This window comes from Hyla sarda, unplaced genomic scaffold (genome assembly GCF_029499605.1).
Source record: "Hyla sarda isolate aHylSar1 unplaced genomic scaffold, aHylSar1.hap1 scaffold_144, whole genome shotgun sequence".
Classification (NCBI taxonomy): Eukaryota; Metazoa; Chordata; class Amphibia; order Anura; family Hylidae; genus Hyla; species Hyla sarda.
This window is the reverse complement of record NW_026608070.1, coordinates 1-280,434: the sequence shown is the minus strand read 5'-3', so window position 1 is coordinate 280,434 and position 280,434 is coordinate 1. Positions and strand designations below refer to the sequence as shown.

The 280,434-nt window shown below is 46.3% G+C and overlaps 111 non-coding genes and 6 pseudogenes across 111 annotated transcripts; all 117 read right to left on the bottom strand.

Annotated features, from left to right (window-relative positions):
• Nucleotides 1-795: 795 nt before the first annotated feature.
• LOC130307693 (U2 spliceosomal RNA) lies at nucleotides 796-986 on the bottom strand. Its single transcript, XR_008856854.1, has one exon. It is a non-coding gene; the product is annotated as a U2 spliceosomal RNA (small nuclear RNA).
• A 2,080-nt stretch (nucleotides 987-3,066) lies between these two features.
• Nucleotides 3,067-3,257, bottom strand: LOC130307718 (U2 spliceosomal RNA). Its single transcript, XR_008856878.1, has one exon. It is a non-coding gene; the product is annotated as a U2 spliceosomal RNA (small nuclear RNA).
• Nucleotides 3,258-5,340: 2,083 nt separating this feature from the next.
• Nucleotides 5,341-5,531, bottom strand: LOC130307695 (U2 spliceosomal RNA). Its single transcript, XR_008856855.1, has one exon. It is a non-coding gene; the product is annotated as a U2 spliceosomal RNA (small nuclear RNA).
• A 2,096-nt stretch (nucleotides 5,532-7,627) lies between these two features.
• Nucleotides 7,628-7,818, bottom strand: LOC130307692 (U2 spliceosomal RNA). Its single transcript, XR_008856853.1, has one exon. It is a non-coding gene; the product is annotated as a U2 spliceosomal RNA (small nuclear RNA).
• A 2,090-nt stretch (nucleotides 7,819-9,908) lies between these two features.
• Nucleotides 9,909-10,098, bottom strand: LOC130307803 (U2 spliceosomal RNA). Its single transcript, XR_008856961.1, has one exon. It is a non-coding gene; the product is annotated as a U2 spliceosomal RNA (small nuclear RNA).
• Nucleotides 10,099-12,892: 2,794 nt separating this feature from the next.
• On the bottom strand, nucleotides 12,893-13,110 carry LOC130307825 (U2 spliceosomal RNA; annotated as a pseudogene).
• A 2,071-nt stretch (nucleotides 13,111-15,181) lies between these two features.
• LOC130307691 (U2 spliceosomal RNA) lies at nucleotides 15,182-15,372 on the bottom strand. Its single transcript, XR_008856852.1, has one exon. It is a non-coding gene; the product is annotated as a U2 spliceosomal RNA (small nuclear RNA).
• A 2,094-nt stretch (nucleotides 15,373-17,466) lies between these two features.
• On the bottom strand, nucleotides 17,467-17,657 carry LOC130307690 (U2 spliceosomal RNA). The gene has a single exon (XR_008856851.1). It is a non-coding gene; the product is annotated as a U2 spliceosomal RNA (small nuclear RNA).
• A 2,087-nt stretch (nucleotides 17,658-19,744) lies between these two features.
• On the bottom strand, nucleotides 19,745-19,935 carry LOC130307689 (U2 spliceosomal RNA). Its single transcript, XR_008856850.1, has one exon. It is a non-coding gene; the product is annotated as a U2 spliceosomal RNA (small nuclear RNA).
• A 2,073-nt stretch (nucleotides 19,936-22,008) lies between these two features.
• On the bottom strand, nucleotides 22,009-22,199 carry LOC130307688 (U2 spliceosomal RNA). Its single transcript, XR_008856849.1, has one exon. It is a non-coding gene; the product is annotated as a U2 spliceosomal RNA (small nuclear RNA).
• A 2,081-nt stretch (nucleotides 22,200-24,280) lies between these two features.
• On the bottom strand, nucleotides 24,281-24,471 carry LOC130307687 (U2 spliceosomal RNA). Its single transcript, XR_008856848.1, has one exon. It is a non-coding gene; the product is annotated as a U2 spliceosomal RNA (small nuclear RNA).
• Nucleotides 24,472-26,561: 2,090 nt separating this feature from the next.
• LOC130307794 (U2 spliceosomal RNA) lies at nucleotides 26,562-26,752 on the bottom strand. Its single transcript, XR_008856953.1, has one exon. It is a non-coding gene; the product is annotated as a U2 spliceosomal RNA (small nuclear RNA).
• Nucleotides 26,753-28,817: 2,065 nt separating this feature from the next.
• LOC130307686 (U2 spliceosomal RNA) lies at nucleotides 28,818-29,008 on the bottom strand. The gene has a single exon (XR_008856847.1). It is a non-coding gene; the product is annotated as a U2 spliceosomal RNA (small nuclear RNA).
• Nucleotides 29,009-31,098: 2,090 nt separating this feature from the next.
• On the bottom strand, nucleotides 31,099-31,289 carry LOC130307685 (U2 spliceosomal RNA). The gene has a single exon (XR_008856846.1). It is a non-coding gene; the product is annotated as a U2 spliceosomal RNA (small nuclear RNA).
• Nucleotides 31,290-33,377: 2,088 nt separating this feature from the next.
• Nucleotides 33,378-33,568, bottom strand: LOC130307684 (U2 spliceosomal RNA). Its single transcript, XR_008856845.1, has one exon. It is a non-coding gene; the product is annotated as a U2 spliceosomal RNA (small nuclear RNA).
• Nucleotides 33,569-35,660: 2,092 nt separating this feature from the next.
• Nucleotides 35,661-35,851, bottom strand: LOC130307790 (U2 spliceosomal RNA). Its single transcript, XR_008856948.1, has one exon. It is a non-coding gene; the product is annotated as a U2 spliceosomal RNA (small nuclear RNA).
• A 2,092-nt stretch (nucleotides 35,852-37,943) lies between these two features.
• Nucleotides 37,944-38,134, bottom strand: LOC130307682 (U2 spliceosomal RNA). Its single transcript, XR_008856843.1, has one exon. It is a non-coding gene; the product is annotated as a U2 spliceosomal RNA (small nuclear RNA).
• Nucleotides 38,135-40,223: 2,089 nt separating this feature from the next.
• Nucleotides 40,224-40,414, bottom strand: LOC130307681 (U2 spliceosomal RNA). Its single transcript, XR_008856842.1, has one exon. It is a non-coding gene; the product is annotated as a U2 spliceosomal RNA (small nuclear RNA).
• A 2,091-nt stretch (nucleotides 40,415-42,505) lies between these two features.
• Nucleotides 42,506-42,696, bottom strand: LOC130307680 (U2 spliceosomal RNA). The gene has a single exon (XR_008856841.1). It is a non-coding gene; the product is annotated as a U2 spliceosomal RNA (small nuclear RNA).
• A 2,085-nt stretch (nucleotides 42,697-44,781) lies between these two features.
• Nucleotides 44,782-44,972, bottom strand: LOC130307679 (U2 spliceosomal RNA). The gene has a single exon (XR_008856840.1). It is a non-coding gene; the product is annotated as a U2 spliceosomal RNA (small nuclear RNA).
• Nucleotides 44,973-47,051: 2,079 nt separating this feature from the next.
• Nucleotides 47,052-47,242, bottom strand: LOC130307678 (U2 spliceosomal RNA). Its single transcript, XR_008856839.1, has one exon. It is a non-coding gene; the product is annotated as a U2 spliceosomal RNA (small nuclear RNA).
• Nucleotides 47,243-49,329: 2,087 nt separating this feature from the next.
• On the bottom strand, nucleotides 49,330-49,520 carry LOC130307677 (U2 spliceosomal RNA). Its single transcript, XR_008856838.1, has one exon. It is a non-coding gene; the product is annotated as a U2 spliceosomal RNA (small nuclear RNA).
• Nucleotides 49,521-51,609: 2,089 nt separating this feature from the next.
• On the bottom strand, nucleotides 51,610-51,800 carry LOC130307676 (U2 spliceosomal RNA). The gene has a single exon (XR_008856837.1). It is a non-coding gene; the product is annotated as a U2 spliceosomal RNA (small nuclear RNA).
• A 2,095-nt stretch (nucleotides 51,801-53,895) lies between these two features.
• Nucleotides 53,896-54,085, bottom strand: LOC130307781 (U2 spliceosomal RNA). The gene has a single exon (XR_008856940.1). It is a non-coding gene; the product is annotated as a U2 spliceosomal RNA (small nuclear RNA).
• Nucleotides 54,086-56,180: 2,095 nt separating this feature from the next.
• On the bottom strand, nucleotides 56,181-56,371 carry LOC130307675 (U2 spliceosomal RNA). The gene has a single exon (XR_008856836.1). It is a non-coding gene; the product is annotated as a U2 spliceosomal RNA (small nuclear RNA).
• A 2,089-nt stretch (nucleotides 56,372-58,460) lies between these two features.
• Nucleotides 58,461-58,651, bottom strand: LOC130307674 (U2 spliceosomal RNA). The gene has a single exon (XR_008856835.1). It is a non-coding gene; the product is annotated as a U2 spliceosomal RNA (small nuclear RNA).
• Nucleotides 58,652-60,745: 2,094 nt separating this feature from the next.
• LOC130307683 (U2 spliceosomal RNA) lies at nucleotides 60,746-60,936 on the bottom strand. The gene has a single exon (XR_008856844.1). It is a non-coding gene; the product is annotated as a U2 spliceosomal RNA (small nuclear RNA).
• A 2,083-nt stretch (nucleotides 60,937-63,019) lies between these two features.
• On the bottom strand, nucleotides 63,020-63,210 carry LOC130307673 (U2 spliceosomal RNA). The gene has a single exon (XR_008856834.1). It is a non-coding gene; the product is annotated as a U2 spliceosomal RNA (small nuclear RNA).
• Nucleotides 63,211-65,293: 2,083 nt separating this feature from the next.
• On the bottom strand, nucleotides 65,294-65,484 carry LOC130307671 (U2 spliceosomal RNA). Its single transcript, XR_008856832.1, has one exon. It is a non-coding gene; the product is annotated as a U2 spliceosomal RNA (small nuclear RNA).
• A 2,093-nt stretch (nucleotides 65,485-67,577) lies between these two features.
• LOC130307670 (U2 spliceosomal RNA) lies at nucleotides 67,578-67,768 on the bottom strand. The gene has a single exon (XR_008856831.1). It is a non-coding gene; the product is annotated as a U2 spliceosomal RNA (small nuclear RNA).
• A 2,088-nt stretch (nucleotides 67,769-69,856) lies between these two features.
• On the bottom strand, nucleotides 69,857-70,047 carry LOC130307669 (U2 spliceosomal RNA). The gene has a single exon (XR_008856830.1). It is a non-coding gene; the product is annotated as a U2 spliceosomal RNA (small nuclear RNA).
• Nucleotides 70,048-72,138: 2,091 nt separating this feature from the next.
• Nucleotides 72,139-72,329, bottom strand: LOC130307668 (U2 spliceosomal RNA). The gene has a single exon (XR_008856829.1). It is a non-coding gene; the product is annotated as a U2 spliceosomal RNA (small nuclear RNA).
• A 2,085-nt stretch (nucleotides 72,330-74,414) lies between these two features.
• Nucleotides 74,415-74,605, bottom strand: LOC130307667 (U2 spliceosomal RNA). The gene has a single exon (XR_008856828.1). It is a non-coding gene; the product is annotated as a U2 spliceosomal RNA (small nuclear RNA).
• A 2,083-nt stretch (nucleotides 74,606-76,688) lies between these two features.
• Nucleotides 76,689-76,879, bottom strand: LOC130307666 (U2 spliceosomal RNA). The gene has a single exon (XR_008856827.1). It is a non-coding gene; the product is annotated as a U2 spliceosomal RNA (small nuclear RNA).
• A 2,090-nt stretch (nucleotides 76,880-78,969) lies between these two features.
• On the bottom strand, nucleotides 78,970-79,160 carry LOC130307665 (U2 spliceosomal RNA). The gene has a single exon (XR_008856826.1). It is a non-coding gene; the product is annotated as a U2 spliceosomal RNA (small nuclear RNA).
• A 2,092-nt stretch (nucleotides 79,161-81,252) lies between these two features.
• LOC130307664 (U2 spliceosomal RNA) lies at nucleotides 81,253-81,443 on the bottom strand. Its single transcript, XR_008856825.1, has one exon. It is a non-coding gene; the product is annotated as a U2 spliceosomal RNA (small nuclear RNA).
• A 2,062-nt stretch (nucleotides 81,444-83,505) lies between these two features.
• LOC130307663 (U2 spliceosomal RNA) lies at nucleotides 83,506-83,696 on the bottom strand. The gene has a single exon (XR_008856824.1). It is a non-coding gene; the product is annotated as a U2 spliceosomal RNA (small nuclear RNA).
• Nucleotides 83,697-85,786: 2,090 nt separating this feature from the next.
• LOC130307662 (U2 spliceosomal RNA) lies at nucleotides 85,787-85,977 on the bottom strand. Its single transcript, XR_008856823.1, has one exon. It is a non-coding gene; the product is annotated as a U2 spliceosomal RNA (small nuclear RNA).
• Nucleotides 85,978-88,066: 2,089 nt separating this feature from the next.
• Nucleotides 88,067-88,257, bottom strand: LOC130307660 (U2 spliceosomal RNA). The gene has a single exon (XR_008856821.1). It is a non-coding gene; the product is annotated as a U2 spliceosomal RNA (small nuclear RNA).
• Nucleotides 88,258-90,347: 2,090 nt separating this feature from the next.
• Nucleotides 90,348-90,538, bottom strand: LOC130307659 (U2 spliceosomal RNA). Its single transcript, XR_008856820.1, has one exon. It is a non-coding gene; the product is annotated as a U2 spliceosomal RNA (small nuclear RNA).
• Nucleotides 90,539-92,628: 2,090 nt separating this feature from the next.
• LOC130307657 (U2 spliceosomal RNA) lies at nucleotides 92,629-92,819 on the bottom strand. Its single transcript, XR_008856819.1, has one exon. It is a non-coding gene; the product is annotated as a U2 spliceosomal RNA (small nuclear RNA).
• A 2,090-nt stretch (nucleotides 92,820-94,909) lies between these two features.
• On the bottom strand, nucleotides 94,910-95,100 carry LOC130307656 (U2 spliceosomal RNA). Its single transcript, XR_008856818.1, has one exon. It is a non-coding gene; the product is annotated as a U2 spliceosomal RNA (small nuclear RNA).
• Nucleotides 95,101-97,191: 2,091 nt separating this feature from the next.
• LOC130307655 (U2 spliceosomal RNA) lies at nucleotides 97,192-97,382 on the bottom strand. Its single transcript, XR_008856817.1, has one exon. It is a non-coding gene; the product is annotated as a U2 spliceosomal RNA (small nuclear RNA).
• A 2,092-nt stretch (nucleotides 97,383-99,474) lies between these two features.
• Nucleotides 99,475-99,665, bottom strand: LOC130307654 (U2 spliceosomal RNA). Its single transcript, XR_008856816.1, has one exon. It is a non-coding gene; the product is annotated as a U2 spliceosomal RNA (small nuclear RNA).
• A 2,089-nt stretch (nucleotides 99,666-101,754) lies between these two features.
• LOC130307653 (U2 spliceosomal RNA) lies at nucleotides 101,755-101,945 on the bottom strand. Its single transcript, XR_008856815.1, has one exon. It is a non-coding gene; the product is annotated as a U2 spliceosomal RNA (small nuclear RNA).
• A 2,090-nt stretch (nucleotides 101,946-104,035) lies between these two features.
• LOC130307797 (U2 spliceosomal RNA) lies at nucleotides 104,036-104,221 on the bottom strand. The gene has a single exon (XR_008856956.1). It is a non-coding gene; the product is annotated as a U2 spliceosomal RNA (small nuclear RNA).
• Nucleotides 104,222-109,610: 5,389 nt separating this feature from the next.
• On the bottom strand, nucleotides 109,611-109,828 carry LOC130307823 (U2 spliceosomal RNA; annotated as a pseudogene).
• A 2,101-nt stretch (nucleotides 109,829-111,929) lies between these two features.
• On the bottom strand, nucleotides 111,930-112,120 carry LOC130307652 (U2 spliceosomal RNA). Its single transcript, XR_008856814.1, has one exon. It is a non-coding gene; the product is annotated as a U2 spliceosomal RNA (small nuclear RNA).
• A 2,086-nt stretch (nucleotides 112,121-114,206) lies between these two features.
• Nucleotides 114,207-114,397, bottom strand: LOC130307651 (U2 spliceosomal RNA). The gene has a single exon (XR_008856813.1). It is a non-coding gene; the product is annotated as a U2 spliceosomal RNA (small nuclear RNA).
• Nucleotides 114,398-116,485: 2,088 nt separating this feature from the next.
• On the bottom strand, nucleotides 116,486-116,676 carry LOC130307650 (U2 spliceosomal RNA). Its single transcript, XR_008856812.1, has one exon. It is a non-coding gene; the product is annotated as a U2 spliceosomal RNA (small nuclear RNA).
• A 2,088-nt stretch (nucleotides 116,677-118,764) lies between these two features.
• Nucleotides 118,765-118,955, bottom strand: LOC130307631 (U2 spliceosomal RNA). The gene has a single exon (XR_008856794.1). It is a non-coding gene; the product is annotated as a U2 spliceosomal RNA (small nuclear RNA).
• A 2,080-nt stretch (nucleotides 118,956-121,035) lies between these two features.
• LOC130307648 (U2 spliceosomal RNA) lies at nucleotides 121,036-121,226 on the bottom strand. The gene has a single exon (XR_008856810.1). It is a non-coding gene; the product is annotated as a U2 spliceosomal RNA (small nuclear RNA).
• Nucleotides 121,227-123,329: 2,103 nt separating this feature from the next.
• LOC130307802 (U2 spliceosomal RNA) lies at nucleotides 123,330-123,516 on the bottom strand. The gene has a single exon (XR_008856960.1). It is a non-coding gene; the product is annotated as a U2 spliceosomal RNA (small nuclear RNA).
• A 6,682-nt stretch (nucleotides 123,517-130,198) lies between these two features.
• On the bottom strand, nucleotides 130,199-130,358 carry LOC130307813 (U2 spliceosomal RNA; annotated as a pseudogene).
• A 2,078-nt stretch (nucleotides 130,359-132,436) lies between these two features.
• LOC130307647 (U2 spliceosomal RNA) lies at nucleotides 132,437-132,627 on the bottom strand. The gene has a single exon (XR_008856809.1). It is a non-coding gene; the product is annotated as a U2 spliceosomal RNA (small nuclear RNA).
• Nucleotides 132,628-134,711: 2,084 nt separating this feature from the next.
• LOC130307646 (U2 spliceosomal RNA) lies at nucleotides 134,712-134,902 on the bottom strand. The gene has a single exon (XR_008856808.1). It is a non-coding gene; the product is annotated as a U2 spliceosomal RNA (small nuclear RNA).
• A 2,086-nt stretch (nucleotides 134,903-136,988) lies between these two features.
• LOC130307645 (U2 spliceosomal RNA) lies at nucleotides 136,989-137,179 on the bottom strand. Its single transcript, XR_008856807.1, has one exon. It is a non-coding gene; the product is annotated as a U2 spliceosomal RNA (small nuclear RNA).
• A 2,090-nt stretch (nucleotides 137,180-139,269) lies between these two features.
• On the bottom strand, nucleotides 139,270-139,460 carry LOC130307644 (U2 spliceosomal RNA). Its single transcript, XR_008856806.1, has one exon. It is a non-coding gene; the product is annotated as a U2 spliceosomal RNA (small nuclear RNA).
• A 2,081-nt stretch (nucleotides 139,461-141,541) lies between these two features.
• Nucleotides 141,542-141,732, bottom strand: LOC130307643 (U2 spliceosomal RNA). The gene has a single exon (XR_008856805.1). It is a non-coding gene; the product is annotated as a U2 spliceosomal RNA (small nuclear RNA).
• A 2,082-nt stretch (nucleotides 141,733-143,814) lies between these two features.
• Nucleotides 143,815-144,005, bottom strand: LOC130307641 (U2 spliceosomal RNA). Its single transcript, XR_008856804.1, has one exon. It is a non-coding gene; the product is annotated as a U2 spliceosomal RNA (small nuclear RNA).
• A 2,081-nt stretch (nucleotides 144,006-146,086) lies between these two features.
• LOC130307640 (U2 spliceosomal RNA) lies at nucleotides 146,087-146,277 on the bottom strand. Its single transcript, XR_008856803.1, has one exon. It is a non-coding gene; the product is annotated as a U2 spliceosomal RNA (small nuclear RNA).
• Nucleotides 146,278-148,371: 2,094 nt separating this feature from the next.
• On the bottom strand, nucleotides 148,372-148,562 carry LOC130307639 (U2 spliceosomal RNA). The gene has a single exon (XR_008856802.1). It is a non-coding gene; the product is annotated as a U2 spliceosomal RNA (small nuclear RNA).
• Nucleotides 148,563-150,634: 2,072 nt separating this feature from the next.
• Nucleotides 150,635-150,825, bottom strand: LOC130307638 (U2 spliceosomal RNA). The gene has a single exon (XR_008856801.1). It is a non-coding gene; the product is annotated as a U2 spliceosomal RNA (small nuclear RNA).
• Nucleotides 150,826-152,910: 2,085 nt separating this feature from the next.
• LOC130307636 (U2 spliceosomal RNA) lies at nucleotides 152,911-153,101 on the bottom strand. The gene has a single exon (XR_008856799.1). It is a non-coding gene; the product is annotated as a U2 spliceosomal RNA (small nuclear RNA).
• A 2,086-nt stretch (nucleotides 153,102-155,187) lies between these two features.
• On the bottom strand, nucleotides 155,188-155,378 carry LOC130307635 (U2 spliceosomal RNA). The gene has a single exon (XR_008856798.1). It is a non-coding gene; the product is annotated as a U2 spliceosomal RNA (small nuclear RNA).
• Nucleotides 155,379-157,466: 2,088 nt separating this feature from the next.
• Nucleotides 157,467-157,657, bottom strand: LOC130307789 (U2 spliceosomal RNA). Its single transcript, XR_008856947.1, has one exon. It is a non-coding gene; the product is annotated as a U2 spliceosomal RNA (small nuclear RNA).
• Nucleotides 157,658-159,734: 2,077 nt separating this feature from the next.
• On the bottom strand, nucleotides 159,735-159,925 carry LOC130307788 (U2 spliceosomal RNA). The gene has a single exon (XR_008856946.1). It is a non-coding gene; the product is annotated as a U2 spliceosomal RNA (small nuclear RNA).
• Nucleotides 159,926-162,013: 2,088 nt separating this feature from the next.
• Nucleotides 162,014-162,204, bottom strand: LOC130307634 (U2 spliceosomal RNA). The gene has a single exon (XR_008856797.1). It is a non-coding gene; the product is annotated as a U2 spliceosomal RNA (small nuclear RNA).
• Nucleotides 162,205-164,292: 2,088 nt separating this feature from the next.
• LOC130307633 (U2 spliceosomal RNA) lies at nucleotides 164,293-164,483 on the bottom strand. Its single transcript, XR_008856796.1, has one exon. It is a non-coding gene; the product is annotated as a U2 spliceosomal RNA (small nuclear RNA).
• Nucleotides 164,484-166,569: 2,086 nt separating this feature from the next.
• Nucleotides 166,570-166,760, bottom strand: LOC130307632 (U2 spliceosomal RNA). The gene has a single exon (XR_008856795.1). It is a non-coding gene; the product is annotated as a U2 spliceosomal RNA (small nuclear RNA).
• A 2,084-nt stretch (nucleotides 166,761-168,844) lies between these two features.
• On the bottom strand, nucleotides 168,845-169,035 carry LOC130307860 (U2 spliceosomal RNA). The gene has a single exon (XR_008857001.1). It is a non-coding gene; the product is annotated as a U2 spliceosomal RNA (small nuclear RNA).
• Nucleotides 169,036-171,117: 2,082 nt separating this feature from the next.
• LOC130307859 (U2 spliceosomal RNA) lies at nucleotides 171,118-171,308 on the bottom strand. Its single transcript, XR_008857000.1, has one exon. It is a non-coding gene; the product is annotated as a U2 spliceosomal RNA (small nuclear RNA).
• A 2,098-nt stretch (nucleotides 171,309-173,406) lies between these two features.
• Nucleotides 173,407-173,597, bottom strand: LOC130307858 (U2 spliceosomal RNA). Its single transcript, XR_008856999.1, has one exon. It is a non-coding gene; the product is annotated as a U2 spliceosomal RNA (small nuclear RNA).
• Nucleotides 173,598-175,681: 2,084 nt separating this feature from the next.
• On the bottom strand, nucleotides 175,682-175,872 carry LOC130307857 (U2 spliceosomal RNA). The gene has a single exon (XR_008856998.1). It is a non-coding gene; the product is annotated as a U2 spliceosomal RNA (small nuclear RNA).
• Nucleotides 175,873-177,958: 2,086 nt separating this feature from the next.
• LOC130307855 (U2 spliceosomal RNA) lies at nucleotides 177,959-178,149 on the bottom strand. The gene has a single exon (XR_008856997.1). It is a non-coding gene; the product is annotated as a U2 spliceosomal RNA (small nuclear RNA).
• A 2,105-nt stretch (nucleotides 178,150-180,254) lies between these two features.
• On the bottom strand, nucleotides 180,255-180,445 carry LOC130307853 (U2 spliceosomal RNA). The gene has a single exon (XR_008856995.1). It is a non-coding gene; the product is annotated as a U2 spliceosomal RNA (small nuclear RNA).
• Nucleotides 180,446-182,529: 2,084 nt separating this feature from the next.
• LOC130307854 (U2 spliceosomal RNA) lies at nucleotides 182,530-182,720 on the bottom strand. Its single transcript, XR_008856996.1, has one exon. It is a non-coding gene; the product is annotated as a U2 spliceosomal RNA (small nuclear RNA).
• A 2,084-nt stretch (nucleotides 182,721-184,804) lies between these two features.
• On the bottom strand, nucleotides 184,805-184,995 carry LOC130307852 (U2 spliceosomal RNA). Its single transcript, XR_008856994.1, has one exon. It is a non-coding gene; the product is annotated as a U2 spliceosomal RNA (small nuclear RNA).
• A 2,090-nt stretch (nucleotides 184,996-187,085) lies between these two features.
• On the bottom strand, nucleotides 187,086-187,276 carry LOC130307851 (U2 spliceosomal RNA). Its single transcript, XR_008856993.1, has one exon. It is a non-coding gene; the product is annotated as a U2 spliceosomal RNA (small nuclear RNA).
• Nucleotides 187,277-189,374: 2,098 nt separating this feature from the next.
• LOC130307850 (U2 spliceosomal RNA) lies at nucleotides 189,375-189,565 on the bottom strand. Its single transcript, XR_008856992.1, has one exon. It is a non-coding gene; the product is annotated as a U2 spliceosomal RNA (small nuclear RNA).
• Nucleotides 189,566-191,653: 2,088 nt separating this feature from the next.
• On the bottom strand, nucleotides 191,654-191,844 carry LOC130307849 (U2 spliceosomal RNA). The gene has a single exon (XR_008856991.1). It is a non-coding gene; the product is annotated as a U2 spliceosomal RNA (small nuclear RNA).
• A 2,088-nt stretch (nucleotides 191,845-193,932) lies between these two features.
• Nucleotides 193,933-194,123, bottom strand: LOC130307848 (U2 spliceosomal RNA). Its single transcript, XR_008856990.1, has one exon. It is a non-coding gene; the product is annotated as a U2 spliceosomal RNA (small nuclear RNA).
• A 2,080-nt stretch (nucleotides 194,124-196,203) lies between these two features.
• LOC130307847 (U2 spliceosomal RNA) lies at nucleotides 196,204-196,394 on the bottom strand. The gene has a single exon (XR_008856989.1). It is a non-coding gene; the product is annotated as a U2 spliceosomal RNA (small nuclear RNA).
• Nucleotides 196,395-198,495: 2,101 nt separating this feature from the next.
• LOC130307846 (U2 spliceosomal RNA) lies at nucleotides 198,496-198,686 on the bottom strand. The gene has a single exon (XR_008856988.1). It is a non-coding gene; the product is annotated as a U2 spliceosomal RNA (small nuclear RNA).
• Nucleotides 198,687-200,764: 2,078 nt separating this feature from the next.
• On the bottom strand, nucleotides 200,765-200,955 carry LOC130307845 (U2 spliceosomal RNA). Its single transcript, XR_008856987.1, has one exon. It is a non-coding gene; the product is annotated as a U2 spliceosomal RNA (small nuclear RNA).
• A 2,089-nt stretch (nucleotides 200,956-203,044) lies between these two features.
• LOC130307844 (U2 spliceosomal RNA) lies at nucleotides 203,045-203,235 on the bottom strand. Its single transcript, XR_008856986.1, has one exon. It is a non-coding gene; the product is annotated as a U2 spliceosomal RNA (small nuclear RNA).
• Nucleotides 203,236-205,319: 2,084 nt separating this feature from the next.
• LOC130307796 (U2 spliceosomal RNA) lies at nucleotides 205,320-205,505 on the bottom strand. The gene has a single exon (XR_008856955.1). It is a non-coding gene; the product is annotated as a U2 spliceosomal RNA (small nuclear RNA).
• A 5,389-nt stretch (nucleotides 205,506-210,894) lies between these two features.
• LOC130307819 (U2 spliceosomal RNA) lies at nucleotides 210,895-211,112 on the bottom strand (annotated as a pseudogene).
• A 2,072-nt stretch (nucleotides 211,113-213,184) lies between these two features.
• LOC130307842 (U2 spliceosomal RNA) lies at nucleotides 213,185-213,375 on the bottom strand. Its single transcript, XR_008856984.1, has one exon. It is a non-coding gene; the product is annotated as a U2 spliceosomal RNA (small nuclear RNA).
• Nucleotides 213,376-215,469: 2,094 nt separating this feature from the next.
• Nucleotides 215,470-215,659, bottom strand: LOC130307778 (U2 spliceosomal RNA). The gene has a single exon (XR_008856937.1). It is a non-coding gene; the product is annotated as a U2 spliceosomal RNA (small nuclear RNA).
• Nucleotides 215,660-217,747: 2,088 nt separating this feature from the next.
• Nucleotides 217,748-217,938, bottom strand: LOC130307841 (U2 spliceosomal RNA). Its single transcript, XR_008856983.1, has one exon. It is a non-coding gene; the product is annotated as a U2 spliceosomal RNA (small nuclear RNA).
• A 2,089-nt stretch (nucleotides 217,939-220,027) lies between these two features.
• LOC130307839 (U2 spliceosomal RNA) lies at nucleotides 220,028-220,218 on the bottom strand. Its single transcript, XR_008856982.1, has one exon. It is a non-coding gene; the product is annotated as a U2 spliceosomal RNA (small nuclear RNA).
• A 2,103-nt stretch (nucleotides 220,219-222,321) lies between these two features.
• LOC130307838 (U2 spliceosomal RNA) lies at nucleotides 222,322-222,512 on the bottom strand. Its single transcript, XR_008856981.1, has one exon. It is a non-coding gene; the product is annotated as a U2 spliceosomal RNA (small nuclear RNA).
• A 2,093-nt stretch (nucleotides 222,513-224,605) lies between these two features.
• Nucleotides 224,606-224,778, bottom strand: LOC130307806 (U2 spliceosomal RNA; annotated as a pseudogene).
• Nucleotides 224,779-228,440: 3,662 nt separating this feature from the next.
• Nucleotides 228,441-228,613, bottom strand: LOC130307805 (U2 spliceosomal RNA; annotated as a pseudogene).
• Nucleotides 228,614-232,270: 3,657 nt separating this feature from the next.
• LOC130307837 (U2 spliceosomal RNA) lies at nucleotides 232,271-232,461 on the bottom strand. Its single transcript, XR_008856980.1, has one exon. It is a non-coding gene; the product is annotated as a U2 spliceosomal RNA (small nuclear RNA).
• Nucleotides 232,462-234,437: 1,976 nt separating this feature from the next.
• Nucleotides 234,438-234,628, bottom strand: LOC130307836 (U2 spliceosomal RNA). Its single transcript, XR_008856979.1, has one exon. It is a non-coding gene; the product is annotated as a U2 spliceosomal RNA (small nuclear RNA).
• Nucleotides 234,629-236,718: 2,090 nt separating this feature from the next.
• Nucleotides 236,719-236,909, bottom strand: LOC130307835 (U2 spliceosomal RNA). Its single transcript, XR_008856978.1, has one exon. It is a non-coding gene; the product is annotated as a U2 spliceosomal RNA (small nuclear RNA).
• A 2,076-nt stretch (nucleotides 236,910-238,985) lies between these two features.
• Nucleotides 238,986-239,176, bottom strand: LOC130307771 (U2 spliceosomal RNA). Its single transcript, XR_008856930.1, has one exon. It is a non-coding gene; the product is annotated as a U2 spliceosomal RNA (small nuclear RNA).
• Nucleotides 239,177-241,265: 2,089 nt separating this feature from the next.
• Nucleotides 241,266-241,456, bottom strand: LOC130307834 (U2 spliceosomal RNA). Its single transcript, XR_008856977.1, has one exon. It is a non-coding gene; the product is annotated as a U2 spliceosomal RNA (small nuclear RNA).
• Nucleotides 241,457-243,533: 2,077 nt separating this feature from the next.
• LOC130307833 (U2 spliceosomal RNA) lies at nucleotides 243,534-243,724 on the bottom strand. Its single transcript, XR_008856976.1, has one exon. It is a non-coding gene; the product is annotated as a U2 spliceosomal RNA (small nuclear RNA).
• A 2,088-nt stretch (nucleotides 243,725-245,812) lies between these two features.
• LOC130307832 (U2 spliceosomal RNA) lies at nucleotides 245,813-246,003 on the bottom strand. The gene has a single exon (XR_008856975.1). It is a non-coding gene; the product is annotated as a U2 spliceosomal RNA (small nuclear RNA).
• Nucleotides 246,004-248,084: 2,081 nt separating this feature from the next.
• LOC130307830 (U2 spliceosomal RNA) lies at nucleotides 248,085-248,275 on the bottom strand. The gene has a single exon (XR_008856973.1). It is a non-coding gene; the product is annotated as a U2 spliceosomal RNA (small nuclear RNA).
• Nucleotides 248,276-250,361: 2,086 nt separating this feature from the next.
• LOC130307829 (U2 spliceosomal RNA) lies at nucleotides 250,362-250,552 on the bottom strand. The gene has a single exon (XR_008856972.1). It is a non-coding gene; the product is annotated as a U2 spliceosomal RNA (small nuclear RNA).
• Nucleotides 250,553-252,643: 2,091 nt separating this feature from the next.
• LOC130307776 (U2 spliceosomal RNA) lies at nucleotides 252,644-252,834 on the bottom strand. The gene has a single exon (XR_008856935.1). It is a non-coding gene; the product is annotated as a U2 spliceosomal RNA (small nuclear RNA).
• Nucleotides 252,835-254,919: 2,085 nt separating this feature from the next.
• LOC130307828 (U2 spliceosomal RNA) lies at nucleotides 254,920-255,110 on the bottom strand. The gene has a single exon (XR_008856971.1). It is a non-coding gene; the product is annotated as a U2 spliceosomal RNA (small nuclear RNA).
• A 2,081-nt stretch (nucleotides 255,111-257,191) lies between these two features.
• On the bottom strand, nucleotides 257,192-257,382 carry LOC130307774 (U2 spliceosomal RNA). The gene has a single exon (XR_008856933.1). It is a non-coding gene; the product is annotated as a U2 spliceosomal RNA (small nuclear RNA).
• Nucleotides 257,383-259,477: 2,095 nt separating this feature from the next.
• On the bottom strand, nucleotides 259,478-259,668 carry LOC130307773 (U2 spliceosomal RNA). Its single transcript, XR_008856932.1, has one exon. It is a non-coding gene; the product is annotated as a U2 spliceosomal RNA (small nuclear RNA).
• A 2,093-nt stretch (nucleotides 259,669-261,761) lies between these two features.
• Nucleotides 261,762-261,952, bottom strand: LOC130307821 (U2 spliceosomal RNA). Its single transcript, XR_008856970.1, has one exon. It is a non-coding gene; the product is annotated as a U2 spliceosomal RNA (small nuclear RNA).
• A 2,089-nt stretch (nucleotides 261,953-264,041) lies between these two features.
• On the bottom strand, nucleotides 264,042-264,232 carry LOC130307810 (U2 spliceosomal RNA). The gene has a single exon (XR_008856966.1). It is a non-coding gene; the product is annotated as a U2 spliceosomal RNA (small nuclear RNA).
• Nucleotides 264,233-266,323: 2,091 nt separating this feature from the next.
• On the bottom strand, nucleotides 266,324-266,514 carry LOC130307772 (U2 spliceosomal RNA). Its single transcript, XR_008856931.1, has one exon. It is a non-coding gene; the product is annotated as a U2 spliceosomal RNA (small nuclear RNA).
• A 2,091-nt stretch (nucleotides 266,515-268,605) lies between these two features.
• On the bottom strand, nucleotides 268,606-268,796 carry LOC130307799 (U2 spliceosomal RNA). The gene has a single exon (XR_008856957.1). It is a non-coding gene; the product is annotated as a U2 spliceosomal RNA (small nuclear RNA).
• Nucleotides 268,797-270,884: 2,088 nt separating this feature from the next.
• On the bottom strand, nucleotides 270,885-271,075 carry LOC130307786 (U2 spliceosomal RNA). The gene has a single exon (XR_008856945.1). It is a non-coding gene; the product is annotated as a U2 spliceosomal RNA (small nuclear RNA).
• A 2,089-nt stretch (nucleotides 271,076-273,164) lies between these two features.
• LOC130307775 (U2 spliceosomal RNA) lies at nucleotides 273,165-273,355 on the bottom strand. The gene has a single exon (XR_008856934.1). It is a non-coding gene; the product is annotated as a U2 spliceosomal RNA (small nuclear RNA).
• A 2,085-nt stretch (nucleotides 273,356-275,440) lies between these two features.
• Nucleotides 275,441-275,631, bottom strand: LOC130307764 (U2 spliceosomal RNA). Its single transcript, XR_008856923.1, has one exon. It is a non-coding gene; the product is annotated as a U2 spliceosomal RNA (small nuclear RNA).
• Nucleotides 275,632-277,720: 2,089 nt separating this feature from the next.
• On the bottom strand, nucleotides 277,721-277,911 carry LOC130307753 (U2 spliceosomal RNA). The gene has a single exon (XR_008856912.1). It is a non-coding gene; the product is annotated as a U2 spliceosomal RNA (small nuclear RNA).
• Nucleotides 277,912-280,004: 2,093 nt separating this feature from the next.
• Nucleotides 280,005-280,195, bottom strand: LOC130307740 (U2 spliceosomal RNA). Its single transcript, XR_008856900.1, has one exon. It is a non-coding gene; the product is annotated as a U2 spliceosomal RNA (small nuclear RNA).
• Nucleotides 280,196-280,434: the final 239 nt, after the last annotated feature.

Here is a 280,434-nt window from a genome sequence, read left to right as displayed (position 1 = left end):
ACAAGTCGCATCGGCTGAAAGTAGGCCAGAATGTCAGTCCATGTTGGAGCAGGTTTAGATACAGTCTAAAGTATAGATCTCAAAGTCTGTGCACAGAATTTAGCAAGGGCCTCGCACCTTCTGATGCATCAGGTAGGTGCACAATAGCATAGCCTAACCCTCTGTACTTTGGTCTATATTGATGCGGGACATAGACAGCCAGCTGATGACCAATCCATTAGTGCAATGGATGGCTGGAAGCATTTGTCTTTGCCTTTGCAATACCACAGAAGCAATGCATGGTCAATGTACAGCAATGACACACCTGTGTGAACAGCCAGGAGACCCCCCCCCCCCCCCCATGTTATGTTACATAGTTACATAGTTAGTACGGTCGAAAAAAGACATATGTCCATCAAGTTCAACCAGGGAATTAAGGGGTAGGGGTGTGGCGCGATATTGGGGAAGGGATGAGATTTTATATTTCTTCATAAGCATTAATCTTATTTTGTCAATTAGGAACATTCAGCACCCACCCGCTATCAAGGCAGCTGCCTATCATGTCATGCCCTACCTGCACAGGTGTGCTGGCTACTCAAATGATCCAATTAAGGAGGCCATTTAGTCAGCAGCAGCAGAAGTCCTGTGCCTGGACGCTCCAACAGCGGCCAGACACAAGCAGAAGCAGAAGCAGCAGAAGCAGCAGCAGCACCACCTTTTGTTTTTTGGCTGCAGCAGCAGCAAGGCCCACAGGGCTGGCTAGCCAGCAAGCAGGTAGCAATGAAAGTAGGAATCTTTCTTTTTAACCCTGTAAGGGGGTGGTGCACTGTACCCGAAGATACTGCCATATCGGGTCAATGCATAGGGCGACGGAAGCAAGCTTCGAAATCGGCCCCCGTTCTCAAAAATCCATTTAATATATGGTCCCCAGATAGGGGACGTATCAGATATTAAACTGATAAGAACAGATACTACACTTGATCTTAGCCAAAAGGCCGAGAAGCGATAACCGTGAAAGGGGCGGGCCCAACAAGGTGCCCTTCATGGGCACTATCACTGCTTGCTGTCAGGGAGGCTGCCAGACAATTTTCCATGCACACTCTGGGCTGGGGGGCAGTCAACCACCAGTACACACAGCAGAACCTAAACCCATACCATTATTGCTAAGCAGCAAGACAGGGGCCCATTGCACTCCCACGGGGCCTTTTTAAATGCAATCCATAACCCGGATTTGCCAGGAACCCTTCTTACTCCTCCTACTTGCATGTGACACTGGGCTTAGGATCTGCATAGGAAACACACACACAAGCACACACCTACCTTTGTTGCCTGCAGATGCCTCCTTGGCTGTCCCCAAACGGTATCAAACCAACACCCACGGGAAGCTGTAAGCATAGAGGACATGCCTGCACCCCATTGGACTTACCTGTGTGGGTTAAACCCGGGTTATTTGACAACCTATGGCGGTGATGGTTCTGCTCAGGCAGAGCAGTGCTGATGCTCCTCATAAAGCTGTCGCTGCTGTGAAGGTTCTAGGTGACATCACAAATCCCTATGGTTACATACACAACAAAGCTGGGTTGTTGTTGTTTACACTCTGCAAGGCCTGTGGAAGTGAGTGACATCATAGCACTGTAGTTCTGAGGGTTCTAGATGGATGCAACAATCTCCTGTTGCTTCTATGAAGGCCATAATAGACGACATCACCAAACAGCTCCATAGTCACATACACAGCAAAGGAGAGATGTTGTTTACACCTAGTGATGTCAGTGGTATTGAGTGACATCACAGCACAGTGCTAAGGCTCCTGGGCCTGGACACAGCAGCGGCTGCAATATCTCAACGGAGAATACGTTTATATATATGTGTGTGTGTGCGCATATATATATATATATATATATATATATATATATATATTTCTCTGCCGAAATCACTTTTAAACCCATTTCCACCTTTTTTTCCCTTCTCTTCCTCTTACTTTTTTTTCACGTTTTTTTACGTTTTTCTCCTTTTCGCCTCTTTTCTGGGCGTATTATTCTTCTTTTTCTTCTTTTTTTTCGTCTAATGCATACCCCATCAGTGCAGCAATGCTTATTCAATACCGCCAGCAGATGGAGACACTGGGGGATAATTTTCTAAGGATTTATACTGATTTTTCCTGTCTGAATTTGTCGCACAGAAAGTTGCAGGCCAAATATGTGTGACATTTCTGCGACTTTAGCTTCTAGAGCATTTTTACAACATTATACATAGGTGCTGAATACATAAAAAGCGACTGTTCAGCGACAGACAAGTCGCATCGGCTGAAAGTAGGCCAGAATGTCAGTCCATGTTGGAGCAGGTTTAGATACAGTCTAAAGTATAGATCTCAAAGTCTGTGCACAGAATTTAGCAAGGGCCTCGCACCTTCTGATGCATCAGGTAGGTGCACAATAGCATAGCCTAACCCTCTGTACTTTGGTCTATATTGATGCGGGACATAGACAGCCAGCTGATGACCAATCCATTAGTGCAATGGATGGCTGGAAGCATTTGTCTTTGCCTTTGCAATACCACAGAAGCAATGCATGGTCAATGTACAGCAATGACACACCTGTGTGAACAGCCAGGAGACCCCCCCCCCCATGTTATGTTACATCGTTACATAGTTAGTACGGTCGAAAAAAGACATATGTCCATCAAGTTCAACCAGGGAATTAAGGGGTAGGGGTGTGGCGCGATATTGGGGAAGGGATGAGATTTTATATTTCTTCATAAGCATTAATCTTATTTTGTCAATTAGGAACATTCAGCACCCACCCGCTATCAAGGCAGCTGCCTATCATGTCATGCCCTACCTGCACAGGTGTGCTGGCTACTCAAATGATCCAATTAAGGAGGCCATTTAGTCAGCAGCAGCAGAAGTCCTGTGCCTGGACGCTCCAACAGCGGCCAGACACAAGCAGAAGCAGAAGCAGCAGAAGCAGCAGCAGCACCACCTTTTGTTTTTTGGCTGCAGCAGCAGCAAGGCCCACAGGGCTGGCTAGCTGGCTAGCCAGCAAGCAGGTAGCAATGAAAGTAGGAATCTTTCTTTTTAACCCTGTAAGGGGGTGGTGCACTGTACCCGAAGATACTGCCATATCGGGTCAATGCATAGGGCGACGGAAGCAAGCTTCGAAATTGGCCCCCGTTCTCAAAAATCCAATTAATATATGGTCCCCAGATAGGGGACGTATCAGATATTAAACTGATAAGAACAGATACTACACTTGATCTTAGCCAAAAGGCCGAGAAGCGATAACCGTGAAAGGGGCGGGCCCAACAAGGTGCCCTTCATGGGCACTATCACTGCTTGCTGTCAGGGAGGCTGCCAGACAATTTTCCATGCACACTCTGGGCTGGGGGGCAGTCAACCACCAGTACACACAGCAGAACCTAAACCCATACCATTATTGCTAAGCAGCAAGACAGGGGCCCATTGCACTCCCACGGGGCCTTTTTAAATGCAATCCATAACCCGGATTTGCCAGGAACCCTTCTTACTCCTCCTACTTGCATGTGACACTGGGCTTAGGATCTGCATAGGAAACACAAACACAAGCACACACCTACCTTTGTTGCCTGCAGATGCCTCCTTGGCTGTCCCCAAACGGTATCAAACCAACACCCACGGGAAGCTGTAAGCATAGAGGACATGCCTGCACCCCATTGGACTTACCTGTGTGGGTTAAACCCGGGTTATTTGACAACCTATGGCGGTGATGGTTCTGCTCAGGCAGAGCAGTGCTGATGCTCCTCATAAAGCTGTCGCTGCTGTGAAGGTTCTAGGTGACATCACAAATCCCTATGGTTACATACACAACAAAGCTGGGTTGTTGTTGTTTACACTCTGCAAGGCCTGTGGAAGTGAGTGACATCATAGCACTGTAGTTCTGAGGGTTCTAGATGGATGCAACAATCTCCTGTTGCTTCTATGAAGGCCATAATAGACGACATCACCAAACAGCTCCATAGTCACATACACAGCAAAGGAGAGATGTTGTTTACACCTAGTGATGTCAGTGGTATTGAGTGACATCACAGCACAGTGCTAAGGCTCCTGGGCCTGGACACAGCAGCGGCTGCAATATCTCAACGGAGAATACGTTTATATATATGTGTGTGTGTGCGCGTATATATATATATATATATATATATATATATATATATTTCTCCGCCGAAATCACTTTTAAACCCATTTCCACCTTTTTTTCCCTTCTCTTCCTCTTACTTTTTTTTCACGTTTTTTTACGTTTTTCTCCTTTTCGCCTCTTTTCTGGGCGTATTATTCTTCTTTTTCTTCTTTTTTTTCGTCTAATGCATACCCCATCAGTGCAGCAATGCTTATTCAATACCGCCAGCAGATGGAGACACTGGGGGATAATTTTCTAAGGATTTATACTGATTTTTCCTGTCTGAATTTGTCGCACAGAAAGTTGCAGGCCAAATATGTGTGACATTTCTGCGACTTTAGCTTCTAGAGCATTTTTACAACATTATACATAGGTGCTGAATACATAAAAAGCGACTGTTCAGCGACAGACAAGTCGCATCGGCTGAAAGTAGGCCAGAATGTCAGTCCATGTTGGAGCAGGTTTAGATACAGTCTAAAGTATAGATCTCAAAGTCTGTGCACAGAATTTAGCAAGGGCCTCGCACCTTCTGATGCATCAGGTAGGTGCACAATAGCATAGCCTAACCCTCTGTACTTTGGTCTATATTGATGCGGGACATAGACAGCCAGCTGATGACCAATCCATTAGTGCAATGGATGGCTGGAAGCATTTGTCTTTGCCTTTGCAATACCACAGAAGCAATGCATGGTCAATGTACAGCAATGACACACCTGTGTGAACAGCCAGGAGACCCCCCCCCCCCCCATGTTATGTTACATAGTTACATAGTTAGTACGGTTGAAAAAAGACATATGTCCATCAAGTTCAACCAGGGAATTAAGGGGTAGGGGTGTGGCGCGATATTGGGGAAGGGATGAGATTTTATATTTCTTCATAAGCATTAATCTTATTTTGTCAATTAGGAACATTCAGCACCCACCCGCTATCAAGGCAGCTGCCTATCATGTCATGCCCTACCTGCACAGGTGTGCTGGCTACTCAAATGATCCAATTAAGGAGGCCATTTAGTCAGCAGCAGCAGAAGTCCTGTGCCTGGACGCTCCAACAGCGGCCAGACACAAGCAGAAGCAGAAGCAGCAGAAGCAGCAGCAGCACCACCTTTTGTTTTTTGGCTGCAGCAGCAGCAAGGCCCACAGGGCTGGCTAGCTGGCTAGCCAGCAAGCAGGTAGCAATGAAAGTAGGAATCTTTCTTTTTAACCCTGTAAGGGGGTGGTGCACTGTACCCGAAGATACTGCTATATCGGGTCAATGCATAGGGCGACGGAAGCAAGCTTCGAAATCGGCCCCCGTTCTCAAAAATCCATTTAATATATGGTCCCCAGATAGGGGACGTATCAGATATTAAACTGATAAGAACAGATACTACACTTGATCTTAGCCAAAAGGCCGAGAAGCGATAACCGTGAAAGGGGCGGGCCCAACAAGGTGCCCTTCATGGGCACTATCACTGCTTGCTGTCAGGGAGGCTGCCAGACAATTTTCCATGCACACTCTGGGCTGGGGGGCAGTCAACCACCAGTACACACAGCAGAACCTAAACCCATACCATTATTGCTAAGCAGCAAGACAGGGGCCCATTGCACTCCCACGGGGCCTTTTTAAATGCAATCCATAACCCGGATTTGCCAGGAACCCTTCTTACTCCTCCTACTTGCATGTGACACTGGGCTTAGGATCTGCATAGGAAACACACACACAAGCACACACCTACCTTTGTTGCCTGCAGATGCCTCCTTGGCTGTCCCCAAACGGTATCAAACCAACACCCACGGGAAGCTGTAAGCATAGAGGACATGCCTGCACCCCATTGGACTTACCTGTGTGGGTTAAACCCGGGTTATTTGACAACCTATGGCGGTGATGGTTCTGCTCAGGCAGAGCAGTGCTGATGCTCCTCATAAAGCTGTCGCTGCTGTGAAGGTTCTAGGTGACATCACAAATCCCTATGGTTACATACACAACAAAGCTGGGTTGTTGTTGTTTACACTCTGCAAGGCCTGTGGAAGTGAGTGACATCATAGCACTGTAGTTCTGAGGGTTCTAGATGGATGCAACAATCTCCTGTTGCTTCTATGAAGGCCATAATAGACGACATCACCAAACAGCTCCATAGTCACATACACAGCAAAGGAGAGATGTTGTTTACACCTAGTGATGTCAGTGGTATTGAGTGACATCACAGCACAGTGCTAAGGCTCCTGGGCCTGGACACAGCAGCGGCTGCAATATCTCAACGGAGAATACGTTTATATATATGTGTGTGTGCGCGTATATATATATATATATATATATATATATATATATATATATATATATATATATATATATATATTTCTCCGCCGAAATCACTTTTAAACCCATTTCCACCTTTTTTTCCCTTCTCTTCCTCTTACTTTTTTTTCACGTTTTTTTACGTTTTTCTCCTTTTCGCCTCTTTTCTGGGTGTATTATTCTTCTTTTTCTTCTTTTTTTTCGTCTAATGCATACCCCATCAGTGCAGCAATGCTTATTCAATACCGCCAGCAGATGGAGACACTGGGGGATAATTTTCTAAGGATTTATACTGATTTTTCCTGTCTGAATTTGTCGCACAGAAAGTTGCAGGCCAAATATGTGTGACATTTCTGCGACTTTAGCTTCTAGAGCATTTTTACAACATTATACATAGGTGCTGAATACATAAAAAGCGACTGTTCAGCGACAGACAAGTCGCATCGGCTGAAAGTAGGCCAGAATGTCAGTCCATGTTGGAGCAGGTTTAGATACAGTCTAAAGTATAGATCTCAAAGTCTGTGCACAGAATTTAGCAAGGGCCTCGCACCTTCTGATGCATCAGGTAGGTGCACAATAGCATAGCCTAACCCTCTGTACTTTGGTCTATATTGATGCGGGACATAGACAGCCAGCTGATGACCAATCCATTAGTGCAATGGATGGCTGGAAGCATTTGTCTTTGCCTTTGCAATACCACAGAAGCAATGCATGGTCAATGTACAGCAATGACACACCTGTGTGAACAGCCAGGAGACCCCCCCCCCCCATGTTATGTTACATAGTTATATAGTTAGTACGGTCGAAAAAAGACATATGTCCATCAAGTTCAACCAGGGAATTAAGGGGTAGGGGTGTGGCGCGATATTGGGGAAGGGATGAGATTTTATATTTCTTCATAAGCATTAATCTTATTTTGTCAATTAGGAACATTCAGCACCCACCCGCTATCAAGGCAGCTGCCTATCATGTCATGCCCTACCTGCACAGGTGTGCTGGCTACTCAAATGATCCAATTAAGGAGGCCATTTAGTCAGCAGCAGCAGAAGTCCTGTGCCTGGACGCTCCAACAGCAGCCAGACACAAGCAGAAGCAGAAGCAGCAGCAGCACCACCTTTTGTTTTTTGGCTGCAGCAGCAGCAAGGCCCACAGGGCTGGCTAGCTGGCTAGCCAGCAAGCAGGTAGCAATGAAAGTAGGAATCTTTCTTTTTAACCCTGTAAGGGGGTGGTGCACTGTACCCGAAGATACTGCCATATCGGGTCAATGCATAGGGCGACGGAAGCAAGCTTCGAAATCGGCCCCCGTTCTCAAAAATCCATTTAATATATGGTCCCCAGATAGGGGACGTATCAGATATTAAACTGATAAGAACAGATACTACACTTGATCTTAGCCAAAAGGCCGAGAAGCGATAACCGTGAAAGGGGCGGGCCCAACAAGGTGCCCTTCATGGGCACTATCACTGCTTGCTGTCAGGGAGGCTGCCAGACAATTTTCCATGCACACTCTGGGCTGGGGGGCAGTCAACCACCAGTACACACAGCAGAACCTAAACCCATACCATTATTGCTAAGCAGCAAGACAGGGGCCCATTGCACTCCCACGGGGCCTTTTTAAATGCAATCCATAACCCGGATTTGCCAGGAACCCTTCTTACTCCTCCTACTTGCATGTGACACTGGGCTTAGGATCTGCATAGGAAACACACACACAAGCACACACCTACCTTTGTTGCCTGCAGATGCCTCCTTGGCTGTCCCCAAACGGTATCAAACCAACACCCACGGGAAGCTGTAAGCATAGAGGACATGCCTGCACCCCATTGGACTTACCTGTGTGGGTTAAACCCGGGTTATTTGACAACCTATGGCGGTGATGGTTCTGCTCAGGCAGAGCAGTGCTGATGCTCCTCATAAAGCTGTCGCTGCTGTGAAGGTTCTAGGTGACATCACAAATCCCTATGGTTACATACACAACAAAGCTGGGTTGTTGTTGTTTACACTCTGCAAGGCCTGTGGAAGTGAGTGACATCATAGCACTGTAGTTCTGAGGGTTCTAGATGGATGCAACAATCTCCTGTTGCTTCTATGAAGGCCATAATAGACGACATCACCAAACAGCTCCATAGTCACATACACAGCAAAGGAGAGATGTTGTTTACACCTAGTGATGTCAGTGGTATTGAGTGACATCACAGCACAGTGCTAAGGCTCCTGGGCCTGGACACAGCAGCGGCTGCAATATCTCAACGGAGAATACGTTTATATATATGTGTGTGTGTGCGCGTATATATATATATATATATATATATATATATATATATATATTTCTCCGCCGAAATCACTTTTAAACCCATTTCCACCTTTTTTTCCCTTCTCTTCCTCTTACTTTTTTTTCAGGTTTTTTTACGTTTTTCTCCTTTTCGCCTCTTTTCTGGGCGTATTATTCTTCTTTTTCTTCTTTTTTTTTCGTCTAATGCATACCCCATCAGTGCAGCAATGCTTATTCAATACCGCCAGCAGATGGAGACACTGGGGGATAATTTTCTAAGGATTTATACTGATTTTTCCTGTCTGAATTTGTCGCACAGAAAGTTGCAGGCCAAATATGTGTGACATTTCTGCGACTTTAGCTTCTAGAGCATTTTTACAACATTATACATAGGTGCTGAATACATAAAAAGCGACTGTTCAGCGACAGACAAGTCGCATCGGCTGAAAGTAGGCCAGAATGTCAGTCCATGTTGGAGCAGGTTTAGATACAGTCTAAAGTATAGATCTCAAAGTCTGTGCACAGAATTTAGCAAGGGCCTCGCACCTTCTGATGCATCAGGTAGGTGCACAATAGCATAGCCTAACCCTCTGTACTTTGGTCTATATTGATGCGGGACATAGACAGCCAGCTGATGACCAATCCATTAGTGCAATGGATGGCTGGAAGCATTTGTCTTTGCCTTTGCAATACCACAGAAGCAATGCATGGTCAATGTACAGCAATGACACACCTGTGTGAACAGCCAGGAGACCCCCCCCCCCCCCCCATGTTATGTTACATAGTTACATAGTTAGTACGGTCGAAAAAAGACATATGTCCATCAAGTTCAACCAGGGAATTAAGGGGTAGGGGTGTGGCGCGATATTGGGGAAGGGATGAGATTTTATATTTCTTCATAAGCATTAATCTTATTTTGTCAATTAGGTACATTCAGCACCCACCCGCTATCAAGGCAGCTGCCTATCATGTCATGCCCTAGCTGCACAGGTGTGCTGGCTACTCAAATGATCCAATTAAGGAGGCCATTTAGTCAGCAGCAGCAGAAGTCCTGTGCCTGGACGCTCCAACAGCGGCCAGACACAAGCAGAAGCAGAAGCAGCAGAAGCAGCAGCAGCACCACCTTTTGTTTTTTGGCTGCAGCAGCAGCAAGGCCCACAGGGCTGGCTAGCTGGCTAGCCAGCAAGCAGGTAGCAATGAAAGTAGGAATCTTTCTTTTTAACCCTGTAAGGGGTTGGTGCACTGTACCCGAAGATACTGCCATATCGGGTCAATGCATAGGGCGACGGAAGCAAGCTTCGAAATCGGCCCCCGTTCTCAAAAATCCATTTAATATATGGTCCCCAGATAGGGGACGTATCAGATATTAAACTGATAAGAACAGATTTAAAAAGTACATTTAAACGCATGTTAAGAACATAAAACCACTGTTTTTCCATTTTTGCCTTCTTCTTACCTGCTTTGATAAAAAAAAATCTGATTTTAGATTTGGTGCCCTCCCACCAGTGCAGCATAGGCTCGTGGGGTTTTCTTTGTGATTGCCAGCATTGGTAGGTCCGCACAAACTCCTCTTTTATCTCAGGGTCCTCTAGGAGTGTGGTGTTTAATCTCCAGAGGCCCCTTTTTGCTTTTTGCTCCCCCTCTAGCTCCAGGCCCACCAAGAGGAGCTTATGATCAGAGAAGATATTCTGCTCGAGCGTGCATTTCAGGGGTTTAAAAGCTCTAGAGGAAAAAATAAAATTGATTCTGGAGCTCACTCTTCCATTGGACCATGTGGCGCCCGGGTCCTCCGGCAAGAGATCCTTCCAGCAATCTTTCAAATTAAAATCATCAATAAAATTTTTAAGCAGGTAAGAAGTGCGGTCTTTACGATTAATATCCCCACCCTGCCGGTGTTCCCCATCACGTATGCAGTTAAAATCACCTCCCACCAGCAGGGGGGAAGACCCAACACAAAACAGTGGTAAAATTTCAAATAGTTCTGCCCGCTCCTGTTTATCAGGAGGGGCATACACATTTAAAACACGAATTAAAAGTCCATTAAAATATAGATGAATTAAAAGAGCTCTGCCAGGCACAATCTCAGTTACTGTATGAATAGAAAAGGACTGGCCTCGGCAGAGCAGCCCAACACCCACAGAACGACAGTCATTTGCACCGGACCATATGGATGGGCCCAGCTTCCAGTCTTCTTTTAAGTCTTTATAGTCCATTTTACTAGGGATTCCACATTCTTGTAGCAGGCAAAGGTCAAAGTCACATGTCTCTAGATAAGAAAATAAAGCAGCCCTGCGATCAGGGCTCTTTAAGGACCTCACATTGAGTGAGGCAATTTTTACAGGGATAGGCATAGTTTATGGAGAGTCCGTGCTTGGAGAATCAAAGTCAATAATAAGCTGCGTACCGTCATCCCCCGCCTGCGGGGTCATCAGCTCCTTGATGTTCTGAGGGTCGGAGCTTGAGATCGATGATGCCCCGACCCTGAGCTCGCTCTCGTCCGAACTACGGCACGCCGCTTTCCTTTGAATGTCTTCCTCTTCTTCTTCTCTTTGTCTTTTAAATGTCACACTGCTGTCCATATCCTCTGTGTTGCTCTCACTCGATGTAATCTCTGGCCCCCGGCTGATGGATCTGCGTCTTCTTTCATCTTTTGACGACTGGAACTGCTGCACAGGGGCCTGTGAGGCCTCTTTTCCGGAACCTTTGCCGCTACCTTGGGAAGTTTTCATCGCTTGTTCCCCAGCAAGCGTTGCTGAGGACTGTTGCTCCAACTTCCCCATCGATCGACGATGGCCAGTTTTACCCACCGGGTCCACTGCTGGCGGGGCAGCAAACCCTGGTTTGGCGCCACTTGTCTTCTTGGCCCTGTCCTGTATAGGCGGAGTAACAGGACCGGGCTCAGACCTGGCCACCTGGCTCCCCTTCCGGCGGGCTTTCACCGGGGCCTCTTCGTCCGGAGCAGGGCGACCCTGGGCCAAGCCAGTACCTGGCTTATGTTGCAATTTTGGGTCCACCTCTGCCCCCACCGAGGCCCGTCGGCTGCCACCCGCCACAGGTGAGCCCCCTTCAGAAGTTTTGGCGGGCTCTTGAGCCAGGTAGGAAGTCGATCGACGTCTTTCAATTTCCCGGGCAGTAAACTCGATCACCCGCCCGGGCTTCGTGGAATCCCCATGGCCTCCCCCTAGCACTACCACCGGTGGGCCCCCCGATGGAGCACCAGAGGTCTTGGGCCTGGACCCATCAGTACCTGCCATCTGGGGTTTGGGCATCTTAAAAAAGGACGTCTTTTGTCCTGTCCCCTCTTTGGGTGGGCCCAGCCTTGACCCACCCATCGTAGTTTTTGCTTTATGGGGACAGGAATTAAAATTGTGATTTTCCTCTCCGCAGAGGTTGCACCTTATCGTATGGCTACATCTTGAGGCTATGTGACCTTCTTGGCCACACCTATTGCAGCGAATCACACGCTCCGCGCCGCAGGTCTCCTGGGTGTGGCCAAACCTCAAGCAATTTCGGCAATACATAGGCATTTGAGGATAGAACAGGAAGCCCCGAACTCTCCCGATGGCAAAATTTGGGGGCGGATGGCAAAGACCCCCAATACCACCGGGATCCTTACGGAGCTTGACCCAGAACTTCCTCTTGCCGTTCCAGAACCGCACGGAGTTCAAGATTTTGTTTGCGAATCGCACCTCTTCGCAGTATCGTCGAAGAAAAGTGGCTATATCCTCCGTGGTCACATGAGGGCTGTGCATAGCCACCACCAACGGTATATGTTCCTCACCATAGAGGAACTGGAACGAAAGACCGTCGAGTCGATCGTCCCTCTGGTCCGCACCAGACAAGGTTGCATAGATGTTATCGCAACACGCCGTGGCCGTGAAGGTGACGGTATACAGGCCACGGCTTTCCTGGTCATTTAGACACAGGATGTCCTCCCTATTGAGGCGGAAGTAGTCAAGAAGAATCACCTCCGCAATGAAGCGGAGGTTCTTCAACTGACGATGGCTCTCCGACACCTCTATGCGGATGGTATTTCGCATCGACATTTCCCCAGAGGGGAAAGCCCAGGAGAACGGCATCTTCCACACCCAGGGACTAAGCCCCTTCCCCAATAGCAGCAGGGGCTCGGAATCCCGCTATAAAAGCGGAACCCTTACCCAAGGCAGAGGTCGGGGGTACCCTAGGTGCTTCCGAAGCTACAGGTAACGCTCAACGTACCGAAAATGCCTTCTGAGACACAAGGTCCCAGAGACAGGGGGATCGCAACCCGTTGTCTGTGGACTAAGCCCGCTCCCCAATAGCAGCAAGGGGGTGAAGTCCCTCCGTAAGGAGAGACAATCCCCCAAGGCCGAGAAGCGGGGTACCACAGACACCTTCCGACCAGACCAAATGCAGATACTACACTTGATCTTAGCCAAAAGGCCGAGAAGCGATAACCGTGAAAGGGGCGGGCCCAACAAGGTGCCCTTCATGGGCACTATCACTGCTTGCTGTCAGGGAGGCTGCCAGACAATTTTCCATGCACACTCTGGGCTGGGGGGCAGTCAACCACCAGTACACACAGCAGAACCTAAACCCATACCATTATTGCTAAGCAGCAAGACAGGGGCCCATTGCACTCCCACGGGGCCTTTTTAAATGCAATCCATAACCCGGATTTGCCAGGAACCCTTCTTACTCCTCCTACTTGCATGTGACACTGGGCTTAGGATCTGCATAGGAAACACACACACAAGCACACACCTACCTTTGTTGCCTGCAGATGCCTCCTTGGCTGTCCCCAAACGGTATCAAACCAACACCCACGGGAAGCTGTAAGCATAGAGGACATGCCTGCACCCCATTGGACTTACCTGTGTGGGTTAAACCCGGGTTATTTGACAACCTATGGCGGTGATGGTTCTGCTCAGGCAGAGCAGTGCTGATGCTCCTCATAAAGCTGTCGCTGCTGTGAAGGTTCTAGGTGACATCACAAATCCCTATGGTTACATACACAACAAAGCTGGGTTGTTGTTGTTTACACTCTGCAAGGCCTGTGGAAGTGAGTGACATCATAGCACTGTAGTTCTGAGGGTTCTAGATGGATGCAACAATCTCCTGTTGCTTCTATGAAGGCCATAATAGACGACATCACCAAACAGCTCCATAGTCACATACACAGCAAAGGAGAGATGTTGTTTACACCTAGTGATGTCAGTGGTATTGAGTGACATCACAGCACAGTGCTAAGGCTCCTGGGCCTGGACACAGCAGCGGCTGCAATATCTCAACGGAGAATACGTTTATATATATGTGTGTGTGTGCGCGTATATATATATATATATATATATATTTCTCCGCCGAAATCACTTTTAAACCCATTTCCACCTTTTTTTCCCTTCTCTTCCTCTTACTTTTTTTTCACGTTTTTTTACGTTTTTCTCCTTTTCGCCTCTTTTCTGGGCGTATTATTCTTCTTTTTCTTCTTTTTTTTCGTCTAATGCATACCCCATCAGTGCAGCAATGCTTATTCAATACCGCCAGCAGATGGAGACACTGGGGGATAATTTTCTAAGGATTTATACTGATTTTTCCTGTCTGAATTTGTCGCACAGAAAGTTGCAGGCCAAATATGTGTGACATTTCTGCGACTTTAGCTTCTAGAGCATTTTTACAACATTATACATAGGTGCTGAATACATAAAAAGCGACTGTTCAGCGACAGACAAGTCGCATCGGCTGAAAGTAGGCCAGAATGTCAGTCCATGTTGGAGCAGGTTTAGATACAGTCTAAAGTATAGATCTCAAAGTCTGTGCACAGAATTTAGCAAGGGCCTCGCACCTTCTGATGCATCAGGTAGGTGCACAATAGCATAGCCTAACCCTCTGTACTTTGGTCCATATTGATGCGGGACATAGACAGCCAGCTGATGACCAATCCATTAGTGCAATGGATGGCTGGAAGCATTTGTCTTTGCCTTTGCAATACCACAGAAGCAATGCATGGTCAATGTACAGCAATGACACACCTGTGTGAACAGCCAGGAGACCCCCCCCCCCCCCATGTTATGTTACATAGTTACATAGTTAGTACGGTCGAAAAAAGACATATGTCCATCAAGTTCAACCAGGGAATTAAGGGGTAGGGGTGTGGCGCGATATTGGGGAAGGGATGAGATTTTATATTTCTTCATAAGCATTAATCTTATTTTGTCAATTAGGAACATTCAGCACCCACCCGCTATCAAGGCAGCTGCCTATCATGTCATGCCCTACCTGCACAGGTGTGCTGGCTACTCAAATGATCCAATTAAGGAGGCCATTTAGTCAGCAGCAGCAGAAGTCCTGTGCCTGGACGCTCCAACAGCGGCCAGACACAAGCAGAAGCAGAAGCAGCAGAAGCAGCAGCAGCACCACCTTTTGTTTTTTGGCTGCAGCAGCAGCAAGGCCCACAGGGCTGGCTAGCTGGCTAGCCAGCAAGCAGGTAGCAATGAAAGTAGGAATCTTTCTTTTTAACCCTGTAAGGGGGTGGTGCACTGTACCCGAAGATACTGCCATATCGGGTCAATGCATAGGGCGACGGAAGCAAGCTTCGAAATCGGCCCCCGTTCTCAAAAATCCATTTAATATATGGTCCCCAGATAGGGGACGTATCAGATATTAAACTGATAAGAACAGATACTACACTTGATCTTAGCCAAAAGGCCGAGAAGCGATAACCGTGAAAGGGGCGGGCCCAACAAGGTGCCCTTCATGGGCACTATCACTGCTTGCTGTCAGGGAGGCTGCCAGACAATTTTCCATGCACACTCTGGGCTGGGGGGCAGTCAACCACCAGTACACACAGCAGAACCTAAACCCATACCATTATTGCTAAGCAGCAAGACAGGGGCCCATTGCACTCCCACGGGGCCTTTTTAAATGCAATCCATAACCCGGATTTGCCAGGAACCCTTCTTACTCCTCCTACTTGCATGTGACACTGGGCTTAGGATCTGCATAGGAAACACACACACAAGCACACACCTACCTTTGTTGCCTGCAGATGCCTCCTTGGCTGTCCCCAAACGGTATCAAACCAACACCCACGGGAAGCTGTAAGCATAGAGGACATGCCTGCACCCCATTGGACTTACCTGTGTGGGTTAAACCCGGGTTATTTGACAACCTATGGCGGTGATGGTTCTGCTCAGGCAGAGCAGTGCTGATGCTCCTCATAAAGCTGTCGCTGCTGTGAAGGTTCTAGGTGACATCACAAATCCCTATGGTTACATACACAACAAAGCTGGGTTGTTGTTGTTTACACTCTGCAAGGCCTGTGGAAGTGAGTGACATCATAGCACTGTAGTTCTGAGGGTTCTAGATGGATGCAACAATCTCCTGTTGCTTCTATGAAGGCCATAATAGACGACATCACCAAACAGCTCCATAGTCACATACACAGCAAAGGAGAGATGTTGTTTACACCTAGTGATGTCAGTGGTATTGAGTGACATCACAGCACAGTGCTAAGGCTCCTGGGCCTGGACACAGCAACGGCTGCAATATCTCAACGGAGAATACGTTTATATATATGTGTGTGTGTGCGCGTATATATATATATATATATATATATATATATATATATATATATATATTTCTCCGCCGAAATCACTTTTAAACCCATTTCCACCTTTTTTTCCCTTCTCTTCCTCTTACTTTTTTTTCACGTTTTTTTACGTTTTTCTCCTTTTCGCCTCTTTTCTGGGCGTATTATTCTTCTTTTTCTTCTTTTTTTTCGTCTAATGCATACCCCATCAGTGCAGCAATGCTTATTCAATACCGCCAGCAGATGGAGACACTGGGGGATAATTTTCTAAGGATTTATACTGATTTTTCCTGTCTGAATTTGTCGCACAGAAAGTTGCAGGCCAAATATGTGTGACATTTCTGCGACTTTAGCTTCTAGAGCATTTTTACAACATTATACATAGGTGCTGAATACATAAAAAGCGACTGTTCAGCGACAGACAAGTCGCATCGGCTGAAAGTAGGCCAGAATGTCAGTCCATGTTGGAGCAGGTTTAGATACAGTCTAAAGTATAGATCTCAAAGTCTGTGCACAGAATTTAGCAAGGGCCTCGCACCTTCTGATGCATCAGGTAGGTGCACAATAGCATAGCCTAACCCTCTGTACTTTGGTCTATATTGATGCGGGACATAGACAGCCAGCTGATGACCAATCCATTAGTGCAATGGATGGCTGGAAGCATTTGTCTTTGCCTTTGCAATACCACAGAAGCAATGCATGGTCAATGTACAGCAATGACACACCTGTGTGAACAGCCAGGAGACCCCCCCCCCCCCCCATGTTATGTTACATAGTTACATAGTTAGTACGGTCGAAAAAAGACATATGTCCATCAAGTTCAACCAGGGAATTAAGGGGTAGGGGTGTGGCGCGATATTGGGGAAGGGATGAGATTTTATATTTCTTCATAAGCATTAATCTTATTTTGTCAATTAGGAACATTCAGCACCCACCCGCTATCAAGGCAGCTGCCTATCATGTCATGCCCTACCTGCACAGGTGTGCTGGCTACTCAAATGATCCAATTAAGGAGGCCATTTAGTCAGCAGCAGCAGAAGTCCTGTGCCTGGACGCTCCAACAGCGGCCAGACACAAGCAGAAGCAGAAGCAGCAGAAGCAGCAGCAGCACCACCTTTTGTTTTTTGGCTGCAGCAGCAGCAAGGCCAACAGGGCTGGCTAGCTGGCTAGCCAGCAAGCAGGTAGCAATGAAAGTAGGAATCTTTCTTTTTAACCCTGTAAGGGGGTGGTGCACTGTACCCGAAGATACTGCCATATCGGGTCAATGCATAGGGCGACGGAAGCAAGCTTCGAAATCGGCCCCCGTTCTCAAAAATCCATTTAATATATGGTCCCCAGATAGGGGACGTATCAGATATTAAACTGATAAGAACAGATACTACACTTGATCTTAGCCAAAAGGCCGAGAAGCGATAACCGTGAAAGGGGCGGGCCCAACAAGGTGCCCTTCATGGGCACTATCACTGCTTGCTGTCAGGGAGGCTGCCAGACAATTTTCCATGCACACTCTGGGCTGGGGGGCAGTCAACCACCAGTACACACAGCAGAACCTAAACCCATACCATTATTGCTAAGCAGCAAGACAGGGGCCCATTGCACTCCCACGGGGCCTTTTTAAATGCAATCCATAACCCGGATTTGCCAGGAACCCTTCTTACTCCTCCTACTTGCATGTGACACTGGGCTTAGGATCTGCATAGGAAACACACACACAAGCACACACCTACCTTTGTTGCCTGCAGATGCCTCCTTGGCTGTCCCCAAACGGTATCAAACCAACACCCACGGGAAGCTGTAAGCATAGAGGACATGCCTGCACCCCATTGGACTTACCTGTGTGGGTTAAACCCGGGTTATTTGACAACCTATGGCGGTGATGGTTCTGCTCAGGCAGAGCAGTGCTGATGCTCCTCATAAAGCTGTCGCTGCTGTGAAGGTTCTAGGTGACATCACAAATCCCTATGGTTACATACACAACAAAGCTGGGTTGTTGTTGTTTACACTCTGCAAGGCCTGTGGAAGTGAGTGACATCATAGCACTGTAGTTCTGAGGGTTCTAGATGGATGCAACAATCTCCTGTTGCTTCTATGAAGGCCATAATAGACGACATCACCAAACAGCTCCATAGTCACATACACAGCAAAGGAGAGATGTTGTTTACACCTAGTGATATCAGTGGTATTGAGTGACATCACAGCACAGTGCTAAGGCTCCTGGGCCTGGACACAGCAGCGGCTGCAATATCTCAACGGAGAATACGTTTATATATATGTGTGTGTGTGCGCGTATATATATATATATATATATATATATATATATATATATATATATTTCTCCGCCGAAATCACTTTTAAACCCATTTCCACCTTTTTTTCCCTTCTCTTCCTCTTACTTTTTTTTCACGTTTTTTTACGTTTTTCTCCTTTTCGCCTCTTTTCTGGGCGTATTATTCTTCTTTTTCTTCTTTTTTTTCGTCTAATGCATACCCCATCAGTGCAGCAATGTTTATTCAATACCGCCAGCAGATGGAGACACTGGGGGATAATTTTCTAAGGATTTATACTGATTTTTCCTGTCTGAATTTGTCGCACAGAAAGTTGCAGGCCAAATATGTGTGACATTTCTGCGACTTTAGCTTCTAGAGCATTTTTACAACATTATACATAGGTGCTGAATACATAAAAAGCGACTGTTCAGCGACAGACAAGTCGCATCGGCTGAAAGTAGGCCAGAATGTCAGTCCATGTTGGAGCAGGTTTAGATACAGTCTAAAGTATAGATCTCAAAGTCTGTGCACAGAATTTAGCAAGGGCCTCGCACCTTCTGATGCATCAGGTAGGTGCACAATAGCATAGCCTAACCCTCTGTACTTTGGTCTATATTGATGCGGGACATAGACAGCCAGCTGATGACCAATCCATTAGTGCAATGGATGGCTGGAAGCATTTGTCTTTGCCTTTGCAATACCACAGAAGCAATGCATGGTCAATGTACAGCAATGACACACCTGTGTGAACAGCCAGGAGACCCCCCCCCCATGTTATGTTACATAGTTACATAGTTAGTACGGTCGAAAAAAGACATATGTCCATCAAGTTCAACCAGGGAATTAAGGGGTAGGGGTGTGGCGCGATATTGGGGAAGGGATGAGATTTTATATTTCTTCATAAGCATTAATCTTATTTTGTCAATTAGGAACATTCAGCACCCACCCGCTATCAAGGCAGCTGCCTATCATGTCATGCCCTACCTGCACAGGTGTGCTGGCTACTCAAATGATCCAATTAAGGAGGCCATTTAGTCAGCAGCAGCAGAAGTCCTGTGCCTGGACGCTCCAACAGCGGCCAGACACAAGCAGAAGCAGAAGCAGCAGAAGCAGCAGCAGCACCACCTTTTGTTTTTTGGCTGCAGCAGCAGCAAGGCCCACAGGGCTGGCTAGCTGGCTAGCCAGCAAGCAGGTAGCAATGAAAGTAGGAATCTTTCTTTTTAACCCTGTAAGGGGGTGGTGCACTGTACCCGAAGATACTGCCATATCGGGTCAATGCATAGGGCGACGGAAGCAAGCTTCGAAATCGGCCCCCGTTCTCAAAAATCCATTTAATATATGGTCCCCAGATAGGGGACGTATCAGATATTAAACTGATAAGAACAGATACTACACTTGATCTTAGCCAAAAGGCCGAGAAGCGATAACCGTGAAAGGGGCGGGCCCAACAAGGTGCCCTTCATGGGCACTATCACTGCTTGCTGTCAGGGAGGCTGCCAGACAATTTTCCATGCACACTCTGGGCTGGGGGGCAGTCAACCACCAGTACACACAGCAGAACCTAAACCCATACCATTATTGCTAAGCAGCAAGACAGGGGCCCATTGCACTCCCACGGGGCCTTTTTAAATGCAATCCATAACCCGGATTTGCCAGGAACCCTTCTTACTCCTCCTACTTGCATGTGACACTGGGCTTAGGATCTGCATAGGAAACACACACACAAGCACACACCTACCTTTGTTGCCTGCAGATGCCTCCTTGGCTGTCCCCAAACGGTATCAAACCAACACCCACGGGAAGCTGTAAGCATAGAGGACATGCCTGCACCCCATTGGACTTACCTGTGTGGGTTAAACCCGGGTTATTTGACAACCTATGGCGGTGATGGTTCTGCTCAGGCAGAGCAGTGCTGATGCTCCTCATAAAGCTGTCGCTGCTGTGAAGGTTCTAGGTGACATCACAAATCCCTATGGTTACATACACAACAAAGCTGGGTTGTTGTTGTTTACACTCTGCAAGGCCTGTGGAAGTGAGTGACATCATAGCACTGTAGTTCTGAGGGTTCTAGATGGATGCAACAATCTCCTGTTGCTTCTATGAAGGCCATAATAGACGACATCACCAAACAGCTCCATAGTCACATACACAGCAAAGGAGAGATGTTGTTTACACCTAGTGATGTCAGTGGTATTGAGTGACATCACAGCACAGTGCTAAGGCTCCTGGGCCTGGACACAGCAGCGGCTGCAATATCTCAACGGAGAATACGTTTATATATATGTGTGTGTGTGCGCGTATATATATATATATATATATATATATATATATATTTCTCCGCCGAAATCACTTTTAAACCCATTTCCACCTTTTTTTCCCTTCTCTTCCTCTTACTTTTTTTTCACGTTTTTTTACGTTTTTCTCCTTTTCGCCTCTTTTCTGGGCGTATTATTCTTCTTTTTCTTCTTTTTTTTCGTCTAATGCATACCCCATCAGTGCAGCAATGCTTATTCAATACCGCCAGCAGATGGAGACACTGGGGGATAATTTTCTAAGGATTTATACTGATTTTTCCTGTCTGAATTTGTCGCACAGAAAGCTGCAGGCCAAATATGTGTGACATTTCTGCGACTTTAGCTTCTAGAGCATTTTTACAACATTATACATAGGTGCTGAATACATAAAAAGCGACTGTTCAGCGACAGACAAGTCGCATCGGCTGAAAGTAGGCCAGAATGTCAGTCCATGTTGGAGCAGGTTTAGATACAGTCTAAAGTATAGATCTCAAAGTCTGTGCACAGAATTTAGCAAGGGCCTCGCACCTTCTGATGCATCAGGTAGGTGCACAATAGCATAGCCTAACCCTCTGTACTTTGGTCTATATTGATGCGGGACATAGACAGCCAGCTGATGACCAATCCATTAGTGCAATGGATGGCTGGAAGCATTTGTCTTTGCCTTTGCAATACCACAGAAGCAATGCATGGTCAATGTACAGCAATGACACACCTGTGTGAACAGCCAGGAGACCCCCCCCCCCCCCCATGTTATGTTACAGAGTTACATAGTTAGTACGGTCGAAAAAAGACATATGTCCATCAAGTTCAACCAGGGAATTAAGGGGTAGGGGTGTGGCGCGATATTGGGGAAGGGATGAGATTTTATATTTCTTCATAAGCATTAATCTTATTTTGTCAATTAGGAACATTCAGCACCCACCCGCTATCAAGGCAGCTGCCTATCATGTCATGCCCTACCTGCACAGGTGTGCTGGCTACTCAAATGATCCAATTAAGGAGGCCATTTAGTCAGCAGCAGCAGAAGTCCTGTGCCTGGACGCTCCAACAGCGGCCAGACACAAGCAGAAGCAGAAGCAGCAGCAGCACCACCTTTTGTTTTTTGGCTGCAGCAGCAGCAAGGCCCACAGGGCTGGCTAGCTGGCTAGCCAGCAAGCAGGTAGCAATGAAAGTAGGAATCTTTCTTTTTAACCCTGTAAGGGGGTGGTGCACTGTACCCGAAGATACTGCCATATCGGGTCAATGCATAGGGCGACGGAAGCAAGCTTCGAAATCGGCCCCCGTTCTCAAAAATCCATTTAATATATGGTCCCCAGATAGGGGACGTATCAGATATTAAACTGATAAGAACAGATACTACACTTGATCTTAGCCAAAAGGCCGAGAAGCGATAACCGTGAAAGGGGCGGGCCCAACAAGGTGCCCTTCATGGGCACTATCACTGCTTGCTGTCAGGGAGGCTGCCAGACAATTTTCCATGCACACTCTGGGCTGGGGGGCAGTCAACCACCAGTACACACAGCAGAACCTAAACCCATACCATTATTGCTAAGCAGCAAGACAGGGGCCCATTGCACTCCCACGGGGCCTTTTTAAATGCAATCCATAACCCGGATTTGCCAGGAACCCTTCTTACTCCTCCTACTTGCATGTGACACTGGGCTTAGGATCTGCATAGGAAACACACACACAAGCACACACCTACCTTTGTTGCCTGCAGATGCCTCCTTGGCTGTCCCCAAACGGTATCAAACCAACACCCACGGGAAGCTGTAAGCATAGAGGACATGCCTGCACCCCATTGGACTTACCTGTGTGGGTTAAACCCGGGTTATTTGACAACCTATGGCGGTGATGGTTCTGCTCAGGCAGAGCAGTGCTGATGCTCCTCATAAAGCTGTCGCTGCTGTGAAGGTTCTAGGTGACATCACAAATCCCTATGGTTACATACACAACAAAGCTGGGTTGTTGTTGTTTACACTCTGCAAGGCCTGTGGAAGTGAGTGACATCATAGCACTGTAGTTCTGAGGGTTCTAGATGGATGCAACAATCTCCTGTTGCTTCTATGAAGGCCATAATAGACGACATCACCAAACAGCTCCATAGTCACATACACAGCAAAGGAGAGATGTTGTTTACACCTAGTGATGTCAGTGGTATTGAGTGACATCACAGCACAGTGCTAAGGCTCCTGGGCCTGGACACAGCAGCGGCTGCAATATCTCAACGGAGAATACGTTTATATATATGTGTGTGTGTGCGCATATATATATATATATATATATATATATATATATTTCTCCGCCGAAATCACTTTTAAACCCATTTCCACCTTTTTTTCCCTTCTCTTCCTCTAACTTTTTTTTCACGTTTTTTTACGTTTTTCTCCTTTTCGCCTCTTTTCTGGGCGTATTATTCTTCTTTTTCTTCTTTTTTTTTCGTCTAATGCATACCCCATCAGTGCAGCAATGCTTATTCAATACCGCCAGCAGATGGAGACACTGGGGGATAATTTTCTAAGGATTTATACTGATTTTTCCTGTCTGAATTTGTCGCACAGAAAGTTGCAGGCCAAATATGTGTGACATTTCTGCGACTTTAGCTTCTAGAGCATTTTTACAACATTATACATAGGTGCTGAATACATAAAAAGCGACTGTTCAGCGACAGACAAGTCGCATCGGCTGAAAGTAGGCCAGAATGTCAGTCCATGTTGGAGCAGGTTTAGATACAGTCTAAAGTATAGATCTCAAAGTCTGTGCACAGAATTTAGCAAGGGCCTCGCACCTTCTGATGCATCAGGTAGGTGCACAATAGCATAGCCTAACCCTCTGTACTTTGGTCTATATTGATGCGGGACATAGACAGCCAGCTGATGACCAATCCATTAGTGCAATGGATGGCTGGAAGCATTTGTCTTTGCCTTTGCAATACCACAGAAGCAATGCATGGTCAATGTACAGCAATGACACACCTGTGTGAACAGCCAGGAGACCCCCCCCCCCCCCCATGTTATGTTACATAGTTACATAGTTAGTACGGTCGAAAAAAGACATATGTCCATCAAGTTCAACCAGGGAATTAAGGGGTAGGGGTGTGGCGCGATATTGGGGAAGGGATGAGATTTTATATTTCTTCATAAGCATTAATCTTATTTTGTCAATTAGGAACATTCAGCACCCACCCGCTATCAAGGCAGCTGCCTATCATGTCATGCCCTACCTGCACAGGTGTGCTGGCTACTCAAATGATCCAATTAAGGAGGCCATTTAGTCAGCAGCAGCAGAAGTCCTGTGCCTGGACGCTCCAACAGCGGCCAGACACAAGCAGAAGCAGAAGCAGCAGAAGCAGCAGCAGCACCACCTTTTGTTTTTTGGCTGCAGCAGCAGCAAGGCCCACAGGGCTGGCTAGCTGGCTAGCCAGCAAGCAGGTAGCAATGAAAGTAGGAATCTTTCTTTTTAACCCTGTAAGGGGGTGGTGCACTGTACCCGAAGATACTGCCATATCGGGTCAATGCATAGGGCGACGGAAGCAAGCTTCGAAATCGGCCCCCGTTCTCAAAAATCCATTTAATATATGGTCCCCAGATAGGGGACGTATCAGATATTAAACTGATAAGAACAGATACTACACTTGATCTTAGCCAAAAGGCCGAGAAGCGATAACCGTGAAAGGGGCGGGCCCAACAAGGTGCCCTTCATGGGCACTATCACTGCTTGCTGTCAGGGAGGCTGCCAGACAATTTTCCATGCACACTCTGGGCTGGGGGGCAGTCAACCACCAGTACACACAGCAGAACCTAAACCCATACCATTATTGCTAAGCAGCAAGACAGGGGCCCATTGCACTCCCACGGGGCCTTTTTAAATGCAATCCATAACCCGGATTTGCCAGGAACCCTTCTTACTCCTCCTACTTGCATGTGACACTGGGCTTAGGATCTGCATAGGAAACACACACACAAGCACACACCTACCTTTGTTGCCTGCAGATGCCTCCTTGGCTGTCCCCAAACGGTATCAAACCAACACCCACGGGAAGCTGTAAGCATAGAGGACATGCCTGCACCCCATTGGACTTACCTGTGTGGGTTAAACCCGGGTTATTTGACAACCTATGGCGGTGATGGTTCTGCTCAGGCAGAGCAGTGCTGATGCTCCTCATAAAGCTGTCGCTGCTGTGAAGGTTCTAGGTGACATCACAAATCCCTATGGTTACATACACAACAAAGCTGGGTTGTTGTTGTTTACACTCTGCAAGGCCTGTGGAAGTGAGTGACATCATAGCACTGTAGTTCTGAGGGTTCTAGATGGATGCAACAATCTCCTGTTGCTTCTATGAAGGCCATAATAGACGACATCACCAAACAGCTCCATAGTCACATACACAGCAAAGGAGAGATGTTGTTTACACCTAGTGATGTCAGTGGTATTGAGTGACATCACAGCACAGTGCTAAGGCTCCTGGGCCTGGACACAGCAGCGGCTGCAATATCTCAACGGAGAATACGTTTATATATATGTGTGTGTGTGCGCGTATATATATATATATATATATATATATATATATATATATATATATTTCTCCGCCGAAATCACTTTTAAACCCATTTCCACCTTTTTTTCCCTTCTCTTCCTCTTACTTTTTTTTCACGTTTTTTTACGTTTTTCTCCTTTTCGCCTCTTTTCTGGGCGTATTATTCTTCTTTTTCTTCTTTTTTTTCGTCTAATGCATACCCCATCAGTGCAGCAATGCTTATTCAATACCGCCAGCAGATGGAGACACTGGGGGATAATTTTCTAAGGATTTATACTGATTTTTCCTGTCTGAATTTGTCGCACAGAAAGTTGCAGGCCAAATATGTGTGACATTTCTGCGACTTTAGCTTCTAGAGCATTTTTACAACATTATACATAGGTGCTGAATACATAAAAAGCGACTGTTCAGCGACAGACAAGTCGCATCGGCTGAAAGTAGGCCAGAATGTCAGTCCATGTTGGAGCAGGTTTAGATACAGTCTAAAGTATAGATCTCAAAGTCTGTGCACAGAATTTAGCAAGGGCCTCGCACCTTCTGATGCATCAGGTAGGTGCACAATAGCATAGCCTAACCCTCTGTACTTTGGTCTATATTGATGCGGGACATAGACAGCCAGCTGATGACCAATCCATTAGTGCAATGGATGGCTGGAAGCATTTGTCTTTGCCTTTGCAATACCACAGAAGCAATGCATGGTCAATGTACAGCAATGACACACCTGTGTGAACAGCCAGGAGACCCCCCCCCCCCCATGTTATGTTACATAGTTACATAGTTAGTACGGTCGAAAAAAGACATATGTCCATCAAGTTCAACCAGGGAATTAAGGGGTAGGGGTGTGGCGCGATATTGGGGAAGGGATGAGATTTTATATTTCTTCATAAGCATTAATCTTATTTTGTCAATTAGGAACATTCAGCACCCACCCGCTATCAAGGCAGCTGCCTATCATGTCATGCCCTACCTGCACAGGTGTGCTGGCTACTCAAATGATCCAATTAAGGAGGCCATTTAGTCAGCAGCAGCAGAAGTCCTGTGCCTGGACGCTCCAACAGCGGCCAGACACAAGCAGAAGCAGAAGCAGCAGAAGCAGCAGCAGCACCACCTTTTGTTTTTTGGCTGCAGCAGCAGCAAGGCCCACAGGGCTGGCTAGCTGGCTAGCCAGCAAGCAGGTAGCAATGAAAGTAGGAATCTTTCTTTTTAACCCTGTAAGGGGGTGGTGCACTGTACCCGAAGATACTGCCATATCGGGTCAATGCATAGGGCGACGGAAGCAAGCTTCGAAATCGGCCCCCGTTCTCAAAAATCCATTTAATATATGGTCCCCAGATAGGGGTCGTATCAGATATTAAACTGATAAGAACAGATACTACACTTGATCTTAGCCAAAAGGCCGAGAAGCGATAACCGTGAAAGGGGCGGGCCCAACAAGGTGCCCTTCATGGGCACTATCACTGCTTGCTGTCAGGGAGGCTGCCAGACAATTTTCCATGCACACTCTGGGCTGGGGGGCAGTCAACCACCAGTACACACAGCAGAACCTAAACCCATACCATTATTGCTAAGCAGCAAGACAGGGGCCCATTGCACTCCCACGGGGCCTTTTTAAATGCAATCCATAACCCGGATTTGCCAGGAACCCTTCTTACTCCTCCTACTTGCATGTGACACTGGGCTTAGGATCTGCATAGGAAACACACACACAAGCACACACCTACCTTTGTTGCCTGCAGATGCCTCCTTGGCTGTCCCCAAACGGTATCAAACCAACACCCACGGGAAGCTGTAAGCATAGAGGACATGCCTGCACCCCATTGGACTTACCTGTGTGGGTTAAACCCGGGTTATTTGACAACCTATGGCGGTGATGGTTCTGCTCAGGCAGAGCAGTGCTGATGCTCCTCATAAAGCTGTCGCTGCTGTGAAGGTTCTAGGTGACATCACAAATCCCTATGGTTACATACACAACAAAGCTGGGTTGTTGTTGTTTACACTCTGCAAGGCCTGTGGAAGTGAGTGACATCATAGCACTGTAGTTCTGAGGGTTCTAGATGGATGCAACAATCTCCTGTTGCTTCTATGAAGGCCATAATAGACGACATCACCAAACAGCTCCATAGTCACATACACAGCAAAGGAGAGATGTTGTTTACACCTAGTGATGTCAGTGGTATTGAGTGACATCACAGCACAGTGCTAAGGCTCCTGGGCCTGGACACAGCAGCGGCTGCAATATCTCAACGGAGAATACGTTTATATATATGTGTGTGTGTGCGCGTATATATATATATATATAAATATATATATATTTCTCCGCCGAAATCACTTTTAAACCCATTTCCACCTTTTTTTCCCTTCTCTTCCTCTTACTTTTTTTTCACGTTTTTTTACGTTTTTCTCCTTTTTGCCTCTTTTCTGGGCGTATTATTCTTCTTTTTCTTCTTTTTTTTCGTCTAATGCATACCCCATCAGTGCAGCAATGCTTATTCAATACCGCCAGCAGATGGAGACACTGGGGGATAATTTTCTAAGGATTTATATTGATTTTTCCTGTCTGAATTTGTCGCACAGAAAGTTGCAGGCCAAATATGTGTGACATTTCTGCGACTTTAGCTTCTAGAGCATTTTTACAACATTATACATAGGTGCTGAATACATAAAAAGCGACTGTTCAGCGACAGACAAGTCGCATCGGCTGAAAGTAGGCCAGAATGTCAGTCCATGTTGGAGCAGGTTTAGATACAGTCTAAAGTATAGATCTCAAAGTCTGTGCACAGAATTTAGCAAGGGCCTCGCACCTTCTGATGCATCAGGTAGGTGCACAATAGCATAGCCTAACCCTCTGTACTTTGGTCTATATTGATGCGGGACATAGACAGCCAGCTGATGACCAATCCATTAGTGCAATGGATGGCTGGAAGCATTTGTCTTTGCCTTTGCAATACCACAGAAGCAATGCATGGTCAATGTACAGCAATGACACACCTGTGTGAACAGCCAGGAGACCCCCCCCCCCCCCCCCATGTTATGTTACATAGTTACATAGTTAGTACGGTCGAAAAAAGACATATGTCCATCAAGTTCAACCAGGGAATTAAGGGGTAGGGGTGTGGCGCGATATTGGGGAAGGGATGAGATTTTATATTTCTTCATAAGCATTAATCTTATTTTGTCAATTAGGAACATTCAGCACCCACCCGCTATCAAGGCAGCTGCCTATCATGTCATGCCCTACCTGCACAGGTGTGCTGGCTACTCAAATGATCCAATTAAGGAGGCCATTTAGTCAGCAGCAGCAGAAGTCCTGTGCCTGGACGCTCCAACAGCGGCCAGACACAAGCAGAAGCAGCAGCAGCACCACCTTTTGTTTTTTGGCTGCAGCAGCAGCAAGGCCCACAGGGCTGGCTAGCTGGCTAGCCAGCAAGCAGGTAGCAATGAAAGTAGGAATCTTTCTTTTTAACCCTGTAAGGGGGTGGTGCACTGTACCCGAAGATACTGCCATATCGGGTCAATGCATAGGGCGACGGAAGCAAGCTTCGAAATCGGCCCCCGTTCTCAAAAATCCATTTAATATATGGTCCCCAGATAGGGGACGTATCAGATATTAAACTGATAAGAACAGATACTACACTTGATCTTAGCCAAAAGGCCGAGAAGCGATAACCGTGAAAGGGGCGGGCCCAACAAGGTGCCCTTCATGGGCACTATCACTGCTTGCTGTCAGGGAGGCTGCCAGACAATTTTCCATGCACACTCTGGGCTGGGGGGCAGTCAACCACCAGTACACACAGCAGAACCTAAACCCATACCATTATTGCTAAGCAGCAAGACAGGGGCCCATTGCACTCCCACGGGGCCTTTTTAAATGCAATCCATAACCCGGATTTGCCAGGAACCCTTCTTACTCCTCCTACTTGCATGTGACACTGGGCTTAGGATCTGCATAGGAAACACACACACAAGCACACACCTACCTTTGTTGCCTGCAGATGCCTCCTTGGCTGTCCCCAAACGGTATCAAACCAACACCCACGGGAAGCTGTAAGCATAGAGGACATGCCTGCACCCCATTGGACTTACCTGTGTGGGTTAAACCCGGGTTATTTGACAACCTATGGCGGTGATGGTTCTGCTCAGGCAGAGCAGTGCTGATGCTCCTCATAAAGCTGTCGCTGCTGTGAAGGTTCTAGGTGACATCACAAATCCCTATGGTTACATACACAACAAAGCTGGGTTGTTGTTGTTTACACTCTGCAAGGCCTGTGGAAGTGAGTGACATCATAGCACTGTAGTTCTGAGGGTTCTAGATGGATGCAACAATCTCCTGTTGCTTCTATGAAGGCCATAATAGACGACATCACCAAACAGCTCCATAGTCACATACACAGCAAAGGAGAGATGTTGTTTACACCTAGTGATGTCAGTGGTATTGAGTGACATCACAGCACAGTGCTAAGGCTCCTGGGCCTGGACACAGCAGCGGCTGCAATATCTCAACGGAGAATACGTTTATATATATGTGTGTGTGTGCGCGTATATATATATATATATATATATATATATATATATATATATATATTTCTCCGCCGAAATCACTTTTAAACCCATTTCCACCTTTTTTTCCCTTCTCTTCCTCTTACTTTTTTTTCACGTTTTTTTACGTTTTTCTCCTTTTTGCCTCTTTTCTGGGCGTATTATTCTTCTTTTTCTTCTTTTTTTTCGTCTAATGCATACCCCATCAGTGCAGCAATGCTTATTCAATACCGCCAGCAGATGGAGACACTGGGGGATAATTTTCTAAGGATTTATACTGATTTTTCCTGTCTGAATTTGTCGCACAGAAAGTTGCAGGCCAAATATGTGTGACATTTCTGCGACTTTAGCTTCTAGAGCATTTTTACAACATTATAAATAGGTGCTGAATACATAAAAAGCGACTGTTCAGCGACAGACAAGTCGCATCGGCTGAAAGTAGGCCAGAATGTCAGTCCATGTTGGAGCAGGTTTAGATACAGTCTAAAGTATAGATCTCAAAGTCTGTGCACAGAATTTAGCAAGGGCCTCGCACCTTCTGATGCATCAGGTAGGTGCACAATAGCATAGCCTAACCCTCTGTACTTTGGTCTATATTGATGCGGGACATAGACAGCCAGCTGATGACCAATCCATTAGTGCAATGGATGGCTGGAAGCATTTGTCTTTGCCTTTGCAATACCACAGAAGCAATGCATGGTCAATGTACAGCAATGACACACCTGTGTGAACAGCCAGGAGACCCCCCCCCCCCCATGTTATGTTACATAGTTACATAGTTAGTACGGTCGAAAAAAGACATATGTCCATCAAGTTCAACCAGGGAATTAAGGGGTAGGGGTGTGGCGCAATATTGGGGAAGGGATGAGATTTTATATTTCTTCATAAGCATTAATCTTATTTTGTCAATTAGGAACATTCAGCACCCACCCGCTATCAAGGCAGCTGCCTATCATGTCATGCCCTACCTGCACAGGTGTGCTGGCTACTCAAATGATCCAATTAAGGAGGCCATTTAGTCAGCAGCAGCAGAAGTCCTGTGCCTGGACGCTCCAACAGCGGCCAGACACAAGCAGAAGCAGAAGCAGCAGAAGCAGCAGCAGCACCACCTTTTGTTTTTTGGCTGCAGCAGCAGCAAGGCCCACAGGGCTGGCTAGCTGGCTAGCCAGCAAGCAGGTAGCATTGAAAGTAGGAATCTTTCTTTTTAACCCTGTAAGGGGGTGGTGCACTGTACCCGAAGATACTGCCATATCGGGTCAATGCATAGGGCGACGGAAGCAAGCTTCGAAATCGGCCCCCGTTCTCAAAAATCCATTTAATATATGGTCCCCAGATAGGGGACGTATCAGATATTAAACTGATAAGAACAGATACTACACTTGATCTTAGCCAAAAGGCCGAGAAGCGATAACCGTGAAAGGGGCGGGCCCAACAAGGTGCCCTTCATGGGCACTATCACTGCTTGCTGTCAGGGAGGCTGCCAGACAATTTTCCATGCACACTCTGGGCTGGGGGGCAGTCAACCACCAGTACACACAGCAGAACCTAAACCCATACCATTATTGCTAAGCAGCAAGACAGGGGCCCATTGCACTCCCACGGGGCCTTTTTAAATGCAATCCATAACCCGGATTTGCCAGGAACCCTTCTTACTCCTCCTACTTGCATGTGACACTGGGCTTAGGATCTGCATAGGAAACACACACACAAGCACACACCTACCTTTGTTGCCTGCAGATGCCTCCTTGGCTGTCCCCAAACGGTATCAAACCAACACCCACGGGAAGCTGTAAGCATAGAGGACATGCCTGCACCCCATTGGACTTACCTGTGTGGGTTAAACCCGGGTTATTTGACAACCTATGGCGGTGATGGTTCTGCTCAGGCAGAGCAGTGCTGATGCTCCTCATAAAGCTGTCGCTGCTGTGAAGGTTCTAGGTGACATCACAAATCCCTATGGTTACATACACAACAAAGCTGGGTTGTTGTTGTTTACACTCTGCAAGGCCTGTGGAAGTGAGTGACATCATAGCACTGTAGTTCTGAGGGTTCTAGATGGATGCAACAATCTCCTGTTGCTTCTATGAAGGCCATAATAGACGACATCACCAAACAGCTCCATAGTCACATACACAGCAAAGGAGAGATGTTGTTTACACCTAATGATGTCAGTGGTATTGAGTGACATCACAGCACAGTGCTAAGGCTCCTGGGCCTGGACACAGCAGCGGCTGCAATATCTCAACGGAGAATACGTTTATATATATGTGTGTGTGTGCGCGTATATATATATATATATATATATATATATATATATATATATATTTCTCCGCCGAAATCACTTTTAAACCCATTTCCACCTTTTTTCCCTTCTCTTCCTCTTACTTTTTTTTCACGTTTTTTTACGTTTTTCTCCTTTTCGCCTCTTTTCTGGGCGTATTATTCTTCTTTTTCTTCTTTTTTTTCGTCTAATGCATACCCCATCAGTGCAGCAATGCTTATTCAATACCGCCAGCAGATGGAGACACTGGGGGATAATTTTCTAAGGATTTATACTGATTTTTCCTGTCTGAATTTGTCGCACAGAAAGTTGCAGGCCAAATATGTGTGACATTTCTGCGACTTTAGCTTCTAGAGCATTTTTACAACATTATACATAGGTGCTGAATACATAAAAAGCGACTGTTCAGCGACAGACAAGTCGCATCGGCTGAAAGTAGGCCAGAATGTCAGTCCATGTTGGAGCAGGTTTAGATACAGTCTAAAGTATAGATCTCAAAGTCTGTGCACAGAATTTAGCAAGGGCCTCGCACCTTCTGATGCATCAGGTAGGTGCACAATAGCATAGCCTAACCCTCTGTACTTTGGTCTATATTGATGCGGGACATAGACAGCCAGCTGATGACCAATCCATTAGTGCAATGGATGGCTGGAAGCATTTGTCTTTGCCTTTGCAATACCACAGAAGCAATGCATGGTCAATGTACAGCAATGACACACCTGTGTGAACAGCCAGGAGACCCCCCCCCCCCCCCCCCATGTTATGTTACATAGTTACATAGTTAGTACGGTCGAAAAAAGACATATGTCCATCAAGTTCAACCAGGGAATTAAGGGGTAGGGGTGTGGCGCGATATTGGGGAAGGGATGAGATTTTATATTTCTTCATAAGCATTAATCTTATTTTGTCAATTAGGAACATTCAGCACCCACCCGCTATCAAGGCAGCTGCCTATCATGTCATGCCCTACCTGCACAGGTGTGCTGGCTACTCAAATGATCCAATTAAGGAGGCCATTTAGTCAGCAGCAGCAGAAGTCCTGTGCCTGGACGCTCCAACAGCGGCCAGACACAAGCAGAAGCAGAAGCAGCAGAAGCAGCAGCAGCACCACCTTTTGTTTTTTGGCTGCAGCAGCAGCAAGGCCCACAGGGCTGGCTAGCTGGCTAGCCAGCAAGCAGCAATGAAAGTAGGAATCTTTCTTTTTAACCCTGTAAGGGGGTGGTGCACTGTACCCGAAGATACTGCCATATCGGGTCAATGCATAGGGCGACGGAAGCAAGCTTCGAAATCGGCCCCCGTTCTCAAAAATCCATTTAATATATGGTCCCCAGATAGGGGACGTATCAGATATTAAACTGATAAGAACAGATACTACACTTGATCTTAGCCAAAAGGCCGAGAAGCGATAACCGTGAAAGGGGCGGGCCCAACAAGGTGCCCTTCATGGGCACTATCACTGCTTGCTGTCAGGGAGGCTGCCAGACAATTTTCCATGCACACTCTGGGCTGGGGGGCAGTCAACCACCAGTACACACAGCAGAACCTAAACCCATACCATTATTGCTAAGCAGCAAGACAGGGGCCCATTGCACTCCCACGGGGCCTTTTTAAATGCAATCCATAACCCGGATTTGCCAGGAACCCTTCTTACTCCTCCTACTTGCATGTGACACTGGGCTTAGGATCTGCATAGGAAACACACACACAAGCACACACCTACCTTTGTTGCCTGCAGATGCCTCCTTGGCTGTCCCCAAACGGTATCAAACCAACACCCACGGGAAGCTGTAAGCATAGAGGACATGCCTGCACCCCATTGGACTTACCTGTGTGGGTTAAACCCGGGTTATTTGACAACCTATGGCGGTGATGGTTCTGCTCAGGCAGAGCAGTGCTGATGCTCCTCATAAAGCTGTCGCTGCTGTGAAGGTTCTAGGTGACATCACAAATCCCTATGGTTACATACACAACAAAGCTGGGTTGTTGTTGTTTACACTCTGCAAGGCCTGTGGAAGTGAGTGACATCATAGCACTGTAGTTCTGAGGGTTCTAGATGGATGCAACAATCTCCTGTTGCTTCTATGAAGGCCATAATAGACGACATCACCAAACAGCTCCATAGTCACATACACAGCAAAGGAGAGATGTTGTTTACACCTAGTGATGTCAGTGGTATTGAGTGACATCACAGCACAGTGCTAAGGCTCCTGGGCCTGGACACAGCAGCGGCTGCAATATCTCAACGGAGAATACGTTTATATATATGTGTGTGTGTGCGCGTATATATATATATATATATATATATATATATATATATATATATATATTTCTCCGCCGAAATCACTTTTAAACCCATTTCCACCTTTTTTCCCTTCTCTTCCTCTTACTTTTTTTTCACGTTTTTTTACGTTTTTCTCCTTTTCGCCTCTTTTCTGGGCGTATTATTCTTCTTTTTCTTCTTTTTTTTCGTCTAATGCATACCCCATCAGTGCAGCAATGCTTATTCAATACCGCCAGCAGATGGAGACACTGGGGGATAATTTTCTAAGGATTTATACTGATTTTTCCTGTCTGAATTTGTCGCACAGAAAGTTGCAGGCCAAATATGTGTGACATTTCTGCGACTTTAGCTTCTAGAGCATTTTTACAACATTATACATAGGTGCTGAATACATAAAAAGCGACTGTTCAGCGACAGACAAGTCGCATCGGCTGAAAGTAGGCCAGAATGTCAGTCCATGTTGGAGCAGGTTTAGATACAGTCTAAAGTATAGATCTCAAAGTCTGTGCACAGAATTTAGCAAGGGCCTCGCACCTTCTGATGCATCAGGTAGGTGCACAATAGCATAGCCTAACCCTCTGTACTTTGGTCTATATTGATGCGGGACATAGACAGCCAGCTGATGACCAATCCATTAGTGCAATGGATGGCTGGAAGCATTTGTCTTTGCCTTTGCAATACCACAGAAGCAATGCATGGTCAATGTACAGCAATGACACACCTGTGTGAACAGCCAGGAGACCCCCCCCCCCCCCATGTTATGTTACATAGTTACATAGTTAGTACGGTCGAAAAAAGACATATGTCCATCAAGTTCAACCAGGGAATTAAGGGGTAGGGGTGTGGTGCGATATTGGGGAAGGGATGAGATTTTATATTTCTTCATAAGCATTAATCTTATTTTGTCAATTAGGAACATTCAGCACCCACCCGCTATCAAGGCAGCTGCCTATCATGTCATGCCCTACCTGCACAGGTGTGCTGGCTACTCAAATGATCCAATTAAGGAGGCCATTTAGTCAGCAGCAGCAGAAGTCCTGTGCCTGGACGCTCCAACAGCGGCCAGACACAAGCAGAAGCAGAAGCAGCAGAAGCAGCAGCAGCACCACCTTTTGTTTTTTGGCTGCAGCAGCAGCAAGGCCCACAGGGCTGGCTAGCTGGCTAGCCAGCAAGCAGGTAGCAATGAAAGTAGGAATCTTTCTTTTTAACCCTGTAAGGGGGTGGTGCACTGTACTCGAAGATACTGCCATATCGGGTCAATGCATAGGGCGACGGAAGCAAGCTTCGAAATCGGCCCCCGTTCTCAAAAATCCATTTAATATATGGTCCCCAGATAGGGGACGTATCAGATATTAAACTGATAAGAACAGATACTACACTTGATCTTAGCCAAAAGGCCGAGAAGCGATAACCGTGAAAGGGGCGGGCCCAACAAGGTGCCCTTCATGGGCACTATCACTGCTTGCTGTCAGGGAGGCTGCCAGACAATTTTCCATGCACACTCTGGGCTGGGGGGCAGTCAACCACCAGTACACACAGCAGAACCTAAACCCATACCATTATTGCTAAGCAGCAAGACAGGGGCCCATTGCACTCCCACGGGGCCTTTTTAAATGCAATCCATAACCCGGATTTGCCAGGAACCCTTCTTACTCCTCCTACTTGCATGTGACACTGGGCTTAGGATCTGCATAGGAAACACACACACAAGCACACACCTACCTTTGTTGCCTGCAGATGCCTCCTTGGCTGTCCCCAAACGATATCAAACCAACACCCACGGGAAGCTGTAAGCATAGAGGACATGCCTGCACCCCATTGGACTTACCTGTGTGGGTTAAACCCGGTTATTTGACAACCTATGGCGGTGATGGTTCTGCTCAGGCAGAGCAGTGCTGATGCTCCTCATAAAGCTGTCGCTGCTGTGAAGGTTCTAGGTGACATCACAAATCCCTATGGTTACATATACAACAAAGCTGGGTTGTTGTTGTTTACACTCTGCAAGGCCTGTGGAAGTGAGTGACATCATAGCACTGTAGTTCTGAGGGTTCTAGATGGATGCAACAATCTCCTGTTGCTTCTATGAAGGCCATAATAGACGACATCACCAAACAGCTCCATAGTCACATACACAGCAAAGGAGAGATGTTGTTTACACCTAGTGATGTCAGTGGTATTGAGTGACATCACAGCACAGTGCTAAGGCTCCTGGGCCTGGACACAGCAGCGGCTGCAATATCTCAACGGAGAATACGTTTATATATATGTGTGTGTGTGCGCGTAATATATATATATATATATATATATATATATATATATATATATATATTTCTCCGCCGAAATCACTTTTAAACCCATTTCCACCTTTTTTTCCCTTCTCTTCCTCTTACTTTTTTTTCACGTTTTTTTACGTTTTTCTCCTTTTCGCCTCTTTTCTGGGCGTATTATTCTTCTTTTTCTTCTTTTTTTCGTCTAATGCATACCCCATCAGTGCAGCAATGCTTATTCAATACCGCCAGCAGATGGAGACACTGGGGGATAATTTTCTAAGGATTTATACTGATTTTTCCTGTCTGAATTTGTCGCACAGAAAGTTGCAGGCCAAATATGTGTGACATTTCTGCGACTTTAGCTTCTAGAGCATTTTTACAACATTATACATAGGTGCTGAATACATAAAAAGCGACTGTTCAGCGACAGACAAGTCGCATCGGCTGAAAGTAGGCCAGAATGTCAGTCCATGTTGGAGCAGGTTTAGATACAGTCTAAAGCATAGATCTCAAAGTCTGTGCACAGAATTTAGCAAGGGCCTCGCACCTTCTGATGCATCAGGTAGGTGCACTATAGCATAGCCTAACCCTCTGTACTTTGGTCTATATTGATGCGGGACATAGACAGCCAGCTGATGACCAATCCATTAGTGCAATGGATGGCTGGAAGCATTTGTCTTTGCCTTTGCAATACCACAGAAGCAATGCATGGTCAATGTACAGCAATGACACACCTGTGTGAACAGCCAGGAGACCCCCCCATGTTATGTTACATAGTTACATAGTTAGTACGGTCGAAAAAAGACATATGTCCATCAAGTTCAACCAGGGAATTAAGGGGTAGGGGTGTGGCCGCGATATTGGGGAAGGGATGAGATTTTATATTTCTTCATAAGCATTAATCTTATTTTGTCAATTAGGAACATTCAGCACCCACCCGCTATCAAGGCAGCTGCCTATCATGTCATGCCCTACCTGCACAGGTGTGCTGGCTACTCAAATGATCCAATTAAGGAGGCCATTTAGTCAGCAGCAGCAGAAGTCCTGTGCCTGGACGCTCCAACAGCGGCCAGACACAAGCAGAAGCAGCAGAAGCAGCAGCAGCACCACCTTTTGTTTTTTGGCTGCAGCAGCAGCAGCAGCAGCAGCAAGGCCCACAGGGCTGGCTAGCTGGCTAGCCAGCAAGCAGGTAGCAATGAAAGTAGGAATCTTTCTTTTTAACCCTGTAAGGGGGTGGTGCACTGTACCCGAAGATACTGCCATATCGGGTCAATGCATAGGGCGACGGAAGCAAGCTTCGAAATCGGCCCCCGTTCTCAAAAATCCATTTAATATATGGTCCCCAGATAGGGGACGTATCAGATATTAAACTGATAAGAACAGATACTACACTTGATCTTAGCCAAAAGGCCGAGAAGCGATAACCGTGAAAGGGGCGGGCCCAACAAGGTCCCCTTCATGGGCACTATCACTGCTTGCTGTCAGGGAGGCTGCCAGACAATTTTCCATGCACACTCTGGGCTGGGGGGCAGTCAACCACCAGTACACACAGCAGAACCTAAACCCATACCATTATTGCTAAGCAGCAAGACAGGGGCCCATTGCACTCCCACGGGGCCTTTTTAAATGCAATCCATAACCCGGATTTGCCAGGAACCCTTCTTACTCCTCCTACTTGCATGTGACACTGGGCTTAGGATCTGCATAGGAAACACACACACAAGCACACACCTACCTTTGTTGCCTGCAGATGCCTCCTTGGCTGTCCCCAAACGGTATCAAACCAACACCCACGGGAAGCTGTAAGCATAGAGGACATGCCTGCACCCCATTGGACTTACCTGTGTGGGTTAAATCCGGGTTATTTGACAACCTATGGCGGTGATGGTTCTGCTCAGGCAGAGCAGTGCTGATGCTCCTCATAAAGCTGTCGCTGCTGTGAAGGTTCTAGGTGACATCACAATCCCTATGGTTACATACACAACAAAGCTGGGTTGTTGTTGTTTACACTCTGCAAGGCCTGTGGAAGTGAGTGACATCATAGCACTGTAGTTCTGAGGGTTCTAGATGGATGCAACAATCTCCTGTTGCTTCTATGAAGGCCATAATAGACGACATCACCAAACAGCTCCATAGTCACATACACAGCAAAGGAGAGATGTTGTTTACACCTAGTGATGTCAGTGGTATTGAGTGACATCACAGCACAGTGCTAAGGCTCCTGGGCCTGGACACAGCAGCGGCTGCAATATCTCAACGGAGAATACGTTTATATATATGTGTGTGTGTGCGCGTATATATATATATATATATATATATATATATATATATATATATATTTCTCCGCCGAAATCACTTTTAAACCCATTTCCACCTTTTTTTCCCTTCTCTTCCTCTTACTTTTTTTTCACGTTTTTTTACGTTTTTCTCCTTTTCGCCTCTTTTCTGGGCGTATTATTCTTCTTTTTCTTCTTTTTTTTCGTCTAATGCATACCCCATCAGTGCAGCAATGCTTATTCAATACCGCCAGCAGATGGAGACACTGGGGGATAATTTTCTAAGGATTTATACTGATTTTTCCTGTCTGAATTTGTCGCACAGAAAGTTGCAGGCCAAATATGTGTGACATTTCTGCGACTTTAGCTTCTAGAGCATTTTTACAACATTATACATAGGTGCTGAATACATAAAAAGCGACTGTTCAGCGACAGACAAGTCGCATCGGCTGAAAGTAGGCCAGAATGTCAGTCCATGTTGGAGCAGGTTTAGATACAGTCTAAAGCATAGATCTCAAAGTCTGTGCACAGAATTTAGCAAGGGCCTCGCACCTTCTGATGCATCAGGTAGGTGCACTATAGCATAGCCTAACCCTCTGTACTTTGGTCTATATTGATGCGGGACATAGACAGCCAGCTGATGACCAATCCATTAGTGCAATGGATGGCTGGAAGCATTTGTCTTTGCCTTTGCAATACCACAGAAGCAATGCATGGTCAATGTACAGCAATGACACACCTGTGTGAACAGCCAGGAGACCCCCCCATGTTATGTTACATAGTTACATAGTTAGTACGGTCGAAAAAAGACATATGTCCATCAAGTTCAACCAGGGAATTAAGGGGTAGGGGTGTGGCGCGATATTGGGGAAGGGATGAGATTTTATATTTCTTCATAAGCATTAATCTTATTTTGTCAATTAGGAACATTCAGCACCCACCCGCTATCAAGGCAGCTGCCTATCATGTCATGCCCTACCTGCACAGGTGTGCTGGCTACTCAAATGATCCAATTAAGGAGGCCATTTAGTCAGCAGCAGCAGAAGTCCTGTGCCTGGACGCTCCAACAGCGGCCAGACACAAGCAGAAGCAGCAGAAGCAGCAGCAGCACCACCTTTTGTTTTTTGGCTGCAGCAGCAGCAGCAGCAGCAGCAAGGCCCACAGGGCTGGCTAGCTGGCTAGCCAGCAAGCAGGTAGCAATGAAAGTAGGAATCTTTCTTTTTAACCCTGTAAGGGGGTGGTGCACTGTACCCGAAGATACTGCCATATCGGGTCAATGCATAGGGCGACGGAAGCAAGCTTCGAAATCGGCCCCCGTTCTCAAAAATCCATTTAATATATGGTCCCCAGATAGGGGACGTATCAGATATTAAACTGATAAGAACAGATACTACACTTGATCTTAGCCAAAAGGCCGAGAAGCGATAACCGTGAAAGGGGCGGGCCCAACAAGGTCCCCTTCATGGGCACTATCACTGCTTGCTGTCAGGGAGGCTGCCAGACAATTTTCCATGCACACTCTGGGCTGGGGGGCAGTCAACCACCAGTACACACAGCAGAACCTAAACCCATACCATTATTGCTAAGCAGCAAGACAGGGGCCCATTGCACTCCCACGGGGCCTTTTTAAATGCAATCCATAACCCGGATTTGCCAGGAACCCTTCTTACTCCTCCTACTTGCATGTGACACTGGGCTTAGGATCTGCATAGGAAACACACACACAAGCACACACCTACCTTTGTTGCCTGCAGATGCCTCCTTGGCTGTCCCCAAACGGTATCAAACCAACACCCACGGGAAGCTGTAAGCATAGAGGACATGCCTGCACCCCATTGGACTTACCTGTGTGGGTTAAATCCGGGTTATTTGACAACCTATGGCGGTGATGGTTCTGCTCAGGCAGAGCAGTGCTGATGCTCCTCATAAAGCTGTCGCTGCTGTGAAGGTTCTAGGTGACATCACAATCCCTATGGTTACATACACAACAAAGCTGGGTTGTTGTTGTTTACACTCTGCAAGGCCTGTGGAAGTGAGTGACATCATAGCACTGTAGTTCTGAGGGTTCTAGATGGATGCAACAATCTCCTGTTGCTTCTATGAAGGCCATAATAGACGACATCACCAAACAGCTCCATAGTCACATACACAGCAAAGGAGAGATGTTGTTTACACCTAGTGATGTCAGTGGTATTGAGTGACATCACAGCACAGTGCTAAGGCTCCTGGGCCTGGACACAGCAGCGGCTGCAATATCTCAACGGAGAATACGTTTATATATATGTGTGTGTGTGCGCGTATATATATATATATATATATATATATATATATATATATATATATATTTCTCCGCCGAAATCACTTTTAAACCCATTTCCACCTTTTTTTCCCTTCTCTTCCTCTTACTTTTTTTTCACGTTTTTTTACGTTTTTCTCCTTTTCGCCTCTTTTCTGGGCGTATTATTCTTCTTTTTCTTCTTTTTTTTCGTCTAATGCATACCCCATCAGTGCAGCAATGCTTATTCAATACCGCCAGCAGATGGAGACACTGGGGGATAATTTTCTAAGGATTTATACTGATTTTTCCTGTCTGAATTTGTCGCACAGAAAGTTGCAGGCCAAATATGTGTGACATTTCTGCGACTTTAGCTTCTAGAGCATTTTTACAACATTATACATAGGTGCTGAATACATAAAAAGCGACTGTTCAGCGACAGACAAGTCGCATCGGCTGAAAGTAGGCCAGAATGTCAGTCCATGTTGGAGCAGGTTTAGATACAGTCTAAAGCATAGATCTCAAAGTCTGTGCACAGAATTTAGCAAGGGCCTCGCACCTTCTGATGCATCAGGTAGGTGCACTATAGCATAGCCTAACCCTCTGTACTTTGGTCTATATTGATGCGGGACATAGACAGCCAGCTGATGACCAATCCATTAGTGCAATGGATGGCTGGAAGCATTTGTCTTTGCCTTTGCAATACCACAGAAGCAATGCATGGTCAATGTACAGCAATGACACACCTGTGTGAACAGCCAGGAGACCCCCCCATGTTATGTTACATAGTTACATAGTTAGTACGGTCGAAAAAAGACATATGTCCATCAAGTTCAACCAGGGAATTAAGGGGTAGGGGTGTGGCGCGATATTGGGGAAGGGATGAGATTTTATATTTCTTCATAAGCATTAATCTTATTTTGTCAATTAGGAACATTCAGCACCCACCCGCTATCAAGGCAGCTGCCTATCATGTCATGCCCTACCTGCACAGGTGTGCTGGCTACTCAAATGATCCAATTAAGGAGGCCATTTAGTCAGCAGCAGCAGAAGTCCTGTGCCTGGACGCTCCAACAGCGGCCAGACACAAGCAGAAGCAGCAGAAGCAGCAGCAGCACCACCTTTTGTTTTTTGGCTGCAGCAGCAGCAGCAGCAGCAGCAAGGCCCACAGGGCTGGCTAGCTGGCTAGCCAGCAAGCAGGTAGCAATGAAAGTAGGAATCTTTCTTTTTAACCCTGTAAGGGGGTGGTGCACTGTACCCGAAGATACTGCCATATCGGGTCAATGCATAGGGCGACGGAAGCAAGCTTCGAAATCGGCCCCCGTTCTCAAAAATCCATTTAATATATGGTCCCCAGATAGGGGACGTATCAGATATTAAACTGATAAGAACAGATACTACACTTGATCTTAGCCAAAAGGCCGAGAAGCGATAACCGTGAAAGGGGCGGGCCCAACAAGGTCCCCTTCATGGGCACTATCACTGCTTGCTGTCAGGGAGGCTGCCAGACAATTTTCCATGCACACTCTGGGCTGGGGGGCAGTCAACCACCAGTACACACAGCAGAACCTAAACCCATACCATTATTGCTAAGCAGCAAGACAGGGGCCCATTGCACTCCCACGGGGCCTTTTTAAATGCAATCCATAACCCGGATTTGCCAGGAACCCTTCTTACTCCTCCTACTTGCATGTGACACTGGGCTTAGGATCTGCATAGGAAACACACACACAAGCACACACCTACCTTTGTTGCCTGCAGATGCCTCCTTGGCTGTCCCCAAACGGTATCAAACCAACACCCACGGGAAGCTGTAAGCATAGAGGACATGCCTGCACCCCATTGGACTTACCTGTGTGGGTTAAATCCGGGTTATTTGACAACCTATGGCGGTGATGGTTCTGCTCAGGCAGAGCAGTGCTGATGCTCCTCATAAAGCTGTCGCTGCTGTGAAGGTTCTAGGTGACATCACAATCCCTATGGTTACATACACAACAAAGCTGGGTTGTTGTTGTTTACACTCTGCAAGGCCTGTGGAAGTGAGTGACATCATAGCACTGTAGTTCTGAGGGTTCTAGATGGATGCAACAATCTCCTGTTGCTTCTATGAAGGCCATAATAGACGACATCACCAAACAGCTCCATAGTCACATACACAGCAAAGGAGAGATGTTGTTTACACCTAGTGATGTCAGTGGTATTGAGTGACATCACAGCACAGTGCTAAGGCTCCTGGGCCTGGACACAGCAGCGGCTGCAATATCTCAACGGAGAATACGTTTATATATATGTGTGTGTGTGCGCGTATATATATATATATATATATATATATATATATATATATATTTCTCCGCCGAAATCACTTTTAAACCCATTTCCACCTTTTTTTCCCTTCTCTTCCTCTTACTTTTTTTTCACGTTTTTTTACGTTTTTCTCCTTTTCGCCTCTTTTCTGGGCGTATTATTCTTCTTTTTCTTCTTTTTTTTCGTCTAATGCATACCCCATCAGTGCAGCAATGCTTATTCAATACCGCCAGCAGATGGAGACACTGGGGGATAATTTTCTAAGGATTTATACTGATTTTTCCTGTCTGAATTTGTCGCACAGAAAGTTGCAGGCCAAATATGTGTGACATTTCTGCGACTTTAGCTTCTAGAGCATTTTTACAACATTATACATAGGTGCTGAATACATAAAAAGCGACTGTTCAGCGACAGACAAGTCGCATCGGCTGAAAGTAGGCCAGAATGTCAGTCCATGTTGGAGCAGGTTTAGATACAGTCTAAAGCATAGATCTCAAAGTCTGTGCACAGAATTTAGCAAGGGCCTCGCACCTTCTGATGCATCAGGTAGGTGCACTATAGCATAGCCTAACCCTCTGTACTTTGGTCTATATTGATGCGGGACATAGACAGCCAGCTGATGACCAATCCATTAGTGCAATGGATGGCTGGAAGCATTTGTCTTTGCCTTTGCAATACCACAGAAGCAATGCATGGTCAATGTACAGCAATGACACACCTGTGTGAACAGCCAGGAGACCCCCCCATGTTATGTTACATAGTTACATAGTTAGTACGGTCGAAAAAAGACATATGTCCATCAAGTTCAACCAGGGAATTAAGGGGTAGGGGTGTGGCGCGATATTGGGGAAGGGATGAGATTTTATATTTCTTCATAAGCATTAATCTTATTTTGTCAATTAGGAACATTCAGCACCCACCCGCTATCAAGGCAGCTGCCTATCATGTCATGCCCTACCTGCACAGGTGTGCTGGCTACTCAAATGATCCAATTAAGGAGGCCATTTAGTCAGCAGCAGCAGAAGTCCTGTGCCTGGACGCTCCAACAGCGGCCAGACACAAGCAGAAGCAGCAGAAGCAGCAGCAGCACCACCTTTTGTTTTTTGGCTGCAGCAGCAGCAGCAGCAGCAGCAAGGCCCACAGGGCTGGCTAGCTGGCTAGCCAGCAAGCAGGTAGCAATGAAAGTAGGAATCTTTCTTTTTAACCCTGTAAGGGGGTGGTGCACTGTACCCGAAGATACTGCCATATCGGGTCAATGCATAGGGCGACGGAAGCAAGCTTCGAAATCGGCCCCCGTTCTCAAAAATCCATTTAATATATGGTCCCCAGATAGGGGACGTATCAGATATTAAACTGATAAGAACAGATACTACACTTGATCTTAGCCAAAAGGCCGAGAAGCGATAACCGTGAAAGGGGCGGGCCCAACAAGGTCCCCTTCATGGGCACTATCACTGCTTGCTATCAGGGAGGCTGCCAGACAATTTTCCATGCACACTCTGGGCTGGGGGGCAGTCAACCACCAGTACACACAGCAGAACCTAAACCCATACCATTATTGCTAAGCAGCAAGACAGGGGCCCATTGCACTCCCACGGGGCCTTTTTAAATGCAATCCATAACCCGGATTTGCCAGGAACCCTTCTTACTCCTCCTACTTGCATGTGACACTGGGCTTAGGATCTGCATAGGAAACACACACACAAGCACACACCTACCTTTGTTGCCTGCAGATGCCTCCTTGGCTGTCCCCAAACGGTATCAAACCAACACCCACGGGAAGCTGTAAGCATAGAGGACATGCCTGCACCCCATTGGACTTACCTGTGTGGGTTAAATCCGGGTTATTTGACAACCTATGGCGGTGATGGTTCTGCTCAGGCAGAGCAGTGCTGATGCTCCTCATAAAGCTGTCGCTGCTGTGAAGGTTCTAGGTGACATCACAATCCCTATGGTTACATACACAACAAAGCTGGGTTGTTGTTGTTTACACTCTGCAAGGCCTGTGGAAGTGAGTGACATCATAGCACTGTAGTTCTGAGGGTTCTAGATGGATGCAACAATCTCCTGTTGCTTCTATGAAGGCCATAATAGACGACATCACCAAACAGCTCCATAGTCACATACACAGCAAAGGAGAGATGTTGTTTACACCTAGTGATGTCAGTGGTATTGAGTGACATCACAGCACAGTGCTAAGGCTCCTGGGCCTGGACACAGCAGCGGCTGCAATATCTCAACGGAGAATACGTTTATATATATGTGTGTGTGTGCGCGTATATATATATATATATATATATATATATATATATTTCTCCGCCGAAATCACTTTTAAACCCATTTCCACCTTTTTTTCCCTTCTCTTCCTCTTACTTTTTTTTCACGTTTTTTTACGTTTTTCTCCTTTTCGCCTCTTTTCTGGGCGTATTATTCTTCTTTTTCTTCTTTTTTTTCGTCTAATGCATACCCCATCAGTGCAGCAATGCTTATTCAATACCGCCAGCAGATGGAGACACTGGGGGATAATTTTCTAAGGATTTATACTGATTTTTCCTGTCTGAATTTGTCGCACAGAAAGTTGCAGGCCAAATATGTGTGACATTTCTGCGACTTTAGCTTCTAGAGCATTTTTACAACATTATACATAGGTGCTGAATACATAAAAAGCGACTGTTCAGCGACAGACAAGTCGCATCGGCTGAAAGTAGTCCAGAATGTCAGTCCATGTTGGAGCAGGTTTAGATACAGTCTAAAGCATAGATCTCAAAGTCTGTGCACAGAATTTAGCAAGGGCCTCGCACCTTCTGATGCATCAGGTAGGTGCACTATAGCATAGCCTAACCCTCTGTACTTTGGTCTATATTGATGCGGGACATAGACAGCCAGCTGATGACCAATCCATTAGTGCAATGGATGGCTGGAAGCATTTGTCTTTGCCTTTGCAATACCACAGAAGCAATGCATGGTCAATGTACAGCAATGACACACCTGTGTGAACAGCCAGGAGACCCCCCCATGTTATGTTACATAGTTACATAGTTAGTACGGTCGAAAAAAGACATATGTCCATCAAGTTCAACCAGGGAATTAAGGGGTAGGGGTGTGGCGCGATATTGGGGAAGGGATGAGATTTTATATTTCTTCATAAGCATTAATCTTATTTTGTCAATTAGGAACATTCAGCACCCACCCGCTATCAAGGCAGCTGCCTATCATGTCATGCCCTACCTGCACAGGTGTGCTGGCTACTCAAATGATCCAATTAAGGAGGCCATTTAGTCAGCAGCAGCAGAAGTCCTGTGCCTGGACGCTCCAACAGCGGCCAGACACAAGCAGAAGCAGCAGAAGCAGCAGCAGCACCACCTTTTGTTTTTTGGCTGCAGCAGCAGCAGCAGCAGCAGCAAGGCCCACAGGGCTGGCTAGCTGGCTAGCCAGCAAGCAGGTAGCAATGAAAGTAGGAATCTTTCTTTTTAACCCTGTAAGGGGGTGGTGCACTGTACCCGAAGATACTGCCATATCGGGTCAATGCATAGGGCGACGGAAGCAAGCTTCGAAATCGGCCCCCGTTCTCAAAAATCCATTTAATATATGGTCCCCAGATAGGGGACGTATCAGATATTAAACTGATAAGAACAGATACTACACTTGATCTTAGCCAAAAGGCCGAGAAGCGATAACCGTGAAAGGGGCGGGCCCAACAAGGTCCCCTTCATGGGCACTATCACTGCTTGCTGTCAGGGAGGCTGCCAGACAATTTTCCATGCACACTCTGGGCTGGGGGGCAGTCAACCACCAGTACACACAGCAGAACCTAAACCCATACCATTATTGCTAAGCAGCAAGACAGGGGCCCATTGCACTCCCACGGGGCCTTTTTAAATGCAATCCATAACCCGGATTTGCCAGGAACCCTTCTTACTCCTCCTACTTGCATGTGACACTGGGCTTAGGATCTGCATAGGAAACACACACACAAGCACACACCTACCTTTGTTGCCTGCAGATGCCTCCTTGGCTGTCCCCAAACGGTATCAAACCAACACCCACGGGAAGCTGTAAGCATAGAGGACATGCCTGCACCCCATTGGACTTACCTGTGTGGGTTAAATCCGGGTTATTTGACAACCTATGGCGGTGATGGTTCTGCTCAGGCAGAGCAGTGCTGATGCTCCTCATAAAGCTGTCGCTGCTGTGAAGGTTCTAGGTGACATCACAATCCCTATGGTTACATACACAACAAAGCTGGGTTGTTGTTGTTTACACTCTGCAAGGCCTGTGGAAGTGAGTGACATCATAGCACTGTAGTTCTGAGGGTTCTAGATGGATGCAACAATCTCCTGTTGCTTCTATGAAGGCCATAATAGACGACATCACCAAACAGCTCCATAGTCACATACACAGCAAAGGAGAGATGTTGTTTACACCTAGTGATGTCAGTGGTATTGAGTGACATCACAGCACAGTGCTAAGGCTCCTGGGCCTGGACACAGCAGCGGCTGCAATATCTCAACGGAGAATACGTTTATATATATGTGTGTGTGTGCGCGTATATATATATATATATATATATATATATATATATATATATATTTCTCCGCCGAAATCACTTTTAAACCCATTTCCACCTTTTTTTCCCTTCTCTTCCTCTTACTTTTTTTTCACGTTTTTTTACGTTTTTCTCCTTTTCGCCTCTTTTCTGGGCGTATTATTCTTCTTTTTCTTCTTTTTTTTCGTCTAATGCATACCCCATCAGTGCAGCAATGCTTATTCAATACCGCCAGCAGATGGAGACACTGGGGGATAATTTTCTAAGGATTTATACTGATTTTTCCTGTCTGAATTTGTCGCACAGAAAGTTGCAGGCCAAATATGTGTGACATTTCTGCGACTTTAGCTTCTAGAGCATTTTTACAACATTATACATAGGTGCTGAATACATAAAAAGCGACTGTTCAGCGACAGACAAGTCGCATCGGCTGAAAGTAGGCCAGAATGTCAGTCCATGTTGGAGCAGGTTTAGATACAGTCTAAAGCATAGATCTCAAAGTCTGTGCACAGAATTTAGCAAGGGCCTCGCACCTTCTGATGCATCAGGTAGGTGCACTATAGCATAGCCTAACCCTCTGTACTTTGGTCTATATTGATGCGGGACATAGACAGCCAGCTGATGACCAATCCATTAGTGCAATGGATGGCTGGAAGCATTTGTCTTTGCCTTTGCAATACCACAGAAGCAATGCATGGTCAATGTACAGCAATGACACACCTGTGTGAACAGCCAGGAGACCCCCCCATGTTATGTTACATAGTTACATAGTTAGTACGGTCGAAAAAAGACATATGTCCATCAAGTTCAACCAGGGAATTAAGGGGTAGGGGTGTGGCGCGATATTGGGGAAGGGATGAGATTTTATATTTCTTCATAAGCATTAATCTTATTTTGTCAATTAGGAACATTCAGCACCCACCCGCTATCAAGGCAGCTGCCTATCATGTCATGCCCTACCTGCACAGGTGTGCTGGCTACTCAAATGATCCAATTAAGGAGGCCATTTAGTCAGCAGCAGCAGAAGTCCTGTGCCTGGACGCTCCAACAGCGGCCAGACACAAGCAGAAGCAGCAGAAGCAGCAGCAGCACCACCTTTTGTTTTTTGGCTGCAGCAGCAGCAGCAGCAGCAGCAAGGCCCACAGGGCTGGCTAGCTGGCTAGCCAGCAAGCAGGTAGCAATGAAAGTAGGAATCTTTCTTTTTAACCCTGTAAGGGGGTGGTGCACTGTACCCGAAGATACTGCCATATCGGGTCAATGCATAGGGCGACGGAAGCAAGCTTCGAAATCGGCCCCCGTTCTCAAAAATCCATTTAATATATGGTCCCCAGATAGGGGACGTATCAGATATTAAACTGATAAGAACAGATACTACACTTGATCTTAGCCAAAAGGCCGAGAAGCGATAACCGTGAAAGGGGCGGGCCCAACAAGGTCCCCTTCATGGGCACTATCACTGCTTGCTGTCAGGGAGGCTGCCAGACAATTTTCCATGCACACTCTGGGCTGGGGGGCAGTCAACCACCAGTACACACAGCAGAACCTAAACCCATACCATTATTGCTAAGCAGCAAGACAGGGGCCCATTGCACTCCCACGGGGCCTTTTTAAATGCAATCCATAACCCGGATTTGCCAGGAACCCTTCTTACTCCTCCTACTTGCATGTGACACTGGGCTTAGGATCTGCATAGGAAACACACACACAAGCACACACCTACCTTTGTTGCCTGCAGATGCCTCCTTGGCTGTCCCCAAACGGTATCAAACCAACACCCACGGGAAGCTGTAAGCATAGAGGACATGCCTGCACCCCATTGGACTTACCTGTGTGGGTTAAATCCGGGTTATTTGACAACCTATGGCGGTGATGGTTCTGCTCAGGCAGAGCAGTGCTGATGCTCCTCATAAAGCTGTCGCTGCTGTGAAGGTTCTAGGTGACATCACAATCCCTATGGTTACATACACAACAAAGCTGGGTTGTTGTTGTTTACACTCTGCAAGGCCTGTGGAAGTGAGTGACATCATAGCACTGTAGTTCTGAGGGTTCTAGATGGATGCAACAATCTCCTGTTGCTTCTATGAAGGCCATAATAGACGACATCACCAAACAGCTCCATAGTCACATACACAGCAAAGGAGAGATGTTGTTTACACCTAGTGATGTCAGTGGTATTGAGTGACATCACAGCACAGTGCTAAGGCTCCTGGGCCTGGACACAGCAGCGGCTGCAATATCTCAACGGAGAATACGTTTATATATATGTGTGTGTGTGCGCGTATATATATATATATATATATATATATATATATATATATATATATTTCTCCGCCGAAATCACTTTTAAACCCATTTCCACCTTTTTTTCCCTTCTCTTCCTCTTACTTTTTTTTCACGTTTTTTTACGTTTTTCTCCTTTTCGCCTCTTTTCTGGGCGTATTATTCTTCTTTTTCTTCTTTTTTTTCGTCTAATGCATACCCCATCAGTGCAGCAATGCTTATTCAATACCGCCAGCAGATGGAGACACTGGGGGATAATTTTCTAAGGATTTATACTGATTTTTCCTGTCTGAATTTGTCGCACAGAAAGTTGCAGGCCAAATATGTGTGACATTTCTGCGACTTTAGCTTCTAGAGCATTTTTACAACATTATACATAGGTGCTGAATACATAAAAAGCGACTGTTCAGCGACAGACAAGTCGCATCGGCTGAAAGTAGGCCAGAATGTCAGTCCATGTTGGAGCAGGTTTAGATACAGTCTAAAGCATAGATCTCAAAGTCTGTGCACAGAATTTAGCAAGGGCCTCGCACCTTCTGATGCATCAGGTAGGTGCACTATAGCATAGCCTAACCCTCTGTACTTTGGTCTATATTGATGCGGGACATAGACAGCCAGCTGATGACCAATCCATTAGTGCAATGGATGGCTGGAAGCATTTGTCTTTGCCTTTGCAATACCACAGAAGCAATGCATGGTCAATGTACAGCAATGACACACCTGTGTGAACAGCCAGGAGACCCCCCCATGTTATGTTACATAGTTACATAGTTAGTACGGTCGAAAAAAGACATATGTCCATCAAGTTCAACCAGGGAATTAAGGGGTAGGGGTGTGGCGCGATATTGGGGAAGGGATGAGATTTTATATTTCTTCATAAGCATTAATCTTATTTTGTCAATTAGGAACATTCAGCACCCACCCGCTATCAAGGCAGCTGCCTATCATGTCATGCCCTACCTGCACAGGTGTGCTGGCTACTCAAATGATCCAATTAAGGAGGCCATTTAGTCAGCAGCAGCAGAAGTCCTGTGCCTGGACGCTCCAACAGCGGCCAGACACAAGCAGAAGCAGCAGAAGCAGCAGCAGCACCACCTTTTGTTTTTTGGCTGCAGCAGCAGCAGCAGCAGCAGCAAGGCCCACAGGGCTGGCTAGCTGGCTAGCCAGCAAGCAGGTAGCAATGAAAGTAGGAATCTTTCTTTTTAACCCTGTAAGGGGGTGGTGCACTGTACCCGAAGATACTGCCATATCGGGTCAATGCATAGGGCGACGGAAGCAAGCTTCGAAATCGGCCCCCGTTCTCAAAAATCCATTTAATATATGGTCCCCAGATAGGGGACGTATCAGATATTAAACTGATAAGAACAGATACTACACTTGATCTTAGCCAAAAGGCCGAGAAGCGATAACCGTGAAAGGGGCGGGCCCAACAAGGTCCCCTTCATGGGCACTATCACTGCTTGCTGTCAGGGAGGCTGCCAGACAATTTTCCATGCACACTCTGGGCTGGGGGGCAGTCAACCACCAGTACACACAGCAGAACCTAAACCCATACCATTATTGCTAAGCAGCAAGACAGGGGCCCATTGCACTCCCACGGGGCCTTTTTAAATGCAATCCATAACCCGGATTTGCCAGGAACCCTTCTTACTCCTCCTACTTGCATGTGACACTGGGCTTAGGATCTGCATAGGAAACACACACACAAGCACACACCTACCTTTGTTGCCTGCAGATGCCTCCTTGGCTGTCCCCAAACGGTATCAAACCAACACCCACGGGAAGCTGTAAGCATAGAGGACATGCCTGCACCCCATTGGACTTACCTGTGTGGGTTAAATCCGGGTTATTTGACAACCTATGGCGGTGATGGTTCTGCTCAGGCAGAGCAGTGCTGATGCTCCTCATAAAGCTGTCGCTGCTGTGAAGGTTCTAGGTGACATCACAATCCCTATGGTTACATACACAACAAAGCTGGGTTGTTGTTGTTTACACTCTGCAAGGCCTGTGGAAGTGAGTGACATCATAGCACTGTAGTTCTGAGGGTTCTAGATGGATGCAACAATCTCCTGTTGCTTCTATGAAGGCCATAATAGACGACATCACCAAACAGCTCCATAGTCACATACACAGCAAAGGAGAGATGTTGTTTACACCTAGTGATGTCAGTGGTATTGAGTGACATCACAGCACAGTGCTAAGGCTCCTGGGCCTGGACACAGCAGCGGCTGCAATATCTCAACGGAGAATACGTTTATATATATGTGTGTGTGTGCGCGTATGTATATATATATATATATATATATATATATATATATATATATATATATTTCTCCGCCGAAATCACTTTTAAACCCATTTCCACCTTTTTTTCCCTTCTCTTCCTCTTACTTTTTTTTCACGTTTTTTTACGTTTTTCTCCTTTTCGCCTCTTTTCTGGGCGTATTATTCTTCTTTTTCTTCTTTTTTTTCGTCTAATGCATACCCCATCAGTGCAGCAATGCTTATTCAATACCGCCAGCAGATGGAGACACTGGGGGATAATTTTCTAAGGATTTATACTGATTTTTCCTGTCTGAATTTGTCGCACAGAAAGTTGCAGGCCAAATATGTGTGACATTTCTGCGACTTTAGCTTCTAGAGCATTTTTACAACATTATACATAGGTGCTGAATACATAAAAAGCGACTGTTCAGCGACAGACAAGTCGCATCGGCTGAAAGTAGGCCAGAATGTCAGTCCATGTTGGAGCAGGTTTAGATACAGTCTAAAGCATAGATCTCAAAGTCTGTGCACAGAATTTAGCAAGGGCCTCGCACCTTCTGATGCATCAGGTAGGTGCACTATAGCATAGCCTAACCCTCTGTACTTTGGTCTATATTGATGCGGGACATAGACAGCCAGCTGATGACCAATCCATTAGTGCAATGGATGGCTGGAAGCATTTGTCTTTGCCTTTGCAATACCACAGAAGCAATGCATGGTCAATGTACAGCAATGACACACCTGTGTGAACAGCCAGGAGACCCCCCCATGTTATGTTACATAGTTACATAGTTAGTACGGTCGAAAAAAGACATATGTCCATCAAGTTCAACCAGGGAATTAAGGGGTAGGGGTGTGGCGCGATATTGGGGAAGGGATGAGATTTTATATTTCTTCATAAGCATTAATCTTATTTTGTCAATTAGGAACATTCAGCACCCACCCGCTATCAAGGCAGCTGCCTATCATGTCATGCCCTACCTGCACAGGTGTGCTGGCTACTCAAATGATCCAATTAAGGAGGCCATTTAGTCAGCAGCAGCAGAAGTCCTGTGCCTGGACGCTCCAACAGCGGCCAGACACAAGCAGAAGCAGCAGAAGCAGCAGCAGCACCACCTTTTGTTTTTTGGCTGCAGCAGCAGCAGCAGCAGCAGCAAGGCCCACAGGGCTGGCTAGCTGGCTAGCCAGCAAGCAGGTAGCAATGAAAGTAGGAATCTTTCTTTTTAACCCTGTAAGGGGGTGGTGCACTGTACCCGAAGATACTGCCATATCGGGTCAATGCATAGGGCGACGGAAGCAAGCTTCGAAATCGGCCCCCGTTCTCAAAAATCCATTTAATATATGGTCCCCAGTAGGGGACGTATCAGATATTAAACTGATAAGAACAGATACTACACTTGATCTTAGCCAAAAGGCCGAGAAGCGATAACCGTGAAAGGGGCGGGCCCAACAAGGTCCCCTTCATGGGCACTATCACTGCTTGCTGTCAGGGAGGCTGCCAGACAATTTTCCATGCACACTCTGGGCTGGGGGGCAGTCAACCACCAGTACACACAGCAGAACCTAAACCCATACCATTATTGCTAAGCAGCAAGACAGGGGCCCATTGCACTCCCACGGGGCCTTTTTAAATGCAATCCATAACCCGGATTTGCCAGGAACCCTTCTTACTCCTCCTACTTGCATGTGACACTGGGCTTAGGATCTGCATAGGAAACACACACACAAGCACACACCTACCTTTGTTGCCTGCAGATGCCTCCTTGGCTGTCCCCAAACGGTATCAAACCAACACCCACGGGAAGCTGTAAGCATAGAGGACATGCCTGCACCCCATTGGACTTACCTGTGTGGGTTAAATCCGGGTTATTTGACAACCTATGGCGGTGATGGTTCTGCTCAGGCAGAGCAGTGCTGATGCTCCTCATAAAGCTGTCGCTGCTGTGAAGGTTCTAGGTGACATCACAATCCCTATGGTTACATACACAACAAAGCTGGGTTGTTGTTGTTTACACTCTGCAAGGCCTGTGGAAGTGAGTGACATCATAGCACTGTAGTTCTGAGGGTTCTAGATGGATGCAACAATCTCCTGTTGCTTCTATGAAGGCCATAATAGACGACATCACCAAACAGCTCCATAGTCACATACACAGCAAAGGAGAGATGTTGTTTACACCTAGTGATGTCAGTGGTATTGAGTGACATCACAGCACAGTGCTAAGGCTCCTGGGCCTGGACACAGCAGCGGCTGCAATATCTCAACGGAGAATACGTTTATATATATGTGTGTGTGTGCGCGTATATATATATATATATATATATATATATATATATATATATATATATATATTTCTCCGCCGAAATCACTTTTAAACCCATTTCCACCTTTTTTTCCCTTCTCTTCCTCTTACTTTTTTTTCACGTTTTTTTACGTTTTTCTCCTTTTCGCCTCTTTTCTGGGCGTATTATTCTTCTTTTTCTTCTTTTTTTTCGTCTAATGCATACCCCATCAGTGCAGCAATGCTTATTCAATACCGCCAGCAGATGGAGACACTGGGGGATAATTTTCTAAGGATTTATACTGATTTTTCCTGTCTGAATTTGTCGCACAGAAAGTTGCAGGCCAAATATGTGTGACATTTCTGCGACTTTAGCTTCTAGAGCATTTTTACAACATTATACATAGGTGCTGAATACATAAAAAGCGACTGTTCAGCGACAGACAAGTCGCATCGGCTGAAAGTAGGCCAGAATGTCAGTCCATGTTGGAGCAGGTTTAGATACAGTCTAAAGCATAGATCTCAAAGTCTGTGCACAGAATTTAGCAAGGGCCTCGCACCTTCTGATGCATCAGGTAGGTGCACTATAGCATAGCCTAACCCTCTGTACTTTGGTCTATATTGATGCGGGACATAGACAGCCAGCTGATGACCAATCCATTAGTGCAATGGATGGCTGGAAGCATTTGTCTTTGCCTTTGCAATACCACAGAAGCAATGCATGGTCAATGTACAGCAATGACACACCTGTGTGAACAGCCAGGAGACCCCCCCATGTTATGTTACATAGTTACATAGTTAGTACGGTCGAAAAAAGACATATGTCCATCAAGTTCAACCAGGGAATTAAGGGGTAGGGGTGTGGCGCGATATTGGGGAAGGGATGAGATTTTATATTTCTTCATAAGCATTAATCTTATTTTGTCAATTAGGAACATTCAGCACCCACCCGCTATCAAGGCAGCTGCCTATCATGTCATGCCCTACCTGCACAGGTGTGCTGGCTACTCAAATGATCCAATTAAGGAGGCCATTTAGTCAGCAGCAGCAGAAGTCCTGTGCCTGGACGCTCCAACAGCGGCCAGACACAAGCAGAAGCAGCAGAAGCAGCAGCAGCACCACCTTTTGTTTTTTGGCTGCAGCAGCAGCAGCAGCAGCAGCAAGGCCCACAGGGCTGGCTAGCTGGCTAGCCAGCAAGCAGGTAGCAATGAAAGTAGGAATCTTTCTTTTTAACCCTGTAAGGGGGTGGTGCACTGTACCCGAAGATACTGCCATATCGGGTCAATGCATAGGGCGACGGAAGCAAGCTTCGAAATCGGCCCCCGTTCTCAAAAATCCATTTAATATATGGTCCCCAGATAGGGGACGTATCAGATATTAAACTGATAAGAACAGATACTACACTTGATCTTAGCCAAAAGGCCGAGAAGCGATAACCGTGAAAGGGGCGGGCCCAACAAGGTCCCCTTCATGGGCACTATCACTGCTTGCTGTCAGGGAGGCTGCCAGACAATTTTCCATGCACACTCTGGGCTGGGGGGCAGTCAACCACCAGTACACACAGCAGAACCTAAACCCATACCATTATTGCTAAGCAGCAAGACAGGGGCCCATTGCACTCCCACGGGGCCTTTTTAAATGCAATCCATAACCCGGATTTGCCAGGAACCCTTCTTACTCCTCCTACTTGCATGTGACACTGGGCTTAGGATCTGCATAGGAAACACACACACAAGCACACACCTACCTTTGTTGCCTGCAGATGCCTCCTTGGCTGTCCCCAAACGGTATCAAACCAACACCCACGGGAAGCTGTAAGCATAGAGGACATGCCTGCACCCCATTGGACTTACCTGTGTGGGTTAAATCCGGGTTATTTGACAACCTATGGCGGTGATGGTTCTGCTCAGGCAGAGCAGTGCTGATGCTCCTCATAAAGCTGTCGCTGCTGTGAAGGTTCTAGGTGACATCACAATCCCTATGGTTACATACACAACAAAGCTGGGTTGTTGTTGTTTACACTCTGCAAGGCCTGTGGAAGTGAGTGACATCATAGCACTGTAGTTCTGAGGGTTCTAGATGGATGCAACAATCTCCTGTTGCTTCTATGAAGGCCATAATAGACGACATCACCAAACAGCTCCATAGTCACATACACAGCAAAGGAGAGATGTTGTTTACACCTAGTGATGTCAGTGGTATTGAGTGACATCACAGCACAGTGCTAAGGCTCCTGGGCCTGGACACAGCAGCGGCTGCAATATCTCAACGGAGAATACGTTTATATATATGTGTGTGTGTGCGCGTATATATATATATATATATATATATATATATATATATATATATATTTCTCCGCCGAAATCACTTTTAAACCCATTTCCACCTTTTTTTCCCTTCTCTTCCTCTTACTTTTTTTTCACGTTTTTTTACGTTTTTCTCCTTTTCGCCTCTTTTCTGGGCGTATTATTCTTCTTTTTCTTCTTTTTTTTCGTCTAATGCATACCCCATCAGTGCAGCAATGCTTATTCAATACCGCCAGCAGATGGAGACACTGGGGGATAATTTTCTAAGGATTTATACTGATTTTTCCTGTCTGAATTTGTCGCACAGAAAGTTGCAGGCCAAATATGTGTGACATTTCTGCGACTTTAGCTTCTAGAGCATTTTTACAACATTATACATAGGTGCTGAATACATAAAAAGCGACTGTTCAGCGACAGACAAGTCGCATCGGCTGAAAGTAGGCCAGAATGTCAGTCCATGTTGGAGCAGGTTTAGATACAGTCTAAAGCATAGATCTCAAAGTCTGTGCACAGAATTTAGCAAGGGCCTCGCACCTTCTGATGCATCAGGTAGGTGCACTATAGCATAGCCTAACCCTCTGTACTTTGGTCTATATTGATGCGGGACATAGACAGCCAGCTGATGACCAATCCATTAGTGCAATGGATGGCTGGAAGCATTTGTCTTTGCCTTTGCAATACCACAGAAGCAATGCATGGTCAATGTACAGCAATGACACACCTGTGTGAACAGCCAGGAGACCCCCCCATGTTATGTTACATAGTTACATAGTTAGTACGGTCGAAAAAAGACATATGTCCATCAAGTTCAACCAGGGAATTAAGGGGTAGGGGTGTGGCGCAATATTGGGGAAGGGATGAGATTTTATATTTCTTCATAAGCATTAATCTTATTTTGTCAATTAGGAACATTCAGCACCCACCCGCTATCAAGGCAGCTGCCTATCATGTCATGCCCTACCTGCACAGGTGTGCTGGCTACTCAAATGATCCAATTAAGGAGGCCATTTAGTCAGCAGCAGCAGAAGTCCTGTGCCTGGACGCTCCAACAGCGGCCAGACACAAGCAGAAGCAGCAGAAGCAGCAGCAGCACCACCTTTTGTTTTTTGGCTGCAGCAGCAGCAGCAGCAGCAGCAAGGCCCACAGGGCTGGCTAGCTGGCTAGCCAGCAAGCAGGTAGCAATGAAAGTAGGAATCTTTCTTTTTAACCCTGTAAGGGGGTGGTGCACTGTACCCGAAGATACTGCCATATCGGGTCAATGCATAGGGCGACGGAAGCAAGCTTCGAAATCGGCCCCCGTTCTCAAAAATCCATTTAATATATGGTCCCCAGATAGGGGACGTATCAGATATTAAACTGATAAGAACAGATACTACACTTGATCTTAGCCAAAAGGCCGAGAAGCGATAACCGTGAAAGGGGCGGGCCCAACAAGGTCCCCTTCATGGGCACTATCACTGCTTGCTGTCAGGGAGGCTGCCAGACAATTTTCCATGCACACTCTGGGCTGGGGGGCAGTCAACCACCAGTACACACAGCAGAACCTAAACCCATACCATTATTGCTAAGCAGCAAGACAGGGGCCCATTGCACTCCCACGGGGCCTTTTTAAATGCAATCCATAACCCGGATTTGCCAGGAACCCTTCTTACTCCTCCTACTTGCATGTGACACTGGGCTTAGGATCTGCATAGGAAACACACACACAAGCACACACCTACCTTTGTTGCCTGCAGATGCCTCCTTGGCTGTCCCCAAACGGTATCAAACCAACACCCACGGGAAGCTGTAAGCATAGAGGACATGCCTGCACCCCATTGGACTTACCTGTGTGGGTTAAATCCGGGTTATTTGACAACCTATGGCGGTGATGGTTCTGCTCAGGCAGAGCAGTGCTGATGCTCCTCATAAAGCTGTCGCTGCTGTGAAGGTTCTAGGTGACATCACAATCCCTATGGTTACATACACAACAAAGCTGGGTTGTTGTTGTTTACACTCTGCAAGGCCTGTGGAAGTGAGTGACATCATAGCACTGTAGTTCTGAGGGTTCTAGATGGATGCAACAATCTCCTGTTGCTTCTATGAAGGCCATAATAGACGACATCACCAAACAGCTCCATAGTCACATACACAGCAAAGGAGAGATGTTGTTTACACCTAGTGATGTCAGTGGTATTGAGTGACATCACAGCACAGTGCTAAGGCTCCTGGGCCTGGACACAGCAGCGGCTGCAATATCTCAACGGAGAATACGTTTATATATATGTGTGTGTGTGCGCGTATATATATATATATATATATATATATATATATATATATATATATATTTCTCCGCCGAAATCACTTTTAAACCCATTTCCACCTTTTTTTCCCTTCTCTTCCTCTTACTTTTTTTTCACGTTTTTTTACGTTTTTCTCCTTTTCGCCTCTTTTCTGGGCGTATTATTCTTCTTTTTCTTCTTTTTTTTCGTCTAATGCATACCCCATCAGTGCAGCAATGCTTATTCAATACCGCCAGCAGATGGAGACACTGGGGGATAATTTTCTAAGGATTTATACTGATTTTTCCTGTCTGAATTTGTCGCACAGAAAGTTGCAGGCCAAATATGTGTGACATTTCTGCGACTTTAGCTTCTAGAGCATTTTTACAACATTATACATAGGTGCTGAATACATAAAAAGCGACTGTTCAGCGACAGACAAGTCGCATCGGCTGAAAGTAGGCCAGAATGTCAGTCCATGTTGGAGCAGGTTTAGATACAGTCTAAAGCATAGATCTCAAAGTCTGTGCACAGAATTTAGCAAGGGCCTCGCACCTTCTGATGCATCAGGTAGGTGCACTATAGCATAGCCTAACCCTCTGTACTTTGGTCTATATTGATGCGGGACATAGACAGCCAGCTGATGACCAATCCATTAGTGCAATGGATGGCTGGAAGCATTTGTCTTTGCCTTTGCAATACCACAGAAGCAATGCATGGTCAATGTACAGCAATGACACACCTGTGTGAACAGCCAGGAGACCCCCCCATGTTATGTTACATAGTTACATAGTTAGTACGGTCGAAAAAAGACATATGTCCATCAAGTTCAACCAGGGAATTAAGGGGTAGGGGTGTGGCGCGATATTGGGGAAGGGATGAGATTTTATATTTCTTCATAAGCATTAATCTTATTTTGTCAATTAGGAACATTCAGCACCCACCCGCTATCAAGGCAGCTGCCTATCATGTCATGCCCTACCTGCACAGGTGTGCTGGCTACTCAAATGATCCAATTAAGGAGGCCATTTAGTCAGCAGCAGCAGAAGCCCTGTGCCTGGACGCTCCAACAGCGGCCAGACACAAGCAGAAGCAGCAGAAGCAGCAGCAGCACCACCTTTTGTTTTTTGGCTGCAGCAGCAGCAGCAGCAGCAGCAGCAAGGCCCACAGGGCTGGCTAGCTGGCTAGCCAGCAAGCAGGTAGCAATGAAAGTAGGAATCTTTCTTTTTAACCCTGTAAGGGGGTGGTGCACTGTACCCGAAGATACTGCCATATCGGGTCAATGCATAGGGCGACGGAAGCAAGCTTCGAAATCGGCCCCCATTCTCAAAAATCCATTTAATATATGGTCCCCAGATAGGGGACGTATCAGATATTAAACTGATAAGAACAGATACTACACTTGATCTTAGCCAAAAGGCCGAGAAGCGATAACCGTGAAAGGGGCGGGCCCAACAAGGTCCCCTTCATGGGCACTATCACTGCTTGCTGTCAGGGAGGCTGCCAGACAATTTTCCATGCACACTCTGGGCTGGGGGGCAGTCAACCACCAGTACACACAGCAGAACCTAAACCCATACCATTATTGCTAAGCAGCAAGACAGGGGCCCATTGCACTCCCACGGGGCCTTTTTAAATGCAATCCATAACCCGGATTTGCCAGGAACCCTTCTTACTCCTCCTACTTGCATGTGACACTGGGCTTAGGATCTGCATAGGAAACACACACACAAGCACACACCTACCTTTGTTGCCTGCAGATGCCTCCTTGGCTGTCCCCAAACGGTATCAAACCAACACCCACGGGAAGCTGTAAGCATAGAGGACATGCCTGCACCCCATTGGACTTACCTGTGTGGGTTAAATCCGGGTTATTTGACAACCTATGGCGGTGATGGTTCTGCTCAGGCAGAGCAGTGCTGATGCTCCTCATAAAGCTGTCGCTGCTGTGAAGGTTCTAGGTGACATCACAATCCCTATGGTTACATACACAACAAAGCTGGGTTGTTGTTGTTTACACTCTGCAAGGCCTGTGGAAGTGAGTGACATCATAGCACTGTAGTTCTGAGGGTTCAAGATGGATGCAACAATCTCCTGTTGCTTCTATGAAGGCCGTAATAGACGACATCACCAAACAGCTCCATAGTCACATACACAGCAAAGGAGAGATGTTGTTTACACCTAGTGATGTCAGTGGTATTGAGTGACATCACAGCACAGTGCTAAGGCTCCTGGGCCTGGACACAGCAGCGGCTGCAATATCTCAACGGAGAATACGTTTATATATATGTGTGTGTGTGCGCGTATATATATATATATATATATATATATATATATATATATATATATTTCTCCGCCGAAATCACTTTTAAACCCATTTCCACCTTTTTTTCCCTTCTCTTCCTCTTACTTTTTTTTCACGTTTTTTTACGTTTTTCTCCTTTTCGCCTCTTTTCTGGGCGTATTATTCTTCTTTTTCTTCTTTTTTTTCGTCTAATGCATACCCCATCAGTGCAGCAATGCTTATTCAATACCGCCAGCAGATGGAGACACTGGGGGATAATTTTCTAAGGATTTATACTGATTTTTCCTGTCTGAATTTGTCGCACAGAAAGTTGCAGGCCAAATATGTGTGACATTTCTGCGACTTTAGCTTCTAGAGCATTTTTACAACATTATACATAGGTGCTGAATACATAAAAAGCGACTGTTCAGCGACAGACAAGTCGCATCGGCTGAAAGTAGGCCAGAATGTCAGTCCATGTTGGAGCAGGTTTAGATACAGTCTAAAGCATAGATCTCAAAGTCTGTGCACAGAATTTAGCAAGGGCCTCGCACCTTCTGATGCATCAGGTAGGTGCACTATAGCATAGCCTAACCCTCTGTACTTTGGTCTATATTGATGCGGGACATAGACAGCCAGCTGATGACCAATCCATTAGTGCAATGGATGGCTGGAAGCATTTGTCTTTGCCTTTGCAATACCACAGAAGCAATGCATGGTCAATGTACAGCAATGACACACCTGTGTGAACAGCCAGGAGACCCCCCCATGTTATGTTACATAGTTACATAGTTAGTACGGTCGAAAAAAGACATATGTCCATCAAGTTCAACCAGGGAATTAAGGGGTAGGGGTGTGGCGCGATATTGGGGAAGGGATGAGATTTTATATTTCTTCATAAGCATTAATCTTATTTTGTCAATTAGGAACATTCAGCACCCACCCGCTATCAAGGCAGCTGCCTATCATGTCATGCCCTACCTGCACAGGTGTGCTGGCTACTCAAATGATCCAATTAAGGAGGCCATTTAGTCAGCAGCAGCAGAAGTCCTGTGCCTGGACGCTCCAACAGCGGCCAGACACAAGCAGAAGCAGCAGAAGCAGCAGCAGCACCACCTTTTGTTTTTTGGCTGCAGCAGCAGCAGCAGCAAGGCCCACAGGGCTGGCTAGCTGGCTAGCCAGCAAGCAGGTAGCAATGAAAGTAGGAATCTTTCTTTTTAACCCTGTAAGGGGGTGGTGCACTGTACCCGAAGATACTGCCATATCGGGTCAATGCATAGGGCGACGGAAGCAAGCTTCGAAATCGGCCCCCGTTCTCAAAAATCCATTTAATATATGGTCCCCAGATAGGGGACGTATCAGATATTAAACTGATAAGAACAGATACTACACTTGATCTTAGCCAAAAGGCCGAGAAGCGATAACCGTGAAAGGGGCGGGCCCAACAAGGTCCCCTTCATGGGCACTATCACTGCTTGCTGTCAGGGAGGCTGCCAGACAATTTTCCATGCACACTCTGGGCTGGGGGGCAGTCAACCACCAGTACACACAGCAGAACCTAAACCCATACCATTATTGCTAAGCAGCAAGACAGGGGCCCATTGCACTCCCACGGGGCCTTTTTAAATGCAATCCATAACCCGGATTTGCCAGGAACCCTTCTTACTCCTCCTACTTGCATGTGACACTGGGCTTAGGATCTGCATAGGAAACACACACACAAGCACACACCTACCTTTGTTGCCTGCAGATGCCTCCTTGGCTGTCCCCAAACGGTATCAAACCAACACCCACGGGAAGCTGTAAGCATAGAGGACATGCCTGCACCCCATTGGACTTACCTGTGTGGGTTAAATCCGGGTTATTTGACAACCTATGGCGGTGATGGTTCTGCTCAGGCAGAGCAGTGCTGATGCTCCTCATAAAGCTGTCGCTGCTGTGAAGGTTCTAGGTGACATCACAATCCCTATGGTTACATACACAACAAAGCTGGGTTGTTGTTGTTTACACTCTGCAAGGCCTGTGGAAGTGAGTGACATCATAGCACTGTAGTTCTGAGGGTTCTAGATGGATGCAACAATCTCCTGTTGCTTCTATGAAGGCCATAATAGACGACATCACCAAACAGCTCCATAGTCACATACACAGCAAAGGAGAGATGTTGTTTACACCTAGTGATGTCAGTGGTATTGAGTGACATCACAGCACAGTGCTAAGGCTCCTGGGCCTGGACACAGCAGCGGCTGCAATATCTCAACGGAGAATACGTTTATATATATTTGTGTGTGTGCGCGTATATATATATATATATATATATATATATATATATATATTTCTCCGCCGAAATCACTTTTAAACCCATTTCCACCTTTTTTTCCCTTCTCTTCCTCTTACTTTTTTTTCACGTTTTTTTACGTTTTTCTCCTTTTCGCCTCTTTTCTGGGCGTATTATTCTTCTTTTTCTTCTTTTTTTTCGTCTAATGCATACCCCATCAGTGCAGCAATGCTTATTCAATACCGCCAGCAGATGGAGACACTGGGGGATAATTTTCTAAGGATTTATACTGATTTTTCCTGTCTGAATTTGTCGCACAGAAAGTTGCAGGCCAAATATGTGTGACATTTCTGCGACTTTAGCTTCTAGAGCATTTTTACAACATTATACATAGGTGCTGAATACATAAAAAGCGACTGTTCAGCGACAGACAAGTCGCATCGGCTGAAAGTAGGCCAGAATGTCAGTCCATGTTGGAGCAGGTTTAGATACAGTCTAAAGCATAGATCTCAAAGTCTGTGCACAGAATTTAGCAAGGGCCTCGCACCTTCTGATGCATCAGGTAGGTGCACTATAGCATAGCCTAACCCTCTGTACTTTGGTCTATATTGATGCGGGACATAGACAGCCAGCTGATGACCAATCCATTAGTGCAATGGATGGCTGGAAGCATTTGTCTTTGCCTTTGCAATACCACAGAAGCAATGCATGGTCAATGTACAGCAATGACACACCTGTGTGAACAGCCAGGAGACCCCCCCATGTTATGTTACATAGTTACATAGTTAGTACGGTCGAAAAAAGACATATGTCCATCAAGTTCAACCAGGGAATTAAGGGGTAGGGGTGTGGCGCGATATTGGGGAAGGGATGAGATTTTATATTTCTTCATAAGCATTAATCTTATTTTGTCAATTAGGAACATTCAGCACCCACCCGCTATCAAGGCAGCTGCCTATCATGTCATGCCCTACCTGCACAGGTGTGCTGGCTACTCAAATGATCCAATTAAGGAGGCCATTTAGTCAGCAGCAGCAGAAGTCCTGTGCCTGGACGCTCCAACAGCGGCCAGACACAAGCAGAAGCAGCAGAAGCAGCAGCAGCACCACCTTTTGTTTTTTGGCTGCAGCAGCAGCAGCAGCAGCAGCAAGGCCCACAGGGCTGGCTAGCTGGCTAGCCAGCAAGCAGGTAGCAATGAAAGTAGGAATCTTTCTTTTTAACCCTGTAAGGGGGTGGTGCACTGTACCCGAAGATACTGCCATATCGGGTCAATGCATAGGGCGACGGAAGCAAGCTTCGAAATCGGCCCCCGTTCTCAAAAATCCATTTAATATATGGTCCCCAGATAGGGGACGTATCAGATATTAAACTGATAAGAACAGATACTACACTTGATCTTAGCCAAAAGGCCGAGAAGCGATAACCGTGAAAGGGGCGGGCCCAACAAGGTCCCCTTCATGGGCACTATCACTGCTTGCTGTCAGGGAGGCTGCCAGACAATTTTCCATGCACACTCTGGGCTGGGGGGCAGTCAACCACCAGTACACACAGCAGAACCTAAACCCATACCATTATTGCTAAGCAGCAAGACAGGGGCCCATTGCACTCCCACGGGGCCTTTTTAAATGCAATCCATAACCCGGATTTGCCAGGAACCCTTCTTACTCCTCCTACTTGCATGTGACACTGGGCTTAGGATCTGCATAGGAAACACACACACAAGCACACACCTACCTTTGTTGCCTGCAGATGCCTCCTTGGCTGTCCCCAAACGGTATCAAACCAACACCCACGGGAAGCTGTAAGCATAGAGGACATGCCTGCACCCCATTGGACTTACCTGTGTGGGTTAAATCCGGGTTATTTGACAACCTATGGCGGTGATGGTTCTGCTCAGGCAGAGCAGTGCTGATGCTCCTCATAAAGCTGTCGCTGCTGTGAAGGTTCTAGGTGACATCACAATCCCTATGGTTACATACACAACAAAGCTGGGTTGTTGTTGTTTACACTCTGCAAGGCCTGTGGAAGTGAGTGACATCATAGCACTGTAGTTCTGAGGGTTCTAGATGGATGCAACAATCTCCTGTTGCTTCTATGAAGGCCATAATAGACGACATCACCAAACAGCTCCATAGTCACATACACAGCAAAGGAGAGATGTTGTTTACACCTAGTGATGTCAGTGGTATTGAGTGACATCACAGCACAGTGCTAAGGCTCCTGGGCCTGGACACAGCAGCGGCTGCAATATCTCAACGGAGAATACGTTTATATATATGTGTGTGTGTGCGCGTATATATATATATATATATATATATATATATATATATATATATATATATTTCTCCGCCGAAATCACTTTTAAACCCATTTCCACCTTTTTTTCCCTTCTCTTCCTCTTACTTTTTTTTCACGTTTTTTTACGTTTTTCTCCTTTTCGCCTCTTTTCTGGGCGTATTATTCTTCTTTTTCTTCTTTTTTTTCGTCTAATGCATACCCCATCAGTGCAGCAATGCTTATTCAATACCGCCAGCAGATGGAGACACTGGGGGATAATTTTCTAAGGATTTATACTGATTTTTCCTGTCTGAATTTGTCGCACAGAAAGTTGCAGGCCAAATATGTGTGACATTTCTGCGACTTTAGCTTCTAGAGCATTTTTACAACATTATACATAGGTGCTGAATACATAAAAAGCGACTGTTCAGCGACAGACAAGTCGCATCGGCTGAAAGTAGGCCAGAATGTCAGTCCATGTTGGAGCAGGTTTAGATACAGTCTAAAGCATAGATCTCAAAGTCTGTGCACAGAATTTAGCAAGGGCCTCGCACCTTCTGATGCATCAGGTAGGTGCACTATAGCATAGCCTAACCCTCTGTACTTTGGTCTATATTGATGCGGGACATAGACAGCCAGCTGATGACCAATCCATTAGTGCAATGGATGGCTGGAAGCATTTGTCTTTGCCTTTGCAATACCACAGAAGCAATGCATGGTCAATGTACAGCAATGACACACCTGTGTGAACAGCCAGGAGACCCCCCCATGTTATGTTACATAGTTACATAGTTAGTACGGTCGAAAAAAGACATATGTCCATCAAGTTCAACCAGGGAATTAAGGGGTAGGGGTGTGGCGCGATATTGGGGAAGGGATGAGATTTTATATTTCTTCATAAGCATTAATCTTATTTTGTCAATTAGGAACATTCAGCACCCACCCGCTATCAAGGCAGCTGCCTATCATGTCATGCCCTACCTGCACAGGTGTGCTGGCTACTCAAATGATCCAATTAAGGAGGCCATTTAGTCAGCAGCAGCAGAAGTCCTGTGCCTGGACGCTCCAACAGCGGCCAGACACAAGCAGAAGCAGCAGAAGCAGCAGCAGCACCACCTTTTGTTTTTTGGCTGCAGCAGCAGCAGCAGCAGCAGCAAGGCCCACAGGGCTGGCTAGCTGGCTAGCCAGCAAGCAGGTAGCAATGAAAGTAGGAATCTTTCTTTTTAACCCTGTAAGGGGGTGGTGCACTGTACCCGAAGATACTGCCATATCGGGTCAATGCATAGGGCGACGGAAGCAAGCTTCGAAATCGGCCCCCGTTCTCAAAAATCCATTTAATATATGGTCCCCAGATAGGGGACGTATCAGATATTAAACTGATAAGAACAGATACTACACTTGATCTTAGCCAAAAGGCCGAGAAGCGATAACCGTGAAAGGGGCGGGCCCAACAAGGTCCCCTTCATGGGCACTATCACTGCTTGCTGTCAGGGAGGCTGCCAGACAATTTTCCATGCACACTCTGGGCTGGGGGGCAGTCAACCACCAGTACACACAGCAGAACCTAAACCCATACCATTATTGCTAAGCAGCAAGACAGGGGCCCATTGCACTCCCACGGGGCCTTTTTAAATGCAATCCATAACCCGGATTTGCCAGGAACCCTTCTTACTCCTCCTACTTGCATGTGACACTGGGCTTAGGATCTGCATAGGAAACACACACACAAGCACACACCTACCTTTGTTGCCTGCAGATGCCTCCTTGGCTGTCCCCAAACGGTATCAAACCAACACCCACGGGAAGCTGTAAGCATAGAGGACATGCCTGCACCCCATTGGACTTACCTGTGTGGGTTAAATCCGGGTTATTTGACAACCTATGGCGGTGATGGTTCTGCTCAGGCAGAGCAGTGCTGATGCTCCTCATAAAGCTGTCGCTGCTGTGAAGGTTCTAGGTGACATCACAATCCCTATGGTTACATACACAACAAAGCTGGGTTGTTGTTGTTTACACTCTGCAAGGCCTGTGGAAGTGAGTGACATCATAGCACTGTAGTTCTGAGGGTTCTAGATGGATGCAACAATCTCCTGTTGCTTCTATGAAGGCCATAATAGACGACATCACCAAACAGCTCCATAGTCACATACACAGCAAAGGAGAGATGTTGTTTACACCTAGTGATGTCAGTGGTATTGAGTGACATCACAGCACAGTGCTAAGGCTCCTGGGCCTGGACACAGCAGCGGCTGCAATATCTCAACGGAGAATACGTTTATATATATGTGTGTGTGTGCGCGTATATATATATATATATATATATATATATATATATATATATTTCTCCGCCGAAATCACTTTTAAACCCATTTCCACCTTTTTTTCCCTTCTCTTCCTCTTACTTTTTTTTCACGTTTTTTTACGTTTTTCTCCTTTTCGCCTCTTTTCTGGGCGTATTATTCTTCTTTTTCTTCTTTTTTTTCGTCTAATGCATACCCCATCAGTGCAGCAATGCTTATTCAATACCGCCAGCAGATGGAGACACTGGGGGATAATTTTCTAAGGATTTATACTGATTTTTCCTGTCTGAATTTGTCGCACAGAAAGTTGCAGGCCAAATATGTGTGACATTTCTGCGACTTTAGCTTCTAGAGCATTTTTACAACATTATACATAGGTGCTGAATACATAAAAAGCGACTGTTCAGCGACAGACAAGTCGCATCGGCTGAAAGTAGGCCAGAATGTCAGTCCATGTTGGAGCAGGTTTAGATACAGTCTAAAGCATAGATCTCAAAGTCTGTGCACAGAATTTAGCAAGGGCCTCGCACCTTCTGATGCATCAGGTAGGTGCACTATAGCATAGCCTAACCCTCTGTACTTTGGTCTATATTGATGCGGGACATAGACAGCCAGCTGATGACCAATCCATTAGTGCAATGGATGGCTGGAAGCATTTGTCTTTGCCTTTGCAATACCACAGAAGCAATGCATGGTCAATGTACAGCAATGACACACCTGTGTGAACAGCCAGGAGACCCCCCCATGTTATGTTACATAGTTACATAGTTAGTACGGTCGAAAAAAGACATATGTCCATCAAGTTCAACCAGGGAATTAAGGGGTAGGGGTGTGGCGCGATATTGGGGAAGGGATGAGATTTTATATTTCTTCATAAGCATTAATCTTATTTTGTCAATTAGGAACATTCAGCACCCACCCGCTATCAAGGCAGCTGCCTATCATGTCATGCCCTACCTGCACAGGTGTGCTGGCTACTCAAATGATCCAATTAAGGAGGCCATTTAGTCAGCAGCAGCAGAAGTCCTGTGCCTGGACGCTCCAACAGCGGCCAGACACAAGCAGAAGCAGCAGAAGCAGCAGCAGCACCACCTTTTGTTTTTTGGCTGCAGCAGCAGCAGCAGCAGCAGCAGCAAGGCCCACAGGGCTGGCTAGCTGGCTAGCCAGCAAGCAGGTAGCAATGAAAGTAGGAATCTTTCTTTTTAACCCTGTAAGGGGGTGGTGCACTGTACCCGAAGATACTGCCATATCGGGTCAATGCATAGGGCGACGGAAGCAAGCTTCGAAATCGGCCCCCGTTCTCAAAAATCCATTTAATATATGGTCCCCAGATAGGGGACGTATCAGATATTAAACTGATAAGAACAGATACTACACTTGATCTTAGCCAAAAGGCCGAGAAGCGATAACCGTGAAAGGGGCGGGCCCAACAAGGTCCCCTTCATGGGCACTATCACTGCTTGCTGTCAGGGAGGCTGCCAGACAATTTTCCATGCACACTCTGGGCTGGGGGGCAGTCAACCACCAGTACACACAGCAGAACCTAAACCCATACCATTATTGCTAAGCAGCAAGACAGGGGCCCATTGCACTCCCACGGGGCCTTTTTAAATGCAATCCATAACCCGGATTTGCCAGGAACCCTTCTTACTCCTCCTACTTGCATGTGACACTGGGCTTAGGATCTGCATAGGAAACACACACACAAGCACACACCTACCTTTGTTGCCTGCAGATGCCTCCTTGGCTGTCCCCAAACGGTATCAAACCAACACCCACGGGAAGCTGTAAGCATAGAGGACATGCCTGCACCCCATTGGACTTACCTGTGTGGGTTAAATCCGGGTTATTTGACAACCTATGGCGGTGATGGTTCTGCTCAGGCAGAGCAGTGCTGATGCTCCTCATAAAGCTGTCGCTGCTGTGAAGGTTCTAGGTGACATCACAATCCCTATGGTTACATACACAACAAAGCTGGGTTGTTGTTGTTTACACTCTGCAAGGCCTGTGGAAGTGAGTGACATCATAGCACTGTAGTTCTGAGGGTTCTAGATGGATGCAACAATCTCCTGTTGCTTCTATGAAGGCCATAATAGACGACATCACCAAACAGCTCCATAGTCACATACACAGCAAAGGAGAGATGTTGTTTACACCTAGTGATGTCAGTGGTATTGAGTGACATCACAGCACAGTGCTAAGGCTCCTGGGCCTGGACACAGCAGCGGCTGCAATATCTCAACGGAGAATACGTTTATATATATGTGTGTGTGTGCGCGTATATATATATATATATATATATATATATATATATATATATATATATTTCTCCGCCGAAATCACTTTTAAACCCATTTCCACCTTTTTTTCCCTTCTCTTCCTCTTACTTTTTTTTCACGTTTTTTTACGTTTTTCTCCTTTTCGCCTCTTTTCTGGGCGTATTATTCTTCTTTTTCTTCTTTTTTTTCGTCTAATGCATACCCCATCAGTGCAGCAATGCTTATTCAATACCGCCAGCAGATGGAGACACTGGGGGATAATTTTCTAAGGATTTATACTGATTTTTCCTGTCTGAATTTGTCGCACAGAAAGTTGCAGGCCAAATATGTGTGACATTTCTGCGACTTTAGCTTCTAGAGCATTTTTACAACATTATACATAGGTGCTGAATACATAAAAAGCGACTGTTCAGCGACAGACAAGTCGCATCGGCTGAAAGTAGGCCAGAATGTCAGTCCATGTTGGAGCAGGTTTAGATACAGTCTAAAGCATAGATCTCAAAGTCTGTGCACAGAATTTAGCAAGGGCCTCGCACCTTCTGATGCATCAGGTAGGTGCACTATAGCATAGCCTAACCCTCTGTACTTTGGTCTATATTGATGCGGGACATAGACAGCCAGCTGATGACCAATCCATTAGTGCAATGGATGGCTGGAAGCATTTGTCTTTGCCTTTGCAATACCACAGAAGCAATGCATGGTCAATGTACAGCAATGACACACCTGTGTGAACAGCCAGGAGACCCCCCCATGTTATGTTACATAGTTACATAGTTAGTACGGTCGAAAAAAGACATATGTCCATCAAGTTCAACCAGGGAATTAAGGGGTAGGGGTGTGGCGCGATATTGGGGAAGGGATGAGATTTTATATTTCTTCATAAGCATTAATCTTATTTTGTCAATTAGGAACATTCAGCACCCACCCGCTATCAAGGCAGCTGCCTATCATGTCATGCCCTACCTGCACAGGTGTGCTGGCTACTCAAATGATCCAATTAAGGAGGCCATTTAGTCAGCAGCAGCAGAAGTCCTGTGCCTGGACGCTCCAACAGCGGCCAGACACAAGCAGAAGCAGCAGAAGCAGCAGCAGCACCACCTTTTGTTTTTTGGCTGCAGCAGCAGCAGCAGCAGCAGCAAGGCCCACAGGGCTGGCTAGCTGGCTAGCCAGCAAGCAGGTAGCAATGAAAGTAGGAATCTTTCTTTTTAACCCTGTAAGGGGGTGGTGCACTGTACCCGAAGATACTGCCATATCGGGTCAATGCATAGGGCGACGGAAGCAAGCTTCGAAATCGGCCCCCGTTCTCAAAAATCCATTTAATATATGGTCCCCAGATAGGGGACGTATCAGATATTAAACTGATAAGAACAGATACTACACTTGATCTTAGCCAAAAGGCCGAGAAGCGATAACCGTGAAAGGGGCGGGCCCAACAAGGTCCCCTTCATGGGCACTATCACTGCTTGCTGTCAGGGAGGCTGCCAGACAATTTTCCATGCACACTCTGGGCTGGGGGGCAGTCAACCACCAGTACACACAGCAGAACCTAAACCCATACCATTATTGCTAAGCAGCAAGACAGGGGCCCATTGCACTCCCACGGGGCCTTTTTAAATGCAATCCATAACCCGGATTTGCCAGGAACCCTTCTTACTCCTCCTACTTGCATGTGACACTGGGCTTAGGATCTGCATAGGAAACACACACACAAGCACACACCTACCTTTGTTGCCTGCAGATGCCTCCTTGGCTGTCCCCAAACGGTATCAAACCAACACCCACGGGAAGCTGTAAGCATAGAGGACATGCCTGCACCCCATTGGACTTACCTGTGTGGGTTAAATCCGGGTTATTTGACAACCTATGGCGGTGATGGTTCTGCTCAGGCAGAGCAGTGCTGATGCTCCTCATAAAGCTGTCGCTGCTGTGAAGGTTCTAGGTGACATCACAATCCCTATGGTTACATACACAACAAAGCTGGGTTGTTGTTGTTTACACTCTGCAAGGCCTGTGGAAGTGAGTGACATCATAGCACTGTAGTTCTGAGGGTTCTAGATGGATGCAACAATCTCCTGTTGCTTCTATGAAGGCCATAATAGACGACATCACCAAACAGCTCCATAGTCACATACACAGCAAAGGAGAGATGTTGTTTACACCTAGTGATGTCAGTGGTATTGAGTGACATCACAGCACAGTGCTAAGGCTCCTGGGCCTGGACACAGCAGCGGCTGCAATATCTCAACGGAGAATACGTTTATATATATGTGTGTGTGTGCGCGTATATATATATATATATATATATATATATATATATATATATTTCTCCGCCGAAATCACTTTTAAACCCATTTCCACCTTTTTTTCCCTTCTCTTCCTCTTACTTTTTTTTCACGTTTTTTTACGTTTGTCTCCTTTTCGCCTCTTTTCTGGGCGTATTATTCTTCTTTTTCTTCTTTTTTTTCGTCTAATGCATACCCCATCAGTGCAGCAATGCTTATTCAATACCGCCAGCAGATGGAGACACTGGGGGATAATTTTCTAAGGATTTATACTGATTTTTCCTGTCTGAATTTGTCGCACAGAAAGTTGCAGGCCAAATATGTGTGACATTTCTGCGACTTTAGCTTCTAGAGCATTTTTACAACATTATACATAGGTGCTGAATACATAAAAAGCGACTGTTCAGCGACAGACAAGTCGCATCGGCTGAAAGTAGGCCAGAATGTCAGTCCATGTTGGAGCAGGTTTAGATACAGTCTAAAGTATAGATCTCAAAGTCTGTGCACAGAATTTAGCAAGGGCCTCGCACCTTCTGATGCATCAGGTAGGTGCACTATAGCATAGCCTAACCCTCTGTACTTTGGTCTATATTGATGCGGGACATAGACAGCCAGCTGATGACCAATCCATTAGTGCAATGGATGGCTGGAAGCATTTGTCTTTGCCTTTGCAATACCACAGAAGCAATGCATGGTCAATGTACAGCAATGACACACCTGTGTGAACAGCCAGGAGACCCCCCCATGTTATGTTACATAGTTACATAGTTAGTACGGTCGAAAAAAGACATATGTCCATCAAGTTCAACCAGGGAATTAAGGGGTAGGGGTGTGGCGCGATATTGGGGAAGGGATGAGATTTTATATTTCTTCATAAGCATTAATCTTATTTTGTCAATTAGGAACATTCAGCACCCACCCGCTATCAAGGCAGCTGCCTATCATGTCATGCCCTACCTGCACAGGTGTGCTGGCTACTCAAATGATCCAATTAAGGAGGCCATTTAGTCAGCAGCAGCAGAAGTCCTGTGCCTGGACGCTCCAACAGCGGCCAGACACAAGCAGAAGCAGCAGAAGCAGCAGCAGCACCACCTTTTGTTTTTTGGCTGCAGCAGCAGCAGCAGCAGCAGCAAGGCCCACAGGGCTGGCTAGCTGGCTAGCCAGCAAGCAGGTAGCAATGAAAGTAGGAATCTTTCTTTTTAACCCTGTAAGGGGGTGGTGCACTGTACCCGAAGATACTGCCATATCGGGTCAATGCATAGGGCGACGGAAGCAAGCTTCGAAATCGGCCCCCGTTCTCAAAAATCCATTTAATATATGGTCCCCAGATAGGGGACGTATCAGATATTAAACTGATAAGAACAGATACTACACTTGATCTTAGCCAAAAGGCCGAGAAGCGATAACCGTGAAAGGGGCGGGCCCAACAAGGTCCCCTTCATGGGCACTATCACTGCTTGCTGTCAGGGAGGCTGCCAGACAATTTTCCATGCACACTCTGGGCTGGGGGGCAGTCAACCACCAGTACACACAGCAGAACCTAAACCCATACCATTATTGCTAAGCAGCAAGACAGGGGCCCATTGCACTCCCACGGGGCCTTTTTAAATGCAATCCATAACCCGGATTTGCCAGGAACCCTTCTTACTCCTCCTACTTGCATGTGACACTGGGCTTAGGATCTGCATAGGAAACACACACACAAGCACACACCTACCTTTGTTGCCTGCAGATGCCTCCTTGGCTGTCCCCAAACGGTATCAAACCAACACCCACGGGAAGCTGTAAGCATAGAGGACATGCCTGCACCCCATTGGACTTACCTGTGTGGGTTAAATCCGGGTTATTTGACAACCTATGGCGGTGATGGTTCTGCTCAGGCAGAGCAGTGCTGATGCTCCTCATAAAGCTGTCGCTGCTGTGAAGGTTCTAGGTGACATCACAATCCCTATGGTTACATACACAACAAAGCTGGGTTGTTGTTGTTTACACTCTGCAAGGCCTGTGGAAGTGAGTGACATCATAGCACTGTAGTTCTGAGGGTTCTAGATGGATGCAACAATCTCCTGTTGCTTCTATGAAGGCCATAATAGACGACATCACCAAACAGCTCCATAGTCACATACACAGCAAAGGAGAGATGTTGTTTACACCTAGTGATGTCAGTGGTATTGAGTGACATCACAGCACAGTGCTAAGGCTCCTGGGCCTGGACACAGCAGCGGCTGCAATATCTCAACGGAGAATACGTTTATATATATGTGTGTGTGTGCGCGTATATATATATATATATATATATATATATATATATATATTTCTCCGCCGAAATCACTTTTAAACCCATTTCCACCTTTTTTTCCCTTCTCTTCCTCTTACTTTTTTTTCACGTTTTTTTAAGTTTTTCTCCTTTTCGCCTCTTTTCTGGGCGTATTATTCTTCTTTTTCTTCTTTTTTTTCGTCTAATGCATACCCCATCAGTGCAGCAATGCTTATTCAATACCGCCAGCAGATGGAGACACTGGGGGATAATTTTCTAAGGATTTATACTGATTTTTCCTGTCTGAATTTGTCGCACAGAAAGTTGCAGGCCAAATATGTGTGACATTTCTGCGACTTTAGCTTCTAGAGCATTTTTACAACATTATACATAGGTGCTGAATACATAAAAAGCGACTGTTCAGCGACAGACAAGTCGCATCGGCTGAAAGTAGGCCAGAATGTCAGTCCATGTTGGAGCAGGTTTAGATACAGTCTAAAGCATAGATCTCAAAGTCTGTGCACAGAATTTAGCAAGGGCCTCGCACCTTCTGATGCATCAGGTAGGTGCACTATAGCATAGCCTAACCCTCTGTACTTTGGTCTATATTGATGCGGGACATAGACAGCCAGCTGATGACCAATCCATTAGTGCAATGGATGGCTGGAAGCATTTGTCTTTGCCTTTGCAATACCACAGAAGCAATGCATGGTCAATGTACAGCAATGACACACCTGTGTGAACAGCCAGGAGACCCCCCCATGTTATGTTACATAGTTACATAGTTAGTACGGTCGAAAAAAGACATATGTCCATCAAGTTCAACCAGGGAATTAAGGGGTAGGGGTGTGGCGCGATATTGGGGAAGGGATGAGATTTTATATTTCTTCATAAGCATTAATCTTATTTTGTCAATTAGGAACATTCAGCACCCACCCGCTATCAAGGCAGCTGCCTATCATGTCATGCCCTACCTGCACAGGTGTGCTGGCTACTCAAATGATCCAATTAAGGAGGCCATTTAGTCAGCAGCAGCAGAAGTCCTGTGCCTGGACGCTCCAACAGCGGCCAGACACAAGCAGAAGCAGCAGAAGCAGCAGCAGCACCACCTTTTGTTTTTTGGCTGCAGCAGCAGCAGCAGCAGCAGCAAGGCCCACAGGGCTGGCTAGCTGGCTAGCCAGCAAGCAGGTAGCAATGAAAGTAGGAATCTTTCTTTTTAACCCTGTAAGGGGGTGGTGCACTGTACCCGAAGATACTGCCATATCGGGTCAATGCATAGGGCGACGGAAGCAAGCTTCGAAATCGGCCCCCGTTCTCAAAAATCCATTTAATATATGGTCCCCAGATAGGGGACGTATCAGATATTAAACTGATAAGAACAGATACTACACTTGATCTTAGCCAAAAGGCCGAGAAGCGATAACCGTGAAAGGGGCGGGCCCAACAAGGTCCCCTTCATGGGCACTATCACTGCTTGCTGTCAGGGAGGCTGCCAGACAATTTTCCATGCACACTCTGGGCTGGGGGGCAGTCAACCACCAGTACACACAGCAGAACCTAAACCCATACCATTATTGCTAAGCAGCAAGACAGGGGCCCATTGCACTCCCACGGGGCCTTTTTAAATGCAATCCATAACCCGGATTTGCCAGGAACCCTTCTTACTCCTCCTACTTGCATGTGACACTGGGCTTAGGATCTGCATAGGAAACACACACACAAGCACACACCTACCTTTGTTGCCTGCAGATGCCTCCTTGGCTGTCCCCAAACGGTATCAAACCAACACCCACGGGAAGCTGTAAGCATAGAGGACATGCCTGCACCCCATTGGACTTACCTGTGTGGGTTAAATCCGGGTTATTTGACAACCTATGGCGGTGATGGTTCTGCTCAGGCAGAGCAGTGCTGATGCTCCTCATAAAGCTGTCGCTGCTGTGAAGGTTCTAGGTGACATCACAATCCCTATGGTTACATACACAACAAAGCTGGGTTGTTGTTGTTTACACTCTGCAAGGCCTGTGGAAGTGAGTGACATCATAGCACTGTAGTTCTGAGGGTTCTAGATGGATGCAACAATCTCCTGTTGCTTCTATGAAGGCCATAATAGACGACATCACCAAACAGCTCCATAGTCACATACACAGCAAAGGAGAGATGTTGTTTACACCTAGTGATGTCAGTGGTATTGAGTGACATCACAGCACAGTGCTAAGGCTCCTGGGCCTGGACACAGCAGCGGCTGCAATATCTCAACGGAGAATACGTTAATATATATGTGTGTGTGTGCGCGTATATATATATATATATATATATATATATATATATATATATATATTTCTCCGCCGAAATCACTTTTAAACCCATTTCCACCTTTTTTTCCCTTCTCTTCCTCTTACTTTTTTTTCACGTTTTTTTACGTTTTTCTCCTTTTCGCCTCTTTTCTGGGCGTATTATTCTTCTTTTTCTTCTTTTTTTTCGTCTAATGCATACCCCATCAGTGCAGCAATGCTTATTCAATACCGCCAGCAGATGGAGACACTGGGGGATAATTTTCTAAGGATTTATACTGATTTTTCCTGTCTGAATTTGTCGCACAGAAAGTTGCAGGCCAAATATGTGTGACATTTCTGCGACTTTAGCTTCTAGAGCATTTTTACAACATTATACATAGGTGCTGAATACATAAAAAGCGACTGTTCAGCGACAGACAAGTCGCATCGGCTGAAAGTAGGCCAGAATGTCAGTCCATGTTGGAGCAGGTTTAGATACAGTCTAAAGCATAGATCTCAAAGTCTGTGCACAGAATTTAGCAAGGGCCTCGCACCTTCTGATGCATCAGGTAGGTGCACAATAGCATAGCCTAACCCTCTGTACTTTGGTCTATATTGATGCGGGACATAGACAGCCAGCTGATGACCAATCCATTAGTGCAATGGATGGCTGGAAGCATTTGTCTTTGCCTTTGCAATACCACAGAAGCAATGCATGGTCAATGTACAGCAATGACACACCTGTGTGAACAGCCAGGAGACCCCCCCATGTTATGTTACATAGTTACATAGTTAGTACGGTCGAAAAAAGACATATGTCCATCAAGTTCAACCAGGGAATTAAGGGGTAGGGGTTGTGGCGCGATATTGGGGAAGGGATGAGATTTTATATTTCTTCATAAGCATTAATCTTATTTTGTCAATTAGGAACATTCAGCACCCACCCGCTATCAAGGCAGCTGCCTATCATGTCATGCCCTACCTGCACAGGTGTGCTGGCTACTCAAATGATCCAATTAAGGAGGCCATTTAGTCAGCAGCAGCAGAAGTCCTGTGCCTGGACGCTCCAACAGCGGCCAGACACAAGCAGAAGCAGCAGAAGCAGCAGCAGCACCACCTTTTGTTTTTTGGCTGCAGCAGCAGCAGCAGCAGCAGCAAGGCCCACAGGGCTGGCTAGCTGGCTAGCCAGCAAGCAGGTAGCAATGAAAGTAGGAATCTTTCTTTTTAACCCTGTAAGGGGGTGGTGCACTGTACCCGAAGATACTGCCATATCGGGTCAATGCATAGGGCGACGGAAGCAAGCTTCGAAATCGGCCCCCGTTCTCAAAAATCCATTTAATATATGGTCCCCAGATAGGGGACGTATCAGATATTAAACTGATAAGAACAGATACTACACTTGATCTTAGCCAAAAGGCCGAGAAGCGATAACCGTGAAAGGGGCGGGCCCAACAAGGTCCCCTTCATGGGCACTATCACTGCTTGCTGTCAGGGAGGCTGCCAGACAATTTTCCATGCACACTCTGGGCTGGGGGGCAGTCAACCACCAGTACACACAGCAGAACCTAAACCCATACCATTATTGCTAAGCAGCAAGACAGGGGCCCATTGCACTCCCACGGGGCCTTTTTAAATGCAATCCATAACCCGGATTTGCCAGGAACCCTTCTTACTCCTCCTACTTGCATGTGACACTGGGCTTAGGATCTGCATAGGAAACACACACACAAGCACACACCTACCTTTGTTGCCTGCAGATGCCTCCTTGGCTGTCCCCAAACGGTATCAAACCAACACCCACGGGAAGCTGTAAGCATAGAGGACATGCCTGCACCCCATTGGACTTACCTGTGTGGGTTAAATCCGGGTTATTTGACAACCTATGGCGGTGATGGTTCTGCTCAGGCAGAGCAGTGCTGATGCTCCTCATAAAGCTGTCGCTGCTGTGAGAAGGTTCTAGGTGACATCACAATCCCTATGGTTACATACACAACAAAGCTGGGTTGTTGTTGTTTACACTCTGCAAGGCCTGTGGAAGTGAGTGACATCATAGCACTGTAGTTCTGAGGGTTCTAGATGGATGCAACAATCTCCTGTTGCTTCTATGAAGGCCATAATAGACGACATCACCAAACAGCTCCATAGTCACATACACAGCAAAGGAGAGATGTTGTTTACACCTAGTGATGTCAGTGGTATTGAGTGACATCACAGCACAGTGCTAAGGCTCCTGGGCCTGGACACAGCAGCGGCTGCAATATCTCAACGGAGAATACGTTTATATATATGTGTGTGTGTGCGCGTATATATATATATATATATATATATATATATATATATATATATATTTCTCCGCCGAAATCACTTTTAAACCCATTTCCACCTTTTTTTCCCTTCTCTTCCTCTTACTTTTTTTTCACGTTTTTTTACGTTTTTCTCCTTTTCGCCTCTTTTCTGGGCGTATTATTCTTCTTTTTCTTCTTTTTTTTTCGTCTAATGCATACCCCATCAGTGCAGCAATGCTTATTCAATACCGCCAGCAGATGGAGACACTGGGGGATAATTTTCTAAGGATTTATACTGATTTTTCCTGTCTGAATTTGTCGCACAGAAAGTTGCAGGCCAAATATGTGTGACATTTCTGCGACTTTAGCTTCTAGAGCATTTTTACAACATTATACATAGGTGCTGAATACATAAAAAGCGACTGTTCAGCGACAGACAAGTCGCATCGGCTGAAAGTAGGCCAGAATGTCAGTCCATGTTGGAGCAGGTTTAGATACAGTCTAAAGCATAGATCTCAAAGTCTGTGCACAGAATTTAGCAAGGGCCTCGCACCTTCTGATGCATCAGGTAGGTGCACTATAGCATAGCCTAACCCTCTGTACTTTGGTCTATATTGATGCGGGACATAGACAGCCAGCTGATGACCAATCCATTAGTGCAATGGATGGCTGGAAGCATTTGTCTTTGCCTTTGCAATACCACAGAAGCAATGCATGGTCAATGTACAGCAATGACACACCTGTGTGAACAGCCAGGAGACCCCCCCATGTTATGTTACATAGTTACATAGTTAGTACGGTCGAAAAAAGACATATGTCCATCAAGTTCAACCAGGGAATTAAGGGGTAGGGGTGTGGCGCGATATTGGGGAAGGGATGAGATTTTATATTTCTTCATAAGCATTAATCTTATTTTGTCAATTAGGAACATTCAGCACCCACCCGCTATCAAGGCAGCTGCCTATCATGTCATGCCCTACCTGCACAGGTGTGCTGGCTACTCAAATGATCCAATTAAGGAGGCCATTTAGTCAGCAGCAGCAGAAGTCCTGTGCCTGGACGCTCCAACAGCGGCCAGACACAAGCAGAAGCAGCAGAAGCAGCAGCAGCACCACCTTTTGTTTTTTGGCTGCAGCAGCAGCAGCAGCAGCAGCAAGGCCCACAGGGCTGGCTAGCTGGCTAGCCAGCAAGCAGGTAGCAATGAAAGTAGGAATCTTTCTTTTTAACCCTGTAAGGGGGTGGTGCACTGTACCCGAAGATACTGCCATATCGGGTCAATGCATAGGGCGACGGAAGCAAGCTTCGAAATCGGCCCCCGTTCTCAAAAATCCATTTAATATATGGTCCCCAGATAGGGGACGTATCAGATATTAAACTGATAAGAACAGATACTACACTTGATCTTAGCCAAAAGGCCGAGAAGCGATAACCGTGAAAGGGGCGGGCCCAACAAGGTCCCCTTCATGGGCACTATCACTGCTTGCTGTCAGGGAGGCTGCCAGACAATTTTCCATGCACACTCTGGGCTGGGGGGCAGTCAACCACCAGTACACACAGCAGAACCTAAACCCATACCATTATTGCTAAGCAGCAAGACAGGGGCCCATTGCACTCCCACGGGGCCTTTTTAAATGCAATCCATAACCCGGATTTGCCAGGAACCCTTCTTACTCCTCCTACTTGCATGTGACACTGGGCTTAGGATCTGCATAGGAAACACACACACAAGCACACACCTACCTTTGTTGCCTGCAGATGCCTCCTTGGCTGTCCCCAAACGGTATCAAACCAACACCCACGGGAAGCTGTAAGCATAGAGGACATGCCTGCACCCCATTGGACTTACCTGTGTGGGTTAAATCCGGGTTATTTGACAACCTATGGCGGTGATGGTTCTGCTCAGGCAGAGCAGTGCTGATGCTCCTCATAAAGCTGTCGCTGCTGTGAAGGTTCTAGGTGACATCACAATCCCTATGGTTACATACACAACAAAGCTGGGTTGTTGTTGTTTACACTCTGCAAGGCCTGTGGAAGTGAGTGACATCATAGCACTGTAGTTCTGAGGGTTCTAGATGGATGCAACAATCTCCTGTTGCTTCTATGAAGGCCATAATAGACGACATCACCAAACAGCTCCATAGTCACATACACAGCAAAGGAGAGATGTTGTTTACACCTAGTGATGTCAGTGGTATTGAGTGACATCACAGCACAGTGCTAAGGCTCCTGGGCCTGGACACAGCAGCGGCTGCAATATCTCAACGGAGAATACGTTTATATATATGTGTGTGTGTGCGCGTATATATATATATATATATATATATATATATATATATATATATTTCTCCGCCGAAATCACTTTTAAACCCATTTCCACCTTTTTTTCCCTTCTCTTCCTCTTACTTTTTTTTTTACGTTTTTTTACGTTTTTCTCCTTTTCGCCTCTTTTCTGGGCGTATTATTCTTCTTTTTCTTCTTTTTTTTCGTCTAATGCATACCCCATCAGTGCAGCAATGCTTATTCAATACCGCCAGCAGATGGAGACACTGGGGGATAATTTTCTAAGGATTTATACTGATTTTTCCTGTCTGAATTTGTCGCACAGAAAGTTGCAGGCCAAATATGTGTGACATTTCTGCGACTTTAGCTTCTAGAGCATTTTTACAACATTATACATAGGTGCTGAATACATAAAAAGCGACTGTTCAGCGACAGACAAGTCGCATCGGCTGAAAGTAGGCCAGAATGTCAGTCCATGTTGGAGCAGGTTTAGATACAGTCTAAAGCATAGATCTCAAAGTCTGTGCACAGAATTTAGCAAGGGCCTCGCACCTTCTGATGCATCAGGTAGGTGCACTATAGCATAGCCTAACCCTCACATAGACAGCCAGCTGATGACCAATCCATTAGTGCAATGGATGGCTGGAAGCATTTGTCTTTGCCTTTGCAATACCACAGAAGCAATGCATGGTCAATGTACAGCAATGACACACCTGTGTGAACAGCCAGGAGACCCCCCCATGTTATGTTACATAGTTACATAGTTAGTACGGTCGAAAAAAGACATATGTCCATCAAGTTCAACCAGGGAATTAAGGGGTAGGGGTGTGGCGCGATATTGGGGAAGGGATGAGATTTTATATTTCTTCATAAGCATTAATCTTATTTTGTCAATTAGGAACATTCAGCACCCACCCGCTATCAAGGCAGCTGCCTATCATGTCATGCCCTACCTGCACAGGTGTGCTGGCTACTCAAATGATCCAATTAAGGAGGCCATTTAGTCAGCAGCAGCAGAAGTCCTGTGCCTGGACGCTCCAACAGCGGCCAGACACAAGCAGAAGCAGCAGAAGCAGCAGCAGCACCACCTTTTGTTTTTTGGCTGCAGCAGCAGCAGCAGCAGCAGCAAGGCCCACAGGGCTGGCTAGCTGGCTAGCCAGCAAGCAGGTAGCAATGAAAGTAGGAATCTTTCTTTTTAACCCTGTAAGGGGGTGGTGCACTGTACCCGAAGATACTGCCATATCGGGTCAATGCATAGGGCGACGGAAGCAAGCTTCGAAATCGGCCCCCGTTCTCAAAAATCCATTTAATATATGGTCCCCAGATAGGGGACGTATCAGATATTAAACTGATAAGAACAGATACTACACTTGATCTTAGCCAAAAGGCCGAGAAGCGATAACCGTGAAAGGGGCGGGCCCAACAAGGTCCCCTTCATGGGCACTATCACTGCTTGCTGTCAGGGAGGCTGCCAGACAATTTTCCATGCACACTCTGGGCTGGGGGGCAGTCAACCACCAGTACACACAGCAGAACCTAAACCCATACCATTATTGCTAAGCAGCAAGACAGGGGCCCATTGCACTCCCACGGGGCCTTTTTAAATGCAATCCATAACCCGGATTTGCCAGGAACCCTTCTTACTCCTCCTACTTGCATGTGACACTGGGCTTAGGATCTGCATAGGAAACACACACACAAGCACACACCTACCTTTGTTGCCTGCAGATGCCTCCTTGGCTGTCCCCAAACGGTATCAAACCAACACCCACGGGAAGCTGTAAGCATAGAGGACATGCCTGCACCCCATTGGACTTACCTGTGTGGGTTAAATCCGGGTTATTTGACAACCTATGGCGGTGATGGTTCTGCTCAGGCAGAGCAGTGCTGATGCTCCTCATAAAGCTGTCGCTGCTGTGAAGGTTCTAGGTGACATCACAATCCCTATGGTTACATACACAACAAAGCTGGGTTGTTGTTGTTTACACTCTGCAAGGCCTGTGGAAGTGAGTGACATCATAGCACTGTAGTTCTGAGGGTTCTAGATGGATGCAACAATCTCCTGTTGCTTCTATGAAGGCCATAATAGACGACATCACCAAACAGCTCCATAGTCACATACACAGCAAAGGAGAGATGTTGTTTACACCTAGTGATGTCAGTGGTATTGAGTGACATCACAGCACAGTGCTAAGGCTCCTGGGCCTGGACACAGCAGCGGCTGCAATATCTCAACGGAGAATACGTTTATATATATGTGTGTGTGTGCGCGTATATATATATATATATATATATATAGTATATATATATATATATATTTCTCCGCCGAAATCACTTTTAAACCCATTTCCACCTTTTTTTCCCTTCTCTTCCTCTTACTTTTTTTTCACGTTTTTTTACGTTTTTCTCCTTTTCGCCTCTTTTCTGGGCGTATTATTCTTCTTTTTCTTCTTTTTTTTCGTCTAATGCATACCCCATCAGTGCAGCAATGCTTATTCAATACCGCCAGCAGATGGAGACACTGGGGGATAATTTTCTAAGGATTTATACTGATTTTTCCTGTCTGAATTTGTCGCACAGAAAGTTGCAGGCCAAATATGTGTGACATTTCTGCGACTTTAGCTTCTAGAGCATTTTTACAACATTATACATAGGTGCTGAATACATAAAAAGCGACTGTTCAGCGACAGACAAGTCGCATCGGCTGAAAGTAGGCCAGAATGTCAGTCCATGTTGGAGCAGGTTTAGATACAGTCTAAAGCATAGATCTCAAAGTCTGTGCACAGAATTTAGCAAGGGCCTCGCACCTTCTGATGCATCAGGTAGGTGCACTATAGCATAGCCTAACCCTCTGTACTTTGGTCTATATTGATGCGGGACATAGACAGCCAGCTGATGACCAATCCATTAGTGCAATGGATGGCTGGAAGCATTTGTCTTTGCCTTTGCAATACCACAGAAGCAATGCATGGTCAATGTACAGCAATGACACACCTGTGTGAACAGCCAGGAGACCCCCCCATGTTATGTTACATAGTTACATAGTTAGTACGGTCGAAAAAAGACATATGTCCATCAAGTTCAACCAGGGAATTAAGGGGTAGGGGTGTGGCGCGATATTGGGGAAGGGATGAGATTTTATATTTCTTCATAAGCATTAATCTTATTTTGTCAATTAGGAACATTCAGCACCCACCCGCTATCAAGGCAGCTGCCTATCATGTCATGCCCTACCTGCACAGGTGTGCTGGCTACTCAAATGATCCAATTAAGGAGGCCATTTAGTCAGCAGCAGCAGAAGTCCTGTGCCTGGACGCTCCAACAGCGGCCAGACACAAGCAGAAGCAGCAGAAGCAGCAGCAGCACCACCTTTTGTTTTTTGGCTGCAGCAGCAGCAGCAGCAGCAGCAAGGCCCACAGGGCTGGCTAGCTGGCTAGCCAGCAAGCAGGTAGCAATGAAAGTAGGAATCTTTCTTTTTAACCCTGTAAGGGGGTGGTGCACTGTACCCGAAGATACTGCCATATCGGGTCAATGCATAGGGCGACGGAAGCAAGCTTCGAAATCGGCCCCCGTTCTCAAAAATCCATTTAATATATGGTCCCCAGATAGGGGACGTATCAGATATTAAACTGATAAGAACAGATACTACACTTGATCTTAGCCAAAAGGCCGAGAAGCGATAACCGTGAAAGGGGCGGGCCCAACAAGGTCCCCTTCATGGGCACTATCACTGCTTGCTGTCAGGGAGGCTGCCAGACAATTTTCCATGCACACTCTGGGCTGGGGGGCAGTCAACCACCAGTACACACAGCAGAACCTAAACCCATACCATTATTGCTAAGCAGCAAGACAGGGGCCCATTGCACTCCCACGGGGCCTTTTTAAATGCAATCCATAACCCGGATTTGCCAGGAACCCTTCTTACTCCTCCTACTTGCATGTGACACTGGGCTTAGGATCTGCATAGGAAACACACACACAAGCACACACCTACCTTTGTTGCCTGCAGATGCCTCCTTGGCTGTCCCCAAACGGTATCAAACCAACACCCACGGGAAGCTGTAAGCATAGAGGACATGCCTGCACCCCATTGGACTTACCTGTGTGGGTTAAATCCGGGTTATTTGACAACCTATGGCGGTGATGGTTCTGCTCAGGCAGAGCAGTGCTGATGCTCCTCATAAAGCTGTCGCTGCTGTGAAGGTTCTAGGTGACATCACAATCCCTATGGTTACATACACAACAAAGCTGGGTTGTTGTTGTTTACACTCTGCAAGGCCTGTGGAAGTGAGTGACATCATAGCACTGTAGTTCTGAGGGTTCTAGATGGATGCAACAATCTCCTGTTGCTTCTATGAAGGCCATAATAGACGACATCACCAAACAGCTCCATAGTCACATACACAGCAAAGGAGAGATGTTGTTTACACCTAGTGATGTCAGTGGTATTGAGTGACATCACAGCACAGTGCTAAGGCTCCTGGGCCTGGACACAGCAGCGGCTGCAATATCTCAACGGAGAATACGTTTATATATATGTGTGTGTGTGCGCGTATATATATATATATATATATATATATATATATATATATATATATTTCTCCGCCGAAATCACTTTTAAACCCATTTCCACCTTTTTTTCCCTTCTCTTCCTCTTACTTTTTTTTCACGTTTTTTTACGTTTTTCTCCTTTTCGCCTCTTTTCTGGGCGTATTATTCTTCTTTTTCTTCTTTTTTTTCGTCTAATGCATACCCCATCAGTGCAGCAATGCTTATTCAATACCGCCAGCAGATGGAGACACTGGGGGATAATTTTCTAAGGATTTATACTGATTTTTCCTGTCTGAATTTGTCGCACAGAAAGTTGCAGGCCAAATATGTGTGACATTTCTGCGACTTTAGCTTCTAGAGCATTTTTACAACATTATACATAGGTGCTGAATACATAAAAAGCGACTGTTCAGCGACAGACAAGTCGCATCGGCTGAAAGTAGGCCAGAATGTCAGTCCATGTTGGAGCAGGTTTAGATACAGTCTAAAGCATAGATCTCAAAGTCTGTGCACAGAATTTAGCAAGGGCCTCGCACCTTCTGATGCATCAGGTAGGTGCACTATAGCATAGCCTAACCCTCTGTACTTTGGTCTATATTGATGCGGGACATAGACAGCCAGCTGATGACCAATCCATTAGTGCAATGGATGGCTGGAAGCATTTGTCTTTGCCTTTGCAATACCACAGAAGCAATGCATGGTCAATGTACAGCAATGACACACCTGTGTGAACAGCCAGGAGACCCCCCCATGTTATGTTACATAGTTACATAGTTAGTACGGTCGAAAAAAGACATATGTCCATCAAGTTCAACCAGGGAATTAAGGGGTAGGGGTGTGGCGCGATATTGGGGAAGGGATGAGATTTTATATTTCTTCATAAGCATTAATCTTATTTTGTCAATTAGGAACATTCAGCACCCACCCGCTATCAAGGCAGCTGCCTATCATGTCATGCCCTACCTGCACAGGTGTGCTGGCTACTCAAATGATCCAATTAAGGAGGCCATTTAGTCAGCAGCAGCAGAAGTCCTGTGCCTGGACGCTCCAACAGCGGCCAGACACAAGCAGAAGCAGCAGAAGCAGCAGCAGCACCACCTTTTGTTTTTTGGCTGCAGCAGCAGCAGCAGCAGCAGCAAGGCCCACAGGGCTGGCTAGCTGGCTAGCCAGCAAGCAGGTAGCAATGAAAGTAGGAATCTTTCTTTTTAACCCTGTAAGGGGGTGGTGCACTGTACCCGAAGATACTGCCATATCGGGTCAATGCATAGGGCGACGGAAGCAAGCTTCGAAATCGGCCCCCGTTCTCAAAAATCCATTTAATATATGGTCCCCAGATAGGGGACGTATCAGATATTAAACTGATAAGAACAGATACTACACTTGATCTTAGCCAAAAGGCCGAGAAGCGATAACCGTGAAAGGGGCGGGCCCAACAAGGTCCCCTTCATGGGCACTATCACTGCTTGCTGTCAGGGAGGCTGCCAGACAATTTTCCATGCACACTCTGGGCTGGGGGGCAGTCAACCACCAGTACACACAGCAGAACCTAAACCCATACCATTATTGCTAAGCAGCAAGACAGGGGCCCATTGCACTCCCACGGGGCCTTTTTAAATGCAATCCATAACCCGGATTTGCCAGGAACCCTTCTTACTCCTCCTACTTGCATGTGACACTGGGCTTAGGATCTGCATAGGAAACACACACACAAGCACACACCTACCTTTGTTGCCTGCAGATGCCTCCTTGGCTGTCCCCAAACGGTATCAAACCAACACCCACGGGAAGCTGTAAGCATAGAGGACATGCCTGCACCCCATTGGACTTACCTGTGTGGGTTAAATCCGGGTTATTTGACAACCTATGGCGGTGATGGTTCTGCTCAGGCAGAGCAGTGCTGATGCTCCTCATAAAGCTGTCGCTGCTGTGAAGGTTCTAGGTGACATCACAATCCCTATGGTTACATACACAACAAAGCTGGGTTGTTGTTGTTTACACTCTGCAAGGCCTGTGGAAGTGAGTGACATCATAGCACTGTAGTTCTGAGGGTTCTAGATGGATGCAACAATCTCCTGTTGCTTCTATGAAGGCCATAATAGACGACATCACCAAACAGCTCCATAGTCACATACACAGCAAAGGAGAGATGTTGTTTACACCTAGTGATGTCAGTGGTATTGAGTGACATCACAGCACAGTGCTAAGGCTCCTGGGCCTGGACACAGCAGCGGCTGCAATATCTCAACGGAGAATACGTTTATATATATGTGTGTGTGTGCGCGTATATATATATATATATATATATATATATATATATATATATATATATTCTCCGCCGAAATCACTTTTAAACCCATTTCCACCTTTTTTTCCCTTCTCTTCCTCTTACTTTTTTTTCACGTTTTTTTACGTTTTTCTCCTTTTCGCCTCTTTTCTGGGCGTATTATTCTTCTTTTTCTTCTTTTTTTTCGTCTAATGCATACCCCATCAGTGCAGCAATGCTTATTCAATACCGCCAGCAGATGGAGACACTGGGGGATAATTTTCTAAGGATTTATACTGATTTTTCCTGTCTGAATTTGTCGCACAGAAAGTTGCAGGCCAAATATGTGTGACATTTCTGCGACTTTAGCTTCTAGAGCATTTTTACAACATTATACATAGGTGCTGAATACATAAAAAGCGACTGTTCAGCGACAGACAAGTCGCATCGGCTGAAAGTAGGCCAGAATGTCAGTCCATGTTGGAGCAGGTTTAGATACAGTCTAAAGCATAGATCTCAAAGTCTGTGCACAGAATTTAGCAAGGGCCTCGCACCTTCTGATGCATCAGGTAGGTGCACTATAGCATAGCCTAACCCTCTGTACTTTGGTCTATATTGATGCGGGACATAGACAGCCAGCTGATGACCAATCCATTAGTGCAATGGATGGCTGGAAGCATTTGTCTTTGCCTTTGCAATACCACAGAAGCAATGCATGGTCAATGTACAGCAATGACACACCTGTGTGAACAGCCAGGAGACCCCCCCATGTTATGTTACATAGTTACATAGTTAGTACGGTCGAAAAAAGACATATGTCCATCAAGTTCAACCAGGGAATTAAGGGGTAGGGGTGTGGCGCGATATTGGGGAAGGGATGAGATTTTATATTTCTTCATAAGCATTAATCTTATTTTGTCAATTAGGAACATTCAGCACCCACCCGCTATCAAGGCAGCTGCCTATCATGTCATGCCCTACCTGCACAGGTGTGCTGGCTACTCAAATGATCCAATTAAGGAGGCCATTTAGTCAGCAGCAGCAGAAGTCCTGTGCCTGGACGCTCCAACAGCGGCCAGACACAAGCAGAAGCAGCAGAAGCAGCAGCAGCACCACCTTTTGTTTTTTGGCTGCAGCAGCAGCAGCAGCAGCAGCAAGGCCCACAGGGCTGGCTAGCTGGCTAGCCAGCAAGCAGGTAGCAATGAAAGTAGGAATCTTTCTTTTTAACCCTGTAAGGGGGTGGTGCACTGTACCCGAAGATACTGCCATATCGGGTCAATGCATAGGGCGACGGAAGCAAGCTTCGAAATCGGCCCCCGTTCTCAAAAATCCATTTAATATATGGTCCCCAGATAGGGGACGTATCAGATATTAAACTGATAAGAACAGATACTACACTTGATCTTAGCCAAAAGGCCGAGAAGCGATAACCGTGAAAGGGGCGGGCCCAACAAGGTCCCCTTCATGGGCACTATCACTGCTTGCTGTCAGGGAGGCTGCCAGACAATTTTCCATGCACACTCTGGGCTGGGGGGCAGTCAACCACCAGTACACACAGCAGAACCTAAACCCATACCATTATTGCTAAGCAGCAAGACAGGGGCCCATTGCACTCCCACGGGGCCTTTTTAAATGCAATCCATAACCCGGATTTGCCAGGAACCCTTCTTCTCCTCCTACTTGCATGTGACACTGGGCTTAGGATCTGCATAGGAAACACACACACAAGCACACACCTACCTTTGTTGCCTGCAGATGCCTCCTTGGCTGTCCCCAAACGGTATCAAACCAACACCCACGGGAAGCTGTAAGCATAGAGGACATGCCTGCACCCCATTGGACTTACCTGTGTGGGTTAAATCCGGGTTATTTGACAACCTATGGCGGTGATGGTTCTGCTCAGGCAGAGCAGTGCTGATGCTCCTCATAAAGCTGTCGCTGCTGTGAAGGTTCTAGGTGACATCACAATCCCTATGGTTACATACACAACAAAGCTGGGTTGTTGTTGTTTACACTCTGCAAGGCCTGTGGAAGTGAGTGACATCATAGCACTGTAGTTCTGAGGGTTCTAGATGGATGCAACAATCTCCTGTTGCTTCTATGAAGGCCATAATAGACGACATCACCAAACAGCTCCATAGTCACATACACAGCAAAGGAGAGATGTTGTTTACACCTAGTGATGTCAGTGGTATTGAGTGACATCACAGCACAGTGCTAAGGCTCCTGGGCCTGGACACAGCAGCGGCTGCAATATCTCAACGGAGAATACGTTTATATATATGTGTGTGTGTGCGCGTATATATATATATATATATATATATATATATATATATATATATATATTCTCCGCCGAAATCACTTTTAAACCCATTTCCACCTTTTTTTCCCTTCTCTTCCTCTTACTTTTTTTTCACGTTTTTTTACGTTTTTCTCCTTTTCGCCTCTTTTCTGGGCGTATTATTCTTCTTTTTCTTCTTTTTTTTCGTCTAATGCATACCCCATCAGTGCAGCAATGCTTATTCAATACCGCCAGCAGATGGAGACACTGGGGGATAATTTTCTAAGGATTTATACTGATTTTTCCTGTCTGAATTTGTCGCACAGAAAGTTGCAGGCCAAATATGTGTGACATTTCTGCGACTTTAGCTTCTAGAGCATTTTTACAACATTATACATAGGTGCTGAATACATAAAAAGCGACTGTTCAGCGACAGACAAGTCGCATCGGCTGAAAGTAGGCCAGAATGTCAGTCCATGTTGGAGCAGGTTTAGATACAGTCTAAAGCATAGATCTCAAAGTCTGTGCACAGAATTTAGCAAGGGCCTCGCACCTTCTGATGCATCAGGTAGGTGCACTATAGCATAGCCTAACCCTCTGTACTTTGGTCTATATTGATGCGGGACATAGACAGCCAGCTGATGACCAATCCATTAGTGCAATGGATGGCTGGAAGCATTTGTCTTTGCCTTTGCAATACCACAGAAGCAATGCATGGTCAATGTACAGCAATGACACACCTGTGTGAACAGCCAGGAGACCCCCCCATGTTATGTTACATAGTTACATAGTTAGTACGGTCGAAAAAAGACATATGTCCATCAAGTTCAACCAGGGAATTAAGGGGTAGGGGTGTGGCGCGATATTGGGGAAGGGATGAGATTTTATATTTCTTCATAAGCATTAATCTTATTTTGTCAATTAGGAACATTCAGCACCCACCCGCTATCAAGGCAGCTGCCTATCATGTCATGCCCTACCTGCACAGGTGTGCTGGCTACTCAAATGATCCAATTAAGGAGGCCATTTAGTCAGCAGCAGCAGAAGTCCTGTGCCTGGACGCTCCAACAGCGGCCAGACACAAGCAGAAGCAGCAGAAGCAGCAGCAGCACCACCTTTTGTTTTTTGGCTGCAGCAGCAGCAGCAGCAGCAGCAGAGGCCCACAGGGCTGGCTAGCTGGCTAGCCAGCAAGCAGGTAGCAATGAAAGTAGGAATCTTTCTTTTTAACCCTGTAAGGGGGTGGTGCACTGTACCCGAAGATACTGCCATATCGGGTCAATGCATAGGGCGACGGAAGCAAGCTTCGAAATCGGCCCCCGTTCTCAAAAATCCATTTAATATATGGTCCCCAGATAGGGGACGTATCAGATATTAAACTGATAAGAACAGATACTACACTTGATCTTAGCCAAAAGGCCGAGAAGCGATAACCGTGAAAGGGGCGGGCCCAACAAGGTCCCCTTCATGGGCACTATCACTGCTTGCTGTCAGGGAGGCTGCCAGACAATTTTCCATGCACACTCTGGGCTGGGGGGCAGTCAACCACCAGTACACACAGCAGAACCTAAACCCATACCATTATTGCTAAGCAGCAAGACAGGGGCCCATTGCACTCCCACGGGGCCTTTTTAAATGCAATCCATAACCCGGATTTGCCAGGAACCCTTCTTACTCCTCCTACTTGCATGTGACACTGGGCTTAGGATCTGCATAGGAAACACACACACAAGCACACACCTACCTTTGTTGCCTGCAGATGCCTCCTTGGCTGTCCCCAAACGGTATCAAACCAACACCCACGGGAAGCTGTAAGCATAGAGGACATGCCTGCACCCCATTGGACTTACCTGTGTGGGTTAAATCCGGGTTATTTGACAACCTATGGCGGTGATGGTTCTGCTCAGGCAGAGCAGTGCTGATGCTCCTCATAAAGCTGTCGCTGCTGTGAAGGTTCTAGGTGACATCACAATCCCTATGGTTACATACACAACAAAGCTGGGTTGTTGTTGTTTACACTCTGCAAGGCCTGTGGAAGTGAGTGACATCATAGCACTGTAGTTCTGAGGGTTCTAGATGGATGCAACAATCTCCTGTTGCTTCTATGAAGGCCATAATAGACGACATCACCAAACAGCTCCATAGTCACATACACAGCAAAGGAGAGATGTTGTTTACACCTAGTGATGTCAGTGGTATTGAGTGACATCACAGCACAGTGCTAAGGCTCCTGGGCCTGGACACAGCAGCGGCTGCAATATCTCAACGGAGAATACGTTTATATATATGTGTGTGTGTGCGCGTATATATATATATATATATATATATATATATATATATATATATATATTCTCCGCCGAAATCACTTTTAAACCCATTTCCACCTTTTTTTCCCTTCTCTTCCTCTTACTTTTTTTTCACGTTTTTTTACGTTTTTCTCCTTTTCGCCTCTTTTCTGGGCGTATTATTCTTCTTTTTCTTCTTTTTTTTCGTCTAATGCATACCCCATCAGTGCAGCAATGCTTATTCAATACCGCCAGCAGATGGAGACACTGGGGGATAATTTTCTAAGGATTTATACTGATTTTTCCTGTCTGAATTTGTCGCACAGAAAGTTGCAGGCCAAATATGTGTGACATTTCTGCGACTTTAGCTTCTAGAGCATTTTTACAACATTATACATAGGTGCTGAATACATAAAAAGCGACTGTTCAGCGACAGACAAGTCGCATCGGCTGAAAGTAGGCCAGAATGTCAGTCCATGTTGGAGCAGGTTTAGATACAGTCTAAAGCATAGATCTCAAAGTCTGTGCACAGAATTTAGCAAGGGCCTCGCACCTTCTGATGCATCAGGTAGGTGCACTATAGCATAGCCTAACCCTCTGTACTTTGGTCTATATTGATGCGGGACATAGACAGCCAGCTGATGACCAATCCATTAGTGCAATGGATGGCTGGAAGCATTTGTCTTTGCCTTTGCAATACCACAGAAGCAATGCATGGTCAATGTACAGCAATGACACACCTGTGTGAACAGCCAGGAGACCCCCCCATGTTATGTTACATAGTTACATAGTTAGTACGGTCGAAAAAAGACATATGTCCATCAAGTTCAACCAGGGAATTAAGGGGTAGGGGTGTGGCGCGATATTGGGGAAGGGATGAGATTTTATATTTCTTCATAAGCATTAATCTTATTTTGTCAATTAGGAACATTCAGCACCCACCCGCTATCAAGGCAGCTGCCTATCATGTCATGCCCTACCTGCACAGGTGTGCTGGCTACTCAAATGATCCAATTAAGGAGGCCATTTAGTCAGCAGCAGCAGAAGTCCTGTGCCTGGACGCTCCAACAGCGGCCAGACACAAGCAGAAGCAGCAGAAGCAGCAGCAGCACCACCTTTTGTTTTTTGGCTGCAGCAGCAGCAGCAGCAGCAGCAAGGCCCACAGGGCTGGCTAGCTGGCTAGCCAGCAAGCAGGTAGCAATGAAAGTAGGAATCTTTCTTTTTAACCCTGTAAGGGGGTGGTGCACTGTACCCGAAGATACTGCCATATCGGGTCAATGCATAGGGCGACGGAAGCAAGCTTCGAAATCGGCCCCCGTTCTCAAAAATCCATTTAATATATGGTCCCCAGATAGGGGACGTATCAGATATTAAACTGATAAGAACAGATACTACACTTGATCTTAGCCAAAAGGCCGAGAAGCGATAACCGTGAAAGGGGCGGGCCCAACAAGGTCCCCTTCATGGGCACTATCACTGCTTGCTGTCAGGGAGGCTGCCAGACAATTTTCCATGCACACTCTGGGCTGGGGGGCAGTCAACCACCAGTACACACAGCAGAACCTAAACCCATACCATTATTGCTAAGCAGCAAGACAGGGGCCCATTGCACTCCCACGGGGCCTTTTTAAATGCAATCCATAACCCGGATTTGCCAGGAACCCTTCTTACTCCTCCTACTTGCATGTGACACTGGGCTTAGGATCTGCATAGGAAACACACACACAAGCACACACCTACCTTTGTTGCCTGCAGATGCCTCCTTGGCTGTCCCCAAACGGTATCAAACCAACACCCACGGGAAGCTGTAAGCATAGAGGACATGCCTGCACCCCATTGGACTTACCTGTGTGGGTTAAATCCGGGTTATTTGACAACCTATGGCGGTGATGGTTCTGCTCAGGCAGAGCAGTGCTGATGCTCCTCATAAAGCTGTCGCTGCTGTGAAGGTTCTAGGTGACATCACAATCCCTATGGTTACATACACAACAAAGCTGGGTTGTTGTTGTTTACACTCTGCAAGGCCTGTGGAAGTGAGTGACATCATAGCACTGTAGTTCTGAGGGTTCTAGATGGATGCAACAATCTCCTGTTGCTTCTATGAAGGCCATAATAGACGACATCACCAAACAGCTCCATAGTCACATACACAGCAAAGGAGAGATGTTGTTTACACCTAGTGATGTCAGTGGTATTGAGTGACATCACAGCACAGTGCTAAGGCTCCTGGGCCTGGACACAGCAGCGGCTGCAATATCTCAACGGAGAATACGTTTATATATATGTGTGTGTGTGCGCGTATATATATATATATATATATATATATATATATATATATATATATATTTCTCCGCCGAAATCACTTTTAAACCCATTTCCACCTTTTTTTCCCTTCTCTTCCTCTTACTTTTTTTTCACGTTTTTTTACGTTTTTCTCCTTTTCGCCTCTTTTCTGGGCGTATTATTCTTCTTTTTCTTCTTTTTTTTCGTCTAATGCATACCCCATCAGTGCAGCAATGCTTATTCAATACCGCCAGCAGATGGAGACACTGGGGGATAATTTTCTAAGGATTTATACTGATTTTTCCTGTCTGAATTTGTCGCACAGAAAGTTGCAGGCCAAATATGTGTGACATTTCTGCGACTTTAGCTTCTAGAGCATTTTTACAACATTATACATAGGTGCTGAATACATAAAAAGCGACTGTTCAGCGACAGACAAGTCGCATCGGCTGAAAGTAGGCCAGAATGTCAGTCCATGTTGGAGCAGGTTTAGATACAGTCTAAAGCATAGATCTCAAAGTCTGTGCACAGAATTTAGCAAGGGCCTCGCACCTTCTGATGCATCAGGTAGGTGCACTATAGCATAGCCTAACCCTCTGTACTTTGGTCTATATTGATGCGGGACATAGACAGCCAGCTGATGACCAATCCATTAGTGCAATGGATGGCTGGAAGCATTTGTCTTTGCCTTTGCAATACCACAGAAGCAATGCATGGTCAATGTACAGCAATGACACACCTGTGTGAACAGCCAGGAGACCCCCCCATGTTATGTTACATAGTTACATAGTTAGTACGGTCGAAAAAAGACATATGTCCATCAAGTTCAACCAGGGAATTAAGGGGTAGGGGTGTGGCGCGATATTGGGGAAGGGATGAGATTTTATATTTCTTCATAAGCATTAATCTTATTTTGTCAATTAGGAACATTCAGCACCCACCCGCTATCAAGGCAGCTGCCTATCATGTCATGCCCTACCTGCACAGGTGTGCTGGCTACTCAAATGATCCAATTAAGGAGGCCATTTAGTCAGCAGCAGCAGAAGTCCTGTGCCTGGACGCTCCAACAGCGGCCAGACACAAGCAGAAGCAGCAGAAGCAGCAGCAGCACCACCTTTTGTTTTTTGGCTGCAGCAGCAGCAGCAGCAGCAGCAGCGCCCACAGGGCTGGCTAGCTGGCTAGCCAGCAAGCAGGTAGCAATGAAAGTAGGAATCTTTCTTTTTAACCCTGTAAGGGGGTGGTGCACTGTACCCGAAGATACTGCCATATCGGGTCAATGCATAGGGCGACGGAAGCAAGCTTCGAAATCGGCCCCCGTTCTCAAAAATCCATTTAATATATGGTCCCCAGATAGGGGACGTATCAGATATTAAACTGATAAGAACAGATACTACACTTGATCTTAGCCAAAAGGCCGAGAAGCGATAACCGTGAAAGGGGCGGGCCCAACAAGGTCCCCTTCATGGGCACTATCACTGCTTGCTGTCAGGGAGGCTGCCAGACAATTTTCCATGCACACTCTGGGCTGGGGGGCAGTCAACCACCAGTACACACAGCAGAACCTAAACCCATACCATTATTGCTAAGCAGCAAGACAGGGGCCCATTGCACTCCCACGGGGCCTTTTTAAATGCAATCCATAACCCGGATTTGCCAGGAACCCTTCTTACTCCTCCTACTTGCATGTGACACTGGGCTTAGGATCTGCATAGGAAACACACACACAAGCACACACCTACCTTTGTTGCCTGCAGATGCCTCCTTGGCTGTCCCCAAACGGTATCAAACCAACACCCACGGGAAGCTGTAAGCATAGAGGACATGCCTGCACCCCATTGGACTTACCTGTGTGGGTTAAATCCGGGTTATTTGACAACCTATGGCGGTGATGGTTCTGCTCAGGCAGAGCAGTGCTGATGCTCCTCATAAAGCTGTCGCTGCTGTGAAGGTTCTAGGTGACATCACAATCCCTATGGTTACATACACAACAAAGCTGGGTTGTTGTTGTTTACACTCTGCAAGGCCTGTGGAAGTGAGTGACATCATAGCACTGTAGTTCTGAGGGTTCTAGATGGATGCAACAATCTCCTGTTGCTTCTATGAAGGCCATAATAGACGACATCACCAAACAGCTCCATAGTCACATACACAGCAAAGGAGAGATGTTGTTTACACCTAGTGATGTCAGTGGTATTGAGTGACATCACAGCACAGTGCTAAGGCTCCTGGGCCTGGACACAGCAGCGGCTGCAATATCTCAACGGAGAATACGTTTATATATATGTGTGTGTGTGCGCGTATATATATATATATATATATATATATATATATATATATATATATATTCTCCGCCGAAATCACTTTTAAACCCATTTCCACCTTTTTTTCCCTTCTCTTCCTCTTACTTTTTTTTCACGTTTTTTTACGTTTTTCTCCTTTTCGCCTCTTTTCTGGGCGTATTATTCTTCTTTTTCTTCTTTTTTTTCGTCTAATGCATACCCCATCAGTGCAGCAATGCTTATTCAATACCGCCAGCAGATGGAGACACTGGGGGATAATTTTCTAAGGATTTATACTGATTTTTCCTGTCTGAATTTGTCGCACAGAAAGTTGCAGGCCAAATATGTGTGACATTTCTGCGACTTTAGCTTCTAGAGCATTTTTACAACATTATACATAGGTGCTGAATACATAAAAAGCGACTGTTCAGCGACAGACAAGTCGCATCGGCTGAAAGTAGGCCAGAATGTCAGTCCATGTTGGAGCAGGTTTAGATACAGTCTAAAGCATAGATCTCAAAGTCTGTGCACAGAATTTAGCAAGGGCCTCGCACCTTCTGATGCATCAGGTAGGTGCACTATAGCATAGCCTAACCCTCTGTACTTTGGTCTATATTGATGCGGGACATAGACAGCCAGCTGATGACCAATCCATTAGTGCAATGGATGGCTGGAAGCATTTGTCTTTGCCTTTGCAATACCACAGAAGCAATGCATGGTCAATGTACAGCAATGACACACCTGTGTGAACAGCCAGGAGACCCCCCCATGTTATGTTACATAGTTACATAGTTAGTACGGTCGAAAAAAGACATATGTCCATCAAGTTCAACCAGGGAATTAAGGGGTAGGGGTGTGGCGCGATATTGGGGAAGGGATGAGATTTTATATTTCTTCATAAGCATTAATCTTATTTTGTCAATTAGGAACATTCAGCACCCACCCGCTATCAAGGCAGCTGCCTATCATGTCATGCCCTACCTGCACAGGTGTGCTGGCTACTCAAATGATCCAATTAAGGAGGCCATTTAGTCAGCAGCAGCAGAAGTCCTGTGCCTGGACGCTCCAACAGCGGCCAGACACAAGCAGAAGCAGCAGAAGCAGCAGCAGCACCACCTTTTGTTTTTTGGCTGCAGCAGCAGCAGCAGCAGCAGCAGCAAGGCCACAGGGCTGGCTAGCTGGCTAGCCAGCAAGCAGGTAGCAATGAAAGTAGGAATCTTTCTTTTTAACCCTGTAAGGGGGTGGTGCACTGTACCCGAAGATACTGCCATATCGGGTCAATGCATAGGGCGACGGAAGCAAGCTTCGAAATCGGCCCCCGTTCTCAAAAATCCATTTAATATATGGTCCCCAGATAGGGGACGTATCAGATATTAAACTGATAAGAACAGATACTACACTTGATCTTAGCCAAAAGGCCGAGAAGCGATAACCGTGAAAGGGGCGGGCCCAACAAGGTCCCCTTCATGGGCACTATCACTGCTTGCTGTCAGGGAGGCTGCCAGACAATTTTCCATGCACACTCTGGGCTGGGGGGCAGTCAACCACCAGTACACACAGCAGAACCTAAACCCATACCATTATTGCTAAGCAGCAAGACAGGGGCCCATTGCACTCCCACGGGGCCTTTTTAAATGCAATCCATAACCCGGATTTGCCAGGAACCCTTCTTACTCCTCCTACTTGCATGTGACACTGGGCTTAGGATCTGCATAGGAAACACACACACAAGCACACACCTACCTTTGTTGCCTGCAGATGCCTCCTTGGCTGTCCCCAAACGGTATCAAACCAACACCCACGGGAAGCTGTAAGCATAGAGGACATGCCTGCACCCCATTGGACTTACCTGTGTGGGTTAAATCCGGGTTATTTGACAACCTATGGCGGTGATGGTTCTGCTCAGGCAGAGCAGTGCTGATGCTCCTCATAAAGCTGTCGCTGCTGTGAAGGTTCTAGGTGACATCACAATCCCTATGGTTACATACACAACAAAGCTGGGTTGTTGTTGTTTACACTCTGCAAGGCCTGTGGAAGTGAGTGACATCATAGCACTGTAGTTCTGAGGGTTCTAGATGGATGCAACAATCTCCTGTTGCTTCTATGAAGGCCATAATAGACGACATCACCAAACAGCTCCATAGTCACATACACAGCAAAGGAGAGATGTTGTTTACACCTAGTGATGTCAGTGGTATTGAGTGACATCACAGCACAGTGCTAAGGCTCCTGGGCCTGGACACAGCAGCGGCTGCAATATCTCAACGGAGAATACGTTTATATATATGTGTGTGTGTGCGCGTATATATATATATATATATATATATATATATATATATATATATATTTCTCCGCCGAAATCACTTTTAAACCCATTTCCACCTTTTTTTCCCTTCTCTTCCTCTTACTTTTTTTTCACGTTTTTTTACGTTTTTCTCCTTTTCGCCTCTTTTCTGGGCGTATTATTCTTCTTTTTCTTCTTTTTTTTCGTCTAATGCATACCCCATCAGTGCAGCAATGCTTATTCAATACCGCCAGCAGATGGAGACACTGGGGGATAATTTTCTAAGGATTTATACTGATTTTTCCTGTCTGAATTTGTCGCACAGAAAGTTGCAGGCCAAATATGTGTGACATTTCTGCGACTTTAGCTTCTAGAGCATTTTTACAACATTATACATAGGTGCTGAATACATAAAAAGCGACTGTTCAGCGACAGACAAGTCGCATCGGCTGAAAGTAGGCCAGAATGTCAGTCCATGTTGGAGCAGGTTTAGATACAGTCTAAAGCATAGATCTCAAAGTCTGTGCACAGAATTTAGCAAGGGCCTCGCACCTTCTGATGCATCAGGTAGGTGCACTATAGCATAGCCTAACCCTCTGTACTTTGGTCTATATTGATGCGGGACATAGACAGCCAGCTGATGACCAATCCATTAGTGCAATGGATGGCTGGAAGCATTTGTCTTTGCCTTTGCAATACCACAGAAGCAATGCATGGTCAATGTACAGCAATGACACACCTGTGTGAACAGCCAGGAGACCCCCCCATGTTATGTTACATAGTTACATAGTTAGTACGGTCGAAAAAAGACATATGTCCATCAAGTTCAACCAGGGAATTAAGGGGTAGGGGTGTGGCGCGATATTGGGGAAGGGATGAGATTTTATATTTCTTCATAAGCATTAATCTTATTTTGTCAATTAGGAACATTCAGCACCCACCCGCTATCAAGGCAGCTGCCTATCATGTCATGCCCTACCTGCACAGGTGTGCTGGCTACTCAAATGATCCAATTAAGGAGGCCATTTAGTCAGCAGCAGCAGAAGTCCTGTGCCTGGACGCTCCAACAGCGGCCAGACACAAGCAGAAGCAGCAGAAGCAGCAGCAGCACCACCTTTTGTTTTTTGGCTGCAGCAGCAGCAGCAGCAGCAGCAAGGCCCACAGGGCTGGCTAGCTGGCTAGCCAGCAAGCAGGTAGCAATGAAAGTAGGAATCTTTCTTTTTAACCCTGTAAGGGGGTGGTGCACTGTACCCGAAGATACTGCCATATCGGGTCAATGCATAGGGCGACGGAAGCAAGCTTCGAAATCGGCCCCCGTTCTCAAAAATCCATTTAATATATGGTCCCCAGATAGGGGACGTATCAGATATTAAACTGATAAGAACAGATACTACACTTGATCTTAGCCAAAAGGCCGAGAAGCGATAACCGTGAAAGGGGCGGGCCCAACAAGGTCCCCTTCATGGGCACTATCACTGCTTGCTGTCAGGGAGGCTGCCAGACAATTTTCCATGCACACTCTGGGCTGGGGGGCAGTCAACCACCAGTACACACAGCAGAACCTAAACCCATACCATTATTGCTAAGCAGCAAGACAGGGGCCCATTGCACTCCCACGGGGCCTTTTTAAATGCAATCCATAACCCGGATTTGCCAGGAACCCTTCTTACTCCTCCTACTTGCATGTGACACTGGGCTTAGGATCTGCATAGGAAACACACACACAAGCACACACCTACCTTTGTTGCCTGCAGATGCCTCCTTGGCTGTCCCCAAACGGTATCAAACCAACACCCACGGGAAGCTGTAAGCATAGAGGACATGCCTGCACCCCATTGGACTTACCTGTGTGGGTTAAATCCGGGTTATTTGACAACCTATGGCGGTGATGGTTCTGCTCAGGCAGAGCAGTGCTGATGCTCCTCATAAAGCTGTCGCTGCTGTGAAGGTTCTAGGTGACATCACAATCCCTATGGTTACATACACAACAAAGCTGGGTTGTTGTTGTTTACACTCTGCAAGGCCTGTGGAAGTGAGTGACATCATAGCACTGTAGTTCTGAGGGTTCTAGATGGATGCAACAATCTCCTGTTGCTTCTATGAAGGCCATAATAGACGACATCACCAAACAGCTCCATAGTCACATACACAGCAAAGGAGAGATGTTGTTTACACCTAGTGATGTCAGTGGTATTGAGTGACATCACAGCACAGTGCTAAGGCTCCTGGGCCTGGACACAGCAGCGGCTGCAATATCTCAACGGAGAATACGTTTATATATATGTGTGTGTGTGCGCGTATATATATATATATATATATATATATATATATATATATATATATATATTTCTCCGCCGAAATCACTTTTAAACCCATTTCCACCTTTTTTTCCCTTCTCTTCCTCTTACTTTTTTTTCACGGTTTTTTACGTTTTTCTCCTTTTCGCCTCTTTTCTGGGCGTATTATTCTTCTTTTTCTTCTTTTTTTTCGTCTAATGCATACCCCATCAGTGCAGCAATGCTTATTCAATACCGCCAGCAGATGGAGACACTGGGGGATAATTTTCTAAGGATTTATACTGATTTTTCCTGTCTGAATTTGTCGCACAGAAAGTTGCAGGCCAAATATGTGTGACATTTCTGCGACTTTAGCTTCTAGAGCATTTTTACAACATTATACATAGGTGCTGAATACATAAAAAGCGACTGTTCAGCGACAGACAAGTCGCATCGGCTGAAAGTAGGCCAGAATGTCAGTCCATGTTGGAGCAGGTTTAGATACAGTCTAAAGCATAGATCTCAAAGTCTGTGCACAGAATTTAGCAAGGGCCTCGCACCTTCTGATGCATCAGGTAGGTGCACTATAGCATAGCCTAACCCTCTGTACTTTGGTCTATATTGATGCGGGACATAGACAGCCAGCTGATGACCAATCCATTAGTGCAATGGATGGCTGGAAGCATTTGTCTTTGCCTTTGCAATACCACAGAAGCAATGCATGGTCAATGTACAGCAATGACACACCTGTGTGAACAGCCAGGAGACCCCCCCATGTTATGTTACATAGTTACATAGTTAGTACGGTCGAAAAAAGACATATGTCCATCAAGTTCAACCAGGGAATTAAGGGGTAGGGGTGTGGCGCGATATTGGGGAAGGGATGAGATTTTATATTTCTTCATAAGCATTAATCTTATTTTGTCAATTAGGAACATTCAGCACCCACCCGCTATCAAGGCAGCTGCCTATCATGTCATGCCCTACCTGCACAGGTGTGCTGACTACTCAAATGATCCAATTAAGGAGGCCATTTAGTCAGCAGCAGCAGAAGTCCTGTGCCTGGACGCTCCAACAGCGGCCAGACACAAGCAGAAGCAGCAGAAGCAGCAGCAGCACCACCTTTTGTTTTTTGGCTGCAGCAGCAGCAGCAGCAGCAAGGCCCACAGGGCTGGCTAGCTGGCTAGCCAGCAAGCAGGTAGCAATGAAAGTAGGAATCTTTCTTTTTAACCCTGTAAGGGGGTGGTGCACTGTACCCGAAGATACTGCCATATCGGGTCAATGCATAGGGCGACGGAAGCAAGCTTCGAAATCGGCCCCCGTTCTCAAAAATCCATTTAATATATGGTCCCCAGATAGGGGACGTATCAGATATTAAACTGATAAGAACAGATAAGGTTTCAACAAAATTTTATTGAATAAATAAGAAACCATACAAAATTTAAAATGCAAAATAATAAAAGGTTCACAAAAGTTTTAAAATACAAATAATAAAACCAGTAATAAAAGGAGAAAAAATAAAAATGGCAGGATAAAACATTATACAAATGTCATAAAAACTGATTATATTGTTATTTCGTTCCATAGAGGCAGACACCACATGGATGCTGCCTCGCTGGCCCCCAACTGTTTCTTGTCTCTTAGGTAATAGATGTACATCTCACTCAGGGCCAGCTTTATACAGTTTTTAACATCAATAAAATCATGTTTAAAAAGTAAGATGTTCCTAACTTTCCAGATGGCATTTTTAAAACAATTAATAATCATCCAGCAGATCATCTGCTGTTTAAAATTGGGGCAGTTAAAAAGACCGTAAAAGACACATTCGTGATTAAAATCTTTTAGGCCGCAGGCCCACTTCAAAAGTGGGCCTACCTTCCTCCAAAGCTCCCGTGCAAAAGGGCAGTTCCAAAATATGTGCAGCACCGTTTCGTCCACTCCGCAGCCATCTCTCGGGCACTTGGCTCTCGCCACCAGTCCTCGCCTGTGCTGGAACTCACGAGTAGGGAGGCACTGGTGGACGATTGCCCAGGCAAGATCCCTGTGTACATTCGCCAGAAACTTCCCGTACACGTTCCGCCATACCTTTTTGGATCTTGCCTGTGTGAAATTGGACACTGCCAGGGTAACCTCACTCCGCCTGAGGACCTTTGATACCTTTCTCTGGTCCCCCAGTATGTCAGGCTCCAAATCTTGGAGACCTAGGAGCCTGACTGTCTTTTCCAACACCACATAATGTTTTGGGGGACACAGAAGCACCGGAGCGTTCAGAGGGATGCGCAACCATCTTTTAAAAACCATGCCCGCAGCGTACCTTAAAAAGCAGCTAAAAATGCCATCGGATTTAATAATTTTAAAACAGAAACAGAAATACTTTATGTAAAAGAAAGTAAAAAGGTTAGGAACATCTTTCCCGCCATTATCTTTACTTTTGTACATAAAATCACGCTTTAATTTCTCCATTTTTGAACCCCATAAAAAAGTAAAAACAATTCTAGTTACTTTTTTAATGTATAAAATAGATGGAGGAAATACCATGGCAATGTATAGCATAATAGGGAGTAAAACCATCTTTATTATTAAAATCTTCCCCTCCATGGTAAGGTTTCTAAGATTCCACATTAAAATCTTCTTCTCCATCTTAGCTATAGCTGAATCCCAGTTAGGGCTCCCATCATTGACCTGGTTAAAAACAATACCTAAAACTTTAATTTGATCCTGTTGCATTGTAACTCCTGGGGTGATGGATGAATCCCAGGAGCCAATATAAAAACAGTCACATTTATCTGTGTTTAGCTTAAAACCAGAGACCTCGCAGAAATAGCTGGTGTTCCTCAATGCCCCCCTCATGGATGGAGAGTCCGGGCACAGTATGGTGACATCATCCATGTACCCCAACACCTTTAGATGGGTCCCTCCTCCACCAGGTATCGGTACGCCTCTTACTACCCGGTCTTTTCTGAGGAGGGCCATCAGTGGTTCGATTGCGCAAATAAAAAGGAGTGGGGACAGGGGGCAGCCCTGTTTGACACCTGATAAAAGAGGAACACCGCTGGTTAAAAAGCCATTAACAGAGACTTGACTAAAACAGGATCGGTATAAAAGCATGATTCGGCTTAAAATCGTTTCAGGCACTGCCATCTTTTTAAGAACTAAAAACAGGTATTCATGGGAGACCCTATCAAAGGCTTTTTCAAAGTCTAAGGATAAAATTGCTACAGTTTGATTTCTATCCTTAAAATACCATAAAACATCTCTTAAAATATTTAGGGATTCAGCTATAGACCTTCCAGGTACCCCACAAACCTGATTTGGGTGAATTAATTTATGAATAAAAGGTTTAAAACGGACAGCTAATAACTTGGCTAAAACTTTATAATCGACATTTAAAAGTGTGATGGGGCGCCAATTTTTTAGCATATCCTTTTCACCCTTTTTAAAAAGTAATGATACAATCCCCCTCCTCCAGGAAGGGGGAAGTTCATTAACAATAAAAGTTTCTTTATACAATAAAACCATATCATCCTTTAAAATATCCCAAAAAGCTAAATAAAATTCGATGGGTAAACCATCTTCCCCAGGGGCCTTCCCACTAGAAAAACTTTTAAAAACAAATAAAAGTTCATCTAAGTTAAGATCACGGGATAAAACCTCCTGGTCTAAAACATCTAGCTTAAAATCAAGGGAATTAAGAACATGTTCTAAAAAGGATGGATTAAGATCTTTCTTATTAAAAAGAAGCTGGTAGAAGTTAAAAACTGCATCTAACATGCCTTTTGGAGTGGATTCACCCTCAAGGTTTTGGATGATATCCCTCCTATTCATCACTTTTTTAAAAAAGAAACGGGAACATTTCTCGCCCTCCTCCAGGTGCTGCACATGTGAGTTAAAAATGATTTGTTTCCCTTTCTTTTCTATGGCATGTTTTATTTCAGTTTTAAGGTTTAAAATATCATTTTCTACATCCATACCAGCTTCTTTCAATTTAAAAAGTACATTTAAACGCATGTTAAGAACATAAAACCACTGTTTTTACATTTTTGCCTTCTTCTTACCTGCTTTGATAAAAAAAAATCTGATTTTAGATTTGGTGCCCTCCCACCAGTGCAGCATAGGCTCGTGGGGTTTTCTTTGTGATTGCCAGCATTGGTAGGTCCGCACAAACTCCTCTTTTATCTCAGGGTCCTCTAGGAGTGTGGTGTTTAATCTCCAGAGGCCCCTTTTTGCTTTTTGCTCCCCCTCTAGCTCCAGGCCCACCAAGAGGAGCTTATGATCAGAGAAGATATTCTGCTCGAGCGTGCATTTCAGGGGTTTAAAAGCTCTAGAGGAAAAAATAAAATCGATTCTGGAGCTCACTCTTCCATTGGACCATGTGGCGCCCGGGTCCTCCGGCAAGAGATCCTTCCAGCAATCTTTCAAATTAAAATCATCAATAAAATTTTTAAGCAGGTAAGAAGTGCGGTCTTTACGATTAATATCCCCACCCTGCCGGTGTTCCCCATCACGTATGCAGTTAAAATCACCTCCCACCAGCAGGGGGGAAGACCCAACACAAAACAGTGGTAAAATTTCAAATAGTTCTGCCCGCTCCTGTTTATCAGGAGGGGCATACACATTTAAAACACGAATTAAAAGTCCATTAAAATATAGATGAATTAAAAGAGCTCTGCCAGGCACAATCTCAGTTACTGTATGAATAGAAAAGGACTGGCCTCGGCAGAGCAGCCCAACACCCACAGAACGACAGTCATTTGCACCGGACCATATGGATGGGCCCAGCTTCCAGTCTTCTTTTAAGTCTTTATAGTCCATTTTACTAGGGATTCCACATTCTTGTAGCAGGCAAAGGTCAAAGTCACATGTCTCTAGATAAGAAAATAAAGCAGCCCTGCGATCAGGGCTCTTTAAGGACCTCACATTGAGGGAGGCAATTTTTACAGGGATAGGCATAGTTTATGGAGAGTCCGTGCTTGGAGAATCAAAGTCAATAATAAGCTGCGTACCGTCATCCCCCGCCTGCGGGGTCATCAGCTCCTTGATGTTCTGAGGGTCGGAGCTTGAGATCGATGATGCCCCGACCCTGAGCTCGCTCTCGTCCGAACTACGGCACGCCGCTTTCCTTTGAATGTCTTCCTCTTCTTCTTCTCTTTGTCTTTTAAATGTCACACTGCTGTCCATATCCTCTGTGTTGCTCTCACTCGATGTAATCTCTGGCCCCCGGCTGATGGATCTGCGTCTTCTTTCATCTTTTGACGACTGGAACTGCTGCACAGGGGCCTGTGAGGCCTCTTTTCCGGAACCTTTGCCGCTACCTTGGGAAGTTTTCATCGCTTGTTCCCCAGCAAGCGTTGCTGAGGACTGTTGCTCCAACTTCCCCATCGATCGACGATGGCCAGTTTTACCCACCGGGTCCACTGCTGGCGGGGCAGCAAACCCTGGTTTGGCGCCACTTGTCTTCTTGGCCCTGTCCTGTATAGGCGGAGTAACAGGACCGGGCTCAGACCTGGCCACCTGGCTCCCCTTCCGGCGGGCTTTCACCGGGGCCTCTTCGTCCGGAGCAGGGCGACCCTGGGCCAAGCCAGTACCTGGCTTATGCTGCAATTTTGGGTCCACCTCTGCCCCCACCGAGGCCCGTCGGCTGCCACCCGCCACAGGTGAGCCCCCTTCAGAAGTTTTGGCGGGCTCTTGAGCCAGGTAGGAAGTCGATCGACGTCTTTCAATTTCCCGGGCAGTAAACTCGATCACCCGCCCGGGCTTCGTGGAATCCCCATGGCCTCCCCCTAGCACTACCACCGGTGGGCCCCCCGATGGAGCACCAGAGGTCTTGGGCCTGGACCCATCAGTACCTGCGATCTGGGGTTTGGGCATCTTAAAAAAGGACGTCTTTTGTCCTGTCCCCTCTTTGGGTGGGCCCAGCCTTGACCCACCCATCGTAGTTTTTGCTTTATGGGGACAGGAATTAAAATCGTGATTTTCCTCTCCGCAGAGGTTGCACCTTATCGTATGGCTACATCTTGAGGCTATGTGACCTTCTTGGCCACACCTATTGCAGCGAATCACACGCTCCGCGCCGCAGGTCTCCTGGGTGTGGCCAAACCTCAAGCAATTTCGGCAATACATAGGCATTTGAGGATAGAACAGGAAGCCCCGAACTCTCCCGATGGCAAAATTTGGGGGCGGATGGCAAAGACCCCCAATACCACCGGGATCCTTACGGAGCTTGACCCAGAACTTCCTCTTGCCGTTCCAGAACCGCACGGAGTTCAAGATTTTGTTTGCGAATCGCACCTCTTCGCAGTATCGTCGAAGAAAAGTGGCTATATCCTCCGTGGTCACATGAGGGCTGTGCATAGCCACCACCAACGGTATATGTTCCTCACCATAGAGGAACTGGAACGAAAGACCGTCGAGTCGATCGTCCCTCTGGTCCGCACCAGACAAGGTTGCATAGATGTTATCGCAACACGCCGTGGCCGTGAAGGTGACGGTATACAGGCCACGGCTTTCCTGGTCATTTAGACACAGGATGTCCTCCCTATTGAGGCGGAAGTAGTCAAGAAGAATCACCTCCGCAATGAAGCGGAGGTTCTTCAACTGACGATGGCTCTCCGACACCTCTATGCGGATGGTATTTCGCATCGACATTTCCCCAGAGGGGAAAGCCCAGGAGAACGGCATCTTCCACACCCAGGGACTAAGCCCCTTCCCCAATAGCAGCAGGGGCTCGGAATCCCGCTATAAAAGCGTAACCCTTACCCAAGGCAGAGGTCGGGGGTACCCTAGGTGCTTCCGAAGCTACAGGTAACGCTCAACGTACCGAAAATGCCTTCTGAGACACAAGGTCCCAGAGACAGGGGGATCGCAACCCGTTGTCTGTGGACTAAGCCCGCTCCCCAATAGCAGCAAGGGGGTGAAGTCCCTCCGTAAGGAGAGACAATCCCCCAAGGCCGAGAAGCGGGGTACCACAGACACCTTCCGACCAGACCAAATGCAGATACTACACTTGATCTTAGCCAAAAGGCCGAGAAGCGATAACCGTGAAAGGGGCGGGCCCAACAAGGTCCCCTTCATGGGCACTATCACTGCTTGCTGTCAGGGAGGCTGCCAGACAATTTTCCATGCACACTCTGGGCTGGGGGGCAGTCAACCACCAGTACACACAGCAGAACCTAAACCCATACCATTATTGCTAAGCAGCAAGACAGGGGCCCATTGCACTCCCACGGGGCCTTTTTAAATGCAATCCATAACCCGGATTTGCCAGGAACCCTTCTTACTCCTCCTACTTGCATGTGACACTGGGCTTAGGATCTGCATAGGAAACACACACACAAGCACACACCTACCTTTGTTGCCTGCAGATGCCTCCTTGGCTGTCCCCAAACGGTATCAAACCAACACCCACGGGAAGCTGTAAGCATAGAGGACATGCCTGCACCCCATTGGACTTACCTGTGTGGGTTAAATCCGGGTTATTTGACAACCTATGGCGGTGATGGTTCTGCTCAGGCAGAGCAGTGCTGATGCTCCTCATAAAGCTGTCGCTGCTGTGAAGGTTCTAGGTGACATCACAATCCCTATGGTTACATACACAACAAAGCTGGGTTGTTGTTGTTTACACTCTGCAAGGCCTGTGGAAGTGAGTGACATCATAGCACTGTAGTTCTGAGGGTTCTAGATGGATGCAACAATCTCCTGTTGCTTCTATGAAGGCCATAATAGACGACATCACCAAACAGCTCCATAGTCACATACACAGCAAAGGAGAGATGTTGTTTACACCTAGTGATGTCAGTGGTATTGAGTGACATCACAGCACAGTGCTAAGGCTCCTGGGCCTGGACACAGCAGCGGCTGCAATATCTCAACGGAGAATACGTTTATATATATGTGTGTGTGTGCGCGTATATATATATATATATATATATATATATATATATATATATATATATATATTTCTCCGCCGAAATCACTTTTAAACCCATTTCCACCTTTTTTTCCCTTCTCTTCCTCTTACTTTTTTTTCACGTTTTTTTACGTTTTTCTCCTTTTCGCCTCTTTTCTGGGCGTATTATTCTTCTTTTTCTTCTTTTTTTTCGTCTAATGCATACCCCATCAGTGCAGCAATGCTTATTCAATACCGCCAGCAGATGGAGACACTGGGGGATAATTTTCTAAGGATTTATACTGATTTTTCCTGTCTGAATTTGTCGCACAGAAAGTTGCAGGCCAAATATGTGTGACATTTCTGCGACTTTAGCTTCTAGAGCATTTTTACAACATTATACATAGGTGCTGAATACATAAAAAGCGACTGTTCAGCGACAGACAAGTCGCATCGGCTGAAAGTAGGCCAGAATGTCAGTCCATGTTGGAGCAGGTTTAGATACAGTCTAAAGCATAGATCTCAAAGTCTGTGCACAGAATTTAGCAAGGGCCTCGCACCTTCTGATGCATCAGGTAGGTGCACTATAGCATAGCCTAACCCTCTGTACTTTGGTCTATATTGATGCGGGACATAGACAGCCAGCTGATGACCAATCCATTAGTGCAATGGATGGCTGGAAGCATTTGTCTTTGCCTTTGCAATACCACAGAAGCAATGCATGGTCAATGTACAGCAATGACACACCTGTGTGAACAGCCAGGAGACCCCCCCATGTTATGTTACATAGTTACATAGTTAGTACGGTCGAAAAAAGACATATGTCCATCAAGTTCAACCAGGGAATTAAGGGGTAGGGGTGTGGCGCGATATTGGGGAAGGGATGAGATTTTATATTTCTTCATAAGCATTAATCTTATTTTGTCAATTAGGAACATTCAGCACCCACCCGCTATCAAGGCAGCTGCCTATCATGTCATGCCCTACCTGCACAGGTGTGCTGGCTACTCAAATGATCCAATTAAGGAGGCCATTTAGTCAGCAGCAGCAGAAGTCCTGTGCCTGGACGCTCCAACAGCGGCCAGACACAAGCAGAAGCAGCAGAAGCAGCAGAAGCAGCAGCAGCACCACCTTTTGTTTTTTGGCTGCAGCAGCAGCAGCAGCAGCAAGGCCCACAGGGCTGGCTAGCTGGCTAGCCAGCAAGCAGGTAGCAATGAAAGTAGGAATCTTTCTTTTTAACCCTGTAAGGGGGTGGTGCACTGTACCCGAAGATACTGCCATATCGGGTCAATGCATAGGGCGACGGAAGCAAGCTTCGAAATCGGCCCCCGTTCTCAAAAATCCATTTAATATATGGTCCCCAGATAGGGGACGTATCAGATATTAAACTGATAAGAACAGATACTACACTTGATCTTAGCCAAAAGGCCGAGAAGCGATAACCGTGAAAGGGGCGGGCCCAACAAGGTCCCCTTCATGGGCACTATCACTGCTTGCTGTCAGGGAGGCTGCCAGACAATTTTCCATGCACACTCTGGGCTGGGGGGCAGTCAACCACCAGTACACACAGCAGAACCTAAACCCATACCATTATTGCTAAGCAGCAAGACAGGGGCCCATTGCACTCCCACGGGGCCTTTTTAAATGCAATCCATAACCCGGATTTGCCAGGAACCCTTCTTACTCCTCCTACTTGCATGTGACACTGGGCTTAGGATCTGCATAGGAAACACACACACAAGCACACACCTACCTTTGTTGCCTGCAGATGCCTCCTTGGCTGTCCCCAAACGGTATCAAACCAACACCCACGGGAAGCTGTAAGCATAGAGGACATGCCTGCACCCCATTGGACTTACCTGTGTGGGTTAAATCCGGGTTATTTGACAACCTATGGCGGTGATGGTTCTGCTCAGGCAGAGCAGTGCTGATGCTCCTCATAAAGCTGTCGCTGCTGTGAAGGTTCTAGGTGACATCACAATCCCTATGGTTACATACACAACAAAGCTGGGTTGTTGTTGTTTACACTCTGCAAGGCCTGTGGAAGTGAGTGACATCATAGCACTGTAGTTCTGAGGGTTCTAGATGGATGCAACAATCTCCTGTTGCTTCTATGAAGGCCATAATAGACGACATCACCAAACAGCTCCATAGTCACATACACAGCAAAGGAGAGATGTTGTTTACACCTAGTGATGTCAGTGGTATTGAGTGACATCACAGCACAGTGCTAAGGCTCCTGGGCCTGGACACAGCAGCGGCTGCAATATCTCAACGGAGAATACGTTTATATATATGTGTGTGTGTGCGCGTATATATATATATATATATATATATATATATATATATATATATATTTCTCCGCCGAAATCACTTTTAAACCCATTTCCACCTTTTTTTCCCTTCTCTTCCTCTTACTTTTTTTTCACGTTTTTTTACGTTTTTCTCCTTTTCGCCTCTTTTCTGGGCGTATTATTCTTCTTTTTCTTCTTTTTTTTCGTCTAATGCATACCCCATCAGTGCAGCAATGCTTATTCAATACCGCCAGCAGATGGAGACACTGGGGGATAATTTTCTAAGGATTTATACTGATTTTTCCTGTCTGAATTTGTCGCACAGAAAGTTGCAGGCCAAATATGTGTGACATTTCTGCGACTTTAGCTTCTAGAGCATTTTTACAACATTATACATAGGTGCTGAATACATAAAAAGCGACTGTTCAGCGACAGACAAGTCGCATCGGCTGAAAGTAGGCCAGAATGTCAGTCCATGTTGGAGCAGGTTTAGATACAGTCTAAAGCATAGATCTCAAAGTCTGTGCACAGAATTTAGCAAGGGCCTCGCACCTTCTGATGCATCAGGTAGGTGCACTATAGCATAGCCTAACCCTCTGTACTTTGGTCTATATTGATGCGGGACATAGACAGCCAGCTGATGACCAATCCATTAGTGCAATGGATGGCTGGAAGCATTTGTCTTTGCCTTTGCAATACCACAGAAGCAATGCATGGTCAATGTACAGCAATGACACACCTGTGTGAACAGCCAGGAGACCCCCCCATGTTATGTTACATAGTTACATAGTTAGTACGGTCGAAAAAAGACATATGTCCATCAAGTTCAACCAGGGAATTAAGGGGTAGGGGTGTGGCGCGATATTGGGGAAGGGATGAGATTTTATATTTCTTCATAAGCATTAATCTTATTTTGTCAATTAGGAACATTCAGCACCCACCCGCTATCAAGGCAGCTGCCTATCATGTCATGCCCTACCTGCACAGGTGTGCTGGCTACTCAAATGATCCAATTAAGGAGGCCATTTAGTCAGCAGCAGCAGAAGTCCTGTGCCTGGACGCTCCAACAGCGGCCAGACACAAGCAGAAGCAGCAGAAGCAGCAGCAGCACCACCTTTTGTTTTTTGGCTGCAGCAGCAGCAGCAGCAGCAAGGCCCACAGGGCTGGCTAGCTGGCTAGCCAGCAAGCAGGTAGCAATGAAAGTAGGAATCTTTCTTTTTAACCCTGTAAGGGGGTGGTGCACTGTACCCGAAGATACTGCCATATCGGGTCAATGCATAGGGCGACGGAAGCAAGCTTCGAAATCGGCCCCCGTTCTCAAAAATCCATTTAATATATGGTCCCCAGATAGGGGACGTATCAGATATTAAACTGATAAGAACAGATACTACACTTGATCTTAGCCAAAAGGCCGAGAAGCGATAACCGTGAAAGGGGCGGGCCCAACAAGGTCCCCTTCATGGGCACTATCACTGCTTGCTGTCAGGGAGGCTGCCAGACAATTTTCCATGCACACTCTGGGCTGGGGGGCAGTCAACCACCAGTACACACAGCAGAACCTAAACCCATACCATTATTGCTAAGCAGCAAGACAGGGGCCCATTGCACTCCCACGGGGCCTTTTTAAATGCAATCCATAACCCGGATTTGCCAGGAACCCTTCTTACTCCTCCTACTTGCATGTGACACTGGGCTTAGGATCTGCATAGGAAACACACACACAAGCACACACCTACCTTTGTTGCCTGCAGATGCCTCCTTGGCTGTCCCCAAACGGTATCAAACCAACACCCACGGGAAGCTGTAAGCATAGAGGACATGCCTGCACCCCATTGGACTTACCTGTGTGGGTTAAATCCGGGTTATTTGACAACCTATGGCGGTGATGGTTCTGCTCAGGCAGAGCAGTGCTGATGCTCCTCATAAAGCTGTCGCTGCTGTGAAGGTTCTAGGTGACATCACAATCCCTATGGTTACATACACAACAAAGCTGGGTTGTTGTTGTTTACACTCTGCAAGGCCTGTGGAAGTGAGTGACATCATAGCACTGTAGTTCTGAGGGTTCTAGATGGATGCAACAATCTCCTGTTGCTTCTATGAAGGCCATAATAGACGACATCACCAAACAGCTCCATAGTCACATACACAGCAAAGGAGAGATGTTGTTTACACCTAGTGATGTCAGTGGTATTGAGTGACATCACAGCACAGTGCTAAGGCTCCTGGGCCTGGACACAGCAGCGGCTGCAATATCTCAACGGAGAATACGTTTATATATATGTGTGTGTGTGCGCGTATATATATATATATATATATATATATATATATATATATATATATATTTCTCCGCCGAAATTACTTTTAAACCCATTTCCACCTTTTTTTCCCTTCTCTTCCTCTTACTTTTTTTTCACGTTTTTTTACGTTTTTCTCCTTTTCGCCTCTTTTCTGGGCGTATTATTCTTCTTTTTCTTCTTTTTTTTCGTCTAATGCATACCCCATCAGTGCAGCAATGCTTATTCAATACCGCCAGCAGATGGAGACACTGGGGGATAATTTTCTAAGGATTTATACTGATTTTTCCTGTCTGAATTTGTCGCACAGAAAGTTGCAGGCCAAATATGTGTGACATTTCTGCGACTTTAGCTTCTAGAGCATTTTTACAACATTATACATAGGTGCTGAATACATAAAAAGCGACTGTTCAGCGACAGACAAGTCGCATCGGCTGAAAGTAGGCCAGAATGTCAGTCCATGTTGGAGCAGGTTTAGATACAGTCTAAAGCATAGATCTCAAAGTCTGTGCACAGAATTTAGCAAGGGCCTCGCACCTTCTGATGCATCAGGTAGGTGCACTATAGCATAGCCTAACCCTCTGTACTTTGGTCTATATTGATGCGGGACATAGACAGCCAGCTGATGACCAATCCATTAGTGCAATGGATGGCTGGAAGCATTTGTCTTTGCCTTTGCAATACCACAGAAGCAATGCATGGTCAATGTACAGCAATGACACACCTGTGTGAACAGCCAGGAGACCCCCCCATGTTATGTTACATAGTTACATAGTTAGTACGGTCGAAAAAAGACATATGTCCATCAAGTTCAACCAGGGAATTAAGGGGTAGGGGTGTGGCGCGATATTGGGGAAGGGATGAGATTTTATATTTCTTCATAAGCATTAATCTTATTTTGTCAATTAGGAACATTCAGCACCCACCCGCTATCAAGGCAGCTGCCTATCATGTCATGCCCTACCTGCACAGGTGTGCTGGCTACTCAAATGATCCAATTAAGGAGGCCATTTAGTCAGCAGCAGCAGAAGTCCTGTGCCTGGACGCTCCAACAGCGGCCAGACACAAGCAGAAGCAGCAGAAGCAGCAGCAGCACCACCTTTTGTTTTTTGGCTGCAGCAGCAGCAGCAGCAGCAAGGCCCACAGGGCTGGCTAGCTGGCTAGCCAGCAAGCAGGTAGCAATGAAAGTAGGAATCTTTCTTTTTAACCCTGTAAGGGGGTGGTGCACTGTACCCGAAGATACTGCCATATCGGGTCAATGCATAGGGCGACGGAAGCAAGCTTCGAAATCGGCCCCCGTTCTCAAAAATCCATTTAATATATGGTCCCCAGATAGGGGACGTATCAGATATTAAACTGATAAGAACAGATACTACACTTGATCTTAGCCAAAAGGCCGAGAAGCGATAACCGTGAAAGGGGCGGGCCCAACAAGGTCCCCTTCATGGGCACTATCACTGCTTGCTGTCAGGGAGGCTGCCAGACAATTTTCCATGCACACTCTGGGCTGGGGGGCAGTCAACCACCAGTACACACAGCAGAACCTAAACCCATACCATTATTGCTAAGCAGCAAGACAGGGGCCCATTGCACTCCCACGGGGCCTTTTTAAATGCAATCCATAACCCGGATTTGCCAGGAACCCTTCTTACTCCTCCTACTTGCATGTGACACTGGGCTTAGGATCTGCATAGGAAACACACACACAAGCACACACCTACCTTTGTTGCCTGCAGATGCCTCCTTGGCTGTCCCCAAACGGTATCAAACCAACACCCACGGGAAGCTGTAAGCATAGAGGACATGCCTGCACCCCATTGGACTTACCTGTGTGGGTTAAATCCGGGTTATTTGACAACCTATGGCGGTGATGGTTCTGCTCAGGCAGAGCAGTGCTGATGCTCCTCATAAAGCTGTCGCTGCTGTGAAGGTTCTAGGTGACATCACAATCCCTATGGTTACATACACAACAAAGCTGGGTTGTTGTTGTTTACACTCTGCAAGGCCTGTGGAAGTGAGTGACATCATAGCACTGTAGTTCTGAGGGTTCTAGATGGATGCAACAATCTCCTGTTGCTTCTATGAAGGCCATAATAGACGACATCACCAAACAGCTCCATAGTCACATACACAGCAAAGGAGAGATGTTGTTTACACCTAGTGATGTCAGTGGTATTGAGTGACATCACAGCACAGTGCTAAGGCTCCTGGGCCTGGACACAGCAGCGGCTGCAATATCTCAACGGAGAATACGTTTATATATATGTGTGTGTGTGCGCGTATATATATATATATATATATATATATATATATATATATATATATATTTCTCCGCCGAAATTACTTTTAAACCCATTTCCACCTTTTTTTCCCTTCTCTTCCTCTTACTTTTTTTTCACGTTTTTTTACGTTTTTCTCCTTTTCGCCTCTTTTCTGGGCGTATTATTCTTCTTTTTCTTCTTTTTTTTCGTCTAATGCATACCCCATCAGTGCAGCAATGCTTATTCAATACCGCCAGCAGATGGAGACACTGGGGGATAATTTTCTAAGGATTTATACTGATTTTTCCTGTCTGAATTTGTCGCACAGAAAGTTGCAGGCCAAATATGTGTGACATTTCTGCGACTTTAGCTTCTAGAGCATTTTTACAACATTATACATAGGTGCTGAATACATAAAAAGCGACTGTTCAGCGACAGACAAGTCGCATCGGCTGAAAGTAGGCCAGAATGTCAGTCCATGTTGGAGCAGGTTTAGATACAGTCTAAAGCATAGATCTCAAAGTCTGTGCACAGAATTTAGCAAGGGCCTCGCACCTTCTGATGCATCAGGTAGGTGCACTATAGCATAGCCTAACCCTCTGTACTTTGGTCTATATTGATGCGGGACATAGACAGCCAGCTGATGACCAATCCATTAGTGCAATGGATGGCTGGAAGCATTTGTCTTTGCCTTTGCAATACCACAGAAGCAATGCATGGTCAATGTACAGCAATGACACACCTGTGTGAACAGCCAGGAGACCCCCCCATGTTATGTTACATAGTTACATAGTTAGTACGGTCGAAAAAAGACATATGTCCATCAAGTTCAACCAGGGAATTAAGGGGTAGGGGTGTGGCGCGATATTGGGGAAGGGATGAGATTTTATATTTCTTCATAAGCATTAATCTTATTTTGTCAATTAGGAACATTCAGCACCCACCCGCTATCAAGGCAGCTGCCTATCATGTCATGCCCTACCTGCACAGGTGTGCTGGCTACTCAAATGATCCAATTAAGGAGGCCATTTAGTCAGCAGCAGCAGAAGTCCTGTGCCTGGACGCTCCAACAGCGGCCAGACACAAGCAGAAGCAGCAGAAGCAGCAGCAGCACCACCTTTTGTTTTTTGGCTGCAGCAGCAGCAGCAGCAGCAAGGCCCACAGGGCTGGCTAGCTGGCTAGCCAGCAAGCAGGTAGCAATGAAAGTAGGAATCTTTCTTTTTAACCCTGTAAGGGGGTGGTGCACTGTACCCGAAGATACTGCCATATCGGGTCAATGCATAGGGCGACGGAAGCAAGCTTCGAAATTGGCCCCCGTTCTCAAAAATCCATTTAATATATGGTCCCCAGATAGGGGACGTATCAGATATTAAACTGATAAGAACAGATACTACACTTGATCTTAGCCAAAAGGCCGAGAAGCGATAACCGTGAAAGGGGCGGGCCCAACAAGGTCCCCTTCATGGGCACTATCACTGCTTGCTGTCAGGGAGGCTGCCAGACAATTTTCCATGCACACTCTGGGCTGGGGGGCAGTCAACCACCAGTACACACAGCAGAACCTAAACCCATACCATTATTGCTAAGCAGCAAGACAGGGGCCCATTGCACTCCCACGGGGCCTTTTTAAATGCAATCCATAACCCGGATTTGCCAGGAACCCTTCTTACTCCTCCTACTTGCATGTGACACTGGGCTTAGGATCTGCATAGGAAACACACACACAAGCACACACCTACCTTTGTTGCCTGCAGATGCCTCCTTGGCTGTCCCCAAACGGTATCAAACCAACACCCACGGGAAGCTGTAAGCATAGAGGACATGCCTGCACCCCATTGGACTTACCTGTGTGGGTTAAATCCGGGTTATTTGACAACCTATGGCGGTGATGGTTCTGCTCAGGCAGAGCAGTGCTGATGCTCCTCATAAAGCTGTCGCTGATGTGAAGGTTCTAGGTGACATCACAATCCCTATGGTTACATACACAACAAGGCTGGGTTGTTGTTGTTTACACTCTGCAAGGCCTGTGGAAGTGAGTGACATCATAGCACTGTAGTTCTGAGGGTTCTAGATGGATGCAACAATCTCCTGTTGCTTCTATGAAGGCCATAATAGACGACATCACCAAACAGCTCCATAGTCACATACACAGCAAAGGAGAGATGTTGTTTACACCTAGTGATGTCAGTGGTATTGAGTGACATCACAGCACAGTGCTAAGGCTCCTGGGCCTGGACACAGCAGCGGCTGCAATATCTCAACGGAGAATACGTTTATATATATGTGTGTGTGTGCGCGTATATATATATATATATATATATATATATATATATATATTTCTCCGCCGAAATCACTTTTAAACCCATTTCCACCTTTTTTTCCCTTCTCTTCCTCTTACTTTTTTTTCACGTTTTTTTACGTTTTTCTCCTTTTCGCCTCTTTTCTGGGCGTATTATTCTTCTTTTTCTTCTTTTTTTTCGTCTAATGCATACCCCATCAGTGCAGCAATGCTTATTCAATACCGCCAGCAGATGGAGACACTGGGGGATAATTTTCTAAGGATTTATACTGATTTTTCCTGTCTGAATTTGTCGCACAGAAAGTTGCAGGCCAAATATGTGTGACATTTCTGCGACTTTAGCTTCTAGAGCATTTTTACAACATTATACATAGGTGCTGAATACATAAAAAGCGACTGTTCAGCGACAGACAAGTCGCATCGGCTGAAAGTAGGCCAGAATGTCAGTCCATGTTGGAGCAGGTTTAGATACAGTCTAAAGCATAGATCTCAAAGTCTGTGCACAGAATTTAGCAAGGGCCTCGCACCTTCTGATGCATCAGGTAGGTGCACTATAGCATAGCCTAACCCTCTGTACTTTGGTCTATATTGATGCGGGACATAGACAGCCAGCTGATGACCAATCCATTAGTGCAATGGATGGCTGGAAGCATTTGTCTTTGCCTTTGCAATACCACAGAAGCAATGCATGGTCAATGTACAGCAATGACACACCTGTGTGAACAGCCAGGAGACCCCCCCATGTTATGTTACATAGTTACATAGTTAGTACGGTCGAAAAAAGACATATGTCCATCAAGTTCAACCAGGGAATTAAGGGGTAGGGGTGTGGCGCGATATTGGGGAAGGGATGAGATTTTATATTTCTTCATAAGCATTAATCTTATTTTGTCAATTAGGAACATTCAGCACCCACCCGCTATCAAGGCAGCTGCCTATCATGTCATGCCCTACCTGCACAGGTGTGCTGGCTACTCAAATGATCCAATTAAGGAGGCCATTTAGTCAGCAGCAGCAGAAGTCCTGTGCCTGGACGCTCCAACAGCGGCCAGACACAAGCAGAAGCAGCAGAAGCAGCAGCAGCACCACCTTTTGTTTTTTGGCTGCAGCAGCAGCAGCAGCAGCAAGGCCCACAGGGCTGGCTAGCTGGCTAGCCAGCAAGCAGGTAGCAATGAAAGTAGGAATCTTTCTTTTTAACCCTGTAAGGGGGTGGTGCACTGTACCCGAAGATACTGCCATATCGGGTCAATGCATAGGGCGACGGAAGCAAGCTTCGAAATCGGCCCCCGTTCTCAAAAATCCATTTAATATATGGTCCCCAGATAGGGGACGTATCAGATATTAAACTGATAAGAACAGATACTACACTTGATCTTAGCCAAAAGGCCGAGAAGCGATAACCGTGAAAGGGGCGGGCCCAACAAGGTCCCCTTCATGGGCACTATCACTGCTTGCTGTCAGGGAGGCTGCCAGACAATTTTCCATGCACACTCTGGGCTGGGGGGCAGTCAACCACCAGTACACACAGCAGAACCTAAACCCATACCATTATTGCTAAGCAGCAAGACAGGGGCCCATTGCACTCCCACGGGGCCTTTTTAAATGCAATCCATAACCCGGATTTGCCAGGAACCCTTCTTACTCCTCCTACTTGCATGTGACACTGGGCTTAGGATCTGCATAGGAAACACACACACAAGCACACACCTACCTTTGTTGCCTGCAGATGCCTCCTTGGCTGTCCCCAAACGGTATCAAACCAACACCCACGGGAAGCTGTAAGCATAGAGGACATGCCTGCACCCCATTGGACTTACCTGTGTGGGTTAAATCCGGGTTATTTGACAACCTATGGCGGTGATGGTTCTGCTCAGGCAGAGCAGTGCTGATGCTCCTCATAAAGCTGTCGCTGCTGTGAAGGTTCTAGGTGACATCACAATCCCTATGGTTACATACACAACAAAGCTGGGTTGTTGTTGTTTACACTCTGCAAGGCCTGTGGAAGTGAGTGACATCATAGCACTGTAGTTCTGAGGGTTCTAGATGGATGCAACAATCTCCTGTTGCTTCTATGAAGGCCATAATAGACGACATCACCAAACAGCTCCATAGTCACATACACAGCAAAGGAGAGATGTTGTTTACACCTAGTGATGTCAGTGGTATTGAGTGACATCACAGCACAGTGCTAAGGCTCCTGGGCCTGGACACAGCAGCGGCTGCAATATCTCAACGGAGAATACGTTTATATATATGTGTGTGTGTGCGCGTATATATATATATATATATATATATATATATATATATATATATATATATATATATATATTTCTCCGCCGAAATCACTTTTAAACCCATTTCCACCTTTTTTTCCCTTCTCTTCCTCTTACTTTTTTTTCACGTTTTTTTACGTTTTTCTCCTTTTCGCCTCTTTTCTGGGCGTATTATTCTTCTTTTTCTTCTTTTTTTTCGTCTAATGCATACCCCATCAGTGCAGCAATGCTTATTCAATACCGCCAGCAGATGGAGACACTGGGGGATAATTTTCTAAGGATTTATACTGATTTTTCCTGTCTGAATTTGTCGCACAGAAAGTTGCAGGCCAAATATGTGTGACATTTCTGCGACTTTAGCTTCTAGAGCATTTTTACAACATTATACATAGGTGCTGAATACATAAAAAGCGACTGTTCAGCGACAGACAAGTCGCATCGGCTGAAAGTAGGCCAGAATGTCAGTCCATGTTGGAGCAGGTTTAGATACAGTCTAAAGCATAGATCTCAAAGTCTGTGCACAGAATTTAGCAAGGGCCTCGCACCTTCTGATGCATCAGGTAGGTGCACTATAGCATAGCCTAACCCTCTGTACTTTGGTCTATATTGATGCGGGACATAGACAGCCAGCTGATGACCAATCCATTAGTGCAATGGATGGCTGGAAGCATTTGTCTTTGCCTTTGCAATACCACAGAAGCAATGCATGGTCAATGTACAGCAATGACACACCTGTGTGAACAGCCAGGAGACCCCCCCATGTTATGTTACATAGTTACATAGTTAGTACGGTCGAAAAAAGACATATGTCCATCAAGTTCAACCAGGGAATTAAGGGGTAGGGGTGTGGCGCGATATTGGGGAAGGGATGAGATTTTATATTTCTTCATAAGCATTAATCTTATTTTGTCAATTAGGAACATTCAGCACCCACCCGCTATCAAGGCAGCTGCCTATCATGTCATGCCCTACCTGCACAGGTGTGCTGGCTACTCAAATGATCCAATTAAGGAGGCCATTTAGTCAGCAGCAGCAGAAGTCCTGTGCCTGGACGCTCCAACAGCGGCCAGACACAAGCAGAAGCAGCAGAAGCAGCAGCAGCACCACCTTTTGTTTTTTGGCTGCAGCAGCAGCAGCAGCAGCAGCAAGGCCCACAGGGCTGGCTAGCTGGCTAGCCAGCAAGCAGGTAGCAATGAAAGTAGGAATCTTTCTTTTTAACCCTGTAAGGGGGTGGTGCACTGTACCCGAAGATACTGCCATATCGGGTCAATGCATAGGGCGACGGAAGCAAGCTTCGAAATCGGCCCCCGTTCTCAAAAATCCATTTAATATATGGTCCCCAGATAGGGGACGTATCAGATATTAAACTGATAAGAACAGATTTTTTTTTTTTTTTTTTTGATTGAAAGAGCTTTATTTTCCGTTCAGTCATTACAAGTCGTACAATAAATTACAGTCACACAAAGCATGATAGTACAATACACAGCAAAGGTTCCCTAAGCTATACATCGCACACCATGCTACTCTAACATTCAGCTCAATCCTGCAATATAAAGGCACAAGAGATCAAACAAAAACCAAATAATACAATCTGTGATCGGGGAAGGGGTGTGGGCGACTATGTGGGGGTAGGGAGGGGGCGGATCACAGGGCCAAACTGTTGGGCTGTATCTTCAGGGAGACATGGGAGAAGGAGAGGGGTCTTCACTCCTCTTCTTCCTCATCAACGGCCGAGCTGTCCAAGATGGAATAGTCTCTAAGCAGGTTCTTGATGAACCTGCGGCAGTCCCGGACGGACATGTTTTCCCTGTTGATCACGAGGCGGTTCCTGGCAAGCCACACTGCGTCCTTAAAACAGTTCATAAGGCGCCAGGCCTCCTGGATGGCCTCCACGTCGTGGGTCCCAGGGAACAGGCCGTAAAGCACCGAATGGTACGATAGGCAGCTCCTGGGCACTGAGTCTCTGAGTTCCTGTTCTAGGGCGTCCAACAGACCCTGTGCAAAGGGGCACTGCCAAAACACGTGGAAAGATGTTTCCTCCACGTAGGGGCAACGGGGGCAGTACCGGGTCTTGCACAGGTTGCGGGCATGCATGAATGACCTGAGAGAGAGACCTCCCATGACGGCCATCCACGACAAGTCCTTGTGTCCATTGGTAAGCCGCTTTGAGGCCACATTGTTCCAAACTGTCTCTGCAGTGGCTGCGGGGAGTCCCGGAACCAGCTCGGTCGAGTCCTTAGCTCGGATGAGCTTGTGGATTGTCTTTGGCTTCCATAGGTCTGGTTTCAGTCCTTCCAGCTGGTGCTCCCTCACAAACCGGACAACATCCCCATAGAACCAGGGAGTGTTCCAGTTGTAAGGGATGGAGCTGTCCCACTTGTCCCAGCCCAGCTGTCTCCAGAGGGGCATGAGAAGCAAGCGAGACATGGACCTGCCCGCTGAGCCAGTCTTTTCTACAAGAGTCCGCTGCACCGTGACACATGCAAAGGAGGCCCTCAGCAGAGCGGGGATGTCGGGTATTCCCTTCCCACCCTTGCGGGGTTCCTTGTACATCACGGTCCTCTTGACTCTGTCCATTTTGCCCCAGACGAAGCCAAACACTGTCCGGGTGATGGCCTTGCAAACGGTGGTATGGGGAGGCCAGGCCTGTGCGGTATATTGGAGCACAGGCAAAACTTCACTCCGCAGGACAAGTGCCTTGCCTTCCATCGTGAGCTTTCTGGAGCTCCACAGTCCGATCTTCGAGTTTATCCTTCCTAGTCGGTCTTGCCAAGACTTAAGGGCCGCTCCTTCCTTCCCGAACCAGACTCCAAGAATTTGAATGAAGTCCGGCTTAACGGCAAAGGGGAAGGGGGCGGAAGAAGCCAGGTGCCATTCCCCGAAGAGCATGGCCTCCGACTTCCCGCAGTTGACTTTTGCCCCCGAAGCTCTGCCGAAGTCCTCGCAGGTCTGGACGAGTGCAGTCACCGAACGCTGGTCAGCGCAGAAGACGGTCACGTCGTCCATGTAGAGCGAGCACTTGACCTCGTGGCGATCTGGTCCTGGTGCGGTGATCCCTCTGATCTCTCCATTCTGCCGGATAGTCTCAGCGAAGAGCTCTATAACACAAACAAAAAGGAGAGGTGAAAGAGGGCAGCCTTGTCTAACCCCTGAAAGAATAGGAAAGGGGTCAGTCTTCCAGCCGTTCACCAACACCGTGCTGTAAATGTCAAAATACATAACGTTAACAAAAGAGCAAAACATCTTCCCCAGACCCAGCCTGCGCAAAACCCTGTCCATGAATGCGTGGGAGACACGGTCGAACGCCTTCTCCTGATCTAAGCTGACCAGGGCGGCGTGGCCCCCGCGGTCCTGGATGTAATGGACCGTGTCTCTCACAAGGGCAAGGCTGTCGGCAATCCTGCGGCCAGGAATGCTGCAGGTCTGGTCCGGATGGACGATCTGCCCCATGACAGGTTTCAGCCTGTTGGCCAGCACCTTGGCGAGGATCTTGTAGTCCACGTTCAGGAGAGAGATGGGACGCCAGTTTTTCAGGTCACATCTCTCCCCCTTCCGCTTATACAAGATCGTGATCATCCCTTCCCTCAACGACGGAGGCATTCTGCCCCCCACCACCATCTCCTCGTACACCTCCAACAGGTCCGGACAGATCAGGTCACCCAGCGCTACGTAGAGCTCGGCCGGGAGACCGTCACTGCCCGGGGTCCTGCCGGGCTTAAAGGATTTAGCGGCAGAGAGCAGCTCCCCCACCGTCAAGGGATCGTCCATAGCCGCCGTACCTGCGGGATCAACAACGTTAGTGACACCTGACAGGAACCTCTCGGCGGCTTCGGGGTCGGATGACTTGGGGGCGTAGAGGTTGCTGTAGAAGTCGTGGACGACCCCCATCACTTCCTCCTTGCCGCTCCTCATGTGTCCGGTCTCATCTTGTAGCTCAGTCAGGGGCGTGTGGCCGGCATGGAGCTTCCTGAAAAAGAAAGAGTTACATTTCTCACCCTTCTCCAGGTTCTCCACCTTGGAACGAAAGACGATTCGCTTGGATTCCTCCTCAAAGTGCCTTTTCAAGCTCTTTTTGGTCTCCTCCAGCTCCTCCCTGACGTCCCAGCCACACTGGAGCAGGTCCTGCAGGGACCGCAGCTCGCGCTGCAGTTTCCTCAAGTCCCACTTCTTCGCACACGCCTGTTGTCTGCCTTTTGCCTGAAAGAAACAACGGAATTCGACTTTAACATATTCCCACCAATCGCTGATGCACTTGAACAGACATTTGTCATTTCGCCATACAAGGTAAGCATCCCTAAGTTCCTCCATGACCTCCCTCTGCTCCAACAGGGCACAATTCAACTTCCAGGAGCCCGGGCCAGGTGGGAATCCATGGCCCAGAGTCCCCCGGAATCGAATGGCCCTGTGGTCAGAGAAGAAGCAGGGGACCATAGAGTACGACACCTTTCTGACTGCTCTCGAAGTGAAGATGAAGTCTATCCGAGAACGGAGCGAGCCATCGGGGCGGCTCCATGTATAGTTTACGGAGCCGTTCCCGATGGACCCGACAACGTCCTGCAAGGATGCCTCCGTCACCATCTCAATCAGCAGTTTAGACGTCACGTCCAGGTTGGCGGATGTGCCAGAACTGCGCCCGTCCACCTCAATGGGGCAGTTGAAGTCACCACCCAACACTACTGCTCTAGTGGTGGCGAGTTCAGCCCGCAGGGCCTGGAGAACCTCCAGTCGGACATCCCTCTCAGGGGAGGCATACACGTTGATGAGCCGCACGGGCTCACCCGCCCAGGAACCGTCTGCGACAAGAAGTCTGCCACAGACGAGCTCCCGGACGGAATCAAGTGCAAAGTTACCTCCCCTGATCAGGATGGCCACCCCCGCAGACCTATTGTCGCCCCCACCAGACCAGTAGGAAGGGCCGTGAGGCCACTGCCTGGCCAGATGGTTGTAAGACCTAGAAGCAGACAAAGCACATTCCTGCAACATGTAAACATCACACCTCTGGGAATCTAAGAACGTAAGAACAGTCTGAAATCTAAACCAAGCTCTAATACTCCTCACATTAATGCAGAAGATGTTGAGATCAGCCATGGGAATAAAAAGAGAGGTTAGTTCTGATACTAGTTACCAGTCTGGTCGGACGGGTCCTCTTCTCTGGCGCCTGTCGGCTCCTGTGGCTTCTCGTAGCGCCCTTCCAAGAACTCGTCGTAGACCGTGTTGGACGGAGTGTCCAGGATTTTCTTAACCTCTGGGTCCTGCAGCAGCTCCTCCATAGATTGAGCTTGGACTGGCTCTGCTTGGACCTGCTCCACTTGGGCCTGCTCCATCACCTCCTCTCCTTCTGAAGCCTCAAGGCTCTCGCAGACCTGCTCCATCTCCTCCTCCTCATCTGAAGCTTGAGGGGTCTCGCAGGTCTCGATTATCTTTCTTTTGTGGGACTCTTCTGATACGTTGTCCCTTCCTTTCCTCTTCCTCTGTATGGTACCTGGGGGAGGAAGCACAGGAAAGTCCTCCGAAGGGCGGGCACCAGCAGCTGGAGGGGGGTTAGGTGCTGCTGGGCCAGGAGAGAAAGGAGGCTGGGTGGGGCGGGGGGCAGGAGAGAGTGCCCGGGCAGGGGAGGACGGGGCAGGGGTGGGCCGGGCAGGGGAGGACGGGGCAGGGGTGGGCCGGGCAGGGGAGGACGGGGCAGGGGTGGGCCGGGGTGGGGTACGGGGGGCAGGGGTGGGCCGGGGTGGGGTACGGGGGGCAGGGGTGGGCCGGGATGGGGCAGGAGGGGCGGGGGTGGGACGGGATGGGGCAGGAGGGGCAGGGGTGGGACGGGATGGGGCAGGAGGGGCAGGGGTGGGACGGGATGGGGCAGGGGTGGGGCGGGATGGGGCAGGGGTGGGGCGGGATGGGGCAGGAGATGGGGCGGGAGGGGCAGGGGATGGGGCGGGAGGGGCAGGGGATGGGGCGGGAGGGGCAGGGGAGGGGCGGGACGGGGCAGGGGTGGTGGCTTTCGCCTTCTTACCCTCCTTGGTCGGCTTGGCCATCCGTGGTGTTGGCTCCGGAGCTGGGGCTGGCTTCGGTGCTCTCGCTGCCACAGATGCCCATGTTCTCTCCCTCTGGGGGCAGTCCTTGTAGCTGTGGGCTGCCAGTCCGCAGAGGTTGCAGGTCTTGCTCTTGGGGCAGTCCTTGGTCGTGTGACCTGTCACACGGCAATACCTGCAGGCATCCTCCGTACAGTCCTTGCCCTCGTGGCCCATCTTGCCACATCTCCTGCAGGTCTGCGGCATGTCCGGGTAGAAGATAAGTCCTGTGGAGTTGCCCAAGGAAAATGTCGTTGGCAGGTGCTGTAGTCCGTCTGGAGAAGCAGGGTTCTTGTTGAGTCTGACGACCACAGACCACTTGCAGGTCCAGTATCCGAGTGAGTTCAGGATGCGGGTGGGCTCCCTCACCACGGTGCAGAAGCGCTTCAGGAAGGTCGAGATGTCCGTGCCTGGGGTGTGTGGGTTCCGCATTGAGACCGTCACCCGCCTCTCCTCTCTTTGAATAAGGCAGTTGCCCACAAAGCGAGAGAAAGGGGATTCGGGACTCGCCGCTTTCACCACCTCCCAGTATCTTCTACAGGTCCCAATGGTGGCAAAGGTGATGTAGAAGATTCCCGAAAAGAAGGTTGCTATTCCCAGGGTGTCAGCCGTGGGGAAGCCTTGATCCGCCAGCATCTTCTTGCAGAACACGTCGTGGGACATGTCCGGCACCCTTCCGTCCACGGGCTTGAGCTTCAAGGCAACAGTCTGCCTCATCCAGGGCTCCAGGGTTGGAGCTTCCAGGTTAGGAATTCTGCCGCCCTTCTGCCTTGCCGTGGTGGAGGTTGAAGCTTGCTGTGGTTGGGGCTGGACCTCCAGGCCTTGCCCTGCAGCCTCCTGGGTGGACTTGCTGGTTGAGGCCATGGCTTCTTCCAGCAGGCTCTTTTCCGCTTCCTTGCTTGCTTGTGGAGAGAGGCTTTGCAAAGTCTTCTTTCCCGGGTGGGAGGAGCTATGCAGATCCGGTCCCGGTGGGAGGAGCTATGCAAATCCTTCTCCAGAGGCAGCGAGTTTCTTCGAAAAGATTCTGCGCCGCCTTCCTCTTCGCCGCTGTTCCGGAATTCACCGCCGATTCCCTTCTTCCAGGTTCTTCGTCGGCTTCTTCCGGAGCTGCAGTCTTCAAGATCTTCTCCTTCTTCAGATGTTCCGAGGCAGGCAGGAGACGATCTTCAGGTGGTATGCTCTAGAGAAATGCGGTTCTAATAAGAACGAAAAGTACTGCAATCGTACTACGCAAAATCTCTACCACAATGCTTGGAGTTCTTCAGACCGTAGCGATCATGGTATCTCCCCTGCCAGATAAGAACAGATTTTTTTTTTTTTTTTTTTTTTTTAAAGCCGAGGAACGTGCTTTCGATTCACCCAAAGTGCAAGAAAAAGTGCAAACGTGTTACACTAAAAAAACGTGCACAAAGGATGCGGTCTATCGCAAGCCCTACTCCGATAGGAGAGAGGCCCCCCAACAAACCTTACCCTTCGCCTCCGGACCAAAGGTACCTGCGAGGTTCCAGGTTCGATGTCCCTTTTCGCCGAAGCTACTAGGGGACCACAAATGCTCCCGGCATCCCCCTTGGCGTTAGCCAAGGTATCTGCCCGCAGAGCCGATTACGGTAGGTACCCTGCCAAAGCAGGAGTACCCGGGGTGTTTGCAGGGAGGTGCGGAACCTAATGGCCACACACACCTCCCCTAGACCGCCAGGAGGGACACCCAGAAGGGCTACCGCATCCTGACAAATCCTGTGAACACACAACACGCAAAAAGTGACACAGTGAGACAAAAAAGAAATAAATAAGTGAATGTGTGCAGATATACTGCCCGGACATCCGGCCGGATCTATAAAAATTTCTCTGATCCTAGCCAGAAGGCCGGGAATCAAGAGGTGAGTGCCACAAGGTGAAGAGATTATGGTGCCCGTGCTTCAACTCAGTGAGTCTATTCTCCCAGTGAGTTTCGGCACCTCGGGGTCACCACTCCCCGAGGCACAAAAGTACCTCGGCTCTAGACCCTCTCAGCCTCATGGCGAGACCCGGAGGAAACAGGTCACATCGGGGCAGCCGTCGAGCTGATTCCTCAGAACCAGCCCCGGAAAGCCCTGGTACACCTGCATCCTCCATGCAGCACCCATCCCCACCAGCATGAAAACTGATAAGAACAGATACTACACTTGATCTTAGCCAAAAGGCCGAGAAGCGATAACCGTGAAAGGGGCGGGCCCAACAAGGTCCCCTTCATGGGCACTATCACTGCTTGCTGTCAGGGAGGCTGCCAGACAATTTTCCATGCACACTCTGGGCTGGGGGGCAGTCAACCACCAGTACACACAGCAGAACCTAAACCCATACCATTATTGCTAAGCAGCAAGACAGGGGCCCATTGCACTCCCACGGGGCCTTTTTAAATGCAATCCATAACCCGGATTTGCCAGGAACCCTTCTTACTCCTCCTACTTGCATGTGACACTGGGCTTAGGATCTGCATAGGAAACACACACACAAGCACACACCTACCTTTGTTGCCTGCAGATGCCTCCTTGGCTGTCCCCAAACGGTATCAAACCAACACCCACGGGAAGCTGTAAGCATAGAGGACATGCCTGCACCCCATTGGACTTACCTGTGTGGGTTAAATCCGGGTTATTTGACAACCTATGGCGGTGATGGTTCTGCTCAGGCAGAGCAGTGCTGATGCTCCTCATAAAGCTGTCGCTGCTGTGAAGGTTCTAGGTGACATCACAATCCCTATGGTTACATACACAACAAAGCTGGGTTGTTGTTGTTTACACTCTGCAAGGCCTGTGGAAGTGAGTGACATCATAGCACTGTAGTTCTGAGGGTTCTAGATGGATGCAACAATCTCCTGTTGCTTCTATGAAGGCCATAATAGACGACATCACCAAACAGCTCCATAGTCACATACACAGCAAAGGAGAGATGTTGTTTACACCTAGTGATGTCAGTGGTATTGAGTGACATCACAGCACAGTGCTAAGGCTCCTGGGCCTGGACACAGCAGCGGCTGCAATATCTCAACGGAGAATACGTTTATATATATGTGTGTGTGTGCGCGTATATATATATATATATATATATATATATATATATATTTCTCCGCCGAAATCACTTTTAAACCCATTTCCACCTTTTTTTCCCTTCTCTTCCTCTTACTTTTTTTTCACGTTTTTTTACGTTTTTCTCCTTTTCGCCTCTTTTCTGGGCGTATTATTCTTCTTTTTCTTCTTTTTTTTCGTCTAATGCATACCCCATCAGTGCAGCAATGCTTATTCAATACCGCCAGCAGATGGAGACACTGGGGGATAATTTTCTAAGGATTTATACTGATTTTTCCTGTCTGAATTTGTCGCACAGAAAGTTGCAGGCCAAATATGTGTGACATTTCTGCGACTTTAGCTTCTAGAGCATTTTTACAACATTATACATAGGTGCTGAATACATAAAAAGCGACTGTTCAGCGACAGACAAGTCGCATCGGCTGAAAGTAGGCCAGAATGTCAGTCCATGTTGGAGCAGGTTTAGATACAGTCTAAAGCATAGATCTCAAAGTCTGTGCACAGAATTTAGCAAGGGCCTCGCACCTTCTGATGCATCAGGTAGGTGCACTATAGCATAGCCTAACCCTCTGTACTTTGGTCTATATTGATGCGGGACATAGACAGCCAGCTGATGACCAATCCATTAGTGCAATGGATGGCTGGAAGCATTTGTCTTTGCCTTTGCAATACCACAGAAGCAATGCATGGTCAATGTACAGCAATGACACACCTGTGTGAACAGCCAGGAGACCCCCCCATGTTATGTTACATAGTTACATAGTTAGTACGGTCGAAAAAAGACATATGTCCATCAAGTTCAACCAGGGAATTAAGGGGTAGGGGTGTGGCGCGATATTGGGGAAGGGATGAGATTTTATATTTCTTCATAAGCATTAATCTTATTTTGTCAATTAGGAACATTCAGCACCCACCCGCTATCAAGGCAGCTGCCTATCATGTCATGCCCTACCTGCACAGGTGTGCTGGCTACTCAAATGATCCAATTAAGGAGGCCATTTAGTCAGCAGCAGCAGAAGTCCTGTGCCTGGACGCTCCAACAGCGGCCAGACACAAGCAGAAGCAGCAGAAGCAGCAGCAGCACCACCTTTTGTTTTTTGGCTGCAGCAGCAGCAGCAGCAGCAAGGCCCACAGGGCTGGCTAGCTGGCTAGCCAGCAAGCAGGTAGCAATGAAAGTAGGAATCTTTCTTTTTAACCCTGTAAGGGGGTGGTGCACTGTACCCGAAGATACTGCCATATCGGGTCAATGCATAGGGCGACGGAAGCAAGCTTCGAAATCGGCCCCCGTTCTCAAAAATCCATTTAATATATGGTCCCCAGATAGGGGACGTATCAGATATTAAACTGATAAGAACAGATACTACACTTGATCTTAGCCAAAAGGCCGAGAAGCGATAACCGTGAAAGGGGCGGGCCCAACAAGGTCCCCTTCATGGGCACTATCACTGCTTGCTGTCAGGGAGGCTGCCAGACAATTTTCCATGCACACTCTGGGCTGGGGGGCAGTCAACCACCAGTACACACAGCAGAACCTAAACCCATACCATTATTGCTAAGCAGCAAGACAGGGGCCCATTGCACTCCCACGGGGCCTTTTTAAATGCAATCCATAACCCGGATTTGCCAGGAACCCTTCTTACTCCTCCTACTTGCATGTGACACTGGGCTTAGGATCTGCATAGGAAACACACACACAAGCACACACCTACCTTTGTTGCCTGCAGATGCCTCCTTAGCTGTCCCCAAACGGTATCAAACCAACACCCACGGGAAGCTGTAAGCATAGAGGACATGCCTGCACCCCATTGGACTTACCTGTGTGGGTTAAATCCGGGTTATTTGACAACCTATGGCGGTGATGGTTCTGCTCAGGCAGAGCAGTGCTGATGCTCCTCATAAAGCTGTCGCTGCTGTGAAGGTTCTAGGTGACATCACAATCCCTATGGTTACATACACAACAAAGCTGGGTTGTTGTTGTTTACACTCTGCAAGGCCTGTGGAAGTGAGTGACATCATAGCACTGTAGTTCTGAGGGTTCTAGATGGATGCAACAATCTCCTGTTGCTTCTATGAAGGCCATAATAGACGACATCACCAAACAGCTCCATAGTCACATACACAGCAAAGGAGAGATGTTGTTTACACCTAGTGATGTCAGTGGTATTGAGTGACATCACAGCACAGTGCTAAGGCTCCTGGGCCTGGACACAGCAGCGGCTGCAATATCTCAACGGAGAATACGTTTATATATATGTGTGTGTGTGCGCGTATATATATATATATATATATATATATATATATATATATATATATATATTTCTCCGCCGAAATCACTTTTAAACCCATTTCCACCTTTTTTTCCCTTCTCTTCCTCTTACTTTTTTTTCACGTTTTTTTACGTTTTTCTCCTTTTCGCCTCTTTTCTGGGCGTATTATTCTTCTTTTTCTTCTTTTTTTTCGTCTAATGCATCCCCCATCAGTGCAGCAATGCTTATTCAATACCGCCAGCAGATGGAGACACTGGGGGATAATTTTCTAAGGATTTATACTGATTTTTCCTGTCTGAATTTGTCGCACAGAAAGTTGCAGGCCAAATATGTGTGACATTTCTGCGACTTTAGCTTCTAGAGCATTTTTACAACATTATACATAGGTGCTGAATACATAAAAAGCGACTGTTCAGCGACAGACAAGTCGCATCGGCTGAAAGTAGGCCAGAATGTCAGTCCATGTTGGAGCAGGTTTAGATACAGTCTAAAGCATAGATCTCAAAGTCTGTGCACAGAATTTAGCAAGGGCCTCGCACCTTCTGATGCATCAGGTAGGTGCACTATAGCATAGCCTAACCCTCTGTACTTTGGTCTATATTGATGCGGGACATAGACAGCCAGCTGATGACCAATCCATTAGTGCAATGGATGGCTGGAAGCATTTGTCTTTGCCTTTGCAATACCACAGAAGCAATGCATGGTCAATGTACAGCAATGACACACCTGTGTGAACAGCCAGGAGACCCCCCCATGTTATGTTACATAGTTACATAGTTAGTACGGTCGAAAAAAGACATATGTCCATCAAGTTCAACCAGGGAATTAAGGGGTAGGGGTGTGGCGCGATATTGGGGAAGGGATGAGATTTTATATTTCTTCATAAGCATTAATCTTATTTTGTCAATTAGGAACATTCAGCACCCACCCGCTATCAAGGCAGCTGCCTATCATGTCATGCCCTACCTGCACAGGTGTGCTGGCTACTCAAATGATCCAATTAAGGAGGCCATTTAGTCAGCAGCAGCAGAAGTCCTGTGCCTGGACGCTCCAACAGCGGCCAGACACAAGCAGAAGCAGCAGAAGCAGCAGCAGCACCACCTTTTGTTTTTTGGCTGCAGCAGCAGCAGCAAGGCCCACAGGGCTGGCTAGCTGGCTAGCCAGCAAGCAGGTAGCAATGAAAGTAGGAATCTTTCTTTTTAACCCTGTAAGGGGGTGGTGCACTGTACCCGAAGATACTGCCATATCGGGTCAATGCATAGGGCGACGGAAGCAAGCTTCGAAATCGGCCCCCGTTCTCAAAAATCCATTTAATATATGGTCCCCAGATAGGGGACGTATCAGATATTAAACTGATAAGAACAGATACTACACTTGATCTTAGCCAAAAGGCCGAGAAGCGATAACCGTGAAAGGGGCGGGCCCAACAAGGTCCCCTTCATGGGCACTATCACTGCTTGCTGTCAGGGAGGCTGCCAGACAATTTTCCATGCACACTCTGGGCTGGGGGGCAGTCAACCACCAGTACACACAGCAGAACCTAAACCCATACCATTATTGCTAAGCAGCAAGACAGGGGCCCATTGCACTCCCACGGGGCCTTTTTAAATGCAATCCATAACCCGGATTTGCCAGGAACCCTTCTTACTCCTCCTACTTGCATGTGACACTGGGCTTAGGATCTGCATAGGAAACACACACACAAGCACACACCTACCTTTGTTGCCTGCAGATGCCTCCTTGGCTGTCCCCAAACGGTATCAAACCAACACCCACGGGAAGCTGTAAGCATAGAGGACATGCCTGCACCCCATTGGACTTACCTGTGTGGGTTAAATCCGGGTTATTTGACAACCTATGGCGGTGATGGTTCTGCTCAGGCAGAGCAGTGCTGATGCTCCTCATAAAGCTGTCGCTGCTGTGAAGGTTCTAGGTGACATCACAATCCCTATGGTTACATACACAACAAAGCTGGGTTGTTGTTGTTTACACTCTGCAAGGCCTGTGGAAGTGAGTGACATCATAGCACTGTAGTTCTGAGGGTTCTAGATGGATGCAACAATCTCCTGTTGCTTCTATGAAGGCCATAATAGACGACATCACCAAACAGCTCCATAGTCACATACACAGCAAAGGAGAGATGTTGTTTACACCTAGTGATGTCAGTGGTATTGAGTGACATCACAGCACAGTGCTAAGGCTCCTGGGCCTGGACACAGCAGCGGCTGCAATATCTCAACGGAGAATACGTTTATATATATGTGTGTGTGTGCGCGTATATATATATATATATATATATATATATATATATATATATATATTTCTCCGCCGAAATCACTTTTAAACCCATTTCCACCTTTTTTTCCCTTCTCTTCCTCTTACTTTTTTTTCACGTTTTTTAACGTTTTTCTCCTTTTCGCCTCTTTTCTGGGCGTATTATTCTTCTTTTTCTTCTTTTTTTTCGTCTAATGCATACCCCATCAGTGCAGCAATGCTTATTCAATACCGCCAGCAGATGGAGACACTGGGGGATAATTTTCTAAGGATTTATACTGATTTTTCCTGTCTGAATTTGTCGCACAGAAAGTTGCAGGCCAAATATGTGTGACATTTCTGCGACTTTAGCTTCTAGAGCATTTTTACAACATTATACATAGGTGCTGAATACATAAAAAGCGACTGTTCAGCGACAGACAAGTCGCATCGGCTGAAAGTAGGCCAGAATGTCAGTCCATGTTGGAGCAGGTTTAGATACAGTCTAAAGCATAGATCTCAAAGTCTGTGCACAGAATTTAGCAAGGGCCTCGCACCTTCTGATGCATCAGGTAGGTGCACAATAGCATAGCCTAACCCTCTGTACTTTGGTCTATATTGATGCGGGACATAGACAGCCAGCTGATGACCAATCCATTAGTGCAATGGATGGCTGGAAGCATTTGTCTTTGCCTTTGCAATACCACAGAAGCAATGCATGGTCAATGTACAGCAATGACACACCTGTGTGAACAGCCAGGAGACCCCCCCATGTTATGTTACATAGTTACATAGTTAGTACGGTCGAAAAAAGACATATGTCCATCAAGTTCAACCAGGGAATTAAGGGGTAGGGGTGTGGCGCGATATTGGGGAAGGGATGAGATTTTATATTTCTTCATAAGCATTAATCTTATTTTGTCAATTAGGAACATTCAGCACCCACCCGCTATCAAGGCAGCTGCCTATCATGTCATGCCCTACCTGCACAGGTGTGCTGGCTACTCAAATGATCCAATTAAGGAGGCCATTTAGTCAGCAGCAGCAGAAGTCCTGTGCCTGGACGCTCCAACAGCGGCCAGACACAAGCAGAAGCAGCAGAAGCAGCAGCAGCACCACCTTTTGTTTTTTGGCTGCAGCAGCAGCAGCAGCAGCAAGGCCCACAGGGCTGGCTAGCTGGCTAGCCAGCAAGCAGGTAGCAATGAAAGTAGGAATCTTTCTTTTTAACCCTGTAAGGGGGTGGTGCACTGTACCCGAAGATACTGCCATATCGGGTCAATGCATAGGGCGACGGAAGCAAGCTTCGAAATCGGCCCCCGTTCTCAAAAATCCATTTAATATATGGTCCCCAGATAGGGGACGTATCAGATATTAAACTGATAAGAACAGATACTACACTTGATCTTAGCCAAAAGGCCGAGAAGCGATAACCGTGAAAGGGGCGGGCCCAACAAGGTCCCCTTCATGGGCACTATCACTGCTTGCTGTCAGGGAGGCTGCCAGACAATTTTCCATGCACACTCTGGGCTGGGGGGCAGTCAACCACCAGTACACACAGCAGAACCTAAACCCATACCATTATTGCTAAGCAGCAAGACAGGGGCCCATTGCACTCCCACGGGGCCTTTTTAAATGCAATCCATAACCCGGATTTGCCAGGAACCCTTCTTACTCCTCCTACTTGCATGTGACACTGGGCTTAGGATCTGCATAGGAAACACACACACAAGCACACACCTACCTTTGTTGCCTGCAGATGCCTCCTTGGCTGTCCCCAAACGGTATCAAACCAACACCCACGGGAAGCTGTAAGCATAGAGGACATGCCTGCACCCCATTGGACTTACCTGTGTGGGTTAAATCCGGGTTATTTGACAACCTATGGCGGTGATGGTTCTGCTCAGGCAGTGCAGTGCTGATGCTCCTCATAAAGTTGTCGCTGCTGTGAAGGTTCTAGGTGACATCACAATCCCTATGGTTACATACACAACAAAGCTGGGTTGTTGTTGTTTACACTCTGCAAGGCCTGTGGAAGTGAGTGACATCATAGCACTGTAGTTCTGAGGGTTCTAGATGGATGCAACAATCTCCTGTTGCTTCTATGAAGGCCATAATAGACGACATCACCAAACAGCTCCATAGTCACATACACAGCAAAGGAGAGATGTTGTTTACACCTAGTGATGTCAGTGGTATTGAGTGACATCACAGCACAGTGCTAAGGCTCCTGGGCCTGGACACAGCAGCGGCTGCAATATCTCAACGGAGAATACGTTTATATATATGTGTGTGTGTGCGCGTATATATATATATATATATATATATATATATATATATATATATATATATTTCTCCGCCGAAATCACTTTTAAACCCATTTCCACCTTTTTTTCCCTTCTCTTCCTCTTACTTTTTTTTCACGTTTTTTTACGTTTTTCTCCTTTTCGCCTCTTTTCTGGGCGTATTATTCTTCTTTTTCTTCTTTTTTTTCGTCTAATGCATACCCCATCAGTGCAGCAATGCTTATTCAATACCGCCAGCAGATGGAGACACTGGGGGATAATTTTCTAAGGATTTATACTGATTTTTCCTGTCTGAATTTGTCGCACAGAAAGTTGCAGGCCAAATATGTGTGACATTTCTGCGACTTTAGCTTCTAGAGCATTTTTACAACATTATACATAGGTGCTGAATACATAAAAAGCGACTGTTCAGCGACAGACAAGTCGCATCGGCTGAAAGTAGGCCAGAATGTCAGTCCATGTTGGAGCAGGTTTAGATACAGTCTAAAGCATAGATCTCAAAGTCTGTGCACAGAATTTAGCAAGGGCCTCGCACCTTCTGATGCATCAGGTAGGTGCACTATAGCATAGCCTAACCCTCTGTACTTTGGTCTATATTGATGCGGGACATAGACAGCCAGCTGATGACCAATCCATTAGTGCAATGGATGGCTGGAAGCATTTGTCTTTGCCTTTGCAATACCACAGAAGCAATGCATGGTCAATGTACAGCAATGATACACCTGTGTGAACAGCCAGGAGACCCCCCCATGTTATGTTACATAGTTACATAGTTAGTACGGTCGAAAAAAGACATATGTCCATCAAGTTCAACCAGGGAATTAAGGGGTAGGGGTGTGGCGCGATATTGGGGAAGGGATGAGATTTTATATTTCTTCATAAGCATTAATCTTATTTTGTCAATTAGGAACATTCAGCACCCACCCGCTATCAAGGCAGCTGCCTATCATGTCATGCCCTACCTGCACAGGTGTGCTGGCTACTCAAATGATCCAATTAAGGAGGCCATTTAGTCAGCAGCAGCAGAAGTCCTGTGCCTGGACGCTCCAACAGCGGCCAGACACAAGCAGAAGCAGCAGAAGCAGCAGCAGCACCACCTTTTGTTTTTTGGCTGCAGCAGCAGCAGCAGCAGCAAGGCCCACAGGGCTGGCTAGCTGGCTAGCCAGCAAGCAGGTAGCAATGAAAGTAGGAATCTTTCTTTTTAACCCTGTAAGGGGGTGGTGCACTGTACCCGAAGATACTGCCATATCGGGTCAATGCATAGGGCGACGGAAGCAAGCTTCGAAATCGGCCCCCGTTCTCAAAAATCCATTTAATATATGGTCCCCAGATAGGGGACGTATCAGATATTAAACTGATAAGAACAGATACTACACTTGATCTTAGCCAAAAGGCCGAGAAGCGATAACCGTGAAAGGGGCGGGCCCAACAAGGTCCCCTTCATGGGCACTATCACTGCTTGCTGTCAGGGAGGCTGCCAGACAATTTTCCATGCACACTCTGGGCTGGGGGGCAGTCAACCACCAGTACACACAGCAGAACCTAAACCCATACCATTATTGCTAAGCAGCAAGACAGGGGCCCATTGCACTCCCACGGGGCCTTTTTAAATGCAATCCATAACCCGGATTTGCCAGGAACCCTTCTTACTCCTCCTACTTGCATGTGACACTGGGCTTAGGATCTGCATAGGAAACACACACACAAGCACACACCTACCTTTGTTGCCTGCAGATGCCTCCTTGGCTGTCCCCAAACGGTATCAAACCAACACCCACGGGAAGCTGTAAGCATAGAGGACATGCCTGCACCCCATTGGACTTACCTGTGTGGGTTAAATCCGGGTTATTTGACAACCTATGGCGGTGATGGTTCTGCTCAGGCAGAGCAGTGCTGATGCTCCTCATAAAGCTGTCGCTGCTGTGAAGGTTCTAGGTGACATCACAATCCCTATGGTTACATACACAACAAAGCTGGGTTGTTGTTGTTTACACTCTGCAAGGCCTGTGGAAGTGAGTGACATCATAGCACTGTAGTTCTGAGGGTTCTAGATGGATGCAACAATCTCCTGTTGCTTCTATGAAGGCCATAATAGACGACATCACCAAACAGCTCCATAGTCACATACACAGCAAAGGAGAGATGTTGTTTACACCTAGTGATGTCAGTGGTATTGAGTGACATCACAGCACAGTGCTAAGGCTCCTGGGCCTGGACACAGCAGCGGCTGCAATATCTCAACGGAGAATACGTTTATATATATGTGTGTGTGTGCGCGTATATATATATATATATATATATATATATATATATATATTTCTCCGCCGAAATCACTTTTAAACCCATTTCCACCTTTTTTTCCCTTCTCTTCCTCTTACTTTTTTTTCACGTTTTTTTACGTTTTTCTCCTTTTCGCCTCTTTTCTGGGCGTATTATTCTTCTTTTTCTTCTTTTTTTTCGTCTAATGCATACCCCATCAGTGCAGCAATGCTTATTCAATACCGCCAGCAGATGGAGACACTGGGGGATAATTTTCTAAGGATTTATACTGATTTTTCCTGTCTGAATTTGTCGCACAGAAAGTTGCAGGCCAAATATGTGTGACATTTCTGCGACTTTAGCTTCTAGAGCATTTTTACAACATTATACATAGGTGCTGAATACATAAAAAGCGACTGTTCAGCGACAGACAAGTCGCATCGGCTGAAAGTAGGCCAGAATGTCAGTCCATGTTGGAGCAGGTTTAGATACAGTCTAAAGCATAGATCTCAAAGTCTGTGCACAGAATTTAGCAAGGGCCTCGCACCTTCTGATGCATCAGGTAGGTGCACTATAGCATAGCCTAACCCTCTGTACTTTGGTCTATATTGATGCGGGACATAGACAGCCAGCTGATGACCAATCCATTAGTGCAATGGATGGCTGGAAGCATTTGTCTTTGCCTTTGCAATACCACAGAAGCAATGCATGGTCAATGTACAGCAATGACACACCTGTGTGAACAGCCAGGAGACCCCCCCATGTTATGTTACATAGTTACATAGTTAGTACGGTCGAAAAAAGACATATGTCCATCAAGTTCAACCAGGGAATTAAGGGGTAGGGGTGTGGCGCGATATTGGGGAAGGGATGAGATTTTATATTTCTTCATAAGCATTAATCTTATTTTGTCAATTAGGAACATTCAGCACCCACCCGCTATCAAGGCAGCTGCCTATCATGTCATGCCCTACCTGCACAGGTGTGCTGGCTACTCAAATGATCCAATTAAGGAGGCCATTTAGTCAGCAGCAGCAGAAGTCCTGTGCCTGGACGCTCCAACAGCGGCCAGACACAAGCAGAAGCAGCAGAAGCAGCAGCAGCACCACCTTTTGTTTTTTGGCTGCAGCAGCAGCAGCAGCAGCGAGGCCCACAGGGCTGGCTAGCTGGCTAGCCAGCAAGCAGGTAGCAATGAAAGTAGGAATCTTTCTTTTTAACCCTGTAAGGGGGGTGGTGCACTGTACCCGAAGATACTGCCATATCGGGTCAATGCATAGGGCGACGGAAGCAAGCTTCGAAATCGGCCCCCGTTCTCAAAAATCCATTTAATATATGGTCCCCAGATAGGGGACGTATCAGATATTAAACTGATAAGAACAGATACTACACTTGATCTTAGCCAAAAGGCCGAGAAGCGATAACCGTGAAAGGGGCGGGCCCAACAAGGTCCCCTTCATGGGCACTATCACTGCTTGCTGTCAGGGAGGCTGCCAGACAATTTTCCATGCACACTCTGGGCTGGGGGGCAGTCAACCACCAGTACACACAGCAGAACCTAAACCCATACCATTATTGCTAAGCAGCAAGACAGGGGCCCATTGCACTCCCACGGGGCCTTTTTAAATGCAATCCATAACCCGGATTTGCCAGGAACCCTTCTTACTCCTCCTACTTGCATGTGACACTGGGCTTAGGATCTGCATAGGAAACACACACACAAGCACACACCTACCTTTGTTGCCTGCAGATGCCTCCTTGGCTGTCCCCAAACGGTATCAAACCAACACCCACGGGAAGCTGTAAGCATAGAGGACATGCCTGCACCCCATTGGACTTACCTGTGTGGGTTAAATCCGGGTTATTTGACAACCTATGGCGGTGATGGTTCTGCTCAGGCAGAGCAGTGCTGATGCTCCTCATAAAGCTGTCGCTGCTGTGAAGGTTCTAGGTGACATCACAATCCCTATGGTTACATACACAACAAAGCTGGGTTGTTGTTGTTTACACTCTGCAAGGCCTGTGGAAGTGAGTGACATCATAGCACTGTAGTTCTGAGGGTTCTAGATGGATGCAACAATCTCCTGTTGCTTCTATGAAGGCCATAATAGACGACATCACCAAACAGCTCCATAGTCACATACACAGCAAAGGAGAGATGTTGTTTACACCTAGTGATGTCAGTGGTATTGAGTGACATCACAGCACAGTGCTAAGGCTCCTGGGCCTGGACACAGCAGCGGCTGCAATATCTCAACGGAGAATACGTTTATATATATGTGTGTGTGTGCGCGTATATATATATATATATATATATATATATATATATATATATTTCTCCGCCGAAATCACTTTTAAACCCATTTCCACCTTTTTTTCCCTTCTCTTCCTCTTACTTTTTTTTCACGTTTTTTTACGTTTTTCTCCTTTTCGCCTCTTTTCTGGGCGTATTATTCTTCTTTTTCTTCTTTTTTTTCGTCTAATGCATACCCCATCAGTGCAGCAATGCTTATTCAATACCGCCAGCAGATGGAGACACTGGGGGATAATTTTCTAAGGATTTATACTGATTTTTCCTGTCTGAATTTGTCGCACAGAAAGTTGCAGGCCAAATATGTGTGACATTTCTGCGACTTTAGCTTCTAGAGCATTTTTACAACATTATACATAGGTGCTGAATACATAAAAAGCGACTGTTCAGCGACAGACAAGTCGCATCGGCTGAAAGTAGGCCAGAATGTCAGTCCATGTTGGAGCAGGTTTAGATACAGTCTAAAGCATAGATCTCAAAGTCTGTGCACAGAATTTAGCAAGGGCCTCGCACCTTCTGATGCATCAGGTAGGTGCACTATAGCATAGCCTAACCCTCTGTACTTTGGTCTATATTGATGCGGGACATAGACAGCCAGCTGATGACCAATCCATTAGTGCAATGGATGGCTGGAAGCATTTGTCTTTGCCTTTGCAATACCACAGAAGCAATGCATGGTCAATGTACAGCAATGACACACCTGTGTGAACAGCCAGGAGACCCCCCCATGTTATGTTACATAGTTACATAGTTAGTACGGTCGAAAAAAGACATATGTCCATCAAGTTCAACCAGGGAATTAAGGGGTAGGGGTGTGGCGCGATATTGGGGAAGGGATGAGATTTTATATTTCTTCATAAGCATTAATCTTATTTTGTCAATTAGGAACATTCAGCACCCACCCGCTATCAAGGCAGCTGCCTATCATGTCATGCCCTACCTGCACAGGTGTGCTGGCTACTCAAATGATCCAATTAAGGAGGCCATTTAGTCAGCAGCAGCAGAAGTCCTGTGCCTGGACGCTCCAACAGCGGCCAGACACAAGCAGAAGCAGCAGAAGCAGCAGCAGCACCACCTTTTGTTTTTTGGCTGCAGCAGCAGCAGCAGCAGCAAGGCCCACAGGGCTGGCTAGCTGGCTAGCCAGCAAGCAGGTAGCAATGAAAGTAGGAATCTTTCTTTTTAACCCTGTAAGGGGGTGGTGCACTGTACCCGAAGATACTGCCATATCGGGTCAATGCATAGGGCGACGGAAGCAAGCTTCGAAATCGGCCCCCGTTCTCAAAAATCCATTTAATATATGGTCCCCAGATAGGGGACGTATCAGATATTAAACTGATAAGAACAGATACTACACTTGATCTTAGCCAAAAGGCCGAGAAGCGATAACCGTGAAAGGGGCGGGCCCAACAAGGTCCCCTTCATGGGCACTATCACTGCTTGCTGTCAGGGAGGCTGCCAGACAATTTTCCATGCACACTCTGGGCTGGGGGGCAGTCAACCACCAGTACACACAGCAGAACCTAAACCCATACCATTATTGCTAAGCAGCAAGACAGGGGCCCATTGCACTCCCACGGGGCCTTTTTAAATGCAATCCATAACCCGGATTTGCCAGGAACCCTTCTTACTCCTCCTACTTGCATGTGACACTGGGCTTAGGATCTGCATAGGAAACACACACACAAGCACACACCTACCTTTGTTGCCTGCAGATGCCTCCTTGGCTGTCCCCAAACGGTATCAAACCAACACCCACGGGAAGCTGTAAGCATAGAGGACATGCCTGCACCCCATTGGACTTACCTGTGTGGGTTAAATCCGGGTTATTTGACAACCTATGGCGGTGATGGTTCTGCTCAGGCAGAGCAGTGCTGATGCTCCTCATAAAGCTGTCGCTGCTGTGAAGGTTCTAGGTGACATCACAATCCCTATGGTTACATACACAACAAAGCTGGGTTGTTGTTGTTTACACTCTGCAAGGCCTGTGGAAGTGAGTGACATCATAGCACTGTAGTTCTGAGGGTTCTAGATGGATGCAACAATCTCCTGTTGCTTCTATGAAGGCCGTAATAGACGACATCACCAAACAGCTCCATAGTCACATACACAGCAAAGGAGAGATGTTGTTTACACCTAGTGATGTCAGTGGTATTGAGTGACATCACAGCACAGTGCTAAGGCTCCTGGGCCTGGACACAGCAGCGGCTGCAATATCTCAACGGAGAATACGTTTATATATATGTGTGTGTGTGCGCGTATATATATATATATATATATATATATATATATATATATATATTTCTCCGCCGAAATCACTTTTAAACCCATTTCCACCTTTTTTTCCCTTCTCTTCCTCTTACTTTTTTTTCACGTTTTTTTACGTTTTTCTCCTTTTCGCCTCTTTTCTGGGCGTATTATTCTTCTTTTTCTTCTTTTTTTTCGTCTAATGCATACCCCATCAGTGCAGCAATGCTTATTCAATACCGCCAGCAGATGGAGACACTGGGGGATAATTTTCTAAGGATTTATACTGATTTTTCCTGTCTGAATTTGTCGCACAGAAAGTTGCAGGCCAAATATGTGTGACATTTCTGCGACTTTAGCTTCTAGAGCATTTTTACAACATTATACATAGGTGCTGAATACATAAAAAGCGACTGTTCAGCGACAGACAAGTCGCATCGGCTGAAAGTAGGCCAGAATGTCAGTCCATGTTGGAGCAGGTTTAGATACAGTCTAAAGCATAGATCTCAAAGTCTGTGCACAGAATTTAGCAAGGGCCTCGCACCTTCTGATGCATCAGGTAGGTGCACTATAGCATAGCCTAACCCTCTGTACTTTGGTCTATATTGATGCGGGACATAGACAGCCAGCTGATGACCAATCCATTAGTGCAATGGATGGCTGGAAGCATTTGTCTTTGCCTTTGCAATACCACAGAAGCAATGCATGGTCAATGTACAGCAATGACACACCTGTGTGAACAGCCAGGAGACCCCCCCATGTTATGTTACATAGTTACATAGTTAGTACGGTCGAAAAAAGACATATGTCCATCAAGTTCAACCAGGGAATTAAGGGGTAGGGGTGTGGCGCGATATTGGGGAAGGGATGAGATTTTATATTTCTTCATAAGCATTAATCTTATTTTGTCAATTAGGAACATTCAGCACCCACCCGCTATCAAGGCAGCTGCCTATCATGTCATGCCCTACCTGCACAGGTGTGCTGGCTACTCAAATGATCCAATTAAGGAGGCCATTTAGTCAGCAGCAGCAGAAGTCCTGTGCCTGGACGCTCCAACAGCGGCCAGACACAAGCAGAAGCAGCAGAAGCAGCAGCAGCACCACCTTTTGTTTTTTGGCTGCAGCAGCAGCAGCAGCAAGGCCCACAGGGCTGGCTAGCTGGCTAGCCAGCAAGCAGGTAGCAATGAAAGTAGGAATCTTTCTTTTTAACCCTGTAAGGGGGTGGTGCACTGTACCCGAAGATACTGCCATATCGGGTCAATGCATAGGGCGACGGAAGCAAGCTTCGAAATCGGCCCCCGTTCTCAAAAATCCATTTAATATATGGTCCCCAGATAGGGGACGTATCAGATATTAAACTGATAAGAACAGATACTACACTTGATCTTAGCCAAAAGGCCGAGAAGCGATAACCGTGAAAGGGGCGGGCCCAACAAGGTCCCCTTCATGGGCACTATCACTGCTTGCTGTCAGGGAGGCTGCCAGACAATTTTCCATGCACACTCTGGGCTGGGGGGCAGTCAACCACCAGTACACACAGCAGAACCTAAACCCATACCATTATTGCTAAGCAGCAAGACAGGGGCCCATTGCACTCCCACGGGGCCTTTTTAAATGCAATCCATAACCCGGATTTGCCAGGAACCCTTCTTACTCCTCCTACTTGCATGTGACACTGGGCTTAGGATCTGCATAGGAAACACACACACAAGCACACACCTACCTTTGTTGCCTGCAGATGCCTCCTTGGCTGTCCCCAAACGGTATCAAACCAACACCCACGGGAAGCTGTAAGCATAGAGGACATGCCTGCACCCCATTGGACTTACCTGTGTGGGTTAAATCCGGGTTATTTGACAACCTATGGCGGTGATGGTTCTGCTCAGGCAGAGCAGTGCTGATGCTCCTCATAAAGCTGTCGCTGCTGTGAAGGTTCTAGGTGACATCACAATCCCTATGGTTACATACACAACAAAGCTGGGTTGTTGTTGTTTACACTCTGCAAGGCCTGTGGAAGTGAGTGACATCATAGCACTGTAGTTCTGAGGGTTCTAGATGGATGCAACAATCTCCTGTTGCTTCTATGAAGGCCATAATAGACGACATCACCAAACAGCTCCATAGTCACATACACAGCAAAGGAGAGATGTTGTTTACACCTAGTGATGTCAGTGGTATTGAGTGACATCACAGCACAGTGCTAAGGCTCCTGGGCCTGGACACAGCAGCGGCTGCAATATCTCAACGGAGAATACGTTTATATATATGTGTGTGTGTGCGCGTATATATATATATATATATATATATATATATATATATATATATATATATATATTTCTCCGCCGAAATCACTTTTAAACCCATTTCCACCTTTTTTTCCCTTCTCTTCCTCTTACTTTTTTTTCACGTTTTTTTACATTTTTCTCCTTTTCGCCTCTTTTCTGGGCGTATTATTCTTCTTTTTCTTCTTTTTTTTCGTCTAATGCATACCCCATCAGTGCAGCAATGCTTATTCAATACCGCCAGCAGATGGAGACACTGGGGGATAATTTTCTAAGGATTTATACTGATTTTTCCTGTCTGAATTTGTCGCACAGAAAGTTGCAGGCCAAATATGTGTGACATTTCTGCGACTTTAGCTTCTAGAGCATTTTTACAACATTATACATAGGTGCTGAATACATAAAAAGCGACTGTTCAGCGACAGACAAGTCGCATCGGCTGAAAGTAGGCCAGAATGTCAGTCCATGTTGGAGCAGGTTTAGATACAGTCTAAAGCATAGATCTCAAAGTCTGTGCACAGAATTTAGCAAGGGCCTCGCACCTTCTGATGCATCAGGTAGGTGCACTATAGCATAGCCTAACCCTCTGTACTTTGGTCTATATTGATGCGGGACATAGACAGCCAGCTGATGACCAATCCATTAGTGCAATGGATGGCTGGAAGCATTTGTCTTTGCCTTTGCAATACCACAGAAGCAATGCATGGTCAATGTACAGCAATGACACACCTGTGTGAACAGCCAGGAGACCCCCCCATGTTATGTTACATAGTTACATAGTTAGTACGGTCGAAAAAAGACATATGTCCATCAAGTTCAACCAGGGAATTAAGGGGTAGGGGTGTGGCGCGATATTGGGGAAGGGATGAGATTTTATATTTCTTCATAAGCATTAATCTTATTTTGTCAATTAGGAACATTCAGCACCCACCCGCTATCAAGGCAGCTGCCTATCATGTCATGCCCTACCTGCACAGGTGTGCTGGCTACTCAAATGATCCAATTAAGGAGGCCATTTAGTCGGCAGCAGCAGAAGTCCTGTGCCTGGACGCTCCAACAGCGGCCAGACACAAGCAGAAGCAGCAGAAGCAGCAGCAGCACCACCTTTTGTTTTTTGGCTGCAGCAGCAGCAGCAGCAGCAAGGCCCACAGGGCTGGCTAGCCGGCTAGCCAGCAAGCAGGTAGCAATGAAAGTAGGAATCTTTCTTTTTAACCCTGTAAGGGGGTGGTGCACTGTACCCGAAGATACTGCCATATCGGGTCAATGCATAGGGCGACGGAAGCAAGCTTCGAAATCGGCCCCCGTTCTCAAAAATCCATTTAATATATGGTCCCCAGATAGGGGACGTATCAGATATTAAACTGATAAGAACAGATACTACACTTGATCTTAGCCAAAAGGCCGAGAAGCGATAACCGTGAAAGGGGCGGGCCCAACAAGGTCCCCTTCATGGGCACTATCACTGCTTGCTGTCAGGGAGGCTGCCAGACAATTTTCCATGCACACTCTGGGCTGGGGGGCAGTCAACCACCAGTACACACAGCAGAACCTAAACCCATACCATTATTGCTAAGCAGCAAGACAGGGGCCCATTGCACTCCCACGGGGCCTTTTTAAATGCAATCCATAACCCGGATTTGCCAGGAACCCTTCTTACTCCTCCTACTTGCATGTGACACTGGGCTTAGGATCTGCATAGGAAACACACACACAAGCACACACCTACCTTTGTTGCCTGCAGATGCCTCCTTGGCTGTCCCCAAACGGTATCAAACCAACACCCACGGGAAGCTGTAAGCATAGAGGACATGCCTGCACCCCATTGGACTTACCTGTGTGGGTTAAATCCGGGTTATTTGACAACCTATGGCGGTGATGGTTCTGCTCAGGCAGAGCAGTGCTGATGCTCCTCATAAAGCTGTCGCTGCTGTGAAGGTTCTAGGTGACATCACAATCCCTATGGTTACATACACAACAAAGCTGGGTTGTTGTTGTTTACACTCTGCAAGGCCTGTGGAAGTGAGTGACATCATAGCACTGTAGTTCTGAGGGTTCTAGATGGATGCAACAATCTCCTGTTGCTTCTATGAAGGCCATAATAGACGACATCACCAAACAGCTCCATAGTCACATACACAGCAAAGGAGAGATGTTGTTTACACCTAGTGATGTCAGTGGTATTGAGTGACATCACAGCACAGTGCTAAGGCTCCTGGGCCTGGACACAGCAGCGGCTGCAATATCTCAACGGAGAATACGTTTATATATATGTGTGTGTGTGCGCGTATATATATATATATATATATATATATATATTTCTCCGCCGAAATCACTTTTAAACCCATTTCCACCTTTTTTTCCCTTCTCTTCCTCTTACTTTTTTTTCACGTTTTTTTACGTTTTTCTCCTTTTCGCCTCTTTTCTGGGCGTATTATTCTTCTTTTTCTTCTTTTTTTTCGTCTAATGCATACCCCATCAGTGCAGCAATGCTTATTCAATACCGCCAGCAGATGGAGACACTGGGGGATAATTTTCTAAGGATTTATACTGATTTTTCCTGTCTGAATTTGTCGCACAGAAAGTTGCAGGCCAAATATGTGTGACATTTCTGCGACTTTAGCTTCTAGAGCATTTTTACAACATTATACATAGGTGCTGAATACATAAAAAGCGACTGTTCAGCGACAGACAAGTCGCATCGGCTGAAAGTAGGCCAGAATGTCAGTCCATGTTGGAGCAGGTTTAGATACAGTCTAAAGCATAGATCTCAAAGTCTGTGCACAGAATTTAGCAAGGGCCTCGCACCTTCTGATGCATCAGGTAGGTGCACAATAGCATAGCCTAACCCTCTGTACTTTGGTCTATATTGATGCGGGACATAGACAGCCAGCTGATGACCAATCCATTAGTGCAATGGATGGCTGGAAGCATTTGTCTTTGCCTTTGCAATACCACAGAAGCAATGCATGGTCAATGTACAGCAATGACACACCTGTGTGAACAGCCAGGAGACCCCCCCATGTTATGTTACATAGTTACATAGTTAGTACGGTCGAAAAAAGACATATGTCCATCAAGTTCAACCAGGGAATTAAGGGGTAGGGGTGTGGCGCGATATTGGGGAAGGGATGAGATTTTATATTTCTTCATAAGCATTAATCTTATTTTGTCAATTAGGAACATTCAGCACCCACCCGCTATCAAGGCAGCTGCCTATCATGTCATGCCCTACCTGCACAGGTGTGCTGGCTACTCAAATGATCCAATTAAGGAGGCCATTTAGTCAGCAGCAGCAGAAGTCCTGTGCCTGGACGCTCCAACAGCGGCCAGACACAAGCAGAAGCAGCAGAAGCAGCAGCAGCACCACCTTTTGTTTTTTGGCTGCAGCAGCAGCAGCAGCAGCAAGGCCCACAGGGCTGGCTAGCTGGCTAGCCAGCAAGCAGGTAGCAATGAAAGTAGGAATCTTTCTTTTTAACCCTGTAAGGGGGTGGTGCACTGTACCCGAAGATACTGCCATATCGGGTCAATGCATAGGGCGACGGAAGCAAGCTTCGAAATCGGCCCCCGTTCTCAAAAATCCATTTAATATATGGTCCCCAGATAGGGGACGTATCAGATATTAAACTGATAAGAACAGATACTACACTTGATCTTAGCCAAAAGGCCGAGAAGCGATAACCGTGAAAGGGGCGGGCCCAACAAGGTCCCCTTCATGGGCACTATCACTGCTTGCTGTCAGGGAGGCTGCCAGACAATTTTCCATGCACACTCTGGGCTGGGGGGCAGTCAACCACCAGTACACACAGCAGAACCTAAACCCATACCATTATTGCTAAGCAGCAAGACAGGGGCCCATTGCACTCCCACGGGGCCTTTTTAAATGCAATCCATAACCCGGATTTGCCAGGAACCCTTCTTACTCCTCCTACTTGCATGTGACACTGGGCTTAGGATCTGCATAGGAAACACACACACAAGCACACACCTACCTTTGTTGCCTGCAGATGCCTCCTTGGCTGTCCCCAAACGGTATCAAACCAACACCCACGGGAAGCTGTAAGCATAGAGGACATGCCTGCACCCCATTGGACTTACCTGTGTGGGTTAAATCCGGGTTATTTGACAACCTATGGCGGTGATGGTTCTGCTCAGGCAGAGCAGTGCTGATGCTCCTCATAAAGCTGTCGCTGCTGTGAAGGTTCTAGGTGACATCACAATCCCTATGGTTACATACACAACAAAGCTGGGTTGTTGTTGTTTACACTCTGCAAGGCCTGTGGAAGTGAGTGACATCATAGCACTGTAGTTCTGAGGGTTCTAGATGGATGCAACAATCTCCTGTTGCTTCTATGAAGGCCATAATAGACGACATCACCAAACAGCTCCATAGTCACATACACAGCAAAGGAGAGATGTTGTTTACACCTAGTGATGTCAGTGGTATTGAGTGACATCACAGCACAGTGCTAAGGCTCCTGGGCCTGGACACAGCAGCGGCTGCAATATCTCAACGGAGAATACGTTTATATATATGTGTGTGTGTGCGCGTATATATATATATATATATATATATATATATATATATATATATTTCTCCGCCGAAATCACTTTTAAACCCATTTCCACCTTTTTTTCCCTTCTCTTCCTCTTACTTTTTTTTCACGTTTTTTTTACGTTTTTCTCCTTTTCGCCTCTTTTCTGGGCGTATTATTCTTCTTTTTCTTCTTTTTTTTCGTCTAATGCATACCCCATCAGTGCAGCAATGCTTATTCAATACCGCCAGCAGATGGAGACACTGGGGGATAATTTTCTAAGGATTTATACTGATTTTTCCTGTCTGAATTTGTCGCACAGAAAGTTGCAGGCCAAATATGTGTGACATTTCTGCGACTTTAGCTTCTAGAGCATTTTTACAACATTATACATAGGTGCTGAATACATAAAAAGCGACTGTTCAGCGACAGACAAGTCGCATCGGCTGAAAGTAGGCCAGAATGTCAGTCCATGTTGGAGCAGGTTTAGATACAGTCTAAAGCATAGATCTCAAAGTCTGTGCACAGAATTTAGCAAGGGCCTCGCACCTTCTGATGCATCAGGTAGGTGCACTATAGCATAGCCTAACCCTCTGTACTTTGGTCTATATTGATGCGGGACATAGACAGCCAGCTGATGACCAATCCATTAGTGCAATGGATGGCTGGAAGCATTTGTCTTTGCCTTTGCAATACCACAGAAGCAATGCATGGTCAATGTACAGCAATGACACACCTGTGTGAACAGCCAGGAGACCCCCCCATGTTATGTTACATAGTTACATAGTTAGTACGGTCGAAAAAAGACATATGTCCATCAAGTTCAACCAGGGAATTAAGGGGTAGGGGTGTGGCGCGATATTGGGGAAGGGATGAGATTTTATATTTCTTCATAAGCATTAATCTTATTTTGTCAATTAGGAACATTCAGCACCCACCCGCTATCAAGGCAGCTGCCTATCATGTCATGCCCTACCTGCACAGGTGTGCTGGCTACTCAAATGATCCAATTAAGGAGGCCATTTAGTCAGCAGCAGCAGAAGTCCTGTGCCTGGACGCTCCAACAGCGGCCAGACACAAGCAGAAGCAGCAGAAGCAGCAGCAGCACCACCTTTTGTTTTTTGGCTGCAGCAGCAGCAGCAGCAGCAAGGCCCACAGGGCTGGCTAGCTGGCTAGCCAGCAAGCAGGTAGCAATGAAAGTAGGAATCTTTCTTTTTAACCCTGTAAGGGGGTGGTGCACTGTACCCGAAGATACTGCCATATCGGGTCAATGCATAGGGCGACGGAAGCAAGCTTCGAAATCGGCCCCCGTTCTCAAAAATCCATTTAATATATGGTCCCCAGATAGGGGACGTATCAGATATTAAACTGATAAGAACAGATACTACACTTGATCTTAGCCAAAAGGCCGAGAAGCGATAACCGTGAAAGGGGCGGGCCCAACAAGGTCCCCTTCATGGGCACTATCACTGCTTGCTGTCAGGGAGGCTGCCAGACAATTTTCCATGCACACTCTGGGCTGGGGGGCAGTCAACCACCAGTACACACAGCAGAACCTAAACCCATACCATTATTGCTAAGCAGCAAGACAGGGGCCCATTGCACTCCCACGGGGCCTTTTTAAATGCAATCCATAACCCGGATTTGCCAGGAACCCTTCTTACTCCTCCTACTTGCATGTGACACTGGGCTTAGGATCTGCATAGGAAACACACACACAAGCACACACCTACCTTTGTTGCCTGCAGATGCCTCCTTGGCTGTCCCCAAACGGTATCAAACCAACACCCACGGGAAGCTGTAAGCATAGAGGACATGCCTGCACCCCATTGGACTTACCTGTGTGGGTTAAATCCGGGTTATTTGACAACCTATGGCGGTGATGGTTCTGCTCAGGCAGAGCAGTGCTGATGCTCCTCATAAAGCTGTCGCTGCTGTGAAGGTTCTAGGTGACATCACAATCCCTATGGTTACATACACAACAAAGCTGGGTTGTTGTTGTTTACACTCTGCAAGGCCTGTGGAAGTGAGTGACATCATAGCACTGTAGTTCTGAGGGTTCTAGATGGATGCAACAATCTCCTGTTGCTTCTATGAAGGCCATAATAGACGACATCACCAAACAGCTCCATAGTCACATACACAGCAAAGGAGAGATGTTGTTTACACCTAGTGATGTCAGTGGTATTGAGTGACATCACAGCACAGTGCTAAGGCTCCTGGGCCTGGACACAGCAGCGGCTGCAATATCTCAACGGAGAATACGTTTATATATATGTGTGTGTGTGCGCGTATATATATATATATATATATATATATATATATATATATATATATTTCTCCGCCGAAATCACTTTTAAACCCATTTCCACCTTTTTTTCCCTTCTCTTCCTCTTACTTTTTTTTCACGTTTTTTTACGTTTTTCTCCTTTTCGCCTCTTTTCTGGGCGTATTATTCTTCTTTTTCTTCTTTTTTTTCGTCTAATGCATACCCCATCAGTGCAGCAATGCTTATTCAATACCGCCAGCAGATGGAGACACTGGGGGATAATTTTCTAAGGATTTATACTGATTTTTCCTGTCTGAATTTGTCGCACAGAAAGTTGCAGGCCAAATATGTGTGACATTTCTGCGACTTTAGCTTCTAGAGCATTTTTACAACATTATACATAGGTGCTGAATACATAAAAAGCGACTGTTCAGCGACAGACAAGTCGCATCGGCTGAAAGTAGGCCAGAATGTCAGTCCATGTTGGAGCAGGTTTAGATACAGTCTAAAGCATAGATCTCAAAGTCTGTGCACAGAATTTAGCAAGGGCCTCGCACCTTCTGATGCATCAGGTAGGTGCACTATAGCATAGCCTAACCCTCTGTACTTTGGTCTATATTGATGCGGGACATAGACAGCCAGCTGATGACCAATCCATTAGTGCAATGGATGGCTGGAAGCATTTGTCTTTGCCTTTGCAATACCACAGAAGCAATGCATGGTCAATGTACAGCAATGACACACCTGTGTGAACAGCCAGGAGACCCCCCCATGTTATGTTACATAGTTACATAGTTAGTACGGTCGAAAAAAGACATATGTCCATCAAGTTCAACCAGGGAATTAAGGGGTAGGGGTGTGGCGCGATATTGGGGAAGGGATGAGATTTTATATTTCTTCATAAGCATTAATCTTATTTTGTCAATTAGGAACATTCAGCACCCACCCGCTATCAAGGCAGCTGCCTATCATGTCATGCCCTACCTGCACAGGTGTGCTGGCTACTCAAATGATCCAATTAAGGAGGCCATTTAGTCAGCAGCAGCAGAAGTCCTGTGCCTGGACGCTCCAACAGCGGCCAGACACAAGCAGAAGCAGCAGAAGCAGCAGCAGCACCACCTTTTGTTTTTTGGCTGCAGCAGCAGCAGCAGCAGCAAGGCCCACAGGGCTGGCTAGCTGGCTAGCCAGCAAGCAGGTAGCAATGAAAGTAGGAATCTTTCTTTTTAACCCTGTAAGGGGGTGGTGCACTGTACCCGAAGATACTGCCATATCGGGTCAATGCATAGGGCGACGGAAGCAAGCTTCGAAATCGGCCCCCGTTCTCAAAAATCCATTTAATATATGGTCCCCAGATAGGGGACGTATCAGATATTAAACTGATAAGAACAGATACTACACTTGATCTTAGCCAAAAGGCCGAGAAGCGATAACCGTGAAAGGGGCGGGCCCAACAAGGTCCCCTTCATGGGCACTATCACTGCTTGCTGTCAGGGAGGCTGCCAGACAATTTTCCATGCACACTCTGGGCTGGGGGGCAGTCAACCACCAGTACACACAGCAGAACCTAAACCCATACCATTATTGCTAAGCAGCAAGACAGGGGCCCATTGCACTCCCACGGGGCCTTTTTAAATGCAATCCATAACCCGGATTTGCCAGGAACCCTTCTTACTCCTCCTACTTGCATGTGACACTGGGCTTAGGATCTGCATAGGAAACACACACACAAGCACACACCTACCTTTGTTGCCTGCAGATGCCTCCTTGGCTGTCCCCAAACGGTATCAAACCAACACCCACGGGAAGCTGTAAGCATAGAGGACATGCCTGCACCCCATTGGACTTACCTGTGTGGGTTAAATCCGGGTTATTTGACAACCTATGGCGGTGATGGTTCTGCTCAGGCAGAGCAGTGCTGATGCTCCTCATAAAGCTGTCGCTGCTGTGAAGGTTCTAGGTGACATCACAATCCCTATGGTTACATACACAACAAAGCTGGGTTGTTGTTGTTTACACTCTGCAAGGCCTGTGGAAGTGAGTGACATCATAGCACTGTAGTTCTGAGGGTTCTAGATGGATGCAACAATCTCCTGTTGCTTCTATGAAGGCCATAATAGACGACATCACCAAACAGCTCCATAGTCACATACACAGCAAAGGAGAGATGTTGTTTACACCTAGTGATGTCAGTGGTATTGAGTGACATCACAGCACAGTGCTAAGGCTCCTGGGCCTGGACACAGCAGCGGCTGCAATATCTCAACGGAGAATACGTTTATATATATGTGTGTGTGTGCGCGTATATATATATATATATATATATATATATATATATATATATATATATTTCTCCGCCGAAATCACTTTTAAACCCATTTCCACCTTTTTTTCCCTTCTCTTCCTCTTACTTTTTTTTCACGTTTTTTTACGTTTTTCTCCTTTTCGCCTCTTTTCTGGGCGTATTATTCTTCTTTTTCTTCTTTTTTTTCGTCTAATGCATACCCCATCAGTGCAGCAATGCTTATTCAATACCGCCAGCAGATGGAGACACTGGGGGATAATTTTCTAAGGATTTATACTGATTTTTCCTGTCTGAATTTGTCGCACAGAAAGTTGCAGGCCAAATATGTGTGACATTTCTGCGACTTTAGCTTCTAGAGCATTTTTACAACATTATACATAGGTGCTGAATACATAAAAAGCGACTGTTCAGCGACAGACAAGTCGCATCGGCTGAAAGTAGGCCAGAATGTCAGTCCATGTTGGAGCAGGTTTAGATACAGTCTAAAGCATAGATCTCAAAGTCTGTGCACAGAATTTAGCAAGGGCCTCGCACCTTCTGATGCATCAGGTAGGTGCACTATAGCATAGCCTAACCCTCTGTACTTTGGTCTATATTGATGCGGGACATAGACAGCCAGCTGATGACCAATCCATTAGTGCAATGGATGGCTGGAAGCATTTGTCTTTGCCTTTGCAATACCACAGAAGCAATGCATGGTCAATGTACAGCAATGACACACCTGTGTGAACAGCCAGGAGACCCCCCCATGTTATGTTACATAGTTACATAGTTAGTACGGTCGAAAAAAGACATATGTCCATCAAGTTCAACCAGGGAATTAAGGGGTAGGGGTGTGGCGCGATATTGGGGAAGGGATGAGATTTTATATTTCTTCATAAGCATTAATCTTATTTTGTCAATTAGGAACATTCAGCACCCACCCGCTATCAAGGCAGCTGCCTATCATGTCATGCCCTACCTGCACAGGTGTGCTGGCTACTCAAATGATCCAATTAAGGAGGCCATTTAGTCAGCAGCAGCAGAAGTCCTGTGCCTGGACGCTCCAACAGCGGCCAGACACAAGCAGAAGCAGCAGAAGCAGCAGCAGCACCACCTTTTGTTTTTTGGCTGCAGCAGCAGCAGCAGCAGCAAGGCCCACAGGGCTGGCTAGCTGGCTAGCCAGCAAGCAGGTAGCAATGAAAGTAGGAATCTTTCTTTTTAACCCTGTAAGGGGGTGGTGCACTGTACCAGAAGATACTGCCATATCGGGTCAATGCATAGGGCGACGGAAGCAAGCTTCGAAATCGGCCCCCGTTCTCAAAAATCCATTTAATATATGGTCCCCAGATAGGGGACGTATCAGATATTAAACTGATAAGAACAGATACTACACTTGATCTTAGCCAAAAGGCCGAGAAGCGATAACCGTGAAAGGGGCGGGCCCAACAAGGTCCCCTTCATGGGCACTATCACTGCTTGCTGTCAGGGAGGCTGCCAGACAATTTTCCATGCACACTCTGGGCTGGGGGGCAGTCAACCACCAGTACACACAGCAGAACCTAAACCCATACCATTATTGCTAAGCAGCAAGACAGGGGCCCATTGCACTCCCACGGGGCCTTTTTAAATGCAATCCATAACCCGGATTTGCCAGGAACCCTTCTTACTCCTCCTACTTGCATGTGACACTGGGCTTAGGATCTGCATAGGAAACACACACACAAGCACACACCTACCTTTGTTGCCTGCAGATGCCTCCTTGGCTGTCCCCAAACGGTATCAAACCAACACCCACGGGAAGCTGTAAGCATAGAGGACATGCCTGCACCCCATTGGACTTACCTGTGTGGGTTAAATCCGGGTTATTTGACAACCTATGGCGGTGATGGTTCTGCTCAGGCAGAGCAGTGCTGATGCTCCTCATAAAGCTGTCGCTGCTGTGAAGGTTCTAGGTGACATCACAATCCCTATGGTTACATACACAACAAAGCTGGGTTGTTGTTGTTTACACTCTATATATATAAATATATATTATATATATATATTATATATATATATATATATATATATATATATATATATATATATATATATATATATATATATATATATATATATATATATATATATATATATATATATATATATATATATATATATATATATATATATATATATATATATATATATATATATATATATATATATATATATAATATATATATATATATATATATATATATATATATATATATATATATATATATATATATATATATATATATATATATATATATATATATATATATATATATATATATATATATATATATATATATTTCTCCATCCGAAATCACTTTTAAACCCATTTCCACCTTTTTTTCCCTTCTCTTCCTCTTACTTTTTTTTCACGTTTTTTTACGTTTTTCTCCTTTTCGCCTCTTTTCTGGGCGTATTATTCTTCTTTTTCTTCTTTTTTTTCGTCTAATGCATACCCCATCAGTGCAGCAATGCTTATTCAATACCGCCAGCAGATGGAGACACTGGGGGATAATTTTCTAAGGATTTATACTGATTTTTCCTGTCTGAATTTGTCGCACAGAAAGTTGCAGGCCAAATATGTGTGACATTTCTGCGACTTTAGCTTCTAGAGCATTTTTACAACATTATACATAGGTGCTGAATACATAAAAAGCGACTGTTCAGCGACAGACAAGTCGCATCGGCTGAAAGTAGGCCAGAATGTCAGTCCATGTTGGAGCAGGTTTAGATACAGTCTAAAGCATAGATCTCAAAGTCTGTGCACAGAATTTAGCAAGGGCCTCGCACCTTCTGATGCATCAGGTAGGTGCACTATAGCATAGCCTAACCCTCTGTACTTTGGTCTATATTGATGCGGGACATAGACAGCCAGCTGATGACCAATCCATTAGTGCAATGGATGGCTGGAAGCATTTGTCTTTGCCTTTGCAATACCACAGAAGCAATGCATGGTCAATGTACAGCAATGACACACCTGTGTGAACAGCCAGGAGACCCCCCCATGTTATGTTACATAGTTACATAGTTAGTACGGTCGAAAAAAGACATATGTCCATCAAGTTCAACCAGGGAATTAAGGGGTAGGGGTGTGGCGCGATATTGGGGAAGGGATGAGATTTTATATTTCTTCATAAGCATTAATCTTATTTTGTCAATTAGGAACATTCAGCACCCACCCGCTATCAAGGCAGCTGCCTATCATGTCATGCCCTACCTGCACAGGTGTGCTGGCTACTCAAATGATCCAATTAAGGAGGCCATTTAGTCAGCAGCAGCAGAAGTCCTGTGCCTGGACGCTCCAACAGCGGCCAGACACAAGCAGAAGCAGCAGTAGCACCACCTTTTGTTTTTTGACTGCAGCAGCAGCAGCAGCAGCAAGGCCCACAGGGCTGGCTAGCTGGCTAGCCAGCAAGCAGGTAGCAATGAAAGTAGGAATCTTTCTTTTTAACCCTGTAAGGGGGTGGTGCACTGTACCAGAAGATACTGCCATATCGGGTCAATGCATAGGGCGACGGAAGCAAGCTTCGAAATCGGCCCCCGTTCTCAAAAATCCATTTAATATATGGTCCCCAGATAGGGGACGTATCAGATATTAAACTGATAAGAACAGATACTACACTTGATCTTAGCCAAAAGGCCGAGAAGCGATAACCGTGAAAGGGGCGGGCCCAACAAGGTCCCCTTCATGGGCACTATCACTGCTTGCTGTCAGGGAGGCTGCCAGACAATTTTCCATGCACACTCTGGGCTGGGGGGCAGTCAACCACCAGTACACACAGCAGAACCTAAACCCATACCATTATTGCTAAGCAGCAAGACAGGGGCCCATTGCACTCCCACGGGGCCTTTTTAAATGCAATCCATAACCCGGATTTGCCAGGAACCCTTCTTACTCCTCCTACTTGCATGTGACACTGGGCTTAGGATCTGCATAGGAAACACACACACAAGCACACACCTACCTTTGTTGCCTGCAGATGCCTCCTTGGCTGTCCCCAAACGGTATCAAACCAACACCCACGGGAAGCTGTAAGCATAGAGGACATGCCTGCACCCCATTGGACTTACCTGTGTGGGTTAAATCCGGGTTATTTGACAACCTATGGCGGTGATGGTTCTGCTCAGGCAGAGCAGTGCTGATGCTCCTCATAAAGCTGTCGCTGCTGTGAAGGTTCTAGGTGACATCACAATCCCTATGGTTACATACACAACAAAGCTGGGTTGTTGTTGTTTACACTCTGCAAGGCCTGTGGAAGTGAGTGACATCATAGCACTGTAGTTCTGAGGGTTCTAGATGGATGCAACAATCTCCTGTTGCTTCTATGAAGGCCATAATAGACGACATCACCAAACAGCTCCATAGTCACATACACAGCAAAGGAGAGATGTTGTTTACACCTAGTGATGTCAGTGGTATTGAGTGACATCACAGCACAGTGCTAAGGCTCCTGGGCCTGGACACAGCAGCGGCTGCAATATCTCAACGGAGAATACGTTTATATATATGTGTGTGTGTGCGCGTATATATATATATATATATATATATATATATATATATATATATATATTTCTCCGCCGAAATCACTTTTAAACCCATTTCCACCTTTTTTTCCCTTCTCTTCCTCTTACTTTTTTTTCACGTTTTTTTACGTTTTTCTCCTTTTCGCCTCTTTTCTGGGCGTATTATTCTTCTTTTTCTTCTTTTTTTTCGTCTAATGCATACCCCATCAGTGCAGCAATGCTTATTCAATACCGCCAGCAGATGGAGACACTGGGGGATAATTTTCTAAGGATTTATACTGATTTTTCCTGTCTGAATTTGTCGCACAGAAAGTTGCAGGCCAAATATGTGTGACATTTCTGCGACTTTAGCTTCTAGAGCATTTTTACAACATTATACATAGGTGCTGAATACATAAAAAGCGACTGTTCAGCGACAGACAAGTCGCATCGGCTGAAAGTAGGCCAGAATGTCAGTCCATGTTGGAGCAGGTTTAGATACAGTCTAAAGCATAGATCTCAAAGTCTGTGCACAGAATTTAGCAAGGGCCTCGCACCTTCTGATGCATCAGGTAGGTGCACTATAGCATAGCCTAACCCTCTGTACTTTGGTCTATATTGATGCGGGACATAGACAGCCAGCTGATGACCAATCCATTAGTGCAATGGATGGCTGGAAGCATTTGTCTTTGCCTTTGCAATACCACAGAAGCAATGCATGGTCAATGTACAGCAATGACACACCTGTGTGAACAGCCAGGAGACCCCCCCATGTTATGTTACATAGTTACATAGTTAGTACGGTCGAAAAAAGACATATGTCCATCAAGTTCAACCAGGGAATTAAGGGGTAGGGGTGTGGCGCGATATTGGGGAAGGGATGAGATTTTATATTTCTTCATAAGCATTAATCTTATTTTGTCAATTAGGAACATTCAGCACCCACCCGCTATCAAGGCAGCTGCCTATCATGTCATGCCCTACCTGCACAGGTGTGCTGGCTACTCAAATGATCCAATTAAGGAGGCCATTTAGTCAGCAGCAGCAGAAGTCCTGTGCCTGGACGCTCCAACAGCGGCCAGACACAAGCAGAAGCAGCAGAAGCAGCAGCAGCACCACCTTTTGTTTTTTGGCTGCAGCAGCAGCAGCAGCAGCAAGGCCCACAGGGCTGGCTAGCTGGCTAGCCAGCAAGCAGGTAGCAATGAAAGTAGGAATCTTTCTTTTTAACCCTGTAAGGGGGTGGTGCACTGTACCCGAAGATACTGCCATATCGGGTCAATGCATAGGGCGACGGAAGCAAGCTTCGAAATCGGCCCCCGTTCTCAAAAATCCATTTAATATATGGTCCCCAGATAGGGGACGTATCAGATATTAAACTGATAAGAACAGATACTACACTTGATCTTAGCCAAAAGGCCGAGAAGCGATAACCGTGAAAGGGGCGGGCCCAACAAGGTCCCCTTCATGGGCACTATCACTGCTTGCTGTCAGGGAGGCTGCCAGACAATTTTCCATGCACACTCTGGGCTGGGGGGCAGTCAACCACCAGTACACACAGCAGAACCTAAACCCATACCATTATTGCTAAGCAGCAAGACAGGGGCCCATTGCACTCCCACGGGGCCTTTTTAAATGCAATCCATAACCCGGATTTGCCAGGAACCCTTCTTACTCCTCCTACTTGCATGTGACACTGGGCTTAGGATCTGCATAGGAAACACACACACAAGCACACACCTACCTTTGTTGCCTGCAGATGCCTCCTTGGCTGTCCCCAAACGGTATCAAACCAACACCCACGGGAAGCTGTAAGCATAGAGGACATGCCTGCACCCCATTGGACTTACCTGTGTGGGTTAAATCCGGGTTATTTGACAACCTATGGCGGTGATGGTTCTGCTCAGGCAGAGCAGTGCTGATGCTCCTCATAAAGCTGTCGCTGCTGTGAAGGTTCTAGGTGACATCACAATCCCTATGGTTACATACACAACAAAGCTGGGTTGTTGTTGTTTACACTCTGCAAGGCCTGTGGAAGTGAGTGACATCATAGCACTGTAGTTCTGAGGGTTCTAGATGGATGCAACAATCTCCTGTTGCTTCTATGAAGGCCATAATAGACGACATCACCAAACAGCTCCATAGTCACATACACAGCAAAGGAGAGATGTTGTTTACACCTAGTGATGTCAGTGGTATTGAGTGACATCACAGCACAGTGCTAAGGCTCCTGGGCCTGGACACAGCAGCGGCTGCAATATCTCAACGGAGAATACGTTTATATATATGTGTGTGTGTGCGCGTATATATATATATATATATATATATATATATATATATATATATATATTTCTCCGCCGAAATCACTTTTAAACCCATTTCCACCTTTTTTTCCCTTCTCTTCCTCTTACTTTTTTTTCACGTTTTTTTACGTTTTTCTCCTTTTCGCCTCTTTTCTGGGCGTATTATTCTTCTTTTTCTTCTTTTTTTTCGTCTAATGCATACCCCATCAGTGCAGCAATGCTTATTCAATACCGCCAGCAGATGGAGACACTGGGGGATAATTTTCTAAGGATTTATACTGATTTTTCCTGTCTGAATTTGTCGCACAGAAAGTTGCAGGCCAAATATGTGTGACATTTCTGCGACTTTAGCTTCTAGAGCATTTTTACAACATTATACATAGGTGCTGAATACATAAAAAGCGACTGTTCAGCGACAGACAAGTCGCATCGGCTGAAAGTAGGCCAGAATGTCAGTCCATGTTGGAGCAGGTTTAGATACAGTCTAAAGCATAGATCTCAAAGTCTGTGCACAGAATTTAGCAAGGGCCTCGCACCTTCTGATGCATCAGGTAGGTGCACTATAGCATAGCCTAACCCTCTGTACTTTGGTCTATATTGATGCGGGACATAGACAGCCAGCTGATGACCAATCCATTAGTGCAATGGATGGCTGGAAGCATTTGTCTTTGCCTTTGCAATACCACAGAAGCAATGCATGGTCAATGTACAGCAATGACACACCTGTGTGAACAGCCAGGAGACCCCCCCATGTTATGTTACATAGTTACATAGTTAGTACGGTCGAAAAAAGACATATGTCCATCAAGTTCAACCAGGGAATTAAGGGGTAGGGGTGTGGCGCGATATTGGGGAAGGGATGAGATTTTATATTTCTTCATAAGCATTAATCTTATTTTGTCAATTAGGAACATTCAGCACCCACCCGCTATCAAGGCAGCTGCCTATCATGTCATGCCCTACCTGCACAGGTGTGCTGGCTACTCAAATGATCCAATTAAGGAGGCCATTTAGTCAGCAGCAGCAGAAGTCCTGTGCCTGGACGCTCCAACAGCGGCCAGACACAAGCAGAAGCAGCAGAAGCAGCAGCAGCACCACCTTTTGTTTTTTGGCTGCAGCAGCAGCAGCAGCAGCAAGGCCCACAGGGCTGGCTAGCTGGCTAGCCAGCAAGCAGGTAGCAATGAAAGTAGGAATCTTTCTTTTTAACCCTGTAAGGGGGTGGTGCACTGTACCCGAAGATACTGCCATATCGGGTCAATGCATAGGGCGACGGAAGCAAGCTTCGAAATCGGCCCCCGTTCTCAAAAATCCATTTAATATATGGTCCCCAGATAGGGGACGTATCAGATATTAAACTGATAAGAACAGATACTACACTTGATCTTAGCCAAAAGGCCGAGAAGCGATAACCGTGAAAGGGGCGGGCCCAACAAGGTCCCCTTCATGGGCACTATCACTGCTTGCTGTCAGGGAGGCTGCCAGACAATTTTCCATGCACACTCTGGGCTGGGGGGCAGTCAACCACCAGTACACACAGCAGAACCTAAACCCATACCATTATTGCTAAGCAGCAAGACAGGGGCCCATTGCACTCCCACGGGGCCTTTTTAAATGCAATCCATAACCCGGATTTGCCAGGAACCCTTCTTACTCCTCCTACTTGCATGTGACACTGGGCTTAGGATCTGCATAGGAAACACACACACAAGCACACACCTACCTTTGTTGCCTGCAGATGCCTCCTTGGCTGTCCCCAAACGGTATCAAACCAACACCCACGGGAAGCTGTAAGCATAGAGGACATGCCTGCACCCCATTGGACTTACCTGTGTGGGTTAAATCCGGGTTATTTGACAACCTATGGCGGTGATGGTTCTGCTCAGGCAGAGCAGTGCTGATGCTCCTCATAAAGCTGTCGCTGCTGTGAAGGTTCTAGGTGACATCACAATCCCTATGGTTACATACACAACAAAGCTGGGTTGTTGTTGTTTACACTCTGCAAGGCCTGTGGAAGTGAGTGACATCATAGCACTGTAGTTCTGAGGGTTCTAGATGGATGCAACAATCTCCTGTTGCTTCTATGAAGGCCATAATAGACGACATCACCAAACAGCTCCATAGTCACATACACAGCAAAGGAGAGATGTTGTTTACACCTAGTGATGTCAGTGGTATTGAGTGACATCACAGCACAGTGCTAAGGCTCCTGGGCCTGGACACAGCAGCGGCTGCAATATCTCAACGGAGAATACGTTTATATCTATGTGTGTGTGTGCGCATATATATATATATATATATATATATATATATATATATATATATATTTCTCCGCCGAAATCACTTTTAAACCCATTTCCACCTTTTTTTCCCTTCTCTTCCTCTTACTTTTTTTTCACGTTTTTTTACGTTTTTCTCCTTTTCGCCTCTTTTCTGGGCGTATTATTCTTCTTTTTCTTCTTTTTTTTCGTCTAATGCATACCCCATCAGTGCAGCAATGCTTATTCAATACCGCCAGCAGATGGAGACACTGGGGGATAATTTTCTAAGGATTTATACTGATTTTTCCTGTCTGAATTTGTCGCACAGAAAGTTGCAGGCCAAATATGTGTGACATTTCTGCGACTTTAGCTTCTAGAGCATTTTTACAACATTATACATAGGTGCTGAATACATAAAAAGCGACTGTTCAGCGACAGACAAGTCGCATCGGCTGAAAGTAGGCCAGAATGTCAGTCCATGTTGGAGCAGGTTTAGATACAGTCTAAAGCATAGATCTCAAAGTCTGTGCACAGAATTTAGCAAGGGCCTCGCACCTTCTGATGCATCAGGTAGGTGCACTATAGCATAGCCTAACCCTCTGTACTTTGGTCTATATTGATGCGGGACATAGACAGCCAGCTGATGACCAATCCATTAGTGCAATGGATGGCTGGAAGCATTTGTCTTTGCCTTTGCAATACCACAGAAGCAATGCATGGTCAATGTACAGCAATGACACACCTGTGTGAACAGCCAGGAGACCCCCCCATGTTATGTTACATAGTTACATAGTTAGTACGGTCGAAAAAAGACATATGTCCATCAAGTTCAACCAGGGAATTAAGGGGTAGGGGTGTGGCGCGATATTGGGGAAGGGATGAGATTTTATATTTCTTCATAAGCATTAATCTTATTTTGTCAATTAGGAACATTCAGCACCCACCCGCTATCAAGGCAGCTGCCTATCATGTCATGCCCTACCTGCACAGGTGTGCTGGCTACTCAAATGATCCAATTAAGGAGGCCATTTAGTCAGCAGCAGCAGAAGTCCTGTGCCTGGACGCTCCAACAGTGGCCAGACACAAGCAGAAGCAGCAGAAGCAGCAGCAGCACCACCTTTTGTTTTTTGGCTGCAGCAGCAGCAGCAGCAGCAAGGCCCACAGGGCTGGCTAGCTGGCTAGCCAGCAAGCAGGTAGCAATGAAAGTAGGAATCTTTCTTTTTAACCCTGTAAGGGGGTGGTGCACTGTACCCGAAGATACTGCCATATCGGGTCAATGCATAGGGCGACGGAAGCAAGCTTCGAAATCGGCCCCCGTTCTCAAAAATCCATTTAATATATGGTCCCCAGATAGGGGACGTATCAGATATTAAACTGATAAGAACAGATACTACACTTGATCTTAGCCAAAAGGCCGAGAAGCGATAACCGTGAAAGGGGCGGGCCCAACAAGGTCCCCTTCATGGGCACTATCACTGCTTGCTGTCAGGGAGGCTGCCAGACAATTTTCCATGCACACTCTGGGCTGGGGGGCAGTCAACCACCAGTACACACAGCAGAACCTAAACCCATACCATTATTGCTAAGCAGCAAGACAGGGGCCCATTGCACTCCCACGGGGCCTTTTTAAATGCAATCCATAACCCGGATTTGCCAGGAACCCTTCTTACTCCTCCTACTTGCATGTGACACTGGGCTTAGGATCTGCATAGGAAACACACACACAAGCACACACCTACCTTTGTTGCCTGCAGATGCCTCCTTGGCTGTCCCCAAACGGTATCAAACCAACACCCACGGGAAGCTGTAAGCATAGAGGACATGCCTGCACCCCATTGGACTTACCTGTGTGGGTTAAATCCGGGTTATTTGACAACCTATGGCGGTGATGGTTCTGCTCAGGCAGAGCAGTGCTGATGCTCCTCATAAAGCTGTCGCTGCTGTGAAGGTTCTAGGTGACATCACAATCCCTATGGTTACATACACAACAAAGCTGGGTTGTTGTTGTTTACACTCTGCAAGGCCTGTGGAAGTGAGTGACATCATAGCACTGTAGTTCTGAGGGTTCTAGATGGATGCAACAATCTCCTGTTGCTTCTATGAAGGCCATAATAGACGACATCACCAAACAGCTCCATAGTCACATACACAGCAAAGGAGAGATGTTGTTTACACCTAGTGATGTCAGTGGTATTGAGTGACATCACAGCACAGTGCTAAGGCTCCTGGGCCTGGACACAGCAGCGGCTGCAATATCTCAACGGAGAATACGTTTATATATATGTGTGTGTGTGCGCGTATATATATATATATATATATATATATATATATATATATATATTTCTCCGCCGAAATCACTTTTAAACCCATTTCCACCTTTTTTTCCCTTCTCTTCCTCTTACTTTTTTTTCACGTTTTTTTACGTTTTTCTCCTTTTCGCCTCTTTTCTGGGCGTATTATTCTTCTTTTTCTTCTTTTTTTTCGTCTAATGCATACCCCATCAGTGCAGCAATGCTTATTCAATACCGCCAGCAGATGGAGACACTGGGGGATAATTTTCTAAGGATTTATACTGATTTTTCCTGTCTGAATTTGTCGCACAGAAAGTTGCAGGCCAAATATGTGTGACATTTCTGCGACTTTAGCTTCTAGAGCATTTTTACAACATTATACATAGGTGCTGAATACATAAAAAGCGACTGTTCAGCGACAGACAAGTCGCATCGGCTGAAAGTAGGCCAGAATGTCAGTCCATGTTGGAGCAGGTTTAGATACAGTCTAAAGCATAGATCTCAAAGTCTGTGCACAGAATTTAGCAAGGGCCTCGCACCTTCTGATGCATCAGGTAGGTGCACTATAGCATAGCCTAACCCTCTGTACTTTGGTCTATATTGATGCGGGACATAGACAGCCAGCTGATGACCAATCCATTAGTGCAATGGATGGCTGGAAGCATTTGTCTTTGCCTTTGCAATACCACAGAAGCAATGCATGGTCAATGTACAGCAATGACACACCTGTGTGAACAGCCAGGAGACCCCCCCATGTTATGTTACATAGTTACATAGTTAGTACGGTCGAAAAAAGACATATGTCCATCAAGTTCAACCAGGGAATTAAGGGGTAGGGGTGTGGCGCGATATTGGGGAAGGGATGAGATTTTATATTTCTTCATAAGCATTAATCTTATTTTGTCAATTAGGAACATTCAGCACCCACCCGCTATCAAGGCAGCTGCCTATCATGTCATGCCCTACCTGCACAGGTGTGCTGGCTACTCAAATGATCCAATTAAGGAGGCCATTTAGTCAGCAGCAGCAGAAGTCCTGTGCCTGGACGCTCCAACAGCGGCCAGACACAAGCAGAAGCAGCAGAAGCAGCAGCAGCACCACCTTTTGTTTTTTGGCTGCAGCAGCAGCAGCAGCAGCAAGGCCCACAGGGCTGGCTAGCTGGCTAGCCAGCAAGCAGGTAGCAATGAAAGTAGGAATCTTTCTTTTTAACCCTGTAAGGGGGTGGTGCACTGTACCCGAAGATACTGCCATATCGGGTCAATGCATAGGGCGACGGAAGCAAGCTTCGAAATCGGCCCCCGTTCTCAAAAATCCATTTAATATATGGTCCCCAGATAGGGGACGTATCAGATATTAAACTGATAAGAACAGATACTACACTTGATCTTAGCCAAAAGGCCGAGAAGCGATAACCGTGAAAGGGGCGGGCCCAACAAGGTCCCCTTCATGGGCACTATCACTGCTTGCTGTCAGGGAGGCTGCCAGACAATTTTCCATGCACACTCTGGGCTGGGGGGCAGTCAACCACCAGTACACACAGCAGAACCTAAACCCATACCATTATTGCTAAGCAGCAAGACAGGGGCCCATTGCACTCCCACGGGGCCTTTTTAAATGCAATCCATAACCCGGATTTGCCAGGAACCCTTCTTACTCCTCCTACTTGCATGTGACACTGGGCTTAGGATCTGCATAGGAAACACACACACAAGCACACACCTACCTTTGTTGCCTGCAGATGCCTCCTTGGCTGTCCCCAAACGGTATCAAACCAACACCCACGGGAAGCTGTAAGCATAGAGGACATGCCTGCACCCCATTGGACTTACCTGTGTGGGTTAAATCCGGGTTATTTGACAACCTATGGCGGTGATGGTTCTGCTCAGGCAGAGCAGTGCTGATGCTCCTCATAAAGCTGTCGCTGCTGTGAAGGTTCTAGGTGACATCACAATCCCTATGGTTACATACACAACAAAGCTGGGTTGTTGTTGTTTACACTCTGCAAGGCCTGTGGAAGTGAGTGACATCATAGCACTGTAGTTCTGAGGGTTCTAGATGGATGCAACAATCTCCTGTTGCTTCTATGAAGGCCATAATAGACGACATCACCAAACAGCTCCATAGTCACATACACAGCAAAGGAGAGATGTTGTTTACACCTAGTGATGTCAGTGGTATTGAGTGACATCACAGCACAGTGCTAAGGCTCCTGGGCCTGGACACAGCAGCGGCTGCAATATCTCAACGGAGAATACGTTTATATATATGTGTGTGTGTGCGCGTATATATATATATATATATATATATATATATATATATATATTTCTCCGCCGAAATCACTTTTAAACCCATTTCCACCTTTTTTTCCCTTCTCTTCCTCTTACTTTTTTTTCACGTTTTTTTACGTTTTTCTCCTTTTCGCCTCTTTTCTGGGCGTATTATTCTTCTTTTTCTTCTTTTTTTTCGTCTAATGCATACCCCATCAGTGCAGCAATGCTTATTCAATACCGCCAGCAGATGGAGACACTGGGGGATAATTTTCTAAGGATTTATACTGATTTTTCCTGTCTGAATTTGTCGCACAGAAAGTTGCAGGCCAAATATGTGTGACATTTCTGCGACTTTAGCTTCTAGAGCATTTTTACAACATTATACATAGGTGCTGAATACATAAAAAGCGACTGTTCAGCGACAGACAAGTCGCATCGGCTGAAAGTAGGCCAGAATGTCAGTCCATGTTGGAGCAGGTTTAGATACAGTCTAAAGCATAGATCTCAAAGTCTGTGCACAGAATTTAGCAAGGGCCTCGCACCTTCTGATGCATCAGGTAGGTGCACTATAGCATAGCCTAACCCTCTGTACTTTGGTCTATATTGATGCGGGACATAGACAGCCAGCTGATGACCAATCCATTAGTGCAATGGATGGCTGGAAGCATTTGTCTTTGCCTTTGCAATACCACAGAAGCAATGCATGGTCAATGTACAGCAATGACACACCTGTGTGAACAGCCAGGAGACCCCCCCATGTTATGTTACATAGTTACATAGTTAGTACGGTCGAAAAAAGACATATGTCCATCAAGTTCAACCAGGGAATTAAGGGGTAGGGGTGTGGCGCGATATTGGGGAAGGGATGAGATTTTATATTTCTTCATAAGCATTAATCTTATTTTGTCAATTAGGAACATTCAGCACCCACCCGCTATCAAGGCAGCTGCCTATCATGTCATGCCCTACCTGCACAGGTGTGCTGGCTACTCAAATGATCCAATTAAGGAGGCCATTTAGTCAGCAGCAGCAGAAGTCCTGTGCCTGGACGCTCCAACAGCGGCCAGACACAAGCAGAAGCAGCAGAAGCAGCAGCAGCACCACCTTTTGTTTTTTGGCTGCAGCAGCAGCAGCAGCAGCAAGGCCCACAGGGCTGGCTAGCTGGCTAGCCAGCAAGCAGGTAGCAATGAAAGTAGGAATCTTTCTTTTTAACCCTGTAAGGGGGTGGTGCACTGTACCCGAAGATACTGCCATATCGGGTCAATGCATAGGGCGACGGAAGCAAGCTTCGAAATCGGCCCCCGTTCTCAAAAATCCATTTAATATATGGTCCCCAGATAGGGGACGTATCAGATATTAAACTGATAAGAACAGATACTACACTTGATCTTAGCCAAAAGGCCGAGAAGCGATAACCGTGAAAGGGGCGGGCCCAACAAGGTCCCCTTCATGGGCACTATCACTGCTTGCTGTCAGGGAGGCTGCCAGACAATTTTCCATGCACACTCTGGGCTGGGGGGCAGTCAACCACCAGTACACACAGCAGAACCTAAACCCATACCATTATTGCTAAGCAGCAAGACAGGGGCCCATTGCACTCCCACGGGGCCTTTTTAAATGCAATCCATAACCCGGATTTGCCAGGAACCCTTCTTACTCCTCCTACTTGCATGTGACACTGGGCTTAGGATCTGCATAGGAAACACACACACAAGCACACACCTACCTTTGTTGCCTGCAGATGCCTCCTTGGCTGTCCCCAAACGGTATCAAACCAACACCCACGGGAAGCTGTAAGCATAGAGGACATGCCTGCACCCCATTGGACTTACCTGTGTGGGTTAAATCCGGGTTATTTGACAACCTATGGCGGTGATGGTTCTGCTCAGGCAGAGCAGTGCTGATGCTCCTCATAAAGCTGTCGCTGCTGTGAAGGTTCTAGGTGACATCACAATCCCTATGGTTACATACACAACAAAGCTGGGTTGTTGTTGTTTACACTCTGCAAGGCCTGTGGAAGTGAGTGACATCATAGCACTGTAGTTCTGAGGGTTCTAGATGGATGCAACAATCTCCTGTTGCTTCTATGAAGGCCATAATAGACGACATCACCAAACAGCTCCATAGTCACATACACAGCAAAGGAGAGATGTTGTTTACACCTAGTGATGTCAGTGGTATTGAGTGACATCACAGCACAGTGCTAAGGCTCCTGGGCCTGGACACAGCAGCGGCTGCAATATCTCAACGGAGAATACGTTTATATATATGTGTGTGTGTGCGCGTATATATATATATATATATATATATATATATATATATATATATATATATATATATATTTCTCCGCCGAAATCACTTTTAAACCCATTTCCACCTTTTTTTCCCTTCTCTTCCTCTTACTTTTTTTTCACGTTTTTTTACGTTTTTCTCCTTTTCGCCTCTTTTCTGGGCGTATTATTCTTCTTTTTCTTCTTTTTTTTCGTCTAATGCATACCCCATCAGTGCAGCAATGCTTATTCAATACCGCCAGCAGATGGAGACACTGGGGGATAATTTTCTAAGGATTTATACTGATTTTTCCTGTCTGAATTTGTCGCACAGAAAGTTGCAGGCCAAATATGTGTGACATTTCTGCGACTTTAGCTTCTAGAGCATTTTTACAACATTATACATAGGTGCTGAATACATAAAAAGCGACTGTTCAGCGACAGACAAGTCGCATCGGCTGAAAGTAGGCCAGAATGTCAGTCCATGTTGGAGCAGGTTTAGATACAGTCTAAAGCATAGATCTCAAAGTCTGTGCACAGAATTTAGCAAGGGCCTCGCACCTTCTGATGCATCAGGTAGGTGCACTATAGCATAGCCTAACCCTCTGTACTTTGGTCTATATTGATGCGGGACATAGACAGCCAGCTGATGACCAATCCATTAGTGCAATGGATGGCTGGAAGCATTTGTCTTTGCCTTTGCAATACCACAGAAGCAATGCATGGTCAATGTACAGCAATGACACACCTGTGTGAACAGCCAGGAGACCCCCCCATGTTATGTTACATAGTTACATAGTTAGTACGGTCGAAAAAAGACATATGTCCATCAAGTTCAACCAGGGAATTAAGGGGTAGGGGTGTGGCGCGATATTGGGGAAGGGATGAGATTTTATATTTCTTCATAAGCATTAATCTTATTTTGTCAATTAGGAACATTCAGCACCCACCCGCTATCAAGGCAGCTGCCTATCATGTCATGCCCTACCTGCACAGGTGTGCTGGCTACTCAAATGATCCAATTAAGGAGGCCATTTAGTCAGCAGCAGCAGAAGTCCTGTGCCTGGACGCTCCAACAGCGGCCAGACACAAGCAGAAGCAGCAGAAGCAGCAGCAGCACCACCTTTTGTTTTTTGGCTGCAGCAGCAGCAGCAGCAGCAAGGCCCACAGGGCTGGCTAGCTGGCTAGCCAGCAAGCAGGTAGCAATGAAAGTAGGAATCTTTCTTTTTAACCCTGTAAGGGGGTGGTGCACTGTACCCGAAGATACTGCCATATCGGGTCAATGCATAGGGCGACGGAAGCAAGCTTCGAAATCGGCCCCCGTTCTCAAAAATCCATTTAATATATGGTCCCCAGATAGGGGACGTATCAGATATTAAACTGATAAGAACAGATACTACACTTGATCTTAGCCAAAAGGCCGAGAAGCGATAACCGTGAAAGGGGCGGGCCCAACAAGGTCCCCTTCATGGGCACTATCACTGCTTGCTGTCAGGGAGGCTGCCAGACAATTTTCCATGCACACTCTGGGCTGGGGGGCAGTCAACCACCAGTACACACAGCAGAACCTAAACCCATACCATTATTGCTAAGCAGCAAGACAGGGGCCCATTGCACTCCCACGGGGCCTTTTTAAATGCAATCCATAACCCGGATTTGCCAGGAACCCTTCTTACTCCTCCTACTTGCATGTGACACTGGGCTTAGGATCTGCATAGGAAACACACACACAAGCACACACCTACCTTTGTTGCCTGCAGATGCCTCCTTGGCTGTCCCCAAACGGTATCAAACCAACACCCACGGGAAGCTGTAAGCATAGAGGACATGCCTGCACCCCATTGGACTTACCTGTGTGGGTTAAATCCGGGTTATTTGACAACCTATGGCGGTGATGGTTCTGCTCAGGCAGAGCAGTGCTGATGCTCCTCATAAAGCTGTCGCTGCTGTGAAGGTTCTAGGTGACATCACAATCCCTATGGTTACATACACAACAAAGCTGGGTTGTTGTTGTTTACACTCTGCAAGGCCTGTGGAAGTGAGTGACATCATAGCACTGTAGTTCTGAGGGTTCTAGATGGATGCAACAATCTCCTGTTGCTTCTATGAAGGCCATAATAGACGACATCACCAAACAGCTCCATAGTCACATACACAGCAAAGGAGAGATGTTGTTTACACCTAGTGATGTCAGTGGTATTGAGTGACATCACAGCACAGTGCTAAGGCTCCTGGGCCTGGACACAGCAGCGGCTGCAATATCTCAACGGAGAATACGTTTATATATATGTGTGTGTGTGCGCGTATATATATATATATATATATATATATATATATATATATATATTTCTCCGCCGAAATCACTTTTAAACCCATTTCCACCTTTTTTTCCCTTCTCTTCCTCTTACTTTTTTTTCACGTTTTTTTACGTTTTTCTCCTTTTCGCCTCTTTTCTGGGCGTATTATTCTTCTTTTTCTTCTTTTTTTTCGTCTAATGCATACCCCATCAGTGCAGCAATGCTTATTCAATACCGCCAGCAGATGGAGACACTGGGGGATAATTTTCTAAGGATTTATACTGATTTTTCCTGTCTGAATTTGTCGCACAGAAAGTTGCAGGCCAAATATGTGTGACATTTCTGCGACTTTAGCTTCTAGAGCATTTTTACAACATTATACATAGGTGCTGAATACATAAAAAGCGACTGTTCAGCGACAGACAAGTCGCATCGGCTGAAAGTAGGCCAGAATGTCAGTCCATGTTGGAGCAGGTTTAGATACAGTCTAAAGCATAGATCTCAAAGTCTGTGCACAGAATTTAGCAAGGGCCTCGCACCTTCTGATGCATCAGGTAGGTGCACTATAGCATAGCCTAACCCTCTGTACTTTGGTCTATATTGATGCGGGACATAGACAGCCAGCTGATGACCAATCCATTAGTGCAATGGATGGCTGGAAGCATTTGTCTTTGCCTTTGCAATACCACAGAAGCAATGCATGGTCAATGTACAGCAATGACACACCTGTGTGAACAGCCAGGAGACCCCCCCATGTTATGTTACATAGTTACATAGTTAGTACGGTCGAAAAAAGACATATGTCCATCAAGTTCAACCAGGGAATTAAGGGGTAGGGGTGTGGCGCGATATTGGGGAAGGGATGAGATTTTATATTTCTTCATAAGCATTAATCTTATTTTGTCAATTAGGAACATTCAGCACCCACCCGCTATCAAGGCAGCTGCCTATCATGTCATGCCCTACCTGCACAGGTGTGCTGGCTACTCAAATGATCCAATTAAGGAGGCCATTTAGTCAGCAGCAGCAGAAGTCCTGTGCCTGGACGCTCCAACAGCGGCCAGACACAAGCAGAAGCAGCAGAAGCAGCAGCAGCACCACCTTTTGTTTTTTGGCTGCAGCAGCAGCAGCAGCAGCAAGGCCCACAGGGCTGGCTAGCTGGCTAGCCAGCAAGCAGGTAGCAATGAAAGTAGGAATCTTTCTTTTTAACCCTGTAAGGGGGTGGTGCACTGTACCCGAAGATACTGCCATATCGGGTCAATGCATAGGGCGACGGAAGCAAGCTTCGAAATCGGCCCCCGTTCTCAAAAATCCATTTAATATATGGTCCCCAGATAGGGGACGTATCAGATATTAAACTGATAAGAACAGATACTACACTTGATCTTAGCCAAAAGGCCGAGAAGCGATAACCGTGAAAGGGGCGGGCCCAACAAGGTCCCCTTCATGGGCACTATCACTGCTTGCTGTCAGGGAGGCTGCCAGACAATTTTCCATGCACACTCTGGGCTGGGGGGCAGTCAACCACCAGTACACACAGCAGAACCTAAACCCATACCATTATTGCTAAGCAGCAAGACAGGGGCCCATTGCACTCCCACGGGGCCTTTTTAAATGCAATCCATAACCCGGATTTGCCAGGAACCCTTCTTACTCCTCCTACTTGCATGTGACACTGGGCTTAGGATCTGCATAGGAAACACACACACAAGCACACACCTACCTTTGTTGCCTGCAGATGCCTCCTTGGCTGTCCCCAAACGGTATCAAACCAACACCCACGGGAAGCTGTAAGCATAGAGGACATGCCTGCACCCCATTGGACTTACCTGTGTGGGTTAAATCCGGGTTATTTGACAACCTATGGCGGTGATGGTTCTGCTCAGGCAGAGCAGTGCTGATGCTCCTCATAAAGCTGTCGCTGCTGTGAAGGTTCTAGGTGACATCACAATCCCTATGGTTACATACACAACAAAGCTGGGTTGTTGTTGTTTACACTCTGCAAGGCCTGTGGAAGTGAGTGACATCATAGCACTGTAGTTCTGAGGGTTCTAGATGGATGCAACAATCTCCTGTTGCTTCTATGAAGGCCATAATAGACGACATCACCAAACAGCTCCATAGTCACATACACAGCAAAGGAGAGATGTTGTTTACACCTAGTGATGTCAGTGGTATTGAGTGACATCACAGCACAGTGCTAAGGCTCCTGGGCCTGGACACAGCAGCGGCTGCAATATCTCAACGGAGAATACGTTTATATATATGTGTGTGTGTGCGCGTATATATATATATATATATATATATATATATATATATATATATATTTCTCCGCCGAAATCACTTTTAAACCCATTTCCACCTTTTTTTCCCTTCTCTTCCTCTTACTTTTTTTTCACGTTTTTTTACGTTTTTCTCCTTTTCGCCTCTTTTCTGGGCGTATTATTCTTCTTTTTCTTCTTTTTTTTCGTCTAATGCATACCCCATCAGTGCAGCAATGCTTATTCAATACCGCCAGCAGATGGAGACACTGGGGGATAATTTTCTAAGGATTTATACTGATTTTTCCTGTCTGAATTTGTCGCACAGAAAGTTGCAGGCCAAATATGTGTGACATTTCTGCGACTTTAGCTTCTAGAGCATTTTTACAACATTATACATAGGTGCTGAATACATAAAAAGCGACTGTTCAGCGACAGACAAGTCGCATCGGCTGAAAGTAGGCCAGAATGTCAGTCCATGTTGGAGCAGGTTTAGATACAGTCTAAAGCATAGATCTCAAAGTCTGTGCACAGAATTTAGCAAGGGCCTCGCACCTTCTGATGCATCAGGTAGGTGCACTATAGCATAGCCTAACCCTCTGTACTTTGGTCTATATTGATGCGGGACATAGACAGCCAGCTGATGACCAATCCATTAGTGCAATGGATGGCTGGAAGCATTTGTCTTTGCCTTTGCAATACCACAGAAGCAATGCATGGTCAATGTACAGCAATGACACACCTGTGTGAACAGCCAGGAGACCCCCCCATGTTATGTTACATAGTTACATAGTTAGTACGGTCGAAAAAAGACATATGTCCATCAAGTTCAACCAGGGAATTAAGGGGTAGGGGTGTGGCGCGATATTGGGGAAGGGATGAGATTTTATATTTCTTCATAAGCATTAATCTTATTTTGTCAATTAGGAACATTCAGCACCCACCCGCTATCAAGGCAGCTGCCTATCATGTCATGCCCTACCTGCACAGGTGTGCTGGCTACTCAAATGATCCAATTAAGGAGGCCATTTAGTCAGCAGCAGCAGAAGTCCTGTGCCTGGACGCTCCAACAGCGGCCAGACACAAGCAGAAGCAGCAGAAGCAGCAGCAGCACCACCTTTTGTTTTTTGGCTGCAGCAGCAGCAGCAGCAGCAAGGCCCACAGGGATGGCTAGCTGGCTAGCCAGCAAGCAGGTAGCAATGAAAGTAGGAATCTTTCTTTTTAACCCTGTAAGGGGGTGGTGCACTGTACCCGAAGATACTGCCATATCGGGTCAATGCATAGGGCGACGGAAGCAAGCTTCGAAATCGGCCCCCGTTCTCAAAAATCCATTTAATATATGGTCCCCAGATAGGGGACGTATCAGATATTAAACTGATAAGAACAGATACTACACTTGATCTTAGCCAAAAGGCCGAGAAGCGATAACCGTGAAAGGGGCGGGCCCAACAAGGTCCCCTTCATGGGCACTATCACTGCTTGCTGTCAGGGAGGCTGCCAGACAATTTTCCATGCACACTCTGGGCTGGGGGGCAGTCAACCACCAGTACACACAGCAGAACCTAAACCCATACCATTATTGCTAAGCAGCAAGACAGGGGCCCATTGCACTCCCACGGGGCCTTTTTAAATGCAATCCATAACCCGGATTTGCCAGGAACCCTTCTTACTCCTCCTACTTGCATGTGACACTGGGCTTAGGATCTGCATAGGAAACACACACACAAGCACACACCTACCTTTGTTGCCTGCAGATGCCTCCTTGGCTGTCCCCAAACGGTATCAAACCAACACCCACGGGAAGCTGTAAGCATAGAGGACATGCCTGCACCCCATTGGACTTACCTGTGTGGGTTAAATCCGGGTTATTTGACAACCTATGGCGGTGATGGTTCTGCTCAGGCAGAGCAGTGCTGATGCTCCTCATAAAGCTGTCGCTGCTGTGAAGGTTCTAGGTGACATCACAATCCCTATGGTTACATACACAACAAAGCTGGGTTGTTGTTGTTTACACTCTGCAAGGCCTGTGGAAGTGAGTGACATCATAGCACTGTAGTTCTGAGGGTTCTAGATGGATGCAACAATCTCCTGTTGCTTCTATGAAGGCCATAATAGACGACATCACCAAACAGCTCCATAGTCACATACACAGCAAAGGAGAGATGTTGTTTACACCTAGTGATGTCAGTGGTATTGAGTGACATCACAGCACAGTGCTAAGGCTCCTGGGCCTGGACACAGCAGCGGCTGCAATATCTCAACGGAGAATACGTTTATATATATGTGTGTGTGTGCGCGTATATATATATATATATATATATATATATATATATATATATATTTCTCCGCCGAAATCACTTTTAAACCCATTTCCACCTTTTTTTCCCTTCTCTTCCTCTTACTTTTTTTTCACGTTTTTTTACGTTTTTCTCCTTTTCGCCTCTTTTCTGGGCGTATTATTCTTCTTTTTCTTCTTTTTTTTCGTCTAATGCATACCCCATCAGTGCAGCAATGCTTATTCAATACCGCCAGCAGATGGAGACACTGGGGGATAATTTTCTAAGGATTTATACTGATTTTTCCTGTCTGAATTTGTCGCACAGAAAGTTGCAGGCCAAATATGTGTGACATTTCTGCGACTTTAGCTTCTAGAGCATTTTTACAACATTATACATAGGTGCTGAATACATAAAAAGCGACTGTTCAGCGACAGACAAGTCGCATCGGCTGAAAGTAGGCCAGAATGTCAGTCCATGTTGGAGCAGGTTTAGATACAGTCTAAAGCATAGATCTCAAAGTCTGTGCACAGAATTTAGCAAGGGCCTCGCACCTTCTGATGCATCAGGTAGGTGCACTATAGCATAGCCTAACCCTCTGTACTTTGGTCTATATTGATGCGGGACATAGACAGCCAGCTGATGACCAATCCATTAGTGCAATGGATGGCTGGAAGCATTTGTCTTTGCCTTTGCAATACCACAGAAGCAATGCATGGTCAATGTACAGCAATGACACACCTGTGTGAACAGCCAGGAGACCCCCCCATGTTATGTTACATAGTTACATAGTTAGTACGGTCGAAAAAAGACATATGTCCATCAAGTTCAACCAGGGAATTAAGGGGTAGGGGTGTGGCGCGATATTGGGGAAGGGATGAGATTTTATATTTCTTCATAAGCATTAATCTTATTTTGTCAATTAGGAACATTCAGCACCCACCCGCTATCAAGGCAGCTGCCTATCATGTCATGCCCTACCTGCACAGGTGTGCTGGCTACTCAAATGATCCAATTAAGGAGGCCATTTAGTCAGCAGCAGCAGAAGTCCTGTGCCTGGACGCTCCAACAGCGGCCAGACACAAGCAGAAGCAGCAGAAGCAGCAGCAGCAGAAGCAGCAGCAGCAGCACCACCACCTTTTGTTTTTTGGCTGCAGCAGCAGCAGCAGCAGCAAGGCCCACAGGGCTGGCTAGCTGGCTAGCCAGCAAGCAGGTAGCAATGAAAGTAGGAATCTTTCTTTTTAACCCTGTAAGGGGGTGGTGCACTGTACCCGAAGATACTGCCATATCGGGTCAATGCATAGGGCGACGGAAGCAAGCTTCGAAATCGGCCCCCGTTCTCAAAAATCCATTTAATATATGGTCCCCAGATAGGGGACGTATCAGATATTAAACTGATAAGAACAGATACTACACTTGATCTTAGCCAAAAGGCCGAGAAGCGATAACCGTGAAAGGGGCGGGCCCAACAAGGTCCCCTTCATGGGCACTATCACTGCTTGCTGTCAGGGAGGCTGCCAGACAATTTTCCATGCACACTCTGGGCTGGGGGGCAGTCAACCACCAGTACACACAGCAGAACCTAAACCCATACCATTATTGCTAAGCAGCAAGACAGGGGCCCATTGCACTCCCACGGGGCCTTTTTAAATGCAATCCATAACCCGGATTTGCCAGGAACCCTTCTTACTCCTCCTACTTGCATGTGACACTGGGCTTAGGATCTGCATAGGAAACACACACACAAGCACACACCTACCTTTGTTGCCTGCAGATGCCTCCTTGGCTGTCCCCAAACGGTATCAAACCAACACCCACGGGAAGCTGTAAGCATAGAGGACATGCCTGCACCCCATTGGACTTACCTGTGTGGGTTAAATCCGGGTTATTTGACAACCTATGGCGGTGATGGTTCTGCTCAGGCAGAGCAGTGCTGATGCTCCTCATAAAGCTGTCGCTGCTGTGAAGGTTCTAGGTGACATCACAATCCCTATGGTTACATACACAACAAAGCTGGGTTGTTGTTGTTTACACTCTGCAAGGCCTGTGGAAGTGAGTGACATCATAGCACTGTAGTTCTGAGGGTTCTAGATGGATGCAACAATCTCCTGTTGCTTCTATGAAGGCCATAATAGACGACATCACCAAACAGCTCCATAGTCACATACACAGCAAAGGAGAGATGTTGTTTACACCTAGTGATGTCAGTGGTATTGAGTGACATCACAGCACAGTGCTAAGGCTCCTGGGCCTGGACACAGCAGCGGCTGCAATATCTCAACGGAGAATACGTTTATATATATGTGTGTGTGTGCGCGTATATATATATATATATATATATATATATATATATATATATATTTCTCCGCCGAAATCACTTTTAAACCCATTTCCACCTTTTTTTCCCTTCTCTTCCTCTTACTTTTTTTTCACGTTTTTTTACGTTTTTCTCCTTTTCGCCTCTTTTCTGGGCGTATTATTCTTCTTTTTCTTCTTTTTTTTCGTCTAATGCATACCCCATCAGTGCAGCAATGCTTATTCAATACCGCCAGCAGATGGAGACACTGGGGGATAATTTTCTAAGGATTTATACTGATTTTTCCTGTCTGAATTTGTCGCACAGAAAGTTGCAGGCCAAATATGTGTGACATTTCTGCGACTTTAGCTTCTAGAGCATTTTTACAACATTATACATAGGTGCTGAATACATAAAAAGCGACTGTTCAGCGACAGACAAGTCGCATCGGCTGAAAGTAGGCCAGAATGTCAGTCCATGTTGGAGCAGGTTTAGATACAGTCTAAAGCATAGATCTCAAAGTCTGTGCACAGAATTTAGCAAGGGCCTCGCACCTTCTGATGCATCAGGTAGGTGCACTATAGCATAGCCTAACCCTCTGTACTTTGGTCTATATTGATGCGGGACATAGACAGCCAGCTGATGACCAATCCATTAGTGCAATGGATGGCTGGAAGCATTTGTCTTTGCCTTTGCAATACCACAGAAGCAATGCATGGTCAATGTACAGCAATGACACACCTGTGTGAACAGCCAGGAGACCCCCCCATGTTATGTTACATAGTTACATAGTTAGTACGGTCGAAAAAAGACATATGTCCATCAAGTTCAACCAGGGAATTAAGGGGTAGGGGTGTGGCGCGATATTGGGGAAGGGATGAGATTTTATATTTCTTCATAAGCATTAATCTTATTTTGTCAATTAGGAACATTCAGCACCCACCCGCTATCAAGGCAGCTGCCTATCATGTCATGCCCTACCTGCACAGGTGTGCTGGCTACTCAAATGATCCAATTAAGGAGGCCATTTAGTCAGCAGCAGCAGAAGTCCTGTGCCTGGACGCTCCAACAGCGGCCAGACACAAGCAGAAGCAGCAGAAGCAGCAGCAGCACCACCTTTTGTTTTTTGGCTGCAGCAGCAGCAGCAGCAGCAAGGCCCACAGGGCTGGCTAGCTGGCTAGCCAGCAAGCAGGTAGCAATGAAAGTAGGAATCTTTCTTTTTAACCCTGTAAGGGGGTGGTGCACTGTACCCGAAGATACTGCCATATCGGGTCAATGCATAGGGCGACGGAAGCAAGCTTCAAAATCGGCCCCCGTTCTCAAAAATCCATTTAATATATGGTCCCCAGATAGGGGACGTATCAGATATTAAACTGATAAGAACAGATACTACACTTGATCTTAGCCAAAAGGCCGAGAAGCGATAACCGTGAAAGGGGCGGGCCCAACAAGGTCCCCTTCATGGGCACTATCACTGCTTGCTGTCAGGGAGGCTGCCAGACAATTTTCCATGCACACTCTGGGCTGGGGGGCAGTCAACCACCAGTACACACAGCAGAACCTAAACCCATACCATTATTGCTAAGCAGCAAGACAGGGGCCCATTGCACTCCCACGGGGCCTTTTTAAATGCAATCCATAACCCGGATTTGCCAGGAACCCTTCTTACTCCTCCTACTTGCATGTGACACTGGGCTTAGGATCTGCATAGGAAACACACACACAAGCACACACCTACCTTTGTTGCCTGCAGATGCCTCCTTGGCTGTCCCCAAACGGTATCAAACCAACACCCACGGGAAGCTGTAAGCATAGAGGACATGCCTGCACCCCATTGGACTTACCTGTGTGGGTTAAATGCGGGTTATTTGACAACCTATGGCGGTGATGGTTCTGCTCAGGCAGAGCAGTGCTGATGCTCCTCATAAAGCTGTCGCTGCTGTGAAGGTTCTAGGTGACATCACAATCCCTATGGTTACATACACAACAAAGCTGGGTTGTTGTTGTTTACACTCTGCAAGGCCTGTGGAAGTGAGTGACATCATAGCACTGTAGTTCTGAGGGTTCTAGATGGATGCAACAATCTCCTGTTGCTTCTATGAAGGCCATAATAGACGACATCACCAAACAGCTCCATAGTCACATACACAGCAAAGGAGAGATGTTGTTTACACCTAGTGATGTCAGTGGTATTGAGTGACATCACAGCACAGTGCTAAGGCTCCTGGGCCTGGACACAGCAGCGGCTGCAATATCTCAACGGAGAATACGTTTATATATATGTGTGTGTGTGCGCGTATATATATATATATATATATATATATATATATATATATATATTTCTCCGCCGAAATCACTTTTAAACCCATTTCCACCTTTTTTTCCCTTCTCTTCCTCTTACTTTTTTTTCACGTTTTTTTACGTTTTTCTCCTTTTCGCCTCTTTTCTGGGCGTATTATTCTTCTTTTTCTTCTTTTTTTTCGTCTAATGCATACCCCATCAGTGCAGCAATGCTTATTCAATACCGCCAGCAGATGGAGACACTGGGGGATAATTTTCTAAGGATTTATACTGATTTTTCCTGTCTGAATTTGTCGCACAGAAAGTTGCAGGCCAAATATGTGTGACATTTCTGCGACTTTAGCTTCTAGAGCATTTTTACAACATTATACATAGGTGCTGAATACATAAAAAGCGACTGTTCAGCGACAGACAAGTCGCATCGGCTGAAAGTAGGCCAGAATGTCAGTCCATGTTGGAGCAGGTTTAGATACAGTCTAAAGCATAGATCTCAAAGTCTGTGCACAGAATTTAGCAAGGGCCTCGCACCTTCTGATGCATCAGGTAGGTGCACTATAGCATAGCCTAACCCTCTGTACTTTGGTCTATATTGATGCGGGACATAGACAGCCAGCTGATGACCAATCCATTAGTGCAATGGATGGCTGGAAGCATTTGTCTTTGCCTTTGCAATACCACAGAAGCAATGCATGGTCAATGTACAGCAATGACACACCTGTGTGAACAGCCAGGAGACCCCCCCATGTTATGTTACATAGTTACATAGTTAGTACGGTCGAAAAAAGACATATGTCCATCAAGTTCAACCAGGGAATTAAGGGGTAGGGGTGTGGCGCGATATTGGGGAAGGGATGAGATTTTATATTTCTTCATAAGCATTAATCTTATTTTGTCAATTAGGAACATTCAGCACCCACCCGCTATCAAGGCAGCTGCCTATCATGTCATGCCCTACCTGCACAGGTGTGCTGGCTACTCAAATGATCCAATTAAGGAGGCCATTTAGTCAGCAGCAGCAGAAGTCCTGTGCCTGGACGCTCCAACAGCGGCCAGACACAAGCAGAAGCAGCAGAAGCAGCAGCAGCACCACCTTTTGTTTTTTGGCTGCAGCAGCAGCAGCAGCAGCAAGGCCCACAGGGCTGGCTAGCTGGCTAGCCAGCAAGCAGGTAGCAATGAAAGTAGGAATCTTTCTTTTTAACCCTGTAAGGGGGTGGTGCACTGTACCCGAAGATACTGCCATATCGGGTCAATGCATAGGGCGACGGAAGCAAGCTTCGAAATCGGCCCCCGTTCTCAAAAATCCATTTAATATATGGTCCCCAGATAGGGGACGTATCAGATATTAAACTGATAAGAACAGATACTACACTTGATCTTAGCCAAAAGGCCGAGAAGCGATAACCGTGAAAGGGGCGGGCCCAACAAGGTCCCCTTCATGGGCACTATCACTGCTTGCTGTCAGGGAGGCTGCCAGACAATTTTCCATGCACACTCTGGGCTGGGGGGCAGTCAACCACCAGTACACACAGCAGAACCTAAACCCATACCATTATTGCTAAGCAGCAAGACAGGAGCCCATTGCACTCCCACGGGGCCTTTTTAAATGCAATCCATAACCCGGATTTGCCAGGAACCCTTCTTACTCCTCCTACTTGCATGTGACACTGGGCTTAGGATCTGCATAGGAAACACACACACAAGCACACACCTACCTTTGTTGCCTGCAGATGCCTCCTTGGCTGTCCCCAAACGGTATCAAACCAACACCCACGGGAAGCTGTAAGCATAGAGGACATGCCTGCACCCCATTGGACTTACCTGTGTGGGTTAAATCCGGGTTATTTGACAACCTATGGCGGTGATGGTTCTGCTCAGGCAGAGCAGTGCTGATGCTCCTCATAAAGCTGTCGCTGCTGTGAAGGTTCTAGGTGACATCACAATCCCTATGGTTACATACACAACAAAGCTGGGTTGTTGTTGTTTACACTCTGCAAGGCCTGTGGAAGTGAGTGACATCATAGCACTGTAGTTCTGAGGGTTCTAGATGGATGCAACAATCTCCTGTTGCTTCTATGAAGGCCATAATAGACGACATCACCAAACAGCTCCATAGTCACATACACAGCAAAGGAGAGATGTTGTTTACACCTAGTGATGTCAGTGGTATTGAGTGACATCACAGCACAGTGCTAAGGCTCCTGGGCCTGGACACAGCAGCGGCTGCAATATCTCAACGGAGAATACGTTTATATATATGTGTGTGTGTGCGCGTATATATATATATATATATATATATATATATATATATATATATATATATTTCTCCGCCGAAATCACTTTTAAACCCATTTCCACCTTTTTTTCCCTTCTCTTCCTCTTACTTTTTTTTCACGTTTTTTTACGTTTTTCTCCTTTTCGCCTCTTTTCTGGGCGTATTATTCTTCTTTTTCTTCTTTTTTTTCGTCTAATGCATACCCCATCAGTGCAGCAATGCTTATTCAATACCGCCAGCAGATGGAGACACTGGGGGATAATTTTCTAAGGATTTATACTGATTTTTCATGTCTGAATTTGTCGCACAGAAAGTTGCAGGCCAAATATGTGTGACATTTCTGCGACTTTAGCTTCTAGAGCATTTTTACAACATTATACATAGGTGCTGAATACATAAAAAGCGACTGTTCAGCGACAGACAAGTCGCATCGGCTGAAAGTAGGCCAGAATGTCAGTCCATGTTGGAGCAGGTTTAGATACAGTCTAAAGCATAGATCTCAAAGTCTGTGCACAGAATTTAGCAAGGGCCTCGCACCTTCTGATGCATCAGGTAGGTGCACTATAGCATAGCCTAACCCTCTGTACTTTGGTCTATATTGATGCGGGACATAGACAGCCAGCTGATGACCAATCCATTAGTGCAATGGATGGCTGGAAGCATTTGTCTTTGCCTTTGCAATACCACAGAAGCAATGCATGGTCAATGTACAGCAATGACACACCTGTGTGAACAGCCAGGAGACCCCCCCATGTTATGTTACATAGTTACATAGTTAGTACGGTCGAAAAAAGACATATGTCCATCAAGTTCAACCAGGGAATTAAGGGGTAGGGGTGTGGCGCGATATTGGGGAAGGGATGAGATTTTATATTTCTTCATAAGCATTAATCTTATTTTGTCAATTAGGAACATTCAGCACCCACCCGCTATCAAGGCAGCTGCCTATCATGTCATGCCCTACCTGCACAGGTGTGCTGGCTACTCAAATGATCCAATTAAGGAGGCCATTTAGTCAGCAGCAGCAGAAGTCCTGTGCCTGGACGCTCCAACAGCGGCCAGACACAAGCAGAAGCAGCAGAAGCAGCAGCAGCACCACCTTTTGTTTTTTGGCTGCAGCAGCAGCAGCAGCAGCAAGGCCCACAGGGCTGGCTAGCTGGCTAGCCAGCAAGCAGGTAGCAATGAAAGTAGGAATCTTTCTTTTTAACCCTGTAAGGGGGTGGTGCACTGTACCCGAAGATACTGCCATATCGGGTCAATGCATAGGGCGACGGAAGCAAGCTTCGAAATCGGCCCCCGTTCTCAAAAATCCATTTAATATATGGTCCCCAGATAGGGGACGTATCAGATATTAAACTGATAAGAACAGATACTACACTTGATCTTAGCCAAAAGGCCGAGAAGCGATAACCGTGAAAGGGGCGGGCCCAACAAGGTCCCCTTCATGGGCACTATCACTGCTTGCTGTCAGGGAGGCTGCCAGACAATTTTCCATGCACACTCTGGGCTGGGGGGCAGTCAACCACCAGTACACACAGCAGAACCTAAACCCATACCATTATTGCTAAGCAGCAAGACAGGGGCCCATTGCACTCCCACGGGGCCTTTTTAAATGCAATCCATAACCCGGATTTGCCAGGAACCCTTCTTACTCCTCCTACTTGCATGTGACACTGGGCTTAGGATCTGCATAGGAAACACACACACAAGCACACACCTACCTTTGTTGCCTGCAGATGCCTCCTTGGCTGTCCCCAAACGGTATCAAACCAACACCCACGGGAAGCTGTAAGCATAGAGGACATGCCTGCACCCCATTGGACTTACCTGTGTGGGTTAAATCCGGGTTATTTGACAACCTATGGCGGTGATGGTTCTGCTCAGGCAGAGCAGTGCTGATGCTCCTCATAAAGCTGTCGCTGCTGTGAAGGTTCTAGGTGACATCACAATCCCTATGGTTACATACACAACAAAGCTGGGTTGTTGTTGTTTACACTCTGCAAGGCCTGTGGAAGTGAGTGACATCATAGCACTGTAGTTCTGAGGGTTCTAGATGGATGCAACAATCTCCTGTTGCTTCTATGAAGGCCATAATAGACGACATCACCAAACAGCTCCATAGTCACATACACAGCAAAGGAGAGATGTTGTTTACACCTAGTGATGTCAGTGGTATTGAGTGACATCACAGCACAGTGCTAAGGCTCCTGGGCCTGGACACAGCAGCGGCTGCAATATCTCAACGGAGAATACGTTTATATATATGTGTGTGTGTGCGCGTATATATATATATATATATATATATATATATATATATATATATATATATATATATATTTCTCCGCCGAAATCACTTTTAAACCCATTTCCACCTTTTTTTCCCTTCTCTTCCTCTTACTTTTTTTTCACGTTTTTTTACGTTTTTCTCCTTTTCGCCTCTTTTCTGGGCGTATTATTCTTCTTTTTCTTCTTTTTTTTCGTCTAATGCATACCCCATCAGTGCAGCAATGCTTATTCAATACCGCCAGCAGATGGAGACACTGGGGGATAATTTTCTAAGGATTTATACTGATTTTTCCTGTCTGAATTTGTCGCACAGAAAGTTGCAGGCCAAATATGTGTGACATTTCTGCGACTTTAGCTTCTAGAGCATTTTTACAACATTATACATAGGTGCTGAATACATAAAAAGCGACTGTTCAGCGACAGACAAGTCGCATCGGCTGAAAGTAGGCCAGAATGTCAGTCCATGTTGGAGCAGGTTTAGATACAGTCTAAAGCATAGATCTCAAAGTCTGTGCACAGAATTTAGCAAGGGCCTCGCACCTTCTGATGCATCAGGTAGGTGCACTATAGCATAGCCTAACCCTCTGTACTTTGGTCTATATTGATGCGGGACATAGACAGCCAGCTGATGACCAATCCATTAGTGCAATGGATGGCTGGAAGCATTTGTCTTTGCCTTTGCAATACCACAGAAGCAATGCATGGTCAATGTACAGCAATGACACACCTGTGTGAACAGCCAGGAGACCCCCCCATGTTATGTTACATAGTTACATAGTTAGTACGGTCGAAAAAAGACATATGTCCATCAAGTTCAACCAGGGAATTAAGGGGTAGGGGTGTGGCGCGATATTGGGGAAGGGATGAGATTTTATATTTCTTCATAAGCATTAATCTTATTTTGTCAATTAGGAACATTCAGCACCCACCCGCTATCAAGGCAGCTGCCTATCATGTCATGCCCTACCTGCACAGGTGTGCTGGCTACTCAAATGATCCAATTAAGGAGGCCATTTAGTCAGCAGCAGCAGAAGTCCTGTGCCTGGACGCTCCAACAGCGGCCAGACACAAGCAGAAGCAGCAGAAGCAGCAGCAGCACCACCTTTTGTTTTTTGGCTGCAGCAGCAGCAGCAGCAGCAAGGCCCACAGGGCTGGCTAGCTGGCTAGCCAGCAAGCAGGTAGCAATGAAAGTAGGAATCTTTCTTTTTAACCCTGTAAGGGGGTGGTGCACTGTACCCGAAGATACTGCCATATCGGGTCAATGCATAGGGCGACGGAAGCAAGCTTCGAAATCGGCCCCCGTTCTCAAAAATCCATTTAATATATGGTCCCCAGATAGGGGACGTATCAGATATTAAACTGATAAGAACAGATACTACACTTGATCTTAGCCAAAAGGCCGAGAAGCGATAACCGTGAAAGGGGCGGGCCCAACAAGGTCCCCTTCATGGGCACTATCACTGCTTGCTGTCAGGGAGGCTGCCAGACAATTTTCCATGCACACTCTGGGCTGGGGGGCAGTCAACCACCAGTACACACAGCAGAACCTAAACCCATACCATTATTGCTAAGCAGCAAGACAGGGGCCCATTGCACTCCCACGGGGCCTTTTTAAATGCAATCCATAACCCGGATTTGCCAGGAACCCTTCTTACTCCTCCTACTTGCATGTGACACTGGGCTTAGGATCTGCATAGGAAACACACACACAAGCACACACCTACCTTTGTTGCCTGCAGATGCCTCCTTGGCTGTCCCCAAACGGTATCAAACCAACACCCACGGGAAGCTGTAAGCATAGAGGACATGCCTGCACCCCATTGGACTTACCTGTGTGGGTTAAATCCGGGTTATTTGACAACCTATGGCGGTGATGGTTCTGCTCAGGCAGAGCAGTGCTGATGCTCCTCATAAAGCTGTCGCTGCTGTGAAGGTTCTAGGTGACATCACAATCCCTATGGTTACATACACAACAAAGCTGGGTTGTTGTTGTTTACACTCTGCAAGGCCTGTGGAAGTGAGTGACATCATAGCACTGTAGTTCTGAGGGTTCTAGATGGATGCAACAATCTCCTGTTGCTTCTATGAAGGCCATAATAGACGACATCACCAAACAGCTCCATAGTCACATACACAGCAAAGGAGAGATGTTGTTTACACCTAGTGATGTCAGTGGTATTGAGTGACATCACAGCACAGTGCTAAGGCTCCTGGGCCTGGACACAGCAGCGGCTGCAATATCTCAACGGAGAATACGTTTATATATATGTGTGTGTGTGCGCGTATATATATATATATATATATATATATATATATATATATATATATATTTCTCCGCCGAAATCACTTTTAAACCCATTTCCACCTTTTTTTCCCTTCTCTTCCTCTTACTTTTTTTTCACGTTTTTTTACGTTTTTCTCCTTTTCGCCTCTTTTCTGGGCGTATTATTCTTCTTTTTCTTCTTTTTTTTCGTCTAATGCATACCCCATCAGTGCAGCAATGCTTATTCAATACCGCCAGCAGATGGAGACACTGGGGGATAATTTTCTAAGGATTTATACTGATTTTTCCTGTCTGAATTTGTCGCACAGAAAGTTGCAGGCCAAATATGTGTGACATTTCTGCGACTTTAGCTTCTAGAGCATTTTTACAACATTATACATAGGTGCTGAATACATAAAAAGCGACTGTTCAGCGACAGACAAGTCGCATCGGCTGAAAGTAGGCCAGAATGTCAGTCCATGTTGGAGCAGGTTTAGATACAGTCTAAAGCATAGATCTCAAAGTCTGTGCACAGAATTTAGCAAGGGCCTCGCACCTTCTGATGCATCAGGTAGGTGCACTATAGCATAGCCTAACCCTCTGTACTTTGGTCTATATTGATGCGGGACATAGACAGCCAGCTGATGACCAATCCATTAGTGCAATGGATGGCTGGAAGCATTTGTCTTTGCCTTTGCAATACCACAGAAGCAATGCATGGTCAATGTACAGCAATGACACACCTGTGTGAACAGCCAGGAGACCCCCCCATGTTATGTTACATAGTTACATAGTTAGTACGGTCGAAAAAAGACATATGTCCATCAAGTTCAACCAGGGAATTAAGGGGTAGGGGTGTGGCGCGATATTGGGGAAGGGATGAGATTTTATATTTCTTCATAAGCATTAATCTTATTTTGTCAATTAGGAACATTCAGCACCCACCCGCTATCAAGGCAGCTGCCTATCATGTCATGCCCTACCTGCACAGGTGTGCTGGCTACTCAAATGATCCAATTAAGGAGGCCATTTAGTCAGCAGCAGCAGAAGTCCTGTGCCTGGACGCTCCAACAGCGGCCAGACACAAGCAGAAGCAGCAGAAGCAGCAGCAGCACCACCTTTTGTTTTTTGGCTGCAGCAGCAGCAGCAGCAGCAAGGCCCACAGGGCTGGCTAGCTGGCTAGCCAGCAAGCAGGTAGCAATGAAAGTAGGAATCTTTCTTTTTAACCCTGTAAGGGGGTGGTGCACTGTACCCGAAGATACTGCCATATCGGGTCAATGCATAGGGCGACGGAAGCAAGCTTCGAAATCGGCCCCCGTTCTCAAAAATCCATTTAATATATGGTCCCCAGATAGGGGACGTATCAGATATTAAACTGATAAGAACAGATACTACACTTGATCTTAGCCAAAAGGCCGAGAAGCGATAACCGTGAAAGGGGCGGGCCCAACAAGGTCCCCTTCATGGGCACTATCACTGCTTGCTGTCAGGGAGGCTGCCAGACAATTTTCCATGCACACTCTGGGCTGGGGGGCAGTCAACCACCAGTACACACAGCAGAACCTAAACCCATACCATTATTGCTAAGCAGCAAGACAGGGGCCCATTGCACTCCCACGGGGCCTTTTTAAATGCAATCCATAACCCGGATTTGCCAGGAACCCTTCTTACTCCTCCTACTTGCATGTGACACTGGGCTTAGGATCTGCATAGGAAACACACACACAAGCACACACCTACCTTTGTTGCCTGCAGATGCCTCCTTGGCTGTCCCCAAACGGTATCAAACCAACACCCACGGGAAGCTGTAAGCATAGAGGACATGCCTGCACCCCATTGGACTTACCTGTGTGGGTTAAATCCGGGTTATTTGACAACCTATGGCGGTGATGGTTCTGCTCAGGCAGAGCAGTGCTGATGCTCCTCATAAAGCTGTCGCTGCTGTGAAGGTTCTAGGTGACATCACAATCCCTATGGTTACATACACAACAAAGCTGGGTTGTTGTTGTTTACACTCTGCAAGGCCTGTGGAAGTGAGTGACATCATAGCACTGTAGTTCTGAGGGTTCTAGATGGATGCAACAATCTCCTGTTGCTTCTATGAAGGCCATAATAGACGACATCACCAAACAGCTCCATAGTCACATACACAGCAAAGGAGAGATGTTGTTTACACCTAGTGATGTCAGTGGTATTGAGTGACATCACAGCACAGTGCTAAGGCTCCTGGGCCTGGACACAGCAGCGGCTGCAATATCTCAACGGAGAATACGTTTATATATATGTGTGTGTGTGCGCGTATATATATATATATATATATATATATATATATATATATATATATATTTCTCCGCCGAAATCACTTTTAAACCCATTTCCACCTTTTTTTCCCTTCTCTTCCTCTTACTTTTTTTTCACGTTTTTTTACGTTTTTCTCCTTTTCGCCTCTTTTCTGGGCGTATTATTCTTCTTTTTCTTCTTTTTTTTCGTCTAATGCATACCCCATCAGTGCAGCAATGCTTATTCAATACCGCCAGCAGATGGAGACACTGGGGGATAATTTTCTAAGGATTTATACTGATTTTTCCTGTCTGAATTTGTCGCACAGAAAGTTGCAGGCCAAATATGTGTGACATTTCTGCGACTTTAGCTTCTAGAGCATTTTTACAACATTATACATAGGTGCTGAATACATAAAAAGCGACTGTTCAGTGACAGACAAGTCGCATCGGCTGAAAGTAGGCCAGAATGTCAGTCCATGTTGGAGCAGGTTTAGATACAGTCTAAAGCATAGATCTCAAAGTCTGTGCACAGAATTTAGCAAGGGCCTCGCACCTTCTGATGCATCAGGTAGGTGCACTATAGCATAGCCTAACCCTCTGTACTTTGGTCTATATTGATGCGGGACATAGACAGCCAGCTGATGACCAATCCATTAGTGCAATGGATGGCTGGAAGCATTTGTCTTTGCCTTTGCAATACCACAGAAGCAATGCATGGTCAATGTACAGCAATGACACACCTGTGTGAACAGCCAGGAGACCCCCCCATGTTATGTTACATAGTTACATAGTTAGTACGGTCGAAAAAAGACATATGTCCATCAAGTTCAACCAGGGAATTAAGGGGTAGGGGTGTGGCGCGATATTGGGGAAGGGATGAGATTTTATATTTCTTCATAAGCATTAATCTTATTTTGTCAATTAGGAACATTCAGCACCCACCCGCTATCAAGGCAGCTGCCTATCATGTCATGCCCTACCTGCACAGGTGTGCTGGCTACTCAAATGATCCAATTAAGGAGGCCATTTAGTCAGCAGCAGCAGAAGTCCTGTGCCTGGACGCTCCAACAGGGGCCAGACACAAGCAGAAGCAGCAGAAGCAGCAGCAGCACCACCTTTTGTTTTTTGGCTGCAGCAGCAGCAGCAGCAGCAAGGCCCACAGGGCTGGCTAGCTGGCTAGCCAGCAAGCAGGTAGCAATGAAAGTAGGAATCTTTCTTTTTAACCCTGTAAGGGGGTGGTGCACTGTACCCGAAGATACTGCCATATCGGGTCAATGCATAGGGCGACGGAAGCAAGCTTCGAAATCGGCCCCCGTTCTCAAAAATCCATTTAATATATGGTCCCCAGATAGGGGACGTATCAGATATTAAACTGATAAGAACAGATACTACACTTGATCTTAGCCAAAAGGCCGAGAAGCGATAACCGTGAAAGGGGCGGGCCCAACAAGGTCCCCTTCATGGGCACTATCACTGCTTGCTGTCAGGGAGGCTGCCAGACAATTTTCCATGCACACTCTGGGCTGGGGGGCAGTCAACCACCAGTACACACAGCAGAACCTAAACCCATACCATTATTGCTAAGCAGCAAGACAGGGGCCCATTGCACTCCCACGGGGCCTTTTTAAATGCAATCCATAACCCGGATTTGCCAGGAACCCTTCTTACTCCTCCTACTTGCATGTGACACTGGGCTTAGGATCTGCATAGGAAACACACACACAAGCACACACCTACCTTTGTTGCCTGCAGATGCCTCCTTGGCTGTCCCCAAACGGTATCAAACCAACACCCACGGGAAGCTGTAAGCATAGAGGACATGCCTGCACCCCATTGGACTTACCTGTGTGGGTTAAATCCGGGTTATTTGACAACCTATGGCGGTGATGGTTCTGCTCAGGCAGAGCAGTGCTGATGCTCCTCATAAAGCTGTCGCTGCTGTGAAGGTTCTAGGTGACATCACAATCCCTATGGTTACATACACAACAAAGCTGGGTTGTTGTTGTTTACACTCTGCAAGGCCTGTGGAAGTGAGTGACATCATAGCACTGTAGTTCTGAGGGTTCTAGATGGATGCAACAATCTCCTGTTGCTTCTATGAAGGCCATAATAGACGACATCACCAAACAGCTCCATAGTCACATACACAGCAAAGGAGAGATGTTGTTTACACCTAGTGATGTCAGTGGTATTGAGTGACATCACAGCACAGTGCTAAGGCTCCTGGGCCTGGACACAGCAGCGGCTGCAATATCTCAACGGAGAATACGTTTATATATATGTGTGTGTGTGCGCGTATATATATATATATATATATATATATATATATATATATTTCTCCGCCGAAATCACTTTTAAACCCATTTCCACCTTTTTTTCCCTTCTCTTCCTCTTACTTTTTTTTCACGTTTTTTTACGTTTTTCTCCTTTTCGCCTCTTTTCTGGGCGTATTATTCTTCTTTTTCTTCTTTTTTTTCGTCTAATGCATACCCCATCAGTGCAGCAATGCTTATTCAATACCGCCAGCAGATGGAGACACTGGGGGATAATTTTCTAAGGATTTATACTGATTTTTCCTGTCTGAATTTGTCGCACAGAAAGTTGCAGGCCAAATATGTGTGACATTTCTGCGACTTTAGCTTCTAGAGCATTTTTACAACATTATACATAGGTGCTGAATACATAAAAAGCGACTGTTCAGCGACAGACAAGTCGCATCGGCTGAAAGTAGGCCAGAATGTCAGTCCATGTTGGAGCAGGTTTAGATACAGTCTAAAGCATAGATCTCAAAGTCTGTGCACAGAATTTAGCAAGGGCCTCGCACCTTCTGATGCATCAGGTAGGTGCACTATAGCATAGCCTAACCCTCTGTACTTTGGTCTATATTGATGCGGGACATAGACAGCCAGCTGATGACCAATCCATTAGTGCAATGGATGGCTGGAAGCATTTGTCTTTGCCTTTGCAATACCACAGAAGCAATGCATGGTCAATGTACAGCAATGACACACCTGTGTGAACAGCCAGGAGACCCCCCCATGTTATGTTACATAGTTACATAGTTAGTACGGTCGAAAAAAGACATATGTCCATCAAGTTCAACCAGGGAATTAAGGGGTAGGGGTGTGGCGCGATATTGGGGAAGGGATGAGATTTTATATTTCTTCATAAGCATTAATCTTATTTTGTCAATTAGGAACATTCAGCACCCACCCGCTATCAAGGCAGCTGCCTATCATGTCATGCCCTACCTGCACAGGTGTGCTGGCTACTCAAATGATCCAATTAAGGAGGCCATTTAGTCAGCAGCAGCAGAAGTCCTGTGCCTGGACGCTCCAACAGCGGCCAGACACAAGCAGAAGCAGCAGAAGCAGCAGCAGCACCACCTTTTGTTTTTTGGCTGCAGCAGCAGCAGCAGCAGCAAGGCCCACAGGGCTGGCTAGCTGGCTAGCCAGCAAGCAGGTAGCAATGAAAGTAGGAATCTTTCTTTTTAACCCTGTAAGGGGGTGGTGCACTGTACCCGAAGATACTGCCATATCGGGTCAATGCATAGGGCGACGGAAGCAAGCTTCGAAATCGGCCCCCGTTCTCAAAAATCCATTTAATATATGGTCCCCAGATAGGGGACGTATCAGATATTAAACTGATAAGAACAGATACTACACTTGATCTTAGCCAAAAGGCCGAGAAGCGATAACCGTGAAAGGGGCGGGCCCAACAAGGTCCCCTTCATGGGCACTATCACTGCTTGCTGTCAGGGAGGCTGCCAGACAATTTTCCATGCACACTCTGGGCTGGGGGGCAGTCAACCACCAGTACACACAGCAGAACCTAAACCCATACCATTATTGCTAAGCAGCAAGACAGGGGCCCATTGCACTCCCACGGGGCCTTTTTAAATGCAATCCATAACCCGGATTTGCCAGGAACCCTTCTTACTCCTCCTACTTGCATGTGACACTGGGCTTAGGATCTGCATAGGAAACACACACACAAGCACACACCTACCTTTGTTGCCTGCAGATGCCTCCTTGGCTGTCCCCAAACGGTATCAAACCAACACCCACGGGAAGCTGTAAGCATAGAGGACATGCCTGCACCCCATTGGACTTACCTGTGTGGGTTAAATCCGGGTTATTTGACAACCTATGGCGGTGATGGTTCTGCTCAGGCAGAGCAGTGCTGATGCTCCTCATAAAGCTGTCGCTGCTGTGAAGGTTCTAGGTGACATCACAATCCCTATGGTTACATACACAACAAAGCTGGGTTGTTGTTGTTTACACTCTGCAAGGCCTGTGGAAGTGAGTGGCATCATAGCACTGTAGTTCTGAGGGTTCTAGATGGATGCAACAATCTCCTGTTGCTTCTATGAAGGCCATAATAGACGACATCACCAAACAGCTCCATAGTCACATACACAGCAAAGGAGAGATGTTGTTTACACCTAGTGATGTCAGTGGTATTGAGTGACATCACAGCACAGTGCTAAGGCTCCTGGGCCTGGACACAGCAGCGGCTGCAATATCTCAACGGAGAATACGTTTATATATATGTGTGTGTGTGCGCGTATATATATATATATATATATATATATATATATATATATATATATATATATATATATTTCTCCGCCGAAATCACTTTTAAACCCATTTCCACCTTTTTTTCCCTTCTCTTCCTCTTACTTTTTTTTCACGTTTTTTTACGTTTTTCTCCTTTTCGCCTCTTTTCTGGGCGTATTATTCTTCTTTTTCTTCTTTTTTTTCGTCTAATGCATACCCCATCAGTGCAGCAATGCTTATTCAATACCGCCAGCAGATGGAGACACTGGGGGATAATTTTCTAAGGATTTATACTGATTTTTCCTGTCTGAATTTGTCGCACAGAAAGTTGCAGGCCAAATATGTGTGACATTTCTGCGACTTTAGCTTCTAGAGCATTTTTACAACATTATACATAGGTGCTGAATACATAAAAAGCGACTGTTCAGCGACAGACAAGTCGCATCGGCTGAAAGTAGGCCAGAATGTCAGTCCATGTTGGAGCAGGTTTAGATACAGTCTAAAGCATAGATCTCAAAGTCTGTGCACAGAATTTAGCAAGGGCCTCGCACCTTCTGATGCATCAGGTAGGTGCACTATAGCATAGCCTAACCCTCTGTACTTTGGTCTATATTGATGCGGGACATAGACAGCCAGCTGATGACCAATCCATTAGTGCAATGGATGGCTGGAAGCATTTGTCTTTGCCTTTGCAATACCACAGAAGCAATGCATGGTCAATGTACAGCAATGACACACCTGTGTGAACAGCCAGGAGACCCCCCCATGTTATGTTACATAGTTACATAGTTAGTACGGTCGAAAAAAGACATATGTCCATCAAGTTCAACCAGGGAATTAAGGGGTAGGGGTGTGGCGCGATATTGGGGAAGGGATGAGATTTTATATTTCTTCATAAGCATTAATCTTATTTTGTCAATTAGGAACATTCAGCACCCACCCGCTATCAAGGCAGCTGCCTATCATGTCATGCCCTACCTGCACAGGTGTGCTGGCTACTCAAATGATCCAATTAAGGAGGCCATTTAGTCAGCAGCAGCAGAAGTCCTGTGCCTGGACGCTCCAACAGCGGCCAGACACAAGCAGAAGCAGCAGAAGCAGCAGCAGCAGCACCACCTTTTGTTTTTTGGCTGCAGCAGCAGCAGCAGCAGCAAGGCCCACAGGGCTGGCTAGCTGGCTAGCCAGCAAGCAGGTAGCAATGAAAGTAGGAATCTTTCTTTTTAACCCTGTAAGGGGGTGGTGCACTGTACCCGAAGATACTGCCATATCGGGTCAATGCATAGGGCGACGGAAGCAAGCTTCGAAATCGGCCCCCGTTCTCAAAAATCCATTTAATATATGGTCCCCAGATAGGGGACGTATCAGATATTAAACTGATAAGAACAGATACTACACTTGATCTTAGCCAAAAGGCCGAGAAGCGATAACCGTGAAAGGGGCGGGCCCAACAAGGTCCCCTTCATGGGCACTATCACTGCTTGCTGTCAGGGAGGCTGCCAGACAATTTTCCATGCACACTCTGGGCTGGGGGGCAGTCAACCACCAGTACACACAGCAGAACCTAAACCCATACCATTATTGCTAAGCAGCAAGACAGGGGCCCATTGCACTCCCACGGGGCCTTTTTAAATGCAATCCATAACCCGGATTTGCCAGGAACCCTTCTTACTCCTCCTACTTGCATGTGACACTGGGCTTAGGATCTGCATAGGAAACACACACACAAGCACACACCTACCTTTGTTGCCTGCAGATGCCTCCTTGGCTGTCCCCAAACGGTATCAAACCAACACCCACGGGAAGCTGTAAGCATAGAGGACATGCCTGCACCCCATTGGACTTACCTGTGTGGGTTAAATGCGGGTTATTTGACAACCTATGGCGGTGATGGTTCTGCTCAGGCAGAGCAGTGCTGATGCTCCTCATAAAGCTGTCGCTGCTGTGAAGGTTCTAGGTGACATCACAATCCCTATGGTTACATACACAACAAAGCTGGGTTGTTGTTGTTTACACTCTGCAAGGCCTGTGGAAGTGAGTGACATCATAGCACTGTAGTTCTGAGGGTTCTAGATGGATGCAACAATCTCCTGTTGCTTCTATGAAGGCCATAATAGACGACATCACCAAACAGCTCCATAGTCACATACACAGCAAAGGAGAGATGTTGTTTACACCTAGTGATGTCAGTGGTATTGAGTGACATCACAGCACAGTGCTAAGGCTCCTGGGCCTGGACACAGCAGCGGCTGCAATATCTCAACGGAGAATACGTTTATATATATGTGTGTGTGTGCGCGTATATATATATATATATATATATATATATATATATATTTCTCCGCCGAAATCACTTTTAAACCCATTTCCACCTTTTTTTCCCTTCTCTTCCTCTTACTTTTTTTTCACGTTTTTTTACGTTTTTCTCCTTTTCGCCTCTTTTCTGGGCGTATTATTCTTCTTTTTCTTCTTTTTTTTCGTCTAATGCATACCCCATCAGTGCAGCAATGCTTATTCAATACCGCCAGCAGATGGAGACACTGGGGGATAATTTTCTAAGGATTTATACTGATTTTTCCTGTCTGAATTTGTCGCACAGAAAGTTGCAGGCCAAATATGTGTGACATTTCTGCGACTTTAGCTTCTAGAGCATTTTTACAACATTATACATAGGTGCTGAATACATAAAAAGCGACTGTTCAGCGACAGACAAGTCGCATCGGCTGAAAGTAGGCCAGAATGTCAGTCCATGTTGGAGCAGGTTTAGATACAGTCTAAAGCATAGATCTCAAAGTCTGTGCACAGAATTTAGCAAGGGCCTCGCACCTTCTGATGCATCAGGTAGGTGCACTATAGCATAGCCTAACCCTCTGTACTTTGGTCTATATTGATGCGGGACATAGACAGCCAGCTGATGACCAATCCATTAGTGCAATGGATGGCTGGAAGCATTTGTCTTTGCCTTTGCAATACCACAGAAGCAATGCATGGTCAATGTACAGCAATGACACACCTGTGTGAACAGCCAGGAGACCCCCCCATGTTATGTTACATAGTTACATAGTTAGTACGGTCGAAAAAAGACATATGTCCATCAAGTTCAACCAGGGAATTAAGGGGTAGGGGTGTGGCGCGATATTGGGGAAGGGATGAGATTTTATATTTCTTCATAAGCATTAATCTTATTTTGTCAATTAGGAACATTCAGCACCCACCCGCTATCAAGGCAGCTGCCTATCATGTCATGCCCTACCTGCACAGGTGTGCTGGCTACTCAAATGATCCAATTAAGGAGGCCATTTAGTCAGCAGCAGCAGAAGTCCTGTGCCTGGACGCTCCAACAGCGGCCAGACACAAGCAGAAGCAGCAGAAGCAGCAGCAGCACCACCTTTTGTTTTTTGGCTGCAGCAGCAGCAGCAGCAGCAAGGCCCACAGGGCTGGCTAGCTGGCTAGCCAGCAAGCAGGTAGCAATGAAAGTAGGAATCTTTCTTTTTAACCCTGTAAGGGGGTGGTGCACTGTACCCGAAGATACTGCCATATCGGGTCAATGCATAGGGCGACGGAAGCAAGCTTCGAAATCGGCCCCCGTTCTCAAAAATCCATTTAATATATGGTCCCCAGATAGGGGACGTATCAGATATTAAACTGATAAGAACAGATACTACACTTGATCTTAGCCAAAAGGCCGAGAAGCGATAACCGTGAAAGGGGCGGGCCCAACAAGGTCCCCTTCATGGGCACTATCACTGCTTGCTGTCAGGGAGGCTGCCAGACAATTTTCCATGCACACTCTGGGCTGGGGGGCAGTCAACCACCAGTACACACAGCAGAACCTAAACCCATACCATTATTGCTAAGCAGCAAGACAGGAGCCCATTGCACTCCCACGGGGCCTTTTTAAATGCAATCCATAACCCGGATTTGCCAGGAACCCTTCTTACTCCTCCTACTTGCATGTGACACTGGGCTTAGGATCTGCATAGGAAACACACACACAAGCACACACCTACCTTTGTTGCCTGCAGATGCCTCCTTGGCTGTCCCCAAACGGTATCAAACCAACACCCACGGGAAGCTGTAAGCATAGAGGACATGCCTGCACCCCATTGGACTTACCTGTGTGGGTTAAATCCGGGTTATTTGACAACCTATGGCGGTGATGGTTCTGCTCAGGCAGAGCAGTGCTGATGCTCCTCATAAAGCTGTCGCTGCTGTGAAGGTTCTAGGTGACATCACAATCCCTATGGTTACATACACAACAAAGCTGGGTTGTTGTTGTTTACACTCTGCAAGGCCTGTGGAAGTGAGTGACATCATAGCACTGTAGTTCTGAGGGTTCTAGATGGATGCAACAATCTCCTGTTGCTTCTATGAAGGCCATAATAGACGACATCACCAAACAGCTCCATAGTCACATACACAGCAAAGGAGAGATGTTGTTTACACCTAGTGATGTCAGTGGTATTGAGTGACATCACAGCACAGTGCTAAGGCTCCTGGGCCTGGACACAGCAGCGGCTGCAATATCTCAACGGAGAATACGTTTATATATATGTGTGTGTGTGCGCGTATATATATATATATATATATATATATATATATATATATATATATATATATTTCTCCGCCGAAATCACTTTTAAACCCATTTCCACCTTTTTTTCCCTTCTCTTCCTCTTACTTTTTTTTCACGTTTTTTTACGTTTTTCTCCTTTTCGCCTCTTTTCTGGGCGTATTATTCTTCTTTTTCTTCTTTTTTTTCGTCTAATGCATACCCCATCAGTGCAGCAATGCTTATTCAATACCGCCAGCAGATGGAGACACTGGGGGATAATTTTCTAAGGATTTATACTGATTTTTCCTGTCTGAATTTGTCGCACAGAAAGTTGCAGGCCAAATATGTGTGACATTTCTGCGACTTTAGCTTCTAGAGCATTTTTACAACATTATACATAGGTGCTGAATACATAAAAAGCGACTGTTCAGCGACAGACAAGTCGCATCGGCTGAAAGTAGGCCAGAATGTCAGTCCATGTTGGAGCAGGTTTAGATACAGTCTAAAGCATAGATCTCAAAGTCTGTGCACAGAATTTAGCAAGGGCCTCGCACCTTCTGATGCATCAGGTAGGTGCACTATAGCATAGCCTAACCCTCTGTACTTTGGTCTATATTGATGCGGGACATAGACAGCCAGCTGATGACCAATCCATTAGTGCAATGGATGGCTGGAAGCATTTGTCTTTGCCTTTGCAATACCACAGAAGCAATGCATGGTCAATGTACAGCAATGACACACCTGTGTGAACAGCCAGGAGACCCCCCCATGTTATGTTACATAGTTACATAGTTAGTACGGTCGAAAAAAGACATATGTCCATCAAGTTCAACCAGGGAATTAAGGGGTAGGGGTGTGGTGCGATATTGGGGAAGGGATGAGATTTTATATTTCTTCATAAGCATTAATCTTATTTTGTCAATTAGGAACATTCAGCACCCACCCGCTATCAAGGCAGCTGCCTATCATGTCATGCCCTACCTGCACAGGTGTGCTGGCTACTCAAATGATCCAATTAAGGAGGCCATTTAGTCAGCAGCAGCAGAAGTCCTGTGCCTGGACGCTCCAACAGCGGCCAGACACAAGCAGAAGCAGCAGAAGCAGCAGCAGCACCACCTTTTGTTTTTTGGCTGCAGCAGCAGCAGCAGCAAGGCCCACAGGGCTGGCTAGCTGGCTAGCCAGCAAGCAGGTAGCAATGAAAGTAGGAATCTTTCTTTTTAACCCTGTAAGGGGGTGGTGCACTGTACCCGAAGATACTGCCATATCGGGTCAATGCATAGGGCGACGGAAGCAAGCTTCGAAATCGGCCCCCGTTCTCAAAAATCCATTTAATATATGGTCCCCAGATAGGGGACGTATCAGATATTAAACTGATAAGAACAGATACTACACTTGATCTTAGCCAAAAGGCCGAGAAGCGATAACCGTGAAAGGGGCGGGCCCAACAAGGTCCCCTTCATGGGCACTATCACTGCTTGCTGTCAGGGAGGCTGCCAGACAATTTTCCATGCACACTCTGGGCTGGGGGGCAGTCAACCACCAGTACACACAGCAGAACCTAAACCCATACCATTATTGCTAAGCAGCAAGACAGGGGCCCATTGCACTCCCACGGGGCCTTTTTAAATGCAATCCATAACCCGGATTTGCCAGGAACCCTTCTTACTCCTCCTACTTGCATGTGACACTGGGCTTAGGATCTGCATAGGAAACACACACACAAGCACACACCTACCTTTGTTGCCTGCAGATGCCTCCTTGGCAGTCCCCAAACGGTATCAAACCAACACCCACGGGAAGCTGTAAGCATAGAGGACATGCCTGCACCCCATTGGACTTACCTGTGTGGGTTAAATCCGGGTTATTTGACAACCTATGGCGGTGATGGTTCTGCTCAGGCAGAGCAGTGCTGATGCTCCTCATAAAGCTGTCGCTGCTGTGAAGGTTCTAGGTGACATCACAATCCCTATGGTTACATACACAACAAAGCTGGGTTGTTGTTGTTTACACTCTGCAAGGCCTGTGGAAGTGAGTGACATCATAGCACTGTAGTTCTGAGGGTTCTAGATGGATGCAACAATCTCCTGTTGCTTCTATGAAGGCCATAATAGACGACATCACCAAACAGCTCCATAGTCACATACACAGCAAAGGAGAGATGTTGTTTACACCTAGTGATGTCAGTGGTATTGAGTGACATCACAGCACAGTGCTAAGGCTCCTGGGCCTGGACACAGCAGCGGCTGCAATATCTCAACGGAGAATACGTTTATATCTATGTGTGTGTGTGCGCGTATATATATATATATATATATATATATATATATATATATATATTTCTCCGCCGAAATCACTTTTAAACCCATTTCCACCTTTTTTTCCCTTCTCTTCCTCTTACTTTTTTTTCACGTTTTTTTACGTTTTTCTCCTTTTCGCCTCTTTTCTGGGCGTATTATTCTTCTTTTTCTTCTTTTTTTTCGTCTAATGCATACCCCATCAGTGCAGCAATGCTTATTCAATACCGCCAGCAGATGGAGACACTGGGGGATAATTTTCTAAGGATTTATACTGATTTTTCCTGTCTGAATTTGTCGCACAGAAAGTTGCAGGCCAAATATGTGTGACATTTCTGCGACTTTAGCTTCTAGAGCATTTTTACAACATTATACATAGGTGCTGAATACATAAAAAGCGACTGTTCAGCGACAGACAAGTCGCATCGGCTGAAAGTAGGCCAGAATGTCAGTCCATGTTGGAGCAGGTTTAGATACAGTCTAAAGCATAGATCTCAAAGTCTGTGCACAGAATTTAGCAAGGGCCTCGCACCTTCTGATGCATCAGGTAGGTGCACTATAGCATAGCCTAACCCTCTGTACTTTGGTCTATATTGATGCGGGACATAGACAGCCAGCTGATGACCAATCCATTAGTGCAATGGATGGCTGGAAGCATTTGTCTTTGCCTTTGCAATACCACAGAAGCAATGCATGGTCAATGTACAGCAATGACACACCTGTGTGAACAGCCAGGAGACCCCCCCATGTTATGTTACATAGTTACATAGTTAGTACGGTCGAAAAAAGACATATGTCCATCAAGTTCAACCAGGGAATTAAGGGGTAGGGGTGTGGCGCGATATTGGGGAAGGGATGAGATTTTATATTTCTTCATAAGCATTAATCTTATTTTGTCAATTAGGAACATTCAGCACCCACCCGCTATCAAGGCAGCTGCCTATCATGTCATGCCCTACCTGCACAGGTGTGCTGGCTACTCAAATGATCCAATTAAGGAGGCCATTTAGTCAGCAGCAGCAGAAGTCCTGTGCCTGGACGCTCCAACAGCGGCCAGACACAAGCAGAAGCAGCAGAAGCAGCAGCAGCACCACCTTTTGTTTTTTGGCTGCAGCAGCAGCAGCAGCAGCAAGGCCCACAGGGCTGGCTAGCTGGCTAGCCAGCAAGCAGGTAGCAATGAAAGTAGGAATCTTTCTTTTTAACCCTGTAAGGGGGTGGTGCACTGTACCCGAAGATACTGCCATATCGGGTCAATGCATAGGGCGACGGAAGCAAGCTTCGAAATCGGCCCCCGTTCTCAAAAATCCATTTAATATATGGTCCCCAGATAGGGGACGTATCAGATATTAAACTGATAAGAACAGATAAGGTTTCAACAAAATTTTATTGAATAAATAAGAAACCATACAAAATTTAAAATGCAAAATAATAAAAGGTTCACAAAAGTTTTAAAATACAAATAATAAAACCAGTAATAAAAGGAGAAAAAATAAAAATGGCAGGATAAAACATTATACAAATGTCATAAAAACTGATTATACTGTTATTTCGTTCCATAGAGGCAGACACCACATGGATGCTGCCTCGCTGGCCCCCAACTGTTTCTTGTCTCTTAGGTAATAGATGTACATCTCACTCAGGGCCAGCTTTATACAGTTTTTAACATCAATAAAATCATGTTTAAAAAGTAAGATGTTCCTAACTTTCCAGATGGCATTTTTAAAACAATTAATAATCATCCAGCAGATCATCTGCTGTTTAAAATTGGGGCAGTTAAAAAGACCGTAAAAGACACATTCGTGATTAAAATCTTTTAGGCCGCAGGCCCACTTCAAAAGTGGGCCTACCTTCCTCCAAAGCTCCCGTGCAAAAGGGCAGTTCCAAAATATGTGCAGCACCGTTTCGTCCACTCCGCAGCCATCTCTCGGGCACTTGGCTCTCGCCACCAGTCCTCGCCTGTGCTGAAACTCACGAGTAGGGAGGCACTGGTGGACGATTGCCCAGGCAAGATCCCTGTGTACATTCGCCAGAAACTTCCCGTACACGTTCCGCCATACCTTTTTGGATCTTGCCTGTGTGAAATTGGACACTGCCAGGGTAACCTCACTCCGCCTGAGGACCTTTGATACCTTTCTCTGGTCCCCCAGTATGTCAGGCTCCAAATCTTGGAGACCTAGGAGCCTGACTGTCTTTTCCAACACCACATAATGTTTTGGGGGACACAGAAGCACCGGAGCGTTCAGAGGGATGCGCAACCATCTTTTAAAAACCATGCCCGCAGCGTACCTTAAAAAGCAGCTAAAAATGCCATCGGATTTAATAATTTTAAAACAGAAACAGAAATACTTTATGTAAAAGAAAGTAAAAAGGTTAGGAACATCTTTCCCGCCATTATCTTTACTTTTGTACATAAAATCACGCTTTAATTTCTCCATTTTTGAACCCCATAAAAAAGTAAAAACAATTCTAGTTACTTTTTTAATGTATAAAATAGATGGAGGAAATACCATGGCAATGTATAGCATAATAGGGAGTAAAACCATCTTTATTATTAAAATCTTCCCCTCCATGGTAAGGTTTCTAAGATTCCACATTAAAATCTTCTTCTCCATCTTAGCTATAGCTGAATCCCAGTTAGGGCTCCCATCATTGACCTGGTTAAAAACAATACCTAAAACTTTAATTTGATCCTGTTGCATTGTGACTCCTGGGGTGATGGATGAATCCCAGGAGCCAATATAAAAACAGTCACATTTATCTGTGTTTAGCTTAAAACCAGAGACCTCGCAGAAATAGCTGGTGTTCCTCAATGCCCCCCTCATGGATGGAGAGTCCGGGCACAGTATGGTGACATCATCCATGTACCCCAACACCTTTAGATGGGTCCCTCCTCCACCAGGTATCGGTACGCCTCTTACTACCCGGTCTTTTCTGAGGAGGGCCATCAGTGGTTCGATTGCGCAAATAAAAAGGAGTGGGGACAGGGGTCAGCCCTGTTTGACACCTGATAAAAGAGGAACACCGCTGGTTAAAAAGCCATTAACAGAGACTTGACTAAAACAGGATCGGTATAAAAGCATGATTCGGCTTAAAATCGTTTCAGGCACTGCCATCTTTTTAAGAACTAAAAACAGGTATTCATGGGAGACCCTATCAAAGGCTTTTTCAAAGTCTAAGGATAAAATTGCTACAGTTTGATTTCTATCCTTAAAATACCATAAAACATCTCTTAAAATATTTAGGGATTCAGCTATAGACCTTCCAGGTACCCCACAAACCTGATTTGGGTGAATTAATTTATGAATAAAAGGTTTAAAACGGACAGCTAATAACTTGGCTAAAACTTTATAATCAACATTTAAAAGTGTGATGGGGCGCCAATTTTTTAGCATATCCTTTTCACCCTTTTTAAAAAGTAATGATACAATCCCCCTCCTCCAGGAAGGGGGAAGTTCATTAACAATAAAAGTTTCTTTATACAATAAAACCATATCATCCTTTAAAATATCCCAAAAAGCTAAATAAAATTCGATGGGTAAACCATCTTCCCCAGGGGCCTTCCCACTAGAAAAACTTTTAAAAACAAATAAAAGTTCATCTAAGTTAAGATCACGGGATAAAACCTCCTGGTCTAAAACATCTAGCTTAAAATCAAGGGAATTAAGAACATGTTCTAAAAAGGATGGATTAAGATCTTTCTTATTAAAAAGAAGCTGGTAGAAGTTAAAAACTGCATCTAACATGCCTTTTGGAGTGGATTCACCCTCAAGGTTTTGGATGATATCCCTCCTATTCATCACTTTTTTAAAAAAGAAACGGGAACATTTCTCGCCCTCCTCCAGGTGCTGCACATGTGAGTTAAAAATGATTTGTTTCCCTTTCTTTTCTATGGCATGTTTTATTTCAGTTTTAAGGTTTAAAATATCATTTTCTACATCCATACCAGCTTCTTTCAATTTAAAAAGTACATTTAAACGCATGTTAAGAACATAAAACCACTGTTTTTCCATTTTTGCCTTCTTCTTACCTGCTTTGATAAAAAAAAATCTGATTTTAGATTTGGTGCCCTCCCACCAGTGCAGCATAGGCTCGTGGGGTTTTCTTTGTGATTGCCAGCATTGGTAGGTCCGCACAAACTCCTCTTTTATCTCAGGGTCCTCTAGGAGTGTGGTGTTTAATCTCCAGAGGCCCCTTTTTGCTTTTTGCTCCCCCTCTAGCTCCAGGCCCACCAAGAGGAGCTTATGATCAGAGAAGATATTCTGCTCGAGCGTGCATTTCAGGGGTTTAAAAGCTCTAGAGGAAAAAATAAAATCGATTCTGGAGCTCACTCTTCCATTGGACCATGTGGCGCCTGGGTCCTCCGGCAAGAGATCCTTCCAGCAATCTTTCAAATTAAAATCATCAATAAAATTTTTAAGCAGGTAAGAAGTGCGGTCTTTACGATTAATATCCCCACCCTGCCGGTGTTCCCCATCACGTATGCAGTTAAAATCACCTCCCACCAGCAGGGGGGAAGACCCAACACAAAACAGTGGTAAAATTTCAAATAGTTCTGCCCGCTCCTGTTTATCAGGAGGGGCATACACATTTAAAACACGAATTAAAAGTCCATTAAAATATAGATGAATTAAAAGAGCTCTGCCAGGCACAATCTCAGTTACTGTATGAATAGAAAAGGACTGGCCTCGGCAGAGCAGCCCAACACCCACAGAACGACAGTCATTTGCACCGGACCATATGGATGGGCCCAGCTTCCAGTCTTCTTTTAAGTCTTTATAGTCCATTTTACTAGGGATTCCACATTCTTGTAGCAGGCAAAGGTCAAAGTCACATGTCTCTAGATAAGAAAATAAAGCAGCCCTGCGATCAGGGCTCTTTAAGGACCTCACATTGAGTGAGGCAATTTTTACAGGGATAGGCATAGTTTATGGAGAGTCCGTGCTTGGAGAATCAAAGTCAATAATAAGCTGCGTACCGTCATCCCCCGCCTGCGGGGTCATCAGCTCCTTGATGTTCTGAGGGTCGGAGCTTGAGATCGATGATGCCCCGACCCTGAGCTCGCTCTCGTCCGAACTACGGCACGCCGCTTTCCTTTGAATGTCTTCCTCTTCTTCTTCTCTTTGTCTTTTAAATGTCACACTGCTGTCCATATCCTCTGTGTTGCTCTCACTCGATGTAATCTCTGGCCCCCGGCTGATGGATCTGCGTCTTCTTTCATCATTTGACGACTGGAACTGCTGCACAGGGGCCTGTGAGGCCTCTTTTCCGGAACCTTTGCCGCTACCTTGGGAAGTTTTCATCGCTTGTTCCCCAGCAAGCGTTGCTGAGGACTGTTGCTCCAACTTCCCCATCGATCGACGATGGCCAGTTTTACCCACCGGGTCCACTGCTGGCGGGGCAGCAAACCCTGGTTTGGCGCCACTTGTCTTCTTGGCCCTGTCCTGTATAGGCGGAGTAACAGGACCGGGCTCAGACCTGGCCACCTGGCTCCCCTTCCGGCGGGCTTTCACCGGGGCCTCTTCGTCCGGAGCAGGGCGACCCTGGGCCAAGCCAGTACCTGGCTTATGCTGCAATTTTGGGTCCACTTTTGCCCCCACCGAGGCCCGTCGGCTGCCACCCGCCACAGGTGAGCCCCCTTCAGAAGTTTCGGCGGGCTCTTGAGCCAGGTAGGAAGTCGATCGACGTCTTTCAATTTCCCGGGCAGTAAACTCGATCACCCGCCCGGGCTTCGTGGAATCCCCATGGCCTCCCCCTAGCACTACCACCGGTGGGCCCCCCGATGGAGCACCAGAGGTCTTGGGCCTGGACCCATCAGTACCTGCCATCTGGGGTTTGGGCATCTTAAAAAAGGACGTCTTTTGTCCTGTCCCCTCTTTGGGTGGGCCCAGCCTTGACCCACCCATCGTAGTTTTTGCTTTATGGGGACAGGAATTAAAATCGTGATTTTCCTCTCCGCAGAGGTTGCACCTTATCGTATGGCTACATCTTGAGGCTATGTGACCTTCTTGGCCACACCTATTGCAGCGAATCACACGCTCCGCGCCGCAGGTCTCCTGGGTGTGGCCAAACCTCAAGCAATTTCGGCAATACATAGGCATTTGAGGATAGAACAGGAAGCCCCGAACTCTCCCGATGGCAAAATTTGGGGGCGGATGGCAAAGACCCCCAATACCACCGGGATCCTTACGGAGCTTGACCCAGAACTTCCTCTTGCCGTTCCAGAACCGCACGGAGTTCAAGATTTTGTTTGCGAATCGCACCTCTTCGCAGTATCGCCGAAGAAAAGTGGCTATATCCTCCGTGGTCACATGAGGGCTGTGCATAGCCACCACCAACGGTATATGTTCCTCACCATAGAGGAACTGGAACGAAAGACCGTCGAGTCGATCGTCCCTCTGGTCCGCACCAGACAAGGTTGCATAGATGTTATCGCAACACGCCGTGGCCGTGAAGGTGACGGTATACAGGCCACGGCTTTCCTGGTCATTTAGACACAGGATGTCCTCCCTGTTGAGGCGGAAGTAGTCAAGAAGAATCACCTCCGCAATGAAGCGGAGGTTCTTCAACTGACGATGGCTCTCCGACACCTCTATGCGGATGGTATTTCGCATCGACATTTCCCCAGAGGGGAAAGCCCAGGAGAACGGCATCTTCCACACCCAGGGACTAAGCCCCTTCCCCAATAGCAGCAGGGGCTCGGAATCCCGCTATAAAAGCGGAACCCTTACCCAAGGCAGAGGTCGGGGGTACCCTAGGTGCTTCCGAAGCTACAGGTAACGCTCAACGTACCGAAAATGCCTTCTGAGACACAAGGTCCCAGAGACAGGGGGATCGCAACCCGTTGTCCGTGGACTAAGCCCGCTCCCCAATAGCAGCAAGGGGGTGAAGTCCCTCCGTAAGGAGAGACAATCCCCCAAGGCCGAGAAGCGGGGTACCACAGACACCTTCCGACCAGACCAAATGCAGATACTACACTTGATCTTAGCCAAAAGGCCGAGAAGCGATAACCGTGAAAGGGGCGGGCCCAACAAGGTCCCCTTCATGGGCACTATCACTGCTTGCTGTCAGGGAGGCTGCCAGACAATTTTCCATGCACACTCTGGGCTGGGGGGCAGTCAACCACCAGTACACACAGCAGAACCTAAACCCATACCATTATTGCTAAGCAGCAAGACAGGGGCCCATTGCACTCCCACGGGGCCTTTTTAAATGCAATCCATAACCCGGATTTGCCAGGAACCCTTCTTACTCCTCCTACTTGCATGTGACACTGGGCTTAGGATCTGCATAGGAAACACACACACAAGCACACACCTACCTTTGTTGCCTGCAGATGCCTCCTTGGCTGTCCCCAAACGGTATCAAACCAACACCCACGGGAAGCTGTAAGCATAGAGGACATGCCTGCACCCCATTGGACTTACCTGTGTGGGTTAAATCCGGGTTATTTGACAACCTATGGCGGTGATGGTTCTGCTCAGGCAGAGCAGTGCTGATGCTCCTCATAAAGCTGTCGCTGCTGTGAAGGTTCTAGGTGACATCACAATCCCTATGGTTACATACACAACAAAGCTGGGTTGTTGTTGTTTACACTCTGCAAGGCCTGTGGAAGTGAGTGACATCATAGCACTGTAGTTCTGAGGGTTCTAGATGGATGCAACAATCTCCTGTTGCTTCTATGAAGGCCATAATAGACGACATCACCAAACAGCTCCATAGTCACATACACAGCAAAGGAGAGATGTTGTTTACACCTAGTGATGTCAGTGGTATTGAGTGACATCACAGCACAGTGCTAAGGCTCCTGGGCCTGGACACAGCAGCGGCTGCAATATCTCAACGGAGAATACGTTTATATATATGTGTGTGTGTGCGCGTATATATATATATATATATATATATATATATTTCTCCGCCGAAATCACTTTTAAACCCATTTCCACCTTTTTTTCCCTTCTCTTCCTCTTACTTTTTTTTCACGTTTTTTTACGTTTTTCTCCTTTTCGCCTCTTTTCTGGGCGTATTATTCTTCTTTTTCTTCTTTTTTTTCGTCTAATGCATACCCCATCAGTGCAGCAATGCTTATTCAATACCGCCAGCAGATGGAGACACTGGGGGATAATTTTCTAAGGATTTATACTGATTTTTCCTGTCTGAATTTGTCGCACAGAAAGTTGCAGGCCAAATATGTGTGACATTTCTGCGACTTTAGCTTCTAGAGCATTTTTACAACATTATACATAGGTGCTGAATACATAAAAAGCGACTGTTCAGCGACAGACAAGTCGCATCGGCTGAAAGTAGGCCAGAATGTCAGTCCATGTTGGAGCAGGTTTAGATACAGTCTAAAGCATAGATCTCAAAGTCTGTGCACAGAATTTAGCAAGGGCCTCGCACCTTCTGATGCATCAGGTAGGTGCACTATAGCATAGCCTAACCCTCTGTACTTTGGTCTATATTGATGCGGGACATAGACAGCCAGCTGATGACCAATCCATTAGTGCAATGGATGGCTGGAAGCATTTGTCTTTGCCTTTGCAATACCACAGAAGCAATGCATGGTCAATGTACAGCAATGACACACCTGTGTGAACAGCCAGGAGACCCCCCCATGTTATGTTACATAGTTACATAGTTAGTACGGTCGAAAAAAGACATATGTCCATCAAGTTCAACCAGGGAATTAAGGGGTAGGGGTGTGGCGCGATATTGGGGAAGGGATGAGATTTTATATTTCTTCATAAGCATTAATCTTATTTTGTCAATTAGGAACATTCAGCACCCACCCGCTATCAAGGCAGCTGCCTATCATGTCATGCCCTACCTGCACAGGTGTGCTGGCTACTCAAATGATCCAATTAAGGAGGCCATTTAGTCAGCAGCAGCAGAAGTCCTGTGCCTGGACGCTCCAACAGCGGCCAGACACAAGCAGAAGCAGCAGAAGCAGCAGCAGCACCACCTTTTGTTTTTTGGCTGCAGCAGCAGCAGCAGCAGCAAGGCCCACAGGGCTGGCTAGCTGGCTAGCCAGCAAGCAGGTAGCAATGAAAGTAGGAATCTTTCTTTTTAACCCTGTAAGGGGGTGGTGCACTGTACCCGAAGATACTGCCATATCGGGTCAATGCATAGGGCGACGGAAGCAAGCTTCGAAATCGGCCCCCGTTCTCAAAAATCCATTTAATATATGGTCCCCAGATAGGGGACGTATCAGATATTAAACTGATAAGAACAGATACTACACTTGATCTTAGCCAAAAGGCCGAGAAGCGATAACCGTGAAAGGGGCGGGCCCAACAAGGTCCCCTTCATGGGCACTATCACTGCTTGCTGTCAGGGAGGCTGCCAGACAATTTTCCATGCACACTCTGGGCTGGGGGGCAGTCAACCACCAGTACACACAGCAGAACCTAAACCCATACCATTATTGCTAAGCAGCAAGACAGGGGCCCATTGCACTCCCACGGGGCCTTTTTAAATGCAATCCATAACCCGGATTTGCCAGGAACCCTTCTTACTCCTCCTACTTGCATGTGACACTGGGCTTAGGATCTGCATAGGAAACACACACACAAGCACACACCTACCTTTGTTGCCTGCAGATGCCTCCTTGGCAGTCCCCAAACGGTATCAAACCAACACCCACGGGAAGCTGTAAGCATAGAGGACATGCCTGCACCCCATTGGACTTACCTGTGTGGGTTAAATCCGGGTTATTTGACAACCTATGGCGGTGATGGTTCTGCTCAGGCAGAGCAGTGCTGATGCTCCTCATAAAGCTGTCGCTGCTGTGAAGGTTCTAGGTGACATCACAATCCCTATGGTTACATACACAACAAAGCTGGGTTGTTGTTGTTTACACTCTGCAAGGCCTGTGGAAGTGAGTGACATCATAGCACTGTAGTTCTGAGGGTTCTAGATGGATGCAACAATCTCCTGTTGCTTCTATGAAGGCCATAATAGACGACATCACCAAACAGCTCCATAGTCACATACACAGCAAAGGAGAGATGTTGTTTACACCTAGTGATGTCAGTGGTATTGAGTGACATCACAGCACAGTGCTAAGGCTCCTGGGCCTGGACACAGCAGCGGCTGCAATATCTCAACGGAGAATACGTTTATATATATGTGTGTGTGTGCGCGTATATATATATATATATATATATATATATATATATATATATATATATATATATTTCTCCGCCGAAATCACTTTTAAACCCATTTCCACCTTTTTTTCCCTTCTCTTCCTCTTACTTTTTTTTCACGTTTTTTTACGTTTTTCTCCTTTTCGCCTCTTTTCTGGGCGTATTATTCTTCTTTTTCTTCTTTTTTTTCGTCTAATGCATACCCCATCAGTGCAGCAATGCTTATTCAATACCGCCAGCAGATGGAGACACTGGGGGATAATTTTCTAAGGATTTATACTGATTTTTCCTGTCTGAATTTGTCGCACAGAAAGTTGCAGGCCAAATATGTGTGACATTTCTGCGACTTTAGCTTCTAGAGCATTTTTACAACATTATACATAGGTGCTGAATACATAAAAAGCGACTGTTCAGCGACAGACAAGTCGCATCGGCTGAAAGTAGGCCAGAATGTCAGTCCATGTTGGAGCAGGTTTAGATACAGTCTAAAGCATAGATCTCAAAGTCTGTGCACAGAATTTAGCAAGGGCCTCGCACCTTCTGATGCATCAGGTAGGTGCACTATAGCATAGCCTAACCCTCTGTACTTTGGTCTATATTGATGCGGGACATAGACAGCCAGCTGATGACCAATCCATTAGTGCAATGGATGGCTGGAAGCATTTGTCTTTGCCTTTGCAATACCACAGAAGCAATGCATGGTCAATGTACAGCAATGACACACCTGTGTGAACAGCCAGGAGACCCCCCCATGTTATGTTACATAGTTACATAGTTAGTACGGTCGAAAAAAGACATATGTCCATCAAGTTCAACCAGGGAATTAAGGGGTAGGGGTGTGGCGCGATATTGGGGAAGGGATGAGATTTTATATTTCTTCATAAGCATTAATCTTATTTTGTCAATTAGGAACATTCAGCACCCACCCGCTATCAAGGCAGCTGCCTATCATGTCATGCCCTACCTGCACAGGTGTGCTGGCTACTCAAATGATCCAATTAAGGAGGCCATTTAGTCAGCAGCAGCAGAAGTCCTGTGCCTGGACGCTCCAACAGCGGCCAGACACAAGCAGAAGCAGCAGAAGCAGCAGCAGCACCACCTTTTGTTTTTTGGCTGCAGCAGCAGCAGCAGCAGCAAGGCCCACAGGGCTGGCTAGCTGGCTAGCCAGCAAGCAGGTAGCAATGAAAGTAGGAATCTTTCTTTTTAACCCTGTAAGGGGGTGGTGCACTGTACCCGAAGATACTGCCATATCGGGTCAATGCATAGGGCGACGGAAGCAAGCTTCAAATCGGCCCCCGTTCTCAAAAATCCATTTAATATATGGTCCCCAGATAGGGGACGTATCAGATATTAAACTGATAAGAACAGATACTACACTTGATCTTAGCCAAAAGGCCGAGAAGCGATAACCGTGAAAGGGGCGGGCCCAACAAGGTCCCCTTCATGGGCACTATCACTGCTTGCTGTCAGGGAGGCTGCCAGACAATTTTCCATGCACACTCTGGGCTGGGGGGCAGTCAACCACCAGTACACACAGCAGAACCTAAACCCATACCATTATTGCTAAGCAGCAAGACAGGGGCCCATTGCACTCCCACGGGGCCTTTTTAAATGCAATCCATAACCCGGATTTGCCAGGAACCCTTCTTACTCCTCCTACTTGCATGTGACACTGGGCTTAGGATCTGCATAGGAAACACACACACAAGCACACACCTACCTTTGTTGCCTGCAGATGCCTCCTTGGCTGTCCCCAAACGGTATCAAACCAACACCCACGGGAAGCTGTAAGCATAGAGGACATGCCTGCACCCCATTGGACTTACCTGTGTGGGTTAAATCCGGGTTATTTGACAACCTATGGCGGTGATGGTTCTGCTCAGGCAGAGCAGTGCTGATGCTCCTCATAAAGCTGTCGCTGCTGTGAAGGTTCTAGGTGACATCACAATCCCTATGGTTACATACACAACAAAGCTGGGTTGTTGTTGTTTACACTCTGCAAGGCCTGTGGAAGTGAGTGACATCATAGCACTGTAGTTCTGAGGGTTCTAGATGGATGCAACAATCTCCTGTTGCTTCTATGAAGGCCATAATAGACGACATCACCAAACAGCTCCATAGTCACATACACAGCAAAGGAGAGATGTTGTTTACACCTAGTGATGTCAGTGGTATTGAGTGACATCACAGCACAGTGCTAAGGCTCCTGGGCCTGGACACAGCAGCGGCTGCAATATCTCAACGGAGAATACGTTTATATATATGTGTGTGTGTGCGCGTATATATATATATATATATATATATATATATATATATATATATATATTTCTCCGCCGAAATCACTTTTAAACCCATTTCCACCTTTTTTTCCCTTCTCTTCCTCTTACTTTTTTTTCACGTTTTTTTACGTTTTTCTCCTTTTCGCCTCTTTTCTGGGCGTATTATTCTTCTTTTTCTTCTTTTTTTTCGTCTAATGCATACCCCATCAGTGCAGCAATGCTTATTCAATACCGCCAGCAGATGGAGACACTGGGGGATAATTTTCTAAGGATTTATACTGATTTTTCCTGTCTGAATTTGTCGCACAGAAAGTTGCAGGCCAAATATGTGTGACATTTCTGCGACTTTAGCTTCTAGAGCATTTTTACAACATTATACATAGGTGCTGAATACATAAAAAGCGACTGTTCAGCGACAGACAAGTCGCATCGGCTGAAAGTAGGCCAGAATGTCAGTCCATGTTGGAGCAGGTTTAGATACAGTCTAAAGCATAGATCTCAAAGTCTGTGCACAGAATTTAGCAAGGGCCTCGCACCTTCTGATGCATCAGGTAGGTGCACTATAGCATAGCCTAACCCTCTGTACTTTGGTCTATATTGATGCGGGACATAGACAGCCAGCTGATGACCAATCCATTAGTGCAATGGATGGCTGGAAGCATTTGTCTTTGCCTTTGCAATACCACAGAAGCAATGCATGGTCAATGTACAGCAATGACACACCTGTGTGAACAGCCAGGAGACCCCCCCATGTTATGTTACATAGTTACATAGTTAGTACGGTCGAAAAAAGACATATGTCCATCAAGTTCAACCAGGGAATTAAGGGGTAGGGGTGTGGCGCGATATTGGGGAAGGGATGAGATTTTATATTTCTTCATAAGCATTAATCTTATTTTGTCAATTAGGAACATTCAGCACCCACCCGCTATCAAGGCAGCTGCCTATCATGTCATGCCCTACCTGCACAGGTGTGCTGGCTACTCAAATGATCCAATTAAGGAGGCCATTTAGTCAGCAGCAGCAGAAGTCCTGTGCCTGGACGCTCCAACAGCGGCCAGACACAAGCAGAAGCAGCAGAAGCAGCAGCAGCACCACCTTTTGTTTTTTGGCTGCAGCAGCAGCAGCAGCAGCAAGGCCCACAGGGCTGGCTAGCTGGCTAGCCAGCAAGCAGGTAGCAATGAAAGTAGGAATCTTTCTTTTTAACCCTGTAAGGGGGTGGTGCACTGTACCCGAAGATACTGCCATATCGGGTCAATGCATAGGGCGACGGAAGCAAGCTTCGAAATCGGCCCCCGTTCTCAAAAATCCATTTAATATATGGTCCCCAGATAGGGGACGTATCAGATATTAAACTGATAAGAACAGATACTACACTTGATCTTAGCCAAAAGGCCGAGAAGCGATAACCGTGAAAGGGGCGGGCCCAACAAGGTCCCCTTCATGGGCACTATCACTGCTTGCTGTCAGGGAGGCTGCCAGACAATTTTCCATGCACACTCTGGGCTGGGGGGCAGTCAACCACCAGTACACACAGCAGAACCTAAACCCATACCATTATTGCTAAGCAGCAAGACAGGGGCCCATTGCACTCCCACGGGGCCTTTTTAAATGCAATCCATAACCCGGATTTGCCAGGAACCCTTCTTACTCCTCCTACTTGCATGTGACACTGGGCTTAGGATCTGCATAGGAAACACACACACAAGCACACACCTACCTTTGTTGCCTGCAGATGCCTCCTTGGCTGTCCCCAAACGGTATCAAACCAACACCCACGGGAAGCTGTAAGCATAGAGGACATGCCTGCACCCCATTGGACTTACCTGTGTGGGTTAAATCCGGGTTATTTGACAACCTATGGCGGTGATGGTTCTGCTCAGGCAGAGCAGTGCTGATGCTCCTCATAAAGCTGTCGCTGCTGTGAAGGTTCTAGGTGACATCACAATCCCTATGGTTACATACACAACAAAGCTGGGTTGTTGTTGTTTACACTCTGCAAGGCCTGTGGAAGTGAGTGACATCATAGCACTGTAGTTCTGAGGGTTCTAGATGGATGCAACAATCTCCTGTTGCTTCTATGAAGGCCATAATAGACGACATCACCAAACAGCTCCATAGTCACATACACAGCAAAGGAGAGATGTTGTTTACACCTAGTGATGTCAGTGGTATTGAGTGACATCACAGCACAGTGCTAAGGCTCCTGGGCCTGGACACAGCAGCGGCTGCAATATCTCAACGGAGAATACGTTTATATATATGTGTGTGTGTGCGCGTATATATATATATATATATATATATATATATATATATATATATATTTCTCCGCCGAAATCACTTTTAAACCCATTTCCACCTTTTTTTCCCTTCTCTTCCTCTTACTTTTTTTTCACGTTTTTTTACGTTTTTCTCCTTTTCGCCTCTTTTCTGGGCGTATTATTCTTCTTTTTCTTCTTTTTTTTCGTCTAATGCATACCCCATCAGTGCAGCAATGCTTATTCAATACCGCCAGCAGATGGAGACACTGGGGGATAATTTTCTAAGGATTTATACTGATTTTTCCTGTCTGAATTTGTCGCACAGAAAGTTGCAGGCCAAATATGTGTGACATTTCTGCGACTTTAGCTTCTAGAGCATTTTTACAACATTATACATAGGTGCTGAATACATAAAAAGCGACTGTTCAGCGACAGACAAGTCGCATCGGCTGAAAGTAGGCCAGAATGTCAGTCCATGTTGGAGCAGGTTTAGATACAGTCTAAAGCATAGATCTCAAAGTCTGTGCACAGAATTTAGCAAGGGCCTCGCACCTTCTGATGCATCAGGTAGGTGCACTATAGCATAGCCTAACCCTCTGTACTTTGGTCTATATTGATGCGGGACATAGACAGCCAGCTGATGACCAATCCATTAGTGCAATGGATGGCTGGAAGCATTTGTCTTTGCCTTTGCAATACCACAGAAGCAATGCATGGTCAATGTACAGCAATGACACACCTGTGTGAACAGCCAGGAGACCCCCCCATGTTATGTTACATAGTTACATAGTTAGTACGGTCGAAAAAAGACATATGTCCATCAAGTTCAACCAGGGAATTAAGGGGTAGGGGTGTGGCGCGATATTGGGGAAGGGATGAGATTTTATATTTCTTCATAAGCATTAATCTTATTTTGTCAATTAGGAACATTCAGCACCCACCCGCTATCAAGGCAGCTGCCTATCATGTCATGCCCTACCTGCACAGGTGTGCTGGCTACTCAAATGATCCAATTAAGGAGGCCATTTAGTCAGCAGCAGCAGAAGTCCTGTGCCTGGACGCTCCAACAGCGGCCAGACACAAGCAGAAGCAGCAGAAGCAGCAGCAGCACCACCTTTTGTTTTTTGGCTGCAGCAGCAGCAGCAGCAGCAGCAAGGCCCACAGGGCTGGCTAGCTGGCTAGCCAGCAAGCAGGTAGCAATGAAAGTAGGAATCTTTCTTTTTAACCCTGTAAGGGGGTGGTGCACTGTACCCGAAGATACTGCCATATCGGGTCAATGCATAGGGCGACGGAAGCAAGCTTCGAAATCGGCCCCCGTTCTCAAAAATCCATTTAATATATGGTCCCCAGATAGGGGACGTATCAGATATTAAACTGATAAGAACAGATACTACACTTGATCTTAGCCAAAAGGCCGAGAAGCGATAACCGTGAAAGGGGCGGGCCCAACAAGGTCCCCTTCATGGGCACTATCACTGCTTGCTGTCAGGGAGGCTGCCAGACAATTTCCATGCACACTCTGGGCTGGGGGGCAGTCAACCACCAGTACACACAGCAGAACCTAAACCCATACCATTATTGCTAAGCAGCAAGACAGGGGCCCATTGCACTCCCACGGGGCCTTTTTAAATGCAATCCATAACCCGGATTTGCCAGGAACCCTTCTTACTCCTCCTACTTGCATGTGACACTGGGCTTAGGATCTGCATAGGAAACACACACACAAGCACACACCTACCTTTGTTGCCTGCAGATGCCTCCTTGGCTGTCCCCAAACGGTATCAAACCAACACCCACGGGAAGCTGTAAGCATAGAGGACATGCCTGCACCCCATTGGACTTACCTGTGTGGGTTAAATCCGGGTTATTTGACAACCTATGGCGGTGATGGTTCTGCTCAGGCAGAGCAGTGCTGATGCTCCTCATAAAGCTGTCGCTGCTGTGAAGGTTCTAGGTGACATCACAAATCCCTATGGTTACATACACAACAAAGCTGGGTTGTTGTTGTTTACACTCTGCAAGGCCTGTGGAAGTGAGTGACATCATAGCACTGTAGTTCTGAGGGTTCTAGATGGATGCAACAATCTCCTGTTGCTTCTATGAAGGCCATAATAGACGACATCACCAAACAGCTCCATAGTCACATACACAGCAAAGGAGAGATGTTGTTTACACCTAGTGATGTCAGTGGTATTGAGTGACATCACAGCACAGTGCTAAGGCTCCTGGGCCTGGACACAGCAGCGGCTGCAATATCTCACTGGAGAATACGTTTATATATATGTGTGTGTGTGCGCGTATATATATATATATATATATATATATATATATATATATATATATATTTCTCCGCCGAAATCACTTTTAAACCCATTTCCACCTTTTTTTCCCTTCTCTTCCTCTTACTTTTTTTTCACGTTTTTTTACGTTTTTCTCCTTTTCGCCTCTTTTCTGGGCGTATTATTCTTCTTTTTCTTCTTTTTTTTCGTCTAATGCATACCCCATCAGTGCAGCAATGCTTATTCAATACCGCCAGCAGATGGAGACACTGGGGGATAATTTTCTAAGGATTTATACTGATTTTTCCTGTCTGAATTTGTCGCACAGAAAGTTGCAGGCCAAATATGTGTGACATTTCTGCGACTTTAGCTTCTAGAGCATTTTTACAACATTATACATAGGTGCTGAATACATAAAAAGCGACTGTTCAGCGACAGACAAGTCGCATCGGCTGAAAGTAGGCCAGAATGTCAGTCCATGTTGGAGCAGGTTTAGATACAGTCTAAAGCATAGATCTCAAAGTCTGTGCACAGAATTTAGCAAGGGCCTCGCACCTTCTGATGCATCAGGTAGGTGCACTATAGCATAGCCTAACCCTCTGTACTTTGGTCTATATTGATGCGGGACATAGACAGCCAGCTGATGACCAATCCATTAGTGCAATGGATGGCTGGAAGCATTTGTCTTTGCCTTTGCAATACCACAGAAGCAATGCATGGTCAATGTACAGCAATGACACACCTGTGTGAACAGCCAGGAGACCCCCCCATGTTATGTTACATAGTTACATAGTTAGTACGGTCGAAAAAAGACATATGTCCATCAAGTTCAACCAGGGAATTAAGGGGTAGGGGTGTGGCGCGATATTGGGGAAGGGATGAGATTTTATATTTCTTCATAAGCATTAATCTTATTTTGTCAATTAGGAACATTCAGCACCCACCCGCTATCAAGGCAGCTGCCTATCATGTCATGCCCTACCTGCACAGGTGTGCTGGCTACTCAAATGATCCAATTAAGGAGGCCATTTAGTCAGCAGCAGCAGAAGTCCTGTGCCTGGACGCTCCAACAGCGGCCAGACACAAGCAGAAGCAGCAGAAGCAGCAGCAGCAGAAGCAGCAGCAGCACCACCTTTTGTTTTTTGGCTGCAGCAGCAGCAGCAGCAGCAAGGCCCACAGGGCTGGCTAGCTGGCTAGCCAGCAAGCAGGTAGCAATGAAAGTAGGAATCTTTCTTTTTAACCCTGTAAGGGGGTGGTGCACTGTACCCGAAGATACTGCCATATCGGGTCAATGCATAGGGCGACGGAAGCAAGCTTCGAAATCGGCCCCCGTTCTCAAAAATCCATTTAATATATGGTCCCCAGATAGGGGACGTATCAGATATTAAACTGATAAGAACAGATACTACACTTGATCTTAGCCAAAAGGCCGAGAAGCGATAACCGTGAAAGGGGCGGGCCCAACAAGGTCCCCTTCATGGGCACTATCACTGCTTGCTGTCAGGGAGGCTGCCAGACAATTTTCCATGCACACTCTGGGCTGGGGGGCAGTCAACCACCAGTACACACAGCAGAACCTAAACCCATACCATTATTGCTAAGCAGCAAGACAGGGGCCCATTGCACTCCCACGGGGCCTTTTTAAATGCAATCCATAACCCGGATTTGCCAGGAACCCTTCTTACTCCTCCTACTTGCATGTGACACTGGGCTTAGGATCTGCATAGGAAACACACACACAAGCACACACCTACCTTTGTTGCCTGCAGATGCCTCCTTGGCTGTCCCCAAACGGTATCAAACCAACACCCACGGGAAGCTGTAAGCATAGAGGACATGCCTGCACCCCATTGGACTTACCTGTGTGGGTTAAATCCGGGTTATTTGACAACCTATGGCGGTGATGGTTCTGCTCAGGCAGAGCAGTGCTGATGCTCCTCATAAAGCTGTCGCTGCTGTGAAGGTTCTAGGTGACATCACAATCCCTATGGTTACATACACAACAAAGCTGGGTTGTTGTTGTTTACACTCTGCAAGGCCTGTGGAAGTGAGTGACATCATAGCACTGTAGTTCTGAGGGTTCTAGATGGATGCAACAATCTCCTGTTGCTTCTATGAAGGCCATAATAGACGACATCACCAAACAGCTCCATAGTCACATACACAGCAAAGGAGAGATGTTGTTTACACCTAGTGATGTCAGTGGTATTGAGTGACATCACAGCACAGTGCTAAGGCTCCTGGGCCTGGACACAGCAGCGGCTGCAATATCTCACTGGAGAATACGTTTATATATATGTGTGTGTGTGCGCGTATATATATATATATATATATATATATATATATATATATATATATATATATATTCTCCGCCGAAATCACTTTTAAACCCATTTCCACCTTTTTTTCCCTTCTCTTCCTCTTACTTTTTTTTCACGTTTTTTTACGTTTTTCTCCTTTTCGCCTCTTTTCTGGGCGTATTATTCTTCTTTTTCTTCTTTTTTTTCGTCTAATGCATACCCCATCAGTGCAGCAATGCTTATTCAATACCGCCAGCAGATGGAGACACTGGGGGATAATTTTCTAAGGATTTATACTGATTTTTCCTGTCTGAATTTGTCGCACAGAAAGTTGCAGGCCAAATATGTGTGACATTTCTGCGACTTTAGCTTCTAGAGCATTTTTACAACATTATACATAGGTGCTGAATACATAAAAAGCGACTGTTCAGCGACAGACAAGTCGCATCGGCTGAAAGTAGGCCAGAATGTCAGTCCATGTTGGAGCAGGTTTAGATACAGTCTAAAGCATAGATCTCAAAGTCTGTGCACAGAATTTAGCAAGGGCCTCGCACCTTCTGATGCATCAGGTAGGTGCACTATAGCATAGCCTAACCCTCTGTACTTTGGTCTATATTGATGCGGGACATAGACAGCCAGCTGATGACCAATCCATTAGTGCAATGGATGGCTGGAAGCATTTGTCTTTGCCTTTGCAATACCACAGAAGCAATGCATGGTCAATGTACAGCAATGACACACCTGTGTGAACAGCCAGGAGACCCCCCCATGTTATGTTACATAGTTACATAGTTAGTACGGTCGAAAAAAGACATATGTCCATCAAGTTCAACCAGGGAATTAAGGGGTAGGGGTGTGGCGCGATATTGGGGAAGGGATGAGATTTTATATTTCTTCATAAGCATTAATCTTATTTTGTCAATTAGGAACATTCAGCACCCACCCGCTATCAAGGCAGCTGCCTATCATGTCATGCCCTACCTGCACAGGTGTGCTGGCTACTCAAATGATCCAATTAAGGAGGCCATTTAGTCAGCAGCAGCAGAAGTCCTGTGCCTGGACGCTCCAACAGCGGCCAGACACAAGCAGAAGCAGCAGAAGCAGCAGCAGCACCACCTTTTGTTTTTTGGCTGCAGCAGCAGCAGCAGCAGCAAGGCCCACAGGGCTGGCTAGCTGGCTAGCCAGCAAGCAGGTAGCAATGAAAGTAGGAATCTTTCTTTTTAACCCTGTAAGGGGGTGGTGCACTGTACCCGAAGATACTGCCATATCGGGTCAATGCATAGGGCGACGGAAGCAAGCTTCGAAATCGGCCCCCGTTCTCAAAAATCCATTTAATATATGGTCCCCAGATAGGGGACGTATCAGATATTAAACTGATAAGAACAGATTTTTTTTTTTTTAAGTTAGCCCTCAGAACTCACTCAGAGTTCCAAGATCTTATTTGGAACTCAATTTTGTGTTCATCATCAGGTAACATGTTTTTATTTCTTTTCTTAAACACTAATGAAACAAAATAGAACATTTAAAAACAAAATAAGAAACAACATAAAATAGCAAAACCAAACATTACTTTCTAATTAAGCAAAACCAAATTAGAAGGTCATCCCCTTCCTCCATGCAAACACCATTAGAAAGTCTATCAGTCCTCGACTGATATTGCCATTTGCTATATCTTTCTTAACTTGAGACGCTAACCAGCCTGGAATTTTATACGTTTCAACAAAACGGTTCATGTCTGCCTTGAAAGAAAAATAGACTTTATCCCGAGCTTCTTCCTCCCGGTTCTTCAAGCCTATCTTTAGATCCATCATATCTTTGTCAAACGTTTTTCTTTCTGCTTCCGACAAATTTTCCAACAAACCACCAAGCACACCAAAATACTGCACTGGCACATACACTTCCTCCTCTCTCTTCTTCTTCTGCTCTGTAGGTCTTCTAGTTGGAACCTGCTCCACTTCTGGTTCTTTCACTTCAGCTGGTTCCTCTCTGCTTCTTTTTACAGCTTCCTTTTTCTCTGAATTTTTCTCAGACTTTTTCTTAGGACACGAGCCAAGCAGATGGCCCTCCTCACCACACAGATGGCATTTCCTTTTCTTTTGACAATTTTCCACGTCGTGACCCTCCTCTTGACACTTGAAACACCACAAAAACGTGCAATCCTCCTTTCTGTGACCGTACTGTTTACATTTGCGGCAAAAATCTTGCATGCCAGAAAAATACAGATCCCCGTTCACAGAACCAATTTTAAACCGTCCTGGGGGGATCACTAACTTGCCATCTGCCATTTTAAATTTCACATGGAACCTCCACTTGGTGGTCCATAGTCCATATTGATTAAATACCTTGCCTTTAGGCAGAACACTGTCACAGAGTCGAGACAAAAAGGTAACGATATCCTCCTCCGAAGTATATGGGCTATACATCCTTATAGTCACCAATCGTTCTCTACGTGGGAAATGTGGAACTATCTCCACCCCTTCCAAAACCGGACATACCTTCTTTTGCTGCAATATGTTCCAAAATGACTCATAGTCCTCTTCAGAAGCCAGCACCACGTCGTAGTATCCACTTCTGGGAAACTCAAGCATGGATAGGATTTGCTCCCTCTTGACTTCCAGCAACTTAAACAGCACTTCTTCCACGACAAAGACAAGGCCTCTTTCCTTCTTCCGGACATCGAGCAGGGAAATACGAACTCCATTCCGAAATCTCGCAAAAGGCGGCACGCCTTCCGAAGAAAAACCGCAATCTTCCTCCATGTCCATGATGTCCAGACACCTCCCCCACCGAAGTAGGTAGGTGGGGATCGCCTCCCGTTGTCTGGGGACTAAGCCGGCTCCCTGATAGCAGCAGGGGGGTGAAGTCCCTCCGTTAAGAAGGACGATCCCCCCAGGCAAAGGAGCCGGGTACTCCAGACACCCTCTGGCCAGACCAAGTGAGCAGAACTACACTTGATCTTAGCCAAAAGGCTGAGAAGCGATAACCGTGAAAGGGGCGGGCCCAACAAGGTCCCCTTCATGGGCACTATCACTGCTTGCTGTCAGGGAGGCTGCCAGACAATTTTCCATGCACACTCTGGGCTGGGGGGCAGTCAACCACCAGTACACACAGCAGAACCTAAACCCATACCATTATTGCTAAGCAGCAAGACAGGGGCCCATTGCACTCCCACGGGGCCTTTTTAAATGCAATCCATAACCCGGATTTGCCAGGAACCCTTCTTACTCCTCCTACTTGCATGTGACACTGGGCTTAGGATCTGCATAGGAAACACACACACAAGCACACACCTACCTTTGTTGCCTGCAGATGCCTCCTTGGCTGTCCCCAAACGGTATCAAACCAACACCCACGGGAAGCTGTAAGCATAGAGGACATGCCTGCACCCCATTGGACTTACCTGTGTGGGTTAAATCCGGGTTATTTGACAACCTATGGCGGTGATGGTTCTGCTCAGGCAGAGCAGTGCTGATGCTCCTCATAAAGCTGTCGCTGCTGTGAAGGTTCTAGGTGACATCACAATCCCTATGGTTACATACACAACAAAGCTGGGTTGTTGTTGTTTACACTCTGCAAGGCCTGTGGAAGTGAGTGACATCATAGCACTGTAGTTCTGAGGGTTCTAGATGGATGCAACAATCTCCTGTTGCTTCTATGAAGGCCATAATAGACAACATCACCAAACAGCTCCATAGTCACATACACAGCAAAGGAGAGATGTTGTTTACACCTAGTGATGTCAGTGGTATTGAGTGACATCACAGCACAGTGCTAAGGCTCCTGGGCCTGGACACAGCAGCGGCTGCAATATCTCAACGGAGAATACGTTTATATATATGTGTGTGTGTGCGCGTATATATATATATATATATATATATATATATATATATATATATATATTTCTCCGCCGAAATCACTTTTAAACCCATTTCCACCTTTTTTTCCCTTCTCTTCCTCTTACTTTTTTTTCACGTTTTTTTACGTTTTTCTCCTTTTCGCCTCTTTTCTGGGCGTATTATTCTTCTTTTTCTTCTTTTTTTTCGTCTAATGCATACCCCATCAGTGCAGCAATGCTTATTCAATACCGCCAGCAGATGGAGACACTGGGGGATAATTTTCTAAGGATTTATACTGATTTTTCCTGTCTGAATTTGTCGCACAGAAAGTTGCAGGCCAAATATGTGTGACATTTCTGCGACTTTAGCTTCTAGAGCATTTTTACAACATTATACATAGGTGCTGAATACATAAAAAGCGACTGTTCAGCGACAGACAAGTCGCATCGGCTGAAAGTAGGCCAGAATGTCAGTCCATGTTGGAGCAGGTTTAGATACAGTCTAAAGCATAGATCTCAAAGTCTGTGCACAGAATTTAGCAAGGGCCTCGCACCTTCTGATGCATCAGGTAGGTGCACTATAGCATAGCCTAACCCTCTGTACTTTGGTCTATATTGATGCGGGACATAGACAGCCAGCTGATGACCAATCCATTAGTGCAATGGATGGCTGGAAGCATTTGTCTTTGCCTTTGCAATACCACAGAAGCAATGCATGGTCAATGTACAGCAATGACACACCTGTGTGAACAGCCAGGAGACCCCCCCATGTTATGTTACATAGTTACATAGTTAGTACGGTCGAAAAAAGACATATGTCCATCAAGTTCAACCAGGGAATTAAGGGGTAGGGGTGTGGCGCGATATTGGGGAAGGGATGAGATTTTATATTTCTTCATAAGCATTAATCTTATTTTGTCAATTAGGAACATTCAGCACCCACCCGCTATCAAGGCAGCTGCCTATCATGTCATGCCCTACCTGCACAGGTGTGCTGGCTACTCAAATGATCCAATTAAGGAGGCCATTTAGTCAGCAGCAGCAGAAGTCCTGTGCCTGGACGCTCCAACAGCGGCCAGACACAAGCAGAAGCAGCAGAAGCAGCAGCAGCACCACCTTTTGTTTTTTGGCTGCAGCAGCAGCAGCAGCAGCAAGGCCCACAGGGCTGGCTAGCTGGCTAGCCAGCAAGCAGGTAGCAATGAAAGTAGGAATCTTTCTTTTTAACCCTGTAAGGGGGTGGTGCACTGTACCCGAAGATACTGCCATATCGGGTCAATGCATAGGGCGACGGAAGCAAGCTTCGAAATCGGCCCCCGTTCTCAAAAATCCATTTAATATATGGTCCCCAGATAGGGGACGTATCAGATATTAAACTGATAAGAACAGATTTTTTTTTTTTTAAGTTAGCCCTCAGAACTCACTCAGAGTTCCAAGATCTTATTTGGAACTCAATTTTGTGTTCATCATCAGGTAACATGTTTTTATTTCTTTTCTTAAACACTAATGAAACAAAATAGAACATTTAAAAACAAAATAAGAAACAACATAAAATAGCAAAACCAAACATTACTTTCTAATTAAGCAAAACCAAATTAGAAGGTCATCCCCTTCCTCCATGCAAACACCATTAGAAAGTCTATCAGTCCTCGACTGATATTGCCATTTGCTATATCTTTCTTAACTTGAGACGCTAACCAGCCTGGAATTTTATACGTTTCAACAAAACGGTTCATGTCTGCCTTGAAAGAAAAATAGACTTTATCCCGAGCTTCTTCCTCCCGGTTCTTCAAGCCTATCTTTAGATCCATCATATCTTTGTCAAACGTTTTTCTTTCTGCTTCCGACAAATTTTCCAACAAACCACCAAGCACACCAAAATACTGCACTGGCACATACACTTCCTCCTCTCTCTTCTTCTTCTGCTCTGTAGGTCTTCTAGTTGGAACCTGCTCCACTTCTGGTTCTTTCACTTCAGCTGGTTCCTCTCTGCTTCTTTTTACAGCTTCCTTTTTCTCTGAATTTTTCTCAGACTTTTTCTTAGGACACGAGCCAAGCAGATGGCCCTCCTCACCACACAGATGGCATTTCCTTTTCTTTTGACAATTTTCCACGTCGTGACCCTCCTCTTGACACTTGAAACACCACAAAAACGTGCAATCCTCCTTTCTGTGACCGTACTGTTTACATTTGCGGCAAAAATCTTGCATGCCAGAAAAATACAGATCCCCGTTCACAGAACCAATTTTAAACCGTCCTGGGGGGATCACTAACTTGCCATCTGCCATTTTAAATTTCACATGGAACCTCCACTTGGTGGTCCATAGTCCATATTGATTAAATACCTTGCCTTTAGGCAGAACACTGTCACAGAGTCGAGACAAAAAGGTAACGATATCCTCCTCCGAAGTATATGGGCTATACATCCTTATAGTCACCAATCGTTCTCTACGTGGGAAATGTGGAACTATCTCCACCCCTTCCAAAACCGGACATACCTTCTTTTGCTGCAATATGTTCCAAAATGACTCATAGTCCTCTTCAGAAGCCAGCACCACGTCGTAGTATCCACTTCTGGGAAACTCAAGCATGGATAGGATTTGCTCCCTCTTGACTTCCAGCAACTTAAACAGCACTTCTTCCACGACAAAGACAAGGCCTCTTTCCTTCTTCCGGACATCGAGCAGGGAAATACGAACTCCATTCCGAAATCTCGCAAAAGGCGGCACGCCTTCCGAAGAAAAACCGCAATCTTCCTCCATGTCCATGATGTCCAGACACCTCCCCCACCGAAGTAGGTAGGTGGGGATCGCCTCCCGTTGTCTGGGGACTAAGCCGGCTCCCTGATAGCAGCAGGGGGGTGAAGTCCCTCCGTTAAGAAGGACGATCCCCCCAGGCAAAGGAGCCGGGTACCCCAGACACCCTCTGGCCAGACCAAGTGAGCAGAACTACACTTGATCTTAGCCAAAAGGCCGAGAAGCGATAACCGTGAAAGGGGCGGGCCCAACAAGGTCCCCTTCATGGGCACTATCACTGCTTGCTGTCAGGGAGGCTGCCAGACAAATTTTCCATGCACACTCTGGGCTGGGGGGCAGTCAACCACCAGTACACACAGCAGAACCTAAACCCATACCATTATTGCTAAGCAGCAAGACAGGGGCCCATTGCACTCCCACGGGGCCTTTTTAAATGCAATCCATAACCCGGATTTGCCAGGAACCCTTCTTACTCCTCCTACTTGCATGTGACACTGGGCTTAGGATCTGCATAGGAAACACACACACAAGCACACACCTACCTTTGTTGCCTGCAGATGCCTCCTTGGCTGTCCCCAAACGGTATCAAACCAACACCCACGGGAAGCTGTAAGCATAGAGGACATGCCTGCACCCCATTGGACTTACCTGTGTGGGTTAAATCCGGGTTATTTGACAACCTATGGCGGTGATGGTTCTGCTCAGGCAGAGCAGTGCTGATGCTCCTCATAAAGCTGTCGCTGCTGTGAAGGTTCTAGGTGACATCACAATCCCTATGGTTACATACACAACAAAGCTGGGTTGTTGTTGTTTACACTCTGCAAGGCCTGTGGAAGTGAGTGACATCATAGCACTGTAGTTCTGAGGGTTCTAGATGGATGCAACAATCTCCTGTTGCTTCTATGAAGGCCATAATAGACGACATCACCAAACAGCTCCATAGTCACATACACAGCAAAGGAGAGATGTTGTTTACACCTAGTGATGTCAGTGGTATTGAGTGACATCACAGCACAGTGCTAAGGCTCCTGGGCCTGGACACAGCAGCGGCTGCAATATCTCAACGGAGAATACGTTTATATATATGTGTGTGTGTGCGCGTATATATATATATATATATATATATATATATATATATATATTTCTCCGCCGAAATCACTTTTAAACCCATTTCCACCTTTTTTTCCCTTCTCTTCCTCTTACTTTTTTTTCACGTTTTTTTACGTTTTTCTCCTTTTCGCCTCTTTTCTGGGCGTATTATTCTTCTTTTTCTTCTTTTTTTTCGTCTAATGCATACCCCATCAGTGCAGCAATGCTTATTCAATACCGCCAGCAGATGGAGACACTGGGGGATAATTTTCTAAGGATTTATACTGATTTTTCCTGTCTGAATTTGTCGCACAGAAAGTTGCAGGCCAAATATGTGTGACATTTCTGCGACTTTAGCTTCTAGAGCATTTTTACAACATTATACATAGGTGCTGAATACATAAAAAGCGACTGTTCAGCGACAGACAAGTCGCATCGGCTGAAAGTAGGCCAGAATGTCAGTCCATGTTGGAGCAGGTTTAGATACAGTCTAAAGCATAGATCTCAAAGTCTGTGCACAGAATTTAGCAAGGGCCTCGCACCTTCTGATGCATCAGGTAGGTGCACTATAGCATAGCCTAACCCTCTGTACTTTGGTCTATATTGATGCGGGACATAGACAGCCAGCTGATGACCAATCCATTAGTGCAATGGATGGCTGGAAGCATTTGTCTTTGCCTTTGCAATACCACAGAAGCAATGCATGGTCAATGTACAGCAATGACACACCTGTGTGAACAGCCAGGAGACCCCCCCATGTTATGTTACATAGTTACATAGTTAGTACGGTCGAAAAAAGACATATGTCCATCAAGTTCAACCAGGGAATTAAGGGGTAGGGGTGTGGCGCGATATTGGGGAAGGGATGAGATTTTATATTTCTTCATAAGCATTAATCTTATTTTGTCAATTAGGAACATTCAGCACCCACCCGCTATCAAGGCAGCTGCCTATCATGTCATGCCCTACCTGCACAGGTGTGCTGGCTACTCAAATGATCCAATTAAGGAGGCCATTTAGTCAGCAGCAGCAGAAGTCCTGTGCCTGGACGCTCCAACAGCGGCCAGACACAAGCAGAAGCAGCAGAAGCAGCAGCAGCACCACCTTTTGTTTTTTGGCTGCAGCAGCAGCAGCAGCAGCAAGGCCCACAGGGCTGGCTAGCTGGCTAGCCAGCAAGCAGGTAGCAATGAAAGTAGGAATCTTTCTTTTTAACCCTGTAAGGGGGTGGTGCACTGTACCCGAAGATACTGCCATATCGGGTCAATGCATAGGGCGACGGAAGCAAGCTTCGAAATCGGCCCCCGTTCTCAAAAATCCATTTAATATATGGTCCCCAGATAGGGGACGTATCAGATATTAAACTGATAAGAACAGATACTACACTTGATCTTAGCCAAAAGGCCGAGAAGCGATAACCGTGAAAGGGGCGGGCCCAACAAGGTCCCCTTCATGGGCACTATCACTGCTTGCTGTCAGGGAGGCTGCCAGACAATTTTCCATGCACACTCTGGGCTGGGGGGCAGTCAACCACCAGTACACACAGCAGAACCTAAACCCATACCATTATTGCTAAGCAGCAAGACAGGGGCCCATTGCACTCCCACGGGGCCTTTTTAAATGCAATCCATAACCCGGATTTGCCAGGAACCCTTCTTACTCCTCCTACTTGCATGTGACACTGGGCTTAGGATCTGCATAGGAAACACACACACAAGCACACACCTACCTTTGTTGCCTGCAGATGCCTCCTTGGCTGTCCCCAAACGGTATCAAACCAACACCCACGGGAAGCTGTAAGCATAGAGGACATGCCTGCACCCCATTGGACTTACCTGTGTGGGTTAAATCCGGGTTATTTGACAACCTATGGCGGTGATGGTTCTGCTCAGGCAGAGCAGTGCTGATGCTCCTCATAAAGCTGTCGCTGCTGTGAAGGTTCTAGGTGACATCACAATCCCTATGGTTACATACACAACAAAGCTGGGTTGTTGTTGTTTACACTCTGCAAGGCCTGTGGAAGTGAGTGACATCATAGCACTGTAGTTCTGAGGGTTCTAGATGGATGCAACAATCTCCTGTTGCTTCTATGAAGGCCATAATAGACGACATCACCAAACAGCTCCATAGTCACATACACAGCAAAGGAGAGATGTTGTTTACACCTAGTGATGTCAGTGGTATTGAGTGACATCACAGCACAGTGCTAAGGCTCCTGGGCCTGGACACAGCAGCGGCTGCAATATCTCAACGGAGAATACGTTTATATATATGTGTGTGTGTGCGCATATATATATATATATATATATATATATATATTCTCCGCCGAAATCACTTTTAAACCCATTTCCACCTTTTTTTCCCTTCTCTTCCTCTTACTTTTTTTTCACGTTTTTTTACGTTTTTCTCCTTTTCGCCTCTTTTCTGGGCGTATTATTCTTCTTTTTCTTCTTTTTTTTCGTCTAATGCATACCCCATCAGTGCAGCAATGCTTATTCAATACCGCCAGCAGATGGAGACACTGGGGGATAATTTTCTAAGGATTTATACTGATTTTTCCTGTCTAGGTGCTGAATACATAAAAAGCGACTGTTCAGCGACAGACAAGTCGCATCGGCTGAAAGTAGGCCAGAATGTCAGTCCATGTTGGAGCAGGTTTAGATACAGTCTAAAGCATAGATCTCAAAGTCTGTGCACAGAATTTAGCAAGGGCCTCGCACCTTCTGATGCATCAGGTAGGTGCACTATAGCATAGCCTAACCCTCTGTACTTTGGTCTATATTGATGCGGGACATAGACAGCCAGCTGATGACCAATCCATTAGTGCAATGGATGGCTGGAAGCATTTGTCTTTGCCTTTGCAATACCACAGAAGCAATGCATGGTCAATGTACAGCAATGACACACCTGTGTGAACAGCCAGGAGACCCCCCCATGTTATGTTACATAGTTACATAGTTAGTACGGTCGAAAAAAGACATATGTCCATCAAGTTCAACCAGGGAATTAAGGGGTAGGGGTGTGGCGCGATATTGGGGAAGGGATTTCATAAGCATTAATCTTATTTTGTCAATTAGGAACATTCAGCACCCACCCGCTATCAAGGCAGCTGCCTATCATGTCATGCCCTACCTGCACAGGTGTGCTGGCTACTCAAATGATCCAATTAAGGAGGCCATTTAGTCAGCAGCAGCAGAAGTCCTGTGCCTGGACGCTCCAACAGCGGCCAGACACAAGCAAGCAGCAGCAGAAGCAGCAGCAGCACCACCTTTTGTTTTTTGGCTGCAGCAGCAGCAGCAGCAGCAGCAGCAAGGCCCACAGGGCTGGCTAGCTGGCTAGCCAGCAAGCAGGTAGCAATGAAAGTAGGAATCTTTCTTTTTAACCCTGTAAGGGGGTGGTGCACTGTACCCGAAGATACTGCCATATCGGGTCAATGCATAGGGCGACGGAAGCAAGCTTCGAAATCGGCCCCCGTTCTCAAAAATCCATTTAATATATGGTCCCCAGATAGGGGACGTATCAGATATTAAACTGATAAGAACAGATACTACACTTGATCTTAGCCAAAAGGCCGAGAAGCGATAACCGTGAAAGGGGCGGGCCCAACAAGGTCCCCTTCATGGGCACTATCACTGCTTGCTGTCAGGGAGGCTGCCAGACAATTTTCCATGCACACTCTGGGCTGGGGGGCAGTCAACCACCAGTACACACAGCAGAACCTAAACCCATACCATTATTGCTAAGCAGCAAGACAGGGGCCCATTGCACTCCCACGGGGCCTTTTTAAATGCAATCCATAACCCGGATTTGCCAGGAACCCTTCTTACTCCTCCTACTTGCATGTGACACTGGACTTAGGATCTGCATAGGAAACACACACACAAGCACACACCTACCTTTGTTGCCTGCAGATGCCTCCTTGGCTGTCCCCAAACGGTATCAAACCAACACCCACGGGAAGCTGTAAGCATAGAGGACATGCCTGCACCCCATTGGACTTACCTGTGTGGGTTAAATCCGGGTTATTTGACAACCTATGGCGGTGATGGTTCTGCTCAGGCAGAGCAGTGCTGATGCTCCTCATAAAGCTGTCGCTGCTGTGAAGGTTCTAGGTGACATCACAATCCCTATGGTTACATACACAACAAAGCTGGGTTGTTGTTGTTTACACTCTGCAAGGCCTGTGGAAGTGAGTGACATCATAGCACTGTAGTTCTGAGGGTTCTAGATGGATGCAACAATCTCCTGTTGCTTCTATGAAGGCCATAATAGACGACATCACCAAACAGCTCCATAGTCACATACACAGCAAAGGAGAGATGTTGTTTACACCTAGTGATGTCAGTGGTATTGAGTGACATCACAGCACAGTGCTAAGGCTCCTGGGCCTGGACACAGCAGCGGCTGCAATATCTCAACGGAGAATACGTTTATATATATGTGTGTGTGTGCGCGTATATATATATATATATATATATATATATATATATATATATATATTTCTCCGCCGAAATCACTTTTAAACCCATTTCCACCTTTTTTTCCCTTCTCTTCCTCTTACTTTTTTTTCACGTTTTTTTTACGTTTTTCTCCTTTTCGCCTCTTTTCTGGGCGTATTATTCTTCTTTTTCTTCTTTTTTTTCGTCTAATGCATACCCCATCAGTGCAGCAATGCTTATTCAATACCGCCAGCAGATGGAGACACTGGGGGATAATTTTCTAAGGATTTATACTGATTTTTCCTGTCTGAATTTGTCGCACAGAAAGTTGCAGGCCAAATATGTGTGACATTTCTGCGACTTTAGCTTCTAGAGCATTTTTACAACATTATACATAGGTGCTGAATACATAAAAAGCGACTGTTCAGCGACAGACAAGTCGCATCGGCTGAAAGTAGGCCAGAATGTCAGTCCATGTTGGAGCAGGTTTAGATACAGTCTAAAGCATAGATCTCAAAGTCTGTGCACAGAATTTAGCAAGGGCCTCGCACCTTCTGATGCATCAGGTAGGTGCACTATAGCATAGCCTAACCCTCTGTACTTTGGTCTATATTGATGCGGGACATAGACAGCCAGCTGATGACCAATCCATTAGTGCAATGGATGGCTGGAAGCATTTGTCTTTGCCTTTGCAATACCACAGAAGCAATGCATGGTCAATGTACAGCAATGACACACCTGTGTGAACAGCCAGGAGACCCCCCCATGTTATGTTACATAGTTACATAGTTAGTACGGTCGAAAAAAGACATATGTCCATCAAGTTCAACCAGGGAATTAAGGGGTAGGGGTGTGGCGCGATATTGGGGAAGGGATGAGATTTTATATTTCTTCATAAGCATTAATCTTATTTTGTCAATTAGGAACATTCAGCACCCACCCGCTATCAAGGCAGCTGCCTATCATGTCATGCCCTACCTGCACAGGTGTGCTGGCTACTCAAATGATCCAATTAAGGAGGCCATTTAGTCAGCAGCAGCAGAAGTCCTGTGCCTGGACGCTCCAACAGCGGCCAGACACAAGCAGAAGCAGCAGAAGCAGCAGCAGCACCACCTTTTGTTTTTTGGCTGCAGCAGCAGCAGCAGCAGCAGCAAGGCCCACAGGGCTGGCTAGCTGGCTAGCCAGCAAGCAGGTAGCAATGAAAGTAGGAATCTTTCTTTTTAACCCTGTAAGGGGGTGGTGCACTGTACCCGAAGATACTGCCATATCGGGTCAATGCATAGGGCGACGGAAGCAAGCTTCGAAATCGGCCCCCGTTCTCAAAAATCCATTTAATATATGGTCCCCAGATAGGGGACGTATCAGATATTAAACTGATAAGAACAGATACTACACTTGATCTTAGCCAAAAGGCCGAGAAGCGATAACCGTGAAAGGGGCGGGCCCAACAAGGTCCCCTTCATGGGCACTATCACTGCTTGCTGTCAGGGAGGCTGCCAGACAATTTTCCATGCACACTCTGGGCTGGGGGGCAGTCAACCACCAGTACACACAGCAGAACCTAAACCCATACCATTATTGCTAAGCAGCAAGACAGGGGCCCATTGCACTCCCACGGGGCCTTTTTAAATGCAATCCATAACCCGGATTTGCCAGGAACCCTTCTTACTCCTCCTACTTGCATGTGACACTGGGCTTAGGATCTGCATAGGAAACACACACACAAGCACACACCTACCTTTGTTGCCTGCAGATGCCTCCTTGGCTGTCCCCAAACGGTATCAAACCAACACCCACGGGAAGCTGTAAGCATAGAGGACATGCCTGCACCCCATTGGACTTACCTGTGTGGGTTAAATCCGGGTTATTTGACAACCTATGGCGGTGATGGTTCTGCTCAGGCAGAGCAGTGCTGATGCTCCTCATAAAGCTGTCGCTGCTGTGAAGGTTCTAGGTGACATCACAAATCCCTATGGTTACATACACAACAAAGCTGGGTTGTTGTTGTTTACACTCTGCAAGGCCTGTGGAAGTGAGTGACATCATAGCACTGTAGTTCTGAGGGTTCTAGATGGATGCAACAATCTCCTGTTGCTTCTATGAAGGCCATAATAGACGACATCACCAAACAGCTCCATAGTCACATACACAGCAAAGGAGAGATGTTGTTTACACCTAGTGATGTCAGTGGTATTGAGTGACATCACAGCACAGTGCTAAGGCTCCTGGGCCTGGACACAGCAGCGGCTGCAATATCTCAACGGAGAATACGTTTATATATATGTGTGTGTGTGCGCGTATATATATATATATATATATATATATATATATATATATATATTTCTCCGCCGAAATCACTTTTAAACCCATTTCCACCTTTTTTTCCCTTCTCTTCCTCTTACTTTTTTTTCACGTTTTTTTACGTTTTTCTCCTTTTCGCCTCTTTTCTGGGCGTATTATTCTTCTTTTTCTTCTTTTTTTTCGTCTAATGCATACCCCATCAGTGCAGCAATGCTTATTCAATACCGCCAGCAGATGGAGACACTGGGGGATAATTTTCTAAGGATTTATACTGATTTTTCCTGTCTGAATTTGTCGCACAGAAAGTTGCAGGCCAAATATGTGTGACATTTCTGCGACTTTAGCTTCTAGAGCATTTTTACAACATTATACATAGGTGCTGAATACATAAAAAGCGACTGTTCAGCGACAGACAAGTCGCATCGGCTGAAAGTAGGCCAGAATGTCAGTCCATGTTGGAGCAGGTTTAGATACAGTCTAAAGCATAGATCTCAAAGTCTGTGCACAGAATTTAGCAAGGGCCTCGCACCTTCTGATGCATCAGGTAGGTGCACTATAGCATAGCCTAACCCTCTGTACTTTGGTCTATATTGATGCGGGACATAGACAGCCAGCTGATGACCAATCCATTAGTGCAATGGATGGCTGGAAGCATTTGTCTTTGCCTTTGCAATACCACAGAAGCAATGCATGGTCAATGTACAGCAATGACACACCTGTGTGAACAGCCAGGAGACCCCCCCATGTTATGTTACATAGTTACATAGTTAGTACGGTCGAAAAAAGACATATGTCCATCAAGTTCAACCAGGGAATTAAGGGGTAGGGGTGTGGCGCGATATTGGGGAAGGGATGAGATTTTATATTTCTTCATAAGCATTAATCTTATTTTGTCAATTAGGAACATTCAGCACCCACCCGCTATCAAGGCAGCTGCCTATCATGTCATGCCCTACCTGCACAGGTGTGCTGGCTACTCAAATGATCCAATTAAGGAGGCCATTTAGTCAGCAGCAGCAGAAGTCCTGTGCCTGGACGCTCCAACAGCGGCCAGACACAAGCAGAAGCAGCAGCAGCACCACCTTTTGTTTTTTGGCTGCAGCAGCAGCAGCAGCAGCAAGGCCCACAGGGCTGGCTAGCTGGCTAGCCAGCAAGCAGGTAGCAATGAAAGTAGGAATCTTTCTTTTTAACCCTGTAAGGGGGTGGTGCACTGTACCCGAAGATACTGCCATATCGGGTCAATGCATAGGGCGACGGAAGCAAGCTTCGAAATCGGCCCCCGTTCTCAAAAATCCATTTAATATATGGTCCCCAGATAGGGGACGTATCAGATATTAAACTGATAAGAACAGATACTACACTTGATCTTAGCCAAAAGGCAGAGAAGCGATAACCGTGAAAGGGGCGGGCCCAACAAGGTCCCCTTCATGGGCACTATCACTGCTTGCTGTCAGGGAGGCTGCCAGACAATTTTCCATGCACACTCTGGGCTGGGGGGCAGTCAACCACCAGTACACACAGCAGAACCTAAACCCATACCATTATTGCTAAGCAGCAAGACAGGGGCCCATTGCACTCCCACGGGGCCTTTTTAAATGCAATCCATAACCCGGATTTGCCAGGAACCCTTCTTACTCCTCCTACTTGCATGTGACACTGGGCTTAGGATCTGCATAGGAAACACACACACAAGCACACACCTACCTTTGTTGCCTGCAGATGCCTCCTTGGCTGTCCCCAAACGGTATCAAACCAACACCCACGGGAAGCTGTAAGCATAGAGGACATGCCTGCACCCCATTGGACTTACCTGTGTGGGTTAAATCCGGGTTATTTGACAACCTATGGCGGTGATGGTTCTGCTCAGGCAGAGCAGTGCTGATGCTCCTCATAAAGCTGTCGCTGCTGTGAAGGTTCTAGGTGACATCACAATCCCTATGGTTACATACACAACAAAGCTGGGTTGTTGTTGTTTACACTCTGCAAGGCCTGTGGAAGTGAGTGACATCATAGCACTGTAGTTCTGAGGGTTCTAGATGGATGCAACAATCTCCTGTTGCTTCTATGAAGGCCATAATAGACGACATCACCAAACAGCTCCATAGTCACATACACAGCAAAGGAGAGATGTTGTTTACACCTAGTGATGTCAGTGGTATTGAGTGACATCACAGCACAGTGCTAAGGCTCCTGGGCCTGGACACAGCAGCGGCTGCAATATCTCAACGGAGAATACGTTTATATATATGTGTGTGTGTGCGCGTATATATATATATATATATATATATATATATATATATATATATATTTCTCCGCCGAAATCACTTTTAAACCCATTTCCACCTTTTTTTCCCTTCTCTTCCTCTTACTTTTTTTTCACGTTTTTTTACGTTTTTCTCCTTTTCGCCTCTTTTCTGGGCGTATTATTCTTCTTTTTCTTCTTTTTTTTCGTCTAATGCATACCCCATCAGTGCAGCAATGCTTATTCAATACCGCCAGCAGATGGAGACACTGGGGGATAATTTTCTAAGGATTTATACTGATTTTTCCTGTCTGAATTTGTCGCACAGAAAGTTGCAGGCCAAATATGTGTGACATTTCTGCGACTTTAGCTTCTAGAGCATTTTTACAACATTATACATAGGTGCTGAATACATAAAAAGCGACTGTTCAGCGACAGACAAGTCGCATCGGCTGAAAGTAGGCCAGAATGTCAGTCCATGTTGGAGCAGGTTTAGATACAGTCTAAAGCATAGATCTCAAAGTCTGTGCACAGAATTTAGCAAGGGCCTCGCACCTTCTGATGCATCAGGTAGGTGCACTATAGCATAGCCTAACCCTCTGTACTTTGGTCTATATTGATGCGGGACATAGACAGCCAGCTGATGACCAATCCATTAGTGCAATGGATGGCTGGAAGCATTTGTCTTTGCCTTTGCAATACCACAGAAGCAATGCATGGTCAATGTACAGCAATGACACACCTGTGTGAACAGCCAGGAGACCCCCCCATGTTATGTTACATAGTTACATAGTTAGTACGGTCGAAAAAAGACATATGTCCATCAAGTTCAACCAGGGAATTAAGGGGTAGGGGTGTGGCGCGATATTGGGGAAGGGATGAGATTTTATATTTCTTCATAAGCATTAATCTTATTTTGTCAATTAGGAACATTCAGCACCCACCCGCTATCAAGGCAGCTGCCTATCATGTCATGCCCTACCTGCACAGGTGTGCTGGCTACTCAAATGATCCAATTAAGGAGGCCATTTAGTCAGCAGCAGCAGAAGTCCTGTGCCTGGACGCTCCAACAGCGGCCAGACACAAGCAGAAGCAGCAGAAGCAGCAGCAGCACCACCTTTTGTTTTTTGGCTGCAGCAGCAGCAGCAGCAGCAGCAAGGCCCACAGGGCTGGCTAGCTGGCTAGCCAGCAAGCAGGTAGCAATGAAAGTAGGAATCTTTCTTTTTAACCCTGTAAGGGGGTGGTGCACTGTACCCGAAGATACTGCCATATCGGGTCAATGCATAGGGCGACGGAAGCAAGCTTCGAAATCGGCCCCCGTTCTCAAAAATCCATTTAATATATGGTCCCCAGATAGGGGACGTATCAGATATTAAACTGATAAGAACAGATACTACACTTGATCTTAGCCAAAAGGCCGAGAAGCGATAACCGTGAAAGGGGCGGGCCCAACAAGGTCCCCTTCATGGGCACTATCACCGCTTGCTGTCAGGGAGGCTGCCAGACAATTTTCCATGCACACTCTGGGCTGGGGGGCAGTCAACCACCAGTACACACAGCAGAACCTAAACCCATACCATTATTGCTAAGCAGCAAGACAGGGGCCCATTGCACTCCCACGGGGCCTTTTTAAATGCAATCCATAACCCGGATTTGCCAGGAACCCTTCTTACTCCTCCTACTTGCATGTGACACTGGGCTTAGGATCTGCATAGGAAACACACACACAAGCACACACCTACCTTTGTTGCCTGCAGATGCCTCCTTGGCTGTCCCCAAACGGTATCAAACCAACACCCACGGGAAGCTGTAAGCATAGAGGACATGCCTGCACCCCATTGGACTTACCTGTGTGGGTTAAATCCGGGTTATTTGACAACCTATGGCGGTGATGGTTCTGCTCAGGCAGAGCAGTGCTGATGCTCCTCATAAAGCTGTCGCTGCTGTGAAGGTTCTAGGTGACATCACAATCCCTATGGTTACATACACAACAAAGCTGGGTTGTTGTTGTTTACACTCTGCAAGGCCTGTGGAAGTGAGTGACATCATAGCACTGTAGTTCTGAGGGTTCTAGATGGATGCAACAATCTCCTGTTGCTTCTATGAAGGCCATAATAGACGACATCACCAAACAGCTCCATAGTCACATACACAGCAAAGGAGAGATGTTGTTTACACCTAGTGATGTCAGTGGTATTGAGTGACATCACAGCACAGTGCTAAGGCTCCTGGGCCTGGACACAGCAGCGGCTGCAATATCTCAACGGAGAATACGTTTATATATATGTGTGTGTGTGCGCGTATATATATATATATATATATATATATATATATATATATTTCTCCGCCGAAATCACTTTTAAACCCATTTCCACCTTTTTTTCCCTTCTCTTCCTCTTACTTTTTTTTCACGTTTTTTTACGTTTTTCTCCTTTTCGCCTCTTTTCTGGGCGTATTATTCTTCTTTTTCTTCTTTTTTTTCGTCTAATGCATACCCCATCAGTGCAGCAATGCTTATTCAATACCGCCAGCAGATGGAGACACTGGGGGATAATTTTCTAAGGATTTATACTGATTTTTCCTGTCTGAATTTGTCGCACAGAAAGTTGCAGGCCAAATATGTGTGACATTTCTGCGACTTTAGCTTCTAGAGCATTTTTACAACATTATACATAGGTGCTGAATACATAAAAAGCGACTGTTCAGCGACAGACAAGTCGCATCGGCTGAAAGTAGGCCAGAATGTCAGTCCATGTTGGAGCAGGTTTAGATACAGTCTAAAGCATAGATCTCAAAGTCTGTGCACAGAATTTAGCAAGGGCCTCGCACCTTCTGATGCATCAGGTAGGTGCACTATAGCATAGCCTAACCCTCTGTACTTTGGTCTATATTGATGCGGGACATAGACAGCCAGCTGATGACCAATCCATTAGTGCAATGGATGGCTGGAAGCATTTGTCTTTGCCTTTGCAATACCACAGAAGCAATGCATGGTCAATGTACAGCAATGACACACCTGTGTGAACAGCCAGGAGACCCCCCCATGTTATGTTACATAGTTACATAGTTAGTACGGTCGAAAAAAGACATATGTCCATCAAGTTCAACCAGGGAATTAAGGGGTAGGGGTGTGGCGCGATATTGGGGAAGGGATGAGATTTTATATTTCTTCATAAGCATTAATCTTATTTTGTCAATTAGGAACATTCAGCACCCACCCGCTATCAAGGCAGCTGCCTATCATGTCATGCCCTACCTGCACAGGTGTGCTGGCTACTCAAATGATCCAATTAAGGAGGCCATTTAGTCAGCAGCAGCAGAAGTCCTGTGCCTGGACGCTCCAACAGCGGCCAGACACAAGCAGAAGCAGCAGAAGCAGCAGCAGCACCACCTTTTGTTTTTTGGCTGCAGCAGCAGCAGCAGCAAGGCCCACAGGGCTGGCTAGCTGGCTAGCCAGCAAGCAGGTAGCAATGAAAGTAGGAATCTTTCTTTTTAACCCTGTAAGGGGGTGGTGCACTGTACCCGAAGATACTGCCATATCGGGTCAATGCATAGGGCGACGGAAGCAAGCTTCGAAATCGGCCCCCGTTCTCAAAAATCCATTTAATATATGGTCCCCAGATAGGGGACGTATCAGATATTAAACTGATAAGAACAGATACTACACTTGATCTTAGCCAAAAGGCCGAGAAGCGATAACCGTGAAAGGGGCGGGCCCAACAAGGTCCCCTTCATGGGCACTATCACTGCTTGCTGTCAGGGAGGCTGCCAGACAATTTTCCATGCACACTCTGGGCTGGGGGGCAGTCAACCACCAGTACACACAGCAGAACCTAAACCCATACCATTATTGCTAAGCAGCAAGACAGGGGCCCATTGCACTCCCACGGGGCCTTTTTAAATGCAATCCATAACCCGGATTTGCCAGGAACCCTTCTTACTCCTCCTACTTGCATGTGACACTGGGCTTAGGATCTGCATAGGAAACACACACACAAGCACACACCTACCTTTGTTGCCTGCAGATGCCTCCTTGGCTGTCCCCAAACGGTATCAAACCAACACCCACGGGAAGCTGTAAGCATAGAGGACATGCCTGCACCCCATTGGACTTACCTGTGTGGGTTAAATCCGGGTTATTTGACAACCTATGGCGGTGATGGTTCTGCTCAGGCAGAGCAGTGCTGATGCTCCTCATAAAGCTGTCGCTGCTGTGAAGGTTCTAGGTGACATCACAATCCCTATGGTTACATACACAACAAAGCTGGGTTGTTGTTGTTTACACTCTGCAAGGCCTGTGGAAGTGAGTGACATCATAGCACTGTAGTTCTGAGGGTTCTAGATGGATGCAACAATCTCCTGTTGCTTCTATGAAGGCCATAATAGACGACATCACCAAACAGCTCCATAGTCACATACACAGCAAAGGAGAGATGTTGTTTACACCTAGTGATGTCAGTGGTATTGAGTGACATCACAGCACAGTGCTAAGGCTCCTGGGCCTGGACACAGCAGCGGCTGCAATATCTCAACGGAGAATACGTTTATATATATGTGTGTGTGTGCGCGTATATATATATATATATATATATATATATATATATATATATATATATTTCTCCGCCGAAATCACTTTTAAACCCATTTCCACCTTTTTTTCCCTTCTCTTCCTCTTACTTTTTTTTCACGTTTTTTTACGTTTTTCTCCTTTTCGCCTCTTTTCTGGGCGTATTATTCTTCTTTTTCTTCTTTTTTTTCGTCTAATGCATACCCCATCAGTGCAGCAATGCTTATTCAATACCGCCAGCAGATGGAGACACTGGGGGATAATTTTCTAAGGATTTATACTGATTTTTCCTGTCTGAATTTGTCGCACAGAAAGTTGCAGGCCAAATATGTGTGACATTTCTGCGACTTTAGCTTCTAGAGCATTTTTACAACATTATACATAGGTGCTGAATACATAAAAAGCGACTGTTCAGCGACAGACAAGTCGCATCGGCTGAAAGTAGGCCAGAATGTCAGTCCATGTTGGAGCAGGTTTAGATACAGTCTAAAGCATAGATCTCAAAGTCTGTGCACAGAATTTAGCAAGGGCCTCGCACCTTCTGATGCATCAGGTAGGTGCACTATAGCATAGCCTAACCCTCTGTACTTTGGTCTATATTGATGCGGGACATAGACAGCCAGCTGATGACCAATCCATTAGTGCAATGGATGGCTGGAAGCATTTGTCTTTGCCTTTGCAATACCACAGAAGCAATGCATGGTCAATGTACAGCAATGACACACCTGGAACAGCCAGGAGACCCCCCCATGTTATGTTACATAGTTACATAGTTAGTACGGTCGAAAAAAGACATATGTCCATCAAGTTCAACCAGGGAATTAAGGGGTAGGGGTGTGGCGCGATATTGGGGAAGGGATGAGATTTTATATTTCTTCATAAGCATTAATCTTATTTTGTCAATTAGGAACATTCAGCACCCACCCGCTATCAAGGCAGCTGCCTATCATGTCATGCCCTACCTGCACAGGTGTGCTGGCTACTCAAATGATCCAATTAAGGAGGCCATTTAGTCAGCAGCAGCAGAAGTCCTGTGCCTGGACGCTCCAACAGCGGCCAGACACAAGCAGAAGCAGCAGAAGCAGCAGCAGCAGCACCTTTTGTTTTTTGGCTGCAGCAGCAGCAGCAGCAGCAGCAAGGCCCACAGGGCTGGCTAGCTGGCTAGCCAGCAAGCAGGTAGCAATGAAAGTAGGAATCTTTCTTTTTAACCCTGTAAGGGGGTGGTGCACTGTACCCGAAGATACTGCCATATCGGGTCAATGCATAGGGCGACGGAAGCAAGCTTCGAAATCGGCCCCCGTTCTCAAAAATCCATTTAATATATGGTCCCCAGATAGGGGACGTATCAGATATTAAACTGATAAGAACAGATACTACACTTGATCTTAGCCAAAAGGCCGAGAAGCGATAACCGTGAAAGGGGCGGGCCCAACAAGGTCCCCTTCATGGGCACTATCACTGCTTGCTGTCAGGGAGGCTGCCAGACAATTTTCCATGCACACTCTGGGCTGGGGGGCAGTCAACCACCAGTACACACAGCAGAACCTAAACCCATACCATTATTGCTAAGCAGCAAGACAGGGGCCCATTGCACTCCCACGGGGCCTTTTTAAATGCAATCCATAACCCGGATTTGCCAGGAACCCTTCTTACTCCTCCTACTTGCATGTGACACTGGGCTTAGGATCTGCATAGGAAACACACACACAAGCACACACCTACCTTTGTTGCCTGCAGATGCCTCCTTGGCTGTCCCCAAACGGTATCAAACCAACACCCACGGGAAGCTGTAAGCATAGAGGACATGCCTGCACCCCATTGGACTTACCTGTGTGGGTTAAATCCGGGTTATTTGACAACCTATGGCGGTGATGGTTCTGCTCAGGCAGAGCAGTGCTGATGCTCCTCATAAAGCTGTCGCTGCTGTGAAGGTTCTAGGTGACATCACAATCCCTATGGTTACATACACAACAAAGCTGGGTTGTTGTTGTTTACACTCTGCAAGGCCTGTGGAAGTGAGTGACATCATAGCACTGTAGTTCTGAGGGTTCTAGATGGATGCAACAATCTCCTGTTGCTTCTATGAAGGCCATAATAGACGACATCACCAAACAGCTCCATAGTCACATACACAGCAAAGGAGAGATGTTGTTTACACCTAGTGATGTCAGTGGTATTGAGTGACATCACAGCACAGTGCTAAGGCTCCTGGGCCTGGACACAGCAGCGGCTGCAATATCTCAACGGAGAATACGTTTATATATATGTGTGTGTGTGCGCGTATATATATATATATATATATATATATATATATATATTTCTCCGCCGAAATCACTTTTAAACCCATTTCCACCTTTTTTTCCCTTCTCTTCCTCTTACTTTTTTTTCACGTTTTTTTACGTTTTTCTCCTTTTCGCCTCTTTTCTGGGCGTATTATTCTTCTTTTTCTTCTTTTTTTTCGTCTAATGCATACCCCATCAGTGCAGCAATGCTTATTCAATACCGCCAGCAGATGGAGACACTGGGGGATAATTTTCTAAGGATTTATACTGATTTTTCCTGTCTGAATTTGTCGCACAGAAAGTTGCAGGCCAAATATGTGTGACATTTCTGCGACTTTAGCTTCTAGAGCATTTTTACAACATTATACATAGGTGCTGAATACATAAAAAGCGACTGTTCAGCGACAGACAAGTCGCATCGGCTGAAAGTAGGCCAGAATGTCAGTCCATGTTGGAGCAGGTTTAGATACAGTCTAAAGCATAGATCTCAAAGTCTGTGCACAGAATTTAGCAAGGGCCTCGCACCTTCTGATGCATCAGGTAGGTGCACTATAGCATAGCCTAACCCTCTGTACTTTGGTCTATATTGATGCGGGACATAGACAGCCAGCTGATGACCAATCCATTAGTGCAATGGATGGCTGGAAGCATTTGTCTTTGCCTTTGCAATACCACAGAAGCAATGCATGGTCAATGTACAGCAATGACACACCTGTGTGAACAGCCAGGAGACCCCCCCATGTTATGTTACATAGTTACATAGTTAGTACGGTCGAAAAAAGACATATGTCCATCAAGTTCAACCAGGGAATTAAGGGGTAGGGGTGTGGCGCGATATTGGGGAAGGGATGAGATTTTATATTTCTTCATAAGCATTAATCTTATTTTGTCAATTAGGAACATTCAGCACCCACCCGCTATCAAGGCAGCTGCCTATCATGTCATGCCCTACCTGCACAGGTGTGCTGGCTACTCAAATGATCCAATTAAGGAGGCCATTTAGTCAGCAGCAGCAGAAGTCCTGTGCCTGGACGCTCCAACAGCGGCCAGACACAAGCAGAAGCAGCAGAAGCAGCAGCAGCACCACCTTTTGTTTTTTGGCTGCAGCAGCAGCAGCAGCAGCAGCAAGGCCCACAGGGCTGGCTAGCTGGCTAGCCAGCAAGCAGGTAGCAATGAAAGTAGGAATCTTTCTTTTTAACCCTGTAAGGGGGTGGTGCACTGTACCCGAAGATACTGCCATATCGGGTCAATGCATAGGGCGACGGAAGCAAGCTTCGAAATCGGCCCCCGTTCTCAAAAATCCATTTAATATATGGTCCCCAGATAGGGGACGTATCAGATATTAAACTGATAAGAACAGATACTACACTTGATCTTAGCCAAAAGGCCGAGAAGCGATAACCGTGAAAGGGGCGGGCCCAACAAGGTCCCCTTCATGGGCACTATCACTGCTTGCTGTCAGGGAGGCTGCCAGACAATTTTCCATGCACACTCTGGGCTGGGGGGCAGTCAACCACCAGTACACACAGCAGAACCTAAACCCATACCATTATTGCTAAGCAGCAAGACAGGGGCCCATTGCACTCCCACGGGGCCTTTTTAAATGCAATCCATAACCCGGATTTGCCAGGAACCCTTCTTACTCCTCCTACTTGCATGTGACACTGGGCTTAGGATCTGCATAGGAAACACACACACAAGCACACACCTACCTTTGTTGCCTGCAGATGCCTCCTTGGCTGTCCCCAAACGGTATCAAACCAACACCCACGGGAAGCTGTAAGCATAGAGGACATGCCTGCACCCCATTGGACTTACCTGTGTGGGTTAAATCCGGGTTATTTGACAACCTATGGCGGTGATGGTTCTGCTCAGGCAGAGCAGTGCTGATGCTCCTCATAAAGCTGTCGCTGCTGTGAAGGTTCTAGGTGACATCACAATCCCTATGGTTACATACACAACAAAGCTGGGTTGTTGTTGTTTACACTCTGCAAGGCCTGTGGAAGTGAGTGACATCATAGCACTGTAGTTCTGAGGGTTCTAGATGGATGCAACAATCTCCTGTTGCTTCTATGAAGGCCATAATAGACGACATCACCAAACAGCTCCATAGTCACATACACAGCAAAGGAGAGATGTTGTTTACACCTAGTGATGTCAGTGGTATTGAGTGACATCACAGCACAGTGCTAAGGCTCCTGGGCCTGGACACAGCAGCGGCTGCAATATCTCAACGGAGAATACGTTTATATATATGTGTGTGTGTGCGCGTATATATATATATATATATATATATATATATATATATATATATATTTCTCCGCCGAAATCACTTTTAAACCCATTTCCACCTTTTTTTCCCTTCTCTTCCTCTTACTTTTTTTTCACGTTTTTTTACGTTTTTCTCCTTTTCGCCTCTTTTCTGGGCGTATTATTCTTCTTTTTCTTCTTTTTTTTCGTCTAATGCATACCCCATCAGTGCAGCAATGCTTATTCAATACCGCCAGCAGATGGAGACACTGGGGGATAATTTTCTAAGGATTTATACTGATTTTTCCTGTCTGAATTTGTCGCACAGAAAGTTGCAGGCCAAATATGTGTGACATTTCTGCGACTTTAGCTTCTAGAGCATTTTTACAACATTATACATAGGTGCTGAATACATAAAAAGCGACTGTTCAGCGACAGACAAGTCGCATCGGCTGAAAGTAGGCCAGAATGTCAGTCCATGTTGGAGCAGGTTTAGATACAGTCTAAAGCATAGATCTCAAAGTCTGTGCACAGAATTTAGCAAGGGCCTCGCACCTTCTGATGCATCAGGTAGGTGCACTATAGCATAGCCTAACCCTCTGTACTTTGGTCTATATTGATGCGGGACATAGACAGCCAGCTGATGACCAATCCATTAGTGCAATGGATGGCTGGAAGCATTTGTCTTTGCCTTTGCAATACCACAGAAGCAATGCATGGTCAATGTACAGCAATGACACACCTGTGTGAACAGCCAGGAGACCCCCCCATGTTATGTTACATAGTTACATAGTTAGTACGGTCGAAAAAAGACATATGTCCATCAAGTTCAACCAGGGAATTAAGGGGTAGGGGTGTGGCGCGATATTGGGGAAGGGATGAGATTTTATATTTCTTCATAAGCATTAATCTTATTTTGTCAATTAGGAACATTCAGCACCCACCCGCTATCAAGGCAGCTGCCTATCATGTCATGCCCTACCTGCACAGGTGTGCTGGCTACTCAAATGATCCAATTAAGGAGGCCATTTAGTCAGCAGCAGCAGAAGTCCTGTGCCTGGACGCTCCAACAGCGGCCAGACACAAGCAGAAGCAGCAGAAGCAGCAGCAGCACCACCTTTTGTTTTTTGGCTGCAGCAGCAGCAGCAGCAGCAAGGCCCACAGGGCTGGCTAGCTGGCTAGCCAGCAAGCAGGTAGCAATGAAAGTAGGAATCTTTCTTTTTAACCCTGTAAGGGGGTGGTGCACTGTACCCGAAGATACTGCCATATCGGGTCAATGCATAGGGCGACGGAAGCAAGCTTCGAAATCGGCCCCCGTTCTCAAAAATCCATTTAATATATGGTCCCCAGATAGGGGACGTATCAGATATTAAACTGATAAGAACAGATACTACACTTGATCTTAGCCAAAAGGCCGAGAAGCGATAACCGTGAAAGGGGCGGGCCCAACAAGGTCCCCTTCATGGGCACTATCACTGCTTGCTGTCAGGGAGGCTGCCAGACAATTTTCCATGCACACTCTGGGCTGGGGGGCAGTCAACCACCAGTACACACAGCAGAACCTAAACCCATACCATTATTGCTAAGCAGCAAGACAGGGGCCCATTGCACTCCCACGGGGCCTTTTTAAATGCAATCCATAACCCGGATTTGCCAGGAACCCTTCTTACTCCTCCTACTTGCATGTGACACTGGGCTTAGGATCTGCATAGGAAACACACACACAAGCACACACCTACCTTTGTTGCCTGCAGATGCCTCCTTGGCTGTCCCCAAACGGTATCAAACCAACACCCACGGGAAGCTGTAAGCATAGAGGACATGCCTGCACCCCATTGGACTTACCTGTGTGGGTTAAATCCGGGTTATTTGACAACCTATGGCGGTGATGGTTCTGCTCAGGCAGAGCAGTGCTGATGCTCCTCATAAAGCTGTCGCTGCTGTGAAGGTTCTAGGTGACATCACAATCCCTATGGTTACATACACAACAAAGCTGGGTTGTTGTTGTTTACACTCTGCAAGGCCTGTGGAAGTGAGTGACATCATAGCACTGTAGTTCTGAGGGTTCTAGATGGATGCAACAATCTCCTGTTGCTTCTATGAAGGCCATAATAGACGACATCACCAAACAGCTCCATAGTCACATACACAGCAAAGGAGAGATGTTGTTTACACCTAGTGATGTCAGTGGTATTGAGTGACATCACAGCACAGTGCTAAGGCTCCTGGGCCTGGACACAGCAGCGGCTGCAATATCTCAACGGAGAATACGTTTATATATATGTGTGTGTGTGCGCGTATATATATATATATATATATATATATATATATATATATATATATATTTCTCCGCCGAAATCACTTTTAAACCCATTTCCACCTTTTTTTCCCTTCTCTTCCTCTTACTTTTTTTTCACGTTTTTTTACGTTTTTCTCCTTTTCGCCTCTTTTCTGGGCGTATTATTCTTCTTTTTCTTCTTTTTTTTCGTCTAATGCATACCCCATCAGTGCAGCAATGCTTATTCAATACCGCCAGCAGATGGAGACACTGGGGGATAATTTTCTAAGGATTTATACTGATTTTTCCTGTCTGAATTTGTCGCACAGAAAGTTGCAGGCCAAATATGTGTGACATTTCTGCGACTTTAGCTTCTAGAGCATTTTTACAACATTATACATAGGTGCTGAATACATAAAAAGCGACTGTTCAGCGACAGACAAGTCGCATCGGCTGAAAGTAGGCCAGAATGTCAGTCCATGTTGGAGCAGGTTTAGATACAGTCTAAAGCATAGATCTCAAAGTCTGTGCACAGAATTTAGCAAGGGCCTCGCACCTTCTGATGCATCAGGTAGGTGCACTATAGCATAGCCTAACCCTCTGTACTTTGGTCTATATTGATGCGGGACATAGACAGCCAGCTGATGACCAATCCATTAGTGCAATGGATGGCTGGAAGCATTTGTCTTTGCCTTTGCAATACCACAGAAGCAATGCATGGTCAATGTACAGCAATGACACACCTGTGTGAACAGCCAGGAGACCCCCCCATGTTATGTTACATAGTTACATAGTTAGTACGGTCGAAAAAAGACATATGTCCATCAAGTTCAACCAGGGAATTAAGGGGTAGGGGTGTGGCGCGATATTGGGGAAGGGATGAGATTTTATATTTCTTCATAAGCATTAATCTTATTTTGTCAATTAGGAACATTCAGCACCCACCCGCTATCAAGGCAGCTGCCTATCATGTCATGCCCTACCTGCACAGGTGTGCTGGCTACTCAAATGATCCAATTAAGGAGGCCATTTAGTCAGCAGCAGCAGAAGTCCTGTGCCTGGACGCTCCAACAGCGGCCAGACACAAGCAGAAGCAGCAGAAGCAGCAGCAGCACCACCTTTTGTTTTTTGGCTGCAGCAGCAGCAGCAGCAGCAGCAAGGCCCACAGGGCTGGCTAGCTGGCTAGCCAGCAAGCAGGTAGCAATGAAAGTAGGAATCTTTCTTTTTAACCCTGTAAGGGGGTGGTGCACTGTACCCGAAGATACTGCCACATCGGGTCAATGCATAGGGCGACGGAAGCAAGCTTCGAAATCGGCCCCCGTTCTCAAAAATCCATTTAATATATGGTCCCCAGATAGGGGACGTATCAGATATTAAACTGATAAGAACAGATACTACACTTGATCTTAGCCAAAAGGCCGAGAAGCGATAACCGTGAAAGGGGCGGGCCCAACAAGGTCCCCTTCATGGGCACTATCACTGCTTGCTGTCAGGGAGGCTGCCAGACAATTTTCCATGCACACTCTGGGCTGGGGGGCAGTCAACCACCAGTACACACAGCAGAACCTAAACCCATACCATTATTGCTAAGCATCAAGACAGGGGCCCATTGCACTCCCACGGGGCCTTTTTAAATGCAATCCATAACCCGGATTTGCCAGGAACCCTTCTTACTCCTCCTACTTGCATGTGACACTGGGCTTAGGATCTGCATAGGAAACACACACACAAGCACACACCTACCTTTGTTGCCTGCAGATGCCTCCTTGGCTGTCCCCAAACGGTATCAAACCAACACCCACGGGAAGCTGTAAGCATAGAGGACATGCCTGCACCCCATTGGACTTACCTGTGTGGGTTAAATCCGGGTTATTTGACAACCTATGGCGGTGATGGTTCTGCTCAGGCAGAGCAGTGCTGATGCTCCTCATAAAGCTGTCGCTGCTGTGAAGGTTCTAGGTGACATCACAATCCCTATGGTTACATACACAACAAAGCTGGGTTGTTGTTGTTTACACTCTGCAAGGCCTGTGGAAGTGAGTGACATCATAGCACTGTAGTTCTGAGGGTTCTAGATGGATGCAACAATCTCCTGTTGCTTCTATGAAGGCCGTAATAGACGACATCACCAAACAGCTCCATAGTCACATACACAGCAAAGGAGAGATGTTGTTTACACCTAGTGATGTCAGTGGTATTGAGTGACATCACAGCACAGTGCTAAGGCTCCTGGGCCTGGACACAGCAGCGGCTGCAATATCTCAACGGAGAATACGTTTATATATATGTGTGTGTGTGCGCGTATATATATATATATATATATATATATATATATATATATATTTCTCCGCCGAAATCACTTTTAAACCCATTTCCACCTTTTTTTCCCTTCTCTTCCTCTTACTTTTTTTTCACGTTTTTTTACGTTTTTCTCCTTTTCGCCTCTTTTCTGGGCGTATTATTCTTCTTTTTCTTCTTTTTTTTCGTCTAATGCATACCCCATCAGTGCAGCAATGCTTATTCAATACCGCCAGCAGATGGAGACACTGGGGGATAATTTTCTAAGGATTTATACTGATTTTTCCTGTCTGAATTTGTCGCACAGAAAGTTGCAGGCCAAATATGTGTGACATTTCTGCGACTTTAGCTTCTAGAGCATTTTTACAACATTATACATAGGTGCTGAATACATAAAAAGCGACTGTTCAGCGACAGACAAGTCGCATCGGCTGAAAGTAGGCCAGAATGTCAGTCCATGTTGGAGCAGGTTTAGATACAGTCTAAAGCATAGATCTCAAAGTCTGTGCACAGAATTTAGCAAGGGCCTCGCACCTTCTGATGCATCAGGTAGGTGCACTATAGCATAGCCTAACCCTCTGTACTTTGGTCTATATTGATGCGGGACATAGACAGCCAGCTGATGACCAATCCATTAGTGCAATGGATGGCTGGAAGCATTTGTCTTTGCCTTTGCAATACCACAGAAGCAATGCATGGTCAATGTACAGCAATGACACACCTGTGTGAACAGCCAGGAGACCCCCCCATGTTATGTTACATAGTTACATAGTTAGTACGGTCGAAAAAAGACATATGTCCATCAAGTTCAACCAGGGAATTAAGGGGTAGGGGTGTGGCGCGATATTGGGGAAGGGATGAGATTTTATATTTCTTCATAAGCATTAATCTTATTTTGTCAATTAGGAACATTCAGCACCCACCCGCTATCAAGGCAGCTGCCTATCATGTCATGCCCTACCTGCACAGGTGTGCTGGCTACTCAAATGATCCAATTAAGGAGGCCATTTAGTCAGCAGCAGCAGAAGTCCTGTGCCTGGACGCTCCAACAGCGGCCAGACACAAGCAGAAGCAGCAGAAGCAGCAGCAGCACCACCTTTTGTTTTTTGGCTGCAGCAGCAGCAGCAGCAGCAGCAAGGCCCACAGGGCTGGCTAGCTGGCTAGCCAGCAAGCAGGTAGCAATGAAAGTAGGAATCTTTCTTTTTAACCCTGTAAGGGGGTGGTGCACTGTACCCGAAGATACTGCCATATCGGGTCAATGCATAGGGCGACGGAAGCAAGCTTCGAAATCGGCCCCCGTTCTCAAAAATCCATTTAATATATGGTCCCCAGATAGGGGACGTATCAGATATTAAACTGATAAGAACAGATACTACACTTGATCTTAGCCAAAAGGCCGAGAAGCGATAACCGTGAAAGGGGCGGGCCCAACAAGGTCCCCTTCATGGGCACTATCACTGCTTGCTGTCAGGGAGGCTGCCAGACAATTTTCCATGCACACTCTGGGCTGGGGGGCAGTCAACCACCAGTACACACAGCAGAACCTAAACCCATACCATTATTGCTAAGCAGCAAGACAGGGGCCCATTGCACTCCCACGGGGCCTTTTTAAATGCAATCCATAACCCGGATTTGCCAGGAACCCTTCTTACTCCTCCTACTTGCATGTGACAATGGGCTTAGGATCTGCATAGGAAACACACACACAAGCACACACCTACCTTTGTTGCCTGCAGATGCCTCCTTGGCTGTCCCCAAACGGTATCAAACCAACACCCACGGGAAGCTGTAAGCATAGAGGACATGCCTGCACCCCATTGGACTTACCTGTGTGGGTTAAATCCGGGTTATTTGACAACCTATGGCGGTGATGGTTCTGCTCAGGCAGAGCAGTGCTGATGCTCCTCATAAAGCTGTCGCTGCTGTGAAGGTTCTAGGTGACATCACAATCCCTATGGTTACATACACAACAAAGCTGGGTTGTTGTTGTTTACACTCTGCAAGGCCTGTGGAAGTGAGTGACATCATAGCACTGTAGTTCTGAGGGTTCTAGATGGATGCAACAATCTCCTGTTGCTTCTATGAAGGCCATAATAGACGACATCACCAAACAGCTCCATAGTCACATACACAGCAAAGGAGAGATGTTGTTTACACCTAGTGATGTCAGTGGTATTGAGTGACATCACAGCACAGTGCTAAGGCTCCTGGGCCTGGACACAGCAGCGGCTGCAATATCTCAACGGAGAATACGTTTATATATATGTGTGTGTGTGCGCGTATATATATATATATATATATATATATATATATATATTTCTCCGCCGAAATCACTTTTAAACCCATTTCCACCTTTTTTTCCCTTCTCTTCCTCTTACTTTTTTTTCACGTTTTTTTACGTTTTTCTCCTTTTCGCCTCTTTTCTGGGCGTATTATTCTTCTTTTTCTTCTTTTTTTTCGTCTAATGCATACCCCATCAGTGCAGCAATGCTTATTCAATACCGCCAGCAGATGGAGACACTGGGGGATAATTTTCTAAGGATTTATACTGATTTTTCCTGTCTGAATTTGTCGCACAGAAAGTTGCAGGCCAAATATGTGTGACATTTCTGCGACTTTAGCTTCTAGAGCATTTTTACAACATTATACATAGGTGCTGAATACATAAAAAGCGACTGTTCAGCGACAGACAAGTCGCATCGGCTGAAAGTAGGCCAGAATGTCAGTCCATGTTGGAGCAGGTTTAGATACAGTCTAAAGCATAGATCTCAAAGTCTGTGCACAGAATTTAGCAAGGGCCTCGCACCTTCTGATGCATCAGGTAGGTGCACTATAGCATAGCCTAACCCTCTGTACTTTGGTCTATATTGATGCGGGACATAGACAGCCAGCTGATGACCAATCCATTAGTGCAATGGATGGCTGGAAGCATTTGTCTTTGCCTTTGCAATACCACAGAAGCAATGCATGGTCAATGTACAGCAATGACACACCTGTGTGAACAGCCAGGAGACCCCCCCATGTTATGTTACATAGTTACATAGTTAGTACGGTCGAAAAAAGACATATGTCCATCAAGTTCAACCAGGGAATTAAGGGGTAGGGGTGTGGCGCGATATTGGGGAAGGGATGAGATTTTATATTTCTTCATAAGCATTAATCTTATTTTGTCAATTAGGAACATTCAGCACCCACCCGCTATCAAGGCAGCTGCCTATCATGTCATGCCCTACCTGCACAGGTGTGCTGGCTACTCAAATGATCCAATTAAGGAGGCCATTTAGTCAGCAGCAGCAGAAGTCCTGTGCCTGGACGCTCCAACAGCGGCCAGACACAAGCAGAAGCAGCAGAAGCAGCAGCAGCACCACCTTTTGTTTTTTGGCTGCAGCAGCAGCAGCAGCAGCAGCAAGGCCCACAGGGCTGGCTAGCTGGCTAGCCAGCAAGCAGGTAGCAATGAAAGTAGGAATCTTTCTTTTTAACCCTGTAAGGGGGTGGTGCACTGTACCCGAAGATACTGCCACATCGGGTCAATGCATAGGGCGACGGAAGCAAGCTTCGAAATCGGCCCCCGTTCTCAAAAATCCATTTAATATATGGTCCCCAGATAGGGGACGTATCAGATATTAAACTGATAAGAACAGATACTACACTTGATCTTAGCCAAAAGGCCGAGAAGCGATAACCGTGAAAGGGGCGGGCCCAACAAGGTCCCCTTCATGGGCACTATCACTGCTTGCTGTCAGGGAGGCTGCCAGACAATTTTCCATGCACACTCTGGGCTGGGGGGCAGTCAACCACCAGTACACACAGCAGAACCTAAACCCATACCATTATTGCTAAGCAGCAAGACAGGGGCCCATTGCACTCCCACGGGGCCTTTTTAAATGCAATCCATAACCCGGATTTGCCAGGAACCCTTCTTACTCCTCCTACTTGCATGTGACACTGGGCTTAGGATCTGCATAGGAAACACACACACAAGCACACACCTACCTTTGTTGCCTGCAGATGCCTCCTTGGCTGTCCCCAAACGGTATCAAACCAACACCCACGGGAAGCTGTAAGCATAGAGGACATGCCTGCACCCCATTGGACTTACCTGTGTGGGTTAAATCCGGGTTATTTGACAACCTATGGCGGTGATGGTTCTGCTCAGGCAGAGCAGTGCTGATGCTCCTCATAAAGCTGTCGCTGCTGTGAAGGTTCTAGGTGACATCACAATCCCTATGGTTACATACACAACAAAGCTGGGTTGTTGTTGTTTACACTCTGCAAGGCCTGTGGAAGTGAGTGACATCATAGCACTGTAGTTCTGAGGGTTCTAGATGGATGCAACAATCTCCTGTTGCTTCTATGAAGGCCATAATAGACGACATCACCAAACAGCTCCATAGTCACATACACAGCAAAGGAGAGATGTTGTTTACACCTAGTGATGTCAGTGGTATTGAGTGACATCACAGCACAGTGCTAAGGCTCCTGGGCCTGGACACAGCAGCGGCTGCAATATCTCAACGGAGAATACGTTTATATATATGTGTGTGTGTGCGCGTATATATATATATATATATATATATATATATATATATATATATATATATATTTCTCCGCCGAAATCACTTTTAAACCCATTTCCACCTTTTTTTCCCTTCTCTTCCTCTTACTTTTTTTTCACGTTTTTTTACGTTTTTCTCCTTTTCGCCTCTTTTCTGGGCGTATTATTCTTCTTTTTCTTCTTTTTTTTCGTCTAATGCATACCCCATCAGTGCAGCAATGCTTATTCAATACCGCCAGCAGATGGAGACACTGGGGGATAATTTTCTAAGGATTTATACTGATTTTTCCTGTCTGAATTTGTCGCACAGAAAGTTGCAGGCCAAATATGTGTGACATTTCTGCGACTTTAGCTTCTAGAGCATTTTTACAACATTATACATAGGTGCTGAATACATAAAAAGCGACTGTTCAGCGACAGACAAGTCGCATCGGCTGAAAGTAGGCCAGAATGTCAGTCCATGTTGGAGCAGGTTTAGATACAGTCTAAAGCATAGATCTCAAAGTCTGTGCACAGAATTTAGCAAGGGCCTCGCACCTTCTGATGCATCAGGTAGGTGCACTATAGCATAGCCTAACCCTCTGTACTTTGGTCTATATTGATGCGGGACATAGACAGCCAGCTGATGACCAATCCATTAGTGCAATGGATGGCTGGAAGCATTTGTCTTTGCCTTTGCAATACCACAGAAGCAATGCATGGTCAATGTACAGCAATGACACACCTGTGTGAACAGCCAGGAGACCCCCCCATGTTATGTTACATAGTTACATAGTTAGTACGGTCGAAAAAAGACATATGTCCATCAAGTTCAACCAGGGAATTAAGGGGTAGGGGTGTGGCGCGATATTGGGGAAGGGATGAGATTTTATATTTCTTCATAAGCATTAATCTTATTTTGTCAATTAGGAACATTCAGCACCCACCCGCTATCAAGGCAGCTGCCTATCATGTCATGCCCTACCTGCACAGGTGTGCTGGCTACTCAAATGATCCAATTAAGGAGGCCATTTAGTCAGCAGCAGCAGAAGTCCTGTGCCTGGACGCTCCAACAGCGGCCAGACACAAGCAGAAGCAGCAGAAGCAGCAGCAGCACCACCTTTTGTTTTTTGGCTGCAGCAGCAGCAGCAGCAGCAGCAAGGCCCACAGGGCTGGCTAGCTGGCTAGCCAGCAAGCAGGTAGCAATGAAAGTAGGAATCTTTCTTTTTAACCCTGTAAGGGGGTGGTGCACTGTACCCGAAGATACTGCCACATCGGGTCAATGCATAGGGCGACGGAAGCAAGCTTCGAAATCGGCCCCCGTTCTCAAAAATCCATTTAATATATGGTCCCCAGATAGGGGACGTATCAGATATTAAACTGATAAGAACAGATACTACACTTGATCTTAGCCAAAAGGCCGAGAAGCGATAACCGTGAAAGGGGCGGGCCCAACAAGGTCCCCTTCATGGGCACTATCACTGCTTGCTGTCAGGGAGGCTGCCAGACAATTTTCCATGCACACTCTGGGCTGGGGGGCAGTCAACCACCAGTACACACAGCAGAACCTAAACCCATACCATTATTGCTAAGCAGCAAGACAGGGGCCCATTGCACTCCCACGGGGCCTTTTTAAATGCAATCCATAACCCGGATTTGCCAGGAACCCTTCTTACTCCTCCTACTTGCATGTGACACTGGGCTTAGGATCTGCATAGGAAACACACACACAAGCACACACACCTACCTTTGTTGCCTGCAGATGCCTCCTTGGCTGTCCCCAAACGGTATCAAACCAACACCCACGGGAAGCTGTAAGCATAGAGGACATGCCTGCACCCCATTGGACTTACCTGTGTGGGTTAAATCCGGGTTATTTGACAACCTATGGCGGTGATGGTTCTGCTCAGGCAGAGCAGTGCTGATGCTCCTCATAAAGCTGTCGCTGCTGTGAAGGTTCTAGGTGACATCACAATCCCTATGGTTACATACACAACAAAGCTGGGTTGTTGTTGTTTACACTCTGCAAGGCCTGTGGAAGTGAGTGACATCATAGCACTGTAGTTCTGAGGGTTCTAGATGGATGCAACAATCTCCTGTTGCTTCTATGAAGGCCATAATAGACGACATCACCAAACAGCTCCATAGTCACATACACAGCAAAGGAGAGATGTTGTTTACACCTAGTGATGTCAGTGGTATTGAGTGACATCACAGCACAGTGCTAAGGCTCCTGGGCCTGGACACAGCAGCGGCTGCAATATCTCAACGGAGAATACGTTTATATATATGTGTGTGTGTGCGCGTATATATATATATATATATATATATATATATATATATATATATATATTTCTCCGCCGAAATCACTTTTAAACCCATTTCCACCTTTTTTTCCCTTCTCTTCCTCTTACTTTTTTTTCACGTTTTTTTACGTTTTTCTCCTTTTCGCCTCTTTTCTGGGCGTATTATTCTTCTTTTTCTTCTTTTTTTTCGTCTAATGCATACCCCATCAGTGCAGCAATGCTTATTCAATACCGCCAGCAGATGGAGACACTGGGGGATAATTTTCTAAGGATTTATACTGATTTTTCCTGTCTGAATTTGTCGCACAGAAAGTTGCAGGCCAAATATGTGTGACATTTCTGCGACTTTAGCTTCTAGAGCATTTTTACAACATTATACATAGGTGCTGAATACATAAAAAGCGACTGTTCAGCGACAGACAAGTCGCATCGGCTGAAAGTAGGCCAGAATGTCAGTCCATGTTGGAGCAGGTTTAGATACAGTCTAAAGCATAGATCTCAAAGTCTGTGCACAGAATTTAGCAAGGGCCTCGCACCTTCTGATGCATCAGGTAGGTGCACTATAGCATAGCCTAACCCTCTGTACTTTGGTCTATATTGATGCGGGACATAGACAGCCAGCTGATGACCAATCCATTAGTGCAATGGATGGCTGGAAGCATTTGTCTTTGCCTTTGCAATACCACAGAAGCAATGCATGGTCAATGTACAGCAATGACACACCTGTGTGAACAGCCAGGAGACCCCCCCATGTTATGTTACATAGTTACATAGTTAGTACGGTCGAAAAAAGACATATGTCCATCAAGTTCAACCAGGGAATTAAGGGGTAGGGGTGTGGCGCGATATTGGGGAAGGGATGAGATTTTATATTTCTTCATAAGCATTAATCTTATTTTGTCAATTAGGAACATTCAGCACCCACCCGCTATCAAGGCAGCTGCCTATCATGTCATGCCCTACCTGCACAGGTGTGCTGGCTACTCAAATGATCCAATTAAGGAGGCCATTTAGTCAGCAGCAGCAGAAGTCCTGTGCCTGGACGCTCCAACAGCGGCCAGACACAAGCAGAAGCAGCAGAAGCAGCAGCAGCACCACCTTTTGTTTTTTGGCTGCAGCAGCAGCAGCAGCAGCAGCAAGGCCCACAGGGCTGGCTAGCTGGCTAGCCAGCAAGCAGGTAGCAATGAAAGTAGGAATCTTTCTTTTTAACCCTGTAAGGGGGTGGTGCACTGTACCCGAAGATACTGCCATATCGGGTCAATGCATAGGGCGACGGAAGCAAGCTTCGAAATCGGCCCCCGTTCTCAAAAATCCATTTAATATATGGTCCCCAGATAGGGGACGTATCAGATATTAAACTGATAAGAACAGATACTACACTTGATCTTAGCCAAAAGGCCGAGAAGCGATAACCGTGAAAGGGGCGGGCCCAACAAGGTCCCCTTCATGGGCACTATCACTGCTTGCTGTCAGGGAGGCTGCCAGACAATTTTCCATGCACACTCTGGGCTGGGGGGCAGTCAACCACCAGTACACACAGCAGAACCTAAACCCATACCATTATTGCTAAGCAGCAAGACAGGGGCCCATTGCACTCCCACGGGGCCTTTTTAAATGCAATCCATAACCCGGATTTGCCAGGAACCCTTCTTACTCCTCCTACTTGCATGTGACACTGGGCTTAGGATCTGCATAGGAAACACACACACAAGCACACACCTACCTTTGTTGCCTGCAGATGCCTCCTTGGCTGTCCCCAAACGGTATCAAACCAACACCCACGGGAAGCTGTAAGCATAGAGGACATGCCTGCACCCCATTGGACTTACCTGTGTGGGTTAAATCCGGGTTATTTGACAACCTATGGCGGTGATGGTTCTGCTCAGGCAGAGCAGTGCTGATGCTCCTCATAAAGCTGTCGCTGCTGTGAAGGTTCTAGGTGACATCACAATCCCTATGGTTACATACACAACAAAGCTGGGTTGTTGTTGTTTACACTCTGCAAGGCCTGTGGAAGTGAGTGACATCATAGCACTGTAGTTCTGAGGGTTCTAGATGGATGCAACAATCTCCTGTTGCTTCTATGAAGGCCATAATAGACGACATCACCAAACAGCTCCATAGTCACATACACAGCAAAGGAGAGATGTTGTTTACACCTAGTGATGTCAGTGGTATTGAGTGACATCACAGCACAGTGCTAAGGCTCCTGGGCCTGGACACAGCAGCGGCTGCAATATCTCAACGGAGAATACGTTTATATATATGTGTGTGTGTGCGCGTATATATATATATATATATATATATATATATATATATATATATATTTCTCCGCCGAAATCACTTTTAAACCCATTTCCACCTTTTTTTCCCTTCTCTTCCTCTTACTTTTTTTTCACGTTTTTTTACGTTTTTCTCCTTTTCGCCTCTTTTCTGGGCGTATTATTCTTCTTTTTCTTCTTTTTTTTCGTCTAATGCATACCCCATCAGTGCAGCAATGCTTATTCAATACCGCCAGCAGATGGAGACACTGGGGGATAATTTTCTAAGGATTTATACTGATTTTTCCTGTCTGAATTTGTCGCACAGAAAGTTGCAGGCCAAATATGTGTGACATTTCTGCGACTTTAGCTTCTAGAGCATTTTTACAACATTATACATAGGTGCTGAATACATAAAAAGCGACTGTTCAGCGACAGACAAGTCGCATCGGCTGAAAGTAGGCCAGAATGTCAGTCCATGTTGGAGCAGGTTTAGATACAGTCTAAAGCATAGATCTCAAAGTCTGTGCACAGAATTTAGCAAGGGCCTCGCACCTTCTGATGCATCAGGTAGGTGCACTATAGCATAGCCTAACCCTCTGTACTTTGGTCTATATTGATGCGGGACATAGACAGCCAGCTGATGACCAATCCATTAGTGCAATGGATGGCTGGAAGCATTTGTCTTTGCCTTTGCAATACCACAGAAGCAATGCATGGTCAATGTACAGCAATGACACACCTGTGTGAACAGCCAGGAGACCCCCCCATGTTATGTTACATAGTTACATAGTTAGTACGGTCGAAAAAAGACATATGTCCATCAAGTTCAACCAGGGAATTAAGGGGTAGGGGTGTGGCGCGATATTGGGGAAGGGATGAGATTTTATATTTCTTCATAAGCATTAATCTTATTTTGTCAATTAGGAACATTCAGCACCCACCCGCTATCAAGGCAGCTGCCTATCATGTCATGCCCTACCTGCACAGGTGTGCTGGCTACTCAAATGATCCAATTAAGGAGGCCATTTAGTCAGCAGCAGCAGAAGTCCTGTGCCTGGACGCTCCAACAGCGGCCAGACACAAGCAGAAGCAGCAGAAGCAGCAGCAGCACCACCTTTTGTTTTTTGGCTGCAGCAGCAGCAGCAGCAGCAGCAAGGCCCACAGGGCTGGCTAGCTGGCTAGCCAGCAAGCAGGTAGCAATGAAAGTAGGAATCTTTCTTTTTAACCCTGTAAGGGGGTGGTGCACTGTACCCGAAGATACTGCCATATCGGGTCAATGCATAGGGCGACGGAAGCAAGCTTCGAAATCGGCCCCCGTTCTCAAAAATCCATTTAATATATGGTCCCCAGATAGGGGACGTATCAGATATTAAACTGATAAGAACAGATACTACACTTGATCTTAGCCAAAAGGCCGAGAAGCGATAACCGTGAAAGGGGCGGGCCCAACAAGGTCCCCTTCATGGGCACTATCACTGCTTGCTGTCAGGGAGGCTGCCAGACAATTTTCCATGCACACTCTGGGCTGGGGGGCAGTCAACCACCAGTACACACAGCAGAACCTAAACCCATACCATTATTGCTAAGCAGCAAGACAGGGGCCCATTGCACTCCCACGGGGCCTTTTTAAATGCAATCCATAACCCGGATTTGCCAGGAACCCTTCTTACTCCTCCTACTTGCATGTGACACTGGGCTTAGGATCTGCATAGGAAACACACACACAAGCACACACCTACCTTTGTTGCCTGCAGATGCCTCCTTGGCTGTCCCCAAACGGTATCAAACCAACACCCACGGGAAGCTGTAAGCATAGAGGACATGCCTGCACCCCATTGGACTTACCTGTGTGGGTTAAATCCGGGTTATTTGACAACCTATGGCGGTGATGGTTCTGCTCAGGCAGAGCAGTGCTGATGCTCCTCATAAAGCTGTCGCTGCTGTGAAGGTTCTAGGTGACATCACAATCCCTATGGTTACATACACAACAAAGCTGGGTTGTTGTTGTTTACACTCTGCAAGGCCTGTGGAAGTGAGTGACATCATAGCACTGTAGTTCTGAGGGTTCTAGATGGATGCAACAATCTCCTGTTGCTTCTATGAAGGCCATAATAGACGACATCACCAAACAGCTCCATAGTCACATACACAGCAAAGGAGAGATGTTGTTTACACCTAGTGATGTCAGTGGTATTGAGTGACATCACAGCACAGTGCTAAGGCTCCTGGGCCTGGACACAGCAGCGGCTGCAATATCTCAACGGAGAATACGTTTATATATATGTGTGTGTGTGCGCGTATATATATATATATATATATATATATATATATATATATATATATATTTCTCCGCCGAAATCACTTTTAAACCCATTTCCACCTTTTTTTCCCTTCTCTTCCTCTTACTTTTTTTTCACGTTTTTTTACGTTTTTCTCCTTTTCGCCTCTTTTCTGGGCGTATTATTCTTCTTTTTCTTCTTTTTTTTCGTCTAATGCATACCCCATCAGTGCAGCAATGCTTATTCAATACCGCCAGCAGATGGAGACACTGGGGGATAATTTTCTAAGGATTTATACTGATTTTTCCTGTCTGAATTTGTCGCACAGAAAGTTGCAGGCCAAATATGTGTGACATTTCTGCGACTTTAGCTTCTAGAGCATTTTTACAACATTATACATAGGTGCTGAATACATAAAAAGCGACTGTTCAGCGACAGACAAGTCGCATCGGCTGAAAGTAGGCCAGAATGTCAGTCCATGTTGGAGCAGGTTTAGATACAGTCTAAAGCATAGATCTCAAAGTCTGTGCACAGAATTTAGCAAGGGCCTCGCACCTTCTGATGCATCAGGTAGGTGCACTATAGCATAGCCTAACCCTCTGTACTTTGGTCTATATTGATGCGGGACATAGACAGCCAGCTGATGACCAATCCATTAGTGCAATGGATGGCTGGAAGCATTTGTCTTTGCCTTTGCAATACCACAGAAGCAATGCATGGTCAATGTACAGCAATGACACACCTGTGTGAACAGCCAGGAGACCCCCCCATGTTATGTTACATAGTTACATAGTTAGTACGGTCGAAAAAAGACATATGTCCATCAAGTTCAACCAGGGAATTAAGGGGTAGGGGTGTGGCGCGATATTGGGGAAGGGATGAGATTTTATATTTCTTCATAAGCATTAATCTTATTTTGTCAATTAGGAACATTCAGCACCCACCCGCTATCAAGGCAGCTGCCTATCATGTCATGCCCTACCTGCACAGGTGTGCTGGCTACTCAAATGATCCAATTAAGGAGGCCATTTAGTCAGCAGCAGCAGAAGTCCTGTGCCTGGACGCTCCAACAGCGGCCAGACACAAGCAGAAGCAGCAGAAGCAGCAGCAGCACCACCTTTTGTTTTTTGGCTGCAGCAGCAGCAGCAGCAGCAGCAAGGCCCACAGGGCTGGCTAGCTGGCTAGCCAGCAAGCAGGTAGCAATGAAAGTAGGAATCTTTCTTTTTAACCCTGTAAGGGGGTGGTGCACTGTACCCGAAGATACTGCCACATCGGGTCAATGCATAGGGCGACGGAAGCAAGCTTCGAAATCGGCCCCCGTTCTCAAAAATCCATTTAATATATGGTCCCCAGATAGGGGACGTATCAGATATTAAACTGATAAGAACAGATACTACACTTGATCTTAGCCAAAAGGCCGAGAAGCGATAACCGTGAAAGGGGCGGGCCCAACAAGGTCCCCTTCATGGGCACTATCACTGCTTGCTGTCAGGGAGGCTGCCAGACAATTTTCCATGCACACTCTGGGCTGGGGGGCAGTCAACCACCAGTACACACAGCAGAACCTAAACCCATACCATTATTGCTAAGCAGCAAGACAGGGGCCCATTGCACTCCCACGGGGCCTTTTTAAATGCAATCCATAACCCGGATTTGCCAGGAACCCTTCTTACTCCTCCTACTTGCATGTGACACTGGGCTTAGGATCTGCATAGGAAACACACACACAAGCACACACCTACCTTTGTTGCCTGCAGATGCCTCCTTGGCTGTCCCCAAACGGTATCAAACCAACACCCACGGGAAGCTGTAAGCATAGAGGACATGCCTGCACCCCATTGGACTTACCTGTGTGGGTTAAATCCGGGTTATTTGACAACCTATGGCGGTGATGGTTCTGCTCAGGCAGAGCAGTGCTGATGCTCCTCATAAAGCTGTCGCTGCTGTGAAGGTTCTAGGTGACATCACAATCCCTATGGTTACATACACAACAAAGCTGGGTTGTTGTTGTTTACACTCTGCAAGGCCTGTGGAAGTGAGTGACATCATAGCACTGTAGTTCTGAGGGTTCTAGATGGATGCAACAATCTCCTGTTGCTTCTATGAAGGCCATAATAGACGACATCACCAAACAGCTCCATAGTCACATACACAGCAAAGGAGAGATGTTGTTTACACCTAGTGATGTCAGTGGTATTGAGTGACATCACAGCACAGTGCTAAGGCTCCTGGGCCTGGACACAGCAGCGGCTGCAATATCTCAACGGAGAATACGTTTATATATATGTGTGTGTGTGCGCGTATATATATATATATATATATATATATATATATATATATATATATATTTCTCCGCCGAAATCACTTTTAAACCCATTTCCACCTTTTTTTCCCTTCTCTTCCTCTTACTTTTTTTTCACGTTTTTTTACGTTTTTCTCCTTTTCGCCTCTTTTCTGGGCGTATTATTCTTCTTTTTCTTCTTTTTTTTCGTCTAATGCATACCCCATCAGTGCAGCAATGCTTATTCAATACCGCCAGCAGATGGAGACACTGGGGGATAATTTTCTAAGGATTTATACTGATTTTTCCTGTCTGAATTTGTCGCACAGAAAGTTGCAGGCCAAATATGTGTGACATTTCTGCGACTTTAGCTTCTAGAGCATTTTTACAACATTATACATAGGTGCTGAATACATAAAAAGCGACTGTTCAGCGACAGACAAGTCGCATCGGCTGAAAGTAGGCCAGAATGTCAGTCCATGTTGGAGCAGGTTTAGATACAGTCTAAAGCATAGATCTCAAAGTCTGTGCACAGAATTTAGCAAGGGCCTCGCACCTTCTGATGCATCAGGTAGGTGCACTATAGCATAGCCTAACCCTCTGTACTTTGGTCTATATTGATGCGGGACATAGACAGCCAGCTGATGACCAATCCATTAGTGCAATGGATGGCTGGAAGCATTTGTCTTTGCCTTTGCAATACCACAGAAGCAATGCATGGTCAATGTACAGCAATGACACACCTGTGTGAACAGCCAGGAGACCCCCCCATGTTATGTTACATAGTTACATAGTTAGTACGGTCGAAAAAAGACATATGTCCATCAAGTTCAACCAGGGAATTAAGGGGTAGGGGTGTGGCGCGATATTGGGGAAGGGATGAGATTTTATATTTCTTCATAAGCATTAATCTTATTTTGTCAATTAGGAACATTCAGCACCCACCCGCTATCAAGGCAGCTGCCTATCATGTCATGCCCTACCTGCACAGGTGTGCTGGCTACTCAAATGATCCAATTAAGGAGGCCATTTAGTCAGCAGCAGCAGAAGTCCTGTGCCTGGACGCTCCAACAGCGGCCAGACACAAGCAGAAGCAGCAGAAGCAGCAGCAGCACCACCTTTTGTTTTTTGGCTGCAGCAGCAGCAGCAGCAGCAGCAAGGCCCACAGGGCTGGCTAGCTGGCTAGCCAGCAAGCAGGTAGCAATGAAAGTAGGAATCTTTCTTTTTAACCCTGTAAGGGGGTGGTGCACTGTACCCGAAGATACTGCCATATCGGGTCAATGCATAGGGCGACGGAAGCAAGCTTCGAAATCGGCCCCCGTTCTCAAAAATCCATTTAATATATGGTCCCCAGATAGGGGACGTATCAGATATTAAACTGATAAGAACAGATACTACACTTGATCTTAGCCAAAAGGCCGAGAAGCGATAACCGTGAAAGGGGCGGGCCCAACAAGGTCCCCTTCATGGGCACTATCACTGCTTGCTGTCAGGGAGGCTGCCAGACAATTTTCCATGCACACTCTGGGCTGGGGGGCAGTCAACCACCAGTACACACAGCAGAACCTAAACCCATACCATTATTGCTAAGCAGCAAGACAGGGGCCCATTGCACTCCCACGGGGCCTTTTTAAATGCAATCCATAACCCGGATTTGCCAGGAACCCTTCTTACTCCTCCTACTTGCATGTGACAATGGGCTTAGGATCTGCATAGGAAACACACACACAAGCACACACCTACCTTTGTTGCCTGCAGATGCCTCCTTGGCTGTCCCCAAACGGTATCAAACCAACACCCACGGGAAGCTGTAAGCATAGAGGACATGCCTGCACCCCATTGGACTTACCTGTGTGGGTTAAATCCGGGTTATTTGACAACCTATGGCGGTGATGGTTCTGCTCAGGCAGAGCAGTGCTGATGCTCCTCATAAAGCTGTCGCTGCTGTGAAGGTTCTAGGTGACATCACAATCCCTATGGTTACATACACAACAAAGCTGGGTTGTTGTTGTTTACACTCTGCAAGGCCTGTGGAAGTGAGTGACATCATAGCACTGTAGTTCTGAGGGTTCTAGATGGATGCAACAATCTCCTGTTGCTTCTATGAAGGCCATAATAGACGACATCACCAAACAGCTCCATAGTCACATACACAGCAAAGGAGAGATGTTGTTTACACCTAGTGATGTCAGTGGTATTGAGTGACATCACAGCACAGTGCTAAGGCTCCTGGGCCTGGACACAGCAGCGGCTGCAATATCTCAACGGAGAATACGTTTATATATATGTGTGTGTGTGCGCGTATATATATATATATATATATATATATATATATATATATATATATTCTCCGCCGAAATCACTTTTAAACCCATTTCCACCTTTTTTTCCCTTCTCTTCCTCTTACTTTTTTTTCACGTTTTTTTACGTTTTTCTCCTTTTCGCCTCTTTTCTGGGCGTATTATTCTTCTTTTTCTTCTTTTTTTTCGTCTAATGCATACCCCATCAGTGCAGCAATGCTTATTCAATACCGCCAGCAGATGGAGACACTGGGGGATAATTTTCTAAGGATTTATACTGATTTTTCCTGTCTGAATTTGTCGCACAGAAAGTTGCAGGCCAAATATGTGTGACATTTCTGCGACTTTAGCTTCTAGAGCATTTTTACAACATTATACATAGGTGCTGAATACATAAAAAGCGACTGTTCAGCGACAGACAAGTCGCATCGGCTGAAAGTAGGCCAGAATGTCAGTCCATGTTGGAGCAGGTTTAGATACAGTCTAAAGCATAGATCTCAAAGTCTGTGCACAGAATTTAGCAAGGGCCTCGCACCTTCTGATGCATCAGGTAGGTGCACTATAGCATAGCCTAACCCTCTGTACTTTGGTCTATATTGATGCGGGACATAGACAGCCAGCTGATGACCAATCCATTAGTGCAATGGATGGCTGGAAGCATTTGTCTTTGCCTTTGCAATACCACAGAAGCAATGCATGGTCAATGTACAGCAATGACACACCTGTGTGAACAGCCAGGAGACCCCCCCATGTTATGTTACATAGTTACATAGTTAGTACGGTCGAAAAAAGACATATGTCCATCAAGTTCAACCAGGGAATTAAGGGGTAGGGGTGTGGCGCGATATTGGGGAAGGGATGAGATTTTATATTTCTTCATAAGCATTAATCTTATTTTGTCAATTAGGAACATTCAGCACCCACCCGCTATCAAGGCAGCTGCCTATCATGTCATGCCCTACCTGCACAGGTGTGCTGGCTACTCAAATGATCCAATTAAGGAGGCCATTTAGTCAGCAGCAGCAGAAGTCCTGTGCCTGGACGCTCCAACAGCGGCCAGACACAAGCAGAAGCAGCAGAAGCAGCAGCAGCACCACCTTTTGTTTTTTGGCTGCAGCAGCAGCAGCAGCAGCAGCAAGGCCCACAGGGCTGGCTAGCTGGCTAGCCAGCAAGCAGGTAGCAATGAAAGTAGGAATCTTTCTTTTTAACCCTGTAAGGGGGTGGTGCACTGTACCCGAAGATACTGCCATATCGGGTCAATGCATAGGGCGACGGAAGCAAGCTTCGAAATCGGCCCCCGTTCTCAAAAATCCATTTAATATATGGTCCCCAGATAGGGGACGTATCAGATATTAAACTGATAAGAACAGATACTACACTTGATCTTAGCCAAAAGGCCGAGAAGCGATAACCGTGAAAGGGGCGGGCCCAACAAGGTCCCCTTCATGGGCACTATCACTGCTTGCTGTCAGGGAGGCTGCCAGACAATTTTCCATGCACACTCTGGGCTGGGGGGCAGTCAACCACCAGTACACACAGCAGAACCTAAACCCATACCATTATTGCTAAGCAGCAAGACAGGGGCCCATTGCACTCCCACGGGGCCTTTTTAAATGCAATCCATAACCCGGATTTGCCAGGAACCCTTCTTACTCCTCCTACTTGCATGTGACACTGGGCTTAGGATCTGCATAGGAAACACACACACAAGCACACACCTACCTTTGTTGCCTGCAGATGCCTCCTTGGCTGTCCCCAAACGGTATCAAACCAACACCCACGGGAAGCTGTAAGCATAGAGGACATGCCTGCACCCCATTGGACTTACCTGTGTGGGTTAAATCCGGGTTATTTGACAACCTATGGCGGTGATGGTTCTGCTCAGGCAGAGCAGTGCTGATGCTCCTCATAAAGCTGTCGCTGCTGTGAAGGTTCTAGGTGACATCACAATCCCTATGGTTACATACACAACAAAGCTGGGTTGTTGTTGTTTACACTCTGCAAGGCCTGTGGAAGTGAGTGACATCATAGCACTGTAGTTCTGAGGGTTCTAGATGGATGCAACAATCTCCTGTTGCTTCTATGAAGGCCATAATAGACGACATCACCAAACAGCTCCATAGTCACATACACAGCAAAGGAGAGATGTTGTTTACACCTAGTGATGTCAGTGGTATTGAGTGACATCACAGCACAGTGCTAAGGCTCCTGGGCCTGGACACAGCAGCGGCTGCAATATCTCAACGGAGAATACGTTTATATATATGTGTGTGTGTGCGCGTATATATATATATATATATATATATATATATATATATATATATATTTCTCCGCCGAAATCACTTTTAAACCCATTTCCACCTTTTTTTCCCTTCTCTTCCTCTTACTTTTTTTTCACGTTTTTTTACGTTTTTCTCCTTTTCGCCTCTTTTCTGGGCGTATTATTCTTCTTTTTCTTCTTTTTTTTCGTCTAATGCATACCCCATCAGTGCAGCAATGCTTATTCAATACCGCCAGCAGATGGAGACACTGGGGGATAATTTTCTAAGGATTTATACTGATTTTTCCTGTCTGAATTTGTCGCACAGAAAGTTGCAGGCCAAATATGTGTGACATTTCTGCGACTTTAGCTTCTAGAGCATTTTTACAACATTATACATAGGTGCTGAATACATAAAAAGCGACTGTTCAGCGACAGACAAGTCGCATCGGCTGAAAGTAGGCCAGAATGTCAGTCCATGTTGGAGCAGGTTTAGATACAGTCTAAAGCATAGATCTCAAAGTCTGTGCACAGAATTTAGCAAGGGCCTCGCACCTTCTGATGCATCAGGTAGGTGCACTATAGCATAGCCTAACCCTCTGTACTTTGGTCTATATTGATGCGGGACATAGACAGCCAGCTGATGACCAATCCATTAGTGCAATGGATGGCTGGAAGCATTTGTCTTTGCCTTTGCAATACCACAGAAGCAATGCATGGTCAATGTACAGCAATGACACACCTGTGTGAACAGCCAGGAGACCCCCCCATGTTATGTTACATAGTTACATAGTTAGTACGGTCGAAAAAAGACATATGTCCATCAAGTTCAACCAGGGAATTAAGGGGTAGGGGTGTGGCGCGATATTGGGGAAGGGATGAGATTTTATATTTCTTCATAAGCATTAATCTTATTTTGTCAATTAGGAACATTCAGCACCCACCCGCTATCAAGGCAGCTGCCTATCATGTCATGCCCTACCTGCACAGGTGTGCTGGCTACTCAAATGATCCAATTAAGGAGGCCATTTAGTCAGCAGCAGCAGAAGTCCTGTGCCTGGACGCTCCAACAGCGGCCAGACACAAGCAGAAGCAGCAGAAGCAGCAGCAGCACCACCTTTTGTTTTTTGGCTGCAGCAGCAGCAGCAGCAGCAGCAAGGCCCACAGGGCTGGCTAGCTGGCTAGCCAGCAAGCAGGTAGCAATGAAAGTAGGAATCTTTCTTTTTAACCCTGTAAGGGGGTGGTGCACTGTACCCGAAGATACTGCCATATCGGGTCAATGCATAGGGCGACGGAAGCAAGCTTCGAAATCGGCCCCCGTTCTCAAAAATCCATTTAATATATGGTCCCCAGATAGGGGACGTATCAGATATTAAACTGATAAGAACAGATACTACACTTGATCTTAGCCAAAAGGCCGAGAAGCGATAACCGTGAAAGGGGCGGGCCCAACAAGGTCCCCTTCATGGGCACTATCACTGCTTGCTGTCAGGGAGGCTGCCAGACAATTTTCCATGCACACTCTGGGCTGGGGGGCAGTCAACCACCAGTACACACAGCAGAACCTAAACCCATACCATTATTGCTAAGCAGCAAGACAGGGGCCCATTGCACTCCCACGGGGCCTTTTTAAATGCAATCCATAACCCGGATTTGCCAGGAACCCTTCTTACTCCTCCTACTTGCATGTGACACTGGGCTTAGGATCTGCATAGGAAACACACACACAAGCACACACCTACCTTTGTTGCCTGCAGATGCCTCCTTGGCTGTCCCCAAACGGTATCAAACCAACACCCACGGGAAGCTGTAAGCATAGAGGACATGCCTGCACCCCATTGGACTTACCTGTGTGGGTTAAATCCGGGTTATTTGACAACCTATGGCGGTGATGGTTCTGCTCAGGCAGAGCAGTGCTGATGCTCCTCATAAAGCTGTCGCTGCTGTGAAGGTTCTAGGTGACATCACAATCCCTATGGTTACATACACAACAAAGCTGGGTTGTTGTTGTTTACACTCTGCAAGGCCTGTGGAAGTGAGTGACATCATAGCACTGTAGTTCTGAGGGTTCTAGATGGATGCAACAATCTCCTGTTGCTTCTATGAAGGCCATAATAGACGACATCACCAAACAGCTCCATAGTCACATACACAGCAAAGGAGAGATGTTGTTTACACCTAGTGATGTCAGTGGTATTGAGTGACATCACAGCACAGTGCTAAGGCTCCTGGGCCTGGACACAGCAGCGGCTGCAATATCTCAACGGAGAATACGTTTATATATATGTGTGTGTGTGCGCGTATATATATATATATATATATATATATATATATATATATATTTCTCCGCCGAAATCACTTTTAAACCCATTTCCACCTTTTTTTCCCTTCTCTTCCTCTTACTTTTTTTTCACGTTTTTTTACGTTTTTCTCCTTTTCGCCTCTTTTCTGGGCGTATTATTCTTCTTTTTCTTCTTTTTTTTCGTCTAATGCATACCCCATCAGTGCAGCAATGCTTATTCAATACCGCCAGCAGATGGAGACACTGGGGGATAATTTTCTAAGGATTTATACTGATTTTTCCTGTCTGAATTTGTCGCACAGAAAGTTGCAGGCCAAATATGTGTGACATTTCTGCGACTTTAGCTTCTAGAGCATTTTTACAACATTATACATAGGTGCTGAATACATAAAAAGCGACTGTTCAGCGACAGACAAGTCGCATCGGCTGAAAGTAGGCCAGAATGTCAGTCCATGTTGGAGCAGGTTTAGATACAGTCTAAAGCATAGATCTCAAAGTCTGTGCACAGAATTTAGCAAGGGCCTCGCACCTTCTGATGCATCAGGTAGGTGCACTATAGCATAGCCTAACCCTCTGTACTTTGGTCTATATTGATGCGGGACATAGACAGCCAGCTGATGACCAATCCATTAGTGCAATGGATGGCTGGAAGCATTTGTCTTTGCCTTTGCAATACCACAGAAGCAATGCATGGTCAATGTACAGCAATGACACACCTGTGTGAACAGCCAGGAGACCCCCCCATGTTATGTTACATAGTTACATAGTTAGTACGGTCGAAAAAAGACATATGTCCATCAAGTTCAACCAGGGAATTAAGGGGTAGGGGTGTGGCGCGATATTGGGGAAGGGATGAGATTTTATATTTCTTCATAAGCATTAATCTTATTTTGTCAATTAGGAACATTCAGCACCCACCCGCTATCAAGGCAGCTGCCTATCATGTCATGCCCTACCTGCACAGGTGTGCTGGCTACTCAAATGATCCAATTAAGGAGGCCATTTAGTCAGCAGCAGCAGAAGTCCTGTGCCTGGACGCTCCAACAGCGGCCAGACACAAGCAGAAGCAGCAGAAGCAGCAGCAGCACCACCTTTTGTTTTTTGGCTGCAGCAGCAGCAGCAGCAGCAGCAAGGCCCACAGGGCTGGCTAGCTGGCTAGCCAGCAAGCAGGTAGCAATGAAAGTAGGAATCTTTCTTTTTAACCCTGTAAGGGGGTGGTGCACTGTACCCGAAGATACTGCCATATCGGGTCAATGCATAGGGCGACGGAAGCAAGCTTCGAAATCGGCCCCCGTTCTCAAAAATCCATTTAATATATGGTCCCCAGATAGGGGACGTATCAGATATTAAACTGATAAGAACAGATACTACACTTGATCTTAGCCAAAAGGCCGAGAAGCGATAACCGTGAAAGGGGCGGGCCCAACAAGGTCCCCTTCATGGGCACTATCACTGCTTGCTGTCAGGGAGGCTGCCAGACAATTTTCCATGCACACTCTGGGCTGGGGGGCAGTCAACCACCAGTACACACAGCAGAACCTAAACCCATACCATTATTGCTAAGCAGCAAGACAGGGGCCCATTGCACTCCCACGGGGCCTTTTTAAATGCAATCCATAACCCGGATTTGCCAGGAACCCTTCTTACTCCTCCTACTTGCATGTGACACTGGGCTTAGGATCTGCATAGGAAACACACACACAAGCACACACCTACCTTTGTTGCCTGCAGATGCCTCCTTGGCTGTCCCCAAACGGTATCAAACCAACACCCACGGGAAGCTGTAAGCATAGAGGACATGCCTGCACCCCATTGGACTTACCTGTGTGGGTTAAATCCGGGTTATTTGACAACCTATGGCGGTGATGGTTCTGCTCAGGCAGAGCAGTGCTGATGCTCCTCATAAAGCTGTCGCTGCTGTGAAGGTTCTAGGTGACATCACAATCCCTATGGTTACATACACAACAAAGCTGGGTTGTTGTTGTTTACACTCTGCAAGGCCTGTGGAAGTGAGTGACATCATAGCACTGTAGTTCTGAGGGTTCTAGATGGATGCAACAATCTCCTGTTGCTTCTATGAAGGCCATAATAGACGACATCACCAAACAGCTCCATAGTCACATACACAGCAAAGGAGAGATGTTGTTTACACCTAGTGATGTCAGTGGTATTGAGTGACATCACAGCACAGTGCTAAGGCTCCTGGGCCTGGACACAGCAGCGGCTGCAATATCTCAACGGAGAATACGTTTATATATATGTGTGTGTGTGCGCGTATATATATATATATATATATATATATATATATATATATATATATTTCTCCGCCGAAATCACTTTTAAACCCATTTCCACCTTTTTTTCCCTTCTCTTCCTCTTACTTTTTTTTCACGTTTTTTTACGTTTTTCTCCTTTTCGCCTCTTTTCTGGGCGTATTATTCTTCTTTTTCTTCTTTTTTTTCGTCTAATGCATACCCCATCAGTGCAGCAATGCTTATTCAATACCGCCAGCAGATGGAGACACTGGGGGATAATTTTCTAAGGATTTATACTGATTTTTCCTGTCTGAATTTGTCGCACAGAAAGTTGCAGGCCAAATATGTGTGACATTTCTGCGACTTTAGCTTCTAGAGCATTTTTACAACATTATACATAGGTGCTGAATACATAAAAAGCGACTGTTCAGCGACAGACAAGTCGCATCGGCTGAAAGTAGGCCAGAATGTCAGTCCATGTTGGAGCAGGTTTAGATACAGTCTAAAGCATAGATCTCAAAGTCTGTGCACAGAATTTAGCAAGGGCCTCGCACCTTCTGATGCATCAGGTAGGTGCACTATAGCATAGCCTAACCCTCTGTACTTTGGTCTATATTGATGCGGGACATAGACAGCCAGCTGATGACCAATCCATTAGTGCAATGGATGGCTGGAAGCATTTGTCTTTGCCTTTGCAATACCACAGAAGCAATGCATGGTCAATGTACAGCAATGACACACCTGTGTGAACAGCCAGGAGACCCCCCCATGTTATGTTACATAGTTACATAGTTAGTACGGTCGAAAAAAGACATATGTCCATCAAGTTCAACCAGGGAATTAAGGGGTAGGGGTGTGGCGCGATATTGGGGAAGGGATGAGATTTTATATTTCTTCATAAGCATTAATCTTATTTTGTCAATTAGGAACATTCAGCACCCACCCGCTATCAAGGCAGCTGCCTATCATGTCATGCCCTACCTGCACAGGTGTGCTGGCTACTCAAATGATCCAATTAAGGAGGCCATTTAGTCAGCAGCAGCAGAAGTCCTGTGCCTGGACGCTCCAACAGCGGCCAGACACAAGCAGAAGCAGCAGAAGCAGCAGCAGCACCACCTTTTGTTTTTTGGCTGCAGCAGCAGCAGCAGCAGCAGCAAGGCCCACAGGGCTGGCTAGCTGGCTAGCCAGCAAGCAGGTAGCAATGAAAGTAGGAATCTTTCTTTTTAACCCTGTAAGGGGGTGGTGCACTGTACCCGAAGATACTGCCATATCGGGTCAATGCATAGGGCGACGGAAGCAAGCTTCGAAATCGGCCCCCGTTCTCAAAAATCCATTTAATATATGGTCCCCAGATAGGGGACGTATCAGATATTAAACTGATAAGAACAGATACTACACTTGATCTTAGCCAAAAGGCCGAGAAGCGATAACCGTGAAAGGGGCGGGCCCAACAAGGTCCCCTTCATGGGCACTATCACTGCTTGCTGTCAGGGAGGCTGCCAGACAATTTTCCATGCACACTCTGGGCTGGGGGGCAGTCAACCACCAGTACACACAGCAGAACCTAAACCCATACCATTATTGCTAAGCAGCAAGACAGGGGCCCATTGCACTCCCACGGGGCCTTTTTAAATGCAATCCATAACCCGGATTTGCCAGGAACCCTTCTTACTCCTCCTACTTGCATGTGACACTGGGCTTAGGATCTGCATAGGAAACACACACACAAGCACACACCTACCTTTGTTGCCTGCAGATGCCTCCTTGGCTGTCCCCAAACGGTATCAAACCAACACCCACGGGAAGCTGTAAGCATAGAGGACATGCCTGCACCCCATTGGACTTACCTGTGTGGGTTAAATCCGGGTTATTTGACAACCTATGGCGGTGATGGTTCTGCTCAGGCAGAGCAGTGCTGATGCTCCTCATAAAGCTGTCGCTGCTGTGAAGGTTCTAGGTGACATCACAATCCCTATGGTTACATACACAACAAAGCTGGGTTGTTGTTGTTTACACTCTGCAAGGCCTGTGGAAGTGAGTGACATCATAGCACTGTAGTTCTGAGGGTTCTAGATGGATGCAACAATCTCCTGTTGCTTCTATGAAGGCCATAATAGACGACATCACCAAACAGCTCCATAGTCACATACACAGCAAAGGAGAGATGTTGTTTACACCTAGTGATGTCAGTGGTATTGAGTGACATCACAGCACAGTGCTAAGGCTCCTGGGCCTGGACACAGCAGCGGCTGCAATATCTCAACGGAGAATACGTTTATATATATGTGTGTGTGTGCGCGTATATATATATATATATATATATATATATATATATATATATATATATTCTCCGCCGAAATCACTTTTAAACCCATTTCCACCTTTTTTTCCCTTCTCTTCCTCTTACTTTTTTTTCACGTTTTTTTACGTTTTTCTCCTTTTCGCCTCTTTTCTGGGCGTATTATTCTTCTTTTTCTTCTTTTTTTTCGTCTAATGCATACCCCATCAGTGCAGCAATGCTTATTCAATACCGCCAGCAGATGGAGACACTGGGGGATAATTTTCTAAGGATTTATACTGATTTTTCCTGTCTGAATTTGTCGCACAGAAAGTTGCAGGCCAAATATGTGTGACATTTCTGCGACTTTAGCTTCTAGAGCATTTTTACAACATTATACATAGGTGCTGAATACATAAAAAGCGACTGTTCAGCGACAGACAAGTCGCATCGGCTGAAAGTAGGCCAGAATGTCAGTCCATGTTGGAGCAGGTTTAGATACAGTCTAAAGCATAGATCTCAAAGTCTGTGCACAGAATTTAGCAAGGGCCTCGCACCTTCTGATGCATCAGGTAGGTGCACTATAGCATAGCCTAACCCTCTGTACTTTGGTCTATATTGATGCGGGACATAGACAGCCAGCTGATGACCAATCCATTAGTGCAATGGATGGCTGGAAGCATTTGTCTTTGCCTTTGCAATACCACAGAAGCAATGCATGGTCAATGTACAGCAATGACACACCTGTGTGAACAGCCAGGAGACCCCCCCATGTTATGTTACATAGTTACATAGTTAGTACGGTCGAAAAAAGACATATGTCCATCAAGTTCAACCAGGGAATTAAGGGGTAGGGGTGTGGCGCGATATTGGGGAAGGGATGAGATTTTATATTTCTTCATAAGCATTAATCTTATTTTGTCAATTAGGAACATTCAGCACCCACCCGCTATCAAGGCAGCTGCCTATCATGTCATGCCCTACCTGCACAGGTGTGCTGGCTACTCAAATGATCCAATTAAGGAGGCCATTTAGTCAGCAGCAGCAGAAGTCCTGTGCCTGGACGCTCCAACAGCGGCCAGACACAAGCAGAAGCAGCAGAAGCAGCAGCAGCAGCACCACCTTTTGTTTTTTGGCTGCAGCAGCAGCAGCAGCAGCAGCAAGGCCCACAGGGCTGGCTAGCTGGCTAGCCAGCAAGCAGGTAGCAATGAAAGTAGGAATCTTTCTTTTTAACCCTGTAAGGGGGTGGTGCACTGTACCCGAAGATACTGCCATATCGGGTCAATGCATAGGGCGACGGAAGCAAGCTTCGAAATCGGCCCCCGTTCTCAAAAATCCATTTAATATATGGTCCCCAGATAGGGGACGTATCAGATATTAAACTGATAAGAACAGATACTACACTTGATCTTAGCCAAAAGGCCGAGAAGCGATAACCGTGAAAGGGGCGGGCCCAACAAGGTCCCCTTCATGGGCACTATCACTGCTTGCTGTCAGGGAGGCTGCCAGACAATTTTCCATGCACACTCTGGGCTGGGGGGCAGTCAACCACCAGTACACACAGCAGAACCTAAACCCATACCATTATTGCTAAGCAGCAAGACAGGGGCCCATTGCACTCCCACGGGGCCTTTTTAAATGCAATCCATAACCCGGATTTGCCAGGAACCCTT